The sequence below is a fragment of the Cupressus sempervirens genome, chromosome 5 (assembly GCF_028749045.1).
Source record: "Cupressus sempervirens isolate cs-2001-9-10 chromosome 5, ASM2874904v1, whole genome shotgun sequence".
NCBI classification, from domain to species: Eukaryota; Viridiplantae; Streptophyta; class Pinopsida; order Cupressales; family Cupressaceae; genus Cupressus; species Cupressus sempervirens.
Genome location: NC_143122.1, coordinates 22,530,883 through 22,819,240, shown reverse-complemented (window position 1 = coordinate 22,819,240; position 288,358 = coordinate 22,530,883). Strand labels below are relative to the sequence as shown.

Below are 288,358 nucleotides of genomic sequence, written 5' to 3'. Positions count from 1 at the left end.
GACTCCATCATAAAACAAACTTTCTACCTCTTCTTTCTAGTGCTGAAAATCACTAAATAGAGGCAACTTCTTTAAACACTTGACTTCCATGAAAAGAAAACATGAAAACCAAAATACCTCCAGTGCTGATACTGAACTTGGATCTGCTGATTTGGCACAGGTGCAAGACTGAAAATCCTTTACACCACTGATCAAACTTTGTAGAGTCGCCACCTCTTTGCAAGAGGAATGAAATAACCACTGCTATGATCTATTTTTATATTTCAATTATTTATAATAGTAGATTGCAACCAGCACTTAAAAACTTATCAAGAATTTGAAACTCCTTTTCAAGAAACTACCAAAAGCTTCAGATCTGCCCATACAACTGAAAGTCCTTCCAAATTTTGCAATGAAATCAACTAGGAACAAACTGGTACAGGGATTTGAGAGTCGTCACTCACCCTTGGTGAGAAATAAAACATAATTTGTCACTTGACAAATCTGAACCAGACCTTCAATGTAGGAGAAACTTGCAGATCACTGACATCTTGAAAAGAAAATATACTTTATAAATGAATTCTTGACTCTAAAACTTTTTCTACAGTATTTGCAAAAACTGAACTGATTGAAGACAGACCTATGACAGTCATAGAACACAATTTTCATCCAGTTTCAACATATTGCTGATAATGAATAAAGCTTAACTGGGGAACATGAAACTTCAGCAAGGAAAAGGAACACATCTTACTATTGATATGATATATCCAATCTGTTTCACATCAAAGGCTCCTGTTCTTTCAACAAAATGGATTGCCATCTTATTTCCCCAGCAGAGTCGCCATTTTGTTGGTGTTTGAAAATGTTACCTATTTCCAATTACCCTTATGAGAACAAGATGCATCTAGGGGCAGCTAACTCCCATTATCAACACATCCATTCAGACACCAGGCCAACTATAAGGCTATACTCCTTCTGCACTTCAGGCTCTGCAAAACCTAGGCGGGTGGACCTATAGATTCTTTATATGGTACCAGTTGTCAAAGCATACACTGAATCTAATGCAAAGCAGATAGAAACCCTTATTTCTCCTAATAACTTATGAAATAACGTATATCTGCAGTAGCTAGATGCAAAACAATGAAATTCATAAGCTGAGTGAGGGCATTCTGTTTAGAGCTCTTCAACATGAAAGGGAAATTCATTTGATTAAAGATGTTGATTCAACAAAACTTCAAAAATGCAACAGTATAACCAGTGATCCTATAACTGATCAGTGCCTACTCCATTGGGCAATTCCATGAATTCAAAACATACATCTGTGACATCAGGGCGTATCTCATATACCCAGACATCAGATCTATCCAACCACCTTGTGATTCAGACATCAGTGTTCATTTAGGTCTCATTCTCACAAAATATCCTTCTCAAACAACCAGTAACCTTGTTTAAACATATTGAGCATTTACTTGGCCCTTTGGTCCAACAGCAAAATACATCAAACATACAACCTGAAAGGGATGCAAATGGGTTTCAAATCTTTGTTCCAAAACCACATAAGACTTACAGATTGCTGAGACAGGAGACAAGAACCAAAACAAAACTAGTGAAATTCTTGCTCATATGTATTCCTTTCCTTGAAACTATACATTCAGATGCATAAAATTAAAACATGAAACAACCTAATATCTCAGAACTATCTATATTATCTCTACAATGCTGTTCACATGAGAGTTCTGCTGAAGAAAATGGTGTCACAGTCATGGAAACATGTCAAAATACTGGAACCAATGGTCTCACAGTGCAAAAACTGGAATCCCCAATGGTATCACAGCAATGAACTTTTTCTTCCCAAAAACTGGAACCCCCAAAAAGTGAAGAAAGAAAGAAAGATATAGCAAGAAATGAATTCCCGGATCTGATATGCAATTGCTAGGTGTCCACTTGAAATCCAATCCTCTATAACTGAAAAACCTCTTTCTTCCCTCTCTCTATCAACTGGCAGATCAAATCTTCATCATTATACCTCTCAAAGGCATCAAAATATCTGAAAAAGTAATGATGAAAAGATGCAATTGATTCTTGATGCATTCACGGTAAGAAGTGAAAAACTAGTTACAATGTGATTTCAAGAAGCCAAGGAAACAACCTCAAATTGATTTTCTTCACCTTAAGATTGCAACTAACCCCTAAAACCATCCTCTAACCAATCTTAATTATCACTGAAGAACTCAGCCTGTTCTGTCGCCAATGCCTTTGATTTCACAAATTGTCCTATAACTTGAACCAAGAAGCACCTGTGCAAAAACAAACTCCAGATTTGGAAAGCTCAGGTTCTCCCGGTTCCAACGGTATATTGGAGTGCCTAATTCGGTTAAAAATTTCCCCAGATATGGTCGTTTGAAAAGTAGGCCTCTGTTTATGTCTCTATGACAATATTTCACAAATATATGAACTTTCAAAAGTTAAAACTATATCAGAAGTTCAAACTTTATTTTTAAAAAAAAAAGTCCATGTCAGTTTCTTGGCAAAATAATTTTAAAATGAAAATTTTAAAATCATTTTATTTTTTCTAGCCTCTTTAATTTCGGGTCAACTCCAGGTTTGACCAATGCCACGTGTCACTTTCTGATTGGCTGTTGACTCTTGCCGGATTCCTGAGTTTTTCGGCGACCTCGCTATGTCGCTAGTCGGATTTTTCAAGATTTTCCGGCAAGTGACATAGCGACCTGCCAGATTTTTGACTTTTTCGGCCGCCTATAAGCTGCTGACGTCATCATTTGGGCATGCATTTTCTTTCAAAATTTACTTCACTCCTTCTAGCTGACTGGGACCCACGTGCACCTACTTTGCCTTTTCAAAATGCTTTGTCTTGTTGACACTATATGTTTGGGTGCAAAAGCATATAAAGACTAAAAATACTTCCCACTTGCTCAATGTGGGATAATGTTCTTCAATGGTTCTTGCTCTTTGTGTTTGCTGTGATTGCTAAATGCATGAGTTTTCTTATTCCAAACATGAAACTCCATCTTGCTGGTCGTTTTTGCTATGAATCTACAGACTTTTCATTGTAATGGTGATTTCTTATGCACATGGTCATTTAAAATGCTGCTACTCCCTTCAAAAATGTGGTTGCACCTTTAGAGAAGCCATGGGCTTGAAAAATGGGGGTTCTTTGCTTCCTTTTTTATGCACATATGGTCTTTTATTGATTGCTTGCTGCAAAAACGTGAATCACATGCTACCTTGAGCTTTGTTTCACCAACAAATTTGTTCATTTCTCTAAAAAACATGGATGCTTCTTCCTCTGTGGATGTTTGTTGCTGTCCTCTTTGTTTTCTCCAGACATGGAGCACATCTTCTATGTTGAAAACTACCTCTCAGCTGCAACTTTCAAATTGAGACTACAATGTGGGAGAGAGCAACCTTTATGCAATCTTTTCCTTAATTCAATGTGCAAACTCACAACAAAAAGCTTCATTGTGCTCGTGGATTTTAATTGATGTGGAAATTTTTTGATTAATACTATCTTTTGAAATTGCCGGCAAATCAGCATCATATTGTGATCCTCTAAACCTCTTTAATGGAACACTTTCCAAATTCTCTCTTTCTTGAATCTTCACATGCTCCTTGTATTTTGCTTTTAAGAAACCATTTCCACCATTTACTTTGTCATAAGATTGAATCATATGCATAATGATCATCAATTCATTATTTTAAACTCACTTTTAATCAATTATACAAATTGTGAATTAGTGTCTGGAGGCCTGCCGGTTGTAATTAAAACTTGATCCAATCAAGTTACCAAGCCACGAAAATCGGCATGAGTGTTCAATCCTGCATACTCTATCACACTGCAAATTTTCAACCCATGATGGATTCCCAGTCAAGAGATTTTAATTGCCGAACATCCATACTTCAATTACTCTGCAGGCAAACAATGTTTAAAAACATAAACTGGGCTCGGGTTCGGCATTATAAACTGGGTTATTGATCACTTGGGGTTTTGAAAACTAGGATATAAGTTCTTTGCCATGAAGAGAATATAATTCCATGTTTTGGGCTCATGAAGAATCACAGGGCACATTTGGCGAATTTCCGAAAATAGGCACTTGGAAATTTTAACTGGCAAATGTGTCCAAAAGTGATTTTTGGCAAATGTACGGACATAAGAAAGTATGCAAATGGATTCATCATGACTTAAGAACTGGCATACTTCAAGGATTTCTAGGACACAACACAATGTTACAATCCATTTAGGCTAGCCAATCACACGATCAAAGTTATAACATCCCGAACAGGGGTACGGATCAATCTGGATACCGTAGCCGTAACAAAACAATGCAAACTGGGTTTTTGATCATGTTAGCAAACTGATCAAATGGATTCGACATGATCTCAAAATTGGAACATATGAAGTGTCTTACCCCTAGAACACAATGCAAAAAGGATTTTTTCATTTGGGTCAACTGGGTCAAAGATATGATTGGTCGAACAGGGCTTCCCAGAATTGTGATCAACTAGTTAAATGCACAAAACAGTAAATGACCAACTTTGCGGGGTGCAAAACCTAGTCAAACGGATTCGAAAAGACTTGAAAATTGAAACATAGGTTCTTTGTTATACACACTAAACATCCCCAAAGTGACTAGTCATGACACAATCTTGGGTAAAAGATATTCAGATGCAAACTAGGCCTCTGATCGCTATTTGACACTTGGTAGAATTGCAAATTTTGACACTAGCTCAAAATGGGACTTCACAGAATGATTCGGGATGGCAAAATAACATTGTGGATCATATGCATATGTCAAATGAAAGGTGTTAAGCCACTCAAACACCATCTAGGCCTCAAGCTACCAACTGACCACATGCATAAAAGGCACTTTAGGACATGATTTTCCAAAATTTTCAAAATGTGACTAAAAATGAAGCATGCAATTTTTAGTCCCAACATATTGTAATGGTAAAAATCAAGTAGAAGATCTTCTCCTTCATGTTCAAAGTTTACGCTCATCTATATTTTAGTCTTGAGGGACCCTTAATTACTGAATCTTGGATAATCATTATTCAATTATAGGAACATGTATTCTTTTTCTCATATGTTTTAGCTTAACTTACCTAATGTTCTTAAGATTATTTTGTGTTAAATCTTATTGATACACAATCATTTGGATTGGAAAGCTTAGGACTCTAGCTACAATTCTAAAGAGGAATTATTGGAGCTTTCTTTACTACCTTGAAATCATTCCACCTTTAGCTCTTGACATCTTTAAACTGCAAGACAACACCACTTGTCAAACATTTGGGTTTCATATTTCATCTAAAATAAAAATGCTAAGAAGCAAAATCTAATGAAGACATCCTACTTAGATGATTTCTATCAGTATACTATCTATTCTTTAAATACAATTTGCATTCTGTGGTTTCTAGACAAAATGAGAATTTCAATTAGAACACTTAATCACAAAATTCATCTAGTCAGCAATTATTTCATGGCTGAAATTGTAATGATCTTAGGCTCACAAGTTTTTTAAATTTACCCATCTTTTGAGCTCACATGTTCTTGACTGAAGATTACATTAATATGTTTTGATCTTTTAGTCATCTTCTTTAGTTGATGCATTAATCACATTAGTCATTACTATCAGGATTAGTCATGGCATGTTGCTATTAGAACCTAAGTAACTTTCATCTTGTGACATCTCTTTGAGGCATTTTGCAAATAGCTAAGATACATTGTCTATAAATCCACATTTTGCAAACATCTAGGTCTTCTAGAAATCATAGGATCATTTTAGTTACATTTGAAAACATTAATCAACAATTTCCATATGTGCAGATATAAACATTAACTACAAACATGTCCAATTTATTTGTAGATATATTTTCCTGTGAAGAAAGACCACGCCTGATAATATGAACCCAGAAAAAAATAATGAGACAATGGCTGCATTGTGGGCTCAGTTTCAAAGAAAACCTAATAAATGTTATTGTCCTCGCAAAAAGTGTAAGGGCTTAAAGAATTGAATAATTCTAATCACAATAGCCCATATTCATTGGAGGCAACATGGTCATGTTGAAAGGGGCCACGATTTTCATCCATTGCTGAATGTGGATTTCCTACTGGAGGAACATGGAGGTGTGAATATCGAAGCTGAGGATAACACTCCCATGGAAGAAGATGATAATGTGCTAGAGGACATGATTGAAGAAGATTGTATTGGGGTAGGTGATGAAGAGGCTCACAATGATGGTACTATCGAATCTAATAATGATGATGAAGATGGTATTGATGTACCTTTAGTTGAGAAGGCACATGAGCCCTTATACGAAGGCTCCCAAACAACTCTACTCTCAGCTATAGTGTTGGTGAATTTAAAGGTTATGAATGGTATATCCAATGTAGCAATGTCATGTATTCTAAGGTATGTCATTTTTTTCATCTTCAATGTTAGCATACAATTACTATTCATTATATTAACAATGCATATTTGTTGTTGTAGGTTGATTAGTGAGCTTTTCTTACCACCATCAAACACTTTGCCTCATTCGTATCGAGAACTATCTAACATTATGGATCAGATTGGAATGAAGTATCAAACAATACATGCATGTCCCAATGATCACATTCTATATCATAAACAACATGAATTTGCAACAAAAATCCCTGATTGTCATATTAGTAGATATATGTCAGATCAAATAACAAAAAAAAGTGTCTCACAAGGTTCTTCGGTACATTAGTGAGCTTTTCTTACCACCATCAAACACTTTGCCTCATTCGTATCAAGAATTATCTAACATTATGGATCAGATTAGAATGAAGTATCAAACAATACATGCATGTCCCAATGATCACATTCTATATCATAAACAACATGAATTTGCAACAGAAATCCTTGATTGTCATATTAGTATATATCGGTCAGATCAAATAACAAAAAAAGTGTCTCACAAGGTTCTTCGGTACATTCTCATTATTCCACGTCTTCAATGGTTATTCAAGTGTGCTACCTTGGCACAATTTATGGATTACCATGCATGCAATATAAGTTAGGATGACACTATGTGAATTCCTAATAATGGTTCTGCATTTAAAGAGATAGAAGAAACATGCTCACACTTTAAAGAAGAACCTCGTAATCTGAAGCTTTCATTGGCAGCGGACAGTGTCAATCCATATGGAGATATGAGATCTATTTACTCACTGTGGCCTATTTTTGTTATTAACAATAACATTCCTCCTTGGATGTCCATAAAGAGGGAGCACATAATGTTGTCAATGATTGTGCCAGGTTTTTTTTTATTTTATAGTTATCTAAATTAATTTATAAATAGTGCATGAAAATGGTCATAATAATTATGTAATATTTATGTTTATTCAATCATTAGATAAATACCAATTTAAAGATATGAACATGTATATTGAGCCCCTAATTTATGAGTTTTTGAAGTTATAGAATGGTATCACTATGTATGACATTTCTAGACCAATAGGACATCGACAATTTCAATTCCATGCAATGCTTGTATGGACAATACATGATGCCCCTGGGCTAACTCATTTTTGCGATATGACATATTGTTAAGATCACATATTTTTGGTCTGTTATAGCACTTACACATTACTATCAAATTCTTATGTTGTGCATGATAATTGTACATGATCCAATTATACATGATCTTTGAGGTCTTCAGACAAAGGGAAAATTTGCATGTCTATTTTGTGGTTTGAAGATGAAATCTCATCATTCAAGAAGTTTAGGAAAGAAGATGTTTGATGAGTTTAAACACTTTCTCCACAATAATCATAGGTATTGAATTTCCAAAAAACATATTTTCAATGGGAAAGAAGAGACATCATCAAGGCCACAAAGAATGACACCTCATTTATGAAAGTTGGAATATGATCGACTAAATCATCGATGTAATGTCCAATTTGTTGTCTGAAATTTAAAATTTATATTTTTATATGGTTTTATATTTACTAATGTTATAATTGATGCTCGTGAAGTTCGTCAAGGCATCAATGACCAACTTCCTAGAGGAATGAAAAGTTTTCTTACTCAATTTAGTAGGTTACCATAATACAAGGATCTTCCAATCATGCATTTGTTTGATACTATGCATATTGGAAAGAATGTAACAGAGACACTATGAAAAAAATTGGATGGAAGGCATGATAAAAAAAAAAATTGCTAAAATTTTTATTGACATTCATGAATCCAATCATGCACTAAAAGCTTTCATTGAATCAAATAACAATGGAGACCACATAAATAAAAGTGCTCTTCCTTGGTTATTAATGGAGCAACAAAGTGATGCATTAAAAGAAGTCATAAAAAAAGAAAAATTTCCAACAGGATTTGTTGCAAATATAAGTACTCTTCTATCAAAGAAAGGTAATTTTGGGCTAGGGCTGAAAGCACATGATTGGCATACCTTTGTCAAGGTAAGTCATGTTCTCTATTTACAGTATATTTTTAAGATTGAATGTACTAGCAATTGCATTATTTAATAATATATTGAAATGATCATTTTTTAATGATTGCAGTTTGTCCTATCTCTATCCCTTCCACAATAGTTTGACAACAATATTAAACAAGTTATATATGATCTTGGAAAATACATGAGGTTAGAAGTGTTTTTTCTTAGATTTGTAGCTTTTAATCTGAAATCTATTGTATAATTTTATTTGAAATCTCATTTACGTGTTTTTGAGTGTTGAATCTCTTTTAGGTGGTTATCATCTAAAGAAATTGATAAAAAAGATGTAAAATATTGGAAGATAAAAATTTCATAACTTATGTGTGAAATGCACAAGTGTTTACCTCCAATGTTTTTCAATGCTCAAGAGCACTACTTCATACATCAAGTTGAGGAAATTGAATTGTGTGGACCTATACAAGCTAGATCAATGTGGATGGTTGAGAGGCACTTGAAATTTATGAAGGGTTTGGTTTGACAAAGAGCACATCCTATGAGTTTTATGATAGAGAGATATATGATATATTAGACCATGGTGTACATTAGTAAATATCTTCCAAAGTTTGCAGTAGATATCCATGTAGATTACATTTGGGATCCCAACTCTAATGACAAATTCAAAGGGAAGTACTTGACACGAAAAGGTAGATTGAGGAGGGTGAGAGGTAATTATGAGTTTTTTTTTTGTAATTTAATAATTCTTATCCATCATCAATATATATCAGTAGTTTTTAACCGGTGTAATTATCTTCTTTATAGTTGGTCATGAATGGGATGCACTAGACTTGTATATTGCAAACAATATTGATTGGATGATAGTATGGATTGAACAATCTCAAGAAAATGGTCACTCATTAACATGGGATAGTGTTGCATCATTGGTTAAAGAAGCTCATTGTAATGGAGATCTCAATGTTATGTCAATGGTACATGATCTAATATATGGCTTAAGAGATACAAAGGTACACATAAGATTACTAATCATGAGACATAGGTTTAATATCAACTCAGAGATCGATGGGATGATTCTTGACATGTTTGAATAATTACAGGTCAAACACCACAAAGCTATGTACTACCATGGCTATAAATTTTGCACAAAAAAAAGATAGATAAAACAAAGAAAATGTTTTATTTTGGGATAAGTGGTTTCTTCGTGGTCACCAATATTTCATCTAAAACTAGCATACATCCTCAACAATCTGATAATCGATACTATGGCATTTTGGATGATATACTTGAGTGCAACTTTAATTCATTAAAAATAGTTCTATTTTTTGTCAAATGGTTCAGGTTATGACTGAATCAAAATGATCCTAATAGGACTATTATTGAACACGATAGTGGATTTACTATGATTAATACAAGGTCATTTGAGTCAGTTGGAGATGAGCCCTATGTTCTTCCAAGCCAATGCGAGCAAGTGTTTTACTTTGGTGTTCCACACAAACCAGATTGGTCATTTGTTGTTAGACATGACCCAAGAGGAAGGTTGGTAAAGTATAATGTGATCAAAGAAGAAGATATTGAAGAAGCACAAGAGGAAGTAAATGATTATTAGGAACGATGGTTACTCAGTGATGAAAAAGAAGAAGATGGTGATGATTTTGGTCATGCTAATGATACTAGTGATGATGATGATGATGATGATGATGCTAATGAAGATTATGATCATGGTGATGAAGATGGTGATGATGGTCAAGATGATGATGTTGATGAAGATGATGATGATGGTGATGAAGATGGTGGTGATGACGATGACAATCAAAGTGACAAGTATGATGATGGCGATGATGATGATGATGAAGATCATGATGATCAATGAAATGTCCAGGTAGGATCAATGTCAATTTTTCTTTCCAAACCATATGTGCACATATAAACACTAAGTAGAACATTTTTTAGATATAAACATTAGTTACACTAAATTTTTTAGTTAAGACAAATCATTTACATATACAATCTACTTTATTATTATTATTTTTTTGGTAAGTCTATTACTTTAATTTTGTTGTTGATTTCTAAGACTTACTAATTTTTTTCACATGGCCATATGGATGCACCATCTCAGACACCCTCAATAGAGGTAAACATTAATTATTGTAAATTCTAATGTTAATATAGAAACAAATTTTGTATTATTATGTTCTTTTCTTTATGGCTTTGGAGTTATTTTGATGAAATTTTATTGATATTTGATATCACAAATGATAGGAAAAATCTAGAATGATCGCTAATCAAATGTGATCTAAAATACGAGCATCATATCTATGTGACATCACCCTTAGTACTAACCTTGTATTCATCACTCAAAAAATAGTGCAAAGATACACTAATGAACTTGTTAACATTCTCATCAAGGGTGACAAAAGTAAGGAGAAATAGGCACTAAGAATAGAATTGGACCATAGAATCCAATCTTTGAAGCTAAGCAGTAATTCGACTAAAGCAGTATTAGAAGTTCAATAGATATTAATATTTTATAGTATCTTATGGATCATGATCTCTGATTTTATGTGTTCTTGTATAGACATATGTGCCAGTTGTGACATTACATGGTGAACATGGTAAGGGTTGTTGTGCACAACCTTCGTGTAAGTAACACTTTGTTTTTTTTTATCAACATTATAACACTTACCTTTTTTCTTGTGGATGTTTCTAGCTAGTATCCCATTTGATATTTATCCATTGCAAACTTCTTTTTTAACAATATTATATTCTTCAGCTCATGGTGAAGTGTGGAATCTTCCTTTAGTTGGTGGTCCATTATTGCCTAGTGCATTGTCGGCAACAAGGACCATGCAAACATCCTCGTCTATGCCCACTAGAACTGGTAAAACCTTGCTTTTCTATATTTTGTAATGTATTTCTACAAGTTGATGAACAATGAAGTAGCATATCAGTGCTTAAATGATGTCTACAAAAGCCTATACACACAAACACATGCATACACACACCACGCATACATACATACATACATACATATATACCAACACACAGAGAGACATGGAGATAGGTAGGGAGGTAGACTTTCAATTTTGTCTTGTATACCTTTTCCTCATGACTTCTCATCTACACTTCTAACATTTTTGGGCTCATGACCCTTGACTATTTCTCCCTATAATATGTTGGTACAAGAGCACACTTATATTTACTCATCCCAAAAAAAATGGGCTAGAATGCATATTATTATTCAAGCAATGTAACTGTTTGTTCCTATCTCTAGCTGTTGGTTTCACATGCAACATTTAATCTCTACATGACTTCTCATTTTATAATTTTTCTGCTAACTTTGTGTTGAAATTACCAGTAAGAATAAATCCTTGTGGTGTGTCATCCACACCACATTTAGTGTAGTTACAGACATTTATGAAAATTTGTTTTTATCACCTTTTTCTAGCTGCTTGAAGAGTGTTGAATAAGTAAAATTAATACCTTGAGGTCTATAAAAGTACCAAACTATTGGTTATAATTTTCATTTGGTCTCCACTTATTTAAACCTAAAGTTGTTGCACAACATTTGTAACATCGATAATGGCATATACAATTGATAAAATAATGACAGTTGTTGATGGAATTTTGTATAAGTTAATGTAGGTCATATGCCTTGAATTCTTTGGCCTGTCAAATACTCTTGCTTCAAATATACTCCAAACTTATGAGTCATCTGGATGCTTTTGTGATGCACTTACTTGTTAGAATTTCCTTGAATGGCACAATCACTCATCTGCATTTTATTGAAAGCAAGAAGCTCAAGCACCTAATGCATTCTGCTTCATATAGCATCCTTATGAATAGGAGCTTTAAGCTTCAAAGTATGTTTGCCATTGTGTTGTAGATGATTATGTCGTTAAAGCTTACAAGTAAAATATCCTCTCAATTCTATAAGATTACAGTTGCCAATTTGAACTACTTTAATAATGTTCTAGATTTTGTAGCCCATTGGTTATGCTTCTCTTTCATGCTAGGCTATAAGTTATCTCCATTCATGATAATGAATATTCATTGTTGCAAATTTTAGTTCCTTTGTATTGTGAAGCTCTTAAAACTCTAGAGACATTTTTCTCATTTTAGCTATTATTACTGTGAGTTCAATTTGAGCTATAATGAGGTTACTAAAGCTCTTGAACTTTGAATGCCATTAATGGCGAGTAAGCTTCCTCATTAATCTCTTTCTGTAGTTTCTACATGCTATACAATGTGGCAGTCTTGACATTGATTTCTTTGGAAGCTATTGTATCTTTTAGTGATTCTAGTTTGGTATGCCTGTTTGTAAGTGCTGATCAAAGAGATATCATTTGAATTATATAGATTCCTCTTATTTTTCAAATGACATTTGGATTATATAGATGTCTAAATTTAGTACTACTAGTGATTTGCAGCTAATAGAATAGGAGTACACAGGCGTCAACATTGTCAATTTTGGAGGATTGAATTTATGGAGCTTTAATTGGCTCATCATCTGCTATAGATTCTAAGATTCTAGTAATGTAAGTTATTTATAGCTAGTGTGATAGTTCAAGTTGTAAAGCATAGTGATACAGGTTATTTGTACATTAAGGTTACATTTTACTACATTTTTCTTGAGGTTTATGGTATGCACAAACCCTTTGATTTGATTATTGTGGCAGCCATAGTTCTCTAAGATGCAAGTGTGGTATTGCATACTTGAACTAGTTGGTCTTACTTATCTATATTTGTGTACCTTGATCATCATTGAAAGCTAGGTTGATTTTTGTGAGTTGCAACTGAATTTTCCTATTTCTGATAGTAGACACAGTTTTTATGTTAAGTGCATTTGTGGAGTGAATTGTAGTGTTGGCTAATTGTCAGTATTCATTTTTTATGAATGGTTTGTGAATGTTAGAGGTGGGGTCACTTTTCCTAGGTGTTCAATCAAGTGCATTTATATGCACATGTGATTGGTTACATTGAAACTATTTCCTCAACTTAAACCCAGGGCATCATTTTTGTAGAAAAGAAAAATCTAATAAAATACATTATTATGATGATTTTTGATCTCCTTCAGCAGCCCTGTACATTTTGAAAATATAATTCTAAAAGTGACAAAACAACCTATTTCCTCAGTTTACCACCTTGCTCACTTCAATTTTTGAATTTTGAACATTGCATATTGTTTCTTCAGCACAAATGTGTGATTGTACATTTATACCCCTTTCAAGGCCTTTCCAGTTTCAAAAGTTATCTGGTCTCTTTGAACACATTTCTTGTAGATTTTTTGTTCCCTTCCTGTATTAAGAGACATCTAACATTAACCATAAATAGGGTTACTCCTAATGTATATTTTCCTCAAGTCATACTTTTTTGGACAAAGCTATTGTCTTCTATAAATATTGTGAACACACCGAAAGATTTTCCACATCATTCAATTTGTGAATTTCTATGTCAGATAAGCTGGATAATTGACAAGGGATATCCACAATCATTAGGTGTTAAATTTACATCTAGAAAGGTACTTGTTTACATAGATAATTTCTATATCCCATGCATGCCAATTTACTCAGTTATACCTTAATCTATGTTATTGCTATATTAAGTTGATTGTTGGGGTCAACTTAAGCCATAATTTCCCTAGACCATATATCTTGAGCAACAGTATTTAACTTATGCCCTATTATCCTCACAGACTACAACAAAAGAGATCAGGGTACCTTTTGTCTACACATTAGGACATGTGTGAGGCAACTTCAGCATTAGGAGCAAATTTATTGAAGGAGGATCTTGTAAGTGAACAGGTTTATTGGCAAGCTAGCAAAGAATACTTGGAATTGTCACTATGTAAGTTATCACAAAAAATCTTGTGAACCCACTTCCCTAAAGCAAACAAAACTAGGAAATTGTATGATTAGGGTAAGGCAACCCCTATGATATAATACAAAATATTGTATAAAAAATGGGTAACTAGTGTTGGAGTTGATGAAATCCAACTCCAAAGACACCCAAGATCACCTGCATGTGAAAACCTATCAAAGGGAAGCAAAGGAGAGAAGAGCGTGGAGAAAGGGAAAAACCCTAAACAGAAATAAGAGAGAAAGATATTGCAACACAAGAAAATATGTATTTACAATATATTAAAATGAGATGTGAAATACAATGAGGGAGCCCGAATATAAAGAGCTCCAGGAATCTCCTAGAACAAGCTAGAAGATACTAGGAGATAAGTGTGACAACTAAGCATACATCTACATGAGGTGGAAAGTTCTCGAAGAAGGTGAAAGGATAAATATGACTTAGGAGAGAACAAACTCCCGTATTGCCAACAACTTATAACAAACTCCTAGACTACAACTAACTAATGAATGCATTTACCTATGTAAGCTTAAGTAATTAGAATAAATAATTAATAAATTAATTATTTACTCTTACAACTAGTAGCCAAACATATGAAATTTCTTGGCTTGAAAAGTACCCTATAATCTTGATAGGGGTGACCATTAAATGTTGTATAGAATTCCCATTTAGATTAACAAAGTTAAATATCGGACATAAATTGAAGAAATTCCAAGTTCAGTCAATATTTTACACAATGATAACTATATCATGGTAGAGATAGAAAGCATGAGACAAAAAGAATCCAATTTAAAGTAGCTAGCTATCTAGCTGACCATTGGAGTAATTGTTTTCCACCTTATCTCACCAAATGGAAAAATGTAATGATAACTAACCTCCATTGAGAATTACTAAGATGCTACTAGAGCTATCGAACATTTTCTACTTCTCAAAGTACACAAAGACTGAATCTGGCAACCATCCAAATGTGTCTAGAAAAGAGTCACTTGCTTCTCTGCTACTATCAAGAATCAAGACCATTGATATCATACTAGCTACTTTAGTATGAATATGAGTATTTTTACATTGATTTCTAGGAAACATGCCCTTCTTTGAGCATTGTATTCTCTTGCCTACAAGAATTTTTGTAGAAAACATTATTAGCATAGGCCATTTCATTGACACTGTTCTCAAAAACCTTAGGGGTAAAATGATGATCATTAATGTAGATGATACTTTAGGTGTTAAGGAAGTGTAGCAGAGGTTAAAATCTTTATTCTTTTCCAATCTTACTAATCAAGGTTTTGAGGGTGGCATTCTTCTTGTGTAATTCAAGGGAGAAGAGTATTTATAGTTTACACCATTTCTTGATCTATAATTTAGTATTTAAAGAAGAGAATCCCTTAGGAATAAAAAATTACTAGAATTTTGATCACTTCATTGCACTTCCATCCCAAGGGATTATACAAAACAATTGCCTGAATACATAACAATGAAGAAATGTACAATTCAATTAGTTAATGTAATATGATTAGAATGAAAAGCCATTGCAGATGAATTAAAACTATGATAAATCAAAATATAAATAAAAACTACACCAGACTCCTCCTAGCATCCAATTTGGCTTCAGATTTGGGGCAGTAGCTAATATTCATAAGAGGGCACTGTAAAAGCAAGAAATAAAAGTTATAGATTCCTAGTTTTAGAAGCATCATGTTACTACCAGAGAAGCAAAAAAACTATTCAAATAAGAATGTTATTTGTGTATGCTTATGAGAATTCAAACTAAAAGTATGAACTTCTATGTTCACTTCTCACTTTGAAATAGAAACCACTTCGTGGAAACAAATCCTACACTATGTAGTCCAATATCAGATATCATTTTTTGGAAAATGTAGCTATTCAAGTTCTATTTTATCCCTTGAAATAGTTTCTGAATCTATTTCCTCAAATAAATTTTCCTTTTTTGGTTCTGTTTGAGCTCTTGATTTTCCATTCATAAGGTAGACTAATGCTGAACTGACTAGAATCTTAGTCTGCAAAGGAACATTAACCAAAAGTATACTTCAATGTCATGCTAAGAATGGATTGTTAATTGACAACTTGTCACTTGAACAGCCTACATGACTAGTGTAACCAGAAAAAATAAACTTTGATAAAATTACATAAGTAGTGATAAGGACTTGAGATATTGTCCAATTTAAACCTCTAGGGAACCACGTGAAAGACATGTAGCATAATCATTGGCCACATGTTGTTTTGAAGTACCAGCTACTACATCATGGTGTTGTGCAACTACCATTGCTTCTTCCAAAGAATAGGTGTTAGGTTGTCTCTTATTATTGACTGCACCTTTCATAGTCTCTGGTATTGTCTTCTTCTCCAGTAATATAATTTACATTGGTTTCTAGGCAGCAAATCAATTCATTTGGTGTTTTCTTTAATTGTCATGATGTTTTAGTTGATAGACTAATAGAGAGCAATACTACTAGAGTTGATCTATTTCTTGGAGCAGTTTGTGTGATTAGTACTGGTTCATATGAAGGGACATTGTTGCTGAATAAGAAAATGTTGTTTCTATTAAAAGAACGAAAGCTTCCAGGTGCTTTAAAATTGTTATTATTTAAAGTGTAAATTTAGTTTACTTTTACATTAATCATTTTGGACTAATAAATCCTTTATGTTTTTGTAGGTAATAATGCTTTCTTTGAACATCTTTTTCGTATGACATTGAGACTATTTGGACCCACCATATGTAAAAGGTACGCAGTTTCATATCATTGCTACATAATTTTTCTTTTCTTCCATTTATTGTAATATATTAAAGTTATTGATGCAACAATCTATTTGTTTTCAAAAAGGTGGAATTTACAAGCTGTGGAATTAAAAAATTAGCTGATTGCATCTTTTGAGGAGAAATTTGGAAAAAAAAAAATTGACACTGGCCTACTTCTCAAAAGAGCAGCAAAACATATAAAGACTATGAGGGATCAATATAGAAGGGCTCTTAAGGATAACCCAAATTATGACCGTCCTCCTATGATTCCACTGATGGAGTGGAATGAAATAATAGAAGATGCAAAGGAGAAAAGGTTATGTGAAGATAGAGATAATGAAGCAACAGAGGGCAAAAAGAGGTATGTCATGATAGCATTAAGTACATTGTATTTATGCACTAATTATTGATATTTTTAAATATATAATCTAAGATGTTTGAAATTGTTCATAGATTGTAGGACACATCCATGGCTACAAAAGTGAGATTAGAAAATTTTGGCCAACACAAACTTGGCTTTGGTGACTATATGAATCTCCAGTCTCGACTTGTAAGCAGGAGCAATCAAATTTCATATTTTTTTTTAATATAATGTTGCAAATAGTTTTGTTTAATTAAACCATACATGGAAAACTAACGATATTAAGTAAAAAATATAGGGCACAAAATTCAATGTGGAGGTCATAGATGAAGATAGAAAAATTGCCTTGAAGGAAGGCTATGGCTACACACCTACACGAAGAATCTAAAAGCCTTGCCCAAGAATCCAATGCACCAAATGATATCTCATAGGTAAATTGGTCAGATGAAAAGTAAATGAAATTGAATAGTTGAGAAGATTCTTTTTTGGTATTAGTTTTGAACGTAAATTGACTACATAACAATGTGCATAACATTTTACTGTAGCCTTCATATCCTACCATAGAACCTGCTCATGAGAAAGGCCATGATGTGCATTATAGTGGGGGAGGTATTAATTCACTATTGGAAATTAATTATGCAATTATGAATGCAATTTAACATCTTCAATTGCAATTTGGTGTGTATCATTTTTTTGAATATTTCAGAGCATGTTGAAGGAGTGGACCATGTTCCAAGTGTTCAACATGTTGACATGGTGGTAGATCAAAATGTTAATGTACATGATGTGGCATTGTTAGGTAAGAAAAATGCATGTTAATATGTACTCATACTTAGTTACAGACTTGTAATAGTTAAAAAAAGAAAAAGAGTATGCCAATTTATCCCATTCATTTGTTCTTGCACTAGAGGCCCCCTTAGTGCAGCAGCCTCCTGCTCCTCCAAAGAGAAGGAGCCATCATAATTTGACATTACATGTGCCAGAAGAGGAGGAGAATGATGCAGATATGGATGCTCCTATGAGTGTTTTTCTTAAGAGAGCTCAGAAAAACAAAAAAAAGAAATGATGTTTTAAAAATCTTCTTTAATAAACCTTGTTGGATAATGAAAGAACTTTGTTTTAATTAATTATGTATGAATGATGCGTATTAATACAAATTTTTATTTTATGTTAATGAATATTTTTATGCGTTAATGAAGTCTTGATCAGTATTGTGTATTAATGAATTTTATATCGTATTAATGAATGTTATGTAATTGTATTGGTTGAATGTTATAGTTCATAAATGGATGAATGAATGAATGAAGTATGTAATTAGATGATAATGGGTACTTTAGATTGATGTTAGGGGGAGGGGGGTGAGGCCAGATGAGCTTCCACCTTCACATGGTTTTCCTTGTTAAGTAGAGAATATTATAGTATTCTTGAAACAAAGTGAAGCTCAAACTAACATAAAATCAACACTTTGCATGTGGTAGGTCTAAAATGATCCATGACTACTACTACCCATAACATAGAATGAAAATTTGATATGGGATTTATGTGTGGCTACCTACAATGTTTGATATTTGATCATTTTGTTCCCTTTATATATTTACATTCTCAAGGTAGATTTGGCAAAGTCATTGTGGTCTAGCAAATTTAACTTTTGAGTCCTACTAAACTTGTTATTGTTGACTATGACTAATAGGTGATAGCTGCCCTAAGAGAATTTGGGCTTGAGTCGTCAAACTTGATTCTTGGAATCAACTTTACCAAGAGTAATGAGTGGACTAGTATCAAAATCCTCTCACATAGAAAGTTTCAGATTTGTTTAGTTTAACTAAACTAGGCATAGAAAGTTTCAGATTTGGTATCAAAATCCTCTCACATAGAAAGTTTTAGATTTATTTAGTTTAATAGAGCTTCTATTGAAACCTTACATGACCATGAGACTCTTCAACTGCTAATTGTTGGAATTTGAAAATAATCAATGGCTATCCATTCATCTTTTGTCAAGAACTATTGGTTTTGACTTTAACAAAAAAACACAACATGTGGTAAACACATTGTGTTTTCAACACCATTGACAACCATCCAGTGATCTTGTGTTTCCATCACAATTTCAGCATATTGCCATGAACAATATTGAAACACACTTTTCACATTGTCTCCATAGTGTCATGAACAGATTTGAAACACACAAACACTGCCCAAGAGTTGTCATCCTCATAAGGTGGTATAGCTAGTGAAGGCATTTTGAACATATCACAAACAACACTCTGAGATAGTATGTTTTGACATCAATGAAAAACATGCCTAATCTAACAACATCAACATTATGTCCAACATTGTTATTTGTTTTGATAAATTGAAAGCCATTGATGCTACCAAGCACAGCCATATTGTGCCAAGTGCCTTTTTATCAAGGACCCTTCATCTATCACATTTGTCACCTTTTTTTATTGTCCAATATATATTTATCTTCCTTAGAAATAAACATCTACTCAGTTGTTTCATCAATAGATGTGATGCATCAAAATGACTTTTGCTATTTGATTCATTCTATATATGTCTCACAAAACTCCAAAATGCATGCTTATTTCCTATTGAATTATTGAAGGTCATCCTCCGAGCTAATTCTGACATGTAAACTTTGAAAGGAGTACCATTTTAGATCTAATTGATTTATGTTTTGTGAATATCTCCACTTCTAGAGAATTAAATGCTAGATGACATAATTGATTTATTGGCCAAATTCCATCTTATTTGAAATCATCCTTGTCAAGAAAGATAATATCTAAGGAGAAGCTCATTTTCAACAATTTGATTTCATTTGTTTGTTTGCAGGAGTCTATTCTTTTATGGAAAAGGAAGTGTGAAGATGCCTTGCAATCTCTAATCCTCTTTGGAGCTCATCATCTTGTATGCCAACTTGCATCAATTGCTATGGTACAGGTTATAGAAAAGGGTGATAATATATCAGTATATTCACGAGCAAGTGGATTTCAAGGCTGGCTTTCAGATATAAGGAAAAATGATCCTCTATCCTTCATTGGTAAGTCTTCAAGAATTTCTTTTGTTATTAGGTTGAAAATCAGTATTTTTATTTGAATTGCATGAATTATAGAGTTTCATGATCTATGTGGATGATGGTTAATAGCTATACATCAAAAATCATTCACAATCTTGAACAAGCAGGGTGGGAATATGGATATATTTAAAATTAAAACCACCATGAAAATCTCTACTCAAAAGGAGAAATTATAGATTGATGCTTGATATAGAAATTAGATTTATCTTTTACAATAATCACCAATTCAATCTCCTATATGGAATTAAAAAAATTGTAGAATTGATAATGTTTCCCTATGTGGATGAAAATATTTGCATAAGTGACATGTGAAGACAACTGTTGAATAGGAAGAGGGACTACTTTTTTATTTCTTGATTGACATCACCATTTACTATTTTTTGTTCCATCTAGAACTTAGAGCAATACTTTCTTCTAAATGTGCTTTGTAATATTTTATCCTATTGTAGTAAGTAAACTTTGAGCTAAACAATGATACAACCAGAAATTGTCTCATAGGAGAGCAATTTCTACACATTCAATCTCTTCTTGTTCTTATCTAATTTATCTTTCATTTGCAACTTAGAAGAGAGATCTATTTCTAGCCATTCACATTTTGAGCATATTGCCATCCATGTGTCTCAAAATTCTATATGAAGATTGTGATCATGGCATGGCAAGGCCTTTACCTCTTTTTGATCGCTAGGGTTGTGTGAGGCTAACACAAGAGCATATGCTGAGAAAATGTTCTTGTTCAGCATGTTTTGATCACCAAGATCTAGAAAGAGTGAGATGAGAGCATACACACACACATAGATATACACACACACACACATATATACACACACACATATATATATACATATATATACATACATACATACATATATATGTATATATATATATATATATATGTATATACATGTATATATATATATATATATACATGTATATACATGTATATATATATATGTATATATATATATATATATATGTATATATATATATGTATATATATATGTGTGTATATATATATATATATATATACACACACACACATATATATATACATATATATATATATATATATATATATACACATATACATTTGTGTGTATATATATTAATGAAAGAAACAACAATTGTCAAAAGATGTAGTAATAGGTTTCATGAGAAATACAAATATGCTGAAGCTAAATAAATATACTCAAATATGTTGAATCATGCAGTAGCGAGCCAGATCTTTTACCTGAGATTCTCCTTCTATTAACACCTCAGCATTTTGTACCTGCTTCTTCCTCTTTAATATTGCATTCTCATTCTGTTCGTCCATCATTTGTTATGATCTTCAACATTTTTTTTTTTTGTTGCTATTATTCAACCCAAGTTATTTGTATATCGCTCATCCTTGGCATCAATTTCTTACTTTCTTCCTAGCTCCATTTTTCCCTAGTTCTAAGATCATACGTTGTATCTACACCATCTGGAAATTCTTCTCTCAACATCTACATTTATATTTCTTCCATAAGTGTCATCTTTACTTGTTTTTTCATAGCATACCATGTCTTTTTATGGCACCATCCTCATGTTATTGACATTGTTATTAATATGAACTACTATTCTTACTTGGCATCTGACTGGGCTCTATGCATGTATTCCTATCCTAGCTGACAGACTTAACCACAAAGATGTGCTTTCAAGTATTAATATTTGATGCTTTCATGTAACGGATGACGGTTAAAATTTGTTGAGCGACCCTTTAGCTCCTTGAAAATGATTATTGATATCTCTATTGGCTACTAAGTCCGTCATTGAATTAATTCATTTTTAATCATGTAAGTGTGGTAGTATTGTGTGTGTTCTGCAAGTATAGTTCAGCTTATTTTAATAGAGTTGTATTGTTCATACTAGACATAAGTGCTAAAGACTATTATTTATATAGTGTGTTTTAATTCTAAGATTTTCCCAAGGAATGCTATTGCATAAATTTTGAATCAATTCCTTTATATCTAATTCAAGAGACTAATAGATTTTCTGTTGCTACATCTTCAGCAGTCTTATCAATTGAATTAATCAAAGGAATTCAATCATAAGAAAGACTTGGTCTAATATCTTTAAGATATTGAGTAAAGGATCTATTTTAGTGGGTTGGGTTGCTTCTCTCAAAGAGGGATTTTTTTCCTAGGATAAAAGCCTAGTGTGATCTAATTGTTTTGTATTTATGAGTTGATTCATTGCTATTTTTCTTTCTGGTTCCTAATTTTAACAGGGTATTAGAGTGAAGAAATTTGATCCAAAACCAGAAGTATTATTAAATTTGTGCTCTCTGTTTCCCTTGGAGTTGGTCATTCTCAGTGTGTGAAAATGGTGAATGGTGTGAAAGTTGAAGATAGGTTTAGATGGATCTTCAAATTTTTCTTCATGGAAGCCTAGGGTTCTAATTACTCTTGAAGAGAATGATATTTTGGGTAGTTGTTGCATTTAGCTTTTCACATTATTCTTCACATCCTTTTTGTTGTCATTTTACTTACTCCTCTAGTCTCCTTTATGCTGAAATTTCTTCCTCAAAATCTCCAAGTAATTGATGAAAGCTACAATGGTTTTGATGTTTTGGAATTTTCCTTTATATTCTTCATAAATTTTGACAAGCTTCTCTATGGAAGTAGTCTCAGGTTTTGATGTTTCTTCTTTTTATAGAAATATGGGCCTTATGGGTTTCGGGATGATTCTAACTATTGGCGGGTTATCTACAAATGAACTTTCTTCTCTTTGTGATGTCCTAGTATGACCTTGATTCTCTAAGGAATGGTGGTAGGCATGTTATCCTAGATCTGCAACAATTGTTTGAATAAATTGTTCATTCTTTCTTGTGCCATTTGAATCCCTATGTAGGTATCTTGATATAGATTTGCTCTTTCCTTATCTACCGATTTTTTTCATTATGCTCTACAATTTGTAGGCTATTGCAGAGCTAGCTATGATACTGTTGTAATGACATCGCCAAATTTTGATATTAAATATTTAATATTTTAGATCACCGAGCTACTATGAGGATACAGTGAAAGTATACAATAAATAAATGTTATTTTTTAATACTTTTAGATCATGAAGATCCCACGAGGCTAACTTGAGACCATATGGTTGATTAATAATGATTTACATATAGATTATTTAAAGAAACAAGAATGCTGCAAAGTGCAACAGTCAATTGCATGACCTATACAAATATGTTGGAGCTGAATAGCCATATTCAAATACGTTGGAATATTATCAAATAGTCAGTATATTGATATGAACCAAATCTACTATAACAATATGTTGTTGCTTCAAACACAAAAACTACTAAGTAAAAATTGATCACAATTGCAACATCTAAATGAGATAGACCTCAGTTAATGAAGTGTATCACCTCAGTATTTGTTTGCAATATCTAATCTATTTTATTGTATGCTTTTGTATTAATCAAATTAAATTAGTATTCATTCAGTCAAATATAAATGACAATGTGCAATAAAATTTATTTTATGTTACAATTACTAAGTTATAAACTATTAAAATATAATTTCATGCTACGAAAATACATACAAGAGTATCAATCCTGAATGTAAATTGCATACACACCACTTTGTTGAAATTATAGTGCTTAGGAATCTCCAAACATTCCTCACTCCACTAGTTTTACCTATATCCCTCATGGCAATGCTGCTAAAGTTGAATGTTCCATTAATGGCCAGTGGTTTTACTTGCATTATGGGAATGACGTTGTAACTAAAAAGAAACTTTTTGAGGGAATAAGAGTGTCTATTTCATATGAATTTCTTGCTTTCAATTGGTTGTATAGAGATTTCCAGTTTACATGGAGGAGATTCTCAAGTAGTTCTAAACCATCAACTGTTGTACATCCACTTGTAATATCCAATCTTATCTAATCATAATATAATATCTAATCTTAAATAAATATTTTACAAATAAATAATTTGGAAATGGCAAAGAAGGGAAATGGACAATTTCAGCTAACATTGGACGCACTTGAACTGACAAGAAGCGTCAAGAATCTAGCAAAAAGCCTAAGGCCTCTAGTTGCATCTTTGATGTAAGCCACAGTAGGGCTTATAAATGCTATTCTTTTTTGGGTCTAGTGTCTTTATGTTTATGCTTTGGTGTAGGGTTTATGTGATATAATCAGTAGCGAAAATACCATCTCAGGGATAGACACTGCAAAGAAGTGCATTTTTTGTTTTTTGTTCAGTTTGAGGATGTTGATAGTAGTAGTATTGTGTTCTTATATGTGCTAATACAAATGGAAAGATCTGACACTCCTGTAAAGTGTAAACTACATATCTAATCTTTTAGATGTGCATTTTTATTTTTCAAGTTAGTTTGAGGACTCCGATGGTGCTTCTGTTCAATGAAGTATAGTTGGCCTTCTACAATATGTCCACATATATGACATTGTGAAGAACCCCCTTATAGCAATATCGTGAGAATGCTCAAGATAACAGAATACAAAGTGATAGCAGAACTCAGAATGAATCTACTGATCGCAGGCCACTGTGAAGAACCTCCTTATAGCAATATCGCGAGAATGCTCGAAATAACAGAATACAAAGTGATAGCAGAACTCAGAATGAATCTACTGATCGCAGGCCACTTCGAGGGGATAACCTCCTTTGAGCAAGCTCAATACAATAAATTCGTCCGTGCCCATCAAGGGCCTCAACCTATTCTTATATACTGAGTACGATCTAGAAAAGTAATACTACCTATGCATGTGGGATAATAAAATATACTCACGGGACGACTCACAAAGCATATGCGTCCAACAACACTACTCTAACAAAATAAACAGAAGGAACACACAGGTTCCTAACATCCCCTCTCCCTTAGAAAAAAGCTTTGTCCTCAAAGCTTAAGGTGTGGAAATTGTTGTTGAATCTGAAGAAGGGGTTCCCAGGTAGCATCCTCTGGTTGCATGCCATGCCACTGAATCAAGACCTCAGAGATGGAGCGAGAGCGAAGCTGGCGAGTGCGCTGGTTAATGATTGCCACCGGCTCCAGGATAATGGATCCTTCCGTATCCATTTCAGGGAGAGTAGTTTGTGCTCTGACAGTGGTACCCAGAACTTTCTTTAGACAAGAAACATGAAAGACTGGATGAATGCGGGAAGAAGGAGGAAGTTCCAGTTTATAAGCAACTGAACCAATCTTCTGCAGAACCTTATAAGGCCCATAAAATTTTGGGGCCAGCTTATGATGCCCTTTCAACTTTAGGGAGGATTGTTTGTATGGCTGTAGACGAAGAAAAACCATATCCCCAACTTGAAATGAGCGCTCAGAATGGTGTTGATCTGCTTGCTGTTTCATCCGATTACGGGCCATGTGAAGATTATCCTGTAAGGTACGAAGAATCTGATCCCTGCTGCGGAGAACTATGTCAACTGCCTGGACTGGTGAGTTGTTGGGAGTGTAGGGAAGGAGCACTGGAGGTGCCTGACCATAGACTGCTTCATATGGAGTCATTTTAGAGGCAGTGTGGTAAGAGGTATTGTACCACCATTCAGCTAAAGGGAGCCACTTGGCCCACTGATGTTGCTGTTCGGAAGTGAAGCAACGAAGATAAGTTTCCAAGCATTTATTGACAATTTCAGTTTGACCATCAGTTTGTGGGTGATAGCCCGAACTCATCTTCAGTTTGGTGCCAGTTTTCTAAAACAGTTCAGTCCAAAAATGACTAGTAAAAGTTGCATCACGATCAGAGACAATGGAAGAAGGGAGTCCATGAAGACGAAATATCTGGTCCATGAAGATTTGTGCAACAGAGGAGGCAGTATAGGGGTGGCTGAGGGCACAAAAATGACTATATTTCGAGAGACGATCAACCACAACCAAGATCACTGTCTTGCCACCGGATTTAGGAAGCCCTTCAATGAAATCCATAGAAATATCAGTCCAAATCCGTGTAGGGATGGGCAATGGTTCGAGCAAGCCAGGAAGGAGGGTCGTTTCACCCTTGTGGCGTTGGCAAGTATCACATTCAGCCACCATCTGTTGAATCGTCTGTTTCATCCCTTTCCAAAAGAAGTTTCTCCTTGCTCGCTCATAAGTTTTGAGGAAGCCTGAGTGCCCTGCTGAAGGAGATATTAGAAGTGAGAGGAACCTGAAGGCCACGACAGAAAAAAAAATTTGATGTAATTTCCACCCTGCGAGCCTAAGAGAGTGCTCTGATACCAGATGTGAAGAACCCCCTTATAGCAATATCGTGAGAATGCTCGAGATAACAGAATACAAAGTGATAGCAGAACTCAGAATGAATCTACTGATCGCAGGCCACTGTGAAGAACCTCCTTATAGCAATATCGCGAGAATGCTCGAAATAACAGAATACAAAGTGATAGCAGAACTCAGAATGAATCTACTGATCGCAGGCCACTTCGAGGGGGTAACCTCCTTTGAGCAAGCTCAATACAATAAATTCGTCCGTGCCCATCAAGGGCCTCAACCTATTCTTATATACTGAGTACGATCTAGAAAAGTAATACTACCTATGCATGTGGGATAATAAAATATACTCACGGAACGACTTACAAAGCATATGCGTCCAACAACACTACTCTAACAAAATAAACAGAAGGAACACACAGGTTCCTAACAGACATGTTCTTCTCAGCTCACATCTAAGGTGGACTTGTGGCTATATGAAAATTGAAAAAATGTAATTACCTATTATTAGTGTGCAAACAAGAGATTGGTGCAATTTTTTTATGAATGTAGTTTACCTATTTTCTATAGAAGATTCTTAAGCACTTTTTTCTTTAACATTTGCATCTTTCTATCCCACTTGACTTACAAACTAAAGGAATTTCCACTGCTACTTGTGCTTTCAGTTTGACTTGGTTCATGATTTCTATATTTCCATGACCCACCTTGACGAGTCTCTTGTGAATGTCTCCATGACACTTTGTGGGCAACTTGTTAACAACTTCCTTGGTGATTTTCTTGATACTTTCTACCATTTTCTTCCAATCCTTGATGAATCTTAGATCATGGGTTAATGACTCACTCACTTCCTAAGGAGAGGACCTAGAGGCCAAAGCAACTACCACAACTAAGCCAAAAATGACCATACCACTAATCAAGCGAGGGGGTCCCCATTTGCAATGGGGAAATATATGAAAAGGTCAAAACACTACTATTATACACACACCCATTTAGAGTGGCCTTTTTTTGTTTCTACTTTTTTCTGGGATCTTTCCTTACCTTTCTATTTATCATTGTATTGGCCTACTAATTAATCTTCTCAGGTTCATCCCATGCTTCAATTAACCCCACTTTTTTTCTATTCTCTTTGCCCCATGGCTATAGCTATTTTTCTTCATTCCCTTGCTATTGTACCTGCTATACATTCCACTACTTTTAATCTATTTCTAGTTATTTATGCTAGACATTGGTATAATTTCTTTCTTTAGTTGGCATCAGCAATATTTGAGTTTTCTCATTTAACATGATGCAAATCAATGGTTCTGACTTCTTTTTTATTAAAGCAATTTCCCGAACCAACTATCATCTATATTGTTCTTGTGCATCTCAAGCAAGAGGATTTTATCACATGCTTAGTGTGAGGAATTCTATGTAGTAAGAATAAGATAAAGCTCTCTATTTGGTAGTTAATGTTGAACATGGTGTTGGGGTGTAAGGAAGTAATAAGGTATGAACATTGGGAGAGATATGTTGGATAATGTAGATTACATCAAGTGTTAATTCTTTACATCTATATGCAATTTTCCTTTTTTCTTTAATGACATGTATGATTGTAGCTCTCACTATATAAGTCTAGAGCTTAATTTTTTTTAATAGTACATAAGAGACAACACGTATAATAGTTGCTTGGGAAATAAACTTGTCTTTGGAATGAGTTTTACTGTTGCTTATTTCACTCTAATGCACACCCAAATCATTTGCAATTTTGTAGTAACGAGAAATTTTATGTATTTTGGTGATGGTTAAGCCTGTCAATTGATGTGCAACATCAAGACTTGGGTTCTGGTATTTATTCTATAGTCGCAATGAAGAATTGTATATTACTTGTAGCTTATGGAGAAGATGAGATTCTTCCTCAAAGTGTTGAATTTCTAGCTGATATCTTCACTTCATGTCTCACAACACCTATTAAAATTGCATTGTGATGGTATTATCCTATTCTCATACCTCTAATCATATCATTCTTTTTACACATGATTGGGAAACTACAATTTGTGATGCACTAATAGCTAGCTCCTTTGCTGGGTACAACAACTGGACATATTAGGGAGTAAATAGCATAGTTCTTGGTATAGAATCAATTTAATATATAGTTTGGGTAATGACTATTTATCTATCTTGTATCTTAAATTATTCTCATTTCCCTCAAATATGTGTCACAATGGATATAGTGTTTACATGTATCAGAATATTGAAACGATTCTCTGAGGCAAGGAAAAGTTGTTTACTATGCACAAATAGCTCACTTCTAATGGAATAGAACTTAAAAACATTGGGATACTAAAATTAGCGATCCTTTTATTCTCGTCGTGTTGGAAAATTTTTGGTTTTTGCAATGTATGTTACTAGTTTTGGATTTCTATTTGCTGAACATGATTACATATTTATCTAACAAGACATAAAGGATTACCAAAATGCCCATATTTGAAGAGGTATATTTATATTATGTCACTTACCAACTGTTAAATTTACTATTATGCTCAATATGCCATTCTTTTTATACAACACTTTGAATAGTTTTCATTAGCATTTGAATGCTCTTTTCAGGCTAATTATTGCAAGCATGTGAATAATTATTTTAATTGATTTTAGGACCTTCCTAATTGTTGTAAGGTTTTGTGCAATTCAAATTACTTCTTGTGTTGCATGATTTTTGATAGAGCATATTTAATGTCATTAAATTACATCAAGTTGAAATCTCATTTGACAATAAAGAAATTGCATCCTTAGCAAGGCTAAGTTTTTATAAGGGCATCTTCCTATTTAAGCATGCTTACAGATATACTATTGTAGATCAATTGACATATCCTGGTTATCAGCTAATTATATATGAGGCTTTCGCATGGCTTATTCTCAATATATCTTTTCTTCACTTTTTAAGATTCTGAAGATTATCTTTGTACAACATTTTTTTCACAATTAGAAAATTGTTCTTGCATTTCTATGGGTTTCTATGTATGACATACATGTAAAGGTCTTATGTTGCAATATAGTATTTACTATGGTTGTGGAGGAAGACAAATACAATACATGTAAATAACATCATATGTACAAAGCAATAGAATGGTGTGGAAGAAGACACGTACAATACAAAAAAATCATATCATATATACGTATTTTAGAGGATTGATTTTTATGTTATTCTATTAGGATTCAACTATATATCTTTCAAGTCAAACTCATTGATCCATATTTTGTCAGTTGTGTTCTTATGGGCACGAATGGTCAACCTACCATCTATTGCATCTAGGTGATGCTCACAAGGGTGAAACATCATGATATATCACAAGGTCACTCATCCTTGTACAATGCTAATGATTCTTAGTTGGAGTAGTTCCAAGATAGCCACCTTTTGGGAAGTATTGATGCTTACCCGTTTAGTTTTGCAATTTTTTTGAGAAAACACAATTTTGGTGTTGCCCATACTAAAACACTAGAAAAACCAAAAATAAATACTAAAAGACTATGAAGCAATGAGCCAAAAGATATGTGTGAAGGAACAAGCTAAATAGATATGCCTATTCCATTAGCTTTTAAAAAAATAGTGTGCAACAGAAGTAGATTCAACTCCAAAGATGAGTCTATATTTTTCTAATTCAGGCATGTAGCTTTAGGAGAATAGCGACTAAGTGGTCAACAAAAAATCTCTCCCCTTTCTCAAGAAGGGTTTCTCCATCAAACATGAATGTGGCATTCATCTGGCTGGTTCATATTGCCCCAGGCCATGGCCAAGAAGATTTTTTGACTGGCATGAAATATAGCTTCTAGTACTATATCGTAGATTGAAATCTAGCCAAAATTTTGATGGATGCCTATAGCTTATCCCAAAGCTCTCATTCAGTAGTTATGAGATGATCAATCAAGAGGAATTAATTGAGAGCTTAGAGTGACACAATTTTAAGATGATCATATGAAATGAAATGGGTGTGTGAATAGAAAGAAACTAGAAAGACATTGTGTATAGATGAAGGCATGAAATGGATGGTTTTTGGAGCACTCAACATAGACACTCAACATTTAGTACATATCATCATTCGAGATCAAATGGGTGTATGGGATTATATGCATAGTGAATAATAAAGGAGGGAATTGAACCCTCCCTGAGGCTCACAGTTGTTGAGGTCCACTTCAGCAATGGCCCTTTCTATGAAATTGTTGTCTAAAACCTTTCTAATGAGATAATTGTAATCACCTAAAAATGGTCATCTAGACTATTATTTCCCTTCTTAGCATTTTGGCTAAATTAATTAAACCATTTACCTAGACCAAATTGCTAATAATCAATCAATTTGATTATAACCTATAGTTTGACTATTCTATCCTAAGTTCATTATTTGATTAAAAGAAAATGTCCCCTTTTAATTAAATAAAAGACCCCATTCTTCTAACCCACTTAAAGTACACACATAAAGTTTTTTTTCTTTTTTGTAATTAAAAGAAAAGGCTTTGTGACTTTTGTCTTATATGACAAGTCAACTTATATTCTATTGGTTGACTTGTGTGTGCACATGGATCACTCCTCTTTTCAAATTCCACCATTGATCATCCACCATCTTCATCTTGATCTCTACCATCAGTATGACTTTAAAAGGGAGAGAGCTCTCCCCCTCAAAGAATCCATCTTTTGAGTATTTTTATGCTACAGGTTTTCTAATAGGTTTCTTTTGAGCTTTGTAGAGAACTTCTATTTCTTGTCCACATTCTCTCATACCATAGCATTTTAGCTTAGATTCATGGTGCATCTTAGTTTAGCTTCTATTTTGCAATAATCTATCTCACATAGCTTAATATTTGGATCATAACACTCTCATACATGTTTTAGCATAGCTTCATTTTGCATTCTCATCTTAGCTTAGTTTCCATACTTGCATTGCATTCTTGAGGAACTCCTTGAGACATTTGCATTCTTGCATCTTGTCTTTGGAACCTCCCATGGCATGGTTTACTAGCAAGAAGAATATTCCTAAGGCTCAGCTAAGAGCCCTTGAACTTGAAATAAACTCTCTTGCACTCCATGGATAGGGAGCTCTAAGCTGGCATCCAAGCATTCCAAAATCATGGAATCTTTTGGATAGAAGGGTTTAGAGTGGGACACTTTCAAGTGTACAATAATGTGTTATGAGCTCTTCATTAGTGAGATGGAACATGAATCCAAGAGGCAGTTGTGCATCACCCATATCATGATTGTAACTAAAGTTAAGAGCCTCTATTACTGAATTTGATATGGGTGATGCACAACTGCCTCCTGCATTCACATTCCATCCCACTGATGAAGAGCTCATAACACATTATCTCATTAGAAAGGTTTTAGATGGAAATTTCATAAGAAGGGCCATTGCTGAAGTAGACCTCAATAACTATGAGCCTCAAAAAAAATTTGACCAATGATTGGCAGAGAAATAGTCAAAATTTTGACCAATGCCCAGTAGTTTTCTACCAAGCATTGGTCAACATTTTGACCAATGCCCAGGAGTTTTCTACCAAGCATTGGTCGACATTTTGACCAATGCCCAGGAGTTTTCTACCAAGAATTGTTTGAACTTTCAACAAATGCCCAGCAGTTTTCTACTGAGCATTTGTCGACATTTCAACCAGTGCACAATAGTTTTCTACCAAGAATTGGTTGAAATTTTGACTAATACCCAATAGTTTTCTACCAAGAATTGGTCTAAATTTCAACCAATGCCCAGCAGTTTTCTATAAAGCATTGGTCAAAATTTTGGCCAGTGCCCAGGAGTTTTCTGCCAAGCATTAGTCCCAATTTTGACCAATGCCTAGGAGTTTTCTACCAAGCATTAGTTGAAATTTTGACCAATGCCTAACAGTTTTCTACCAAGAATTGGGCAAAATTTTGACCAATGCCCAACAATTTTCTACCAAGCATTGGTCAACATTTCAACCAATGCTTGGTAGAAAATGTGCTAGCAATTTCAATAGTTTTTGACCAATGTATTGGTCAAAATTTTGACCAACAGTAGGTTGGTCAAAATTTTGACCAAAAAATTTTTGACCAATGTGTTGGTCGAATTTGGTCGAAGTTTGGTCTAAAACTAGGTCAAAATTTTGACCAATAAAGGTCAAAAAATGAGCCCAAATGTACTAGTGCAGGATCCCTATAAAACCTATTTATCTAATAAAAAACATTTACTTTCAAAGATTCTAAAATACTTCACAATAGGTGCATGTCTAGACCAAATTTCACAGGGGTTCTTACTAGTGACTTTTCTATTATGCACTCTATTCATAGTGTACAATGTTGCATTTTTTTCTTTTCTCCAAAAGATATGTGATACATTGTTTTCAAGTACCATTCTTCTTGCTACATTAGTTACTGATTCATTTCTTCTTTCTGCTATCCCATTCTGCTCAAGTATCTTAGGGGTTGAAAGCTATCTTCTTATACCATTGTCTACAAAAAATTTCTTAAACTCGTTTAAAATGTATTCTCCCCCTTTATCAGATCTCAAGAATTTAATCTTAAAACCAAATTCATTCTGAACTCTATACTTAATATCTTTAATTTCTAAAAAAGGTTCAATTTTTTCTCTAAGAAATGTAACCCACATTATTCTAGTGAAATTATAAAAAAGAATCATAAAATACATTTCACCATTGAATTCTCTAGTCTTTGTGGAACCACTTGAATATGTGTATAAGATTTCCAATGTCACTGAAGTGGTAAAGTTTTTCTTAGAAAATAACTTTTCTTCTATTTTTCCATCACACTTTCCTTACACATCATGTTAGTAGGCTTCACAATCTTAGAAAATCTCTAATTGAAAATGTAGTACTAACCTTCGCAATGTCATAAAAGTTGATATGAAAAAATCTCTTATGCCATAGCCAACTATTATCCACTTTAGTAATAAAGTATATTATTTCAATAGGATTCAAGTGAAATATATTACCTTGTGTTCTTGTACTAGTACCAATCAATGCGTCATTCTTATCCTTGATAATGCAAGTCTTCTCTATAAATTGCAACCGATATCCCTTGTCAACTAGATATCCAATTCTCAAAAGACGATATTTCAAACCATCTACAAAGTGAACATAATAAGTGTTAGTCTTTCCATTAAGTGTAATAGATCATTTTCCTTTTATGTAACATGTTGCGTTATTTTCAACTCTAACTATTCCACCATCACAACTATTGAATTCAACAAAATATTTCATATCTCCTATCATATGATGGGGACAACCACTATCTATGATCCAATCAAATTTCTTCTTTTTAGCTTGTGATACTAATTATTTTTCCTCTTTTATTACTTCTCTAACTTTTTTTTCAGGATCTTCATTAATAGCAACAAATTTGATTTCATCATCTTCATAATCACTTTTAGTTCACCATTTTGAAATCAAGTTCGCCATCCTCATTATCATACAATCAATCTTTAGGTACTCTTGATTTATGAGGATTTCTAGGATTAAACTTCTTTACTCTCTTAGGAATTTCAGAAGAATAATGACCAAGTTCATTACATGTACAACACTAAAATGTGTTACCTTTAGGTTCTCTCTTCATAAGTAGGGCAAGTCCTTCAATATTCTCTTCTTCTTCATCTCTTGTTTGGCTGCTACTAGCATATTCTTCACTTATACTAGCACTTCTTGTTAACATAGCTCTATCTCTTTGTCTATGGCAAGTAGTCTCCAAGACAATTATCCACTTTGCTTCACCCACATCTTAGATGTTTGTTATCTCACAAGAAGAGTTTCTCTTGTAAAGTTAGGTGTGAAAGGAATAACATGTTCAGTCTGTTGGTTTTTTCAACCATTAAGCAACACAATACTAAATATCAAGATAATAAAGATCCCAATAACCTAAGGATCAGCTACTTCCTATAACAAGCTATTTGCTCTTCAGATTTGGACCCAACTCAAAAAAATCAAAAGAGATTTTGTACTCTTTAGGCTCTGCAAAAATAAGGTTGGTGCACCTTGTTGGTGTTTTAAAATGATGGAGGTTTTAAAAATACCCCAATGAGAACAAGACACATCTAGGGGCAACTAACTCCCATTTTCAACATGTCATTTCAGACACTGGGCCAACTATAAGGCTTGACCCCTCTTCACTTTAGGCTCTGCAAGACCTAGGCGAGTAGACCTCAGATTCAATTGATATGGTACCAGTGCAAAACATATTCATGAATCTATTAAAGCAAATAAAAAGCCCTTATATCTCCTAACACTTATGCAATGACACATATCTATAGTAGCTAAATACAAATCCTATGATATTCACAAGTTGAGTGAGGGCATCACATTTAGGTTCTTCAACATGAAAGGGAAAGAATGTTTGATTAATGATGTTGAATTCAACAAAACCTCAAATATGCAGTAGTAAGAACTAATGATTCTATAGCTAACCAGTTCCTAATTCATTGGGAAAATCCATGAATCAAATGCATGCATATGGATATCTGATACTTATTTATATATTTAGATATACGATCTATCTATTCACCTTATAAATAGACATCCATGTTCAATCTAGATCTCATTCTTACATTATATCCCCATTAGTAAGCTTGCAACCCTATTAATTTCCTTGAAGCATTTACATAACCCCTTGAGTCATAAGCAACAATGAAATAACATACTACCTTAAGGGACTCCAACTACAACCTAAGCTCTTTGTTCAAAGGTTATAAAACATTGGAGATCACTAGTAAAGGAGACAAGATTCAAGATGAAACTCAACCTGTTGCTCTTTGTATTGATTTCCTTGAAATAATACATTCATATGCATCAAATGAAAACACTAGAAAACCTAATAGATCTGAACTATCTGTATTATCCTTCCTAATGTTGCTATTCATACAAGAAGAAATGTTGAAGAATGGTGTCATACTATTCGAAATACATCAAGTTTGGAACCAAAACATGGTATCATAGTAATGACCAATTTTTCTCCAAAAACTAGAACCAACAATGGTCTCATAGTAAAAAATTGGAACCCTTACAAAGAATGAGAGAAGGAAAAGATATAGGAGAGAAAGAATTCCTAGATCTATTCTGTGTCTGACATCTATCCACTTGAACTTCCCTCCTTTGCAATGAAAAGAATCTCTATTATCTCTCTCTACAACTGATAAATCAAATCCTTGATCATTTTTTGCTTTCTAACTAAAAATTGGAGCCAAATTATATTAGAATGGTATAATATCCTCAAAATTGATCCAAAAAGTCTTATACAAAGTGTTTTTACCAAACATGTAACTGTATTTCCAATTTTCACTCATTTTGCTGAGAAGGCCCAAATTTTACATTTTTGGCTATATCTCGAACAAATGAATTCCTATGCAAAAAAAAACTCCATAATCAAAAAGTTCTTCTCAGATTTTGGTGATATATAACATCACATATTTAGCCTATTGAAAACCCCCTGAAAGCTAGTTTGAAAATGTCCCCCTTTGCTAGAAAACTCGGGTCTGCAACTCTTTGAAATTTAAAATTTCAAAAATTTCAAAATTTGTAAAGTTCAAACTTTAGAAAAAGACCTTTTTAATTTAAAAATAATCTCAATGTCACCCATTTTGAGAAAATATTTTTAAAATGACAATTTTAAAATCATTTTATTTTCCCTTGCCTTCAATTCTAGGGTCAACCTTCGTTTGACCTTTGTGACACATGGCACTTTGTGATTGGTTCATTTCTACACACTACGACCTCATCGCTACATGGCACTCTATTGTTGGTCAAAATATGCATCTGCTAGATCACCATCTTCTCTAGACCCACTGCCACATGGCATCATCCTATTTACTCGCATTATCTAATTGTTGTGTATCATCGAAATGTGAGATTGTGCCATCTGTCAAATCATGACATATGTCACGATCTCCACCTGAACTTGCTCCTGATTGCCATGTCACCATGCATGCTACATGTCAATTTTTCACATTCCCACATTCTTTAAACATCGATCACTTTGCTTTTGTGGGCATGCGTCCATTGTCAGATCTTAACACGTGTCAAGATCTCGTGCACTGTCATTCTTGGAACCATGTCATTATACTGCCATGTCATTATACTTTTATTTTTGTTCAAAATAGTGCCTTGGTGACTAGCTAGCTATCAGGTCCAAGTTGGCGGTAGGGTCTTCACACATTGCATACACTCCAAAAGGCTCCATCTTTAATTCACTTTGAGTGGAATGGTGTATTGTATTTAAACAATATGAAGTCCTCTTTCCACACAAATGTGGGACATTTTTTTTAAACCATTTCTCCCTTTGGCCCATGCTACCTCTTGATTTGATAGGCGTGGGATTGTGTTCAGTGTGTCATGGCTACCCTTTATCATATGGTGTGAGTTTATTCTTACTTTGGTGTCTCTTATTGTACCTGTGGCTTTGTTCTTTCATGTTGCTGGTGGGCTTCTTCTTACATGTCATCTTCCTTATCTTGGACTAAGATGGCTTTGTTCTTTTGCAGGCTCCTTTTGACTTTGCTATTGATTGATCATGCGTGTCTCTTTTTCAATTTTGTGGCTTCTCTAATGTGCATGGGCTTGTTTTTAATGGTCTGCATGAGATGCAAGCTACAACTTCTAACTGTGTTTTTTTATGATTAGTGTATCCTCCATGTGTGGATGTCTCCATTTCGGCATCCTTGCTCTGTTTTAAAATGTTATGCCTCCTTTTACACATGGTGATTTGCCTATTATAAAATCCCTCCTACCGTGCCCTATGGATTCCTGTTGTGAGGCTTTGTGTGAGCTCCCTACCTTAATACATCAGCTTCCTTTTTCATGCGTGTTCCTTTCCTTTAAAATTGTGTGAGGCCCTTTTTATTTAGCATGGAGACTCCTTACTTTAAGGCTTGGCAGGGACTCTGAATACTCACTTGCCCTTTGTTAATTGCTTTTTCTTTTAAACTTAATTACCCTTTTATGAATGGCGTGGATGGTCTTTTAAGTACCAGGGAATTAACATTGAATAACACATCATTGAATTCATGTTATATCTACTCTACTCCAATTGTAATGACCCTTTTTTAGGTCATTTATTTTTTGCCAACTTTTCTCTGATTCTCTCTTTCGCTGCCTGTCAAGGATCCCTTCTACTTCAACACTGCCATGTAGGTGCTATGGTGTTTGTTGCTATTAGAATATAGTCCTACTATTGAACCATTATTTGATGCATGTAACTTTTGATTGACCTCACTGTTGATCCTTCCTCTATCATCGGCGATCAAATGTTGACCATAACCTTTTATGCCTGGACGTCGAATCCAAGGGATTATCTTGTGTTGTCACTGGCTAAATTGTTGTGCATATGTCATTAACTTAATCATTCTGACTGTATATCTTTCATCCAGTTGTTTTGTAGGATATGACAACTCTGTGCACATCTAATCTCCTTTAATATTATGAGAAACATGAAGAGATGCGTCTCTTCTGAAAAGGGTAGATTTAGTATTAAAAATATTATTAGAAAGTATACTAATATAGTTTGATAAATTATAATATTTCATTTATATTTGTATTCTCATTATTATCATGTTAAGTTAATTTAAATATTAATAAGAATATTTAGAATTATTATTTCATCATTATAATACTATTTTATTTATTTATTCTAAATAGTAACAAATCATATATTGATTTAGTGTACCATATATTACTCATTGTCATTAATCATTTATTTATATATTTTTATACTATCATAATAATAATTATATATCAATATCATATAATAATGCTTGATGCACTACTATTAATATTTACATATTCAATATTTATTTAATAATAGTGTACATAATTTATTAATAACATTATTGTTATTATTATGTGTACAATTGATATCCATGAATCCTGATTACCTTACTAATGTTATCAATCTTTATTTATTATATCTTAATACTATTATCATATTATAATCATAATGTAATATCATACTATATGATAATAACATTATTATTATTATTATTATTTTATTTATTAATAATGATTTGACCTTTAATATTACCTTATTACCTTAGTAACGTATTATTATATCAATAATATATTATTATTTATTCTTTAATAATATATTATAACATTAAGAAATTATTTATTTATTTATTCATAATAATTTACTTATATTACTCAAATTAGGGGACATGGCAGTCCGCCCTTCCTCAAATTGCTTGTCCTCAAGCAATGATTGTTTAAACCTTTATTGTGAATTCAATATACAAGTTATACACTGGAATGAAAGAATACATAAGGTATGCATGTAGTTAATTTCATAATGCATGAAGTAAATATCTGAGTGCTTGCAGACACAAAGCATACACAAAGAAGACACATTAATGCATGAAGACACGAAGTATACATGATGTAGACACATGATGCATGAAGGCACAAAGCATACACGGTGCAGACACATCATACACTCCTTGTTGATTTTCACAATGAAGTAGAGTAAAAGGAATGAAAAATATACTTCCCCAATACTCCTTTTGGTCATGGATCCTACAAACACAAATAATTATTAGTATATAATAGCTCTAAAGAAAGATGAGTCTTGTGATGATTCCTTCCCTTCTTAATATGATCATCTTGAGATGGTATATTTACGGTGCAAAGCGCGCGTGAAACAAGCTACAAGTGGTTCCCTGGAGGATATCTGTCATGTGCTCGAATTTACTCCACCCACTCCCTACCTTAGGATATCATAATGTGGTTGAGAAGATTAATCTAATGAACATAATTATTTGACATAGGAATATTTCTCTCTCCTTAGTACGATCATCTCGAGATGGTAGATTGACAGTGCAAAGGGTGCGTGAAACAAGCTACAATCGGTTCCCTCGAGGATATATGTCAGGTGCTCGAATTTACTCCGCCTCTCCCTCCACAAATGTTAATGAAGCCCTATGCAAACTATTTAATGGGGGGAGGGCCTGAGTTGTTTTATGTTATTATCTCTTTCTTTTTCTTTTTCTTTTTCTTTTTTCCATTTTTGGACCTCTGATTAATGCAGATTGACTGGCATCATGAAGGATAGAGTTGTGAGAAAAGGCCTATAAATTGACCAGAATGTTAGGAGGCACAAACCAATGCTCGTTAGGGAAACGTTGGAGGTGATAGCTCTAGTCTGAATAATTCTCTTCAACCATGGGATTCCAATTCTAATGACTTCCTATTATTATTCCCTCTCAGCGGATATTAATATTGGTTATAACTCAATTTCTTTTATGCTTTTTAGTCGTAATCAATCTATCACATTCTCTAATATGTGATTGACTATGTCATTTAGTTGATATTGTACATTATTGCAAATTTAGGTAGCTCTTTGACTTCATTTTGTAACCCTTATCTCTCTACCGGTCATTGAATGTCCTTCCTGTCTACGATGATCAAACTTACTTGTTCCCATCTTATATCTCAACGAAGCAACTAGACATATATAAATCTATTCTAATATATCATGTAATTTGACTCAATGCTCGATATTTATGGTGAAATATGATGTTAGGATCACATTGAAAATATCTAGAGTGCTCATACGCATTGATATATGCCATTTTTTTTATTGATATGCATAATTCATATATTGATATGGCCATGTCATGACTATTACCGGCTACTTGTGTTGACTGAACATATAAAATGTATTTTTTTAGTGTTTGGATTGGTCTCTAGTTGTATACCAACTCAAAACAGATTCCTAATCGTTTATGCCCTACAATGATCTCTAAACGAACTGCTAAAGATTATGATAAACATCTTCCTTTTACTCTCTTCATCATATTGCAGCATATTTGTGCCACTCGCATTTTTGTTTTCGAAATCCCACTATTTTTTTTTAGCAAAGTTCACTTTGTTTTTCAAGTATCCACAGTGGAATGGAAAGTTTGACATGGCTATGTAATTTATATTTTTTATATTGATTTTTTTCTAAGACCTTCGAATACAATTCCATTTCTCTCAAATGGTTTCCACAAAGATTATCATTGTTGCTTTAACAATTATTTTGTTTTTTTAATTATAATATTTTTACTTTGTTTGAGATCTTCCATATTGTTGGTGACTCTAAAACATTGCAGAGCATTTTATTTTCAATCCTTCAATAATTTTGAGAGAATTGGTGGGCTTGTGAAGAAATACAACTCTGTCAAGTTTTGGTGTGTGAAGCTTTTGTTAGTTAGCCCAGAAAGATGGCCACGGGAGGGTTTAATGCAGGTCCAGTCACTCCTAGTAGGTTGGAGTTTGAGGCAAGGATAACATCGTATGTCATCATAACATGTATCAATACTACCAGTGGAGGCCTCATGTTTGGCTACGGTATCGACATCTCCGGTGGGGTGACATCTATGAATCATTTCCTAGAGAAATTCTTTCCCACTGTGATTGTGCATCATTCATAGGGGGGGGTTACCAAATTTGGAAATGGAAAATGGTTTGGATTTATTCTTTAAAGATGCATATAACTATTTATGTAGCATCCATTCTTTTACACAACTGGCTCATGTGCTCTCATACCTTACTCTGTGGTTATAAAGGTTCCTATCACAATACGGTAGCTTATGTTTGACCTACATCTTTACATTACTGGTTTTCCTTCTTCTCTGGTACACCTGACTACAAGCTTTCTATTGATATTTGAGACTCAGAAAAAGAAAAACATTATAGATTTTTTCTTCTTGCATTATTATGTATAGGATGGCAGAATCATTGCTCTGATACCAATTGTAATAACCCTTTTTTAGGTCATTTATTTTTTGCCATCTTTTCTGTGATTCTCTCTTTCGCTACCTGTCAGGGATCCCTTCTACTTCAACACTGCCATGTAGGTGTTGTGGTGTTTGTTTCTGTTAGAATATAGTCCTACTATTGAACCATTATTTGATGCATGTAACTTTTGATTGACCTCACTGTTGATCCTTCCTCTATCATCAGCGATCAAATGTTGACCATAACCTTTTATGCCTGGACGTTGAATCCAAGGGATTATCTTGTGTCGTCACTGGCTAAATTGTTGTGCATATGTCATTAACTTAATCATTCTGACTATATATCTTTTATCCAGTTGTCTTGTAGGATATGACAACTCTGTGCACATCTAATCTCCTTTAATATTATGAGAAACATGAAGAGATACGTCTCTTCTGAAAAGGGTAGATTTAGTATTAAAAATATTATTAGAAAGTATACTAATATAGTTTGATAAATTATAATATTTCATTTATATTTGTATTCTTGTTATTATCATATTAAGTTAATTTAAATATTAATAAGAATATTTAGAATTATTATTTCATCATTATAATACTATTTTATTTATTTATTCTAAATAGTAACAAATCATATATTGATTTAGTGTACCATATATTACTCATTATCATTAATCGTTTATTTATATATTTTTATACTATCATACTAATAATTATATATCAATATCATATAATAATGCTTGATGCACTACTATTAATATTTATATATTCAATATTTATTTAATAATAGTGTACATAATTTATTAATAACATCATTGTTATTATTATGTGTACAATTGATATCCATGAATCATGATTACCTTACTAATGTTATCAATCTTTATTTATTATATCTTAATACTATTATCATATTATAATCATAATGTAATATCATACTATATGATAATAACATTATTATTATTATTATTATTTTATTTATTAATAATGATTTGACCTTTAATATTACCTTATTACCTTAGTAACGTATTATTATATCAATAATATATTATTATTTATTCTTTAATAATATATTATAACATTAAGAAATTATTTATTTATTTATTCATAATAATTTACTTATATTACTCAAATTAGGGGACATGACACCAATTTTCTTTACATCAATCCTAAAAAATATATGTTTATCACTACCACCTTCACCATATATATGGACAGTGAAATGGGATCGATCAACCATGTTGAACACCACAAACTCTCCATCCCTAAGAGAGTGATCAGAAAAAAAATTGTCCTGGCCTTTGATTAATCTCTGGATCTCATCTTATAGACCATATCCATCCACTTGGCCCTTCCAAGATAAGGTCCTCCCTGATTTGATCTTTCAACTGTTCTGCAAACTCAGGTGGAATTCTCAGAACTTTTCTATTGATCAATTTAATGAAAGTGCAAAATGAAGGAAAGTGTGAGTTTTTTAAACCCTTGGCTGACTTTAATATGCATCATGCAATGCACCTCTGGTAGGCTTTGAACATGCTTATGTTTTTTGGGTTTTTCTTCATACCACTGGGAATCCATCTGAGTCATTTCTTTTTCTTTCTTAACATTTTGAGACTTATTGATCAGTGACATACAATCTTTTCCATGGATGCAATTCCAAATATTTAGTTCCTTCACAAGAAAAACATTTATTTTAAAACTCAAGGTACTTTAGGATCCCAAGACATCCCATCAATTTAAAGCGCTCAGTCAGATTCAATTAGTTGGACCCCCAAAAGGGGTTTGACTAAAAAAAATTCATTTTCGAACGACTGAATTCTCAAACTGATCTACCAATCATCTCAAATTGATTAGAATCAAGTTCAATCACTGAACCATCAATTAAAATCATTTTACCATTAATCTGCCACTTGTCAATTTCATGTCAGGAGGTCCATTGACTAGCCTTAGAAACTGACCCAAACCTTTGACCAGGCTCTAAAATTTGATCCACTAATTTTTTGTACCACACACTTACACCCTGTCAAATCTCATCTCATGATGAATTCAAGGTCAAAAGATATTCACTGTCAAAGTTGACCTGTCAGAATCACCTATAGATAAACATGTCAGAAAACAACAAATTGTGTTCGAATTTGATGTGGATAACTGGAAAATCTAACACTTGAGGGAATGAAAACTGGGGCATTGGTTCATTGTCACGAGGAGAGTATGGATCTACAATGTGGGCTCATGATGAATAACAGGGCGTAAATGGCGAGTGGTCAAAGTAGGCTACTTGGATTTTGTAGATTGAAACAATGGTAGAAAAGTGATTTTTGCAAATGGAATGGACCTGGAAAAGTGTGCAAATGGATTTGTCAAGATGTGAAAATTGGCACGCTTATAGTATTTTTGGAGGACAACCCAATGGTGCAATCCAGTCAATCTCACCTATCACAGATGAGGAGTTATAACATCACAAAAAGGGGTACTAACAAATCTACAAATACTGACACCAGTAAAAAGCTAGAAATTGCATTTGGAATTGCGTTTGAAAACTAATCAAACAAATTTTTCATAACCCGAAACTTGAAACATAACATGTATCTGACCTCTAAAATGCAACTCAAAAGGAATTTTCACATTTGGGTCAGCTAGTCAAATGTTATAACTCATCAAATAGGGCTTCCCAAAATTATGAGCAATGTGCATCAGCATGAAAATAGTAAACTACCAACTTCGAGGGATTCAAAACTTAGTCAAACGGACTTGAAATGACTTGAAATTTGAAACACAGGTTCTTAGGTATGGACACTAGACATTACCAAAGAAAAAAAGCATAAAACATTTATGGGTGTGAGATATTCACTTGTAAACATAGGCTCCTATCATTGTTTGACATAGGTGAAAATGCAGATTTGACATACACTCAAAATGGGACTTCACGAAATGGCTTGGAATGGAATTTTAACTTCATGGAATGAGTGGACATTCTGAATGGAAGGTTTCATAAGCATTAAACAGCTCATAGGGCTCAAAGGTATAGCCAAGTACAATCTCATTTATGGGCATTTATAGGCCTTAAATTTCTTCGATGGTTCTCAAAATTGGGGCTACAATTTTGAGTCCCAACAGTGGCTCTATCTGGGGATGCATGTCCCTTGCGAGCATGGAAAGGATTCAAATCTCTGGAAGAAGCAGACCATTCCCAACACTTCAAAAACTTCCTCTTGAAAAACTTTATTAAAAGCAAAAACAACTACAACTACTATGTACACACGATGACCCTGGGCCACCAAACTTCAACAAAATCTTTTGCCTCTATCATATACCTAATTTTCATTCCTTTCATCATGAGGTAAACTAAAATTATCACTCATATCAGTTTCACCAATTAGATTAAATTGAAAATCCTCTTCATCAAATGAAAATTGCATGCTATCAGTCTCGAATATGAAAAATTCATATTAAACTTGGAGAAAGGGATCACACCTACCTTCAAATTGTATATCCTTGTGCATAGCTAGATTGTACTCAAATGAACACTCTGACTTGTACTCACACATGTCATCAATATCATAATCTGCAACTAATCCATAATCTTCAAATGGTTCTTCACAATCAACAAATAGTTTAGTCTTCACATTAAAGTATTCATCATAAAATTCATTACAAGGTGCATGCTGATTTTCAATAACACCTTGTCATCCATATTATGAGATGCAATCTCATCAACACTTTTACCATCACGATCAAAAGAAGAATCATTTGACCTCTTACAATAGTAGGATAATGTATCATTATTAAAATTATTCTCAACTAAATCTGAAACTTCCATGTGGTCTTCGAACAATGGGTTGATAACTCCATGTAACGATCCTTGTTGAACATCTTGACAAAACATAAGCTGATCGTCATCAGGATCTTTATCATATAAAGCATTGGTGTACACTTTAAAATGACTACCCATTGTATTATCGCAAACACTTGCAGCATATGAAAAAAAATTAGAATCATATGAAGCCTTTCTTTCTTCTTCATCTACCACACATATAGTATCAATGAATACATCACCTTCATTACCGTGTTTAGGATGACTTCTATGGATAGAGCATGAATCATCACTAAAACCATTACCATACACTGCAACCTCATTGTCTAACATGAAATTTTGTAATAATCTTTCACTCAAAACTTCATGTTCGAACACATTAGCATCAAATTGATCAACCATTCCTTTATCTTCAAACCTCAAGGAAAAATCCCTCAAAAGTTCTTCATATCCAAATTGATTTGTATGACATAAAAACTGAGATGCATTATCATTTTCAGATTTAGAACAAGAAATCATACCTTCATCTTCATGATAAACTACACTCTCATCATTGCTCTCTTCTTCCCAATTTGCATCTGATTAATGTGAAGATGGACATATACTAGCATTGTCCTCTTCTTGATTGGAGCAAAAAGCCTCGCCATTGTCTTCACATGATGCTTCTTCACAATAAATTGGATCAGCAAGTTCACCTTGATCACTTGACATATAATTCATAGCTCCTTCTTCTTTATACTAATTTGAACACCTTTCCTCTTCATGAATATTTATGCTTTCATCATGAAACAAATCATCAATAGAAGAAGGAATAGCTTAATTTATATATTGCATCTATAACTTGTCAAATGAATTAACTCTATCATCTGTTGTTGTAAAACTGGAAACATGTGGATTACATTCAGCAAGAATAGACTTATCTCTTCTTTGAAACCAATAAACCTCATCTGCACATTTCTTTAACTCTGAATTTTCAACCAAACCATCTACTACAATAGGGGTACCTACTTGCTGATCTAGATTTGAACATTCTACACGGCATTGATTCTTCCTTTGCACCTCATCTTTCTGAAAAAAAATCTGAGAGAAGTGAATCTTAGTTAAACAATATTTTATATTATTTTCAATCTCCATTGCCATCATGAATGCTTGATGCAAATTCTTAGTTTCTTTATCTCTCAACAGATAGCTCATCTTTTTATCAAATACACTTAGATAAATGACTAGACACACTTGATCATCCAACTTATAACTTTTAGGAATGTCATTCAAAACTATTGTAAATCTGATATTAAATTTAGGAACTAACTCACTATTCCCAATTTGGATATTCAAAAACTTATCAAAACAATCAGAGATGCTTATTCTTTCCCCAAACTACTTTACGAAGGCTGAAAGTAATTCATCGCAAGATGAAATTGAATGTGCTGGTAAAAAAGAAAACTAGTCCCTAGGATCACCTTCTAAGGTTTGAACAAACAACTTCATATGCACGTCTTCATGAGTAATCTCGAAATTACCAACAAGGTCACTAAATAACTAAACATGATGGTTAGCTGACTTTTCATGGCTCCCATTAAACTTAGGTAAATACTTCCTAAGGTTATAAGGCATAGTATTTGGGAAACCATGAATACCATTAAAACTTAATGGCATAAACCGCTTGGTAGAAACAGATCTAAAACTTTCACTAACCGGCTGCATAGTTGATGAAGGGAAACTTGACATTTCTCACAAACTTAAAACTCATTCATCATAAATACTCTTAGAATTTATTAATTGCAACAGATCTAGAAATATCTTCTACCATTTTCAACTTAAAACATACTTCAAAATATGACAAGCACTTTTGCTGAATATAGCACTCACAAAGTATGTTGAGATGTGCCAAAACAATCTCCTATTTAGTACTGGAATTACCACTTGAAGGAGAAACTTTCTAAAGCTTACTTTCATGGAAACAAAATCACATGAAAGTGTAAAATACCTTTAGTGTTTCTAAATGAAACCTTTGATTTGCTAATTGGCATAGGTGTTGATTTCAAATCTTTAGACCACTAATCAAATCCTTGTAGAGTTGCCATCTCCTTGGAGAGAGCTAAATGAAATCACTACTGTCATTCATTTTATCTTTGAAATTTCTTATGAAAGCAGATCACATAAAATACTTCAAAACTTATCAATCAGGAATTTATGCATCTCTCTTCTTGCTTAAGACTTAAGACAACTTTCAAATCTGCCTAATTCAGCTGAAAGCTCTTTGAAAATATTTATACATAACTAATCTACACTGGTCCTAAGATCCTTCAAAGAGTTGCCACTCACAACTGTCAGAAAGATTTAAGATATACAATTTATAACATGATAGATCTGAACTGGATTGTCAACTTGTAGAACTTTGCAAATCTTTAAACACTTAAAAGAGAGAAACTAGTTTAAAACAATTCTAACTCTGAATTTACAATAGTACTATGAAAACAACATCCGGTTGAATTGACTGACGATAAAACTTGGTAACAACATAGTTTACATTCAACCTTAAAAGATATTGTTGTCCTAAACAAAGCATCATTGGGGTGCATGATATTTGAGTAAGAAAATTGGAAAACACATCAATTAACTTACTACTGCAATCTTTTCACACACTTGTCCTGCTATATTGAATCTCCTTTTAAATTCTCAAGGTTTGTCTATCACTCAAATTCAATATATCCCCAGCACAGTCGCCATTTTGCTAGTGTTTTAAAATGATGGAGGTTTTAAAAATACCCTGATGAGAACAAGACACATCTAGGGTCAACTAACTCCAATTTTCAACATGCCATTTCAGACATTGGGCCAACTATAAGGCTTGACCCTTCTTCATGTCAGGCTCTATAGAACCTAGCGGGTAGACTTCAGATTCAAATGATATGGTACCAGTGCAAAACATATTCGTGAATCTATTAAAGTAGATAAAAAGTCCTTATATCTCCTAACAGTTATGCAATAACACAGATCTATAGTAGATGAATACAAATCCTATGATATTCACAAGCTGAGTCAGGACATCACATTTAGGTTCTTTAACATGAAAGGGAAAGAACATTTGATTAATGATGTTGAATTCAGCAAAACCTCAAATATGCAATAGTAAGAACTAATGATCCTGTAGCTGACCAATGCCTAATCCATTGGGAAAATCCATGAATCAAATGCATACATATGGATATTTGATACTTATTTATATATTCAAATGTATGATCTATCTATTCACCTTGTAAATAGACATCCATGTTCAATCTAGATCTTATTCTTACATGATATCCCCATTAATAAGCTTGCAACCCTATTAATTTCCTTGAAGCATTTATATAACCCCTTGAGTCATAAGCAACAATGAAATAACATACAGCCTTAAGGGACTACAACTACAACCTAAGCTCTTTGTTCAAAGGTTATAAAACATTGAAGATCACTAATAAAGGAGAAAAGATTCAAGATGAAAGTCAACCCGCTATTCTTTGTATTGATTTCTTTGAAATAATACATTCATATGCATCGAATGAAAACACAGAAAAAACTAATAGATCTGAACTATCTGTAATATCCTTCCTAATGCTATTGTTCATACAAGAAGAAATGCTGAAGAATGGTGTCATAGGACTAGGAATACATCAAGAATGGAACCTGAACCTGGTATCAGAGTAATGAGCAATTTTTCTCAAAAAACTGGAACCAACAATGGTCTCACAGTGAAAAATTGGAACCCTTGCAAAGAATGAGAGAAGGAAAGATATAAGAGAGAAAGAATTCTTGAATCTATTCTGTGTCTAACATCTGTCCACTTGAAATTCCCTCCTTTGCAATGAAAAGAATCTCTCTTATCTCTCTCTGTGACTAATAAATCAAATCCTTTATCATTTTTTGCTTTCTAATTGAAAATTGGAGCCAAAGTATATCAGAATGGTATAATATCCTCAAAATTGATCCAACTGGTCTTTTACCAAAATTTTTTACCAAACCTATAACTGCATTTCCAATTTTCAGCCATTTCGCTAAGAAGGCCGAAATTTTATGTTTTTGGCTATATCTTGAACAAATGAATTCCTATGTAAAAATGAACTACATAATAAAAAATTTCATCTTCTCAGGATTTTGGCAATATATAACATCGCATATTTAGCCTACCAAAAACCCCCTGAAAGCTAGTTTGAAAATGTCCCCCTTTGCTAGAAAACTCAGGTCTACAACTCTTTGAAATTTAAAATTTCAAAAAAATTTATAAGTCCTAAAGTTCAAACTTTAGAAAAAGACCTTTTAAATTTAAAAATAATCTCAATGTCACCCATTTTGAAAAACTATTTTAAAAATGACAATTTTAAGATCATTTTATTTTCCCTTGCCTTCAATTCTGGGGTCAACCTTCATTTGACCTCTGTGACACATGGCACTTCATGATTGGTTCATTTTTGCACACTGCCACCTCATCACCATGTGGTACTCCATTTTTGGTCAAAATCTACATCTGCCACATCACCATCTGCTCCAGACCCACTGCCATGTGGCAGCATCCTACTTACCTGCATTATTTAACTAGAGTACATCTTTGAAATGTGAGATTGTTCCATCTATCAGATCGTGACATGTCACAATCTCTGCCTGAACTTGCTCCTAATTTCCATGTCACCATGCCTAGGACCTGTGCCACATGTCAATTTTCTACATTCCCACATTCTTTAAACATCAATCACTTTTCTTTTGCAGGCATGCGCCCATCGTCGGATCTTGACATGTGTCGAGATCTCATGCATTGTCATTACTTGCACCATATCATCATACCACCATGTCATTGTACCTACATTTTTTGTTCAAAATAGTGCCTTGGTGACCTGCCGCCTATCACATCTAGGTCAGCGGTGGGGTCTTTACACATTGCATGTGCTCTAAAAGGCTCCATCTTCAATCCACTTTGACTGGAATGTTGTATTGTGTTTAAACAATATCAAGTCCTCTTTCCTCACAAATGTGGGACATTTGTTTTAAACTATTTCTCCCTTTGGCGCACACTAACTCTTGATTTTACAGGTGTGGGACTGTGTTCAACGTGTCATGGCCACTCTTTATCATATGGTGTCAGCTTATTCTTACTTTGGTGTCTCTTATTGTACCTGTGACTTTGTTCTTTCATGTCGTTGGTTGGCTTCTTCTTACATGTCATCTTCCTTATCTTGGACTGAGATGGCTTTGTTCTTTCACAAGTTCCTTTTGACTTTTCTATTGATTGATCATGCGGGTCTCTTTTTCAATTGCGTAGCTTTTTCTCTGACATGCATGGGCTTATTTTTAATGGCCTGTGTGAGATGCAAGCAATAGCTTCTAACCATGTTTTTTTATGCTTAGCATATCCTCCATGCATTGATGTCTCCATTTCGGCATCCTTGCTCTATTTCAAAATGTTGAGCCTCCTTTTACACATGGTGATTTGCCTATTATAAACTCCTTGCCACTGTGCTCTATGGATTCCTATCATGAGGCTTTGTGTGAGTTCCCTGCCTTAATACATCAGCTTCCTTTGTCATGTGTGTTCATTTCTTTTAACATTGCATGAGGCCCTTTTTATTTAGCATGGAAACTCCTTACTTTAAGGCTTGGCAAGGAATCTAAATACTCACTTTACCTTTGTTAATTGCTTTGTCTTTTGAACTTAACTACCCTTTTTATGAATGGCATGGATGGTCTTTTAAGTACTAAGGAATTAACATTGAATAATGCATCATTGAATTCATGTTATATCTACTCCACTCCAATTTTCTTTACATCAATCCTAAAAAATGTGTGGTTGTCACTACCACCTTCACCATATATATGGACAATGAAATGAGATCAATCAACCAGGTTGAACACCACAAACTTTCCATCCCTAAGAGAGTGATCAAAAACAAATTTTTCTAGCCTTCGATCAATCTCTGGATCTCGGCTTACAGACCATATCTATCCACTTGGCCCTTCCAAAATAAGGTCCTCCCTGATTTGATCTTTCAACTATGCTACAAACTTAGGTGGAATTCTCAGAACTTTTATGTTGATCGAGTTAATGAAAGTGCAAAAAGAAGGCATGTGTGAGTATTTCAAACTGTTGGCTGACTTTAATATGCATCCTGCAATGCACCTCTAGCAGGCTTTGAACATGCTTATGCTTTTTGGGTTTTTCTTCATACCATTGGGAATCCATCTGAGTCGTTTCTTTTTCTTTCTTAACATTTTGAGACTTATTGATCAATGACATACAATCTTTGCCATGGATCCAATTCCAAATATTTAGTTGCCTTCACAACAAAAACATTTATGAATCATTTTCACTTTAAAACTCAAGGTACTTTAGGATCTTGAGACATCCCATCAATTTAAAGCACTCAGTTAGATGCAATTAGTTGAACCCCCAAAAGGTGTTCGACTAAAAATAAATTCATTCCCAAATGATTGAATTCTCAAACTGATCTACCAATCATCTCGAACTAATTAGAATCAAGTTCGATCACTGAACCATCAATTAAAATCATTTTACCATTAATCTGAAACTTATCAATTTCATGTCAGGAAGTCCATTGACTAGCCTTAGAAACTGACCCAAACCTCTAACCAGGCACTAAAATCTAACCAGCTAATTTTTTGTACCACACACTTGCACCCTGTCGAATCTTGTCTCATGAAAAATTCAGGGTCAAAAGATATTCGTTGTCAAAGTTGACCTCTCAAAATCACCTATAGATAAACATGTCAAAAAACAACAAATTGCATTCGGATTTGGCTTGGAAAATTGGGCAAACTGGCACTTGAGGGCATGAAAACTAGGGTGTTGGTTCACTGTCGCAAGGAGAGTATGGATTTGCAATTTTGGCTCATGACGAATAATAGGGCATAAATGGCGAGCGGTCAAAGTAGGCTACTTGGATTTTGCAGATTGAAACAATGGTAGAAAAGTGATTTTTGCAAATGGAATGGACCTGGAAAAGTGTGCAAATGGATTTGTCAAGATGTGAAAATTGGCACACTTATAGTATTTTCGGAGGACAACCCAGTGGTACAATCCATTAGATCTCACCTATCATAGATTAGGAGTTATAACATCACAAAAAAGAGTACTAACAAATCTACAAATGTTGACACTAATAAAAAGCTAGAAATTGCATTTGGAATCGCATTTGAAAACTAATCAAACAGATTCGTCATAAGCTAAAACTTGAAACATAACATGTCTCTAACCTCTAAAATGCAACTCAAAAGGAATTTTCACATTTGGGTCAACTAGTCAAAAGTTATAACTCCTCAAACAGGGCTTCCCAGAATTATGAGCAATGTGCATCAGCATGAAAATAGTAAACTACCAACTTTGAGGGATTCAAAACCTAGTCAAATAGACTTGAAATGACTCAAAATCTGAAACATAGGTTCTTGGGTATGGACACTAGACACTCCCAAAGGGGAGAAACATAAAAAGTTTCTAGGTGTGAGATATTCACTTGCAACCATAGGCTCCTATCGCTGTTTGACAGGTGAAAATGCAGATTTGAAAAATGCTCAAAATGAGACTTCACAAAATGGCTCAGAATGGCATTTTAACTTCATAGAATGAGTGGACATGCTGAATGGAAGGTGTTAGAAGCATTAAACACCTCATAGGGCTCAAAGGTACAGTCAGGCACAATCTCATTTATGGGCATTTATAGGCCTTAAATTTGTTCAATGGTACTCAAAATCGAGGCTACAATTTTGAGTCCCAACACACCTAAGGGATAAAATATTTTCAAACTAATATTACATATATATTTTATTCATTCTATGACATTTCACAACAATACACATCCCTTATAGTAGATTTGGTCACAATTCTTCTTAGATTTACAAATAATTCTAAGCAATAGCAACTAACTAAAACAAAGGGATTAAATGTAAACAATTACTGACCAGCATTGACATTCTTCAAACAGTAAGGTAAAATTAATTTCAAATTTAAGTTTGATGCATGTTGATTAATCTTTCCATCTACATACGGAATCAATAGATCAGTGTCTTATCCATTGGGATTCAAAGTCCATTCAATTTCTAGATCTGATTGACTACATTATAATCAATACTATCAGCAATTCTCACTAAAAATCATTCTTACAGATATCCTTCCCATTACCATGGAAACCCTATCAATCTCACTAAAGCATTGACTTAATTCATTGAATTAAAAGCAATAGTAAATTGACATACAACTTGATGTAATTGCATTCAATTGAATAAGCTTTGCTCAAACAACTTCAAAATGACCAGGTAATAAGAATGGAGACAAATTCAGCCAAAATAGATATGGGGGTAGTTCATCTTAGTATTAATTTCCTTTGAAAATTGTATACAATTGAAATAAAACTCAAAATGACTCAAGATAAGACACCAAGATCATGTAAGATTCATGTATTCTCAGATATTTGCAGGGAAACACATCATAAAACTTATGTCAAAAAATTGGACTAAACCAAACATAGCAAGAACTAGAATTATGTTATAACTTGGGCCCTTTTCTCTATCCCTAGAATCTCACTTATATAGTGTGAGATGCACCAAGCTTCAGGCATAGAGAATTCATAGTTGTCCTTTAGATAAAAGATATTTACAATTGTTACTGTCATAAGAGACAAAATTTTGTGCAATAAAAAAAAAACTTTACATCATAATATTCTCTTTTGGTGGGCCTATTGTCTATTACATTTTCAAATGCTATGAATTCCATAATTGGTTGTTTTATTATTCTAACTCCTTAGAGTATGTAGCCATCAAGTTTTCCAATGATGTGTCTAGCTTTGATTCATGTAGGTTCACTTCAACTCAAGGCTCTGCACTTTCATCATCATGAATTGTTTAAACAAAAGTTATTTTTTAATTCTCAATTGCAACATCATTAGTTGAGACCACTATGCTTTCCTCTTGAGCCAGTTGTTCTTCTCTATCTTCCTCTGCATGCAGTGATGTATCATCTATTTGATTGTCATCAACATCCACATCCTCTCCCTCTGTTTCCATATGTTCTAGAGACACAAAGTTTTCCTTCCATTTGTTGAAAATAGTATCATCGAGACAATCAAAATTTAGGATTTCACATTTCTCTTTTATTGCAAAGCCTCCTATTTTGTCTATTTCAACAAATTCTATTTTAGTGGCATTGTAAAATAGTTGTACTTTGACTTATTTTTCACTAGTAATTGCCCACAGTGCATGTCCCTTTTCATTAATAACTTCATTCATTCTATGGCAAAGTAAATCATCCAATTCCTTCCCCTACTCTTTCTTTTCTTTTATCTTATCAAATCTTTTTGAGTGCATTGGGGAAAAGATCAAATTTCTCTCCTATTAATTTTTAAAAATAAATAATTATTCTCTTTTGAATAGAAACCCTTTTCTCATCAAATTCTGTCAAATTATTGGTTATATCAAAATTTTTCTTTATTTGTTCACAAGATAAATGGATAACTGAGATACACATAAGAGTAATATATTTACCTCTCTCACTCCATTTTTGCACAATTGGCTTTAGAAGGTCTTTAGTACTTCTTATTTCATTCCACATATCAACAATCCCCACCAACTGGTCATAAAATGTTGGCCAGTCAATCTTATCTACTAAGTATAAGATTGTTTTTCTAAGTTTTTCCTCATATTGATTATTTAGCTCAACCTGGGATTCCAATAACTTATTCTTCTCTTCTTCAAACTGATCTATAGTATAAAATTCTAGCCTTTGTGGGGTATCAAGCAGTTCTACAATCGGAGTAGACTTTAATGGGGGTGAGGGTATGTAACTCAAGGCCTACTTGATTCTCCCACCTTCCTCTTTCCTAGCTACTTATCCAATTGGGATATTTGATTCTCCAATAGTTGTATCATGTTTCCCCTTTCCTCATATACTTTTAATACTTCTTCAAATTTTTCATTGAGTTCTAGGAACTTACACTTTTTCTTTCCAAAAACCACTAAACTAAAATCCACCACTTCTTTAGTCATCTTGGTGACTTCCTCACTATCCACTTCATTAGCTTTGTATACTGTAAGAGTACCATACTAGTATGCTTTACATTGGAGATTTCTTGTATTCTAGTTTTATCTCTTTTTCAATGGACCAAATTAGCAATGCTTGGTGGTCAATGCTATACTTCACTCCTCTATGAGCCTACAAATTTTCTTCTTTAGTCTTTTACTACACATCTTTTTCCTTTCTAGAAAAATAAAAAATCATAGCATTAGCTATGTCCCATTTAGGTAAAATCAATACTCCTGACTCTTTTACTAGCTATCTTCCAACTTCAAGGGTTAATTGGGAAAAGTCCTCCAAAAATTTGGCTTTAACCTACTCCTCAACCTCAAATTCTAGCTTATCTGGTTGCTCTACTTTTATTATTTTGCATTTAGCCTCAAAATTGTCGATGTTTTTCCTCCATAAAAATTGTGCAAAAGCTCTAGACTTTACAAAATTTTCATCATCAATGAATTTTTATAAGTTCGTGAAATAATAGGGTCAATCTCCTTACCTCTATAGTCAGCAACAGTAAGGTCAAAAGATGACATAGGAAGCTCTTCAAGCACTCCACTTTCAATATCAATAGTTGTAACAACTATGTCTCCCTCCCCTCTAATTTTCCTTAGCTATTCTCTCAGAGATGCCTCATCATCTATTTTGAGTGGAGTCTAGGAAGCTTTTGAGCTACAAAACATCCAGCCCTCCTCTGCAGTGTATACTATCCTGGATTCACAACCATTCTGCTATTTATTCTCCTTTCCACCTCAATAGATCTATCTGGGTGTGCTCGTGCCAAGATATCCTTCCTCTCATTTAAATTTTATATTATTCCAGGATAATTGCTCATCACCATATCCATTTTCACTCCCCAATATTTCTTATCTACCATAGGGTTATACTTGGGCTCAAAAGCATTGATGAAATCCAAAACCTTGCTATAAACTACCCATTTTTCTTCTCTGATTTCTTGCTCTTGTAATGAAAATATATTTCAGATTATATCCTCTAGGAAATATACAGCTTGTATGTGAGCCTTAGCCTTAATTCTTTTGCTAAGGAAGTCATAAAATCCCTCTAGATCAATATAATAGGCATGGGACTGGGCCATTTGATATCTATCTAGAAATTTTCCCAAATTTCTCCACCCTTTCTTAAAAAATAAAAACTCATGCACAACTATAACAATTGGGAAGAATGTTCCTTTAGATTTCCCTAATAAATCCCTTTTGTCAATTGTACCATTCTGCAATAGCAATTCTACAATTCCTACCTATAAAGCCACCTAGTAGGGTAGTACATGGGGTTTTCCCAAAAAGCCATAGACTCTGAAAATAGTAGAAACAAGTTATGGGATTATGTCCCCCCAATTATGAATGACCAATAGTTCCTTGGCATGATCCTTAGGTCTTATCAATTCTAATAAGGGATGGGGTATTCTAGGGCTATCCTCTCTCAGTAGAAATCAAAGTCTTGATGCAAAATATCTATCAAATCTTTAAAAAGTTGGCATCTGTGATCTCCCATGTCATGTTAGTGCTCCACAACTAAACTAGGAGTTTCTCTCCATCTCTCTCTAGTTCCAATTTTATTTCATTTTTTTAAAAAAAGTAACTCCTTTGTATAAACGTATGTACATCAACAAAGAGTACTAGAAAAAAGGCCTATTAACCTTACCTTGAGCTATTCCAATCAAACCTTTGTGAATTTTCTCTGCTAAGTAGGTGGCAAAATCAAGAATTGAGCTCATCCCAAACTACAAAGTTTAAGCTATGATAAGAACAATAGACCCTTGAATATAATCTTACTCATCCATTCCAAATATTTTGTAGAGAGAGAAATATAAGGCCTATTCCCTAGGATTAAAATACTTCTTCATCAAAGGCTTTTGGGTATTTGTGTAACAAAAGGTTGTGACCCAATTTTGACAAAATGTTGTTGTAATGGTCCTCCCCTTAAGTATACCCTTTGTGCATCATAGCTAGCTTGGAATTCCTCCACATCAATGTCTTCATGGACAACATGGTTGGGGTTGAGCTTGAACACTTCTCTTATCAATGTGGGTGAAACCCTAAAAAAGTTATCCCCTACATGGTTTTTCACAATTTTGGTAATTGGATCACATTTTTTAGCCATGCCTATTAATAAGTCACTATCAAAAAACACTCTAGGAACAATCACTTTTCCTATATCAAACTCACACACATTACTCATTGGGGTATCCAGATTTTGTTATGTGAACCATTTTTAAAACAATTCTAAACCCCCTACTGAAACTTTTGCATCCCTTAAATAATTAGCCTTGTTGTAAAAACCCTCATTGACCAGCAACCTAGGGTATTTAGGGATGAAATCACTACCCTTTGTCAATTCATTTATAGATGGAGCCATTTTTTCAAGAAAATCATCATGAACGGATCTTTTTAAATAATCCACCTCACCGAAAAATTTCTTATGAGGTGTCATTTTTCTCAATTTAACTTGGTATAATTGCAATTTCTCGATTATCAAAAGTTTTGGATAGCTCACCTATCCTTTCCTACTTATTTTCTTAGTGAATTATCCTATAAATCACTCAAAACCTTGAAGACTCTAATGCCCTAGCTCTAAAAATTCTTGTGCTCTATTAATTTTTTGCAATTTTGTGGCGCAATAATGGTGAATTTTGAAATATATCATAGCACTAAGCTCACATGAAGTAGCATTGATCAGAATTAATGCTTTTTCAGTCACAAATTTGTGCCATACTATAAAATTTGAATTCTAATAGTTGATTCTCGAGCATCAGACAACCTTCTTTAAAATCAAAACAAGTTGCATTAAAGCCTTATGAAATTTGCCACATGTTGATTAGGCCCATCACCACATTACTTAAAACTAGAGCATTTTCATAATGTAGTGAAGCACTAATTGTCAATCTTCCAAAGATTTATGATCACGAAAAATCATTAAAACTTTACAAATAAAACCTTTAAAAATATGGTCCCATGGGTACACTCATCTCCAGCCTGGCAAGTAGATGTCATACTTTACCACTTCATCAGGCATTTCCACTCTAGCCTAACTTGACAGTTTTCTTTACAAAAGGTCCCACCTTGCCACATGGCGTGCGGGCACTTCCCTACATTTCTTAAAGTTCAGTCATCTTGGTAATGCAGGTAAGTGCTATTCATTCATCTATCATAGATCAATGGTGTGATAAAATGATGCCTTTTAATGTTGAGTCAACCACACCAACTAATAAATGTATTGCGTTTGTGCCAACATGTCTGACAACTCTGCCAATAGTACAGACGGTGTTATTTACTTTTTAAAGAAGTGGGTTCGTGACATCATCATATGCCACATGTCAAAGAGGCACTTGCTTTCTTTAGTAAAAATTCTTTTACTTTCATATTGTAGGCATGCACTACCCGTCAATGTTATCAATATTAATGGTGTACAAGTTGTGTCCTCTAAATAGTGTGAAATATCCTTCGTCACATTATTAGGGAGAGGTGTCACCAAGGCACTTCCCTGCTTCGGTTAAGATCCTTGCATCTTCATAAAATGGTAATACACCCACTTTTGATCGTTGATCTTCCAAAGATCAATGACTCAATGATAGGATAATAAAAGCAAACCCACTACATGGCCTAGCCAATGATATTGCTGAAAAATGGAATGTGCACTAACAATTATGCAAAAGTTCTAACAAGTATTGACAATCTTTGACAAACTTTGGTCTTTGTAGTGCAGTCATAACCCATGTCACCAAGTGCTACATGTCTCAAAGGAACTTGCCTACTTCACTTAAACTTCAAATAGATTTATCTCATGGGGATGCACCTACCATTGATCTTTTCAAGTCCAATGATTAATCGAATCAAAGCACCAAAGTAAGTTGTTACACAAGAAGGCTTAAAGAGAGGTAACCATGGTTAGGGCATGCTTAACAAAAGAGGTTTAATTTGAGGAAAGTAATAAAGTGATCATTGGGAAAATAAAAACTTAGCATAAGCATGTCCCACACAATTTTATTTGAAAATTATATTAATTACTTCTGAGGGATAGGGCAACAAAACAAGGGATTATGAAATTTTAGGAAATTAAATATAAGGTTTTTTCACTGTGAAGTACAACATATCACAAAGGGTTAAAAACTAGGCCAATATTGGCTCTATCTGGTGAAAATAAGTAATTATTCATATGAGGGCTTAGAATCCCTAGGAGAAGTAGACCACAAACTTGACCATCTTTCTTATTTGACAACTCTAAGAGAGCAATAGCACCAAGAAAGAAAATATACAAGGACTATACAAAAGACAAAGGATTTATAAAATTTACAGAAATTCTAAACTACTATTCATGGAAGAAACAAGTACTTTAGTAAAAATACCTCTTCAAGAACTATCCATGAACTAGCAATTCAAGAATGTTGTCTGATAAATCCTTCAAAATATAAGAGTCCTCTCCCCATGTAGCTTCAATTAGATAGGGATCTAACCATATAGGGTCAAATTTCCCATGTTTTTCCTTATCCTCAATCCTGGCATTCCACATTAGGACCAAATCTCCAACTTCAAATTTCTTGCTCAATATTTTTCTTTCATAGAGTGCTTTAACTTGTAATTGCAACTTCTGATTTCTGAGTGATGCTTCTTTCCTGGTCTCAATCAACCCTACCAACTCATCCAACATTTCTTGCATATCATCAATGATGTCTTTATCGTACATTTGAAAGTAGTTATACAAACCCACTAGATTGTTCTAAGGCATCCTTACTTTGATCCCATATACAATGTCAAAAGGTGCCACACCTATGGCTTTCTTCACAGTCACCCTATCAGCCCATATTGATAACTACAATTTGGAATCCCAAGCCTTCTTATTATCATCTAGGGTTCTTTTTATTACTTTCAACAAGCTTTTATTTGTGGATTCATCTTGTCCATTTCCTTGTGGATGATAAGGAGAAGATTTTGATCTTGTTATCCCATACTTATTACAAAACTTTATAAATTCCTTAGATCTAAAACACATTGCATTATCTGTCACAATTTTCTGTGGGCAACCAAATCGTGAAATGATGTTATTGAGAAGAAAATTATTGACAACCTTGCTAGTAGCATTCCTAGTTGGTATAGCCTCTATCCATTTTGTAAAATAGTCAATAGCTACTAGAATCCATGAGTAACTAGTGCTAGACTTAGGAGAGATTTCACCTATAAAATCCATCCCCCATTGTTGGAATGGTGCTTGAATGTCAACCAATCTTAATGGATTATTTCCTAAAAAAATTAGTTTACCCTATAAATCTTTGGCAAGCATCACACTTCCTAATCAATACATGAGCATCTTTGAAAAGGGAAGGCCACCAGAATCTAGCTCTCATTATTTTTATGCACTAGTTTTGGCCATATAATGTCCTCCACAAACTCTAGCATGCATTTCCTTTAGTATCTCCTTTGATTTATCTTGATCAACACATTTTAGTGGCACTCCTTCAAAGTTTCTCCACCACAAGTTGTACTCAACAATGATATATCTAATGGCTTGTAACTTTGTGCTCCTTTTTACATTTTCAATCAAATGGGAAGGAACTTCCATATGCTATAGATAATGTATAATATTAGCATACCATTTAAAATGTTTCATATTACATAGATCTGATCTTAGGTCATCCATTACCAAATTTATTTGATTAGCATCTAAGTTGGATTGAGCCATAAGCTTAGCTAACCCTTGACCTCTAACCAGTTTTGTGATCTAAATTTCAATGTTAAATTCTTGGATCTTGTTGATCCATCTACATCTTCTACCTAATACCTGTTGTTGAGAAAATATGTCCTTAAAAACCACACTAGGTACAAATGCAATAACAATGGCACCTACCAAATAGCACCTAAAGGCCTTAACAAATTTTACGAAGGCATACACCTGTTTCTCATTTATTTCATATTTCAATTCAGCACGTTGTAAGGATTTTCTAAAGAATGTAATAAGACTGTAGCTATAGTATGAAAGGATGTAAAAAAAAATATGCCCATGGGCTTTGTGTAAACTAGGGTCCTAAGGACTAGAGCATTCTTTATGGTTTTTTTATGTCCTAAAAAGCCTTTGAAGGTTCACCATCCCAATTAATAGTAGCTCCCTTCTTAAGCATTTTAGAAATAGGCCTACTAATTTTTGCAAAATTCGCTACAAACCTCCCTAGAAAATTAACTTGCCCAAAGAAGGATTGTATTTCCTTCACATTATTTGGTTTAGGCACCTTGTCAATGGCTACCACTCTCTCAGGATCTATCTTTACTCCCTCCTTTGATACTATATGTTCTAGTAGTCTACCTTTAGTCACCTCAAATGTACACTTCTTTGGGTTTAAGGATGCTCCATATTCCAAGGCTTTGATGAAAATCTTTTCCAAGTGTCTACAATGGTCTTCATATTTCTTGGAATAAGTTGTAAGGTCATCTTGGTATACTACCATAAACTTATTGATGTAGTCATAAGTTACGTCTATAGCCCTTTGAAAAGTTGCACTAGCATTAATCAACCCAAATGGCATTCTAACTTACACATATGTACCCCATATAGTTGTAAAAAAAAAATTTAATTGTTCATTCTCTTTCACAAGGACTTGATTGTACCCTAAGAATCTATCCATCATAGGCATCAACTCTGAACTAGTTACCTATTGCAACATAGCCTCCATGTTTGGCAACTCATAATTATCCTTTAGGGAAGTTATATTAAGGTTTTTCAAAGTCTACACATAGTCTTATGTCTCCATTCTTTTTTCTAACAAGAACCAAGTTTGAAACCCAAGTAGAATGCCTAATTAGTTTTATTATCCCTCCATCCCTTAGCTTCATCAAATCTTCTTGCATTTTGGGGGCTAAGGTGGGATTTATAGGTCTTTGCTTTTGTCTAAATGGTTTAACATTATCTTTGAGTGGACTAAGATGTTGGAATAGGTCTTCTCTATAGGCCTTAAGATCGTCATAAGACCATGCAAAGACATGTCTATATTTTCTCAACAAATCAATCAAAGGTTTTCTAATTTCAACTAGCAAGTTTTGACCACTATAAACTTTCTTTTGAGCCTCAATAGTACCTAGGTTTATCTCTTCAAGTTCTTAAGGCTTGTGATCTCTAATTCTAGGCTTCTTGGTTGTCAAACATGTTCTCTAGAACAACCAACCCTTTAGGTACTTTATTAGTCTTCAACTATATGATCTCTTGACCAAAAATTGTTTCTTTACCATTTGTGGTTTCAATTAGATCACCATAGTCTAACTCTTGACCATGATACTTGTCTTCACTTAGCATGAAATTCAAAATATCTTTATCATCCTCAAAGAATTTCCAATGTTCAATATTGTCAGGTATTGAAGGCCTATTCTGAACCTCAATCTGTGAAATTCCTGCAAATGAAATGTCCTTAGGCTTGATTGTAAATTTTCCAATAGGTCAGCCATTTTATGCTGACTTCTATCCCTCCAAGAGATACCAAATGCATCAAAAAATTAAATCTGATCCCAGAGAGCATTTCTATACTATTTCAACCTTTTTTTTTAAAGCATAAGTTTCCTTTATTTGTGCAATAACCAATTCAGAATCACTAATGACATGCAACTTTTTGATTCCATGATGACTTGCAACTTTCAATCCTAATAAAAGAGTCTCATACTCTACTATATTTTTGGTACAAGAACATTGTATGGTAAATGAATACCTAAAAGCATTCTTTTTAGGAGAAACAAAAACTACACCTACCCCTAAACCTTCTTTTGAGCTGGCCCTATCAAAGTGCATGGTCCACAAAATTGGTGAATCCATACAACATTCAACTTCATGCTCAATCATACTAGGAAATTTCTCAACCTCTTGAATAATCAACTCTTCCCTAAATGCATTCACACCAGTGTCTAGAAAACAAGTAGAATCCTTATCAATTTCTTCCCCAAAAATGTGATTGACCCTTGGCTCTCTTTCTACTTTGACAACCTTATCTCCTATGTGAAAATTTGCATAAGATAGATCACATTGTAGGCTACCTCCCATAGCAGCACTCCATTTTCTAGAGAGCAACATTCCATAATGTGAAGGAATATCCACTAGAAGAACTGACATAGTCAATTCTACCTCAAGGTATGCATCTAGCTTGAATGGTAACACATTGATAGTACCTATGATTGGCAATTCCCTAGCATCCTTACCTCTACATCTACCTTGCTTTGTATCTACTTTTAGACCTAAGGCTTCCATTACTTTGAAGGGCATGATGGTATTAGAGGCTCCTGAGTCTATCATGCAATTTTTTAATGTTTTTACTTTTATAATCAGTCTAAGAAAGAATGGGTCAATATCTTCTATATAACCTACTGATGAATCATCCAAAAACATTTGAGTAATTTGGGATATAATAACACTATCTTCTACCACCACTAGTGTTTGTTGAATGACACTTTTCTCAACAATATTTCTATTATTTTCTATCCCACCCAACCATGACAAGTCTTTACTTTTATGCTCATCAATTCTAAACAATACAGACAAAGGTACTTTGACAATTATCTATGAAAACATAAAAATCATATCAATAGGTTTAGACATAGTGGGCTTTACAAGAATACTTGGAATATAAGTCTTTTGAACAGCAGACACTATCACTTGCTTGGTAGTATCAGATCCTAACTTCTTCTCTTGCACAATTGCTTTTACTATGTCATTTGTTTGGAATTGAACTTTCTTCTTAGGTTCCCACTTCTTGGTCTTGTTGTCTTTAACCTTAGTTGTCTCTATATTAGTCTTCTTATTGTCATCCTTCATTTTATGTGTAATGTCCTTTATGAATATACCATAAGGCTTCCCTGTATCATTATTAACTATTTTGTTTCTTAAACTATAATTGCTATGAACTTGAGAAATCATCTCTGTAGTGATTCTATCGATCTCCTCTTTAGAAGGCATTCTTAAATTTACATGGCCAACTTTAGAAGATGTAACAAATATCTGATCTTCATCATAACCTTCATCATCTGAGAACACTTGCTGATGATGTAACTGGTAGGAAATTCTCTGATTTGCGATATCATTTCTAGGTTCTTCCAAATTAGAATCTACACAATCATTACACATGCTAACCATATAACAGCTTACATCATCATGGCCTTTTTCTTCTTCTTCCTTCTCATTTTTTGCATTTTGATCTAAAGAAAATGACTGAGTAACTGCAAAATAATTTGAAGAGTGAAGTGATTGAGATATGATGCACCATGGTACATCATCATTCATATTAATAGAACTTCTTTGTAGAGGATCTGGTGTACCCTTTTGTTTCACATTTTGTGTTTGGTTAGAAATTGGTTTACCATCTTTCCACTAAGTGTTATAGGGGTAATTCTGCATCTTGGGTTGTCTATTGAAATGGTTGTTATTCACTGGGGCCTTATCACCAACATTAGGTTTTTGTGTGTTAAAAGCTATTGGGTTCATCTTTTCCAATAAGGCCAACATTTGACCTATTCTAGGTTCTTCATGCTTATTTCCTATAGGAGTTTTATCAACTTCCCTTTTTATTGTTCTTTGGATTAAATAGCTTTGGGTCATCTCTCCTCCTAAGCTTACCAAATGTCTTTCTATTATTTTCAATGTTTATTGCAATCTTATAAGCATCCCTCAAAGTTTTTGGATCTTTATCCCTCAACTGATAAGCCATCTTGTTGTCAAAAGCATTAAAATATTTTGTAAGGTAGACATCCTCATTTAATCTCATAGCCTGGAATAATTTGAACTTTTCCTTTTGAAACCTTACATTGAAATCAAATGTAGATTCATTAGGGTTCTTCTTGATGTTATTGAAATCATTCAACATAAATCCAGCATTAGTATTGTCTCCATATTGTTCTTTAAACAATTTTTCTAAATCACTCCATGAACTAATGTTGTCATCAAATAGTCTTGTAAACCAATCACTTGCATCCTCAGTCAATGAATGCACAAACAATTTCATTAACATTCTCATGTTCAAGTTCAAATACATTTAACATGTCTATGAAAATTCTCAAGTGCTCTTCACTAGTAATAACATTATTTCTAGAGAACTTAATGACTTTGTCTCTTGGGTCAAATGATATAGGGTGTAGAGAACCAGGAATACCTAAGAATGACATTTGTCTATATTTTCCATGTAACTAGGTTTCTTTTGAAAGCCAACAATATTTTAGTTGCTTGCTATATTAGCCTGATTATAAACAATACTTTGAGATTGTTGAGCTTGAACACTAGGGCTTTGAGGGTTAATAGTAGATGATGAAGTAGAGGTAGACTAAGACAAAACCTAATCTAAAATTACTAGTCCAGAAGTAGGTACAAAAGTTGCAGCTTGGGTGGACAAATTAGGCCATGAAGCTAAGGCAAAATTGGACTTGATGAACTAATTTTTTCTTCTAGTTTCTGCTACTTGAGCTTCATTTTCAACCTTTTTAAGCTCCTTGGCAAGATCCTCCTTCTCCTTCCTAGCCTTTTCCAAATCTAAATCCAGCTTAGATATGGGAAGATTTGAGGGCTTGTTTGGTACAGCTTAAGATTCATTAATATGGATTCCTACTGCCTTACTTTTTCTTTTATCTGTCTACTTGAGAGTAGGTTCTACATGATTTATTTGGACATGATTGTAGGGTTGGATCTGAGATATGACAAGTTCCTGCCTTTGGCTTAGCATTTTTTCTTGTTCTTCAACCTTGAATCTCAAACCATCTATGTCTCCAAAGACATCGGTATGGAGGATAGAAGTCCTCTTTTCTAACTTCTTGTTTTTCTCCTTTAAGGCAACCATCCTTCTAAGCAGGTTATCTCTCTCAACAATGGCATTTAGGGTGGCTTGCTCTCTTTCTTTTTCTAAATGAGCACATTTACCTTCTTCTTATGCAACCTGCTTCTTTAAAACATTTATTTCTAAGTATACTTATTTTGGATCTGTAGAAGTTGCCTTTGAATCAACAAGATCATCTAGATCTATAACCTTCGTTTCCATATATGGAACTACTTTGGGATTAAAAGGATTCTCCATTACACTATTATATCCCAACCTATGATTCATTGCATCTACCACATCTAGTCTATGGAATTCATCTTCCATTGGAGGCATATTCTTATCTTGATAAGCCCTTTCATCTTGCAATGGAGTACTAAATACTCCTCCTAGGAACCTAGTGGTTTTTGATTCAGAGCTCAATGAAGAAAATTCTCTCCCTACCACTAGTGTATATTGAGAGTTTACTAAGGTACTATCCTTTGGTTTCCAAGTGGGATTTACATCTATTTTCTTTTTGTTCTAGTTCTTTGTACCTCCTTGGGGTAAGTCAGTATACAATGGTATATCAAGATTGGCTCTTGTGTAGGCTCTTGTATTTTTCCTTTTGTCAGCCATTTTTACTACTTATCAAATAAGCTCTAGCTTCAAAGCCTTAACTAAGTTGTCACCCTATTCTAGGGAAAATATAACAATAAAATAACTTTTGACTTTATAGGAAGGACACAAGATAATATGAAAATATCTGACACATAGAGGAACAATCAAAAAGAACATAAGACTGCAACTCTTGCTTGATAGATAAGACACTTCATAGGGGTTGTATACATTAGTGTACACCTGTGGTACTAGGGGTTTTCTTTTTTCTTTTTAAATTCTCAAGGTTTGTCACTAAACAAATCCACTATAACCACAAGTAGTACTGAAAAGATCTGACAAACACATATACGCCAAGACCAAAGAAACTATAATACTTCTTACACACAAGCATGTGTTAAGAAACTACCCAACAGAGTCACCATTTTGTTCGTGTTTTTCAACTATTAAGAAAAAAAAAAATTAATATCAAGATAATAAAGATCCCAATAACCTAAGGATCAAGTACTTCCTATAAAAAGTTACTTGCTCATCACATCTAGACCCAACTTCAACAAAATCAAAAGAGATTTTTTACTCTTTAGGCTCTGCAAAACCATGGTGGGTGAACATGAGGGATGAAAGATTTTCAAACTAATATTACATACATATTTTATTCATTCCATTACATTTCACAACAATACACATCCCTTGTAGCATATTTGGTCACAATTCTTCTTAGATTTACAAATAATTCTAGGCAATAGTTGCTAACTAAAATACAAGGATTAAATGCAAACAAGTACTGACCAGCATTGACATTCTTCAAACAGTAAGGTAAAATTAATTTCAAATTTAAGCTTGATGCATGTTGATTAATCTTTTCATCTAGAAACTGAATCAATAGATCAGTGTCTTATCCATTGGAATTTAGAGTCCATTCAATTTCTAGATCTGATTGATTGCATTGTAATCAATACTATTAGTAATTCTCATTAAAAATCATTCTTATAGATATCCTTCCTATTACCATGGAAAACCTATCAATCTCACTAAAGAATTTACTTAATTCGTTGAATTAAAAGCAATAGTGAATTGACATAAAACTTGATTTAATTGCATTCAATTAAACAAGATTTTCTCATACAACTTCAAAATGATTAGTTAATAAGAATGGAGACAAAATTCGGCCAGAACAGCTATGGGGATAGTTCATATTGGTATTAATTTCCTTTGAAAATTGTATACAATTGAAACGAAACTTGGAATGACTCAAGATAAGAAACTAAGATCCTGTAAGATTGATGTGTCTCAAATATTTGCAGGGAAACACATCATAAAATTTACATCAAGAAATTGGACCAAACCAAACTTAGTAAGAACTAAAATTATGTAATAACTCGGGTCCTTTTCTCTAGCCCTGGAATCTTACTTATATAGTGTGAGATGTGAAAGGCTTCAGGCATAGAGAACTTATAGTTGTCCTTTAGACAAAAGATATTTATAATTGTTACTATTATAAGAGACAAAATTTACAGTTGGGACCACTGTGCTTTCCTCTTGAGTTGGTCCTTCTTCTCTATCTTCCTTAGCATGCACTAATGTGTCATCTATTTCATCTTCATAAAGGTCCACACCCTCGCCCTTTGTTTCCATATGGTCTGGAGACACAAAGTCTTCCTTCCATTTGTTGAAAATAGTATCATCAGGCCAATCAAAATTTAGGATTTCACGCTTCTTTTTTATTACAAAGCCTACTCTTTTGTCTATTTCAACAAATTCTTTTTTGGTGGCATTGTAAAATATTTGTACTTTGACATATTCTTCATTAGTCATTGCCCACAACACATGTCCCTTTTCATTAATAACTTCATTCATTCTATGGAAAAGTAAATCATCCAATTCCTTCCCCCACTCTTCCTTTTCTTTTATCTTATCAATCTTTTTGAGTGCATTGGGAGAAAGATCAAATTTATCTCCTATATATTTAGAAAAAGAAAATAATTATTCTCTTTGAATATTTCTCATCAAATTCTGTCAAATTATTGGTTATATCAAAAATTTTCTCTATTTGTTCACAAGGCAAACGGATAACTAAGATACACCTAAGAGTAAATATCTTTATCTCTCTCACTCCATTTTTGCATAATTGGCTTTAGAGTGTCTTCAACACTTCTTATTTCATTCCACATATCAAGGATCCCCACCAATTGGCCATAGAATGTTGGTCGGTCAATCTTATCTACTAAGTATAAGATTTTTTTTTTTGATTTTTTCCTCATATTGATTATTCAGCTCAACCTACAATTCCCATAACTTATCCTTCTCTTCTTCAAACTCATCTGCAGTATAAAATTCAAGCCTTTGTGGGGTATCAGGAAGTTCTACAATTGGAGCAGACTTGAATGGCTCAAAAGGGGGGTGAGGGTATGTAACTCAAGGTCTACTTGATTCTCCCACCTTCCTCTTTCCTAGCTACTTATCCAACTAGGATATTTGATTCTCCAGCAGTTATTTCTTGTTTACTCTTTCCTCCTATGCTTTTAATACTTCTTCAAAAATTTAATTGAGTTCTAGGAACTTACGCTTTTCTTTTCCAACAACCACTTAACTGAAATCCACCACTTCTTTAGTCATCTTGGTGACTTCCTCACTATCCACTTCATCAGCTCTGTATATTGTAAGAGTACCAGTATCCTCTGCATTGGACATTTCTTGTATCCTAGTTTTATCTCTTTTTTCAATGGACCAAATTATCAATGCTTGGTGGTCATTGCTATACTTCACTCCTCTATGAGCCTGCAAAATTTCTTCTTCGGTCTTATATTGTACATCTTTTTCCTTTCTAATAGAATAAAAAATCCTAGCATTAGCTATGTCCCATTTAGGTAAAATCAATAATCTTGACTCTTTTACTAGCTGTCTTCTAGCTTCAAGGGTTAATTGGGAAAAGTCCTCTGAAAATTTGGCTTTAACCTCCTCCTCAACCTCAAAGGCCAACTCATTTGCTTGCTTTACTTTTATTGTTTTGCATTTAGCCTCAAAATTGTTGATGTTTCTCCTCCATAAAAATTGTGTAAAAGCTCTAGACTTCATAAAAAATTCATCATTGATGAATTTTTTAGAAGCTTGTGAAATTATAGGGCCAATCTCCCTACCTCTGTAATCAGGAATATTAAGGTTAAAAGATGGCATAGGAGGCTCTTCAGGCACTCCTCTTTCAATTTTAGAAATTGTAACAACTACGTCTCCCTCCACTCTAATTTGCCTCAGATGTTCTCTCAAAGATGCCCCATCATCTATTCTGAGTGGAGTCTGGTAAGGTGAGTATTCTTCTGCTTGAGAAGATGACCCTTGTTCCAACTTTTGTTTATCAAGAGCACTAATGTCAAATGGGCTCTCTGATCTTGGCCTTTTGTAAGGGGGAATGCATTATATATTTTGAGCTACAACATATCTAGCCCTCCTCTACAGTGTATACTATCCTAGATTCACAACCATTTTTTTATTTATTCTCCTTTCCACCTTAGCTAATCTATCTGGGTGTGCTCTTGCCAAGATATCCTTCTTCTCATTTAGATTTTGCATTATCCCAGGAAAATTGTTCATTAGCATATCCATTTTGGCTCCTCAATATTTCTTATCTGCCAGAGGGTTATACTTGGGCTCAAAAGCATTGATGAAATCCAAAACCTTGCTATAAACTACCCATTTTTCTTTTCTGATTTCTTGCTCTTGTAATGAAAATATATTTCTGATTATATCCTAAGGGAAATATACAGCTTGCATGTGAGCCTTAGCCTTATTTCCTTCCCTAATGAGGTCATAAAATCCCTCTAGATCAATATAAAAAACATGGGACTAGACCATTTGATATCTATCTAGAAATTTTCCCAAATTTCTCCACCCTTTGTCAACAAATACAAACTCATGCACAACTGTAACAACTAGGAAGAATGTTCCTTTGGATTTCCTTAATAAATCTCTTTCATCAATTGTACTAATTTTCCATAGCAATTTTGCAATTCCTACCTTTAAAGGCACCTGGTAGGGTAGAACATGGGGTTTTCCCAAAAAGCCATAGACTTTGAAAATAATGGAAATAGGATATGTGATGATATCCCCCCAATTATGATTAACCAACAACCCCTTAGAATGATCCTTAGGTCTTATCAATTTTAATAAGGGTTGGGGTATTCTAGGGTTTTCCCCTCTCAGTAGCAATTGAAGCCTTGATGCAAAATATTTTTCAAATCTAACAAAGTCGACATCTGTGACCTCCCATGTCATGTCAATGCTCCACAACTGAACTGGGAGTTTCTCTCCATCTCTCTCTAGTTCCAATTTCATTTCTTTTGAAAAAAAAAGCAACTCCTTTGTATAAACATATGTGTATATACTAATATGTTAGCAAGAAACACTAATCTATTAAGAGAACAAAGCATTAACTAACAACACTAATATTACCTTTAAGAGAGACAAAGAGGAAACAAACTCAAATGAGAATGTGAGCCATTAAGGGGCTCTCTCAATGAGATTATTCTCTTGATTTGGGGATGAGTCTAATTTGGATATGGATTTAAGATGTGTGCTCAAGGTTCTCAAACTATGCTTCAATGGAGATGGAAAATGGCAAATTGGTAGCTTTGTGAGCTCTCAATTTGGCATTATAAGGGTATGGTTAAAGGATTTGTTTCTCAAACTAACATTATAACTTTAGCTCAAGGATTGTGATTGAAATTGCTTGGGAGGGGATTCAATTTATAGGCTAAGGGCTTGAGGGTTTGAGGGCTAAGATGCAAGGATTGAGAAAAGCTCATGGAGGGCTTAGATTTCATGAGAGGAGAGCACATGGATTGTGCTTCCTTACAGCCAATCAGGGAGTGACACATGTCACAGGGTGAGAGGATGGAGGAAAGGGCAAGGATGAGTTAACAAAGGAGGCTCAAGGGAAAATATTTTCATAAAGACCCTTCATAATGGCTTGTAAGAGCAATGAATGGGTTTGTAAGAGTCTTTATGGCCTTGTAAGAGCATTGAAGGCCTAGTGGTTGGGATATTTTGGAAGGAGTTGAGATTGTTGACTTTGCTTGGTTTAGGAAAGTCTTAAGCTTGCTTAGGGAATGTGACATGGTTAGGGGGGGGATTAGAGGTGATTTAGTATTAGACTAAGCTTGTTAGAGATATGCAAGTGGATGGCATTCAATGAGGGTGGGTGAGTTAGTAGCTAAGCTTGGTTAGTATGGGTGGATGGGGTGGATTAGGCTAAAATGGAGGTCTAGGGATAGGCTTAGGGTTAGGTTAAATAAAGTTTATTTATCTCATAGGTTTGGTTTGAGGAGATATTTATTAAAACATTTTTAATAAATATGAGAATTAATATTTAACCTTAGTTAAATATTTTGAGTTGGGATTAGGGGTAGAAAATGATGGGATTAGCCTTTAATCAAAATTAAAGAAGGATTAGAAGATTTTGGAAGAGGTTAGTGGTCTTAAAGAAATTGACCAAGTTTTGGGCAAAAAATAAATTACTTATTTATTTTGGGATTTTTGGTCAATTTATTAATTAAATAATTAATAAATAAGGAAATAATGTTTAAATAAGATTTAAACATTTTTGGGAGGGATTTCTTAATTAAATATTTTTAATTAAGATAAAGGGATTTAATGACATAAAATTAAATTAATTAATTAAATAATTAATTAATTAATAAATGATGATGTCAGCAGGGACTTTTCAGAAAATGAAAAATACTTTATTTTTTAAAGAATTTTTAGGTGTCTACATTTTGCCCCTCTTTGATGTGATGCCACAAGTGGCATGGCATCAAAGATAAGAAAATAAGATGCCTAAGGCTAGAGCAGAAGAGGAGAGAATGGACTGCAAGATGCCCCCTCAAGAAGGCGGTGGGAAGAGAAAGTGAGGCTCGACTACTTCTTGAAAAAATCAAGAATCCAGGATGAGCAAGGAGACTCAGGTTGGCAAAGAGAAGGGGTTGAATTAGCTCAAACTCTCACTATGGGAGAATGATAAAGGGAGGTCAGAGGCACAAGAGGAAGCAAGCTTAAGACTTTAGGGAAGGTGGAGGATGAAGGAGCAGAATGCTATAAAAAGGAATCCAGGATAGGGAGCTGGATGATGGGATGATAAAGCTGATGCAATAGGATTTCAAAGAGTCATATTGGCGAAAGATGGGTTTCGAAGATCCCTAGGACTAGGATTGTGGAGCTTGAAAAATGAGGCTTGGTGGATTGATTTGATTGGTGGATCCCTAAGACTAGGATTGTGGATCCCTAAAGCTAAAAGTGAAGATTGATTCAAAGCGATATTGATGCATAAGCTAGGATAGGAGAGACAGATGCTAGATATGGATGGGGGATAATGGAGATGAATGGAATCCATTGAAGCTTCTTGAGTGGGGGGATACTTCAAAGAGAAGTACCACCATGTAGTTGAGCACTAGATTTGCTATAGGACTATTGGTTAATTGCCAAGGTTACCAAGAACATCAAGGCCATTTCACCAACTGTCAGAGGACTAACAGACTGACTCAAAACAAACACACAAGGATTTCTCCAACATCACACATGAATCTCAAAAGAATGAGAGTGGAACCTACACTGGGTAACCCACAAGCAGAAAATAAAAACAAACAAAAGACTTGATCAAGACCTTATGCTCAGATTGCCCCATTCGCAGTATACCATGATATGGAAGATCGTGGCAACCTTGAGGAGGGAAAAAAAGTTTGCATGGAAAAGATACTTCAAGACCCAAAACGGAAGATTCCAAATCAAAAGAAAGTGAAAATCCAAAAGAGAACAGTTTGCCAATGAGATGGGTGGGACAAGGTACCAACGGACCAAGATCAGACATGAGGAAAGCTATATCTTACAAGGATCTATCAGAGAGCACATAAGTTGATGGATCTAGATGAGTGATGCATCTGCCAAGCTAAACTAAGAAGGATAACACTTTGGTGATAGGAGATCTAGCTAAAGGATGCATTGGAATAGCTAACCAAAATTTGTGCGATGTGTGCAAGATGTTGATCAAGGAGGAACTAACACGAAAGCTGGATAGATACAATGGTACTAAGCTAAAGAGGATGTAAAAGTTGATAGACTCAAATATGTTACAAATGTACAAGGTTTTTCATGTTTTGGTTTTTGTGAGATGGAAATGTTTATGAAGGGTGGGATGTTTGTAATAGTTGATAGGTGGATAGGTAGATGGTTTGCAAAAAGCGTAAGTAAAAATGGCGTTCTTTGTGTGCATGTGATAGGATACAAGCTAGGATACAAGATTTACAAGGTATAATACAAGCTTTGGTACAATAGCTACAAGCTAAGGTACAAGATTTACAAGCTGTATAGGATTTACAAGCTGTACAAGAGGTATTTACAAGCTTCATTAGATTTTAGATATTTGGTTGGAACACCAAGGGAACAAGCAGGTGTTTTATGGGATGGTGAGTGAATGGATGAGGGATAGGATAGAGATAGATAATGGATTAGTCTTAGTACACAAGGCACCTAAATTACTAGGTTTTCACCAAGGTACCTATCCAAGGCACTTGAATTGCCAAGTTTTCACCATTGGACGTTGATTTCTCTTTACTATTTTTTTGTATTTTTCAAAAGCTGGGTATACCAAGGATCTTCAAGCATAGAACTTCTTGAGATGAATGATGTTAGTAGGATCATTCAAGAGTTCTCCTTCCAGTGTAGATAACTGATAGGCTCCAGAGCCAAAGGATGTAGTGGCAATATAAGGACCAAGCCAGGTAGGTTCAAACTTGCCTTTCTTTTCTCGATCTGCTTGGACTTTAATGTTTTCTTTGAGGACCATGTCACCCGGATGAAAGTGTCATGGAAGCAACTTCTTGTTGAAATTTCTTTTGAGACGAGTTTGATAGACTATGAGATGATCATAGGCTTTTTCTCGCTTCTCGTCTAAGAGATATAGCTGGGTGAGCTAAGCTACTTTGTATTCTTCATCCGATATTTGTCCTTGCAAAGATATGCGCAAGTGGGGAAGGTCAGCCTCTATGGGTAGTACTACTTCGGCACCATAGACTAAAGAGTATGGAGTTGTGCCTGTGGATGTACAGAAGGAAGTTTGATAGGCCCATAGGGCTGGATTTATTTGTAGGTGTCAATCGCGGCCTGAATCATTGACAACTTTCTTTAGGATTTTGAGGAGGGTTTTGTTAGTTGCCTCTGCCTAGCCGTTACCTTGTGGGAAATATGGGCTAGAAAAGCGGTGATGGATGCGAAGGGAAGTGCATAATTCTTCCATGTTGAGATTTTCAAAGTTACCTCCATGGTCGGTGAAGATGGTGGATGGGATGTCGAAGCGGCAAACAATGTGGTACAAGATGAACTTGGAGACCTAAACTCCTATAGCTGAGACTAGGGGGACTGCTTCCACCCATTTAGTGAAATAGTTTGTACCTATTATTATCCATTTATGTCAATCAAATGAGAGAGGTGTGATAGTTCCAACTAGATCAAGGCCCCAACAAGCAAAAGGCCAAGGTGGTGCAATAGGCTATAGATCCTGTGCTGGAAAGTGCACAAGATTTGCGTGTTGCTAACATGGGAGATACTTTCTAAAATAGTCATAGGAGTCTTCTTCAATGGTAGGCCAATAGTAGCCTACTCTAAGGATTTTTTGTGCTAGGACAATACCACTCGTGTGGGCACTGCAACGTCCAGAATGTACTTTTAATGCCATCGCAGCCTCATTTTCATCTAAACATCGAGAGAGAGTATCATGATAACCCCGACGATATAGGGTATTGGCTATGATAACATAGTGGGATGATTTTTAGATGAGGTTTTGGCATTGGGTACGTGTGAGGTGAGGGGAGATGATACCATCTTAAAGGTAAGCATGAATCTCATGGTACCAAGGGGATTGGGGACCAACCAAGATACAAACACGGTTTGAGTCATCATTCGCATAAGCAGGTGTGAGGAGCTTGCCTGACTAAAAACTCATACTGTGTAGCTACTTGGGGAATTTCCAAGAGCGAGCCGATAGTAGCCATAGCATCTGTTGCTTTGTTCTGTATTCGAGGCACTTGTGTAAACTAAAGCTTTGTAAAATGTTGGGTTAGCTTATCAACTAGCTCTTTGTAGGGTAATAGCTTTTCATCTTTGGTTTGATATTCATTTAGGGCTTGCTTGATGATGATCTGACAATCACCAAAGATTTGTAACTCAGTGATGTTCCATTTTGCAGCTATCTTTAACCCTACTATGAGAGCCTCATATTCAGCTATATTGTTGGTGCTACGAAATTGTAGCTTGAAGGCTTTTGGAATGTAATCTCCTTAAGGTGTGACCAACAATATCCCTGCCCCTAATCCATGAGATGTGTGTGAGCCATTAAAATAAATTTTTCATGGGAGTTGTTCTTCAATTAGACATATATGCTCATCTGGAAATTTTGTGATCAAAGGATAAGTATCTATTAGAGGTGCATCAACTAGGTGATCTGCTATAGCTTTCCCTTTGATTGCCTTTCTGTCCACATACTAGATGTCAAATTTGCTAAGGAGCATAACCCATTTGGCTAAATGGCTTGTAAGTGTTGTTCTGGAGAGCATATACTTGAGAGGGTCGATCTTGGAGACTAGTTGGATGGTATGACTTAGCATGTAGTGGCAAAGCTTTTGAGTTGAGAAAACAACTGCCAAAAAAGCTCTTTCCATAAGACTATAATTGAGTTCATAACCAACTAGGGTTCTACTGATGTAGTAGGTGGATCTTTCTCTACCATAGTCATCAAGCTATGCTAGAAGTGCCCCTAGAGTAGTAGGCATTGCTGATATGTACAAGATCAAGGGACGACTAGGAACTAGTGGAACCAAGATATGGGGATTGGTGAGATACTGCTTGAGATGATCGAAGCTGCGTTGACATAAAGGATCCCACTTGAAGTTTTCATCCTTCTTCAGTAAATGTGCAAATGGCGTACACTTATCTGCAAGCTGGGAGATGAAGTGCCAGACGAATTGAAGCTTTCCCTGAAGAGAGTGAAGTTGTCACAGTGTCTGGGAAGGAGGCATGTCTAAGATAGTCTTGACCTTCTTGGGGTCGATCTCTATACCTCGTTTAGAAACTATAAAGCCTAGAAACTTGCCAGATGTGACCCCAAAGACACACTTCTTGGGATTCAGCATGAGATGATATTTGGCTAACCTAACAAAGACTTTCTCCAAGTCAGCAAGATGATCCGTGAAGGTGTGAGATTTAACCAAGATATCATCCACATAATCTTCCAAAATGCTATGGATGAGATCATGAAAAATGGCTGTCATAGCTCTTTGATAGGTAGCCCCAGCATTCTTTAGGCCAAAAGGCATCACGTTGTAACAAAAGGTTCCCCAAGGTGTAGTGAATGTTCTCTTATGATGATCCTCTTCTGCAATCTTGATTTGATTGTACCCAAAAAATCCATCCATGAGGGACAAAATTTCATGTCTAGCTATAAGATCTACAATCATATCTATGTTGGGCAAGGGAAAATCATCTTTTGGAACAGCTTTATTAAGATCTCTGAAATCAGTGCAGATTCTGATGTCACCAGAAGGCTTAGTAATGGGGACCATGTTGGAGATCCACTCTGAGTAGTCGATAGGTTAGATAACCTTAGCAGCTAACATTCTTTCTAATTTAGCTTTGACCAATAATGCCACCTTAGGGTGCATTTTTCTAAGCTTTTGTCTGACGGGCTTGATCTTTGGATCAACTGCAAAATGATGCACTACAAGCTTTGGATCAAGTCCTGGCATGTCTTGATATGACCATGCAAATAGACCAATGTTCTCTCTTAAGACCTCAAAGAGGAAGTCATCTTGGTCTTGTGATAGGGATGCAGCAACGTGAACAAGTCTGGGGATCTCTAAAGAACCGATGTTGACTTCTCTAGTATCCTCAATTAGAATAGAAGACACCTCTGGTCGATTATCTTGAGGAGGCAATGCTAAATCCTCATGTTCTGCTTGTGGCTCTAGATTTTTTTGCTGAGGGGTTCTCTTCACTACCTTAGCTAGGCTCGAATTCGCCTTAGTTCCATTTTTTGGGTGTATTGGAAATAGGTTGGGGATTTTCTCCAAAATACCCCTTGGGATCTAGCTTATAGATATAGGCAGAATCTGGCTTTGTTTTCTTGTGAGGTGTTTTAGCTCCCATGAATCTTAGAAGCGCTTCCTCTAATGTGAATCATCAATGTGTATGACGCTTGGTTGGTCCCAATCTATGAGTTGTGGATAGGCGAGTGGTAGGTCAATGAAATGGATGGATAGTTCTTGGAGAATAGAGTCTCCAAGGAAGATTTGGTCTAGGATATCATTGTAGGCTCTCTTTTCAACTTCCTTAGGAACATCTTTGATTTCGACAAGGTCACGGTGAATGTTCAAAAAAGTGTGACCATCTGTATTGGTGCCCCCAGTTGTGGGTATGCCAAAGCCAAGACCTGACTTCGATTTCCACTTATGTGAATCTGATGGGGCATTGCATGCCTCTTTCTTCTGGTCCTAGACCACCACCTTGATAGTTCCATTTGTTAGTGATGAGCTTATGTTCTTGGGGATACTTCTGGCTAAAGTGATCAAGGTGTGCTTGATTTCTTGGAGGTGCATCCTTATGTAACCAATTGTTGATATCTGGAGTGAGCTCCTCATGAAGAGAGATTTTCGAGGATACAAAGGTTTTTGGGCCAAACTATTTGTATCGAGGAGGTGGAATCTCCTTAGCTTTGTGATATGTCAGTCATCCATGGGCGTGTGGATCAAGTGGGAGTGCCCCGACAGCAAATGCATCTAACAGACTATACTCTCCACAACCTTTTTTATTGATCTTCACGATAGATAGGGTGGAGGCAAGGATGGTTTCTGGGTCATTACAAGTGTGGGATGAGCTGGCGATGGCTATGCCAATATCAATTCCAAGGCAATAGTTTATATATGAAGCTTCAACCGCATTGCAGTAAGCAAAGGGTACTAGATCGGCATGGATGGTTACCTCAGTGCCCTGATTCAAAAATTTGATGCACTGATGGTAAGTGGATGGAATGGCCTTCATGGCATGAATCCATGGGCGACCAAAGAGGATGTTGAATGGTAGGTTTAGATCAATAACATGGCAAAGTGTTTCTTGGATGACTAGCCCAACCTTGATTGGCAACAAAATAGTTCCTTCTGTGGTTCTTTCCAAGTTGTCATAAGTTTTGATGGTGATAACCTCACTGATGATATCTGCCTCAGTATACCCAACTTTTTTAATGAATTTTAGGGTGCAAATATTCAAGGCTGATCCATTATCTATCATTACTCTTTTTATGAAAAAATTGGATACCATGATGGCTATGCGAAGTGGAAGGGTGTGATCTGGCTTGACCACGAGTATGTCGGTGGGTTTGAATGATAGGGCACATGAGGAGGATAGGTGTCCAATGAGATTACAAAAATCAGTAGCATTGATATCTAAAGGGACACGGGATTCCATGAGAGCACTGTCAAGGATGTTCTTGTACACAGGACTGGTGCAGAGAAGGGCTAAAATGGAGATTTGGGCTGGCATGTTCCCAAGGTGTTCCTAGATATTGTACTGGCTTTTTGATGGAGCTAATGGTGCTGGTGAAATGGGTGGGCCTACGATGTTAAATCACGCTCTTCGAGTGGTGACTGCACACTCATTGTTTGGGCCTTGGATATTGATAACATTAACAGAAGGCTCTTTTTCAAATATACAACCAATGAGGCTACCATAGTCTATATAAGATGAAGTGTGGTCATTGTTCTTCCCATGCTATTGGTTTGGCTGGCGGTTGTTGGTGTTGTTGTTTTTGGTTTGGATAGGTGCTTTTCTAGGATTTTGGTTGTTGTGAGGAGGAAAAGCATTTTGATAGATCTGTAAGCCTGCATTGGGAGAGGTTTGGGCACCAACGGTGATTTCTTTCCGATCAATGAGGTCCTACACATAATCTTTCAGTTTCATGCATTTGAGGCTAGTGTGACCTTTTACCTATGAAATTTGCAGTACTCATTATCTTTGTACCATGCAACTTTTGATTGGCCTGGGTCAATTCACTGGGTAGGAGGAAATTTGATGAGGTTTTCTTTAGTCAATTTCTCGAAAATGACATCCAATGGCTCACCAAGGGGTGTATAATTTCTAGGTGCAGGTTGGAATCTGGGCTTTTGCCCTGTAGCTACATTGATGGCATTAGTTTGATTGCTAGACCCTTGCAAGTTGGGTCTTGGATTGTGGTTTTCATAGCTTTGGTTATTCTGCTATTGGTAGTTGATAGCTTGTTGATTGTTTGGTTGATATGGTGGGTTGGACTGGTTTTGAGAAGGACCAACAATATTCACATGTTTGGCATCAGTGATGCCATCTGTTGCAACGTGCTTGTTTTTGTTCCAATACCTAGACTTGTCATTTGAATGTGTTTGATTTTGGTTGGCTTCCTTGTAAATCTTGACCACACCATCTTTAATGAGTCCTTGCTCAAGGATCATTCCTTTCTCTTTGATATCTTTGTAGGTCTGCAAACAATTCATGGCCATGTGGTGAAGTAAGCTAGGATGGGCATTATTAATAAACATTTTCACCAAATGGCACTCTGGCAAGGTGCAAGATATGTGGGTGGTAAGGGTTTTCCATCTTTGTAGATATTCGGGAAGGCTTTCTCCACCTTTTTTCTTAGTGTGGACAAGATCAACTACTGATAGCTCTGTTTCAACAAGATAGGCATATTGGGCTACAAATGTCTCAGACAATTCAGCAAAGTTTTTAATTGTGCCATATGGTATTCTATAAAACCATTCAAGAGCTGGTCCGGCCAAGCTTTTGGGAAAGAGATGCAAAAGGAAGATGTCATCATATGCCACTTCTTGGTAGTGCATGTAAAATTCTTTGATATGTATGAAAGGGTCTCCTTTTCCTCTGAATTTGTCAAACTTGGCTGTCTCAAAATGCTTGGGGAATAGAGTCATAGTAATGGTTCTGTCAAATGGGTAAGGACAAACATTCTCAAATTTGAAGGTTTTTAGATCATTTCCTTCTTGGATGTTCTTCAAAGCTATCTTCATGGCTTCCCATTCTAAATTAATGGGTGATGGCTAGGGTGCCCCCAATTAGGAGTGCCCTAAGGTAGGTATGTGCTAGAGGGGGCAATAGAATATGGATGGCTTTGAGGTATGGGCTAGTAGGGATTGTACATGGCTTGGGCAACTGAATGGTGGATGATGGGTTGCTGAGGTGGAGGTGGCACATATTGTTGCATGTGTTGTGAGGCTTGCTGTTGATATTGGATTTGAGGTTGGGATTGAGGAACATAAGCTGGCTATGGGATAAATGGATTTCTATGTGGAGGTAAGGTATAAGATGGGTGTGAAGCTTGGGGAAAGGATCGGGGAGCTTGTGGACCTTGACTTTGAATTTGAGGAGTTTGACCAATATATGTGGGTTGTGCCCCCATCTAGGAAGGTATCTGCATGGCAAAAGAGGCCAAGTAATTGGTGTTGGTGGTGGTGGATTTCCTCCTAGAAGTGGCATAGAAAAATAGTTGGTAATAGGAGGTAATGGATTAGTTGGTGGTGGAGGTGGTGGGAATTGAAAGCTTGGAAATGGAATTGATGGGGTTTGATAGCTTGGTGGCTGGATTTGAAAGCTTGGTAGAGTGGTGGTAGGAGCTTGGGTCACTTGAGAACTTGGTAGAACATTGGTAGTAGCTGGTGGGGTTTGATAGCTTTGTGGAGTGAGGGTAGTAGCTTGTGGATTTGTGGCTGATGGCACTGAGCTCCAAGGACCTAGTGGAAATGATGAAATTGTGTTCTAACCTAAGGTAAACAAGTTGGGGGTGATGAAAGGTTGATTACTTAGCCCCATGGGTGGCATCCCAATTGTATATTGCTGAGGTTGGCCAAAGATACTAGCACTGATTTGGGAGATGGGTGGATTTGGAAGGCTGGGTTGGAGAGCAGCAACAACAATAGTGAAGGGAGTGAATGATGAGGTATTTTGGGTGAAGTGGGTTTGGGATGGAGTGGTATGGACCAATGGTGGAGTGGTGGTGGCTTGATTGGCTTGTGGAAGGGAGATTTCAACTTGAGTGGAGGCTAGTATGTTTGGGTCAATTGGATCATATGGATTGGCTTGAGGATCTTCTTTTGGCACATATTGAGGATAAGTCGAATCATAAGAGCCTATGGGTGGTGGGAGTTGCTCAAACAAGGGGTGAGATGGATCTAATAAGGGGGGAGGTCTTCCAAAGTCGAAGGCTCCGATGTTGTTCCTTCGAAAGTTAGCCATGATTGTTTCTTTGTTCTTGTCTATAACGGCATTCACCAATACTGCATTTCCTGGTTAATTCATGAAAGCTTCAATGTCAATAGGTGATGGTATAGTGTTCTCTGGGCTGAAGGATGGTTGAGTGCTCAAGGGGAGCGATTCTGTTTGATCCAAATGATAGGGCTCCATTGTTTCCTTCTTCTTCTTGGCTAAGCGAGTGATGGGTGGCATGAAAATGTTCTTAGGGATGAGATGCAACAATGCTGATGGATGCAAAAGGGGAAGGCTTTTCTATGCAAATGATTTCCTAGGTTGAGGCAAAGCTATATGACAAAACTTAAGGAGGATTGGGTTGGAGATTCTAACTTCAAAGATATGTTGCCAAATCATGAAAGGTCTACTTCCCTATGTGCAAGCTTGGTGGTGATTGTGTCAACTTAAGGATAGACTGATTATCCTTTAGGAAGAACACAAGATTGACCACTTGTGGATCCCAACCTTTAGCTCAAGGTGATGAGGGATAACAAGTGACAAAGCTAGATTACCCTAGACAAAGCTTTGTCAAAGGGATAACCTTGGTGAGATTGGTGGATTGGCAAGATGGTAGGAGTGGCAAACTTTTGGCAAGGTGACAACAATTTTCAAGGCTTGGATGTGAAGTTGTTGGATTGCTGGCTAGATGGTTTGGTTCTAAATGATGGATGAGCTAAAATGCTTAAGGGGAGGACTAAATATGGCTAGCTTACCTACAAGGATGACTCTAAGGTGAAGCTTATGCAAGAAGATGTGGAGAAACAAGGGGGTCTAATCATAGAAATCATGCCTATTTGGTAAGGCATAAGCAGGGTTAACTCCTAGATGTTTGCTAAATTTGATAGTGAGATCTAACCAAGCTTCTTGAAGGGCTTTGTTGGCAACTTTGTCCTCTGCTTTGTGGAGTTTGGCAATTCAAGGGCTTGGTGTTATTTCCTTTTCCTTGGTTGAAAGTTCTTAGTGTGCCTGAGATGGCTTGAGTTTGGCTTTGTGAAACTTCTATTTGGGTTTGGGTTGTTCTAACATGAATTCCTAAATCTGTTTGGTTTTAAGAGATCTCGATTGTTTTGCTTCAACTTGTTCAACTTTTGAAACAGGCAGTGATTACGCTAAGTATGCCCTAAGCTAGGATTGACCAAGTTTGGCAAATATTCATTCAACAAGTAAAAAATCAAGCAATAGATAGGAACAACCAGATAGAAGTTTTTGATTCTTAGAATGTGATACTTGCGCCAAGGAGTGTGTATGTTCTACAAATGTTTCGATCGGTCACTTCAAACACATTAACACCCTAAATGGTTGTCTGCAAGGTTGACAGTTGGTTTAGCTAGGGAGTCTTCGATATACCCAAGCTACGTGAGGCCCAAATCCATAGATAAAACCAAAACAATGTCACACAACTGAGAGGAGTGGTAACCCACTTCTCCTCTTTCACTTCTCAAGGGTATAAATTTCCTTGAGGCTTAGCTCGAGTGACAAAATCTTGATTCCAAGAGAGGTGTCTTTGGATTCACCTCCCAATTTTTATACTCTGTCGAAACGCTGGAGTTGAGGTCGTCCAAGGGGTGATGAAATCCCCAAGCAGGCCTCCTAAAAAGAGAAACAAGGTTTTGGATCCTAATCTTATGAACCTAAGATGGCCTCGAAAGATGACAAGGGGAGAGAAGACTTGGATGACCTTGGGCTAAAAGACACGCTTATTCCTTTACCAACTGACTCTTATGTGTGCTGATCTAGACTTTGCAAGCACTCATGTTTAAGATGCAAATGTTCAATTCCAACGTTGAAATGTGCCAACAAAGCAAAATTGATCGAAGAATGCAAACAAGAAGAAGAGTTAGGGTCAACAAGAAAGTAACCCCGCGAGCCCAAAGTCCCTCCACTTCAAGTATTGATTAATTTCTTTTAAGGCATTCAAGAGTTGGTGTGATTTTGTTTTAAGCCCAAAACTTGGTTTCAAGCACGCGCCTAGAGGCCCTCCACATCAAGATTTGTTCAAGTATTATGCCCAAATAAAGTGTTAGCGAGACTAATGCTCATTCAAAAAAATTTCTAACTTAGAAAAACCACTAAAAACCCAAGTGAGTGGAGTTTGATTTGTGTGGAGCACTTAACACCTTATTAGGTAGACCCATCCCCATAGATGGCACTAAGATTGCAACCAATGGTTAAATTGATGGGTAATTAAAGAGGGTGCGTCCAACTACAAACTCACTCAAAGCGTCTTTGATAGTTTTTATAACTTAGGAAATTTTTTTAATGTGGATTATTTTTATGCCCCAAAAGATTAAGTGTGATGATATTGCAATGGTGAATTGATCCTTTGCATTCAAGATTGAGTTTGTTTTTTTTAAGCATGCATTCCAAGAAAAATTGTTTTTAATCCATGGCATTCAAGTTTGATTTAAGCAACATACATTCAAAGACAAGTGTTTAAACATTCAAGTTCTTTTAGCAACATGCATTCAAAGACAAGTGTTTAAACATTCAAATTCATTTTTCAAGAGCATTAAACTATGTAAGGAGAACCTGCAAGAAACATGGTTAGTAGTTTCATAGACGCTCCAACTTGCAAAGGTACAAAAGCCAATTTGATTAGTCACCCAAAAATCTCAAAATTTGAAGCTTAACTATGGGAAAAATAAAATCAACTTTTTTTGTTCTTTTTCCTAGGCGTAAAAATGCTTAAAAAAACTTCTACTCTATGGAACTACCAAAAGTTAAAATTCAATTTATACTCTTTTTTTTTTTAAATAAAAAGAGCAGGAACAGAGATGTTAAAACAGAAATGCAACAATAATAGGTGGAGACAATAGTTCATCAGGCGGAGATGCCAAACTGCAGAGACGCTGAACTACGGAGATGTTGATCTACGAAGATGACAGTTCAGCTTGGCGGTGCAGAAAATAGGAAACCAGACGGAGATGCTGAACTGTGAAGATGACAGTTTAGTTTGGTGGTGGTGGAGACAACAGAAAATTAGAGGCGGCTACAGAGACGACAATTTACCAGGTGCAAATGCCAATTTGTGGAGACGATGGTTGAGGTTGTAAAGACAATAATTTACTAGACGCAAAAGACAATTCACCAAGCGTAGATGCCAATCTGTGGAGACGACGGTTGAGGTTGCGAAGATGACAGTTTACCAGGCGTAGACGACAGTTCACCAAATGTAGATGCCAATCTGCAGAGACGACACTCCTTGAACAGAACTTAAATGCACTAGTTTTTTCAAAAAAAAAAAAAAAATTGATTATTTTCGAGTTTTTAGAGGGTATGTCTTCTTCCTAAGTGCATCTTTTAACCTACAAAAACAAGCAAAACACCCTACAACCCACTCAAACAAAAACAAATGTTAGATGGTTAGTTTATAAGAACAAAACATAGGGTGAAATAGATGAATGAATGACCCATAGTGGGGTCCCACCAGGCATGCAAAAATGTATATGAGAAATATGTTAGCAAGAAACACTAATCTATTAAGAGAACAAAGCATTAACTAACAACACTAATCTAACCTTTAAGAGAGACAAAGAGGAAACAAACTTAAATGAGAATGTGAGCCATTAAGGGGCTCTCTCAATGAGATTATTCTCTTGATTTGGGGATGAGTCTAATTTGGATATGGATTTAGGATGTGTGCTCAAGGTTCTCAAACTATGCCTCAGTGGAGATGGAAAATGGCAAATTGGTAGCTTTGTGAGCTTTCAATTTGGCATTATAAAGGTATGGTTAAAGGCTTTGTTTCTCAAACTAACATTATAACTTTAGTTCAAGGATTGTGATTGAAATGGCTTGGGAGGGGATTCAATTTATAGGCTAAGGGCTTGAGGGTTTGAGAGCTAAGATGCAAAGATGGGAAAAAGCTCATGGAGGGCTTAGATTGCATGAGAGGAGAGCACATGGATTGTGCTTCTTTACAGCCAATCAGGGAGTGACACATGTCACAGGGTGAGAGGATGGAGGAAAGGGCAAGGATGAGTCAATAAAGGAGGCTCAAGGGATAATATCTTCATAAACACCCTTCATAATGGCTTGTAAGAGCAATGAATGGGTTTGTAAGAGTCTTTATGACCTTGTAAGAGCATTGAAGGCTTAGTGGTTGGGATATTTTGGAGGGAGTTGAGATTGTTGACTTTGCTTGGTTTAGGAAAGTCTTAAGCTTGCTTAGGGAATGTGACAAGGTTATTGGGTGGGGGGGGCAGAATTGGAGGTGATTTAGGATTAGACTAAGCTTGTTAGAGATATGCAAGTGGATGGCATTCAATGAGGGTGGGTGAATTAGTAGCTAAGCTTGGTTAGTATGGGTGGATGGGGTGGATTAGGCTAAAATGGAAGTTTAGGGATAGGCTTAGGGTTAGGATATATAAAGTTTATTCATCTCATAGGTTTGGTTTGAGGAGATATTTATTAAAACATTTTTAATAAATATGAGAATTAATATTTAACCTTAGTTAAATATTTTGAGTTGGGATTAGGGGTAGAAAATGATGGGATTAGCTTTTAATCAAAATTAAAGAAGAATTAGAAGATTTTGGAAGAGGTTAGTGGTCTTAAGGAAATTGGCCAAGTTTTGGGCAAAAAATAAATAAATTATTTATTTTGAAATTTTTTGTCAATTTATTAATTAGATAATTAATAAATAAGGAAATAATGTTTAAATAAGATTTAAACATTTTTGGGAGGGATTTCTTAATTAAATATTTTTAATTAAGATAAAAAGATTTAATGACATAAAAATAAATAAATTAATTAATTAATAAATGATGATGTCATCAGCAGAAAATGAAAAATACTTTATTTTCTAAAGGATTTTTTGGTGTCTACAATATGTACATCAACAAAAAGTACTAGCAAAAAGGCCTATTAACCTTACATTGAGCTATTTCTATTAGAACATTATGAATTTCCTCAGCTAAATAGGAGGCAAAATCAAGAAGTAAGCTCATCCCAAACTATAGAGTCTAAGCTATGATAAGAACAATAAACCCTTGAATATAATCTTGCTCATCCATTCCAAATATTTTGCAGAGAGAAAAATATAAGGCCTATGCCCTAGGATTAAAATATTTCTTCACCAAGGGCTCTGGGGTATTTGATGTGACCAAAAGTAGTGACCCAATTTTTACAAAATGTTGTTGCAATGATCCTCCCCTTAAGTATACCCTCTGTGCATCATACCTAGCTTGGAATTTCTCCATATCAATTTTTTCATGGACGGCATGGTTGTGGTCGAGCTTGAACACTTCTCTGATCAATGTGGGTGAAACCCTAAAAAGGTTATCCCCTACATGGTTTTTCACAATTCTGGTAATTGGATCATATTTTTTAGCCATTTCTGTGAACATGTCACTATAAAAAAACACTTCATAAATGATCAGTTTGCCTATATCAAGCCCCCACACATTACTCGTTGGGGTATCTAGATTTCGTTCTGCAAACCATTTTTAAAACATTTCTAAACCCCCTATTGAAACTTCTACATCCCTTAAATAATTAGCCTTGTCATAAAAACCCTCACTGACCAACAACCTACGGATTTTAGGGATGAACTCTCTACCCTTTGTTAATTCATTTATAGATGGAGGCACTTGTTCAAGAAAATCATCATGAATAGATATTTTTAAATAATCCAGCTCACCAGAAAAATCTTTATGAGGCAGAATTTTTCTCAATTTAACCTAGTACAATTGCAATTTCTCAATTATCAGAAGTTTTAGACAACTTACCTATCCTTTTTGGCTTATTTCCTCAGTCAATTATCCTAAAAATTGCTGAAAACCTTGAAGAATATGATGCCCTAGCTTTGAAAATTCTTGCGCTCTGTTAATTTTTTACAATTTTGTGGCTCAATAATGGTGAATTTCAAAATATATCATAGCATTAAGCTCACATGAAGTAGCATTGATCATAATTAATCCTTTCTCAGTCACAAATTTTCACCATACTATAAAATTTGAATTCTAACCGTTGATTCTCAAGCATCGGACAATGTTCTTTAATATAAAAAAAGATACATTAAAGCCTTATGAAATTTTCCACACATCAAATAGGTGCATCATTGCATTACTTAAAACTTGAGCATTTTCATAATGTGGTGAAGCATTGATCGTCAATCTTCCAAAGATCAATGATCATGAAAAATCATTATCACTTTGCAAATAAAACCTTTAAAAATGTGGTCACATGGGTACACTCATCTCTAGCCTTGCAGGTACATGCCATACTTTACCACTTACTACGCTCCAATTTATCATGCTTTTCCACCCTAGCCTGACTCGATAGTTTTCTTTACAAAAGGTCCAACCTTGGCACATGGTCTGCGAGGGCTTCCTCACTTTGCTTAAAATTCATTCATCTTGGTAATGCAAGTAAGCACTATCTATTGATCTATCTCAAATCAACATTGTGATAAAATCATGCCTTTTAATGTCGAGTCAGCCACACCAACCAATAAATGTATTGTGTTTGTGCCAACATGTTTGACAACTCTGCCAACAGTACAAACTATGCTATTTACTTTTCAAAGAAGTGGGTTCGTGGTATCATCATATGCCACATGTCAAAGAGGCACTTTCCCACTTCAGTAAAACACCTTTTACTTTCACATTGTGGGCATGCACTACCTGTCAATCTTATCAAGATCAATGATTTACAAGTTGTGTCCTCTGAATTGTGTGAAATATCCTTTGTGACATTATCAGGGATAGGTGTCACCAAGGCGCTTCCCCATTTTGATTAAGATCCTTGCATCTTCATAAAATGGTAATATGCCCATCATTGATCTTCCAAAGATCAATAGCTCAATGACAGGATAACAAAAGCAACCCCACTGCATGGCCTTACCAATGATATTTCTAAAAATTGGAACATGCATTGACAATTCTACAAAAGTTCTAACAAGTACTGACAATCTCTGGAAAACTTTGGTCTTTGCGGCATAGTCATAACCCACGTCACCAAGTGCTACATGTCTCAAAGGCTCTTGCCCACTTTGCTTAAACTTCAAACAGATAAATATCTTGTGGGGATGCACCTACCATTGATCTTGTCAAGACCAATGGTTGATCAAATCAAAGCACCAAAGTAAATATGTTACACAAGAAGGCTTAAAGAAAGGTAACCGTGGTTGATGCATGCTTAACAAAAGAGGTTTAATTCAAGGAAAGTAATAAAGTGACCTTTGGGACAATAAAAACATAGGATAAGCATGTCCCATGCAAATTTTTTTGAAAATTATATTAATTACTTTTGATGGCTAGGGCAACAAAACAAGGGGTCATGAAATTTTAGGAAATTACATCTAGGGTTTTTTCATTGTGTAAGTACGTCATATCACAAAGGGTGAAAAAGTAGGCCAACACAGTCATCTGTGTTGTCTACTTGTAAGTAGGTGTCAAGGTTTTCAATATATTCCATACAACTTCATCTTCTAACTTTTCTCCTCCATAATTCTTTATTCTTGTAACAACCTCTGATCTTTAGAAAAGTATCCTATTATAGTTTCATCTTCCAACATCTTAGCATCTTGAAATAAACATATCCAACTCTGTAGTATAGCCTTCTTAGCATTTTTATCACCTTCAAATGTAACTTGTAAAGCATTCTAAATGTTATTATCAATTTTAAAATAGTTTACCTCTCCATATTCAGTTTCAAGAAGAGCTAATAACAATGCTTCTCTAGAAAGCATATTCTACATTAATAGGTTTTTCTTTGTTTCTTCTTGTCCTTCAAGCTCGTCTTCTTCAATCATATCCTTATTATCTTTTGTAACTAACCAAAATTATAGACCCATGCATAGCAGGTGTGTCTTCATTTTTAGTTTCTAGTTGGCATAGTTAATTCCATAAAACTTAGACTATGTTTCCTGAAATGTGCCATAGATCTCCTTAATTAGTTAAGCTTTTCCTTCAAGGACCTAATGCTTTGATATTGATTGTTAGAAAGTAAAGTACAACAAGATAGGGGGGGGTGTGGAATCAATTATGCAATTAAAACAACTGTCAATGTCCTAATTAATTTTAAAACATGTAGATAATAGATCATGCAACAACCATAAAAAAGATAACCATGCACAATACCACCATATTTGTTAACTAGGGAAACCCTTCATTAGAGGGAAAACCTTGGAGGGGATGGTACCCTCAAAATTATGTACTAATATAAAAATTTCTTATTAGAGGATAGACCTATTAGGAGTCAATGAATAAAAATCAACACATATGAGTCCCTATTAGGAGACTTTGAATCCTTGTTAGGAGATTTCCACCCTATTAGGAGTTGAAAGGAAGGCCACTGAAATCACTATCTAAATAGCTCCTGTATTATTCCTTTTGAATAATACAATTTGATACAACAATTTTCCAAAAAGCAACTTTTCTTGCCAAATATAGTTCCTTTTTAGCTCATCATATCTCAACTACACCAAAATCTATTCTGATCCAAAAGATATTTGCATTCAAAATCACATAACCAACAATGATCTCAAAATCACACACTACTATAATGAAATAATCTTTCCTTTATAGCAAGTTCTAAAATAATTTATTGAGTCAACCCTAAGGATTTCCCAATTTACAATTATAATATAGGACCATCTTAAGATATTACAATACACGTTACATTATAATTTTACACTTTAACTTAGATTACACACAACTGTTGGATCATAGTCTTCATAAATTTTCATGTGATGAAGATCTAATCATGCTAACTTAACCAAGTCATCACCGACATGTCTTCAATCTTCATCTCATCTAGCTCAACTAAATTCCATCTCTATTAGGAGATAAAATCCAAACAACAACACCCTCTTTCAAAAATGTTGTCTAAAAGATGCCTTAACTAAAATTTGCATAACTCTAGATCTAGTATTCATATTTTTGTATGCACTCTTAGGTGCAGCATCTAGACATACTCCAAAACATAAAAGTATAAGTGTGCATAAGCTAATCTTCAATCCTTGCACCACACAAAGTCAATCTCTCTTTGTTATTCTTCCAGTCTTCATAAAATAACCAATATGTTGACATCAATGACCAACTCTGTCATGAACGCAACACATAAGCTCTAAATCATGTTTCCAACAATGGTAATATGTTCCCCCATTGGAATACCATCAACATTCATACTTACAAGGACGTTGGTTACTTAGGATGTAAGGAAGTTTTACCCTTGTGCATGACAATTGTCCATTCCTCTTTTTTTGCATTCTCGACAAGCTTATCCTACATCAGTCTAGTAAGGGTCAACTTGCAAGTGCAGCCAACAACCAATCCTTAATTTGTTTCTCGCTAGATTGACATCAATAACAGGTATTTGGTAGGTTCGAATAAAGCACATTCTAAGTGAAAGATTGAGCCCCAACTTGAATGTCAACAATTTCTTTGAGGTCACAAGAAAGGTCGACTTTAGCGCAAACCCTCCTTTGAGGATGAGTATTGAAAAAATTATTTGGTTCTATACACACCACCTTGACAAGGGTTTGTGCAATAGCTTCGATAAATGACCAACACGACAAAGGGAGACTCAAGATCTTGACCCACATAGGGACTCAAATTTTTATCATCTGAGATAGTGAAGTTTGAGGACCACTACTAAAAAACAAGCAACAAAGACCTAACTGTCCAGGGCCCGTGATTAAAAACCGCATTAGCGTGGGAGGGGTTTACAAACCAAAATAAAGAAAAGCCCTTGGTGAGACTTTGAACACATTCAACCCAAACCCCATGAGGAGTCCAAGCCTTGGAAACCCAATCTTTAAGCATTCTTTTAGGAGGAGTTCTACCCACAAAATACCCTATCAAAGTATGCTTCTCCAACTAGTCACATACATTTATCAAAGTCCTGAATATTAAAAACAATATCAGGGGGCCTTACCTCATGAAATACTTTCAAAACAAATTTGTGTGTGTGTTTGTTCAAAGGAGGTTATTGTAGCAACTCCAACACCAACATCAACTGCTAGGCTAAAGTGGGTCAACGCCATATTAAAAATCTCTTATGCTTTTGCAATAAATGCAAAATGATAGGTGCAAAACATAGAAATGGTCTCATAAAAAAAGTTGTATCATATGCAAAATCCTAGCAGATTGATTTCCATATAACTATTGATGAACATAATAAGGTATTAAATACTAGTTAAGTTTATATTTTGAAATTTATTATGAATGAACATATACATGTACTCAATATTGATGAATATGTATTGACTTATTTGATGTATATATGCAGAAAAAATTGAGTTTTATAGAGTTGATGAATGCCCCTGACACTAATGATACTTAGGACAAGGAAGAGGTAACATTTTCATATTTTCTTTCAATTAAATGTCATCATCGTATCATAACATGTTATATTTTTTCATCTCAAAAATTGTGAAAGTTGCCTCATCAATGGTATTGCCTCCTAAGAATATAAGACAAACATCTCAGATAATGATATGCATTTGTTCTATATACATATTAAACAACTACATTTACAAATGAATACATGTATTTTGAATTTTATAATAATTGTCTATATTTTTAGATTATTTGCTTGTGTTGATTATATTTTACTTATCCAGTTTTATAGTACCTAATAACTGAACATGACCTTAGAAAACTAAGATTATTAGACCCTAACAGTTATGGGAAACTTTCCCTGGTCCTCCCCTTCCCATGTGCCTCCTCTCCTCTAATAACCTCATATTTAGTAGCAATCACTTGATGATGTTCCGTGCACCCCATAGTCCTTTTCACGTGGAGGCGGAGAGAGGACATTAGTAACACAGTGGGGCAACCCACGTCCTTAACACACTCCACTAAGAACGTGCACCTCCCCATTAAAGACCTCCCAAATTGTACTACTATACTTCCGCAATTCCTGGCCAAATTTGGCGGCAGTCTTAAAGTGTATTAAAGATCAAACAAACAAAGAGAGCAAAATTCTATGGATATGGGAAATAGCCAACTATCAAACATCTCTAAATCTCAGCTAAGATTTTAAGAGGCGAGTGGTAGTTGAGAATAAATACCTAGCCAAATTTAGCTACCTTCGTTAGAGTACAAAGTTCACGAGGGACCATGTGAATTTTCTCTGCAATTGAATAATGGCAGGACTTCACAAACATCTTCTTCAGTTGAGTATTTTCTTCGAAGCTTCCTACGAAGCAACTTTATCACGGATTTATGTTTATGGCAGGCCAGGCTTTAAAATAGTACTTTCCAGACCCATCTATTACCCTTATCAAAATTCTTATAAGTTTACCCTCAGTTTTTGTCATTAGGTATGGTAGGGATTACTCTTAGTTTAATACAAGGATCAGGTCAAGAGCCTTCAAGATATATGAATTGGCTAGACCCACTATATGTATCGTCTAATATGATAAACTAATTCTATCATAATCAAAATGAAATTTTTAACTATATAATAGACAACTATTTAGAACTCAAAAAGATATTTTTTTAAATATTAGATAACATTAAATTAGAAAACTAAGATCTTCAAATGTTGTAACTAGTTCCATCATTATCAAAATGAACTATCTTCAACTATTAAACAATTTTATAGAAGATCTTTAAAGATCTTTGATTTTATTTTGTAATAATTAAAATTAGATTAGAACATTGAAGCCTTGAAATATTTTCAACTATTCCCATCATAGTCAAAATAAACAACCATCAACAATATAATAAACAACTTTATAGAAAATCTATAAAGATCCTTGTACATATATATTTTTTAATGTTAAACTAAATTGAATTGGATAAGATAGGTCATAGGTCTTGAAATGTTATCAACTAGTCAGGTCTATTATAGTAAAAATGAACTGTCATCAACTATATAGTTAACCCATTAAGATCTTTGAATTTTGTCTATATTAAACAACACTGAATTACAAATCTGAGGTCCCCGACTGTTTTCATCTTCCCAAGTACTGCCATACACCCTTGACCAATAGGCATTTATGCTCTCACTTTATCAAAGGCAGTTTACCATGCAATCGTTGAGTGTGGGTCATACAATAGCATCTGATTCGATGGGCAGTGTCATATTGTCCAAGCATAACCATTGTCCTATTCATTTGTCCCTGGCTACGAAGGTACGCATAGGACATGCAAACAATTTGTGGGGTTAAAACAATGGGATTAGATTCCAATTCCATTTCTTCCTCCTTCACAGGCATCTCATTCATGAAAAGCCATCGCCATCACCTTTAATTTGAATTACCTATTTGTCCTCATACACATCGTACACCGATGGGACATACCATTCTTTCAACTCAATGTTTTTTATCTATATAACAAGCTATTCCTCACATAACTCCTTCATACCAATCTATACCCACTTCCTTTTCAAAACTCTGGTTTTGCATTTCATTTCTCAGTAGTTTTGGTTCTTTGAAATGGGGAGAAGCAACAAGGGAAATCAAATAGCTCAGCTTGTTTTGCTGGAAAAGATCCTGAGAAGGTGTCATAGAGTAGCCGCTGCTAAGAAGGACGCACTTTCTTTGAAAAATGGTGGGTATTTCAGTCTGAGAAGTGGGAATGGAGAGAATGGAAAGGGAATTCCGTCAGATGTTCCAAAGGGACACATTCCTGTCTATGTTGGGAATGATCGGAGCAGATTCATCATCCCCACAACTCATCTAAATCACCCACTTTTCCGTCAGTTGTTGGACAAAGCAGAGGAGGAATTGGGGTTTGATCATGACTTGGGTCTCTTTATTCCCTGCGAGGAAACCACTTTTCAATGCCTGCTTTCTCTGCTTGATGGCCGGAAATCCACCAGATTGATAGAGTTTAGAAAGTAGTCATTTCAGTTCCATTCTGTATCATGTGGGTTATGAGGAGAGGAAGTTTTGATTTTAGATTGGAAATGGCGAATAGTTCAGTTTGTCTGGTGTAGTGGTCGAATTTGAAGTCGTGGATTATCCTTAAAGTCTCAAATTCGATACCGCCCCTTATTTGAATGGTGCCCATGTGCTGACCTCATTTTTATTGCCAAATCCCAGCCCACATGGTCAGACCAGTTAGAATACTCTTTTTCCTTAGATTTTTAGGACAATACTTTCCTCCTTTTGGGTTCAATTTAAGGATGAGTTCACAGATGGGAGTAGCCTGGATTTTGTGCTGTTGTTTCATTTTCCAGCCAAATGGGCAACCATCCACCTTTGTACAGATTTGAATGAATGGTGAATATTCACCCCAAAAAAAAAATTCCATTAAATATGTTAAATCTTTTCATGATATATCTGAGTTTGATTTAGAAAGAGGGATTTCTATTCATTATACTACAGTCCGTGTTTCAGCAGATTCAATATCAGATTTTTATTGTGTATTAACTTATGTATTACCATTTCAGATCAGATGATATATCATCAAGATGTTAGAAATCAAACAACTTGATATCTATTTACATATGTCTACATAAATAGTGATACAAATGCACATATACATGTGTATATGTATATAAACACAGTACACAAAAGTTTTCACTGTGTTTATGTTAAGAAATAAACTTATTCTTCAAGAAAGTAGAGTGGTAAGAGACTTGTGATGATTGCTATACATTTATTTTGTGAATATTATAAATTATTATTGTAATTTCTTAAATGAATTGTTCTATTTATTCTTCATTTGATATTAAATTTGAGAAATTGTTGTGGAAATTTGAGATCATCTTGATGCATGGAACAAATTAGGTGACTTCGATGCATGCCTTCCTCCTCCAACTTTTGTTACTAATATGTTGATGGATAGTGGTTTTATTAATCCACCCACTTTTTTGTGTGAATATGTATTATTATTTCTTTGAAATGATGATTTAGATATGTTTTCATTAGAAAAGGACAACTTACAATCGTTGAGCTGTTTAGTAATTTTATAGTTGTGAATTGTTGTTGTAGAAGCATCTAGGTCGATAAGTATACACCTCTACTAGAAATATTTCATATTTTCTTTTCTCTAATATTGGTTCATTAATTTGACATCTCTCAAGTTTTGCACGAGTTTTAGATGTTGTAATTGCAATTGCACTTGCACTTGTTAGAAATGAATGCAAGTTTGGAGCATTTCGAGATGATAAACAAGGATGACAACTTCAGTAGCCCATAGACTACTAATCTCCACAACGATAATTTACAAAAATGGGAGCTTTGGAAATTGTATGTATACTTGGTAGATTGTGTATATCAAATGAAGAATGGACATTTTGTAAGTTTTTAGGGCTTCAAAAGTTCCAAACAAAAAATTAAGGAAAGTTCTAGCCATCATTCGACTTTCTTCGTCAAGGGTTGCAACAGTTCAATATTGATGGGGAAGTATTTTAATATTTTGTAAAAGTAATGACCAAAAATATGAGGCACTTGGTTAACATCATTGATCCATATATATTGTTGTTGCCTGGATATTGTGGTTTGCCTCAACAAAATCATGTTGAGTTTACATGTCCCTATTATTAGGGTGCACTGTGTAGAGTATTAATTCAAATATCCTAACAAAGACATGGAGAGAGTTCAAGTTTGTACCCACCTCAAGTGGAATTGTTTCAATTATTGGTGGTTTTTCTCCTCATTATTGTATTTTGCATTATTTTAACATTTTGACTTGTACTTGCACTTGATCTAATTTCCTTTTGTCTCTCTTTCCTTTATGAAATTAGGATAGGATCTAACATATTCTCCTTAATTTCCCTTTTCTTTCCTATGCACAAATTAAGATAGGATCTAATTTCTAGGCATCCTCTTTTCTCATTAACCATAATTTCTTTCCTACCTCTCTAACTAACTTTGAGCTTTTCATACTTTTGGGATCCCAAGGGACCTTGTGACATTGGTATCACTCTAGGTTAAGGTTGAAGTCAACATTTACCCAAAGTTGAGATTGAGGTTGGCCTCTACTCGAGGGACTAGATTTGCGAGAGCTCAGGTTAATTTCTGTTGAAAACAGATTGACATAAGTATGAGAATGTGTTTTAATCATTGTTTTGTCATTGATGTCAAGCCTACTGCTTGTTGGTAAGACAACTTCTTAGTTGATTTGAGTACTATCATTTGTTTGATTGATGAAGAGGATTTGATCAAATGTGATAACAAGAGCACCTAAATGAATGGTTGAGTTATGGTATGAAAAAGGAGTACAAAGATCAGTTAAGATAGTGATGTTATAGTGCATTGATTATCTACTTAAGGTTGTAAAGGATGTGTTAGGATTAAACCACAAACAAAAATAACAATTACAAGCAAATATAACCAATATCAACAAATAATAGAACGCACAGAAAAGAACACAAAACAACAAGATTTAACATAGTTTGCCCAATCCCTGGGCTATGTCCACCAAATAGCAAGTTTGATATTATTACAATCTAGTGATTACAACCTAATTACAATCTGTAATCCCTTACAGCTCAATACTGCCGCAAGAACTAATTTTTTTGCATAACAACAATGAAACAATCCCTAACCCTAAGCCCTTTTATACAAGTAATTTTACAACTTTAGGGTTATAATTAATAATTACATGTTGGCCCAAAATCCCAATAAAATAGGGCGCCAAAGAATTTATGAAGTATGTACAGTACTTTCCTAATCAGTCACCACAAACTAACAATCTCCCACTTGGAGACTAATCAAACTCTACACTAGACAACAATTTCCCACTTGGAGACTAAACCTATAGCAATATTGCGACCATATGGGGCTCCCACTGGATCAAAGCACCCTAGACTTTGTTGTTATTTTATTCCTATTTAGTGTAGAAGACCAACCAAAACTAAAGAGGAATTCAACTTCTCCCTTGTCACTACCTTTGTAAACATATATACTAGATTCTCATCTGTATGTATCTTGTCCAGCTTTAACTATCCATCATCCAAAACTAACTGAATGAAATGGTACCGCAACTATATGTGTTTGGTCTTTGAATGCAAGGCTAAATTCTTAGCAAGATGAATGGCACTCTGACTATCTATAAACAAATAATTATCCTTTTGAGGGTGTCCCAATTCTTCCAATAAGAATTGAAGCCATATCATCTCCTTCGTTGCCTCTATAGTGGATAAAGCATTAACCTTCTGTAACCTAGAAACCTACCTCATGGCTGCTCCACCAATAGTATAGACATAATCTATAGTACTCCACTTGATATCAATATCTCCTACCAAATCGGAGTCAACATAGCCCTATAAGCTAGTAGTAGAGCCTCCAAAGTGTAAACACTTATTGGATGTTCTTCTCAAATATCTGATAATCCATTTGACTACATTCCAATGCTCAATTCTTGGATGACTCATATTCTTGATAAAAACGCCCACTACATGTGCAACATATGGCCTTGTACATACCATAGCATACATCAACCTTCCTACAGTTGAAGCATAGGGTACCTTTGACATCTTATCCTCCTCTTCTTGCGTCTTGGGACACATCTCTGTAGTCAACTTCAAATGACTAGGTAAAGATGTGCTAACAGCTTTAACATTCTCCATAGAGAAACGTAACACCTTTTCAACATAATCAGCTTGAGATAGTGTCAATTTCCCATTCTTCCTATCTCTGCAAATCTTCATACCAAAGATTTGTTTTGCTACCCCCAAATCCTTCATAGCAAATGCATGTGCTAACTAGCATTTTAGCCCCTTAATGTGATCCATGTTAGACCCAGCTACAAGCATATCATCAACATATAAACATAAAATAATGTAGCTATCATCATCCAACCTCTTAAAGTAAACACAACGATTTGAATAACACCTACTATATCCATGCTCATGCATAAAACTATCAAGTTTCAAATACCATTGTCGAGGTGCTTGCTTCAAGCCATATAATTTTTTCTTCAATTTGCAAATTAAGTTCTCCTTACCTTTGATCTCAAATACCTCTAACTGAGCCATATATATCTCTTCATCCATGTCATCGTGAAGGAAGGTTGTTTTAACATCAAGCTACTCTAAATGCAAATGTTCAGTAGCCACAATACTTTAAACAATATGAATAGAAGTCATTTTAACAATAAGAAAAAATATCTCATCAAAATCAATGCCCTTTTTCTATGCAAATCTTTTTACAACTAACCTAGCTTTAAATCTTTTCTTACCTCCATCCTCTTCTTTTAGCCTGTAAACACACTTATTTTGTAAAGTCCTTTTACCTGCAGGCAACTTACATAAATTCTTTGTCTTATTTTTTAGCAAAGAGTCAATTTCTTCTTTCATTGTAGACTCCCACTGAATTTTAGTATCCACCTATACAGCTTCATCATAACATTCAAGTTCATTAGCATCTATTAGTAAAATAGAATACAAAAAGGAAGAAAATCTTTCTGGAGGTCTACTCATCCTTGTTGATCGTCTGACATTAACTGGTGTGTGTGGTATTTGTTGTTGTGGTTGTTTCTGTTGGTGCTGAATATTGAAGCCCCAATTTTGAGCACCGTTGAGAAAACTTAAGCCCTATAAATGCTTTTAAATGCATATGTATCCAACTGTATTTTTAAGCCCTATGAGGTGTTTAATATTTCTAACACCTTGTATTCAGTATGCCTATGTGTTTCATGAAGTTAAATTGCCATTCCAAGTCATTTCATGAAGTCTCATTTTGAACATTTGTCAAATTTGCATTTTTGCTAGTGTCAAACAACGACAGGAGCCTGTGTTTGTAATTGAACATCTCACACCCAGTGATGTTTCATGACTCGCCACTTTGGGAGTATCTACTGTCCATACCAGAGAACCTATATTTGAGATTTTAAGTCATTTCGAGTCTGTTTGGCTAGGTTTTGAAGCCCTCAGAGTTGGTCTTTTAATGTTGTCATGCTGATGTGAATTGCTCAAAATTTTGGAAGGCCCTATTTGACCTATTATAATTTTGACCCAGTTGACCAAAATGAGAAAATTCCTTTTGCATTGCTTTTTAGTGGTTAGAGACTTACTATGTTTCCATTTTGAGCTTATGAAGAATCTATTTGATTAGTTTTCAAATGCAATTTCTAACCTTTTACTGGTGTCAAAAGGAGCAGATTTGTTGGAACGCTTGTTCAGGATGTCATAACTTGAAATCTATGATAGATGAGATCAAATGGATTGTACCATTGTGTTGTACTCTAAAAATACTTCGAGTGTGCCAATTTTCAAATCTTGACGAATCCGTCTGCACACTTTCCCAAGTCAATTCCATTTGCAAAAAATGTCTTTCTGCCATTGTTTTCAGTCATCAAATTCTGAGTAGCCTAATTTGACCGCCTACCATTTTCACCCAGTTATTTGTCATGAGCCCAGATCACAAACTTATACTCTCCTTGTGATAGTGAACTAATTCCCTAGTTTTCATTTCCCCAAGTGTCAATTTGCCCAATTTTCAAAGCCAAATCCAAACATAATTTATTGCTTTCTAACATGTTTTTGTGTAGGCAATTCTAAAAGTCAACTTTGACAGTCAATATCTTTTGACCTTGAATTTTTCATGAGATGAGATTTGACATGGTACAAGTGTACGAAACAGAGAATCAATGTGTCAGATTTCAAAGCCCGGTCAATTATTTGGGTCAGTTTTTAAAGCCAATTAAAGGACTTCCTGGCACAAAGTTGACAAGTTGCAAGAGAGTGATAGAATGACTTGTAAATGACAGTTCAATGATCAAATTTGATTTTAATCAGTATTGATGATTAGTAGATCATTTTGAGGTGTCAGTTGCCTGAAAATGAATTTTTTTTTTAGCCGGACCCACTTTGGGGTTCGACTAACTTCAGTATGCTGATAGGGTATGTCAAGAATTTTGTTGTTTGCTTGCATGTTCTCAAGGCAGTCAAATCTGCATCAAAAATAGTTTCAGAGTTTATCACAAATACATGATGCATCACTGCAAAGGAACTGTAAACTATGTATGAAGTTGTTGGGGTAGAATGACAAAAGTGGAGCTTCAAATCATGATTGATGTGGTGGTTATCAGCTACAAAAATGTAATCAATCTTCTGGAGTGCTTGAATCTAATGGCCCACAATATGGTGGACATGGACAGAGAGGAATTGAGGGAGGCATTCTAGGTGTTTGATAAGGATCACAACAACTTCATCTCCACTCTCAACCTCCACCATGTGATGATCAGTTGAGGCAATGTAGTTTTGGATGAAGAAGTCAATGAGATTATTTGTGAGGCTGATATTGACAACAATGGCCAAATCAACTTAAAGATTTTGGCACTGTCATGTTGGATGGCCAAGTGGAAAAATAAAAGGTGTGCCTTCATATTATGGGTAATGCAAAGGCAGAGCTACCACCTGAAAAGACACTCAAATTGGCATCTATTATAGCATCTAAGCTAGCCATGAGTTGAGTAGAAAGGGTTCTATGTGTAGTGAGGTGGTGATTTTAGTGGAGGTCGAAAAAGCTTTCGGTAGGGCAAAGGAAGGAAATGTGAGGTAAATTTTACCCTCATGCAACAAAAAAATTGTCTTTCATCAGGAGAATCTTTGAGAAACGTTTGAAGAGAATTTTCAAAATTAAGGAGCCAATATTCTTGTAGGTTGTAGATATACTATCAGGTGAAGAGTTTATCCAATGGACCATAGATACAGGGTAAATAGCAGAGCCACACACAATAAAAAGGAGTGAATAAGTAACTAGTGAAGTGTGGAGTATTGCTATTAACTATGTAGATGAAGGCATTAGAAAATAAAGATGCAAATAAACTTGTGCAAAATAGGGGAGCCGCCTTGGAAGCCCACGTGAAGGGCATTTGGTTGAATAAAAGAAGGTTGCCATGCCATAAACAAGAAGACCATGTGCGATAGTGGAAGCTGCAAATTCAAAGGCATAAAAACTCTCATGCAATAAAAGCAAAGAAGTCGCAGTCCACAAGACAAGGAAAAAGCTATTTGAAGGTAGCAGACAAAGAATTGAACTCTCAACGCAAACAAAGAATGGAATCTACATATTGAGAGAGTTAGAAGCCCAATTGCATGTTTTGAATGTCTAAGTAGCTGATTTTGAAAGTCAGAGAGGAGACCATAAGCAATGAGAATTTGTAACCGGAAGAGGAAGATGATTATTTGAGGAAAGCTCTATGAAAGGTTTTGAAAGAGATGGTGAGTAGAGGTATCCACAATAAAAAGGAAGGGGAGATGTTTGGAGGCTGTTGACCTAGAGAAGAAGCAGTCAATGCCTATGGAAGCTACCCATACATCAAGGAGAAGAAGCTACAGTCTAGGTCATATTTAGTGGTGACCTTTGAAGAACAGTCAAAATGAAGAGAGTTCATGCAACTTTAAAGGTTTTGGGTGAAGTAGTTGAAGGGCTTACAAGTCTAATCCCAAACAAGTTGAGAAGAGTAATGGAAGCAGACACAATAGTGACTGAAGAGGTGCCTTACAACATTATACCATTGGATGCACTAGCTCCAACAAATGCTATTACCACTTTTCCAGAGGTCAGAGCTGCAGTTGTAGCATTAGGTAGTTTTTGAGATTTGGAAAAATTGCCCAATGATTACCCTATGCCAAAGATGCAAGGGTTGGATATTCTTGATCTTTTATGTTATGTATTTGGATTTCAGTATGTGAGCCTACATATTCTTTGGCACAAAACTTGGATCCTGTCAGTGAAGAGGTGTATCACATTTCAAGACTGGATTAATGTTAGTCATCAAGAAAAAGCATATAAAACCATGGAATAACATTATATCCCACATTGTTCATATGGTGGGTTTATTATGCCTTTAAATATAACAATACACATAAGGCTTAGTGTCTTAAAGACATGGCCTTTTGAGAGGTAAGGTGTGCATGTGGGCCCAACCCAATTGGACAGCTAGAGGTGTCTAGGAGTACTTTTGAACGAACATGCAAAATGAAAAGGTTAATGGAAAAGCTCACTGAAAAGATAGAAATCTTCACCAGAAAAGTGGAGATTTTCGGTGGTCACTGTGTTGCCACCGAAAAATGGCGCAATTTTTTGGCATGTGACATGGCGACCTGTCGAAAAATCCCAAAATCTGGCCTAGAAAACTTGAGACCCAATAGTAATATGGCAAAATGGCTCAGTAATGAAGTGGAATTTTAGACCAACCACAAGGTGCCATGTGGCACAGATTTTGAGGTAGGCTGTAATATGTTGAGAAGATCTCAAGGATGCACCAGATCATACCACGTGGCAGATCTGATGGTTGTTGTTATGTTGGTAAGGGGAAGTTGCACGCTAATTAACATAGTGACATAGTGACCATGACATGGCATGAAGAGGTGGCATGCTGATGTGGAGATGACAAGGATGAATCAAGTGATGCCATGTGGTGCTAGCTATGTAGGTCAGAATCAATGCAGATGTGACATGTGGCACAAGCAAAGCATAGCCCAATCCAGTAAACATGCGACATGTGGCACACTATCAGTGGGTGATGTGGCAAATTGTGGTCCAATTAGAAGGTGACATGTGCCACCTAGGTGGCTAGTGGGTCTGAATTGCAGGGTGATGTGGCAAGTTCTTGGCCAATCAGAGGCTACCACATGGTAGTCTAATGGCATCTAGTTAGCTAAGGGTAAAAAGGGAAAAAATAAATATTTTAAAATAAATGATTTCTCCAGATCTCCCGTGCACATTTTTAAAAGAGGAAAGTTTTAAATTCAAAATGTTTTTATCCTATAGTTAAAACTATAGGAAAGTCATTAATTTTTTTATTTTTTTGAAATTTTTGATGAGAAGGTCTGATTGAGAACCTGAATTTCAAATGGCCATAACTAGGGCTATTTTTATATAAGATAGGGACCTCAATATACTATTGGAATCAACAGAAGATGAACTTTCTGATTATGTGATTATTTTTTCCACAGGTGTTCCCTGGTACATGCTATAAGGGGTTTTTTCTTTAGGAGTGATTTGTGTCTTCTGAGGGGTGTTTTGATTATCCAGTTGTAGGATTCAGTGAAAAAACATTTAAAACATGTTTGGAAGGTCTTATATGTAGTATGTTTCGATTCTATGATGTTTTGGCTTCAATTTGATCAAAATTGACATATCCAGAATCAGTTATGAGAATTTTGTCTTTTGCTAAGGTTTTTGCTCCTAAAAAGGCAAAACAAAATGGGATATGATTAGCAGTTGAGGAGAGAAGGTAGAGAGATTATGTTTTGCTTCTTGAGGGAGAATTCTAAAGGGACACATGTCAATTGTAAATTCAATCTGGGAATTTCCCTCTTCATATATATTCTTTCGTTTCCTTTGTAAAAAGGTTGTTGGTTTTTATTTTTCAGTCTTAGGAGCTCTACTTAGGTTATGAAAGCCACACACCCAACATTTTCTCTTGTATGGACAACAATAGTGCAATTTATAGAATAAGTTCAAATCTATTAGGTGTTTTATTTTTTGATTTCATGCATATGAATGTATTATTTCAAGGAAATCAATACAAAGAACAACAAGTGTTTCAATTTTCATTTTAGATCTTATCTCCTTTCTTAGTGAATTTTTAATATTTTATGATCTTTAAACAAAGAGCCTAGGTTGTAGTTGCAGTCTCTTAAGGCTATATGTTGTTTCATTGTTGCTTATAACTCAAGGGGTTATGTAAATGCTTCAGAGAAATCAACGGGGTTGCAAGTTTGTTGAGGAGGATATCAGGTAAGAATGAGATTTAGATTGAACACAGATATCTATTTACAAGGTGAATGGATAGATTAGATATCTAAATATATGAATAAGTATCAAATATCCAAATGTATGTATTTGATTCACGGAATTGCCCAATAGATAAGGCACTGATCAGTTACAGGATCACTTGTTCATGCTGCTACATGTTAGGGGTTTTTCTGAATTCAACATTATTAATCAAACATTTTTCCCTTTCATGTTGAAGAGCTGAAAAGTCTAACCCTCACTTAGCTTATGAATTTCCTAGATTTTCAATTTGCTACTACAGATCTATGTCATTTCATGAATTATTAGGAGATATAAGGGCTTTTATCTACTTAATAGATTCAGGAATATGTTTTGCACTAGTATCATATTGAGTGAATCTAAGGTCCACTCGCCTAGGTTTTGTAGAGCCTGAAGTGAAGAAGGGTCTAGCCTTATAGTTGGTTTGGTGTCTAAAATAGTAAGTTGAAGATGGGAGTTAGTTGCCCATAGATGTACCATATTATCATCAGGGTAATTTAAAACTTATAACATTTTAAAACACCAAAAGTTTCACATCATGAGGAGTGGTTGGAATATCATCTTTTGGAGTATCATCTAGCATGACATAATCATCTTCTTTCTTCTCATGTTGCTACAACAAATCTTTGTACAACACTTTCTAATTGAATATGACATCCTTGCTTCTTACAATTTTATGATTTTAAAAATCCCAAAGCCTATAACCAAATTCATTAATGTCATATCAAACAAATACACATTTCTTTGACTTAGCTTCCAACTTGGTTCTATTTTCAGAATCTATTTGAGTAAATGCTTCACAATCAAAAGTTTTGAGAAAAGAATAACTCACCTTCTTACCAGTCCATGCTTCCTCTAGAATGCCACAACCAAAAGGAGTAGAGGCACCTCTATTAATCAAATATACAATAGTATTGACATCCTTCTCCCACATGTGTAAGGGCAACCCAACATGCAAACTCATGCTCACGCTCCATTATAGTCATGTTCATGCATTCAGCCACTTCATTTTCCTATGGAGTCCTTGGAATAGTTTTTTGTCTATGAATACCATTAGTGGAGTAATAATCTCCACATTCATGACTACAATACTCACCACCATTATCAGATCTGAGACATTTTAATTTCTTACTAGTCTCATTTTCAACCAAGCATTTCCATTTCTTAAAAGTTTGAAATACATCAGATTTTTCTCTAAGGAAATAAACCCATACTTTTCTAGTTGCATCATCAATGGATGTAACATAATAATGAGAGCCACCAAGGGAAGATACTTGAGTTGGTCCCCATACATCAGTATGCACAAGCTCTAATTTCTCTTTTTTATTTTTCTTCCAAGTCTTCATAAAACTCACTCTCTTTTGTTTCACATACACACAACTTTCAAAAAAATCCATATTAAGACATTTCAAACCTAGTAAAACTTTCTTTGAATGAAGTACTTTCACACCTTTCTCACTCATATGCCCAAGTCTGTTGTGCCACAATGATGTATCCGAATCTACAATAGCTATTTGTTCTCCCTACTCAACTACAGCAATTGTTTCTGAATATTTATTTTTCTCTAAAACAATTAAATTAGAAGGAACAATATGACCTATACAAAGATATAAGGTTCCTACTTTCACACCTTTTTCTACTACAAGGGAACCTTTTGAAACCTTTCAATTTTTATCATTAAAAGTAACTACACAACCCTCATCACTGAGTTGCCTTGCTAAAATTAAATTTCTACTCAGCCGTGGAACATGTCTTACCTCATGTAGTAACCAATTATTCTCATTCTGTAACTTAATCTTAACTTTTCCCTTTCCAACAATCTAATAGGGTTCACTATCCCCCAAATAAACAAGTCCAAAATCCCCTTGGACATAATCAATGAAATAACCTCTATGAGGTGTAGCATGAAATGAAGCACCAGAATCTAAAACCCATGAATCATCAACACTTTCTAAAGATAGAAACAAAGCAACCTCTTTGAATTTGTTACTTACCACATTTGTCTTCTTGTCTCGATCTGGTTTATTTACTTCATTTTTCTTTCAAGTCCAACAATCTTTGTTTTTATGCCCTAGTTTCCCATAGTACTAGCAATTGTTCAATCCTCTCGATTGAGACCTCCTCCCCTTTGACTTTCCTCTTAATTCCTCATAATTTTTAGAATTAATTCCTCTCTTAGTCATTCTACCTCAACTTTGTGCATTCAATGCACTTCCTGATATAGATCCACATGATCACATCATCATATTTTACGGTACTAGATCTAGGAATAGAATTACTCACAACCATTACCAATCCATTTCAACTTTTAGGAAAAGAACACAAAATCAAAAGAGCCCTAATTTCTTCATCAAAATTTATACCCATAGAAGATAACTAACTAGTAATAGTATTAAACTCATTTAAATGATCTACAAAAAATCCACCTTTTGTCATTTTTATATTAAATAAATGCTTCATGAGAAGTACCTTATTTGAAGTAGAGGGCTTTTCATACAGTTTTGCTAGGGTTTGCATCAACCCTTCTATTGTCTTCAATTTTGTAATATTAAATGCCACCGATGGTGCCAGGCATAATTGAATGCTTCTAGGTGTTTTTCTATCTAAAAGATCCCAGTTGTCATTGACATAAATCCCTAATCCTTGGTTTTTCCTTCCAATGAATTTCATAAATCCTTCTAATAAAGATAATCTTCTATTTACATCTTCCATAACAAAAAGTTCTACCCATTAAACCTATCAACCCTCAGCTTACCCTTGTTTGCCATCACTCCCACTCAACTATGAGAATTTTCTGTAGAGGATAACTAAAAAATAACCTCACTTTGATACCACTTGTTAGGATTAAACCACATATAAAAATAACAATTACATGCAAATATAACCAATATCAGAAAATAATAGATCACATAGAAAAGAATATAAGACACTAAGATTTAATGTGGTTCACCCAATCGCTGGGCTACATCCACCAAATAGCATGTCTAATATTATTACGATCCAATGATTACAACTTGATTACAATCTGTAATCCCTTACAACTCAATACTGCCGCAGTAACCAATTTTTTTCATCACAAAAATGAAGCAATCCCTAACCCTAAGCCCTTTTATACAAGTATTTTTATCACTTTCGGGTTATAATTAATAATTACATGTCAGTCCAAAATTTTGAGCCCAAATTTATCTTTTTTCAGGGTGATGCCCCAAGCCCCAAAGGATTTAGGAAGTATGTATAGTACTTTCTTGATCAGTCACCACAAACTAATAGGATGGATACACTAACTAAGTTTAGAAGAACAAGTAAGAGGAATAGAGTTTGCCTAGCTTGACTGAGTGGATAGTACGTGCCAAGAAAAGTTAGTGCAAGTCAAGCAAAAAATTAGTTGGAGCTAAGAAATGTGCAAGTTCAGTGCATGCTGAGTGATATAGTGTAAGCCCAATAAAGTATAGTTGATGTCAAACACTAGTAAACTTTGGTGTTTATCAAGTTATCTAGTGGATGATGAGTGGAAGAATAGTATGGAAGCTGAGTGACAACATATTGATGTCAAGTGCTAGTATTCATGTTAAATCTTAGATTTGATGAATCTGAGATGACTATTTTTTTTTTTGAATTTTGTGAAGCCTATGGAAGATAACTATAATGAGTTGGTGGCATAGAATTCATGGTAAACCATTTTGAGGTAAATTCAAAGAGGATTGAAGAATTTTTTAGAGGGACTCAAATGAAAAGATGGAGTAGATTCATTAAATCCTACCTAATCCTACCAAACCCTAAAATGGATGATAGAGGATGAACGTTAAAAGATCTTAATTTTCTATTTATAGAGATGGCTGGTCAGAAGCAAGGTTGGTCATGTTCAAGAACCTAAGTTAGACAAAACAGTCTAAGGTAATTCTTTATTTAGTGTTTGAATAGAAAAAACTGCTATTGGCAAGAAAAGAAAGAAGGCTTAAGGGTATGAATACTTGAAGGGTGAACAAGCTATCACGGCTGAAGTGTGTGAAAGCCAAGTAGAATAAAGGATTGAAACAAATATTTGCAATCTATCTGTGAATTTTAATTTGTTATCAGGTCAATCCTTACTATTACTTTCTAATAATTGTACCAGTCTAGGGTAAATCCTTTGGATTCAGGTTGACCTAACAGTCATTTATAAATCCTTTAACCTAGTGACATTCCAAGTGAATGATCTAAAGTCCTCTAACAAGGCCCAATCCTGATACGGTGACTAAAATCCTCTAACTAGGTCACATTCAACAATGTGTATTGTAATTTTTAATTGGGTTGGCCTTTTACAGGGCATCACTTCAAAAGGGTGAGAATGAGTAGCATGTTATTGGTGGTTTTTTCCAAATTGGGTTTATATGTAAAATCATTGTGTTAAATTTTTTATTGAATCTGTTATATTTCATTCTTACATTACTACGAAGTTGATTTGATAGTAACCTATTGACATTACCGTCAAGTTTGTTTATTATTGATACACACATTTAATTAGATAGTTAGCAACTACTGAGCTTATCTTGTAGTTTACAGTGTTAACCAAGTAATTCAAGCTCTGCTGAGTTCTACAATTGCTATCGAGTTCCAAGAACAATATTTAGTTCACATCGAGTAGTATCTACCAAGTTGGTGATTATTAGTGTAAATCAACTTTCATAGTGTTTCTAAAGTTTCTCACTGCAAACTAAGTTTTCTAGTGCTTACCGATTTTGTAGCTTTAGTGATGTGAATTTAGTGTTGACCGAGCTATACAATGTCAACTAAGTGATTCAGTTTATATTGAGCTCACAACGATAGTGTTGACTGAGTTATGCAATGTCAACCAAGCGATTCGATTTATATGCCAAGTTTTGCATTGTTTACTGAATCATTAGTGCAGGCTGAGTTCAGACTAGTTAGAAGTGATTAGTATGAGCTAAGCTTCTACGCCTATTGAGTGCATAACAATGTCAAGCATTGGTAATGGCTACCAAGTGTCAGAACCTCACCGAGTTTTCTTCAGAATCTGAGGACCTGTAGTTAGGCTGACTTTGTGTATTTTGGTGAAACTCATATTGTAGCCAACTTTGATAAATTGTAAATTGGATTGGTATATATGTAATGTATTGTATCACATCCAAATATATAGGAGAATAAAAAAAATGTAGTATGTATTAAGAAGCAGAAGTGCAAAGTAAAAAGGCTACACGTAGTATAAGGAGCAAAAAAGATTTATCTATCACAGCAAGGTGATCATTACAATCCAAAGGAATCTCATTCAGCAAATCTAAGTTGCAGATCAAAGATCAGCCACTAGTTCATCCTAATAGGTGGAATAGTTAAATCCCTTCACAAGGTAGACTAAACAGTATTTTGTAAATCTCTTTATCGATTGCATACATCATTTTATGTTTGTAAATCCTTTTGCAAGGTAGACTTAGCAGTCCTTATTGCTCCTAATAGGGTGGATCATTAGAAGCGATCATTATAAGACTTAACAAGCAAACTTTATACTATAGTACTAAAGCTTGTGGGTATCATCCCCGCCCCAATTTTACTTTCTATTTGGAAGATTTCTAGGTCACCATATTGTGTGTGAAAGTGTTATGAATGTTTTTATACTTTCAGTTTTTCATGCATGCAATTAGATCAAAATAAAGATGAAAGATTAATTGATGAATTAAGATTAAGTTCTATTGGTTACTGATTCACCCCTCCTCTCTCAGTAACTTAGCTTATCTCATATTTCCAACAATTGGTATCAAATCTTTGTGGTTTTCAAAGAAAAAGTTTAACAACTTGAGCAAAGATTAGAGGCAATGGAGGTATTCAAACTTCATAAGGCTATTGATAAAAAAAAGCTAGATTTGGAATTGGCTATTGGGCAACTCAAGAAGGCAAAAGAGAAACTTTCTCAATCCCTAAAAAGAAGAAAAGATCTTGCAGTACAGATGAATGAAAAAATCTACGCTGAAGAAAGAATTGAAGATATCTATTCAGAAAGTAATTCAAATGATGCTAATGAATTTATCAAGGAACTATTAGAGAAGAATAGTACACTTTGAGAAGAAGTAAGAAATCTGAAAAGAAAACAAGAAATTCAATCAATAAGATTGTGTGAAGTCATGGAAGAGATAATAAGACAAAAGAAGAGTTATAAGTGTTGGAAATGATTGAAAAGATCATGAATGAAGAATGATGGAATTGGTAAAGAATTTTTTCAATCATTGTTTTGTCATTGATGTCAAACTTGCTACTTGCAGGAATGACAATTGCTTAAGTGATCCAAACACTGTCAATTGGTTGATTGACAAGGAGGAGGAAATCAATAAGATGTAACTAGAGCACCTAGAGAAAGGATGAAGTTATGATGTTGTAATGAAGTATAAGGATCAGCTAAGCCATTGATGAAATAGTGTATTGGTGACATACTCTAAGAGGATGGACACATTGAGACACATTAAAGATGCAAGATTTAACTAAGTCATTTGTAAAGCCTAACTAAGTTCATTTGAGAGAGTCAAGCAAGCTAGTTCAACTTCAGTGTGTGCTGAGCAATCCTTTAGGTGTCGAGTAACATAGTAATTGTTCAAGTGCCAAGTAACATAGTAATTGTTCAAGTGCCGAGTAACTCAAGAAAAGACTTCAGGTGCCAAGCATCAAAAAAAGGTAATGGATGCCAAGAAAATTTCTTTAGGTGTCAACCATCAGTAAACCAATGATGTCGAGTTGTTGCATTATTTGTTAAGTCAAAAGATTTGCCAGATCAATAATGATAAGTTTGTTACATTGAATTTTTTGAATTAGTTGGATGATAAGGATGATGAGTAGGTGTCACATAATTTTATGTAAACCATGCAAACCAATTCAAGTCGAATGTTGATGGATTTATCATGAAGTTTTTGGAAGAAACAATTTGGAGGGAAAACTATATCATTTTCTCAAGATTAAATCAAATTGATGAGCGAGAATATTTGAGCAGGAAATGAAGAACATAACTTCTTTATAAGGAGTTACAGGTCAGAGATTAAGCATGCATGTGAGAGGGAGTTGGTCATAAGAGTGGTCATGTGAAGAAGCCAAGAGAAGGCTAGTGTGAAGTGTCAAGAAGAGGACACAGTGAGAAGCATAGAGCATCAAGACTCTGAGTTGATCAAGTGACCATAGAGTGCATTGGCATAATGAGGGGAAGAACTCAAGGAGACATATCTTGAAGGGTGAACAAGTTGTTAGCACTACAAGGGAGAAAAGCCAAGCAAAGAAAAGAACTGAAGAGTGATCTGAAATCTGCAAGGTTAAAGTCACAATCTTTATTAGGTCAAAACCTTTCTAATACTCTCTTACCATTGTATTAGAAATTGAAATCCTACATTGCTAGGTTAGCTTAATAGCTAGGTGGATAAGCCTCAGGAAAAGGATAGAAGATCCCTAGGAGAAGGATAAGAGATCCTCAGGAGAAGGATAAGATATCCTTAAGAGAAGGATAGGAGATCCTTAGAGAGGGATAAAAGATTCTTTTGAGAAGGTGACTGTAAATCCCATGGACTTGGGTGAGCCTAACAACTCTATGTAAATCCCTTAATAGGGTGGCATTTTAAGTTGAATGTTCTTAAGTCCTCTAATAGGGTACACTACTAACAGGGTATAGAAATCCTTTAATAGGGTCACATTTAATAGTGTGTAAAGCCTTTAATAGGGAAAACCATCAAAAGTGGTTGAAATCAATTGCGTAGTTATTTTGTGGGTGTCATCCCCACCCCAGTTTTACCTTCTTATTCCTAGAGGGTTTCTAGGTCACCAAAATCCTTTGTGTTATGGTGTGATGCATGATTACTTTTCATGATTTTTTAATTTTTAATTTCATGCATGATAAGAAAGTAAAAAGGATAGTACTTCTAATTCACTCTCATTTTATTAGAAAATTTGGATTGGACATTATTGGACCTTGAATAATTGATTCACCCCCCCGCCCCCCCACCCCCAACCCCCACCCTCTCAATTATTCTAAAGAATTCTAACAATAAGGAAAGAATAATGAAATTCAACATCTATCCCTTCAATAGGAAGACTTCATTGATCATCTTACTAATGCAAATAAAGAATTCATGAATATAAGATTAGAGAATGAAAGATTGTGGAATGATCTAAACACTAAAAGGAAAACCAATGAGAGGATGATGAAATCTCAAGCAGACATGGATCAATTGAATGAGAAAAATCAATATAGATAGAAAGGAAAAGTATGAATTGGATATACAAAAGAAAGTGAATCATCCAAGCAAGGAGCTCAAAAGAATCAAAGACCTACTTGCATTCATTCTGATAAGCTAGATCATACATCAAACAAATGTTGGAGTAATGGTAAAGCTAAATTCAATTAAAAATGTTACAATTGCAATATGCATGGTCATAGAGCAAATGAATGGAAAGAGAAACCTAAATTTAAAGGAAAATGTCACAAATGTAAGAAGCATGGGCATAAATTTTCTAAATGCAAAACCAAGATATTGAATCCAACAAAACAAATTGTAAAAGCTATATTTGGTTGGGACTACAAAACATGGTGCAGATGTCATTACTATGGAGAATTTGGAAACATTGGAATAAATTGTGTAAAACATCACATGAGAACAAGAGACGCCACTATAATCTGTATCATTTGTATAGAACTTGGACATCTTGCCAAGAACTATATGAACACTAGAAGAATTGAAGATGAAAAGAAGGCCAAGGATGACAACATTAGAAAGTAGGCGAGACAACAATGGATTCCAAAATATTATGAGAATGCAAGTCCAAGAAATGAAGCACATGTCACTCAAGAATTGGGTCTCAAGCATTTCTACTTGATCTCCCACAAGGATAACTGGATCTAAGATTCTGAAGATGACATTTTACATTAGTTCTAGTTAGCTAGAAGGAAAGATCCATATCAACATTCAAGATGCCAAGGGATCACCAAGTGTCTAAGGAAATTTTGGATCTTACTGAGCTAGGTCGAGTTTCAAGACACTACCAAGCAAGGTTGGGAGTAACTAAGTCATTGTGTAGACACTGAGTCATGAATGTCCCTACCAAGCAACTAATTCAAACTGAGTGGAAGATAGTCTGTCATCAACCAAGTGAACATACCAAGCATTTATGGTGATTTAAAGGTGAATTTTTTTTAAAAGGATAAAAGCGAATTCATTTGTTACCATGAACTTTCAAGAGCTATTTGTGAAGAGCAATTTTTGTGCATCCAAACAATCTGTGCGATTTGTTGTTGAAGTTTTCTATGTTTTTGCAAATCCTACTAAGCAATGGCATCCTCCAGCAACATAACCAAGGAAGGGTCTGAGATGTTAGTTTGAGGAGTTTAATGGAAAGCACTTGACTTCAAGTTGAGTCTGACAATTGCGAAAACTCTTGATCCAACCGGAGCTCAATCACAAATTCCATCGAAGGCACTTCTTGTAAATGAGATTTTATCACATTTTTGTTGTTCAATTCAAGACATAAGAACCCTAGAAATGGATAAAACTTTGGAAAAGTTGTGTGTGAATGGTACGTTGAAACCCAGGCATCAACACTTGGAAACCAAGGGTTTAACCCACATTCCACATATGCCCCAAGAATTTTAGATAAAATAGATAAGGTTTATCCTTAGCCATGTGCACAATAAGAAACTATGGTTAGAGCAACCAATCTTAATAATAATGAAAATAATTGATCAGATCATAGGACTCGCAAAGTTGGTCAAGGAAAAATCCACCAAAACCCTAAGTTAAGTAGAACTGGAAAAGAAAAATCTTACCAAATGCGACGAAAGAGGTATGAAGATTAGTTGTGTAGATGAAGTTTGAAATTCATATAATTGCACACAAAATATATAGCTCTAGTTGACTCAACAGTGTATCATGTGAGGCAGTGGATCTCGCTTTCAAAGTAATGAAGAACAACATGTCCTTTTACCTTGCCAAGTTTATATCGAACCAATTCAACAAAAACATGGAAAGCATTAGAACTTCAAAGAATAACCCTTGTAAGTTCAGTTCACTTTTAACCTATTTATTCCTCTTTGTACAAAATTTTTCCCTTCAAAAGGTACATTTGTATGGAGAAAAGATGTACCTATACTCTATCAAATTAATGAGTATATAGCAGAGATTGGTGAAAATTATGTCAGTGTCATGGCCAATTGTTTTGATTCATTCAAGGATAAGATGAATAATAGATTCAAAATACCAAAGAAACTCGTAGAATACTATAAGGATGATGTTTTTTTATGGTAGATTATGAAAAAGTGTACATAAAAGCAGTCAAACCAAGAGTGGTATGGGTCAAGCCTCTAGGCTATGATGTTAATATTGATGACACCGAGGATATCATTGAGACATTATTGAATGAACCTGTAGATCCCAAGCCTACATATTTTAGTACATATGATGAAGCTAAAGCCATGATTTAACTAGAGATAAAACTTCCTTAAGATGTTAGTAAAGGAAAGAAAAGGATAGCAAAATTGAGACAAACTAGTTTTACTCTCCTATTGACCGAAGGTAAAGGAGATGATATAGAAGAAGATGATGTAGAAAATGAGGCAGATGAATCAAAATCAAAAGAAGAAAAGCCAATCAGGAAGAAAGGTAATGTTATCATAACCAAAACTACCAAATCATCTATTGCAATATTCATAAGAAGAACATCTAGAAAGAAATTGAAATTAGGTGACAAAGTAGAGGATGTGATTTTTAAATGGCCTCCACCTACATTTCAAGAGAAACTAAAAGAGATTGATTTCGGAGCTGGCATGGAAAATTTCAAATCATTGAGGTATGAGATCAAAAATGCAAAGGAAAGGAAGAAAGTTGAAGACATGATGATGTCTAAGCTAGGAAAATGGAAATATTCTTCTAAGCAACTTAGACAATAGATTCCCAATGAACTAATGGAAAGAATTAAGCCAATATGGGAACATGCCAAGAAAACTGCAAAGGACATATATGAGCAGACTCTGAGGCAACTCATGCCAAGTCTTAATGACAAATAAGTGAAAGAGTCCATCAAGAAGAATGAGGAAAAGCTTACTTTAAAATTTAAAACTTGTTTAATACTAATCAATGACATTGAGCATGTGGTGAAGAATGTCACTAATACATGGAAGAACATCTACAATCTTCATCAAAAGAGTAATTTTGTTGTTCATGTCAGTGATAAAGATGATGATGACAAGGAAGAAGAAGAAAATGATGATGACGAAGAAACAAAAAATGATAATAAAGATGATGAGGAGCAAGAACAAGAAGCCACCAAGGAGAATCTACCTAAGATTTAGACCATTGAGGAAACTGACCCTAAGAAGATTGCAGCAATAGTTATAGCCTCACTTCCTCACTCTTCGAGAAAAGCTTTAAAGCCATCAAGATTAGAGAAAGATACTACCAATTTGATTGTGACAAACACTACAAATCCAAGCACTCAACCAATCTTTGCACTTGTTCATCCCAGTACTTCATTGACTGAAGAAATTAACACTTCATCTATTGAGCAATCAACACTTCCTCCTTCATCAATTTTGACTACTCAACAACAAGGTATTTTTACAATAAGTGCAATATCTAATTATGTTACCAATCCTTCCATTTCCATTATTATTACTATTCCTAATATGCAAATAGTTAGTACAAAGATAGTTGAGAGCAAGCCTCAACCAAGTACTAAGATTTCTAGCAAAGGAAAAGATAAGGAAGAGGACATTGATCTTGATGAAGATATAGTTATCCCAAATTGGGATATCTCTACTTTGAATCCTAATCAAATGCATACAATAGGTGAGATTTTGCAAAAGAAAGGTAAGAAATAGAGGCTTAGAGAAGAGAGAAACAGAGAGCATCAAGTGCTAGAAGATGCAACAAACATTCTTACAAATGCACTTAGCACTGAGGTTGGTACTTTTCAACCTATTTTGACTCAACTAGGAGAAGTGGTTCATAAATTTAATGAAGATCTGAATGGGTAAGAGAAATTGTTGCAAAGAGCAGACAAGAAATTTGAAAATAAAGTATTGGAGCTAGTTGCACTGAAGATTTCAATATACCAAGTAGACTTCTCTACTATTCTTAGCTCATTGGAAACCTCTACCAATAATGTCACTTATCTATTTGGTAAAATCTATGATACATCTATCTTCACATAGGAAATCAAAAATAAACACTCCAAGATAGATGAAGACCTGAAGGCAAGTGCACACCAGTTGTCACTCGACCCAAGCTATAGTTTTGCTCATTACAAAAAGATTAGATTTCTGACTGATATGCAAGCAGAATTACTAAGGGAAGAAGCCAGGATAAGGGTCCCACTTGTAGATATACAAGGCATGATAAGGCAAGTGCACACCAGTTGTCACTTAACCCAAGCTACAGTTCTTCTCATTACACAAAGATTAGATTTCTAACTGATATGCAAGCAGAATTACTAAGGGACGAAGCCAGGATAAGGGTCCCACTTGTAGATATACAAGGCATGATTCTTCTGAAGATGGATACATTGCAGAAACACATTGCACATGCCAAAACTCTCATCCATGATAACAACTTCTCCATTGTTGATCACATGATGGAATTATCAATAGAAATTCAGATTGTACTGCATGCAATCAAGGTGTTGCAAGAAAATTGGGACAAGACAATGTCACTGATTTTAAAGTTACATTCTGACTTCTTGTCACATTTTGGAATGACCATGTAGCATACCCCTTTGGCAATTATGTCAAAAAGGGAGAGAAGATAAGAAGATGTAACATTGAAGATGTAATATAAGAATATGTAAAAAGGGAGAGAATATGTGATGATGCAATAGAAGGGTCAAAGATGAGAAAATGTATATAACATGTAAAGTATGTTGAATATATATGTATGGGGGAGCAACATAATATTATGCATATACATGTACAGATTTTGAAAAATCTCAAAAACATAGTATGTTACTAAGTTGAAGACACAAGATGGAGATAGTTAGCAGGTCTCTCTCTCTCTCTCTCTCTCTCTCTCTCTCTCTCTCTCTCTCTCTCTCTCACACACACACACACACACACACACACACACACACATACACTTAATCAAATAATTAGTAGATACCAATCTTATCTTGGAGTTTATAGTGTTAAGTTCCAAGCAATTTAGGCTCTACTAAGTTCTACAATTGCTATTGAGTTCCAGGAACAATATCCAATTTGCACCGAGCAATATCTTCCAAGTTGGTGATTATCAGTGTAAAATGAGTTTCATAGTGTTTACCAAGTTTCTCAGTGCAAGCTAATTTTTCTAGTACTTGCCAAGTTCACAACTTCAATGATGTGAATTTAGTGTTAACTGAGCTATATAGTGTCAACCAAGTGATTCAATTTATACTGAGCTCACAGTGATAGTGCTGACCGAGTTATGCAGTGTCAGCAAAGTGATTCAGTTTATATGTCAAGTTTTGTAGTGTTCACCAAGTCACCAGTGCAGGTTGAGTTCAGACTACTTAGAAGTGATTAGTTGTAATCACCCAAAATTGGTCAATCCTTTAATTGCATAATTATATCTCATGGTGAAGGTTCAAATTGAATTAATTGAATCAAAGAATTAAAAAAATTCAAACAAATCAACTATTTGAACCCATTTGAAATATAGACATGAACATCAATTTCAAATTAATTTAAATAACCAATTATCCACAAATATTAATTTTATATTTGAAAGAGGACCCCATTTGACTTATGAATATTTTATTTAGAGTGGGATATACGGATATTCATTGTTTATTCCATAATGAATATTTTATTCAGAGTGGGATTTAAGGATATTCATTGTTTATTCCATAATGAATATTTTATTCAAAATAGAATTCAAGGATATTTATTGTTTATTCCATAATGAATATTTTACTCAATGTGGAATTTAAGGATATTCATTGTTTATTCATAATGGATTTAAATTATTTATTTATTCAAGGTGGATTCATAAATCAATATTCCATTTAGAGTGCTCATTATTTTAATCAAAATGGGTTCTCCATTTTGAATAAAATAATCCAAATGGGACCTTCATTTATGAATTTTGAAATCAAAGTGGATTCCCTTAAAATGATTTTTAATTCATTTTTACCTTCACCATGGTAAATTCTGAGTTCCATTTATTCAAAATAATTAATAGAATTATGGTGCATGGGAATTCTATCTTTAGCTCTTAGAATGCCTTGTATTTATAGATTTTTCAAGGGCTTGGGGTAGAATTGAGAATGCCCTAAAATGAATGATAGATTTTTAGGACTATCTCCTAAATTCTCATGCATCATAATTCTAATTACCTTAAAGTGTGAGTCTTGAGTTCCATTTTTAGCTTACACATTTTTCAACTTTTAACTTATATAAGTGTGAGTCTTGATTCTAGATGTTTATGCAGATTTTGGACTTTGAATACCCAAGCACACCAAACACATCAACAATCCTATGAAGATTTTCAACTAGGATATACAAAGATCAGTTGAGACTGTATACAAAGATTTTCAACTATGGTATACAAAGATCAACTAGGGGTGTTCTGGAAAATGGCTAGTGTACAAAATAAAAATTGCAAATTTTTTGGATCAAAATTTGATGATGCAGATTTTCAAAGTTAAATAGAACTCCATTTTTGAAATTTTTTTATTTATATCTTGTTTGTGCAGGGTTAAATTGTTGCAGGTTTGAAGACACTTCAAGAAGACATCCAACAATCATGAGCAATAGAATGAGCATTTGACAAGCCTCTTCCTCTTCTCCATCTTAATCTTCTTCTATTTCTCATATTCTTCTTCTTCCTTCTCATGTTCTAAAGTTAAAATTTTTTTTTACCAAAATTCTATTTTTGTTATCTTTTTATGATTTTTCATAAAAATCATAAAATGTAGACCAAAATGATGAATTTTGGTCTGAAATTTTTACTGAAGATTTTAGATAATAGGAAAAAATCATATGCAAAATTTCAGATTTTTCTAATAAACACTTTATTTTCTATAAATTTTTAATGGTTTTCATATGCAAATTATTTGAGCTCAAAAAATAATTTATTTTGGTCTGAATTTTTTTTTTGAAGGTTCTTTAAAATGGCTTCATATACAGTAAAACTTGCAAAATTTTTGGATCAAAATTCAATTTTTAATAATTCTTTAATGGTTATTTATTAAAAAATTAATTTACCCTCCAAATCATCGAATTAAAATCTAAATTTTTTATTGAGCATGTATGTGAATGTTAGGATACCCCAATAAAAATTTCATGTTTTTTAGATTTAAACTGTAATTTTAATAATTTTTTTATGGTTTTTCATAAAAAAATAATTTATGAGATAAATCTCAACATTTTGATCTGAAATTTTTATTGCCGATTTGGGACACTTTCAAGAGCTTACAGTAAAAATTTAAGATTTTTCCAATTAGAATTTCATTTTAAATCTTTTTTTATGTTTTTTATAAAAACATTAATTCATGATGAAAATCTTTGAGTTTTAATCAATTTTTTTTATTGCAGGTATGTGGAAAGTGACAATGGAGCACATGGGAGAATTTTAAATTAGAAAGGAATGAACTTGAATGATTAATCATTCATCTTTGAATGAATGTTGCAATTAAATTTAAAATGCAAAGACACTCTTGAATGCCTTCAAATTCTAAAACAATCATATCCAATCTTGAATGTCTTAATAAATTGACAAATCTTTCATTTGAATGGATGCACTAAAAACTCAATTTTGAATGCCATGGGTTAAAAGCTACATGTTTTTCATTGGAATGAATGCTAAAACACACTCTTGAAGAGAATACAATTTTCATTGAAATGCATGTTAGTAACACACTCTTGAGTGTTTAAGGATCAAAGAACCGCAATAAAATATTTGAATTTTGGTGCTTAAAATGAATACATTCAATGTTGAATGCATAAAAGAATTGGTTATTTTCCCTATCAATTTCTTATGTTGATGACACTCGATTTACTTTTGTTGACGAATTCTCAATTTATTATGTTGACAACGCTGTAAGTTGGAAAGAACTTTGCATGCTAATCACGAGTGTCTTCAAGAGTAGATTACAAAATTTCAAGATTCATTGGGAAAGAATGGGTGTCTTTTAACCCAAGGTCACTTACGTATTCACTCTTCTTGCGCCTTTGGGTGATCTTGAGTGCACAAGAAATAAGTGGACTTGTTTTATTTTTTTAGGAGGCCTACTTGGGGATTTCATCACCCCTTGGGATGACCTTAACTCCTGCATTCTAGCAGAGTATAAATATCAGGAGGTGAATCAAAAGACACCTCTCTTGGAAGTATAATCTTGTCACTCTTGGCTAAGCCACAAAGAACTTTATACCTTTGGGAAGTGAAGGTGGAGATTTGGGTTATCATCTCCTTTTGGTTGTGTGGCATTATTTTCTTTCATCTACAAATTTGGGCCTCATGTACCTTGTGTATATCAAGGACACCCCTTAGTTGATCTTTGTATATCCTAGAGGAAAGCCTTCATAGGATTGTTGATGTGTTTGGCATGCTTGAGGATTCAAAGTTCAAAATTTGCATAAACATCAGCCAAGTCAAAACTATTGAAATGTTGAATTAACCTTCTAATGAGAAATTGCTTTAAAATGTTAACTCTACCATCTTCTCGAATCTTCACTGATCTATGTTAAGAAAACTCTATACACAACTCTATTTGCAACAATTTGAAACTAAACCATCTCAGTAAAACACTTGTGACCCACATCTGAACTAGTCTCTTTGCTTCACTATTCTACTTGCTCTACTGTGTTGTTATACCTTGTTTTCAAAATAGTCAATTATCTCAATTGTTTTAGCCACCACTCTTTTGACTATTCGTACCTTGGAAAACATCACCCTTGCTATCACTTACACGTACTTTGAGACAACGTTTTAAGTGTGGCCTTAGTCTAAACATGTCAATTTTTTTTTCTACCTATGACTATTGCAACTAATGGTGGAAGAGAGTTACCTTGCTTCACATAAACCTCAAACATCACAATGGCTAACAATAAATGTTGTAAATCCAATATTCATAGTGAGGAAGAAGTGATACTTATCGCAAACATGAAGAAACAACTCCAAACAATAAGTGCTCAACTTCAAAGACTAAAGGAAGAAGTGGACACATAATCAAAAAAATTCTCCTGGTGAGATTATTCTCCTTCCTCCAATGATAGCAAACCATCCACTTCTTATGATGTTTGATCCAAGCTATCTAAAAACAATGCACAAAGACCCAAGAAATCTAGAAGTATATTCAAAGGAAAACCTTGGGGACCTAAACCAAAGCATGATTTCACCTCTTTGGAAAAATCCTATGAATCAACTTTAGATGAACTTCTTGAAAACAAACTCATTATTTTACCTAAAGTTAGTTTGGCTGGAGTCTTCTTTATGAGTAACTATTGTGCCTATCATAGACATAATCTACATGAAACTTCACATTGCATGGATTTGAAAAATAAAATCCAAGATTTATTTGATGAAGGCATAATTTCAAAACCTAAGAAATTATCTCTTAAAAATACCACTCCCAAGCTTGATCAACATCATGGAACCATGTCTAGTAATGGTTCAAATGTGACTTCCACTTGTTCAAATGTGCCATCACCTTCTAAAGCATCTAAAATTTTCAAAATTCCTCTGCCAAAAAAAGAACTCACTACTTTTGCTATTGACTATGTGTACCCTCAAAGGCTACCTCTAAAAGAAACCCAAGCTAATCTTGACCTAGCTACAAACCTCTCCCGTACTACTTAAACTAAAGATTCAAAGCCTTCATGCCTGACTACTCCTATTATTTCCACTCCAACTAGTCCTTCACTATCCCTTCAAGAGCCTACCATGCAAACTCCACATTCTACCTTGTGCTTAAAAGTGGATCCATGTCAAGAGGATTCTGAAAATCAAGATCAAGATCAAGAACCATCTCATCTCCCTCAAGATTTCATCTCTCCATCTCAAGAGCCACATAGTCCTCCATCTCCCATATCGTGCCTCTCTACTAGGAAATCTCATGATATTCCTTTCACTATCCCTAATGGTACTAGTCACGATCAAGAGAAGGATGCTTTTCCCTCACCCTCTTGTTCTACTTCTCTACATCCTCTTCAAATCTAAACTCAAGCTATAAGTGCTCCTATAAACATTGTTGCTCCTATAAAAGTTACTCATGAGTCTATTAATGGCCTAGGTCATGTTGCTCACTCTAAGGATGTTGATATCCCTATCCACTATCCCTTTGTATCTTCTAAATCTATTATTGGTCCTTATCCATCTAAGCTAAAGCCTTCAAACCTTCCATCTATTTTGGGACCTTATGTTTTCCTATCTCCTAATTCTACTCTTAGTTCATTACCTATTCCTCCTACCTTACCTCAAGATCAACAAAGATACAAATTCTTAAGTCCTTCACATAAAGCTCTCTATCTAATTCAGCCATATCAACCTTCTTTATCCAAAGTCCCAAGCCTTTTGCAAGCAATTTTAATGATCAACTTAAGAAAAAACACAAGAATCCATTTTAAAATAATCACTGTGTCTCCTCTAATCAACATGTTAATGCTAAGAAAGAAAATCCACAAAAGAGACCACAATGGTCCATTGTTGCAAAATCAAAGCAAACATGGGTTCCTAAATCCATTATGAAAGAAATACGATCTAAAGCATTCAAAAGTGAAGAAAAATCTAAAGTTGTATGGATTCCCAAGTCTCTTTTGAAGGACTTGAATATTGAAAACAAGTCAAAGTTGACATTCAAGCATCTAAAGGCTTCCACTCTATCTTCTTCCAAACATATTCCTAAAAAGGTTTCAAAGCCTTCCACTCCATATTCTTTCAAACATCTTCCTAAAAAGGTTTCAAAACCTTCCACTCCACCTTCCTCCAAAAAATTTATTCTACCATATCCTACATCAAAACCTCAAGCTATCTCATCCATATCTACTCCAACATTCCACTACCCTTCAAGGTGTGTGTCTGTGTTGATATTTCCCACTTTGACACCTACCCTTATACAATATTTTGAAGCCTACACTTCCCTATTATCCATCCTCCATCTATCCATCCAAAACTTACAACCTTATCGTCCATCTACCTCTCTTTTTCCTACAGTGTCCCTTCCATTACCCTATCAGCATCTTTGAGCATACATTTCTATGGTCTTGGCCTATAATGACTTATCCTTCTAAAAGGAGCACTATTAAAATTGAAGAAGGCTTGGACTCTTTCTAAAAAAAAAAATCAAAAAAATTCAAAAAAAAGTGCCTTGGTGAAAACCACTTCTTGTGACACCTTGGCAAAAATTTTTTTTTTTTCTTCTTGTGGCACTTTGGACAAGTACCATGATGAAAACTTGGTAAACATGCATCATGCATAATTCTTCCATCACCCATCTATCTGCTCTTTCACCTTTGATCTTGAAAAAGTTTTGCCTATGAGCATTGGCTATCTTATCTATCACTTTCCCTATGATTATCTTTCATATCCAACATCACATAGCCTCCATACTAGACTTTCCTATTCTACTCACTTGATCCTTTGGTCTTGATCAAAAGAAATAGGAAAAGAAAATTGCTTCTTAGAAACCTCTTGACATGTTCATTCTCTTAGATAACTTACATTCAATGAAATCATGTCAATATCCTACATGCTACCTTCCATTACACCATATTGCTATATCCTTTTACTTAGCTTGGGTACTCTTGAGGAGTCAGTTCTTGAGGATCACTTTCACTTGCTTCATATTCCTTGCCTATCCATCTCTACTTATCCACCAACTTGCTACTACATCTTGTCTGTTAGAGTAAATAATTAATATTTAATTATTTATTCTATTGCTTAAGTTTACTTAGGTCATGCATTTATTTAATATTTCGTATTTAATGCATGTTGTGACAACACGGGAGTTTGTTCCCTTCTAGTTGTCACACTTATCTTCTAGCTTGTTCTACAAGCTTCCATGAGCTCTTTATATTCGGGCTCTCTCTCATTGTAACATATCGAAAGCCATTTTCTTATTGTAAATACATTTCTTATTGTGTTTGCATTTTTGGCTCTCATGTCCGTTTAGGGTTTTTGCCCGTGCTCCTGCTCCTCCCCTTCTATGGCTTCTCTTTGACAGGTTCACATGCAGGTGATCTTGGCGTCTTCGGAGTTGGCTTTCCTCAACTCCAACATTGTCCTACACCTTGCTAGGCATTATGGACAAACCAATGTAATCATGCTTGAGAGCTAGATATCTCTAAAGAAAAAAAATGCTAAAAATTGCAAAAAGATCCAAAAACGTTCAACTTTCCTATAAACTTTCCTATACAACTATCTTTTTTCTTTCCTGCTTTGAGTGATTTTCTCTCCACAAGTTTTATGCTTTAGCTTTGCTATCTTCACTTGTGCATAAGCTCTTAGTTAACTTTAAAACATTGCTCATACCTACATGGATTGAAATCAGTCATAAGTCTAGGGAGAAACCTACCTAATCTAGGGGGAAATGTCCTATACTTTCTGAATGTCTCTCTTGTGTCAATCACCAATTGTTCTAACTGAGTCTACCTATTGTTTCTCTACTACAATGAGATTCCTTTAGTGTTCTCAAAAACTCTCTCTCACTTTAGTCACTAGTTGTTCTAATTGTGTTTGTCTACTATTGCTCTACTATAGAGATTCCTCACACTCACACTACAACTTTCAAACATGACATCAATCCACTTATATGAAACTAGAAAACTAAAAATCAAAAGTGTTTGAGCTATGTTGAGCTTTACTTTTGAAAACTACCAGAAACATCCATATATCAAGAATATCAAAAAAAAAATTCAAACTTTTCAAAAATCCCAAAAACATTCACAAAATTCCAAAAAATTCTAAACATTCATTTTACTATCATCAAATTCAAAATACTAAGAATATTAAATCTAATGATCCAATGCTTTCATATCCATCTGGTGTCTATCTATAATTGCTGCTCCTTTGGGACAGGTTTGCATACCTTGACCAGGTTCATATGAAAATATTAGTGAGGTCTCAAGTTGATATTCTTAACTAATTACATTTTAAAGTCAAAAACACTTTCACAATATGATAGACATATAAGACAATGTTTGGAAAATTTAAAAAAATGCATTTTTATTAATAACAAGCATCAATCACAAGCACACAAAGCCAAAACATAAAATAAATGTTCATTGAGCCCCTCCTCGTAGAGGCTAGATATTTTTATTCCCAACAGGTAGCATTCCCACTCCTATTTCTGTAGTTCTAGATGATGAAGCTCTTGGTGTCAGTCTTGCACCTTCCCAAATTGTATCCATAGGAATCAGAATATGACCACATCTCAACATAGTGTTCATTTGTGCCATAAATCTTCTATTTGAGAAGGATGTTCTTCTCCTATGCTCTGGAGGGACTATCTAATGATACAATCCCATGTAGTCTGCCGCCTCTCATGTAAGCTTCTCTAATCGCTCTCAGACTTCATTCACATCTGACCATAGTCTTGCTACCCCAAGTAGCATTGTTTCCTACTAAGTGATGTCTCATTCTGTCTTATACATATTGAAAGTCATTTTCCAAGACTCTCGCTCATGCTTCACTTCATGCATCTAATTCATGAAGTGGGTGATCCTTGCATTGGCAACATTTAATTGATCTTGTGATCAATATGCTATGACATTAGTCTTTGCCATAGTTTCTCTAAATTCTTCCACTTGAGCCATAACAATGACATCTTATTGTGAATTTGTTCCACTGATACCTGCTCTACTGCTAGAGATGGCTTTGCAGTCTTTTCTCGTGCCCATTTTGCTGCCAATATTGCTTCTGCTTGTTTTGCTTCCTTGCGTGCTCCATCTTCTCAGGCTCTCTCAATCAAACATTGAAAGAACTCTGCATCTTTCTCTACATTATTGGCTACATTATTGGCCCACTCTGTCTTTGACACCAATGCTTTCTTTAGCTCTACTTCCATCACCATGAATGCATCATGAACTAGTTGCAAGACAATACCAGGCTGTGCTTCTCTGAAAGGACGAAATGAAGACATAATAGAACTACTTGCCTTCTTTGTAGATAATTTGATCATTCCCTTGGGATGTTCTTTTCAAGCCAAAATAGTGATGCTACTGGCTTCACCATAGTTCCTTGCTCAATGACTGGGGTAGCCTTTTCTATAGGCATTTGATCTTTTTTTTAGCTATTAGTAAAGTAGACATGCATGTTGCTATCTTCTAGTTGTGTCCCATCACTTGGAGATTCAGTCTCCTCCACTTTCTCATTTTTCCCTACGATCTATGTCACACTTTTAGCTAACATCTACAGTAGGGTACGATCCTCTTCATTTTCTTTTGTTGGATCCTGGGGCAGTTCACCTTGACTTGCCTCTACCGCTTCCCTTTCACAGTGACACACATTTCGATGAGATGATGCTTCACTTGCTTCTGATTAGCTACACTTTGCTCTTGTATGTCTTCTCCACTATGTTCAATCTACCACACTATCACTATCATCATCCACCCATCCTCCAAGATTTGCTTCTCCCATTTGATACTCTTGTTGCAATTTTTCTTGTGATCCTGCCATGGCTATTTTTGCACACAAATAGATATAGCTATCTTCTTATGAATTTTTGGAGTCTTTTGATGCTTTCAAAAAACTATGAATCAACTCATTAACACTAGCTCACCTATTTATGGAAACAAAATCTCAATACCTTTTGCTACACCCTACCAACTTCTTAGGAGTAGGAGAGTTGTCCACCATCTTTTTCAAAACAACACACAATAATGCCACTTTGATTGATTTTTGCACATCTCACGATACATAACAATCACACAACAACCAACCTCATCTTTCTAGCACATTATACATAATGCCTTTTGATATTTTCATTGCACTCTTGTTTCTTCCAAAAGACTCGTCCCATGTGTGCTCATGCTTGTTCTTCAAACAAGTCAAAACTGACACACTTCGACAAACACATCACATGCAACACAAATTGTAAGATTCTTTACAACAATGATTTATCCAATCTTTAATTGGTCTAATTCTATGAGCATCCAAAAATATTATCACAATAGACAACCTTCAACTGTTTGCTACAACGGGTCTGTTATTTACACTTGCTGACAAACACACAAGGTTCTATCACTAGCTTTATTTTCTACATGGTGACAAATTTCATACTATTGTTTATAATTTTTCTTCAAACAAACATGCACATGAATATTATGCGATGTTTACTTTTTTTAGTCATGATTTTTCTAGCAACTCGATGATGTTTGAGACTAGAGAAGCCAAGATGAAAAATATGAACTTTTTCGTTGTTTTCTAACTATGGTGTTTTACTGTGACAATTTTGCAATTATCATACATTTTGTAATTATTGTAAATAATTTTTTCCTGTACATATTGATTGGGAATGATAAAGTAGTCATATTGCCATGGTTGAACTAGTGGTGATTGTACTATATCATATTGCTCTATGATGAACTTACGAGTTTAGTATCCAAGGTCTGAGGATTGCATTCACTTTAGGTTTACATTTTCTCTTAGATTTTCACTTCACATAGATCCCATGGCTCTTTGACTTGTCTTTTCCAAAATAGGGGGTAGAATATTCATCATGACTTACATTTCATCACCTCTTCTGAATTTGATAATCTTGAGTCTATTTTCAGGATCAAAATCACAATTTATTTCTCTACATCAATATTGTTGATATATCATCTTTTGATTTTGTTCTAGAGGGGGCAGGTTGATTGCATCATTACATTTCTATTAACCAAATCTTGCCTCTTCAATCAAATCTTGAATCATCAATCAAATCTTACATCAACTACTATTGATCAATCAAGTCATTGATTTTCTATCAATAAAACTTTTGACAACTCAAATCATAGTTTGATGGACAAGTATCAAGGCATTCTAAACCTGACTCTTGAGGATTAAGCCTTGTTCTAAGGATAATCCTACAACTCATGATAAGTCTTGTCATTTATTTATAGACTAGTATCAGGGTATTCTAATCCTGACCCTAGAGGATTAAGATTTGTTTTAGCAATAGTCCTAAAACTCTTTTCAATCACCTTTTAATGGATAGGTATCAAGGCATTCTAAACTTGACTCCTAAGGATTGAGTCTCATTCTAGGGACAATCCTATGAATCATGATTGGTATTGTCATAGATAGGTATCAGGGCATTCTAACCTTGACTCCTGAGGATTGAGCCTCATTTTGGGGACAATTCTATAGATCATGAAAATCTCTTGGATAGGTATTGGGGCATTCTAACCCTAACTCCTAAGGATTGAGCCTCATATTTGGGGACAATTCTGCAAATCTACATCTAAACATTAACTAGTATTGGGGCATTCTAGCCACGACTCTGGAGGACTAAGCTTTTTTCTAAAGATAGTCTTAAAAATCTTATCAATCAATTTTCTTATCAAAATTGGAACCGATCTCAATTCTCATTCTACACTTCAATTTAGACTATTCTTTGAATCAATGTGTTACTTGCACATCAATTCAAAGAGGGGCAAATGTAATCATCCAAAATTGGTCAATCCTTTAATTGCATAATTATATCTCATGGTGAAGGTTCAAATTTAATTAACTGAATCAAATAATTAAAAGAATTCAAACAAATCAACTATTTGAACCCATTTGAAATATACACATGAATATCAATTTCAAATTAATTTAAATAACCAATTATCCACAAATATTATTTTTATTTTGAAAGAGGACCCCATTTGAATTATGAATATTTTATTCAAAGTGGGATATAAGGATATTCATTGTTCATTCCATAATGAATATTTTATTCAAAGTGGAATTCAAGGATATTCATTGTTTATTCCATAATGAATATTTTACTCAAAGTGGAATTTAAGGATATTCATTTTTTATTCATAATGGATTTAAATTATTTATTTATTCAAGGTGGATTCATAAATCATTATTCTATCCCAAAGTGGATTCATAAATCATTATTCCATTCAAAGTGCTCAATATCTTAATCAAAATGGGTTCTCCATTTTGAATAAAATAATCCAAATGGAACCTTCATTTATGAATTTTTAAATCAAAGTGGATTCCCTTAAAATGATTTTTAATTCATTTTTACCTTCACCATGGTAAATTCTCAATTCTACCCCAAGCCTTTGAAAAATCTATAAATACAACGCATTCTAAGAGCTAAAGATAGAATTCTCATGCATCATAATTCTACCAATTTTGAGCCTTCTAGCATTTCTAGCACTCTTGATATTTAGCTTTCTTAATCTATCAATCTAGTTTATATGAATTCTAGCTTTATTTTGCATACATCTAGCTTAATTTTAGTTCAATATTGCATATATACTAAAGAAATCCTTCATTCTAGCAGTGTTCATGGTCACTAAACTCATTTTGAGAGCATAAAACCCCACCTAGATAGAAGGCAATAGGTTGCCTTGTTAATCATTTGAGATGAATAATTAATGTTCATTATTGGATGCATTAACAAATAAGGACTACGTTGAAGTGTGTCTTCAGTTCCATTTTTAGCTTACACAAGTATGAGATGAGGTTCTACGTCTATCGAGTGCATGATGATGTCGAGCATTGACAATGGTTTCTAAGTGTCAGAACCTCACCAAATTTGTCTTTAGAACTTGAGTACCTATAGTTGGGCCAACTTTTTGTATTTTGGTGAAACTTATATTGTAGCCAACTTTGATAAATTGTAAATTGGATTGGTATATATGTAATGTATCGTATCATATCCAAATATATAGAAGAATAAGAATGCAATATGTATTAAGAAGTAGACGTGCAAAGTAAAAATGCTACAAGTAGTATAAGGAGCAACAAAAATTTATCTATCATAGCAAGGTGACCATTACACTCCAAAGGAATCTCATTCAACAAATCTAAGTTGCAGATCAGAGATCAGCCACTAGTTCATCCTAACAAGTGGAATAGTTAAATCCTTTCATAAGGTAGACTTAATAGTCTATTGTTTACCGAGTGCATACTTCATTGTATGTTTGTAAATCCTTTTGTAAGGTGGCCATATCAGTTCTTATTGCTCCTAATAGGGTAGATCATCAGAAGTGATCTATGTAAGCCTTAATAGGCCACCTTTATACTATAGTACTAAAGCTTGTGGGTATCATCCCCACCCTAGTTTTACTTTCTATCTGGCAGGTTTATGGATCACCATATTGTGTATCAAAGTGTTATGAATATTTTAATACTTTCAGTTTTTCATGCATGCAATTAGATTAGAATACATATGAAGGATTAATTGGTGAATTGAGATTAAGTTTCATTGGTTATTGATTCACCCCTCTCCTCTTAGTAACTTAGCCTATCTCATATTTCCAACATAACCTATAAAGTTTAAGTGATTGTATGATCTAATGGATGCATGCATGAATATGTTTTATGGATATGGGTTCATTAAGCTTTGAAAAGTTTTATTTGTAGATCTGGACCTTGATAACTGATTCACTCCCTCTAAGTTATTCTTAAGAATTCCAACAAATTTCAACTTCATTTTTTTTCCTACCCATCTCAGTCAGCTGCTATAGGTTTATGCCCCTCACTCACTATAAAAGAAAGCTTATTTTCTTCATTTTGAATAGACATCGACAAGTAACAATCAAGAGGATAAAGGCATGATTTTGTGAACATCTAAATTTGACATAGAAAAAATTAGAGGATGGAAGACAAATACTTTTTGGTCATCCATTGAAATAATAAGAATTTATTTTAACTATTCAAGCAATCAAGACAATAGTCAATCAAGTGTTCAAGTCAATATGGAGTTGAAAACAAATTGTGAAGATGGTTAGGTGTACTTCATCCCTTGTGGGCTTGGTGTGGTTTAAATGTTATTTTTGTGGGAAAGTTAGGTGAGGTACTAGGCGAGTGAATAAGTACTTTAAACCTTTTCAACAATTTAACCTTTAATCCTAAGCTAATGCTCTTGGTAATATAACATAATTGATCACCTATTGCTGAAATGTTGATCTTCTAAAGTAATAAACATGTAACATAAAACATTCACGCACATAACTCATAAGAAAATATTTTGATCTCATAGAAAACCCTTGCTTAGAGGAAAAAATTGTGGTGGGGATCATACCCACAACTTGTCACTACAATAATAATATTGTTCGATTAAGAGCTTATAATGTTTATCACCTTCTAAGTGACTCACACTTTTAGGAGTGACTAATACCCTATTAGAAGTATTTGCAGTCCTATTCAAAAATATTGTGTTAAGAAATGTTATCCCACTTATACAATGGTCACCTTGTTTGAGGATTTATAAATAGTCTCTTACAAAATTATTATAGTCATGTTAAGAACTATTTGGTTAAGGAATTTTACAATCTTGTTAGTAAAATGTTAAGAATAAATCAACAAGACTTTGACTTGTGGTTACGTACTCCAAAAGCTCATCAAATCCTTTAAACTCTTATTTTTTTCCATTAATAATATTCTCTATGGCTGCTCCTCAATTATGTAACTTTTAGCTTTCCCCACCTTCTCGTTCTCAACAACCTTAACTCTATTTTTTGATTTTCTTTTTTAATCCTTCTTGTATGCTCACAAATCTTCATGACCTAATTAGGGTTCCTTGTAGCTTCTTCTTGAATTTTCCATAATATATTCATAATTAAGATCAACACTATCAAATGTTCCCCTACCATTCCTACTAAAAATAACTTTCTTTCCATTCACTAAAATTTGCTCGAATTCATTTCATAGATTTTTACAAAGAGCTCCATAAGCATTTGTTTAGATTATTTGACTCATGGAATACACATTATCTATTCTTTAGATTCAATGAATCTTCCTCCTTGATGGTTACCAAAATTGTTCCTTATATTACTTGTTCATCCTATTTATTGTCTGTTGATAATGCTCCTTGTTCCTTTGCATTGATAGTGCTTCATAACTGTTTTAATGATAGAATTCTCCTCATTGTCTTTACTTTCTTTTCATCCTTACCAATAGTGGCTAGGTAACCTATTTTCTCATGTTCACCAATAAGACTTATCTATTTACCTGTTATCTTGGCCTCTTTACCTATTGACTTAATTTCTCAATATCGATCATTTCCTTCATCATGATTTTCTAGCAATGACTACTGTGTTCCAAAATCTTCATCAATTTAACTTCTAAGTGATTTTTTCAATAAGCAATCTCCACCTTTGGCATTGATGGAAAAAATTCAAAATTTTCAATGTTCAACCCAATTACTTGGCTTAAGCTAATTAACATCCCATATGCTCCACCTATTCATTTTATTCTCTCTGACTCTCTCCCTCTTTGTTGTATTTGTCCATAATATTGTTAAACTTCTTAATAAACTTCAAAATTTTGAAATATTTCATTTTTCTCCCCCTTTTTTGGTAGAAATGCCAAATAATATTGCAAAATTATGTATATTAGGGTACTCACTTATTTATATCTTATCAAAATTAGTTATGTACTTGACCTTGATATGCATAAAAAATTAACTCCATGACTCCTTGAGTTGATTTAGTGTAGTGATGTGGGATTTGACATGTGTTGCATGTTCTTCCATATGTTCTACAATATTATGTTCTTGTGTCAATTAGATTTTCAACTCACCTCAATTATTTTTACATAATATCCTTAATTGATGTTATCACCTCTTACATTTCCAATAAGTTCCTTCTAATCTAATCTTCTTCATGTCTTATCTTTTTTACTTGGTAAGATAATGCTTTGACTTGTGTTGTGTGCTCCATTGTCATCATTTTCATAATGTCCATCTAATTTACAAGTATTGTAATTTTGGCATTTTCCTCTTCCCTTTTGGAATTGACTTCTGTAGTGAAATTTGAAATAATGAATATTTTATTGTGTATCTTGCTTTCTTCCATTAGGTTTTTCTTTAAATTTCCTTGATGGATTCAGATAATACTATTGTAAGGTATATAATATCTTGTACTAGCTTGTCCTCTTTGTCGCTCTATATTTTGTTCTTGAACTTCCTTCCTAACTCTATTTTCATACATGTTCAAATTTCTTGATTACATCTAAAAATATTTTTAACTGATCTATCACTTGCTCATTTTGATCAATAGTGACTCCAGGTAGTAATTATGAAAATATATAGATTTTTTCTTAGAATTTTCCTCTTTTGTTTCATTCTCCTTAGTTAATCCTTTTCTTCTTTCTCTTTAAAATTTTATGCATATATGTATTTTGTTAGATAATCGAGGGGGGAGGGGTAAATGAGTTATCCACAAGACCTTAATACACTTTTTAACAATTTAACAACTCAAACATTCAATACAAAAGCTTGATAATAGGTCTAAACTTCACAATTATATTAGCTTCAATCTTTACCATAAATTGTTACCTTCTACTGGGTATTAGAGTAATTAACTATTATTGTAAATTTTGTTCACTTCATTAACCTTATATGCCAAGTTACAACAATTGATAGTAAACATGCAACATAATCATCCACACATTTTGACACAAATAGTTTAACGTGGTGTTGGCTCCTGATTTAATAACGATTTATACTACTAGGATGTTGTAAAAAAAATGCATCTAAAGGTAGCTAACTCCTATGATGAATGCACTTTGATTAGAACTTGGGTCAAATATAAGGCTATACTCCTTCACTTTGGGCTTTGCAAAACCTATGTGGATAGATCTTAGATTCACCCATATAACTAGTGCAAAAATATAAACCTAAATCTAAACAAAGCATATTAACCCTTGAATCTTCTACGCTCATGCAATAACAAAAGTGTGAAATAGCTAGTAACATAACCCATGCATTCACAATACAAGTGGGGGTTATCCTTTCAATTCTTCAAAATAAAAGGGAAAAAGAATTTAATATTTAAATATTTTCAGCATAACCATGATATAAAGCAACAAAGACATGCAATTTCCTAACCGAGATTAGTGCCCTATCTATTGTGTATTACTCAAATAAAAAAATACATCATGAATTTGAAGATCTATCCATCTACTTTGTAAAAGTAACATCAACTTTCATAATAAACCTTCTACTCACCAAAATCATTTCATGAGTTGTACAACCCTGTTAAGATACATTAAGCATTTAATTGGTTCTTTGAATTAACAAAAAGACACACAATGACACACAACCTTAAACAAGTTGCAATTGAGATCTAGGATCTTTGTCCATAAATCACAACAAGTTGAGCAACTCAAAGATAGGAGACACAATTCACCATGAAACTATAATTTGATAACTGCTTTGTATCTATTTCCTTGAAGCAAATACATCAAGATGTATACAATGAAACAAAATAACACTCAACAAACTAGACCTAAAACTAATCTTTCACTATTTTCTCTAGAAATTACAATACACTGTTCATACAAAAAGAAATACTTGAAAATGGTGGAATTATAACTTAGAGATCTTGCTCAAAATTCTAGAACCAACCCTACAAAATGGGAAAAGAAGAGAACATGTAGAAGAAAGAAGATGGGTCAGATTTGATTTGATCATGCTACTTGTATCTTCATTCTTCATCTTCCTTGAAAGAAAAGCCTCTCTCCTCTCTCCTTAACTAAAATCCAAATTTGATCTTCATCATTGCTGCAATAAACTTGGAAAATATCCCTTCAAAATGATGGAAACCCCTCTTGGAAAAAATATTAGATATGCTACTAAAACCACTACTAAAAGTTTCACCAAATGTTGAAGAAGCAAAAGAATATTGCTAGAACAAACTTCACCAAGTTTGGGCCCTACCTAGATGATGGATTCATAAGAACAAATCCCTAACTATCATGATGGAGCAACGAACAACCATGAAGGAAAGATAGATGAAAAAGGCCTACTTGGACAAAACCTTGAATAACTCTTTACCATTAACACCTGCACCAATTTGGACCTCAAAAATAGATAGTTCACTTTGAGAGATTTCCAATGATATATGATACTCATAGTTTTGGTGAAAATTTAGATCAAAAACCCTCCATTGAAAACCAAGCAAGGCATAAGTCTGAGTGTGTAGACATGTTCACCAAATATTTGATTTTAATATAAAGTCAAAAATTTATAATAAAATGATCTTTAATGTTTTAAAAGCAAGTGGGGCCTTGTTGAAAATTCTTCAAATTCCTCAAAATTATATGAGTGCTCAACTCATGAGCTTAATTATTTAAATATTTGGTCCTTTTCCTCAAATTTTGACATTTGCTCAAACCTAGCTGACTACATAGGTGCCACACGTCACCATCTAATTGGCTCGACATATTCTCATCAACACCTTATCATTTCCCTATCAGCACCTCTAAGTTGACCTGTGATGTCAACACCACATGGTGCTCTCTGATTGGTTCTTAGATCTGACTCAACTCACCACCTCATTTGGCTACACCCATGCATCCTTGCCACATGTCACGATCTTGCTTCATCATGATGATGTCACCATCCTTTCTAGGATTGCAAGATTTTTCTATGTGTCCTTATTGATGTCACTGTCTCTACACTTGGGTGCCACATGTCATTTTGTGATTTCTCGATACTACCATCTTGTTTCCAACTCATTGCCACATCCTCGAACCAACTACTTGGTACTTTGAGCCTACAATGCCATGTGGTGATACAATGGTTTTTTTCCATATTCTAACACCACCATTGTGAAGAAGCATCATTGGGCCATGTGGCATCCTCGTCCAATCACCACCACCTAGTCCTACTACCACGTGGCAACATTGCACTTCATTGCATCTCTATCACCTTCCTTTGGTGAATAAGAGATATTGCACCACCTACCATGCTGCTCCATCTGTTTGCATCAAAATTCATGCCACATGGTAATCTTCTATTGCCTATCTGAATTCATGTCATCTCTGCCACACCTATTCTTGTTGAAATGCAAGTCTTTGTGCTTTCTCAGTGCTATAACTCTTTAGTCACACTATGCCCATATTAAACAAGAGCTTCCTGATCAAGGCATTTCCTAATTGATTCACAGGTTAGCATGATTCAAACATCATGTCCCTCTCCAACGTCCATATAAGATGTTAATAAAACATCTCCTCGCAACACATATATTAGCTTTTGCAAGAATAGAATGAGTGGTAAACTAGTTTATTTGTTTTGTATGACTACATGCATTGGTTTGGAAGAAGAATCAATAATGTAGGCTACTAAATTTGGTTATCTCCATACTACAGGTGATGCTCCACTTCTCTTCAGACTTGACTTGTTGGTTGCAACATCTTTTCACATATATTCACATCAAGCTAAGGGGATCCTTTTTACCAGTATTTAACTTGGGTTTGTGCTTCTCCATGATCATCGACAAATTGGAAATGTAGTCTCCATCCAATTCCATATAGAAGGTCAAGGTAGATCTCCTTAGATCGTATAGTATATTGAGTTTGGCAACTAGCAATTCAACATGCTTCTCACACTAATTATTTAAAATATATAGCCTTTACCAATTCCATACAATATGACTTGGTGCCCCTCAAATCTAGAAAAAAAGAAGAAGATATTCATAATAGCAGTCATCTTCCAAAATAGGCCTTCATAATCCAATAATGAACTCCTTTGTCATATTAGATTGTGCAATAAGCTACATGAGAATTTGGTAAATTGAGTAGGTGCTTTAGTAGATATGGTGCATAACAAGTGAAAATGCATTTTCTATCACATGCCATACAAATCTAGTCTTCTTCAACTAGCATTCTCCTTTGTTTGATAGTAGTGACTCCAAAAGGATGTTTAATAGACCAGAACATCCCTCATGCTTACTACATTTGAAATGTTAACCTCCTCAGCACCTATTCCATGTCAAAATGTGTCTTTTCATTAGTAAAAACTAGCACTAGACTATTGGCATGAACTAACTCTGATCACCCATTAGTTCACATGTAGTCCTTTTCATGATGACACAATTATCAATGCAAGAAACACCCAATATGGGCTGGGACATCATCCATGCATAACTAAGCATGAGATCCTTTTTGAAAGAAAATATATATAACCCTACCTCTGAAGAGGAGCATAAGGAAAATATTCAAGATCGAAAAAGCCATTATCATTGATCAAACATAACTCCTCCTACCAAACATCACCCCTACATAAAAATCCTTTGCCATAAATAAATGCAATGCCTTTGAGTACAGATTGGAGTTGAATTCATTGTTGGAAGCATTTTTCTTTTGTCAATACCATGAATAGGGTGATTACACAATTACTACTTTGGCTTGAGCTTCGATCTAATGTATGAAGAAATCATAAAATTTTATCACATGCAATAGGTTTTAGACAATACCTTCAATAGATATGAGCTCTAAAAAGCCCTTTGGTGCATTATAAGTCCTTCCTTTATATTTCATGGTGTATAACCCCATATGCTCATTCAATCAAGAATGATAATGTATTCATATTAATATATTTCAATGACTAGAATCATTATAATATTCTTCTTTAAACATCTTCAATCCTCATACACTCTATTAGGCTTATGAAGTCAGTTGGGCACCAAAGTGGATTAGGATAAAACAAATTTCTGAACTCAAAGAGATGACCCTTCAAACCAATCCATTGAGCTCCTTATATGAACTGAATTGGTTTGATCACTAGATGATTTATTAAAACTCATTTTTTACCCCTTTTTTGCAAACTGTCAATTTTGTGTTAAGTCGCCTCTGGGTTGACTTTAAAAATTGACAAAAAAACCTGGTCTAACCCTATCATTGGACACACATATTTTGTGGTATAAAATCATTAATTCTAAAAATTTGTTCTTCATGACGAAAAATATGTCAAAAAATATTGACTATCCAAGTTGCCCTTTTAATTTTATCCCGCAAGTGACATGTTAGAAAATAATAAATTGTATTTGGATTAGGATTTGAAAACATGCTAAACTGACACTTGGCAAAATGAAAACTGGTGCATTGGTAGAATTTCGTATGGAGATTATGAATGTGTAATTTAAGATTATGACAATAATCTAGGTGTGATTGGCAAGTGGGAAAATTTGGCTACTTGGAAATACAGAGCTAGATGTAAGGCCCCTTCCCCTGTACCCTATTTTTTAATCCTAATAACATGAATATGATTAGATGTAGGAAGAATTAGAAGATGAAATGTCATGTTTTTGCCTCTTATGTATAGAATGTGAATTTTATACTATAATCATACACGTTATGATAGAATGATGGTAAGCAGGTTCCAGGATTTGAGTATGTCATGACTGGAATTTCTCTTACCAATATGAACCTAAGATCTTATTAGGACTAATATACATTTTAGTCTTTGTTGTGTTAAGTATCATATTCAGAATTACATTAGATTGATAGGCTAAGACCTATGGAAATAAAGGCTCAAGATGTCATAACCTAGAGACTATGTTGATGGTTTCATGATATAGTATGTGCTATTATGAAAATTAAACTTTGGAAAGATAAATCAACATGCACTCTTGTGAACATTTCTAATAATCACAGATGAAAATTGTTATCAAGATTAGATAAGGGTCTACATGGTAGAACTCAGTATGATGTAATGCAATAATCCAATATTTGTGCAAGTAGTATTAGGTGGGTATGTTGATATTCATAAGGATAGATTTTATGGCCCAATAAAATGTAATAGATTTATTCTATGATAGATTTTGAAACTATGAGTTTACCTGACAAAATTGATACACCTTATAAAGTACTATCTCATAATGATAATGGGATATTGTTAGCAATCAAACTATATTTAAGTGAATCAATGTATATTATTTGTGATGTTTACATTTTGATGATTTTGGCCTAAAATATGTGTTTGGAACTAATTTTCATGCCGAATGACTTAATAGTATAGATTCAACATTTCATCATTATGATAGGAAATGGATTATGATGTTAAGGTGAATTATTTAATATGAAATTGTCATGCACTTATATACATGCAATTTATATGATTTTTTTTCATTGGGTTATTGATGTTCGAGTTAGTGTACATGCAATTGAACCATGGAATTTTTTTGGGGAAACAAGGTCCAAACTTATGTGAACACAATTTAGCCAAGGCGAATCTTGGAAGTTTCAAAAGCCTCATTGTGATATGTTTTATTTCGTAAATGTAAGCTTGCATGTGTGTGGTGAATTTAAATTCATGAGTAAGTAGAGACATGTCATTGTGATGTGTAATGCATTTTAATGTGTCACTTGACACTTGTAGTTGTTTATGTGTTGATGCCATGTCACCTAGGGTTCTAGTCATGGTTATACTTAACCTTAAACTAATTATCTTTCATATGATTAAGTAAATCCACTTGGAGAAAGGATAGGATGGGTCATCATCAAGGGAAATTCGAATTCAAACTTGACAATAATTTTAGAGGGTCAATGTGTGGTCCCAAAGTGTCTTTTTTGTGAAAATAAGCTATCCATATGTTAGCATAACATGTTAGGGGCCTAAATTTGACCATTTTAGTGCTTAGCTAACCTAGGGGACCCTTTAACCAATGCATTCTTTTATTAATTCGAAATTTGAGTTGTCACATGACTTTAAATTTTTCTTCACACTTAGTCAAGGTCCTAGGTTTAGAAGGGACAATAGTGTAAGAGAAATTGGGTTTCATGTTTTGCCAAAAATGGAGATAGTGGGAAGGTTGGGGGTCTTTTTAAGAGAGTTTGGACAAACTAGTGGTGTTCACACACACTCTCTCAGTTTAGAGACAGTAAGGATTTTGGATGGAAGTAAGGGAGCTCTTCATCGACTACCATTTTCTTTAGCTTGGACCAAGGTTGGTACTCAAACCATGACCATTTTTGTTTTTAGCATTGCATAATGAATCTGTAAGCATGAAGTGTTGTTATGGGATCATGTAATGTTATTGTAAATCTTTTTATTGTGTTGTGATCATGTGATTGTGCATTGTGCTTCATGTAATTCTTGATCTCTTTGTTTTTTATTTGAATGTCAAATTATTAATGGGTGTGAAGGCTTCACTCACCCTTGGGAGGGAAGATAAGTCTTGGGTGAAGGGGTTAGTTGGGCTCAACATTGTAGTTGAGAAGATTTACCTCATGATGAGGAGTTGTTCTTTCTTTCATGGAGTATGGGCTCCATTGAAGCCATATGCCTTGTTTGATAGCCTCGAAGAGGCATTTGTATTATGGGAGGTATAAGAGTATTGAGGTGATGAGGAGGATGTATTTTAATAGCCTTGAAGAGGCATTGTGTATTTGCAAAATGTATATGTGTATATGGATATGGTATTCTCCTCTTTGGAGAGCCCACCTTCACCCACTACATGATTCCAATACTGAATCATTGTGTTTAAACCTTGGAGGGATTGGCTATGTATCGTGACGTTCTATTGTATGCAATGTTAGCTGTATGGGTGTAATCCATTTGAGTCTTGTTTCCCTTGCTTGGTGGGTGGCTTCATAGAAGCCTAGGATGGGAGGTGAGCCTCCATGGTTCTTGGTTTTCATATTGTTTTGTAAGTTTGTAAGAATGAGATCTATGAAGAAATTAGAGTCTTCGCCTTGGCCTTATTGAAGAAGCAAGAAATATGTTATTGTGTAATGTTTTTGTTTTTTGAAGGAATGAATCTCCCCCATGTCATTTTGTAATGTGGTGTGATGGAAAAATCTCCTTCTTATTTGTATTGTTGAACTATTATTTCACATTAGCAATTTAGGGATTGAGAAGGTGTAAATTGAATCATTGATTAGAGACAATAAATCATATGTAATGATATGAAGAGATGAATGTCTTGATGATATAGTTGGATTATAGAAGAATTATTTTCAAATAGTTAGTTATTGCTCTTGATCCTCATAGGAATGATTAGACATTGTTTTCAGTCATGTTTATTCTTGGTTCATGGATAGAAAATACATTCATTATGGTTGCTCATGTAAGGAAACTCTATAATTTAAATAGTTTGATAAGAAACTTCATTTAAAGTTTCATTACAAATTACTAGTTGTACTAGTAGATATTGGAATTAATCTTGTCTAAACATAAGATATAAAGTTTACATATTGTAATAACAAGAGATTAGTATGAATAGGCCTTTAAGTTCAAGTTTATTTTCCTATCATTTAAAGTGGGTTCGATAAAACTAGTGATCTCATATATCCATTAGAATATAATAATTTAACACCCTTGTCATGATATTTATGGAGAGTGTGACTAGCATAAGATATTGTTCAAACAAACTTGACTTGTAAGTGTGTATGTGTTCTTGGAAGGAAAATATCCCCTCTACTTAATACAATCATGAAAATATTCATCAAATAATAATGATAACATCTTAGGTATGTTTAGCATGTCTCGGGTTTAAAAGCAACCATATCGTTTTTAAAGGAGGAGAGTTACGTGACTCCATCCAACTTCCTAAAACTTAGCACCTATTTAGGACGCTAGGTATGATGCCTTCCCATTGGTATTAAACCATGCCCATCATATCAATATTTGAGTCCCCTAGTGTAACGTTCATTCGTAAAAATCAAAAAAGAGAGGTAGGGATCGGCCATCCCTTCTCCTCGTACAAAAGCACGTAGGGATCAGCTGTGGTGCGCTGCCCTAGACATTGACTATATGCGCATAGATCTACATGGTGCACTGTGCGTATTGAGAAGGAGAGCGCCACGTACATGGGAAGAAACAGGTCGCCTAGCCCCCACACAATTTAGGGAAAAGGAAATACGACATTTCAAAGGAACCACCTCCCCACATGCACCGTCTCCGAAAGTGCCTCCAAAGGCCACCCAAAAGTAGAGTGAACTTTTGTTTTCAACCCCCACACATGCCTTAGAAAAGCGCATGGAGTTGGGAATGGGGAAAAAGGGGTGTAGGCTTAGTTAGCATAAAGTAGGGAGATAATGTGAGGAAGTGGGTAGAAGGAAAATTGGTGTAGGGTAGTTAAGTTTATAGAAGTAGGCTTTTAAATTTAAAATTGAATATGTTCATTGAGTAAGGTTGAAAATTATATTCGAGGATTGGGGTAGGTTTACGAGTTAGTGTAATAAAGTGATTTTATGGTTAAGATTAGTATATGTTGTGTTGTATATATAACACAACACAACATATACTAATCTTAACCATAAAATCACTTTATTATATATATAATATTTATTTCTTATACAATTACTTCATTTTTTAACTTTTAGTTAATGCTTTTAAGGTATATAGAACGTGTTGAAATTTATTATAGGTGTTAAGTGAGAAATATTTATCATAGGTTTTTAATCATATAATTGATTCACCTTAATTAGCTTTGTTTGGGGGCATATTGAAGATTATTAGTAAGTTGATAGGATTAAGATAGTTAGGTTTTGGAAAATTTAAATGTCAAATAGCCTTAGTCAATAAGATATAATCAATTTGTAAATGTAGGAAGTATTCTTCAGTGGAGATTATTAGTTAAGATAGTATGGATAGGCCACTCTAATTACATTCTCTATATGTTTTAGATCAAGAAACATAGTTAAATGGAAATCATAATTAATTTTAGTATGGATAATACATATATACAATGATGGATAAGTAATGTAATGTTATTGAATACATTTGTACATCTAGCCTAGAAGTAAGAAAGAACCTTTCATATGTACCTTAACTTAACCTAATTAATACAACCTTGATTGATATGGTAGTATTGAACATTAAACCCTAAATACTTGGGACCAAATGGTGCAACCTCAAGACTTGAGAATTCTAAACTTGTCATTCGTTATCTTAGGAGTTAGATGATTTGGACATAACTATTATTATCAAAATAATAATAATACAAATAGAAATAAATAAATAAATAAAATTAAAGATTAAATTTTTTTTTAAAAAAAATTGTAGTTGTGTTTTGTCCTGAATTTAGGGCATGACACAGGACAACTTGTCAAAACAATATTTTTTTGCATATTGAATGGCCTTAGGAAAGCATACAAATGGATACATGAAAACTTACAAACTAGCATGATTGGAGTATGTTTCAGTACAAAACACAATGGTGAAATCCATTTGGTTATATCCATCTCAGATTAAAATTTATAACATCTCAAATAGGGCTCTCGACAAATTTGCAAATCTGAACATCAGTAAAACCTTAGAAATTACATTTGAAAACTAGTCAAACAGATTCTTCACAAGATCAAATATGGAACATATGAAGTCTCCGACCCCTAGAATGCAATAAAAAAAAAAAATTTTCAGTAGGGTCAATTGGGTCAAAGTTATAACTAGTCATACAAGGCTTCCCAAAATTCTGGATAAAGTGCAAAATCATGACAAAGATAAATACCAAACTTTGAGTAATGTAAAACCCTATCAAAACATGTCAAAATGACTTGAAATATGAAATATAGGCTCTCTAATATGCATTATAAACATTCCTAAAGTGGCGAGTCATGACACTTAACTAGATATAAGATATTTAAATGCAAACTAGCGCTCTGAACTTTGTTTGATACTTAATAAAAAATGCATATTTCTCAAATGCTCCAAATAGCACTTCACAAAATGACTCAAAATTGCAACTTATCATCATGAAACATGTGCATATATTGAATGAAAGGTGGGGAACATCCAAAACACATCATAGGCCTCAAAATGATAGATAAACACATATGCATTAAAAACTCTTATATGGGTTTTACTTTGGTGAAAATTTCAAAAATGGTACTCAAAATGTACTTGCAATTTTGAGTCCCAACATGTGGAAACCCTATTAAGGGAAAAACCACTGAGGAACTAGTAACCCAAAATTTTCACTCTTTTGAAGTGAGTTCGATTAGGATCCAACCTGGTTAAATGTTAAATGCACATTGTTAATGTGACCCTATTAAGGAATTCCTATCAAAGATGATATAGATCTTGTCGCTCCTCAATTAAGCCACCTGATTTAAAGAAATTACAAAAATTAAAAGGAAAATCATCTTAAAAAGGATTTATATTGTTAAGTGTACTTGGTTAAAAAATCTCTACTACAATTTCTAGAGAGTAACAATGAAATGAAAATGAAAATTACAACAACTAGTTTAAACATAATGATCATACATAGGGTGTTATATGGAAATCCCCTCCTCTGGGTTGGTTGAGAGCTAATTTCAATAGTTATGCCAAAGGGAATCTTGGATGAGTTGGGTGTGGTGGAGTCCTGAGAGACCATAATAGTAGAGTAGTTGAGGCCATGGCTATCCGGCCCTATTAGTCACTCGACTAGTCATAAAGTTGAGGGTATTGCTACTCTTTATACTATTAGGATGGCAGTGGAAACTAGTTATAGGAACTTATGGTTGGAAGGGGATTCTTTAAACATAGTTAATATGCTAAATAATAAGAAGACAATTATGTTGAATATTGATGGCGGTATTATGGAAATTAAAAATTTTATAAAAAAGGTTTGATAAAGTCATCATAACTCATAATTACCGAAAAGGCAATAAGGTGGTTGACTGGATAGCTAATAAAGTTGTCTACAAGGATGAAAAGATGACATGGAGTGATAACTTCAATAAGGAAAGCAAGATGATAGTGATCATTAATTATGACATGACTAATTCAATTGAAGGAAATATTATGTGAGATTTTGTGGATTATTATGATAAGTGGTGGTTTTATTATGGAATATAATCATATTTCAAGGATGTAATTTTGTGTCATCGTCAAAAGGAGTTTTTGGATGAAAAGCTTAATTAAGGTTAAACATACCTTGTCTCCTATGAAAGTTAGCACTTTTCAAAGAATTTATAGAGCTGGTTGCACTATGGGTAGGGAGCCGAGGAAATAGGAGTTGTCTAGCTACAAAGAATAGAAAGTGGAAAGGGTGGTGTGGGAGATTCTCAAGAAGGGTAAAGTGACAATGTACATTGAGAAGCTGCATGGTTACAAACCACACATTAGTAATTACTTCTTCAAGAACTGGTCCAAGGAAAGGGTTACGCTTCATGGGCTAACAGTGAATTTGACTGAGGAGTTTATACCAGAGGTGACTAGTCTTCCTATGGGGGGCTTAAAATTTAGAAAGGAAACCATTATATCAAATGCCACTTTTAAGAAATTTCCTAAAAAGGAAGAGGAGGATAGAAGGCTGCTGAAGAATGAGGACTTCTATGACCTAGACCAAATTAAGATAATTTGGCAAGACATTTTATCTTGTGTCCATGAGTATTTTATTTTGGATGGTGGATTAAAAAGGGTTCATAAATTCCATTTTATGTTTTTGAACCATTTTCTGTATAAGGGTAGGTTGCCCTTCCCTTTCTACTTGAAATTTTCTCTGCTAAATAGTCTCCAGCCCCATAGAGAGAAGGAAACCAGGCTCATGCTCCATGAAGGACTTATTTTGTTAATTGAAAATTATTGTAGAAATAATGCAGTGTAGTTCTCACCTATTGTGGAGAAGAAGAGAAAATTGGTTGGTAATCAATCTCATCAAAAGATGAGTTCTAAGAAAATTAAAAATAATATTGTGAAAACTGAGGAGGGCTGTAGTGATACTAAGGGTAAAAAGAAAGAGATTAAGGTAGAGAAAAATAACAAAAAAGCTAATGCGAAAGTCATGGAGTTTGAGAAAAGTGCAGATGAAGAGGATGAAAATGAAATAGAAACAGGGGATCTTAGTTCTAACCTAGATGGGTATTCTGGTAATTAGGGTTTCTCTCTATTTAAAAATGATGGGGAAAGTACCAAAGAGGGGAATTTGGAGTCAAAATTGATGTTAGAACCTTTGGAGAAAAAGGAGAATATTTTGAACCAAAGTGAAAGGCCTACACCCACTAAAAAAGAAATTACTGATGTCAAGATCCTGGTGGACTATGATAAGGAGAAGAATGAAGAGGCAAATTCCCTTGTCATTAAAGACTAGAGTTTGAATAAGGAGAACTAGTAGAAGATGATGGATCAAAAGGGTTTAAATAAAGAAAAATAGTTATTGTAAGAATTTGCCTCAAGGAAAAATGACACCAAGATCAAGAAGCTCAAGACCTTAACACAATATGGACCACTAATGTATGATCATAATAACAATATGGAAGTGAATAACTAATGTATACACACTAGAAGTGCCTATATATAAAGACATCTAGAATGACTAGGAGTTAGCAAAGTGACAAGCCTCACAACTAAGCACATGTCCACCAAGAGTGGATTATCCTCCATTGAGCACATGAGTTTGTGCGATGATGAGAGGATAAGCTTACATAGGTGTATCTCATAAAGAGATGTTGTAGACACCATGTGCTCAATTGGAGTGTGAACAACTGTATTGTCTACATGATAGCATAGATGAATATGCAAACTCCTATGTTGTCAATAAGACAACTCATATGACTATGCATACTCCTAGGTGTTTATATGACAACTAATATAATAATACATTGCCCCTAAGTAAACTTAAGTAAAGTGTAATAATAATTAATTATTTACATAACACCCTCCTTAAGTGCAAGTTAGGGGAATGCACTTAAGCTCACAAAAGCTATGGTGAAAATGCATGATGGGTCCTGGCTATGAGGCCATGTTAGGTATCCATGTACAAATGAAATTCTCTACATACAAGGCTATGCAATGTAATGCAATCTCTCTAAAAATAGAGAAAGAGGGAAAACCTCATGGGAAAAACCCTCCCCCAAAAAGAGAGATAAGTATAATAAAGAAGAGAAGAGTCATGTGACCCCCCTAGTGAAATATCCCACACCCCCAAGAGATCTCACAAATGAAGATACTTGACCTCAGTGAAGGGCTTTTTGAAGATATCTACAATCTGCTTTGTTGTAGGACTATAAGACAATGCAATGACCTATTCATGAATCAACTCTCTAATGTAGTGTATATGAACCTCAATGTGTTTTGTGTGTTGATGCTACATGAGATGTTTTGAGATTTCAATGGCACTCTAATTATCAAAATGAATGACTATGGGTCTAGGTATGTGAAAACCTAACTCCTCTAGAATATGTTGTAACCAAATAGATTTTGTAGCTATAGTGATAGCTCCTTGATACTCAGACTCAGTAGATGAAAGAGCAATAGTGTTCTACTTATTACTTTGCCAAAAAATGGGGCTCGAACCAAGATGAAACATGTATCTTAAAGTTCACTTGCGAGAATCAAGATTCCCTACATAGTTTGAGTCTGTATAGCCTACTAGTTGTAGTCTAGTACTAGCTGCATAGCATATCCCATATGTATGTGTACCCTGGATATAGTGTACGATGCATTTTGTTGCATTCCAATGAAGCTAATGTGGCTCTTGCATGAAGTAAGAAACCATTCCAACTGCAAAGGATATGTCAGGGCATGTATGTGTCAAGTAGATGAGACTTTCAACCAACTATCTATATAAAGTAGCATTAACAAGTGGAGTGGAACACTTTGCTTCTAACTTAACACCTAAAAGAAATGGAGTAGATGTAGCCTTGTAGTCCCTCATGAAAAATCAAGCAAGTAGATCAAGAGCATACTTGGGTTGTGATAATGTGATACCTGATGAAGACTAATGTATCTTGATACCAAGGAAGTAAGGAAGTAGACCCAAGTTAGTCATCAAAAATCTATCCTGCAAAGAAGTCTTAACACTATCAATGATGGATGTTGTACTCTCTATAATGATTAAGTCATTAACATAAAGCACAAGTAGCAAGTGAGAATCATCGCACTAAAGAATGTAGACACTTGGATTTGAATGACATCTGGTGAACCTTGTTGACAGAAGGAAAGAATCCATCTTGGCATACCAATCTCTTGGAGCTTGGTTTAGTCCATAGATAGACTTTTTCAACTTGCAGACCAAGGTTGAACCTTGAATGAACCCCTGTGGCTGCTCCGTATAAATCTCCTCATGAAGATCGCCGTTCAAGAATGCACTCTTCACATCCATCTGATGAAAAACCCATCTTTGAGCTATAGTTATAGCTAGTGTCAAATGAATGGAGTTCATTTTTACAACTGGGGCAAAGGTCTTAGTGTAGTCAATACTAGGTACTTGAGAGAAACCTTTTGCAACAAGTCTTGCCTTATATTTATCCACACTTCCATCTACTGCAAACTTGGTCCAATAGATCCATTTACACTGAACCAATTTTCTTCCCTTAGGAAGAGAGACTAAGTCCCATGTGTCATTTCTCATAAGAGAATTATATTCTTTCTCCATTGCTTGATCCCATTCTAGAATTCCTAAGGCTTCTTTGAATGATTGACAATTCAAAGCAACTGCAATATAAGCATGAGGGAGTGAGTTTTGTTGTGAACTTGTCCTCCTAGTATCTGAAGGATTCCCTGCTAAGGGTCCTACCACATCCAATGTTTGTTGAGCCCATTTAGGTCTAGTGGAAGAAGATGTCGAAGTAGAAGGGATTTCCTCAATCTCATCTATTTGATGCCTCTATTTGGGTCATGGAAAAACATCTTCCAAGTCACTATCATCACTGTCACTCTCTTCAATAAAGGAGGAAGAAGGAGGAGTTGAAGAAGTAAAGCTAGGAAAACTTTCTTCAAAGTGTATAAACCTCTCATAGAAAATTTCATGTGTCTCTAGATCCATCAACTTGTAGGCTTTATGAAAGTTTGCATAACCAACAAAGATGCAAGGTTTTCTTTGAGGTTCTAATGCCTTGTGTTGCATAACTAACAAAGATGCAAGGTTTTCTTTGAGGTTCTAATGCCTTGTGTTTTTGTGGAGGTATTCGTGCCCATGCTAGATGACCAAAAAATATAAAGAGATTTATAGAAGGTTTCCTTCCAGTCCAAGCTTCAAAAGGAGTTATACCATCCAAATCTTTATGAGGACTCCTATTTTGGATGTAGTTAGCACAATTCATTTCTTCACCCCAAAAAAATTGTTCAAGAGACTTATGCAATAGCATGCAAGCGGTCATCTCCTTGAGGATTCTATTCTTTCTTTTGGAAACACCATTCTACTGTGGCATGTATGGTAAAGAGTGCTGAAGTTTAATTCGCTCTTGAGTACAAAAGTCTAGAAGTCTCGAGTTCACATACTCCCTTCCATTATCTGTTCAAAGAACCTTGATGGCTTTCTCTGATTGCTTTTCTACTTGAGCCTTGAAGCTGAGAAATGATTCAAACACTTCACTCTTATGATCCATGAAGAATACCCAAGTATAGCAAGAGTAGTCATCAATGAAGGTGAGTGCATAGTGAGACTTTCCAAATGATGGCACTAGAAATGGGCCTACCACATCACTATGAACTAGTTCAAGAATAGTTTGTGCTCTCCAAGACTTCCCCTTATCAAACATTTTTTTTAGATGCTTCCCAAGAGTGCAACTTGAATAAAAACCATCTAAAAACTAGACTTGAGGTAGACCATGAACCATGTTCTTGCTGCTAAGCTATTGAAGATACTTGTAGTTGAGATGTCCAAATCTCTCATGCCGCAATTTTCTTTCTATATTTGAATGCATTAACAAGGCTTGTGCATTAGATTTAGGCACAAAGGAAGAGAGAGTGTAAAGCCTTGAATCGTGATTAGCTTCACTTATTGCAACCATTGAATCATCTTTGATGCTTTTCACAACAACTTAATCTAGAAGAAATCAACCTTATTTCCACCTACATAGTGAGTGATTTGGTAGACTGAAAGAAGGTTGGAGGTAAGATTACGAACATAGAGAACATCCTTGAATGCTCCACTTTCCATCTTAACTTCACCTTTTCCTTCAACTTCCACTTTAGTATCATCCTCTACAAAGATGTATGGTACCTTTGAAGGTGTCAATGAAGAAAAATCTCTCTTTGAAGTCCCCATGTGATGTGTGGCCCCTGAGTCAATAATCCATTCTCCTTGACTGATAGTGTTTGTGAATAAAGCTTGCCCTTTGCTCTTAGAATTTGAAGATGAAGACCCCTTTTCCTTATAAGCATTAGGCAATGGAACATTGTGCTTCTTTGTGATGTTTTTCAATTCATCAATTTGATTGTGATAACACTAATGCTCATCATGACCAATTCTTTTATAATAGGCACACTTCTTATTTTCCTGATTATTGTCCCCCTTTTTGTTGGTATTAGGAGAAGACTTTCCTTGTTATTGATTTGATTTAGGTGTTGACTTTTCTATGTCCCCTTGTTTGTTATCTTTCCACTTCTTCTTTTTGCCTTTGCCTTTATTTGAACTTTCTCCAGTTGAATTTTTAGAACTCTCATTGTTAGCAACCAATACCTTAGACTTTGAAGACTTGAGAATCCCCATTGTTATCAACTTAGCTTGTTCATCCTCTAACAACTGAGCATAGTCATCAAAAGTGATTTTCTGATAAGAAGCCCTTAAGGTAGCCTTTGTGGTGTTGAAAGAAGAGAAAAACTGTGGAGTATTCAGATGGCAACTTATTATGAATGAGATAAATCAACCTGTCATCCTTAACGAGACTACCACAATCATTAGGTTTTGTCCTTAACTCATTTACCTTGATGATAAAATCCTAGATAAAATCAAAGCTCTTAGGATCTAGGGAGATAAGCTCATGTTCAATCTTGTAGACATCCTCCTCAATCACTTTCCCATATAGGTTTTTAAGGGCATCCCAAGTTTCCTTGGATGTATTATATTTTATGATCTGATAGAGGATCTTGTCATTAACCCCTAACCTAATAAGTCCTAGGGCTTTCCTATCTATTGTTTCCCAAGAACAAATTTCACTTTGAGGTACTTGATAACTTGTTGGTTTAGGAAAAGATCCATCTGCATATTGCGAAACTTCTTCATTCATTAATTCACACCATTTTTTAATTGATCATGTGTCATAGTTATGTGGTGTTAATTTTGGAACCGTAATTTTCCCATAATGCAAGGAAAGAAAGATGACATCAAAAAAAGAGGAAGGAAACACCATTAGACACCCCCCACCCCCCAACCCAAATGAATGCTTTAGAAAATTTATACTTAGTGTGATTACAATAGCCACTTGCCAATTTAGGGCCTAAGTGCACTTCTAATTTTACTATTTACAACCTCATCTTGGATTTCAAATCTAGTACTCAACAATATAGCTTAGATATACAACAATTTTTAAGTTTGATCAAAGTAATACAATGCAAAAAAGAATCTATTACTGAAAGTGGTATTTCTAACCACACAAGCCTATAAATTGATTGCAAATCTGGAAAGTAGACAAAAAATTATGCACTTTCAAAAAAATGGAACTTGATTATGTATCTATATGAGCCTGTATAGAGCATTTGAAGTTACAAAATGTAGGATTTGATAGTTATAGTCACCAAAAACTAAATTTTTTGAAAAATCCATGCACCAAAATAGAAATAATAGCACCACTAAAAAGTTTAGGAAATTCTAGCCCAAATAAAAAAAATTGCTCTTGATTTGGAATCCAGATGACTGAGAAATGGCCTCTCAAAGTTGGGTTATCAAATCAAAACTACACATGGTGAGGGGTCTTCCCTGATGATGTTAGGAGATTGCAAGGTTAAATTTGACATCCAAATGGTCATCAAAATAGTGCAATTGGGCTTATTGGTGACAATCAAACAATCGTCAAATTTAGGATCATAAAAATGATGACATCAATAAAAAAGGGCTGGCTAAATGATGTGGTAGTCTGTACGGCTGATGTGTTAGATCCATATAGTGATGTGGTAGGATCTTTGATGTGGCAACTATGTAGTGTTTGATTATGTAGGCAGCTAGTGTGGTGTTGCATGGGACCTGAAGTGGTAGACAACGTTGAGGGCCCTATGTGGTAGTCGACGATCTAATGAGTCAGTGTTGATGTGGCACCGCATAAGAGATGATGTGGAAGCCTACTTGTTCAACCTATCACTTGAAGGGACTTGCTGGTAGGAATAATGGTCACTGTAGGTGGTTGCTGATGAGAACTGCAGAATAGAACTTGAGTGACATTATGGAGAGGTGTCGGTGGTGCAATGGTGTGGGATTTTAATCCCACATGCACCGAGGTGTAAAAAATAATGTTGTATAAAATCATGGTGCCATAGAGTTTGAAGTAGCTTGGAGGTCACTAGTATGTTGAAGCCCTACTATGATTTGTGATATGCTGATAGTGGTGGTTAAGCTAGTTATGTTCAATGTGCCACCGGTATGTTGGTTTTGCCAATTTGGATGGAATATGTTAACAGTGTTATGGAATATTCTATGTGGGCTACCAAGGTTTGATCACCCAGTTTGCCAATAAAAAATGCTCTCTTATAGGCCTGATGATCAAAAAATTTCAAAAAAAATGCAGTTATGAAAAATGTAGAGATGCAAATAAAAAAAATGCAAATCTAAATATCAATTTCATAGATCTAAAAGATCATACCAATTTTGCAAATTGGGCCTTTAGGTTCTAGTTTGCAAAAAAAATTTCCCTCAATTTTGACTATGGCCTAGAGTAGGAAAATTTATAGTCAAAATTCACTGAATTGATGCTCCAGATGCAATGGTGAGGTTCACTTTGGCTCTTGACACTCCCAATAGCTGCAAATAATTCAAATTTGAATCGTGGTCCTCTGAGAAGTGAAGCAAAAATGGTCTCCAATAGCTATGAAATGAAGCTCCCTCAGCTTTGATACCATGTAAGAATTTGGCTTAGGGAAAAATGACACCAATATCAAGAAGCTCAAGAACTTAGCACAATATGGACCAATAATGTATGATCATAATAACAATATGAAAATGAATAACTGATATATACACACGAGAAGTGCATGTATATAAAGGCATCTAGAATGACTAGGAGTTAGCAAGGTGATAAGCCTCACAACTAAGCACATGTCCACCAAGAGTGGATTATCTTCCACTGAGCACAGGAGCTTGTGCAATGATGAGAGGATAAGCTTACATAGGTGTATCTCATAAAGAGATGTTATAGACACCATGTGCTCAATTGGAGTGTGAACACCTATATTGTCCACATGATAACTTAGATGAATATGCAAACTCCTATGTTGTCAACAAGACAACTCATATGACTATGCATACTCCTAGGTGTCTATATGAAAACTAATATAATAATGCATTAACCTAAGCAAACTTAAGTAATGTGTAATAATAATTAATTATTTACACTAATAGTTACATCTTAATGAAACCTAGGAAGTGACAACTAATTTAGAGAAAAGGTTTGATGATGAGACCAAAGATGAAAATAATATGGTGAAGCTATCTTTTCTTGACTTGATTAGGATCTAGGACTATTACAGAGGAATGCTTAACATTATTACATAAAGTTAATTCAAAGCACTAATTAGCAAATTAACACAACTTGAATGCTTAAATGAACAAAGCATAATAAGGTAATGCCTGAAAGAAAGAGAGTAGAGAGATAGAAGACAAAACAAAATTGATAACAGAGTTCGTTCACAAGTCAGACTATGTCTCTGGGTCCTACTCCAATAGAGAGACTGATTTGATTAGCTCCAAAATCAATTACAAGTGTTCAGGATCTTCCCTTCAAGAACAATTGCAGGATTATTCTCTAATGTGCAGGAATAACATCAAGTCTCCAAGATCATAATCCCCTTCTCATCACCTAGATGAATTTCCAAAGCCTACTACCCCCATTTTATACATCAAATTTAGCCAAAAATGGGCTAAAACAATTAACCAACATAATTCCTCATTTTGATTACATGTATTCAAATTTACCCTTTACCATTTTCTTGTTATGATCTCACAGCAAAATTAAGGGTTTGTTTTTAACAAGTACCCTTATTTAAATAAGATTAGGCAGATTTGTTATGGATACATAACAAATATTTCTCTAATATTAAATATATTGTAAATAGCCCATTGGTTGGCCTTACTTTTAGGAGGGCAATGGTTGGGATTTCAACTCCTATCATCTAATTTCTTTAATTCGAATTAAATAACCATTTTAATTTGAGTTTGAATTTTTCCTCTCTCTTTAAGATTTGATGATGTCATGTTGATGTCATCAGAATCCACACTTTTACCTGAACTTCAAACTGTCATAACTTTTACATTTCATTACCATTTTTGACGAAATGAACACCATTGAAAATATTTTGATGAGCTCTTTCATTTGAAATCCATTATTGACCACTTTTGAGATGATTATTTTTTCACCTTTTTATGGCCTCTATTCCTAGTTTGACCAAACTTTGACTGGTCATCTGGACTCTAATTTTGTCCATTCAAGTTGCATTGGAGTCATAATTTTGAACACTTTGTAATGATGTTCATTCTTGGAGCATTGGGGACATTTCAATTTCCATTGATTTTTATCACTTGGATCTAGCCTCCCAATTGAAGAGCTTTTGGACCTTTGAAAGTTTGATTACTCAGAAAGTAGGTAAGGGTATAGTTTCCTCACTTTATCAATCTCCATCCATCTTGCCCTGCATGGATGCATCCCCTTTAATCCCACTTGGACATCTTCATGAAGTTCTAACATTCCTGTCAAGGATAATATCTTTTGGCAATTTTGACATGTACTCTAGTGAAAGATCATCAATGGATGGGACCTAAATGTCTGTGTCTTCATCCAAGATCATTGGAGGCTCATACAATTTAAAATTTTCAACATCGACAACTAAGTAAATTTGTATGTATGGAGGAAGATTAAGGCAGCAGGCATTGGTACAGATCTTTTCCAAGATCTCAAAAGGACCATACCGGACAGGCTTGAGCTTCCTTCCTTCACCTTGCATTCTTCCTTATTGATATGTAACCAAACTTTGTCACCAACTTGGAAATGGTGATCCATGTGATGCTTATCATGGTGAGCCTTATATTTTGCCTAGCTCTACTCCAACTATGCTTCTACTTCCTAATGGATTGCTTGGACTTTTTGGATGAACTTTAAAGCCTTTTTCTACATCATGGCATCCATCTACAACATCGTCCTTCCCAAAAGAAAAATCCATTGATGTCTTAGGCAAGTATCCAAAGCAAGTTTCAATAGGAGACCTCTTTTTAGAAGAGTGTGCTACATGGTTATAAGCATGTTGCACATAATGAAGAGTTTCATCCCACAACTTAGGATGCTTACTGTAGTAACCTCTAAGCAGATGAACAACTATCATGTTGACTACCTCTATCTGTCCATCAATCTACAGATGGAAGGTTGTACTCTTCTTTAGCTTGGTGTCCATGAGTCCCCACAAAAATGACCAAAATTCCCCTAAGAATTGAGAATCTCGATCCAATAAAATAGAAGTAGGTAACCCAAAAATGAACCTATACAAATTGAAAGTACAAATGAGCTGTTAGTTCAGCAGTGAATTGCTTTTCACAAGGCATTAAAATACACATTTTGCTGAACTGATCAACTACTACATATAAATAATCATGACCCTTCCTAGGCATAGGCAAGCCCCCACAAAGTCCATAGATACACTTTTCCAAGGATGGGATGGTATAGGTAATGGTGTGTACAAACCCAATTTCCTATTACTTGATTTTCTAGTTGCACACATTACACATCCTTTAATATGTTTAGTGATAGTTTCTTGCATACGAGGCTAGTAACACTATTTTTGCAATTGACCCAATGTCTTACTTACCCCAAAATGTCATGCAATCAAAGAGGTATGTGCTTCTTGGATTACATGTGCCTGTTCATCTTTAGGAATGCATAGTTTTCTCAAGTGGTACAAAAAATTATCCTACACTTAGTAATCTTTCTCTTCTACATTTTTACCTTGGATTAAAGCTGCATAGATATCCTTAAAGTTTTCATCATTACCATATTGTTCCTGAAAACTTTCATGAACCATAGAACTATTTTGAAGGATTATCAAAGCATTCATAATAGGAGGCCTAGAGAGCATATTTGCTACTTTGTTATGGACACCCTTTTTATAACTATTGTAGAAAACTCATCCACCTAAAGTGCCTACTTTGTTGCAACTTAGATTGTGAGTGCAAATGTTGAAGTGGCTGGTGATCAGTGTGGATTACAGTTTCTTTTCCCATTAAAATAGTGCTTCTATTTTTTAGCACTCTGAGCCAAAGCATAAAGTTCCTTATCATAAGTGGGATAGTTACTTACTACTCCTAAAAAAGTTTTAGAGTGGTAGCAGACTGGTTTACCTCCTTGCATTAATACAACTCCCATGGAAAACCCACTCGCATTTGTCTCAATTTTGAATGGTTGGTGTAAATCAGGTAGAGCCAGGACTAGTACAATGCTCAAATTTTCCTTCAAAGTGTTGAAAGCCTTCTGTTGTGGACCTCCCCACTGAAAAGTTGCCTTTGTACTAGTTAATGCATGCAATGGTGATGTAATGTAAATAAGTTTGCAATGAACTTCCTCCATTATTGAACTGCACTAAGAAGCTCTTGACTTATGTAACTATACTTGGCTTAGGCCACTTTACAATACATTTGACCTTCATAGGGTCTACTTTCAATTAACCATCCCCTATGACATAGTATAAGTACACTAATGACGTCTTAGCAAATTCACATTTAGACATCTTTACATAAAGATTTTCTTTTCTTAATACATCCAAGACTCTTTTTACATGAGTTACATGATCATCGCAAGACTTACTAAATACAAGGATATCATCTAAATAAATTATGAAAAAATCATTATTAAAGGGATGAAAGACATCATTCGTGACTCTCATTAATTTAGTTGGTGCATTCTAAAGCCCAAAAGCCATGACCAACTACTCAAATAGCCCCTGTTTTCTCTTGAAAGTAGTTTTCTAGATATCATTATCTACAATTCAAATTTGATGATATCCACTATGCAAGTATAACATAGGGAAATAAATTGCATGTTTCAACTGATCAAGTAAATCATCTATTCTAAGACGAGGATACCTATTCTTTATCGTTGTCTTGTTCAGAGCCCTGTAGTCGATGCACAGTCTCCAAGTCCCATCTTTCTTCGGAACCAACACAATAGGAGAACCACAAGGAGAAGTACTTGGATGAATAACTCCTTTCTCAACTAGCTCTTGAACCTACTTTTTAATTTCTTCATTTTTCAGAATTGATAAATGATACATGCTAATATTAGGAAGTGGCACATCCTACTATAACTAAATTTCATGTTTAATCTCTCTCTTAAGAGGTAACCCTTTTTGGTTCTTGAGACAAGTCATCATAAGCGGAAATAATCTTTGACCATTTCAGTTTTATGATTGGGATCACACCCCTTGAATGCCTTAGATGTTTCATCTTCTTTGGATTTTACAAGCATTAATACAAATTTCTTATTGGAATTGACTAACATTTTCATCTGACCAGCATTAACTAGTGCAAGATTACTCTTTATCTTATGTGCTTGTATAATGTATTCAACCTTATCTTTGAAAATATGATATTTATTCCCCCCCCTATAAAAGATAGCTTGTCAATCATATAGGTATGGACTCCGAAGAACAAGACCTCAAATATCTAAAGTGACTACATCAACTTCTACCTCATCTACAAAGTTTGTAGTGATAGCAAATCTCAATTTACATTTCTTAGTTACTTGTAACTTTGCATCATTGCAAACCCATCCAAGAAAATATGATTTTGGATGAGGTGTTGTAGTGAAGTTAAGCTTTTTAACAACTTCTTCAAATATCAAATTAACTTGAGAACCCATATCAAACAAAGTATCAACCTTAGTATGTTTGATAACAACTTGAATATGAAATAATTCATTCCTTTGCTTATCATTCTTTGGAGAAGATTCTTTACTTGTGCTTGCACTTATATTTGAAGAACTTGTAGCTAGAGAAAGAGATGTACCTTTTCCTTTACCTTGGATTCTGGCAGCAACAATCCTTGTCTCATTTCTAGAGTTAGATCCAAGATCTTGTTGAATTATAGTAGTAGTCTTTTGTTTGCCTTTATTTCCACCATATCTCTTTGGCCTCTTTCCTGGGTATAACTTCTAGCACTTAGAATCATCATGCCCTTTTTTCTAATAATGTGAGCATGTGGGTTTTTCACCCTCTTTCTTTATTGTAGCTTTCCTTTTCCCCTTCGCTTTGTCTTTAGATTTACCTTCAAACTTAGATGGCTTCTTTTCAATGCTAACAATGAAAGTACCAGGTTACCCCTTGACTCTAATTGTGTTTCTTGCACACTTACTTCATCCAAGTTACATGGATTCAAAACCAAAATAGAATGTCTAATGTAAGAATGAAGACCACCTATGTACTTGAGTAAAGTATCCTAGGTGTACAATGGAAAATTTAATGAAATAACCTTTTTACAAAATTTATGGGTGTACTCCTGGACAGTTTGACCTTTCCTTTTCCTAAAATGTTGCCAGTCCATCATTAATTGTTGCATATGGCCTAGGGGGTAGAATTTCTTCTTTAAAGCACTAACAAATTTTGACCAAGACAATTTGAACTTACCATGATGTGAAGTTTCATCTTGAGTCCTACTCTCCCACTAGGTTAGAGCTATACCACCTAACCAAAGAGTGGCTAATTGAATTCTATCAACATCATCTACAAGGTTTTGAACTCTACAGTAGACTTCTACTTGCTGAATCCAGTCATCTAGTTTCTCAGTATTTAACTCCCCATAATACTTTGGCAAGTAAAACTTTACATCCAACTTGATTTGAGGCTTATGTCCCCCCTTAAAAATGTTATAAAACTAAAAATGGGTAGAAGAAGGAGAAGAGGGGGAAGAAGGAGAAGAGGGAGAAGGAGGAGAAGAGGAAGGTGTTTTTGGAGGATCACGATCATCTTCTTTCCTTTTCCCTTTTCCCTTTGTCCTTTCAAGCTACATCTTCACATTTTTTCTTCTCTTTCCTATACCAAAACTTCTATCATTGTCTGCAAATTCTAAAGAGTCTTCTGGATACTCTTATCTTGAAAAACTTGTTTGTCATCTGGGATAGTGGATTAGCTCTTCATTTTTTGATCTTAGGATTATATTCTTCAAGGTCACCTTCACCTTGATTCAACCTGGATCTTGTTAACATTCAAATCTATAATACTATTCCAACAAAAGATCTGATACCAAACTTGATCTGATTAGGATCTAGGACTATTATAGAGGAATGCTTATCATTATTACATAAAGTTAATTCAAAGTAGTAATTAGCAAATTAACACAACTTAGATGCTTAAATGAACAAAGCATAATAAGGTAATGACTAAAAGAAAGAGAGCAGAGAGATAGAAGACAAAACAAAATTGATAATAGAGTTTGTCCATGGGTCAGACTATATCTCTGGGTCCAGCTCTAATAGATTGACTGATCTGATTAGCTCCAAAATTAATTACAAGTGTTCAAGATCTTCCCTTCAAGCACAATTGTAGCATTATTCTCCGATGTGCAGGAATAATCATCAAGTCTCCAAGATCATAATTTCCTTCTCATCACCTGGATGAATTTCCAAAGCCAACTACCCCCAATTTTATACAACAAATTTAGCCAAAAATGGCCTAAAACAATTAACCAACATAATCCCCCATTTTGATTACATATATTCGAATTTACCCTTTTACCATTTTCTTGTTATGATCTCACACCAAAATTAAGGGTTTTTTTAAACAAATACCCTTATTTAAATAAGGTTAGGCAGATTTGTTATGGATACATAACAACTCTTCCACTAATATTAAATATATTATAAATAGCCCATTGGTCGGCCTTACTTTTAGGAGGGCAATGGTTGGGAGTTCAACTGCCATCATCTAATACCTTTAATTCAAATTAAATAACCATTTTAATTTTAATTTGAATTTTTTCCCTCTCTTTAAGATTTTATGATGTCATGCTAACATCATTAGAATCTACACTTTTACTAGAACTTCAAACTATCATAACTTTTACATATGATTACCTTTTTTGATGAAGTGAACGCCATTGGAAAGCTTTTGACAAGAATTTTTTATTTGAAATCCATTGTTGACCACTTTGTGATGATTATTTTTTCACTTTTTTACGGCCTCTATTCCTAGTTCGACCAAACTTTTGCTAGTCATCTGGACTCTGATCTAGCCCACTCAAGTTGTGTTGGAGTCATAATTCTAAACACTTTGTAATGCTGTTCATTCTTGGAGCATTGGGGACATTTTAATTTCCACTAATTTTTATCCCCCAGATCATTTCTCCATAAGGCTAAGTTGAAAGTTGACGCCTCTCTCTAGGTTGAATCTTGGCTCTATAATGAAATTATTATTCTTAAGAAAAAATGGGAGATATCACTAGTAAATTTGGACCTATTTTTTGATGTGTGGGTGGTCATCATTTTGACACTTAGATGTCAAAAGTCAATGTTGCTAGAATTGTGTCAAAAGTTCAACGCACTTCATGACTATCAGTTTATTGATAGGCCAATATCTCAAAAATCATCCCCATCTATGTCACATGGTGGCATCAAAAAACTAATTTGAAATGTCAAACTATCGATGCCAACTAGAGATGATTTGACGGGTTTGTTATACCATCAATGAAAGACCCCATCAAACTATCGACGCTAGCCCAAGATGATTCGGTGAGTTTGTCATACTATCAACATCAGTCCATGTTAAAATATCAAGGACATCTAGAGATGATTTGATTAGTGTGTCATATTATCGATGATAGGCTATATCGAAATATCAACAATAGCCAGAGTTTTAAAATAATAATAATGAAATAGTTTCACTATACATGAGGCTAATAATAGGCTAATAACATCATTACTAGACAGTTTTTATTTTTGACTCTTTTTTTTTTGGTTTTTGATAGATTTTTGTTGTGCTAAAATTGTACTAGTGCTATTATTGTACTATTAATAGGTCAATAATCTATTCCATGAACCAACACCGTCTTACTCTTTTTAATGATAACAAAACATGAATCAACTCCTATCATATATTAGTAAGTTTATTGAATTTTAAACTCTATTATTTCTTAAGTTAAAAGAGATTGGAAGTTTGATTATCTCAAAACATTAATGATATGACTATACTTTGGAATGTTAAAAAATTTGAAGAAAAACTAACTAGTGTGATCAAGTATTCCTCTCATTGTGCTCATATGACTTTCACATCCTTTATATAATTAGTCCATCAAACATGGGATAACCAATGAAACCAAAATAGAAAACAGTGATGGATGAATTTTTTATAGGCCAAATCTTATGTTGTAAAGCATTGTATCAACATAAAGAACAACCCAGATTTATAATTTTAAAATATGGTATATGAGGTATTTGAAAATTCAGTGGTAAGTAATTTTTTTTGATACCACACAATCTTCTTTACTATTTTGAGGCTAGAGAATAAAATACTAATCTACACATCAAAATGAGTAGTGATGACTTTGATTTGGATAAAATGCTTATAGTAATGTAACATACAAATTCCATAGTACAATTAAATGAGGTTCTACAATCAAAATATGAATGCTTGAGATAGAGCTTCCTATTAGCTATGGATAAAATTCTACCATGAACCAAGTATGAATCTGGCCACATCGGTAAAACCACCAAATAAATATTTAGAGAGGTTTGTTATAGGACTATTGATAGATCCATTCAAAAGGAATCTATGGTCACAAATCTTTAAAACATAGTGAACAAAATATTAACATAGCCTTACTAGATATGGAATTTCCTCTTGTTGGATGAACGTTGAACTTTTTCTATCACAATTTGCAATAGCAAGGGTGATTGTCACAAAAGTAACAAACCCAACTATCATAAATTGGGGTGAGTCACTGGCAAAGAGTTCATTTTCACCATCCCAATTGCGACAAAAAGTTTTCAAAGGTGGGCTAACCACATGAAGGTGGAAGCTCATTTGGCCCCACCCCCCACCTCCCCAACATCTAAATTCCCCATTAACATCTAAAATATTTAAGAAAGGATCAATGTTTAAAGTAAAAAAAAAGTTTCTAGACCTACAAAAGTGACATAATTTTCCCATCTTTAGGTGCATGCCATTTTTCCGTCAAAACCAAAATAAGATTATGTCACTCTGAATTGAGAATGCATGTATAGCTGCATTCAAATGCATGGACAACAGATGAAGCTGATAAAACACAACACGAATACATTTATTTAATAGGTGTCTTAAGTTTTTAAAATTATAGACCATCATGAACAATGTTCGTGATCATCTATAACTTAAAATACCTAGTTAAAGACCTCTAATAAAAATGAAAACCTATTGTCTTTTTCAACTATGCCTGATGTTGTATGCATATGAATTAACATTGCATATTGAACTATGGCATCCTTCTGCATTGCCTAAAACCAAGAGATTCACACAATTAGTTGTCATACAATCATAGGTTAATATTGAGCTTCACTTAGTTTCAAGAATAGTTTAATATTCTCTACTAATCAGGGCCAACCACGTGAAGGTGGAAGCTCATTTCCCCACCCCCCTCCCCAAATCTAAATTCTCCATTAACATCTAAAATATTTAAGAAAGGATCAATCTCTAAAGTATCTGGAATGTCCTTATCACCTCCTGCTACTCTTAGGAGAAGTCCATCTTCATTTCTCATGAGCAATTCATCACATGGGAACATCCAAGAATGTCCTCATCACCTCCTGCACAAAATGAATCCAATATTAGAAAATGCCCCCTAAGAGAGAGAGAAAGAGGAATCTACTTACCAATAGGAATTGCCATCTCATCTGTGGCCATGCTACCTCTTGAGTGAGTTTTATTTATTTTTATTGTGCTAAGATCTCTCTATTTATATACATATATACATACACATACAAAGATCACAAAGGCATGACAACAAGGTTCAGAGATCACAAGGGCATGGCAATGAAATGCAGTGATCACAAGGGCACATACATACATACATACATACATTCATATATATATATATATATATATATATATATATATCTGTGTGTGTGTGTGTGCGCGCGCGCGTGCGTGCACATATAAATATAAATGCATATATACACACATACATACATACATACATACATGTATATATGTATGTATGTATGTATGTATACAAAGAAATCTTTTTTAAGGTGCTAAGTGACTTACCTCAAGATCCTCCACAAAAATAATTTAGACTAGGAAAAATGGGCAGAGTTTGTAATAAATTTTACAAAAAACATATCATACTAGATATTTTTAGAAAGAAACAAGCCATAACCTAGTTAAATGGTTCCAGCTGCTAGTTAGGTAGGTTGATATATAAACATATTTGATTAGGTTATGGCTTCTGCAAGGGAATGAACCTTGTGTTTATGGAATTTACATAGAAGAAAACTTTGCTTCTTTAACTCCTTACACTCAACTCATCATTGAACTTATTCTTCTAGCAGTGAGAATAGTTGCTACAAATTCCTAGGTGCCAAGGGACCTTGAACCTATGCTTTATTTTTTGGAGACATGAGAGAAGTTACTACTACTTCAATACTTCATAACATTTTGGATCATATAGTGATGCCCAAATTAATAGTAGTAGTAGATACTTGGAATCTTCATAGGGAGAGCATGACAATACATGCATGGTTACATCCTTGGCTTCCATTGTTAGAATAGCATATGGAGCCTTTATATCCAACCATTTGTTATAAATTGGGGAATGCACTTCATGCCTTGCATTCAAGTGATGCATCTGCATATGCAATTTTATCACCTTGAAAAACTATATTTGATCCTACTAGTTGAGAATAGTTAATAGTTTGTTTTATTGTACCTAATCTAACGATAGTTCTATAGGAATTTATAATCAACCCAACTAATCAGAAACTAGACCAATTTAATTAGGTTGTGGCTTGGGCATGTGCTATTCCCATTTATCATATGGTTGCAATGTTGGAGGGAACATTTTTTGTTTGTTTAGGATATGGAGGAAGAGCAGTGGTGTTGGAAAACATGAAAATTTAATAATGTGAAGTCACCTTGAGGAACTTGTGTATGCTCTTGGAAAACATGTCATTGAAAATGGTCATCATGACCTTTTTTGCTTCTACATGTTTTTGTCTAGAGCCTTCACACACCTAGTACTTACAAATGTCTACTTAAGAATGAATGTGAACCTGCAATGCACTGCTATGTGGTGAAATATGTAGAAAATCATATAATTGTTCATCACACAAGGTATTTCACTTGGTGTCCTCATTCATTAAGTTAAGCACCCAAGTTTCCATTTCAAACCATGATTTATCTATTTTGGGCTTAAGAACTAGTACAATAGCCTAGAACATTCATCCTTTAACCTTCATTAACAATAGCACATAAAAACATAACATTCAATAACATGTGAAATAAGCTATTAAACATGCCTCAACCAATTATGATTTAATTTTGGATCACCTACCTAATTAGTTTAGAATTTTTTTCTCACCAAAAATCATAAAATGTAAGAACAATTGTGCCAAAAAGAGCATAAAAAGATGATTATCATGCACCAATCATATTTTTTAGATCTTTTGGCACAATTGTTCTTACAATTTCTTGGCTCAATCTCCAATTGATCAGTATGTTTTTTGAAAAATTATTCTTGGACTATGGGTTAGGAAAAAGAGAAATATCAAACTTGAAAAAGATGTACATAAATGCAATTAACTTGTAAACTTTAATTTTATAAACTTACAAAGAGAACCATAGAATTATAAAAAACTATTGTGGTTTGTACTATTTGAAAATTATAGTTACAAGTGATAAAGTTATATATCTTTGTTTCAGAGAGTGTAAATAATGGAAATGAAGTATTGCAGAAGGTGCAAGCTCAACTGCTCCACTTGCCCCACCCCACCCTCGCATGTGGATGACACTGTTAATTAGAGAATAGTTACATCCATACATCCATACATACATACATACATGGTTAAGTGCTGTATAACTATGTCCAAGGCATCTACACAATAGAGGCATACTCTGCATACCAAGCTACCTACATACTCATATCCAAGGGATCAAGACCCTTGAACTACTCACTCTAACAAATATGTAGCTTTAGTTTCTAATTTTTTTGATTTAGATGTATCCTATAACCACTGGTGAGCTTTACTCACCTAATACAACTCTTTACCATCATACACCCAGTCGGGTGAATTAGGTAGTTTTCTATAATTACAATACTGAAATACCCTAGTGTAACCTTTGGGTTGTAGTTTATAGATAATGTAAGGTTAACCTATATATGTCCTAACTCACTCCTTATATAGTTATGTTTAAAATCTTGTAACAACAATCAATGGGTCTAACTAGACCAGTCACGTTAATGCTAGTTGGGAATAGCTGATTGTTCATTTTATTGTACCTAATCTGATGATAGTTCTATAGGAATTTGTAATCAATCCAACTAATTAGCAACTAGACCAGTTGAACTAGGTTATAGCTTGTCACTTAGCATGGTTGAGTGAGTTTTATTGTTTTATTATTTGAATTCTAGAACATGTATGTAGCTGGAACAATTTTTCTATTGTGCTAATATGTAATAAACACCTTAAAAAAGATCTCTCTCTGTATATATAAAGACTACAAGTTTTGCAATTATTCATGTATTGCATCTGCATTTTCATTTCCATTTCTTAAGTTATAAGAGTGTTTCAAGGTTGGGAACCACTTCAATATCATTTGCATGGTTTAGAGGCAATGTCATTGTGGTAGTGAGAATAACTTAAGTAAAGAGTTGAGTGCAAGGAGTTACTACCCTAAACCTTGTTGGAAATGAGAATGGAGTAACTGAGAGGGGGAGGGGGTGAATCAGTTACCACAAAAATATTTCACAGTCTCTTAGATGTCTAAAAGCTTGTTCTTAGTTACAAATTACTGAAACTTGATAATGCAGCAAATAATAATAATAATTAAGAACTAATAACCAAAAACAATTCAACAATCATGAACACTAGAGACACCAGATTTAACGTGGAAACCCAATATGGGAAAAACCACCAATGTAACTAGTTACTGTTTTTCACTCTTCTGAAGTGAGCCCTGTTAGGAACCAACCCTGTTAAAGGTTACAAAACACACTGTTAGGTGTGACCCTATTAGAGGATTTAATCACCCTGTTAGGAGTGGCCTTGCTAGAGGTCTTTAGAACAATTCAACTAAATTGTCACCTTGTTAGAGGATTTATAGAATGGCTGTTAAACCAACTCTGTTAAGAGATTTTGAGTTCACGGTTACAATGGTTAGAAAGGAACAATGAAGTGATCTAATACAATATGCAACTTATCTTTGCTGATTACAGATCTCTGTTATTCTTGACTGAATCCTTATTGATCAAATACAACTTTTCAGCTCCTTCAACGCATCTGATCCTTCATCAGACTTTTCTCAATATTCGACTTTTCATTTCACACTAAAATGCACCTTCACAACTTTTTCACTCTCTTCATCTTGATTTACAACTTGAGTGACCATATATACCTTTCAGATTATCTTAGTTGGCTCAAATCACTGACCAATAAACAAACAAATACGATAGTCGGCTAGAAATAATTAAAATTACAAACTAACAAATCTCTTTACTGGCCAACCCTGCTTGGTTAATACTGTTCAGAAAATAATTCCTGTGTTAACCAACTAAGCTCGGTTAATACAGCGAACTCCGTGATAACCCTTCAATCGCCGGGAGAACTCGGTAAGTACTGAGTTTCCATAGATGACCCAGTGAGCTTAGTGGAAACTATCTTTGCCAAATTCCTTTGTTGACCGAGTGATCTCGGTTAACACTGTCTGCCTCATTTTCTTCGATAACCGAGTGAGCTGAGTTAACACTTGTCTGCCTTATTTTCTTTGATGATCGAGTAAGCTCGGTTAATACTGACTGCTTCATTTTCTTCGATAACCGAGTGAGCTCGGTTAACACTTGTCTGCCTTATTTTCTTTGATGACCGAGTAAGCTCGGTTAATACTGACTGCTTCATTTTCTTCGATGACCGAGTGAGCTCGGTTGACACTATCAACCTCATTTTCTTAGATGACCGAGTGAGCTCGGTTGACACTGTAGCTGAGCTCAGTTAGCTGAGACTAATAACTGATATGACATTTGTGTGACATTAAGGACAACATTATCCAACAATCTCCCTCTTTGGCATTGATGGCAACACAACATGTCATAACAGAATGAAATTTTGAAATAAGTCCAACAAGATAACAGACTTCTCCCTCTTTTAATAGTCTCCCTCTTTTAAGGAACTTCATAGCAAATTTTTCAAATTTCACAAATTTCAGAAGGATATGACAGTAGATCTCTCCCTCTTTGACAACACATGCCAAAGATAGCAGAAGTAAAGTGAATTGCAATGTACCTTTAGTATTAATTCATATGCATTAATTTCTTATTAAACTGCATCAACAGATAGATCTTCAATCTTATATGCATTGATGCATCACTAAAACTTATTTTAGTGAACTTCAGATAGGGGAATGACCCCTAACTTACCTCTAAGATACAAAAATGTATCCTTAGATAAGGGCTTTGTGAATATATCGGCAATCTGTTCCTTTGTGTGAACATATTCCAATCTGATCTCCTTGTCTTGCACCAATTCTCTGACAAAATGATATTTGATTGCAATATGCTTGGTCTTGGAATGCATCACTGGATTCTTGGATATGTTGATTGCACTAGTATTGTCACAGAACATAACAACTGGTTCTTTGATTTCCATCTTCATTCCTTGTAATAACTACTTAAACCAAACAATGTTGGAACAGTTTACTGCTGCAGCAACATACTCTGCCTCTATTGTAGATTGGGATGTACAATTTTTCTTTTTGCTTGTCCAAGAAACCAATCTTTTTCCAAGAAAGAATGCTACTCCACTTGTGCTTTTTCTGTCATCAAGATTCCTTGCCCAATCAGCATTAGTAAAAACTTTCAAATCCAAATTACCTCCAAATTTGTACCATAGTCCATAATCTTCAGTTCCTTTCAAATATCTCATTATTCTCTTGATTTCCATTAGGTGAGTTTCTCTTGGTTTTGCCAAAAATCTTGCAACAATACCAACTGCAAGAGCAATATCTGGCCTGGTATGAACTACATACTGCAACTTTTCAATCATAGATCTATACAATGTTTGATCTACTTCTTTGGATTCATCATCTTTGGTAAGTTTCAATCCAGTACACATAGGAGTTCCAACAGGTTTAAAGTCCTCCATACCAAACTTTTTCAATATCTCCTTGATGTATTTTGATTGAGTAATGAAGATGACATTCTTATTTTGTTGAATTTGAAGACCAACAAAGAATTTTATTTCACCAAACATAGACATTTCAAATTCCTTGTTCATTTGTTCTAAAAATTCTTTGCAAAGATCATCATTCCCTGTGAAAACAGTATCATCTACAAATATTTCTACCAAGACAATCTTATTATCTAGTCCTTCCTTTATATACAAGCTACTATTATCATTAGTTCTTTGAAAACCAATCTGAATAAGATAGTTATGCAATCTTTCATACCATGCTCTATGGGCTTGTTTCAGACCATACATTGCCTTGTGTAATTTGCAGACCATGTTCCTTTTATCTGGATCAACAAAACCTTCAGGTTGTTCAATGTAAACCTCTTCATCCAATATTCTATTGAGGAATGCTGACTTGACATCCATCTGATAAACTTTGAATCCTTTGTGAGCAACATATGCAAGTAAGGTTCTGACTCCTTCCAATCTTGCAATAGGAGCAAAAGTTTCCCCATAATCTATGCCTTCTTCTTGAGAGTATCCTTTGCATACCAATCTAGCTTTGTTTCTGGATACCTTACCATCTTCAGTCAACTTGTTTTTGAATACCCACTTGGTTCCAAATATATTCTTATCTTTAGGTCTGGGTACAAGAGTTCATGTCTTGTTCTTCTCTATCTGTTATATTTCCTCATTCATTTCCTCAATCCAACTATCATTTGCCAATGCATCTTTAATACTTCTAGGTTCAAAATCAGCAAGTAAACAAGTATTTTTCAACTTACTTCTTGTCAGGGTTCCTTCAAATTTGTCTCCAATGATCTGATCTGGAGTATGATATCTTTTGACATATTTGGCTAATACAGGTTCTTTGCCTCTTGAATGAGTTTCATTGATATCTACTTGTGCTTCAATTTCATGTTCAGGCTGTTCTGGCTTGGTTGCTTCAGACTCGGTAGATACTTGCTTGGTAGTGTCTGAATATTGCTGTGGCTTGGTTTGAACTATTTGTAACTTGGTTACTGATGACTCAGGAGTTCAGGATTCTTGAGTGAATGGTATACTTGGTATAGTATCTGGTTCAATGTAAACAAATCTCTTGTAATCTTCAGGTATCTTTTTGCTTTTTTCTTCTGATTTGTCTGCAAACTCATCAACTTTCACATGTGCACTTTCTATGACTTTGTGAGTGGATAGATTTAAACATCTATATGCTTTGCTTTTGTAAGAATATCCCAAAAATATTCCTTCATCACCTTTTACATCAAATTTTCCTTTTCTAGATTCTTTCAAAATATAACATTTGCTTCCAAATACTTTCAGATAACTTACATTGGGTTTGTAGCCATACCATAATTCATAGGGAGTCTTGAATGAGTCCTTCTTCAACTGTACTCGATTTAAGGTATGAACTGCAGTGCTGATGGCTTCCTTCCAGTATTTGATAGCAATGTTTTTTTCTATCATTAGGGTTCTTGCACAATCCATAATGGATCTGTTTCTTCTTTCAGCTATTCCATTTTGTTCTAGAGTTCCTGGTGCTGAAACCTATCTTTTAATACCTCTTTCAATGCAGAAGGTATTGAATTCATGTGAAATGAATTCACCACCTCTGTCTGACCTTAAACATTTCAGCCTTTTCCCTATTTCTTTTTCTACTCTTGCCAAATACCATTTGAATTTCTCAAATGCTTCTGATTTATTCCTTAGATACATGAAAGTCATCATTCTTGAATAGTCATCAACAAAAAGAATGAAAAACTTTTCTCCAGTATAGCTTTTTATTCCAATGGATCCACATAAATTAGTATGCACAATTTCTAATATATCTTCAGACTGATAGTTTTTACCTTTAAAACTAGTCTTTCCCATTTTACCAATCTGACAATTTTTGCATAGACCAACCTCAGGTTTCTTAATGTTAGGAATGCCTCTTACTTTCTTGAATTTTCTTATTTTTACCAAATTATCAAAATTGACATGGCACAGCCTTTTATGCCATAACCAACTCTCTTCAATTTGAGCAATAAAACATAAGCATTTACCAAGTTCTAGATAGAACAAGTTACCTTTAGTTTGGGTACCAGATCCTATCAGTTTTCCTTGCTCATTCAATAGTCTTGCCTTTCCATGCATGAATTCCACCTTGAATCCAGTATTTAGTAACTGTGCAACACTTAGCAAATTATGTTTGAGACCTTCAACCCAATAGGCATTATTACATATAAGTTCTTTGGATAGACAGATTCTTCCTCTTCCTTTTATGAAACGAGGTTCATTATTACCAAACCTTACACTGCCACCATTATAGTCTTCAAACTGATCAAACTTAGTTTTATCACCAGTCATATGATGTGAGCAACCACTATCTATAATCCATGTATCATTCTTACTTACATGAGAGATAAGAGCCATTTTATCTTCGTCATCACTGTCAGAGTCATCTTTAACAGCAATATAAACAATTTCATCCTTACTATTATCAAAATCCTTAGAATTTTCAGCCATGAAACATGATTTCTTACCTTTGTTCTTAAAGTCTTTCTTGCCATTCCATTTGTGATCTTTCTTTTCATCATTGTTTTGCTTGTTTGGGAACCTTGCTGCAATATGACCAATTTCATCACAAGAAAAATAGATTAGAGGAACTTTACCTTTGTATTTTTCTCTGCCTCTAGAATATTTCCTTGCTAGTAGAGCTTCAATCACTTCGAGATCACTGTCTGAACTTTGGCTTGATTCATTTTCACTTTCTGACTTTGATTCTAACTTCTTTTTGTTTTTCTCTTTGAGTGAGAGCTTGGCTTGAAATGCTGATTCAATGTTTTTGGAGGCTAGAACATAGTTGTCAAAGTTATCTAGTTCAAATGCAGTTAGTCTTCCGACTATGGCCTCAAGATTTATCTTATGATTTTCTTCACACCTTCTTTCCTGAATTGCAGAGACTCTGATTGCATAAACGGGAAGCAAGGTTCTGAGAACTTTGCTTACAACTATTTCTCCTTTGATGTCACCTCCAGCTGCCCTAATTGCACTTACACATGCTTTAACTCTTTCAACATACTTTGCAATGTTTTCATCCTCTCTCATCCTCATTTGATCAAATTGTCCTCTTAAACTTTCTGCTGTTTCTCTTCTCACATTATCATCTCCTCCATAGATCTCTTTTAGCTTGTTCCACATGTCAAAGGCAATTTTGCAGTCCTTAATGTCATCAAATTCTTCATAGCTGAGAGCAGATGCTATGTCTATCATCATATTGTTGTGAGTCTTCTTTTTAGCAATATCATTAACTGACAATGTGCCAGAAGGTTCTTCATATTCTTCTTCAAGGTATTTTAGTCTAGTATCACCAACAGTAGCCAGATGAAGTTTCATCAATCCTTGCCATGCTGAGAAGTTATCTCTATTAAGTTTTGGAATTTCTCTTTTGTAAGACATCTTTGATCTTTGGCTTAGAACCTTGAAATATTTTCCTGCAAGCACCAAAACCTCTGATACCAATTGTTGGAAATGAGAATGGAGTAACTGAGAGGGGGAGGGGGTGAATCAGTTACCACAAAAACATTTCACAGTCCCTTAGATGTCTAAAAGCTTGTTCTTAGTTACAAATTACTGAAATTTGATAATGCAACAAAAAATAATTATTATTAAGAACTGATAACCAAAAACAATTCAGCAATCATGAACACTAGAGACACCAGATTTAACGTGGAAACCCAATATGGGAAAAACCACCAATGTAACTAGTTACTATTTTTCACTCTTCTAAAGTGAGCCCTGTTAGGAGCCAACCCTGTTAAAGGTTACAAAACACACTGTTAGGTGTGACCCTATTAGAGGATTTAATCACCCTGTTAGGAGTGGCCTTGCTAGAGGTCTTTAGAACAATTCAACTGAATTGTCTCCTTGTTAGAGGATTTATAGAATGGTTGTTAAACCAACTCTGTTAAGAGATTTTGAGTTCACTGTTACAATGGTTAGAAAGGAACAATGAAGTGATCTAATACAATATGCAACTTATCTTTGCTGATTACAGATCTCTGTTATTCTTGACTGAATCCTTATTGATCAAATACAACTTTTTAGCTCCTTCAACGCATCTGATCCTTCATCAGACTTTTCTCAATATTCGCCTTTTCATTTCACACTAAAATGCACCTTCATAACTTTTTCACTCTCTTCATCTTGATTTACAACTTGAGTGACCATATATACCTTTTAGATTATCTTAGTCGGCTCAAATCACTGACCAATAAACAAACAAATACGATAGTCGGCTAGAAATAATTAAAATTACAAACTAACAAATCCCTTTACTGGCTGACCGTGCTTGGTTAATACTGTTCAGAAAATAATTCCTGTGTTAACTGACTGAGGTCGATTAATACAGCGAACTCTGTGATAACCCTTCAATCACCGAGAGAACTCGGTAAGTACTGAGTTTCCATAGATGACCTAGTGAGCTCGGTGGAAACTGTCTTTGCCAAATTCCTTTGTTGACCGAGTGATCTCAGTTAACACTGTCTGCCTCATTTTCTTCGATAACCGAGTGAGCTCGGTTAACACTTGTCTGCCTTATTTTCTTTGATGACCGAGTAAGCTCGGTTAATATTGACTGCTTCATTTTCTTTGATAACCGAGTGAGCTCGGTTAACACTTGTCTGCCTTATTTTCTTTGATGACCGAGTAAGCTCGGTTAATACTGACTGCTTCATTTTCTTTGATGACTGAGTGAGCTCGGTTGACACTATCTGCCTCATTTTCTTAGATGACCGAGTGAGCTCGGTTGACACTGTAGCTGAGCTCGATTAGCTGAGACTAATAACTGATATGACATTTGTGTGACATTAAGGACAACATTATCCAACAAACCTATGCTATGTTTTTTGGAGACATGAGAGAAGTTACTACTGGCTTTAGTACTTCATAACACTCTAAATCATATAGTAATCAGACTAGAGAAAATCATTGATAAACCAAATATATAATGAAGAGGAAACTTGATTGTTAAAATTCTGAAATGAAAGCTATCAAGGATCAAACACCTATGCTAGAGTTACAACACAATATCAAGTTGATTTTAGATATAAATAAAAAAATGAAAAAATGACATAAATCATTCCAAATTTTATGTTCACAACTCAAATTCTCTCCCATGGCCTAAGCTAAAACCCTTATTACTGCATCCAAAATTAAAGAATAAAATATGATTATGTCCCAAACATAGAATTGAAATGTAATTTTTTTGGATTCCACTTAGTACATATTTAGAATGAACATAGATATTGGCAACAATGAAGAAACATATAATCCTCTTATAGACAATCATAATTATGTTAGAGATGAACTCAAGAAATTGAGAAATATAGGAGGTGCTCAGCTATATATTCTAGCCATTATGGGTGATTTGGTGAGAGGTTTCTGCAAGGGAATGAGCCTCATGAGTTAACATATAATGTCTTAAAATAGTTAAGTGCTACCTAACTATGTCTAAGGCATCTGCACACTGGAGGCATACAATACTGCATGTAATACCTTGGTGCAACCTATGTGTTATGGTTTATAGTTAATGTAAGGTTAACCTATATAAGTCCTAACTCACTCCTTATATAGTTTTGTTTAAAAGGTTCTGACAATACCCGTGGCAAGGCCACCTTTTGAGTGATTTTTTTTTTTTTTTGTTGTGCCAAGATCTCTCTATTTATATGCATACATACATACATAAATATACACATATACACCTATACATATGTATACATATATACATACAAACATAAATATACATTGATCACAAGGGTACAACAATGAAATCCTAGATCTCCACTAATCTCCACAATCCACAAGATCTCTCTCTCTCTATATACATACATACATATATACATGCATGCATACATCAATACACACATACATGCATACATACATACATACATAGATACATACATACATACATACATACATGCATATATACATTTGCATATGCAATTTTATCACCTTAGAAGGCATTTGATTAGAAATATGGAAAAGTTGGAAAAATTGACAAAAAGTTGTCATGCAACAAATATTGCTGCTAAGCAACTTTTTTTTTCAAATTTGGAAGGTCAACAATTAGAGTTTTGTTTTGATTGACCAAGTAGGAATATGTAAGGTCAAGAGATATAGGTTATAAATGAATTTTTTTCAACTTAGGAAAGGGTTGAAGTTGATCTATATGGATTTGAATCAATAATAAAGCAATTTTGGTGGGACAATATGTGCAAACAACAAGTACAATTTTAAGATCTCCTTGCACTTTTATAGTAGTTACATGCTTATATTATGAAAAGTTGTGTTTTTTCTTCCTAGAAAAGGTGTTAATTAGTTTGAGGCATGTAGGTTAATCTTGAAGTACTTTTGATTTATTTTGTGTCTGCTAGTTACCCTAATCTGTGCTTAGGGTTTTAATTGAAATGAAGTCTCCTTCCTAATCCCCATGGGAAAAAACCCTACTTTTTGTTGTGTAGAAGGGGTATAGGATGGAGATGAATTTTTTACTTTTTATTTTTAGAATACCCACCTGGATGGAGTACCTAGTTCAAGGGCAAGTAAGTAGAGATAGTGCAAGAGATGAAGCCACCTAAGATGTTTTAAGATGCCAGCTTGCAAAGACTTATAGTTCCCTATAGTAAAAATTCTTATGAAAGGATGAATTGCAAAACCCATTAGTTACAATGATAGATTCCTTATATAACAATCATAAATAAAGCATGTAAAATTGGAACCCCTACAATGCGGTACATGCAAGATATGGCTCCAAAAAATAAACATTTCTATTATGCACAAAAAAATTGCACCACAAAATTGAGGTGGCTAGATATCTATACTATGGTGACCAATATGGGCAGATAACATTAATCATGTGTGTAGGGAAACAATCAATATAATATGTTAATTAAAATGCCAATTGTAGGGATCTAACGCTATGAATGTAAAGTTTACAACCTATAAAAATCTATTTAGGTTTATGCATTTTTTATGAGTTAATTCTTCAAATCCTCACAAATAGGTCCAAATGTATTGTCTAGCTTAATGCATCTTTCCTTGATCTATTTTAAGTGTTGTCTTTCTTGGACAATAAATAGTTTGGCCTTCTTAGCTTTTTGTGATCACCCATACACATATCTTGTGTCCTTTTAACATCTTTGAGAATGTGATGAACAAAATCCTAAACTTTATGCCTCGAGTCCACAATATATATCTCATGTGTACCATGATCAACTTGAGTATGAAGATAGCAAGATGCAACCATGTTATTTAGTTCATGTGAAATGGATGCTACTAATGAGCCTAGTTTATGGTTATTTTGGTTATGATTTTCTATTTTAAAACTTGGTATTTGATGGGGCTCTTATAAACATTATTTAGACTTTCCATGTTTTTATGCTATGCTTATGTGTGTGTTTGATACTTTTAAGATTGAAAGAATATGTTGACTATACATAGATTATACAAATATGTATTATGAAATATGTTATTCTTTCCATTTTCATTAAATGGGGTAGTGTTACTACAACCATGTGATGAGGACAATGCTAAAGTAGGAAAACTTATTATGAATCTTTATCTTTGGTATGTGTTAAAGTTTTGTGTGCGCTAATATCTTGTAGAAAAGGACAAGTCAGTGGGCAAAAGAAGACTCAGCATTGTAGTCAAGACAACAAGATTCTTTCAAGACTCATAATGGCCACATCATTTCTAGTCAAGTGGTAGTTGCTATTGCCGACTAAGTTAATTTATTTAGCAATTTTTTTTGAGGAAATCCAACAATCATGCATTCCATTATTTTAGTATATTTGAATGTAGTTTACTTCTATATTAAATGTTTTTGTTTCTCCTGTAACTAAAATTTGTCATATCCTTGAACGAAAGGATCCTAGTTCTTTGTAGTTCAATTTTCTTATTGTATAAATAAGATGGAGTTTGTGATTTTAAGAGTTGTTAGATGTTCAAAGAATCCATTTTGTAATCCAACAAGTAGTGAATAAAACTTAGTTATTTTTCATCTTGTACTTATGATTTCATGAATGAATAAATGATACTTTTAGATATTAGTCTCTAGGTTTTTCAATTCACTCACTCTTCCGTGGGTGCCCATACAAAAGGTGAGCTTAGTTTGTGACTAAGTAGGAATTAAATTAAGCTTTCTTGAAGTAGTTATACTCTATTGCTCCTACAACCACTTGGTAACAAAACCATTGGTTGTTTCCTATAGCATAGGTGCATAGATAATTTTACCATTTGTAGCATTCACCTCCATTTTTAGTGTAGATTTCCTTTAGCATTGTCTTTTCTTTAGTTGTAATGCATTTAAAGGAGAATTAGAACATATACTTTGCAACCACCATTTCAAGTGTATGCTCCCAGATTGATAAATCAAATGTATTCAATGTAATATTTTAAGTAAAACTCATGATGCTATTTGACCATAGAATCATTGTGAAAGGATGTCCAATCCTTTATTACTAAGGTATTAAACTGACCAGACATTTTTTAGTTTTGTTGCTAGGGATGGTGTCAATATAGTTCAACCATGAAGTCATTATGTTAGTTTAAATTTTGTATTATTTTGAATGCATAAAACAAGAGACCACCTTGGGAGATTCCTTCCTTGCATCATTGAGGATGAACCATTTGAGGTTTTTAACCCAGAACCTGAGGAACCCCAAGTTGAGAAAATATAAGAAGAAGAACCATTTGAGAACATATTTGCTGATGCACATGAATGATTTCCTTCACCTCCATCCCATAAATAATCATTCCATCTAAACGATCTTTTTGCTAACCTAGAGTGTCAACACAACCTGCTTGCCCTTGTCATATATCAACCACCACTAGGTCATCCTCCAAGAATGGCTCAACCTACATTTCCTTTTTCTATCCCTCCTTAGAAAGGTAATTAGAATTTGAAGAACATACCTTTTACTGCACTTCCCAAGTTCTATAGCCTAATTACTAAAGATCTTGAGACATTTCTCTTTGAGTTTGACATCATTTGTAGAAGTTATGACTATACAACTAATGCCTAAAAGATAAAATTGTTTCTCTCCACCCTAAAGGAAGATGATATATGATGGTTCATGGAGTTGGGTGCTAATATTGTAGCAGATTGGCTTGTAACGAGAAATATGTTTCTTACAAAGTATAAAGAATACTATAGGGGTTGAGACTTGAAAGGGGGTGACATTTTCAAAATGTCCCAAAAGGAAGATGAAACCCTAGAAGATTATGTCTCAAGATTCGTGTTCAACCTACATCCTAACACAAAACACCAACTAAATGGGAAATCAAAGAAAAATCTTTTCATGAGAGGTGTAAATGATGCAAGTATTCAGGCTCTAGATCTTATGGCATGAGGAGACATCACTTAGAAAAACTAAATTGATATACAAAGTATATGCCTAAATTATTCCAAGACCATTGTGAAGAAAGGTAAGGGATTTAGAGACCCACTACATAAGTCCAATATTGGTTCAGGAGTATGAAAGATGGAGATATCTAATTTGCCATCATATTTCAAACATGACATCATCAATGATGTCACCACTCAGTGGGATACCATGTAAGCAAGAAGGAAGAAAGACAAAGTTGATGCCATGTTAGCTTAATACTGTCCAGATTGTAGGGAGAAGAAATTAAAAAATAGATGCAAGTCTGTTGCAAGCTTGGAGTCACAACCAATGCCTACTTAAAGCCATTGATGAAAATGGAGAAGTGCTCTACATTTCTTAATGAAGGCCATGGGCTCAGAGACAAGGTATGCCACAAGATCCTCTCCAAAATTATAATAGTAGCAATCAATGGAAAAATTATTAGAATACTAGTTTTAGTGGGAATAAGAATCGGCAACAAACCTAGAAAGGTTGAAAACAACCCCAGCAGGGTTCGTAGCAACCTTAGTAGGGATGGCAGCAAACCCAAAATTGGAATAACCAACCTAGTCAGAAAGCCTTAATACCACCACCTCAATAGAAGGCTCTAATGTCTACTCCTCTAGCCACTAATACTCCTCCTAAGAAGACTCATCTACCAGATTAGCCTTGTAATGCCCCGCCAAGGGACCCAAAAGAATTAACCTAAAGTTTGCCATATATATATATTTTTTAAACATGAAAGTAAAACCATTTATAACATCTGCGGAAGCAATAGTAACATCCAACTGAAAGTAAACATAACATAACAGATTACATTCTTTAAAGATCCCTTAATGTTGAATTACATCTAAATCAACCATTCATCTAACATCACATTCTTATGAAATAACAATGATACATCCAACATTCTTAAACCATAGACAAGTGTCCTTTTTGTAACTACATTTTAGTTTAGCTCAATCATCCACTATACATGATACAAGGTATGAAAGGCTTAAAAGAATAAACATCTATTTAAATAAAGTACATCAACATCCAATATTAATCCATGATGCAATTAAAGTAAATAAAACCACATATCATACATGATACATCATCACAAAAGATATAAACATCCATCATAAAAGATAACCATATATCACAAACATAAATAACTAAGTGCACGGTTCCTCCCAACCATTAATAACATCATTAGACTATCATGGATCTTAGCCATCCCTTCGTGTGTAACATCCCAAAGCACCGAAGAGATCATCGGTATTAACATAATAGGAATGTCACTCCTAAATCATACTACATCATATCTAGAAAGAAATCTAACATGCAAAGTAAAACATAAGATATCATCATCTAACATATGCAAATAATAAATATAAGAAACATACCAGTAAATACATCCATCATAAGGTATATCATCTATCATAATGATCCAAGAACAGAATGAAGATAAATACCAATCTAGAATGTTTCAGCCACGGTGCCTCGGATGGATCTCAAATGATAAGAGTGGAAAAACACTACCACTCGACCGCGTGGAACCTAAATGGTCCACTCCCACCGTGTAGAGGAGATAATCTCAATTCCAAAATAGGCTATCAAAGTCACTTAGCATAATACTCTTTAAGTCCAAGAATCCTAAAAGTATACTAACTCAAAGATTCCAATCACAAAATTGATATCTAATCCCAGAGGCACAACAATAAGTACACCACCAGAGGTACACAAAATCTATAGAGGAGACTCAAGCTACATACTAGGGAGTGTCATCACATGGCTGCTTGAGTTACCCTGGACTGGTCTCTCATTAGACCCCGAACCCTTAAGTGTTGAGTTACCCTAGACTGGTTACTCTGAACCCCGGACCCTTAATGTGGCACATGTGGAAACCAAGAAGCCCTCTCAAGAAGACGAGGCACTTCTCCCATCCTTAGTCTATACAAGCACTCAAGGCATGGGTGGTTTAAATATCTCTAACTTATCTTTTTAGTGTGTTTTCCCCCCATAAATTTTAATTACTAGATTATCACTTATTACATAACTTGCATTAGGTTACCCTGGTACTGACCACTTTGGGCCCCAGACCCCTATGCAAGCCACTCCCATAGTTATGTACCTAGACAACCTCTCCTAAGCACATAAATCCATAGTTGTGTCCCATACCACAACACTTATAAACATCAGACTCAGTTCCTTAACAGGCAACCTGATAATAAGATGGTTCTCCCATCCAAGAACACATAAAGCTCCACAAAATAAACCTCATAAATATAATCTCCAATATGAATCACAATATCCATTGGTTCTTAAAAAGCAACCAAAAAGGTATCTCAAAATAATACTGATCAAAGACTCCAAAATGGTTGAGTCAAACATGTCACAACATGACATCATCAAAAAATAAATCAACATTTCAATCCCATCATGGCGACTAGAAAGTAATCTAAGGATAACTGATCGATGACTCAAAAATGGTTAAGTCAAGTGTCTTAGATACAAATAACTCAGCTTCACTCAAGAAGACTGATAAACAATAACAATCAATTATACAATCATCTCATAGAGCATACCATCACATAACTATGGTTGGGTTTATAAAGATCAAAATTAAGACATCATCATGACATCACAATCATAACCCCCGAGCCTCTGGTAGATGTCCTATAATTGGTCAACACTAGTCAACCCAAAACTCAAAACAAGAAGCATATAGAATACACAATGCAAACACATGTTTTGGTTTATTAAAATCACATAGCTGAATAATGTGTAGAGCTTCAGTTTTTGTTTCAAATATAAATGTGTAAGGTTCTTCATTTGACCTACACGTCAACCCGTTTGTTTCCTCGATAACATTATCCTTCCATTATTTAAAATTACATTCTAAAAATAACTTAAGGGTAAATATTTACTCATTAAATTGATCATCATTGACCCTTAATTAAATTGTTTTCTTTTTTTAACTATGATCCATATTCTAATTGATTAACTCTTCTCTAATGTTACTACAACTTTTCGAGATAATCAAAGGATCATTATTCGTTTATAAGAGAACCAATTATCAATCTTCAAATAAGAAGATTGTAACGTTATTAAAAAAATCAATTAACATAGGTACACAGTCCATGACCTTCCAACATTCTATTAGTTCTCAATTAAATATTACTAAAGTTTGAGCCTTTTAATTTATTTGTTATCATCATTGACAACCATATAATATCTAAAGTCATTATTCAAGTCATGAGAGTACGACTTGTCAACTTTGATAAACATACTTCACAACTTTGCTAGAGGAATCGATATTAGCATATCAATTAAAACTTTATTACATAAATTAATTATTAATTAAATCTAATTAACTATAATTAATTTAATTAATAATTACATATCCATGGAAACGTTCCAATTAATATTAGTTGACTAATAATTAACTATAATTTTGTAAGTTAAAAGTCAACTATAATCTAGTACACAAATATTCATATTCATAGTTCAATAATAATAACATGTTAATATTTAATAGCAAGCTATATTGGGAATCTTATTAATAAATCTATAATGACCACATTTGTCATTCTTTCAACAATGTTCCCATTTTTATTTTAATAATAACAAGTTATAATAAATCTCCAATACCAAGTATTATTATCTCAAATAAATTTCTCCTATGTACGTTGATTCAGTTAATTGATACTCCTCCAAATTATTAACCAATTCAATTTGTTTAATATCTTTTACAGTACTTCAATCATTAACTAATCTCCTCTAGATTAACTCTGATCGTATTAATTGATAACTATTTATACTATTATTTATTAATAGTTTGTTAGACCCAACAAACATTAATAAATAATAAACTCATCAAAACTATTATTAATTGATCTAGAGAACTTTACATAAGCTTCATTAGCTAACTCTTAATACCATTAAGGTATATCAATAATTTAGTTAATAATATATAACGTATTAATAATACCATAGTGATTCAAATTATAACAATGTTATAACAGTGACTCCATGTCAATTAAATCTTAATCCATTATCATTAAAGTCTCCTCATTTAAAAACGTAATATAAAATTACCATCTCTAAATTATTTAATATATATTAAATAGTATACATTATAAAAAGTCCACTATATAAACTATATTAAAAAAAATTTTAAATTTTTTTTCTCTCATTTAAAAATCAATTTACTTAGATTGACTAATAATTAATTACACTTCTTCTACTATTAACTAATCTTAATTAAATTTGATTTAATTAGATTAGATAATAAACCATATAAAACTAATGCATATTAATAAGATTTTACTAAGGGAAGATTGCAATAATATCTTTAATTCATTTCATGCTTTGATATATTATTTTTGTGAAGTTTAAGCATAAAGAACTCTTGATTATGGGAAATAGAGAAATATCTGTCCTTGAATAAAACAGTCCCAATACGAGAGCCATATCTCCCTAATGAACTAATTGATCGGGCTGAAATTGAATTATGTTGGAGAGGGCCAAGTTGCGCCAATTCTGACTGGAGCGATTGAATAAATTCTATCACAATAAAAAGTTATGAATGACTGAGTTTGGGTCTATCCAAGGGGCAGCGATAGGGCAGTTTGTGATGAATTAAAAATTTCTCCTACAAGGTAATTGTTCTCTAAATTTACCCATTCATTCATCTAATAGGTTTGTCCGTACGCATCTGAAAATATAATTGATAGAAAGATTACATCTAACCATTCAAATTTTTAACTTAGAATTTCTATTTTAATTTCAAATCTTGTCTATCTAATTTCACAATATAAATTCGAACCCAAACCCGATTCAGATCTAATTTCTTTCTTAAATTGAAGCTAGAGTTTTCTAATGAGTTCTCTATTGATTTTTTCACACAAGGAGAGAATCAACATGCAAATCTGAATTAAACATTCATCACAAGAATTATCCAAGCAGTCATCTAGGAGACACGATGAAGACAGGAAGAGAAAGAGTGCAAATAGAATATGTGAAAATCACAGGTGCACCTGAACACTTATGCTAATTTTTCCATGCCTCAGAAGTCCATAGAAAATCCCTTCTCCATCATTCGCAATTCCTCCAAGACCCAAGCCAACCAAATCCTCCAAGAGACTAGAAGTGCTAGAAGGAGCATATAAGCATGTAGAAACATATGAGCTTCTCAAATGCATGTAAGCTTGAAGCTTCCATTTTAGCTTGTCCAAACACACTAGGAGAGCCTCTATTTAAAGGCCTCTAAGATGCATCTAGAGTGTCTCTAGAAACAACTAGAAGATAAGCATGACAACCAAGCATGAGTCTTCTCCAACTTTCTAGATAAGTCTTAAGGTTGTAGATACCATGTGCTTAAATAAAATGCTAACTCCTAAGTGTAGACAACTTATGCATTCTTAGAGTGCAAACCCCTATGTTGTCTACATGACAACTCTCGAGAATTTGCCAACTCTTATGTGAGCAAATATTAAAATAATGCTCAATCATTAATATAATAATTAATTTACTCTTTCCAAATTAATTAATTAATTTATTAAATCTCATGCACTAACTTTAATAATTCCACTTTTCAATCTTAATATATTTATATTTTAATCACATGAGATTTAGAATCTTTTAATAATTTTAATATATTTTTCACTTTTAAATTTCATTTTCAAAACTTAATTTGCTAAAATATTTATTAGCTTTAATAATAATATTAGTCATTTATTTAAAAATGAACTCCAAATATATTATTATTAAAATAAATATTGTCACATTCCAAATTTAATATTATAACTTTTATTTTCAAATTTAATTATTTTATTTAATTAATTTCTTAATTAATTAAATAAAATAAATATTAAATACCATATTAATTTTCCATTTAATTAAACCATTAATTAAATTTTTTAATTAGGCTTAATTAATAGAAAATACACTAAAGACTGACAAGAATAAAATACGAAAATCCATCATAGCCAAAATACATACAAAATCAAACCAAGGGTTAATATCACAAATTACATCATCCAACGTATTTGGAGGGTACTCAACTTTTATACTTGTCCTAGTTTCCAATTAGAACAAATGGCTTAAAGGGTTGGGATTTGAACTTGAGAATTATCTCCCCTCTCTTATCATTGAGATAATGTGATAAGGTACGCTCATCCTGGCAACTCAAGGAAGTCAATACCCGATACCTACAACTTGCATAAAAATTATGCATGTACAAGAACAATATATACTAAACTAAACAGGCAATGGCAAGAAGTGGTGCATTGTGTAGATTCTAACTAGCAGGTGACTATGACTCCCTTCCTTACACACATCAAACACGTCATACAAAAGTAAACACGCAAAACAAACACGCACACCATACACATGCAAGTATGGGGTAAGTATCCATAAGAAAACACATATGATAATAAATAATCTTACTAATCATCATTAATAACTGCAAACACTGAAAATAATCATCATGCATACATGAAATGTAAAATCTAAGTGATCTCATCACATAATAAACTTAATCCATAGCACAATATCTAATAGTCTCAAAACAATGTTGCTAACCATCAGCATGAAACTAGCTCCAAAAGAGTTCAAGAATGATAACAAAATGCGAGCCAGGGGCAGGCACTACATCCACCCCCCCTAGGATTAGGCTTACTCCCAGAAGCCTACAAGAATGATAATACTGAAGAACTCACTGTGTGGGTCCCATTGATCCATTTTCGTCCTTACAGGGGAATATGATTCCACTGAGAATATTACAACACACTTAGAGCAATATGATTATGGTTTAATGGTAAACCGAAAACTACATTGATCCAACATTCGCTCTTTTAACAACTACTAAAATAGATCCCCTAATACATTCTAAACAAGAGCAAATTAATGCTCACAAAGATAATCAAAGACATACTACCTCAAAGCATAGATAAAAGATACATGTTTTGCAACTAGAATGAGTTTCAATTTTTTTTAGTTTTTCCCTCATTTAGGTTTAAGTTGAATTTTCAATTTTGAAAGCTAAGTGTTGAAGCATGAAAAATATGCAAGTAACAATTTTAAGTTCTATTTCAATTCACCTAGTTTCAAGTTTTCAGTTTGAAAGAGATACACATGATAGCTCAAAGTTTTCATTTTGTTCAACCAGTTATTAACTTGTGGCATTCCAATATACCCAGAGCTACCAATGTTGAAACTCGAGCTCTGATACCAAATGTAATGCCCCAACAAGGGACCCAAAAGAATTAACCTAAAGTTTGTCAATTTTATTTTTTTTAAACATGAAAGTAAAACCATTCATAACATCTATGGAAGCAATAGTAACATCCAACTAAAAGTAAACATAACATAACAGATTATATTCTTTAAAGATCCCTTAACATTGAATTACATCTAAATCAACCATTCATCTAACATCACATTCTTATGAAATAACAATGATACATCCAACATTCTTAAACCATATACAAGTGTCCTTTTTGTAACTACATTTTAGTTTAACTCAATCATCCACTATACATGATACAAGGTATGAAAGGCTTAAAAGAATAAACATCTATGTAAATAAAGTACATCAACATCCAATATCAATCCATGATGCAATTAAAGTAAATGAAACCACATGTCATACATGATACATCATCACAAAAGATATAAACATCCATCATAAAAGATAACCATATATCACAAACATAAATAACTAAGTGCAGATAGTTGAAGACACGAAGCAAACACAATGCAGATAGATGAAGACATGAAGGAAACACGATGCAAACACACAAGACACACATTATGCATTTCTTTAATTATGAACCTACAACCAAAAAATCATTAGTACACACATGTAAATATATATATAAACTTCAATGAAATTCAAATGACAATAAGTTAATCCAAGCTAGTTCCATACTAAGCCCAAGAGTAGAAATTTGACCCCCTTGGCCCTAGTGGTGGGTGTTAGGCATCCACATGAGGTGCTCTACTTAGTGGATTTCTTGTTTTGCTAGAAAGGTTCTTGTGAAAAGGAGCCATTACTATCTTTCCCTTAACTAGCACTACAATAGGATCTCCTAACCACTCTCCCTTGATTGCAGACTCCATAGGAAAGTTAGTAGGGTGCCCTTACTATCTTCCCCTTAACTAGTACTAGAATAGGGTGTTCTCCCCTTATTACAGACTCCATAGGAAAGTGGTAGGGTTCCCTTACTATCTTCCCCTTAACTAGTACTGCAATAGGGTGTCATAGCATCTCTTTCCTGATTGTAGACTCCATAGGAAGGATAGATGCCCTTATAGTCTTTCCCTTAACTAGTACTACAATAAGGTGTCTTAACAGACCTCCTTTAATTGCAGACTCCATAGGAAAGTTAAATGTGGCCTTTCCTTTAACTAATACTACAATAAGGTGTCTTGGCAGACCTCCCTTAATTGCAGACTCCATAGGAAAGTTAAATATGGCCTTTCCCTTAACTAGTACTACAATAAGGTGTCTTAGCAGACCTCTCTTAATTGCAGACTCCATAGGAAAGTTAAATATGGCCTTTCCCTTAACTAGTACCACAACAAGGTGTCTTAACAGACCTCCCTTAATTGTAGATTCCATAGGAAAGTTAAATATGGCCTTTCCCTTAACTAGTACTACAATAAGGTGTCTTAACAGACCTCCCTTAATTGTGGACTCCATAGGAAAGTTATATATAGTAGGGTTTCTATATAGTCTTTCCCTTAACTAGTACTACAATAAGGAATCTTATAGATCTTCCTTGATTGTAGACTCCATAGGAAAGCTACTTGAAATCCCTCAATCATTTCTTTGTAACTAGAATCATTGATAGACTATTCAATATTCTTCACAATACAATGTGTTAGTAATAAGAAAGACACCATCAATTATTTCATAACAATATATACACAAAATATATACCTTACCTCATTACCTTTATGTGTTGAAGTGGTGATTAACTTAATATATATCTTGCTAGAAGATCCTCCTCATGATCATTCCTTGTGGCTCAGCTAATAATCAAAGTTTATATTTTCACTTTCCTTATCCATATTTCTTCTTCTAGTATCTTTGTAGTCTCAACACCATTTGAAGCTATTCTTTAATATTGATTGTCATTCTTTATTATACTCGCTAGAACTATTCATCCTTAGATTGCTCTTGATAATTTTCCATCACATTTATTACATTTTAACATCCCAATCAATTGATGATGGATGGACGATATTTAGATCTCCGTATACAATAGTTAGTAGCCACTCCCAACACCTTAACATCATAGGTTTTTCCCAATCGATATGCAACATTGACTACTATAAGAATTGTGCAAACTCTATTAGTAGCTCTTGACACTATATCAACCATATTGCCTATGTTTCTTTCACCTTTTAATTTTAGATCAGATTTGTGTAGGAAACTTGATTTATGTTCCCTTGATAATAGGTCTGTACTGTGAGTGTAGACTATTTCTTTTATTAACACTTCATATAATCTTTTCCTTGTGACCACCTTCAACTGATATGGTATGAAATTTTAATGTAACTTTTTGGGAACTATTTATCCTCATGTGCAGTAGATGGTTGTAAAATTACTACTATGTTTAATTTTGGAGGATTTCTCCTTAAAGCATGTGTATTATCTATTGAAAATGCCCGATATCTACACTATCAAACTCAGACTCTTATTCTGATATGTTTTGTCAAGTTAATGGGTATGTTACCAAATAAAATTCATATATATGTACCTCAATAGCTAGTAAGCATGATCCACTTGTCACCCGTACAACATTTCAAAGGATTGCTAGATGTGTATTTGGAAGTGTACAATGCTAATACGATTAAGACATACAGTACCAGTCTATAGTTCTTGCTTGGGATGATTAAGACATACAATACTAGTCTTTTTACAACCAATGCAACTTGTATCAAATTGGCAAAATCATCATGGCTGTGACACTTGATACAGTTGTCCATTTTAATATTTCACTTTCTTGTTGTTGAGTGATCATTATATGATGAGACATTTATCTTTCATAGTCTTCCACTCAAAATATGTGTGCATCAACCTACTATACCAGGTCTAAAAAATGGACCCTTTACTTCCTCCATCATATCCAATGTCTACCTTTACACGCTAACTTAGGCCAATGCAGTAATCATGATCCACTTTCTATAAACTCCAGTGAACAAACTTCATCTGAGAAGTCTTCTCTATATCTAAACTCAGCTAGCTATCTTGTTTGGATAGTATATAATATTTTCTCTTTCATATTATGAGAGATTTCATATAATAGTTAGAAGTAACATCATCTACCTGAATAAACTCTTTACTAAGAACTTAATTTCCCATTGAATATTAAATAGTACCTATGCATACCTTGGACTTACTGGTACTATTGTTTGTCCATTCTCTTCCTTCAAATCTAAAGAAGGAAACACCATTCATGGCATAATATTGTTTCTTTGAATGCCTCATTCAGTATCACTAAAGCCACTAGATAGATCAGCATCAATTGATGACTTTTATATGCACCTCTACTGTGATATAGAAACTCCAATTTTGCTGCATATACTTTGACTCATTCACAAACTTTCTTCTCATTGTAATTGCTCTTTATCATCTTAATCACTATTAGATATATTTTCTTTTACTTCGATTGAGGCCCCTGTATGGTTGTTTTTGATCTTCCTTATGTAGTATACGCTAAAATGGGTTGATAATAGGCTATCCTCTTATTGTCAAGTGGATTCCACAAAAAGAAATTAAGTTATATGATATCAATTCTCTTAGCTGTTGGCGTTGTACTTCTGGAGGCAACTCAATAAATTCTTCAGTGAGTTGTGCTCTCCATTCTCTTGCATTTTCAACCCTCTCAACCATTTTCTCATCTGCACTTCTAGATACAAACTATTTCTTCAAGTTGCACAGTTTTCTATGTATTTGATATGCTTCAATGTAGCAGCAACGCTTGCATTTACTAGACTGGCTTTTGTTGCCATTGCTTCTTTTTGTAAATATTCGTTAATCTGTTTGTCTTTCTGCAACTTTGTTCTATTGATAAGTAGGAGATGATTTCCACAGCTAGTCAAATTGTGATGTGAATATCAGGATTTAACTGTGTGATTTTGAGTCAAACTCGATGACCCATGTTTCATGAGTAGTGATTCAACATGAATCCATCTCTCATGAGAATAAATGGAACACTTAGCACTCATTGGATCTAGGTGATGCTCACAGGGGTGAAGCACCGGGACTTCCCGGGAGGTCACCCATCCCAGTACTACTCCAGCCTGAGCGCGCTTAACTACGGAGCTTGCAAATGGGGTTGCAAGCTTTGGGTTTAACTGTGGAGGAAACTCCGTAGTTAAGCGCGCTCAGGCTGGAGTAGTACTGGGATGGGTGACCTCCCGGGAAGTCCCGGTGCTTCACCCCTGTGAGCATCACCTAGATCCAATGAGTGCTAAGTGTTCCATTTATTCTCATGAGAGATGGATTCATGTTGAATCACTACTCATGAAACATGGGTCATCGAGTTTGACTCAAAATCACACAGTTAAATCCTGATATTCACATCACAACTTTGTTCTAATTAAACCTCTAGTTATGGCTATACCCAACATGATGGCAGGCTCTGATACCATTTGTAATGTCCCATTTTTGGACATTTATTGATTTTACTTTCTTATTTGTATATGTTTGATAGTATTCTGTATGATATCCCTTCTAGTATTCGATATTCTATATTTATACACATATTTCAAATAGTCATGTCCTTTCATTAATATTAATTATATTAATAGCTTAGTTAGGTTACATTTTAATTATATTAAATCATATATTCATACTAACAAGTTTTAGTTATTTCATAAAATATATTATATTATATTAATAAGCATAATATAAAATATATTATTTATATTAATAAACTTTATTATGTTACTTAATAATTATACCATATATTATTATTTTAATAATATATCAACTATTATATTATATTAATATAATTATATTAATTAATAAGGTTAGTTATAATAATGTCATAAAGAACATTATTTTAATACGTCAAATATATATTATTATATTGTAATACATTTACTAATATAGTATTTTTATATTAAGATATATCTTATTATTTATTATATTAGATTATTATTATAATATGTTATATATATGATATTATAATATAATATCATTATTATTATACCTATTTGAATTATATGCTAAAATGGGGACATCACATCAAACAACTAATAGTTGTAGTGACTCACAAAATGATGAGATGATTGTAGAATATTTTACAATGGAAGAAGATGAACCATAATTATCTCTTGCAACAAAGAAGAATTTGTTTGAAGAAAAACCTAGTATTAACTCAGGGTTTGTTAACTAAATGGTAGGACAAATTTTGAGTAAAGGGTTGGATGCATTGGCCACTGTTGCATAGAAATCCAGTAACATTGAGAGATCCATGGTGTTATGGACAGATCCCACGAAAGGAGTGTGTTCCAAAATTGGAATGTCCACTATTTTTCATTCAACAGATAAAGGAAGTATTAGCTTTATGTCAAATAAGTTTGGTTATGTGTCTCTATTGTCTATCATTTTTCACTTGTCTAATCAATTAGCTTCATAAAGAGAACAATGGAAACAACGAAAGAAAGAATTGAGTAGGGTTATGGATGAGCATTATCAGGAAACCATTGAATAGGAAGAAAGAAAAGAGTAACTACATGAGAAACTCAATAAAGTAACATCTCTTATTCCTAAGTTAATGAGTTGTAGGTCCCCATCTCCTATATATGCCTTATTTCTTAAGGAACAACTATTGAATTACTAAATGACTTGTATCATACAGGATAGGTCCTCATCATTGCAAGAACCTATTAGAGAAAAAGGTTAATTTAATTTAATTTATTAAATTTCCTTTTCCCCCTTCTTAAGATTTCACTTTATGCACTTATGCATTCATATTTAATAATTAATCAGTAATTATTAAATGGCTTTTCCCTTTTAGGTTACCATTTTTTGGGGTTTTGATCTCCTTCTATAAGGATTGATCTTTTGTAATTTTCTCTTATCTTTTTCATTTTTGAAAATAAAATTTGCATATTTTCAAAGAAAACCCTTGCCTCTTCTTGTCTTTTTCTTCTCTTTGACAAGTTTTTACATGTAGGTATTCTTTGGGCTTTGTGTATTTTTCAAATCCTTCATGGTATCAAAGCTAGATCTACTGTAGCTTATTTAGTATTTGGAGAAAAAAGAGAATGAGGGTTTGACAAAACAAATCTAACATTTTTCAAGAATTTTCTTTGATTTCTGGAGGTGCAATGATGACAATTCAAAAAAAAAATTATAGAAAAAATAATTATAGAGGTGATTTTCAAACAGTGATATCTCACTCATATAGACTCCTTTTTCTGAGTAATTTTTTTTGTTTTGGGGTAGAATTTCGTGATCTACATTTTTGCAAGTTGTTTGTAATCTATGTTGATTTTTTTTCTAAAAATTGCAAATCCCAATTTTTGTAACTTCAAAGGCTTCATTTGGCCTCATATGGACACATATTCAAGTCCTCTTTTTCTAAAGTGCATAATTTTTTATCTATTTTTTAGATCTGGTACCAGTTTATAGTAATATTCAGTGGACATAGTACTTTCATCATTTGGTCATTTTTTGACCTGCAAAAAAAATCTAGCACCTTCTAAAACAATGGACGAGACCTCTTTTTGTCTAGAACTTCTAACCCCTCATAACTATCACACATGGAAGACCTTGATGACATGATGTCTATATTCAAAAGGGTTCTGGTCTTGTTTAGATGTTGTACAACTAGTTTTATAGAGGCCTTTTGAGGTCATGCAAAATAGGAACAAGATAGATGAGGCAATGGAGTCGGTTGCTTTACAAGTATCTGATAGTTTATAGTTTCATCTTTATGGATAAAATACCCCTCTAGATATGTGGACCAAGATTGATGGCTTGTTTGGTATAGTGAATGAGTTCAGGGCACTTTAGATTGAGGTAGAGCTTATCTCTCTTGTACCAAATTTTTTTCCTTCCATTGAGGATTTTTTGATGAAGTTCAAACAACAAAGATCTTTATTGTAGGGATGTCAGAAAGCCAAGAATGATACTGAGTGCATTTACCTGATTCTTTTTAAGCTTCATGGAAACTATCAGATTTTTGCTTCTACCTTCTATTCCACTGAAGATGCTTTGGGTAATAGATTTACCATGCCATCCTTTGAGGTTTTTTGTCATTTTTTGACTCGAGAGCAAGAAAATCTCGCTTAGTTGGATTCACTCATAGGCTCACAAACTTATGCATTAGTAGCTTGGCAATATTCAAGGATGAAGGAGAAGACACATAAATATCATTGTATAGAGTCTTAGATTGATTCTAGCACTCACAATTCATCAAGACCACCTCCTCTTAAAGGGGTTAAACTAAATCCAGAAAGACCAAAGTTTTCTTGTTGTAATAAGCCTAATCATGATGAGTCACATTTCTATGAGAAGAAGTTAGTTAAATGGCCATGCCAAACAAGTTTTAGATTTGACAAATCTTCTCTAGAAGAGCAACATTGATATTCCTTCTACTTCTCATAGATCTTCTTCATCATCATTTTAGTTAGATGCTAGAGATATAGGAAAGGTTCATGCACTATGTGCAGCTATTATACCTCATACTAGATTTAGGTGCTTCACATCTTCTCAAGATTTGTTCTCTTCTTTTGAGGCTTCTCCTACTCTACACATCTTGATGGGGAATAACATTGTTATGACTATATGTGGGAAAGGTTCTATTGACATTGATGATGGTACATTTCATGATGTACTTTTTGTCCCATCTTTTTCCTCTAACCTTCTCTCTATTTATCAAATTACACATAGTGGGTTAGGGAAGATAGTTGAGTTTGCACAAGATTCAATGCACATAAGAGATAGTGAGATAGGAAATATTTTTTCTATAGGGACTATTGATCATGCTTCCTACCTATATTCCTTCTCACATTTTGGTCCACCATATCCACTATCAGATACTTGTTCTCCTTTTTCACAAGAGTCTATTGAGGTGAAGTCAGGTTGCTTAAACTTATATATTGTTGCTGAGACCAGTGTTGTGACTTATACAACTCCACCTCCTATTTAGATTCCATCTCTTGCACAGGATTAATCTTCAACATTGCCTCCTATTGTAGCTCTAGACATTGAGCTACCTAGTATAGTTTTCGAGGATTTATTATCTAAGGACACACATCTCCTCTTAGATGACAAATTCAACACACCTATTATCTCACCTCCATTGGAGATTCCATTTCAAGATTCTCTTGCCTTCTCCTTTGAGCATTAGCTAGGACTTATAGCTACACCTTACATACATGAGTTTTATCATCCTTATCTACTACCTTTTTTTCCTTCATATTGGAGCCACATTGGTATGTTCATTGACACAGTAGTTCTGCCATTCTAGGAGGGGCTATGGAGTCTCAAGCTTCTATCATGGAGATTTTCATTGTACTTATGGTCTTGAGAGATTCTCTTGAGATGTTTTATTTGTGCATGATTTTCTATCTCTTTTTGGAGTAGGGTTTTTCCCACTAGGTTTTCTCTATTTCTTCATTTCATAGAGATTTGACTATGATTGGGTACCTCATTGGATCTTGTTGCTAGGACCCAAGTTTACTTTCTGCATTGCATTGTAGTTTCCCTTCTCTTTCTACATTATTTGTAGCTGCATTATTGCTCATCGTAAGGGAGGGGGGTGTTAGAGAAAAAGGTTAATTAAAGTTCATTTATTAAATTACCTTTTCTCCCTTCTTAATATTTCACTTTATGCACTTATGCATTCATATTTAATAATTAATTATTAATAATTAAATGACCTTTTATGTTATCCTTTTTTTGGGTTTTGACCTCCTTCTATAAGGATTTATCTTTCGCAATTATCTCTTATCTTTTTCATTTTTGAGAATACAATTTACATATTTTCAGAGAAAACCCTTGCCACTTATCTTTTTCTTCTCTGTGACAGGTTTTTGCATGCAGGTATTCTTTGATCTTTGTGGATTTGTATTGCATATTTCTCAAGTCCTTCAGAACCTCTTTAGTTTACCCAAGCTTTTCATAACTCTCTTACAACATTAAGAATTTGTCGTGTGCATTATTTCTCCATAATTTAGCAGTTCCAAATAATAGAGCCTAGAATCCTTTATTGACTATTGGGGATATCCAACTAAGAGCTCTTATGCTTTGGATTTAGAATGAAGTTAGTTGAGAGTCCCAAGCCAAAAGATATACAGGGATTTAAAGAATGAAATTCCCCTCTATTTGAGGCTAAAACTTAAGAACCCAAGAAATCTTATTATTGTCGGTTAAGGACAACACCTTTAGACAAAGAAAAATAACACATTTACACACTTTGTAATGTAGAATTTGATGAGTATGAACAATTAGCTAATGTTGGGTTGCTTACAACTATGAACTTCATCTAGTAGCATTGGTTTAGTTTAACTAAGGAACTAAGAGATAAGGAGTCACATTCACCTCTTAATCTCAATATGAAAAATAGATGTGCTCCATGGTATATCTCGTTGGGTAGAGTAAGAAAGAGTTTTTGAATTCTGCTTACATTTTAGCTGCCTTTGCTTATGTCACCTTTGTTAGAAAATTTAAAGAAATTAGAAAATTATGATATGGAAGGAAAGATGAATAGGTGGGAAAGGTACAACGAAAGTAAAGGATTTTATTGGAGTCTTGCTAATGGAGGTGTTGGACAATCAATAGCTTCTAACTATAGGATGACAGCCATAATCAAAAACTTTATGTTTGTTCTGGGACCAACAAAAGGTGAAGCTGGGGGGCAATGATGAGCCCAGTTTATGGTTATTTTGTTTTTGACTTTTTGGTTTAAATCTTGGTATTTCATGAGGTTATTATAAACAATATTCAGACTTTCCATGTTTTTATACTATGCTTATGCGTGTATTTGAGACTTTTAAGATTGAAAGAATATGTTGAATATATATAGATTATATGATTATGTATGATGAAAATTGGTATTATTTCCATTCTGTATTAATGGGGTAGTGTTCCTACAATCATATGATGAGGACAATGCTAAAGTAGCAAAACTTTATGAATCTTTATCTTTGGTATGTGTTGTGGTTTTGTGTTCGCTAATCTCTTGTAGAAAATGAAAAGTCAGTGGGAAAATGAAGACTCAGCATTAAAGTCAAGACAAAAAGCTACTTTCAATATTCATAATGGCCCCATCATTTCTAGTCAAGTGGCAGTTGTTGTTACAAAATAAGTCAATTTATTCAGTGGTTGTTTCTGAGAAAATCTAGCAATCATGCATTCCTATATTTTTTGTATATTTGAATGCGGTTTACTACTGTATTATATGTTGTTATTTTTCTTGTAACTAAAATTTGTTGTATCATTGAATGGAAGGATCCTAGTTCTTTATAGTTCAATTTTCTTGTTTTATAAATAAGCTAGAGTTCATGATTTCAAGAGTTTTTAGATGTTCAAGGGATCCATTTTGTAATCCAATAAGTAGTGAATGCAACTCAGTTATTTTCATTTTGTACTTATGATTTCATGAATGGATAAATGATACTTTTAGATCTTAGTCTCTGAGTTTTTTAATTCAGTCACTCTTCTATGGTGGCCCACATGGAAGGTGAACTCAATTTGTCACTAGGTAGTAATTATATTAAGCTTGCTTGAAGTAGTTATACTCTGTTGCTCCTGCAACCACTTGGTAATAGAACCATTAGTTTTTTTCTACAACATAAGTGTATAGATAGGTTTACCATTTAGAGCATTATCTTAAGATTTAAGTTAAGTTGTCATCTCCATTTCTAGTCTAGATATCCTTTAGTATTATCTTTGCTTTAATTGTAATGACTTTAAAGGAGAATTAGAGCATATAATTTGCAGCAACCATTTCAAGTTTACACTCCCAAATTGATAAATCAAATGAATTTAGTGCACTATTTTAAGTAAAACACATGATTATATTTAACCATAGAATCATTGTGAAAGGATGTCCAATTCTTTATTACTAAAGTATTAAACTAATCAGCCAACTACTTCATGATCAAAACTATTTTTACAAAAATTAGAATAAATTTCATACCTTGGTTACATGTTTTCAACATCTGTAATGGGCTAGGGCATGATTATAATTTGATCCATTTTGTTGATCAACATGAAGTATCAATGGTGTATTATGTGCCTCCCCTTGATCCAAGGTTCTTTTTTCTTCTTGAGGGATACCACATGATGATTGATTTTTTTATTGATTTTGATGAGTTTTAGTTCACAATTTGCAAAAAAATGACCCTTTTCCTTTCCTTGTTCTTTCACAATTAATTCTTCACTTCTCCCAATGATTCATTACTATGTGTAGATTTTTGTTTACTTTTTACATTTGATTTGATACCCAAAATTTGTGTGAATGAAAGAATGTCTTGTATCTTGTCAGGAAGGGAGTGACACTTATCATAAGTAGCCACCATTTCTTTATTTGTTGGTAAGGCTACAAGGATTTGCTATTTTTGTAGATGGAAATGAAGATTAGTGGACTAATTTTCCTTTAAAGAGAATCTTCAACATGCAGCAATTTACAAATGATATTGGGTTGTGGCTATTCAAAACAATTTTTATGCTTTTTTATTGTTAGAATATCCTACTATGGTAATCCATCTCATTTTTTAAACAAGAAACTAATTCACTTAAGATAAATTCACCCAATAGGATCTCTTTGAAATGACATAACTATTTCTTTAGATGAATGATTTGTCTCCAAAGTCATCTTGTAATGACTAGATGCAGTCTTCTTGTTTAAGAAAACATGTTCATAAAATGAAACCTTCTCACTAATGCAATTTAATGTCAAATATCCTAAACTGAGGAAGAGCTCTCTAAGTGATTGAGACTAGTAATTTTTCTTTCACCTTCTTTCTAAGTGTGACAAACTCTAATTGAAGCTCTGATACAATATATAAAAATTACTAATGTTTCTTGCCAACTTTTATATTAAGTGTATGATGCTTGGACTAAAAATGGAGGATCTTGGTTTGTAATATAGAGCATCATGTGCCAACTAGAATTTACTAGGAAATTTTCCATTTTCTACTTTGTTTTGGAATAACCCTACCTTCTCAAGGATTCATGCTTGATCATCTCACACTCTGTGAACTATTTGAACCAATCTCTAGGGTCCCCAAGCTTCCACTCTTAACTCTAATCACACATTCAAAGCATCTCAATTCCTAATGTCATAATTATAGGCTCAATCTATAGATCCATAAATCTGATCACAATCACTCTTGTTTCTCCCAAATGACCATCAATGGTTAGGCCTCAAGAATTAGGCATACTCTCAAATCCTCTTACCAATACTTTATGCATCCACTCAATAAAAAATCACTCATAGACATTGTTGGTGTTTCAAAACTACTAAGCAACCAAGTACCTGATACTAGGATTCTAAGGATAAGTTTTTATCTAAGGGTTAGCTAGCTCATATATTTAACTAAGAAATCTTTAGATCTGGATCCAACTTTAACAGAATCATAGGGATTCTCCAATCTTTAGGTTCTACAACACTAGGGCAATTGCACCTTAGTGATATATGGATATATGACTGGTTTATGGTTCTTGACTTCAACATATGCTTATTAACATTGTCTTTCTATTTCACTTTTATCCCTTATAGTAGAAAATGGTCATAATTCTTTTAAATTTTACAAATAATCCTTGATAATAGTAGCTAACAATGACTAGAAAAGGGATGATTGCAAATAACTGCTGACTAAAAATTTAACTCTACATTTATGAAAGTAAAAATTGATTTGATTTTAAAATTTTGCTTCATAAAACCCCATGATTTCCTCAACATGTGACTTAATAAATGACAAGTGCCCTATTCATTAGCATTCAGAGTCTACCCAACAAATTTTGACCTAATTAATTTCCTTACAATTAGTTATATCATCAATTAACCCTAAATCCCATTCTTCTAAATATCCATCTTATATAACTAGAAATCCCATCAATTTATTGAAGCATTTACTTAATTTCTTGAAGTAAAAGACAAAAAAAATTGATATAGAACCTATCTTAGTTGCATTAAATTGCATAAACGTTGCTCATACAATATCAACATAACCAACACATAACAATGGAGATAGAATTTAGAGAAAAAGATATGGTAGAATTATCTTTTGCATTTATTCTCCTTGAAAATCATAAAATGTGCGATATCCCAATTTTAGTATATAAATTAATTATACATAAAGGGTATAATATTAATAATCGATAATTTATATAGAATAAATTATAATTATTCTAAGTTACAAATATAAAATGTTATATATTATACAATTATATAATTATTAATTATATATATGAATATGCGAATATTATTATCTATATATATATAATTAATATATACATATATATCAACTATTTTATGTACTATAGTATATAAAAATTATATCTATATTAAATAATCATAAATAATTAAAATGATGCATATGTAATATACAATCATATGTAATTAATGTAATATTTAATATATAATGATATTTTATAATAATCATATATAATTAATATTAATCTATATTATTAATATATAATTAATATTTATTAATATAATACACCTTGTGATATATAAATAACCCTATTAATAAATAATTAATATAATTATTTATATAATATAACTATTATGAAAGGTTGCGACCCTTTGAAAACACACACACACACACACACACACACATATTGAATATCAAAAAGTGGAAAAGACATCAGATGATAATGTAACCAAAATATATACAGATTAGGAAAATCTACAGGATGTCCTAAACATGACATTACAAAATGCTAATGCAAACTTAGAAATATTTCAAAACATAATAGTTTATCACTCAATGGTCATTTGCATTCTCATATATGCAAATGAATACATCATAGAATTTGACACCAAAACTAACTAGATCGAATTTAAGACTAGCATAATACTAAAATTTATATAAATTGCGTACCCCTAACTCCACATCTTGGAAATCATTTTATAGAAAGGAATGCAACAAGCTTCAGATGGGAGGATGCCTATCAAAAAACTATTGTAAAATAAATACAAAAATATTTTAAATCAGTTACATCATAAACATTCTTTGTATTTGGCCAAAATTTTGGATGCACTTGTAGAAACTAGTAGGTGGCATTTCTCAGCAAATATCTCTTTAGCAAATTTAGTTTGTCTTCAACTCTTTTCACCATCCATGCCTTTTCTCTATTCTTTATACCTTTAACTCCAATCCTAACTACATTCTTTAGCTTCACTAATTACTATCACCGAATGGCAAGGCTTTTTTTTTGCAATCAGTTCCCATATGGTAATATCTATGTCCACATCCGATGAAGTGGCATTCCTAACTACCTCAAACTCATCTAAGCATTTGGTCCACTTGGCATATGTTATGACTTTAACCTCATCAGTTACTTTGAAAATTTATTCCTCTATCTTATAAAGCATATCAACCATATCATAAATTGCAGTAGGACTTGCTTCATTATTGCAAAAGGGAAAAAACCTATGATGAGCAAGAATGTTTTCAAAAGAGGATGACCACTCTAACCAGTCTTTCATTTTGCATTCACTATCCAAGATTTTAGGTGCAACATTAGGTGTATAATTGTCTTCATCTTGTTTTGGATTAGCTACATCTTGCCACCAAAGAAACCATTCAAGTCTTTCACCTTATGGATTACTTTTCTAGTATTCACAATGTTTATCTTTGGTAAGTCTTTTCTCTGAGGTAGCAAGGGAACTACACTATCAAAAAAAATTGTGTAAGGGCCCCATGTATTGAAAAGTGGAGATAATAGAGAAAAAGCCTCTGAACACTTATACTCTACTCCTTCTAAGGAAAGGTAGCTTGTATGCACATTCCGAGACATTGTCTTCAGTGCATTGATCTTATGAATTAGCAAGTTCTTTATGGTTTTCATCTTTGCATCCTTTCTTGCTTCTAAATTTCCTTCATCAATCTCCATTGCATGGCCTAATGTTTCCCCTATTTCAAATGCTTGGCCTTCAGTCTACACTCCTCTGTCATGGATCTCAATAGTGTTTCTAATAGTTTTCTTCAAGGCCACTACATCCATTTCTAGCTTGATGGTTTTCTGCTTCAAAACATACATTTTCTTCATCTCCTCCTCATAGCTTCTTCTTGTCTTGAGGTATCTCTCATTTGTTTCTTTTAGCTAAGCTTGAAGAGTATCTATCTTGGTTTTTCTCATTAGTGCTATTAAAATGTGCATCCCATACAACTGATCACTAGAGGTGGACTACACATTCTAGAAAATAATATTCCCCATAAGGGATTCCTTGATTTCCACAAAGGTAGGTTTATCATGCTCTAAATATGATCTCCAAATCACCATTGTTTGAGCATCTATGTTGAAACCTAACCCGCTTTTTTTTAGTTCTCCATACTAATTTTCATCTTAAAATAAAATTGTTCTTTCCTATCTCCTCATTTGATCCAGCAGAAAGGATGAGTTGAGATCCCATCCTATAAAGAAAATCATGTCACTTCTTGTTATCAAGTCTCTAGCCTCTTCAATAGTGAGGGTTTCATTTTAGGATCATATTCTTGTAGTTTTTTCACAAGTCTAGAAACTAATTCATTTGAATCACCTAGCTTCATTTTTAAAGCAAGTTCATTCTTCTTTATCTTGAATAAAAATCTCTTAAACTCAGATTTTATAAAACTATCATCACTCATGAACTCATGAGCTTCAATAATCATGTCATTTATCATCTAAGCCTCTAGCTGTAATTTATTTCCTCTTTACTCATCTTCTAATGCTTGAGATATCAAATACCTTCTTCTGATATCATCAAAATACTTACTACCTTTTGGCATAATTTGGAGGGCTTTTTGCTGGGATTTCTCTATAAATTCAGCCATCTTTTTCCTTTTATTTCTTTTTTCTACCCACTCATAACTTTGAGAGTATCTTCTTCAATAGTGATCTTCCTCTAGTTGGTCCTCATCATTAGATACCTCAACAATGATCTCATCATCTGAATACTCAAGGTCAATATTTTTCTTGATTGCCTTTGGAACTTGGGATGCTAACTCATCAAAAATTTCAACACATTTCTCCAATTCGGATCAGTAGTCCTCATAAAGATAAAATTCCTTGAATGATGTAACTAATTTTTTCATTTCATATTCAAAACTAACAATATCTCTATACTTGACCATTCTTTCTCTCCAAATATCCTAATTTAACCTATCAGCAATAAAATCTTCTTCCCACATAGGTTTTGTGGGAGGCAAATTGTATCCTCTCATATTCTTTAGGACATGCCTGACTACATTGAATGGGTCATAAGTTTTGGCTAGCCTAGTTGGCAATTTATAATTTTTTAAGAATGCATTGGTTTCCTTAATGGAATTTTTTCTAATTTCAAAGTCTCCTACCTTAGTGCATCTACATAGAAAGGTTCCCTTCTTGACACCCTTTCCCAAATATTCTCTATTTAAAGAAATTAGTTTCCAAAAAAAATCTACAAACCTTAACCTCTCAAGGACATACTTGGGCAATATATGGGTGGTTGAGGACATCCAAAGATTCTTATAACTATATACTCCTCAAACAAGAAAACACTTCCCTAATCATGTGTTAATTGCTTTCCAACATCAAAGCACATTTTAGGTTTAACAACCTTTCTAGCACTCCTAGGGATTCTTTCAATTAATAATCCTAACATTTTCAAAACTAGGATAAACAAAATCATTATAAAAAGAAATGACATTAGAATATAGGCATAACATTTTCCATATCCTTATCCATCTTTGTACTGACAACCTTTCTCCCCATTCTTGTGTAGATTCAAAGAAACTCTGATCAAATATATCAACATTCTTGAATAGGATCTTGAGCATGATTAGGGAATAGTGATGGAATTTAAAATCCTTCAATTCTCCTTGCTAGGTAGAAATGATCTCCTTATGGATACTCTTAATGATATATTCCACAAAATCATACCTAACATTATGATTTGGGTCTTGGATATTCAAAGCCATGACATAATGTGCTCCTGAAGAATTCATGGTTCTTTGTAAACCTAGGGCTTTGATGATTCCAAACATAGTATTTTTAAAGTATTTTTGGAAGAATTCCAAGGTCATGATATTTTTAGTATGTTTCTTCTTTGGAATGTCTCCCATGTTCTTCTTTACTGAACGAATGTGTTTGGTCATATTCTTACCAATGTAGAAACTCTTATGATTCTTGAAATTTTCATTCAATTTCTCTATCTCAATTGGTAGTGACATAGGTCCACCCAAGTCAAATGTCTCTATGAATGTTTCTTTATCCAAGGATAGGAAAATGCTTCTATCTCTCTCGTGGAATGACTTATTAATAGGATTGTAGCATTTGATTAATGATTTCACAAAGTCTATGTCTACAAACACTTCTGGCATAATCAACTTACCCAAATTCCTTACCCAAGGGTTACACATTGGAACCTCTACTACTCTATTCTTTTAGAAATACTAGAACAATTCGTTGGAAGCAAGATCACTTGTATTTTGGGCATCGGTGAAACCAGGAAGAATATGTGTCCACTCTTCTTACAAAGTGCTAGGAACCTTATTCGGTGCAGCTAGGTCTTCAATCACTACCTGTGCAATTAGATCTCCTTCTTTGCGGGCCATTTTTGTAAGTAATTCTACCAGATATATATACTAGATGCTGAAAGGCTACTAGAAATCACTCTGTAACTCAAAATTCACTCTAGAAACTTGAGAAATTATAAAAATGGTAATTGAAATTTACCTATCTTTCATACTTTATTTTTTCTGCAATGGGAGCATGCTATTAATGGCATTTAAGATCAACACACTTGAAAAACCTATCAATTCTCAAAAAAATAGCAAAATCTATGTTTTCTCATATCTTCGTACATTAAACTCATGTTCTTTTTATCCACCTCACACATGGTCATTAAAACTACTTTCATGCCTTAAAATTAACAGTTGCGATGATGTGAAAACCAACTCATCGCTCCTTCACCATGGTTTTTATGTTCTTCTTGATTCTATCTATGATCATGTGACTATGATTATCTTTCTAATGTTTTTCAATCTCACATCTCATCTTTCTAACTATTGAGTTTGGCTTGCAATGCTGTGAATACCTTCATTCGCTCCTTTGCAACCTTGTTTCACTTTATCCTTCAAACTATTATGATCTAGTGATGAATTCCTTGTTTACCATTTTGCACCTTGGCTGCTATTTATACCCTAGCATCATTTATCCTTGCGATGATGCGCTATTTTATATTCTTACCTTATTCCTCCTTCATGACTATCAGAGAAGATGTTCATTCTGACGATGCGATGTTGTGCTAAGAATTTTCCTTTAACACTTTCCTTATCTTGCAACATTGCAACTTAATGCCCTAACCTTCTATGCAATCATGTGAGTGTGTGACAAACATTCTTAATTGTAACAATTTCTTTGTTCTCAACTTCACATCATTATTTGTTTACCTTTACACTTGATTTGCAAAGATCCACTCTATTGTTTTGTTTGACCATTATCTTTTTCTCATAGATTCTCCACTTAGATCTTAACTATTATGTGAACCCTTGCAAACTTTTTCTAGTCTTTAACATTAGCAATTCTGAACTTATCATCACATGTTCATAACATCAATTTGGCAACTATAGTTAAACCTTGCAAAAGTGCGATCCCTAGCATGCGCCAATTCACAACCTCTACTTTGAGTTATTCATTAACTCCAACGATGGTACGATAGTATAAAATGCATATGAGGCAATTTCTACTACATTTAAATATTTATAAGAAAACTTTTTATATGATGTCTTGGCTGATAGGCATTCCTCTGACTGTCTTTGTACAATATCAATTTTTTAGTGTAAGGTGTGACCTTAACAATGGAAATATCTTCAATATTATTTCCTTTTGTATCTATAATAGTGCAATATCATCATGTAATTTGATGAATCTTCTTTCTAGATTTGTAATTTTCACATTAGGATTATTCTATTGGAAGTCTATAGGGAAAATGGGATATTGAGAGGGGGGCTTGAGTCAAGATCTATAAAACTTTAACTTTCTAAGTAATTATCAAACTGATATCTTTCACCACTAACCCTTATCTCATCCATATAAAAAATGACATAAACATATATTGAAATGACATAACAAATATAATCTATTGATCACAACCATAAAGATGAAAGTAAATGATCAACACATAACACAAAGATTTGGTTACCCAAAAAACCGCCAAGGTGAAGGTAAAAATGAGGTGGGGATGAGACCCACAAATCTTCACTACTATAGTAAAAAAAATTCCTGTTAGGGCCACAATTTTGATCACTTCTAATGATCTACCCTATGAGGGCTCTACCTTGCTAAGAGGTTACAAGACTTATTCAGTCTACCTTGATAAAAGGATTTAAAATTATAATAAAGTAAGCACTCTATTAGGATATTTAGATAGGCCTATTAGGACAACTCTATTAAGAGATTTACCCTAATTCACTTTGCTAAAATATATTAGTATATGATCCTTTAGTTATCACTATAATTATTGATTACAGGTCTCCTCTTTCTACTTTCTGATCCTTCTATGATCTGATATAACTTTGTTCTGCATGGCATTTCTCTTCTTGGTCACTCTTCCTTGTATCACCTTCAAACTTTTCTTCAAGCTTCCAAACTTCACTTCTTGTGTATATACTCTATCTATATTAGAATTAGTCTTTGAATCCTCCTTATATAACCAACTGGGGAAGGTCCTAGATCAAGATCAACGATCTAGATTTTTCCCTTTTGTAGCTTAAACCTTCCAAGTTTTTGATTGGTTAAACTCCTTGTATATGGATTAATGATCCATCTCAAAATGTGTAATCAACTTCATGTTACTCCTCGATCATTAACAAAATGCAATTAGTTGGCCAAAAATTTTTTTTCTTAGTGTTTGTGCAATTCAAAAATATATGTTATAATGTGCTTAATCGGTACAAGAATACTATAATGCTTTGACTGGTCTTTATGTTGACCCTTCACTTCTAAATATTTGGTGTTCACTATATAACTTAACATGATCTAACTCTATGTTGCTCAGCATAAACCAACTTATGTTTTACTCAGCATGGATAGGGCACTTTAAGACCATAGAATTACTCAATGATAACAATTTCTTAACCTTAATTAAAATATGAATAATTTGAAATACATTCCTTGTTCGTAGTAGAAAGGCTTGATTGTAGGGATGAATGAACAAATTTTCCAAATAATTAACTAAGTTTTTGACACTAATAGATAGAAAATTATATGGATTAATAATCTCCCTCTTTAATATTAATGGAAAAAACACTTTGTCGTGATCCAACATTACATCCCAAACTTGGAAATAGCACTCCACCTTAAACTATGACTTGGTCTTCATAAAGACTTCAATATGTACAACATATATACATGACTTGTACAAAGTTTGTCTACAAAAATGTGCAAAGAATAATTCTTGTACCATTTAGTATTCATATCACCATCATGACATATTTCCCTCATACATATATATTCCTCACTTGTTTTTGTCAATTATGGCTGCTAGGGTGCAGAAGTCAAACCATACTTATCCAAAAATGGTTTTTGTAGCTAGAGTATCATGGCTAGTGCATGATCCCAACCATTCATGGCTGATTCTAGTAATTGAATCTTGATCTCTAGCATGTCTGCTATATTAGTTAAACTTTCATCCATTGAGAGATTTGGATGTCTTTGTGCTATCTCCTTGATTGTGATAAGATCTCTCTAAATAACCTCTAAATGAGGTAACAAAATTGTCTAAATATAGACAAGATTATTCCTTATTCTTCTATCATTAGCCACTAGCTCAGCTACTCTCCCTTGGGAAATAATTAATTTATTGAAATAATTTGAACTAGAACTTGGGTCCATGTTCAAAGAGTGTGTTGATGCTCTCAAATCTACTAATTGTCTATCAATAAAATCTTGATTCTCCTTTATAAATATTTCAAAATCACACAAATTTTTGTACAAAGAAATAACATTCTTTACAACATTATCTACAGTATTAATTAGATTTGACAAATAGACTTTCCTTATGGAAATTTGAGTAGAGACCTTTTCAATGACTTTCTTCTTAAATTTTTAGGAACTCCACTCCATCAAATTTTCATTTGCATCTATATCAACATCATTATCTTCTCCACAATATGAATTTATTGAGCTATAAAAGGAGCATTCACATCAAGGTTTTCCACATCAAAAGCTTCCAAGAAAATATCCTTAATCTCCTATAACACTTTCTTTTGTTGTAGGTCTCTCCTCATTTCTTCTTGCTTGATATTTTTGGATAAAAAATGTTGCAAAATTTGCATATATTCAAATGTTAGATTGTCATTGTCAAATTTAGGTATGAAAATGAATTTTTCTAAGATTAGTGCCTTTCCAAGTGACTTTGCTTTATTCTTGATAAATTTATTCTTTGGTGTGCTACTTCTCAGTAGTGCTAGCTAAAGTGAGTGCGATGAAACATCAAAACTTGGTATTTGTGGCTCTTTTGCTCTGCTAGCATCCATGCTTGTTGATAATGACTCATTCTAAGTCACAATCACCTGTTGTTTATGTGTACCACTTTCCTTAGCATCAGATTATGTAGATATTTCTATACTCTGTCCTATCTTGTGTTTGTCCTAATTCTGACCCTATAACTCAATCATTGTAACTCTTCTTTTCTCTATCTCCTTATTTCCCTCTATAAGAGGTCCTATGATTGGTGCTTTTACCTTACCTACATTCTTCACATTATTCTAACCTTCTATGGTCTAATCACCCTTAGTAGGCTCTTCACCTTTCTTCTCTTCAGTTATCAGTCCACTTTATCCCTTTGTATCTATGATCAAAGTCTTTGTTGTATTCATTCCAATTTTTCATTGAAGTCAAAAATAACAATAGGTGTGTTAGTAATTATTATATTTACCTATTTCTAAATTCATTTCTCTTTAATCTTAGGATATTCTTTAATTTTCACTAATACTAGATCAGATATATCAATCAAAGTGTCTTGGATAGATTTTAGATCTTGGTCTCTTTTTTTTCACTCAATAGATACTATCTTTTCTAGATCGGTTGACATTGGAGTCATTTCAAGAGCTTCATCCTCTATGATTATTTTCTATGTTTGTTTGACTTTGTCTTGAACAATCTTATCTATAGTTTCTACAAACTATTCGGCATCACTATACAAATCCTCTATATTATCTAACTCAATTTTCTCATCTTCTTTTTCTTCTTCCTTAGTTGGTGCCAACCATCCAAATTCTTTCATCCACACCAAATTACTTTCTTGAACTACTTCCTTAATCTTATTTCTCAAGATTTTGTATGCTATTTTCGTAGACACAAGTTTCTTTGCATAATCGCTTAGGCATATAGACATATGAAACTACCCAAAATTTGGCATTATTTGGGCAAGAGTTGTTTCTCTTATTTGTCTCTCAGTAGATAATGCTCATTTCTATTTGGGATCCATTTTATTATATAAAACCTCTAATGGAGAACCTTTGATGAGAAGATGAGAATAGTTCATTCTAAACTATAGGGTTGAGGCTTCTAACAAGGCCTAATACTCTAACAAGGACTTGAGACACTATATATATTTCATAGATTTCTAATAGGGTGAATGTCCTTAACAAGATCCTTTTGTTTAGTGAATAATCTTGTGGGTATCATCCCCACTGGAGTTTTCCCTTGGTCAAGGTTTCCCTATTTTAACAAATAATGGTGTTATGAGTTCTCTATGTGCATGGTTATATTTATTGTCCAACATTGTTGATTTAATTTCATATACAAGTTATAAAGTAATTTATAATATTTAGTTGTTGAAAAAAGTTTGTAAAATATTGATTCACCCCCACCCCTCATAGTGTTATCTATTTCTAATAAGAAGTTAACATGGAATTACTGTTGGATAGTAGAAAGACTAGTAAAAATGATGAAACAATGACAAAACTACTACAGAAGAATAATACCCTAGTTAAAGAAGCAAAAGATCTCAAGATAAAACATGAAATCCAATTAGTTTCACTATGAAAAGAAACCAAAAAAAATAATAAAGAAATTGAAGATAAGATCATGGCTGATGAAGACAAAAGGTAGATGACTAGTAGACTTGAAGAAACATCATTAGAGGTATAAAAGATTACAAATAATCATCTTGAAATGATAAATCAATTAGTAATTATAAATCATAAATCAATAATAAAATATTTGGAGATAAAAAATCTAAGACTATAGAGTAAGAAATTGAAAGGTGAGTGAATGCATGAAAAGGAACTCAAGGAGAGGTTGAACAAACCCAACGAAGAAATCAAGAACTTTGAAGAAATGATGAAGTTACCTAGAACAAAAGACACCTTAGGACTTGGATATTGGTGTGATGTGGACCCTAATTAGACTTTAGGTTTACTCCCCAAATTATTTATATGGTGTGGGGCAAAGCCCCAGGTGTGCTCCCTATCACAGTAGAGGGTGTGCTTGAGGCTTCCATGGAGGTTTTGGGGAGAAGCACCCCTCCAAGCCAAAAATGACGTTATATTGTACAAGTTTCAGTTGCTATTTTTTCTGTTAGATGACTTATTTTAGCCCTAATTTTGTAAGAAAAAAAAGCTTTTATAAAATGGCTTAGGTTTAAGGGTTTCATAATGTATGGTGATATTGTAGCTTCTTGTGGTAGTATTGAGCTATAGGGGATTGTGGGTTGTAATCACTGGATAATAATAATATTGGTCTTGTTGTTGGTGGACATAGCCTAGGAATTGGGCAAACCACATTAAATATTTTTTTCTTGTGTTATCTTATATGCGATCTATTACTTTCTAATATTGGTTCTATTTACATGCAACTATTATTTCTATCTAAGGTTAATCCTAATAGATACACCAAGAAATATTCATCTGCTAAGGAAGGAGAATTATCCAAGAATGGAGAGCAATAGAATGAAAAATCAAAAGACAAACCTACATGTCATTACTATGGTAAAATGTCTAACATACTATGATCAAATCACAAACACAATAAATGTACATCAACATGCTTTACTCTACCATGAAAGCCAAATAAACAAAAAGGAAGCAACACAAAGTTAGAAACCCCCTCTTTCATTTGTAGCTCCCATGTCCTTCTTTCTTCTCCATATGATGTAGCTCCAAATTTCCTATAACACACACAATTAGGAAGAAAAATCCTATGGTAATGATAACACTATGAGAATCCTAGAAGATGTGATTTTAGCATGAGAGATGGAGGAAAAGACTAAAAACTAGGGACCCAAGGATTTAATAATTTAGGGGCTGAAAATGAGAGGAAGAATGCTCATTTTATAATCAACACAAAAGTTGAGAGCATTGGATTTGTCACCACGGATATGCAACTTGGCAAGAGATTCCTTTGAGAATCGATGACAGATATGGCACACAATGCCAAATACAGGATTGTACGATGCTTTGGAAGTCAAACATGGCTAAAGATGGAAGAGGATCTATGACATGTCATATGACACCTTAAACCCACTTAAAGCCAAGAATCTATAACAATGGGAGCCAAATATGGGCATGCATAATGAATAAGAATATATGGATTATGACATGTGTTAGCCAAGTGTAAATGGAGAATCCATGATGTGTCATGATGATGTCAATATTATGTGGAATATTTGAATTAGAAATACATTATTCCACACAAATAGAATTTAGTGAAAGTGGAATTAATGGTGGAAAATATGACTTAGGAAATTGAGAATCTCCATGGTTTGTGAATAATGAATTAATAAATTAACAAAATTAACTAATTGAGGATGTTAGTTAAGAAGAATAATTAGTGAAATGAAATAGGATTAAATTATGGGTTGTTTAATCTTATAGAGAAAATTAGTAGATGATTGGCCAGTTTGATTTGATAAGTGCAATAGTATCCTTTGATGAAATGTGATGATAATGGAGATTGACTAGGATAATGATGAGTAGACCAAAGCCATGGTCAAATTGATCAATTGAGTGAAATTGATAATATGCCAAGGACAGATGACATGAATTAAAGATACGTAACATTTGACTGACATTTTAAATGCTATAGGATCAAGATTGATTGATAAGGTTGACTATAATAACATTGACAGACATTAAATGGTTGAAAATGCTATGATCCAACACTAAGAGACTTGAAAATGTCAAAGATTAGATGACATGAATGATAGTTTGACCTAACACTAAGAGCCATGACAATACTAAGGTCAGATTGATAAGATTTGATAGATTGATAGGTTTCCAAGGCACTGAAAGCCACAAAAATGCCTAGGATTGGACAAATGGTGATAGATTTGGGATGTTTGATACATTTTTGGTTGATTAAGATTGATTTTGGGTGATTTTGACTTGATTTGGGGTGATTCTGGGTTGATTTGATATGATTTTGAATTGATTTGGAATGGTTTCAAAATGATATGAAATTGATGTAAAGGAGGATATGAATGATGACAAACACTATTGAGATATGATCAAGTTGGCCAAAAAATTAGAGTTAGTGGAATGAGAAAATGGGATAAATTAGTATGAAGAAGTGATGACACCATAGATGCAAACCATTTTTTAGCATCTACATTTTGCCCCTCTTTGATACAATGTGATTTAGAGCATTGTGTCAAAGAATGTTGATGAGAAATCCACAACAACATGCCCCAATAGGGATGATATATATGGGTGCCCCCTAAATAAATTAATTGAGATAAGAAAATGATAAGTCAATTTCTTGACAATGAGAAGACAAAACCATAGCAACTGACGGATCACAAATCAGAGCTAAAATGTGAAACTTATGAGGTCTAGAGTGCAGAACAGGGGTCAATCAAGGGCCGAAGAGTATTTTCAAGGGTTGATACTCAAGAAAGTGACCAAATAATGAAAATTATAGCTCAATTTTTCTAAAATAAAGATACAAATCCAATACAAATGACGGATTGAAAATTGGAGTTAAAACACAAAAGTTATGGCCTCAAAAGTGCAACATAGGGGCTTTGCGAGTAGTTCTAGGCATCTTACTACCCCAAGTGCACCCAAAATGCACCCAAGTGTGCCCAATGTGCACTTATTAAGCCCAAGTGCACTATGAAAATACCAAGTGCACCCATGATGCACTTGGGAAGTCCAAGTGCACTCTAAAATTGCAGACTGCGCCCTAGAAGGCTCTGGGTGCCAAAATTAGTGCAACTTGACTCAAAATGACTTGAAACTTTGCATGCATGTCCAAAATGATAGAAAGAGGTCAGAACATGAGTAAAATGAGTCAAACATGGTAAAATTTGGTCAAAATGGTCAAACTGAGGCTGGACTAGTTGGAAAGCCCTAGAAGTTTGACAGACAGTATAGGATGATGCAAGAATGTAGGAATGCAAGATGAAGATGATTCAGTGTATCAAAACACATGATCATGGTGGTGGATGAAGATATGAATGATAAAAGACTGAGAAGATGAGATGAGGAATAATTAGAATGAGGTGAAGATTTTTGCTTTCAAGAAGTGCACTATATGTCAAATAGAGATGTATTTTAATATGGCAAATGGAATGCAATGTATCATGGCATAAACGGCTAGAGCACAAGTGAAAACATTTTGCATAAAAAAGCATGATGCACACAAAAAATTCCCTTGTCCTTCTTGAGGCATATATACATGCCCTAGACTTTCAAAGGTACATTGTAATAGATAGAAAATAAAAGATGACCATGAACCATCCCAGCCACTAGCATAGACCAATATATATTATCCAATGGCATAGGAACATGATGAAAGGAAAAAATAAATGAAAGACTAAATCACTCACTAAATAGCGTGAGCCAACATCTATTCTTGTCTGTGATTACTTGATTTTAGTGTTTTAAGTCTTCAAATTGTGTTTGATAAGTTGATCATGTAATAGTTCCATTTGTGGATTTAGTTGAAAGGTTCATAGTGACATGTTAGATTGATTGTTGGTTAACATTGCTCAGATAAGGTGATTTTCATTGAAGTGTAGTGCTTTGAGTTTCAATCTACAAAAGTGCAAGTGTTTGTGTAAAAGGGGTTGATTATGTACAAGGTTTATTACAAATTTTTGATGGGTTTTGTGATTTTTAGGATTTTTGAGGATATTTGATGTTTTTGTGTTACTAGTTTCTTCAGGTCATTTTACGATTTGGAGTTATTTGTATTATAATTCTTTAGAATAACTGAGAGGGGGGATGAATCAGTTATTCAAGGTCCAATGTCACTCCTTTGCCTCCAAATCCTTAATAGCACATAACTAAAATTATCATGCATGCAATTTTAACAACTATGGAAAGTAAACATGCATCACACCATAACACTGAGAATTTGATAACCTAGAAACCCTCTACGAATAAGAAGGTAAAAATAGAGTGGGGATGATACCCACAAAATAACTGCGCAATTGATTTCAACCACTTCTAATGATCTGCCCTGTTAAAGGCTACAACACATTGTTAAATGTGACCTCGTTAGAGGATTTCACCATATTGTTAGGAATGGTCCTGGTTAAAGGACTTTGGAACATTCACTTGGAATGTCAACCTGTTAAAGGATTTATAACATGGCTATTAAACCAACCTAAGTCCATAGGATTTATCTTAACTGTTACAATTGCTAGAGAGTAACAACAATGGCTTTTGATCTGATACAACTTACAACATATCTTGCAGGTTACAGATCATACTTTTGGTTCAGTCCTTTTCTTGGCTTTAATCACTTCAGCTCTGATAGCTTGTCATCTCAAGCTTCATCTCCTTGAGTCTTCTTGCTCATCATACCAATGCAATCATATCTGTGGTCATCTAGCGAAATAGAGTATTTGTGCTCTCTTTCTCCTTAACACCTTCTTCAACACTTCATGCTTTCATGCTTGACCACCGCACTTTGCTTCGTGACCTTATGACTCCTTAAATAGAAATCTAAAATACCTTTACTGCTCGATTCACCCTCTCCAACTTTAGGGTTTCAATGGATTAGGTAAGATACAATGTATCTATCCCATATTTTGCTCTTATCTAGAAACTTTGACTAGAATTCAATTGGTTTTGTCAAAAATGGTTTACATAGTGTTCTATGCCACGAGCTCATCATTCTTATCTTCTATTTGATTCATAGAATTCTAGATAACTACCATGTCAGCTTAGATCTTGTGAATTTTTGATTTTCAAAATAATGCAGCAACTCGACATTATTGATTTACTGATGCTTGGCACCTGAAGAAATTATGTGAAACTCGGCTCTTGAAATTTACTCGGCATTTCAATATCGCTCGACACTTATATCTTGCTCAACACTTGTATCTTGCTTGACACTTGTATCTTGTTCGGCACCTAACCTTCACTCTGCACCTAAAGACTACTCTACACATACTAAGTTGTACTTTGCTCAGCTTCAACTCAGAGTCTGTTCAGCACTAACTAAATTTCTCAGCTCTTGAAATTTGACATGTCTTGGTGTATCCATCCTCTGTGTCTTAGAGTATGTCATCAATACACTATTTCATCAATGGCTTAGCTATTCCTTATACTTCATTACAACATCATAACTTCAACCTTTCTCTAGGTACTCTAGTTACATCTTGTTGATTGCCACCTCCTTGTCAATCAACCAACTTATAGTATTTGGACCACTAAAGAAATTGTCATTCCTGCAAGTAGCAAGTTTGACATCAATGACAAAACAATGATTGAAAACATTCTTTACCAGTTCCATTACTCTTCATTAACTTTCAATCATTTCCAACAATTTTTTCATGACATTTTATGATTTTTAGTGATTTTTTAAGGACATTTTATGATTTTTAGGATATTTTTAGGACATTTTATATTTTTTTAGTGCTTTTTTAAGGACATTCTATGATTTTTAGTGAATTTGTTTAGGACATTTTATGATTTTTACAATTTCTTCAAGATCATATTTGAATTTTTAGGATTTTTTAGGATTGAATTTGAATTTTTAGGATTTTTTTGAGGACCATATTTGAATTTTAAGGATTTTTTTAGGATCGTAAAAGCATATAAGGTGTTCGCTCCAATCCATTATGTGATAAGTGTCTAATGGATAAAAATTTCTTAGGGATATGCCCCTAGTTCAAGTTCAAACTCATGCACCATGTAGGTAATATGCAACAAGTCAAGACGCAAACTATGTACAAAGGCCATAGACAAAGCATGTACTGACTGGTGATGCTTTAGGTAAGATAATGATGGACATTAACTAGTTCATAGGCCATGATTAAGGACCAAGGATGTGTTTGCAATATGAAGGATATGATTAGGGAATGACAAAACGGGGCAAAACTAGATGGAATCCCAATAGATGGATGAGAAACAACTAATTACACATGGTTCTTGTTTGCCAGGTTTTCACCATCATACTTTCCCAAAGTGCCTATTTGCTAGGTTTTTAGTTTTGGATGGGATTTTCCTCTTGACTCAAATTTTTATGCCAAGACACCTATTTGCTAGGTTTTCATCAAGGTATCCATTTTTCATGACTTTTTTTCAGTTTTTTCTTTATTTTTGCATGACTTTTTGCTATTTAAAAAAAAAAAATTAGGACTTTTAGATGGAATCATGAATGTTGTTGAAAAATGCTGAGAAGATGTATGTTTTTGGTGTTGCTATCTGATAATCTTTGGACCCACAATTGACCATAACTAAGCAGTAGTTATTCCAAGTCTGTAGCTAAGATCAAACCATTGGAAAGACCTTGAGATATACCATTGCGTACTAATTGTAAGATAGTGTCTACCTCTTGTGAATCAAGGAATCTAAGGATAATCAAGTCAAAGGATATGTTATGTGGGATATCATTGATGATAACATATGTAAAGGTTTTTTGGATAAAGATTTGATCTTGGATGCTAGGAAAATTAGCTAGCTAGATTTTGGGATAAACAATTGAATATAAGGGAGGATTGGGAGGATTGAGACCAATGACCTTCCACATGAAGGCTGATCAAGAGAGCTTAAAAAGAATTTGTGGTATGTTGAACATTGGAACATTGATATTCATGGCATCATATTTTCCATCTTGTACCCTTATGAGCTACTTATTTTTTGATTTTTCATGGTCTAATGGCACCTTTTAGTTTTCACCAAGAGACCTGCTTTTGTCATTTTTTTCTCTTTTTTCTTTGCAACTAGAAGGTGGAGTTGGCTCCCCAAAATATGCCAATGTGTTCACTTTAGGAGAAATTGCTTTTTATGATCACCAAATTTAATTCCTTCATAGATTTCAAAGTCTATTGTGAGAGCATCATCATTTTCAAATAGATCAAAAATTGGTGGTCCATGTTGGTCCCAATCCAACAGTTTAGGATAACTTGAGGGGATGTCATCATTAGTGTTGAATGGGCTTTGGTTGAAGGTAGATATATGGATTTTTTATTCAGTGGTATAAATGGGGTCATGCATAGAAGCTAAAGGACTATTTGTTTTAGGTTGGATATCCTTAGATGCCTTTTCATCGTTCAAAACATCGATAGTCTCACATGTAGGTATTGTAGTACTTAGAGGACCTATTTGTAATGGTTTGAATCCAAGCACCAAACTATGAGGTCATCCTTTTGTAGTGATAGGTTCCACTATTCCTTATTTCTGACATCCAAGATCACTATAGCCATCATAGCCTTGTTTCTGCATGATAATAAACCCAGGTCCATACTTGTTAGGAGATACCAAAGTGGGTTTTTGTTCTTCTTTTTCTTTCTCAATGCGTATGGAAGTATTCTCATTACTAGAAGTGCTATTTTGTGTACTGAACTTAGAATGTTGTTCTTGAAAAAGTTATGATATACCATGAGATTGGGAGGAAATTGGCGACTCCCTAATATGGTATACTTGAGACATAAAGTGTTCTCTACACTCATTGTCTTCAATCTTCATCTTTTCCTTGGCCTTATTGAGGAGTATATCAGCATCCACATAGTTGGATGAATTTGTGGGTTGTGATTCATTGTTGGCTAGGACTTGGTATGTAGTAGCATCTCTTAGATTAGCACAAAACTAGAAGGTATATGGATTGTTAGGGATGGTAACCTCTACATTATTGTAGGAAAACTTTAGACATTGATGATATATAGAGGGCACTACTTTCATACCATAGATCCAAGGGTGCCCTAGTATCATGTTGTAGTTCATTTCGATATTTAGGACCTAGAACAAAGTATTCTCAATAGTTGGACCAACTCTAATAGGTAAGATGATGACCCCTATGGAGAATCATTCATCATCATCATAGGATTTTATTATGATTCTCTGAGAGGGATCCACATCATCCTCAAAATAACCCAAACCCTTGACAACTTTAAGTGTATAGATATTTAGCCCAGCTCCTCCATCTATCAATACATGTCTGACCTTAACATTGTGGAAAAAGACTTCAAGGTGAAGAGGATCATTGTGGTTGGGTCTATCATTAGGAATATCCCTAGGGGAAAAGGTGATATGTTATGATGTAAATAGGTTCCCAACCATGGCTTGAAATGGGCAACATTGATGTTATCTAGGACTACTAACTCTTTAAGGGCTTGATCCAAGACCTTTTGATGTTGGGGAGACACATGCAATAGGTCCAAAATGGATATTTGTGTAGGGGTCTTGCCAAGCTATTCAACAAGGCTATAATTAGATAAAGTCAGAGAAGGAGGTCTACTAGGGGGTGCAGGTCTAGTAGAGGTAGTAGGTCGAGATGGAGCTCTAGGTAGGGTGATCTTGGTACAGTGTGTACTGATAGTGCAACGATGGTGTTCAACCTTTATAGTCAATGTGGATATGTTAAAATCAGACTCATTGAAATAGTTGATGATATATTTATATACAGTGCATGTGTAATTCACATTAGCTTGTGAGTTTGAGTTTGAACTGGAGGGTTTCTCTTTGTCATGATTACTCAAAGGATCCTTGAAGATAGTGTGATAAGAGTTGGATGCTAGTACTGATGGATTGACTATGATTACACCTTCATCAATAAGGTTTTGTATTGCATGCTTTAGTTAGAAACATGATGAGGTCTTATGTCCTTTGGTATGGTGGTAATCACAAATTTTTGTCATCCAACTAAGAGGATTTAGTTAGTGGCTTGTCTTTGATTGGTGATAACTACAAGAAGTTATTACTAAGTAATTGTTGAAGTGCAATCTTAAGAGGTATCCCCAAGGGTGTGAATTTTCTATCTTTGGTTCTAGGAAGTCTTCAAGGTCCATCCTGCATGGAATTTTCATTTTTATATTATGGAGGTGATGTTTGACTGGGAGTTTGTGAATTCATATGTTTTTCACCTTTCAAATTCAGTTGAGATTGTCTTGTGCTGATTGTACATGCATTCACAATGCCATTATTGGTCACATTCTTATTTTCGGAGAAAAAATTCACCTTGTCACTAGACAATTTGGTGTTTGTGTTTTCCTTGTTTGTCTTGAGGATTCCCTTACGAATAAGAGTAGCTTCAATACTAGCCCCTTTTTTCATCAATTTATAAATGGTACTTGGACTTTTGATTTTTAGTTCATACATTAAGTCAGGGACTAAGTTTTCAATGCATAGGTTAACTTGTTATTCTTCAAGGATGTCTAGTGAGCATTGACTGACTAAGCTTCTCCAACATAGTAAGAATGTGATAAATGGTTCTCCCATCTTTTGTTTAGTCGAGCACAAATTAGAAAGTGTCACCTCATTTTTAATGTTAAAGGTGGAGATGAACTTGTTTGCTAGCTCTGACCAAGATTTAATGGTACCAAGAAGTTTGGAATACCATTCAAGTGTAGGCCCACCTAGAGAATGTGGAAACAATATCATGAGGTAGGTGGGCTCCTCACTGAGTTCAGTACAAGAGGCAAAAAATTCTTGGATGTGATAAATAGGGTTGCCTTTTTGTCGATATTTTTTGAATCTTGGAGCCTTAAAGTGTTTTGGGAATGGAGACATATATAGACTTTTATCAAATGGATTAGCACATAAGTCTCTCTCTATATATTTAGCTTGTTTCTTTTGGACTCTAAATGCCTCAACTTGTTGGAAAGTTGTTTGAATTGTTTTAGTAATTCTTCATTAGGGTTTTGCATAATAGTCTTCCCTTCAATTCTTTTGTGTCTATGACTAGACTATTTCCTATGGTGAGAACTATGTCTACTTAGTTCTAACATTTCTATGTATGATGAGTCTAGTGATGTATCACTAGGTGGTGGAGGTATGTTAGTACCTTGAAGACAAAAGGGTTCCTATTGTGATAGATTTTGGGGTACTTGTTATGGTATTTGATGTGGTACTTATTGTAGTGTGAACTACAATTGATGCACCATGTTTTGTTGTTATACCATTTGTTGTGGTTGTTGTTGGGATACATCTATTGGTTGCATGTGAGACCATGTATGTGACTATTGTTGTAGAGGTATCTATTGAGATTGTTGTGGCATGTGATGTTGTAACAAAGGTTGTTGATACACTATTTGCTACTCAAGACATCTTTGGTACTTCAACTATTATTTAAGTTTCTCTTGTTGTTTAGGAAACATAGCTTGTTATTGTTGGAATTGTTACTGGTACATTGCATATAAGTCAAGTGGGTTTACATTGGATTGAGTGTTAGGGACATTGGATGCTTGTACCACTCAACATTGTTGTTGTTGTGGTTGATGTTTCCATGAATGTGTGTTGGACATATTAAGTTGTTGTACTAATATAGGTTGATGTTGTTGGGGTATTTGGTTATATCCTTGAGAATTGAATATCATGTTGGTATTGTTGTTTTGGTACATTTGTGCATTAGAGGTTTCTCCTTGGGACATCATATTAATTTGACAATGAGGCTCATTCTTTTTGGGAATAGGTGTACTGTTAATAAGACTTTTCCTTTGTGTGTCAATATGGATTGTTACAATTGATGTTTCACATGGTGTACTTGTGGGAGGCTCTGTAACATTTGATGTCATAACACTTGATAGAGTTAGGAGCAACGATGCACTTTGTTGATTTTCCTCCAAAGGAGGTATGTTTGGCATCCCTAGAGTACAAGTCTCTTTAGGAATTTCTTGTTGTTGCATCATGTGATTGAGATTAAGTCTTCACATCCTTTTGGGATATTTACGAAGAGTCTTTTTTCCCTTTATTAGTTGTGGTTCATCAAACAAGGGATTAATGTTGATGTGTTCAGATGTACTTTGGAGGATTTCATTGGTTGATTCTTGATGGGACCTTATAGGTGTCATTATTGTGTTTGAAAACTCCAAAGGTTGTTTTACCTTATCTAAGTCCAAATTGATCATGGATTGTATATTTTCAATTGTTCTATTGGTTTGATGTTTGGACTTAGGTCCCTTGAAGTGTGGATTAAACTTGACAATTTCTTGGGCTACTAAAAGTTTGAAGTTCTTGTGGAAATTTTTGTCTTGACATGCCCTAGCCATTTCTTCATCAGTGATGCCATAATCAATGTTAGAGTTATTAGTTAGTTGTACAACACCTTGTTGTGTGTTTGATGTATTAGAGTTAAAGGTACTTGTGTTGGGTTCGCTAAATTCAAAGGAGTGTGTTTTTTTATCCTCGGGTGTGGTTGGTACACTTCCACATCCAAGTAGTATTGGCACAAAGATAGGTTCAAAGTTAGGACTCCATTGAACCATCCCATGCATAGGGGAAGTGTTTGAAGGAAGCCTCATAGTAGGTGCATTTCTTAGGGTTTGTTGTGTCATCTCTTGATTATGGTGATCTTGTGGATACATGTTTAAGGGGTCTGCAAGTAATGGTTGTGATGCCTTGATTTGGTCTTCTTCAAATTTTTTTTGGGTTTTCTTTCTCTTCTTTTTTCTTGGACAATGTTTTGGTTGTCTTGGCACCTCAAAAAACAAGGGTTGGTAAAATTCTTTGGGTCTCTGAGTTGATTGTGTCCTAGTGAGTACTGTCATGATACTTAAGGATGCAGATGGAGTGGAAGAAAACCTAAATGGACTCCCTACCTCCCAAGTGCACACCTAAACTACCAACTATGCTCAAATAGTAACAAGTGTGCCCTTGGTGCACTTGGGGCCCTAAAGGTAAGCAGTTGGTAAGAAGAAGGTACACAATTGGTAAACCAATGTGCTAGGGTGACTAAAATGCAAAATATGAATGATTTGAGTGATTTTGAGTGTTTTCTAGGGTTTTGGGATGAAATGAAGGATATGGAAGTGTAGATTACAATTTTGGAACCTAAGATGAAATACCTAATTACCAAGTGTGCTCTGAAACTACTAATTGCACACTGAAACTACCAATTGCACACCTACAGTGTGCAGTTGGTAAAATAGGGGTATAGTTGGTAAAAATGTGGGTATGCAAGATATGAGCTTTTTTTGGGTTTTTAGATGTTTAGGGATGTGATGAAACCTATGGAGGTGGAAAATGAACTAGGGTTTTGGCATGCAAGATGCAAATGTCCTAGGAAAAGCATGCAAATGCAAATGTGAATGGTATTTTGGAATTTTGACTAAAGGGTATGAAAAATGAAGATGCGGGTATGCAAAATGAAGGTTAGGGTTGGGTTTTGGACTTGGCAATGATGTTGGAAATTGATGCATACAAGGTGGGATATGCAAGGGATGGTGTGCTAAGGTTTATAATGGCATTTGGGATATGCAAAATGAGTATAAGTGATCAAGGAAACAAGTTATTTGATAGACAAGTTGATAGGGTTTGATAGTGGAAATGATGCTTGGGTTTTGAACAATGCAAGATGAAGGGGGTATACTACTAGGGTAAGTCAAAATGACATTTAGGGAGCCTATAAATATGATGATGCTAATGATAAGGGCATATGCAAGGTTTTGAACTTAGGTGAAATCTTTGCAAAGGTCCTAAGATGAAAAATGAGATTTTGGGTGTAGGATGTTGTTTTGGGTCAGATGTAGAATGAGGACCTACAGAGGCTTCTAAATGCAATTTTAGGGTCCCAAAACATTGTTTGGAGGCCCAAAATGGTGATTTAGCTTCCAAGTGTGCTCTAAAAACACCAAGTGCACTTCAATAGTACCAACTATGCCTATGATGCAGTTGGGGCTAGTTTGGGTGCAATTGGAAGTTTCATGGTGCAGTTGGGAGGCTGGGTTGAATGGTTGCTAATTTTGAGTTGGGTGATTGCCAAGTTGTTCTACTAGAGAGCCAAGATGCTAGGTTTGATTTTATGATGTGATAGGAGATATAGAATGAAGGTTACAACCTAAGGAATAGTGTCCTAAGTGATGACAATGAAGGTTAGGAGGTGTAAAATGCAGATCAGGGCATGCTAATGCAAGGGGACCTACCTAGGTACCTAAGGACACCTCTGAAGTCTTTGAATGTTGTCTAGAAGCCTAAATTGGGTCCTAAGACCACCAAGTGTGCTAAAATAGTACCAATTATGCAATTGGCATAGTTGGTAGTTTCAAGGTGTAGTTGGTAAACTTAGCTAAAACTAAGGCAATATTTAGTGCTAGGGTTTCCAGATTGATGTCACAATGAGCTAAATAGTAGAGGACATTGTTAAGACTAGGATAAAGGTGTAAAATGAAGGATAAAACACACATAATGATGGTTAAAGTGCACAATATGCAGATTGGGTATGCAAAGGGAAGATGCAAAGTGCAAATTTTGAGGTTGAAATGCAAAGAATGCATACTAAACCCTAACAAATGCAATATGAAAGATAAGGGATACATAATGAGGACTAGAAGATGCAAGATGAAGCCTAGATAATACAAGAATGAGGCTCAAACTTGGGTGAATGCAAGTGGATTCTATGCAAGGATGAAATCTATGTTATGCCAAGCATGTCTAGGATCACAAGTTGCCATGTTTTCCAAGTCTTGAATGTATTGGACCAAAGTTTGCAAAGTTTTGACAAAGGTTGTAATTTTCTTACAATGTGTAATGTCTTGACAAGGTTAAAATGATATCCAAGGTGTAAATTGTAAAGTTGGCTTTTATCTTGATTAATGTATTACACACACACAAGACACAATAAGATAAGAATAATTGTTGTTAAAAGTGAAAAAACACACCACAACCTAGGCTTTAAGACTATATCCACTGAATACCTACTTGAACTGAAGTTCAGCCACACTTATCTAGAGTAGACAACTTAGGATCTTGGCACCACAAGTTCCCCCTTACAGTGCACTCACTTCTTGAGGCTACCAAGACCTGCTTCCTAAGGGGCATGATGTCCTAAGGGATTGTTGTCTCTACTAAGGACCATGAGAATGTAGGATGTCTTCACAGGCATGGGTGACCCCTTAAGCTAGTGGATAAAAAGGATTTTGGCCACTAAAATAAGGTTTTTAGTAAGGGTATTCCATTTGGCAAGTGAATGATAAACTTCCTCAAAAGGTCTCCTAGCCCTGAGAACTGAGGTTTGAAACACCACAAGGGTACTGGAGGAGAGCTATCACATAGAAATATCACTGACACAACTTTCACTATAATCAAGTTTATATAGCAACTAGAACATTGACTTGTCTTTTGGCTTGTTACTGCTTTGAAGTTGTCCCCTGGCATACCCAATATCAGGAATCTTGATCCAAGGTAGGCTTCCTATAGAAGTCACATAGATTTCTCTTACACCCAAGATCCATGAATGGCAAGGGGAGAGGATAAATCCATGTAACCACTAGGGTTTTAAACATTGTAGACACGCCAAGAAGAAAAGAAAATTTTTATTTTATGCACCAAATGAAGTCTTATTTAATCTAGGAATTCCATAGAGGGTCTTCGACAACATCCTGCAAATAGAAATTAGTAATTTTTCAATGATTAGTCTTCATATAATGATCACTGCATGTTGAAAATAGACCATCAATAACACACGAACATCTACTCTAGGTCCTAGAAATAAATAGAAACCCTAGATGTAGATTTTGAGTTATGTATGTGCTTTTTTTGAATCAAGCGAGCTCTGATAGAGTAGACTACAACCTAGAAGGCTAGAATGGCTTAGGATGCCCCCAAGTATGCTCAAATAGTGCTAACTATTCCCATGGTGTACTTGGGGCCCAGAAGTGTACAATTGGTAGTTTCTAGGAATAGTTGGGAGACCAGTTGCAAAGTGTGGAGAAATGGGCCCTAAACAATACCTAGGAAGTGAAATTCTAAAATCTATCCTCCCAAGTGTGCTCAAATAGTGTAGACTACATCCATGGTGTACTCAGGGCCTAGAAGGGTATAGTTGATCATTTCTAACTGTAGTTGGTAAGCTAGGAACAACAGATGGTGGTTATGGTGGCTTCTAGGATCCTAAAACTACCTCCTAGCGGTCCCAAGTGTGCCCTGAAAGAGCAGAGTGCACCCTAGGAAAACAAGATAATAGAATGCATAAATGAGATGATAAAATCATATTATTGGTCCCCCTAATTAGACTAGTTGTGACAAAGGAGAGAGAATAAGCATTATGCCCCTCTAAGTGAGCTCCTTCCTTGCACCTACAAGCACAAATACAAGAAAACCAAGTTTGTTAAGCATGTTCACATTAGGTTCACCAATTGTAGGACTAGAAAATGGGAAAATGTCTAACATACTATGATTAAAAAAAAAACTCAATAAATGTACATCAACACCCTCTAGTCTACAATGAAAGCCAAATAAACAAAAAGGAGGCAACACAAAGTTAGAAATCCCCTCTTTCATTTGTAGCTCCCATGTCCTTCTTTCTTCTCCATATGATGTAGCTCCAAATTTCCTATAACACACACAATTAGAAAGCAAATGCCTATGGTAATGATAACACTATAAGAATACTAGAAGATGTGATTTTAGCATGAGAGATGGAGGAAAAGACTAAAAACTAGGGACCCAAGGATTTAAGAATTTAGGGGCCAAAAATGAGAGGAAGAATGCTCATTTTATAATCAACACAAAAGATGAGAGCATTGGATTTGTCACCATGGATATGCAACTTGGAAAGAGATTGATTGATAAGGTTGATCATAATAACATTGACAGACAGTATCAATATTATTAAATGGTTGAAAATGCTATGATCTAACATTGAGAGACTTGACAATGTTAAAGATTAGATGATGTGAATGATAGTTTGACCTAGTACTGAGAGTCATTATAGTACTAAGGTCAGCTTGACAAGATTTGATAGATTGATAGGTTTCCAAGGCACTAAAAAGCCACAAAAATGCCTAGGATTTGACAAATGATGATAGATTTGGGATATTTGACATGTTTCAAGTTGATTAAGATTGATTTTGGGTGATTTTGACTTGATTTGGGGTGATTTTGGATTGATTTGATATGATTCTAAGTTGATTTGGAATGGTTTCAAAATGATATGAAATTGAATTAAAGGAGGATATGAATGAGGAGAGACACTATTGAGATATGATCAAGTTGGCCAAAAGATCCAAGTTAGTGGAATGAGAAAATGGGATGAATTAGTATGAAGAACTAATGACACCATAGACACAAACCATTTTTGAGTTTCTACAATAACCAACATTTGCAAAAGCAATTATGGTAAAAAAATTCCTATACCTAAAACAAGTGGTAATTGTTTTAATTGCAAGAAAGTAGGACATCAAGAATATGAATGTAGAAAAAAGAAAAATGACTCATCCATAATGGCATCTAAATTCCAAGGTCATTGCTAAAATTGTCAAAAGTATGGACGTAAGGCTCATCAGTGTAGACTTAAGAAAAAGTCAAATTGATTATCAAAAAAATAAACTAATATAGTAAGGAAAGGAAATTCCTACAATTGGGATTATAATACATGGTACAATTGTTACTATTGTTGAGAGTATGGACACATTCCAAAGAATTGCATCAAAACACATTTAAGATGAAATTACAAGAAATGTTTAAATGGAGAGATAGTGTGTTTTAGTTGTCTCAAAGTTGGACACATCATAAGGAACTACAAAACCATAATAATAGCACCAACACTAAGTAATGGAAGTGAAAAACCTAAAGGACATAAAACTTGGGTAGAGATAGTAAGAATTCGAAGCAGTAGAGTAGACGAAACTGTGATCACCCAATCTAATGGATCAGGTGATCACACCAGATCTCACTAAAGAAAAGGTATGTAGGAACTATATATTCAATATTATATTTTAAATTAGTTCTTAGCATAAAAGAGATGAAAATTCATATTTGTAAAAATAAAGATGCATTAAGAATTGTTAGAAATTGAAAATCATAAAGTACCGAGCATCAGTGGTACAATCTATACTAGGTAATTGAAGAAGAATACATCTTGACTGAGTGAATTGGTTAGGGTTGAGTAAGTAACCTTAGCCGAGATGAAATGTAGACCAATCTAGGTGTCATACACCAAATAAGTAGAAAAGCATTAATTGCAAACCTAAAATGAAATATTGAAGGTATTTATTAAATTTGGTGATTCATTTATGCTCACCAAGTGATCAAAGAGATCATCAAAATATTTCATAGTAATCAAAGTGATTTCAAAAACAAGAGAAAAGAATCTCAATAGGTTATCAGTGAGTTTTTGAAGTGATGTAAGTACCACTCTTAATGCTCAGTAAAATATTGAATGAAGATATTTGTGGAAGTTTTTTTATTAAAAACCTAGTATGAAATGGCATTTGGAAGTGAAATGATGAAGGATAGTAGTGTGCAAATCATAAGGAATGATCAAAGGCCTCCAAAAAATTTCAAAAAATTAGTTAAAATTGAAACCATGTTGATGATTTTGGAGCTTTGTCATCAATTCCACCTAGAATTAGATCATGCTATCAATGTAAGATTGGAAAAATTGGAGATTTTGAAATAAGGGTAGCATATGACAAGTTATGCATTGATGGAATTCTAAAAATTGAATTCAAGATCATTGCTAACAAAAGGCCTACCCATGCCCTAGGAATTTTGAGAGTTTTCAAGGTTGAATGGATCAAGATTGTGCTTAGTTGAATTCATGATATGAAAATTTGGTAGAAGGTAGGCCAATCAAGATCAACAAGGCAATCATTTGAAGGGTAACTGGGTACTCTACCCTGGATTGACCAAAGAGCATAAGGATCATAACAAAGAATGAGATTGAAAACTTGACCAAGGTGAAGTGGAATTGTGATGATATGTCAATTGAATGGCATCAGGGGTCCATTAATTAAATTTTTTGTTCATGTGATTGCACACAAATTCTATCAATTGAGAAAATTAAACATTGTACCCTATGTTGGAGTTGATTTAAGCTACAAAATTGTGAAGAAATATTATTCATACGATCTTGTTGAGCTATAGCTTCACCAACTTACAAAGAACCTAGAAGTGGTGAGAAAAGAAAATAACATCTCTTATAAGTTTGGATCCCTAATAGTTTGCATATTTTTCTATGTATAAAGTTATTTTCCTACCATTGGAACAATTGGATAGGATAGGAGTAGGACTGCTATGGAACAAATAAGTGACCTAATAAGTAGGTTGGGAGATAATTTTGAGGCAGTAATGGACAACTACTTTGATGAATTCAAAGCTAAGATGAAAAGGAGAATGAGAATTCCAAAATCTATTCTAGATAGATATTACGATGAAATATGTTTTATTGTGGACATAGATTTTGTGTATGCACAGGCAGTATTACCAAGGGTAGCATGGTTAAGGCCAATTCCTTATGAAGTAAATGTAGATGATGTAATTGTTAGAAATGATTTAGAATAATTGAGAGGGGCAGGGGGGGCGAATTAGTTATTCAAGGTCCAAATGTCCAATTAAAACTTTTTCATCAAGTAAAGTGAGCCTATAGAAATGTTCACTGACCTAAGCTTAAACTTTCCTATTTAGCAAGTTACTGTAAATCAACATGCAAGCATAACACATGAAAGATCAACACATAACATAGTGATTTATGTGGAAACCCAATTTGGGAAAAACCACCAGTAACATGCTATTCAATTCTCACTCTTTTGAAGTGATGCCTTGTGAAAGGCCTGCCCTGTCAAAGGCTACAATACACTATTAAATGTGACCTTGTTAGAGGATTTAACCACCCTATTAGAAGTGGCCCTGGTTAGAGGACTTTAGAACATTCACCTAGGATGCAACCCTGTTAAAGGATTTACAAATGGTTGTTAAACCAACCTAAGTCCATAGGATTTTACCCTTTCTTGCACAATTTTTAGAGAGTAACAACAAGAACTTTTGACCTGATATAACTCACAACTTAACTTGTAAATTTCATATCACAGTTCAACTCTTCACAATTTTCCTAGCTTTCAGTCTTTGCAGTTCTGATAGCTTTTTCTCCTTTCAAGCTTCATCTCCTTGAGTCTTCATGCTTGATGTACCAATGCAATCTTCTTTCTAACTACTTATCAAAGTAGAGTCTATGTGCTCTATTATTTCTTCACCTTCTTCTTGACATCCTTCAACAATTGCACATTGTGGCACCCTATCTACTACTACTTCTTAGCCTATGACTCCTTAAATAGAATTTTGGAATTGCTTTTCCCACTTGATTCTTCCATCGTTTAATTCTAGTTCAAATGGATTAGGTAGGATTCAATTAATCTAACCCATATCTTGTTCCTTCTAGAAACATCATGACAAATCCTCTTGAATTTGCTAAAAAATGGTTTACCTATAGTTTTTTGTCCTCCAGCTCATCATCCTTATCCTCCATCTAGTTCACAAAATTCAAGGTAAGAAACTTTTTGGCTCAGATCTAACAAATCTTTGACTTTTTCAATAATGCAATAGCTTGGCACTATTGAAATTTTGGTGTTTAGTACATACTGTGTTACTCAGCATTAACTATTTTTTATAGATGCTCAACACCTACTATGGATTCACTCAGCATTCACTAAGTTTTTTTGGTACTCTACACCTATTACTTTGCTCGGCACCTGAAAATGCTCGGCCCCTTCTGTATCACTCAACATACACTAGATTTTTCTTTTTCTTGGCACTAACTGAAAATCTGCTTGGGTCAAACTAGCTTTCTTGGCACTCACTAATGAACTTAGTTAAGCTTTGAAGACATCATTGTTGTAACTTATTCTTCCAGTGTTTCTTAGTGTGGTCAACCTCTATATCTTCACGTATGTTATCAATTCATCATTTTACCATTGTCTTAGTTGATCCTTGCACTTCATTACAAGACCATAACTCAACCTTTCCCATAGGTGCCTTTCTTACATCTTGTTGATTAAATCCTCTTCATCAATTATTAAATCTTATAAGCAATTGTCATTCCAAAAAATAGAAGGTTTGACATTAATGACAAAATAATGATTGAAACCATTCTTTATCAACCTTCTTCCTTCTTTGCAACAATCTCCCTCTTTGATAGTATTCATTTTCAATCAAATTTCCAACAATCTCCCTCTTTGGCATTGATGGCAAGCCAAACTAATCAACCAAGTTATCAAAATGCTAACTAGGTTAAAACAATAAATCAAATGCCAAAAAGAAAAATTTATTCAAAAGTATTCATTTTATTAGTAACATAAGTTAACTTATGACTCCCTCTAAATTCTTTTGTTGATAAACTATTTTCTCCCTCCGAGTTGTTGTTTCCTTTTCTTTTCTTGCTGCAAATATTACAATCTTCTTCTATATGAATTGATCGGTTCTTCTCTACTATTTCTCCCTTTGTATGCATTGATCATGGTATGGTATCAGCTACTTCTCCCTCCATCCAATTGAATTTTGTTGATCAATTTCTTGTTACTTTTCCCTCTTTGACAATAATGCCAAAGACTTTCAGCATCTTAACATTCAAGTGTAGCATTTGTAGGTACTCCAATTTCTTCCTCTATCACCTTGCTTGTGACTGATTTGGAACTTCAACACTTTGATTACTTCAGGCATGATACTAAAGTAAACATCCTCTACATCAATTTGTAATATCCCAACAGTCAACTTATTTGATGTAGGGTAGTCTTGTTTTTTCCTCAAATAGCCTTAGATAGGGGTATCACCCCTAATTTACTTTTGAGATACTCACAAGAATCTTTAGGTAGTGCTTTTGTAAAGATGTTAGTAATCTATTCCTTTGAGCTAACATATTCAATCCTTACTTGCTTTTCTTCCACCAATTCTCTTACATAGTGATACTTGATTGCAATATGCTTTTTTTTGGTATGCAACACAAGATTCTTTAATATGTTAATGGCACTTGTATTATCACAATAGTGTATCATAGGTTCAATTACCTCTTCTTTCATACCTTGCAATAGATATTTGATCAATACAATATTAGTGCAATTAATAGCAGTAGCAACATACTCAGCTTCTACTGTGGAGTGTGAGGTACAACTTTACTTTTTCTGGTCCAAGTAACTAATATTTTACCTAAGAAAAGTGATCCTCCACTGGTGCTTTTTCTATCATCAATATTACCTCCTCAATCTAGATCAGTGTAGGCTTTCAACTCAAACTTTTCACTGCTCTTGTAGTATAAGGCAAAGTCATCAATTCCTTTTAGATACCTTAGTATTCTTTTTACTTCTATTAGATGACTTTCTCTTGGATTTGCAAAAAATCTTGCCACTATTCCAACAACTAATGCAATGTCTAGTCTACTATGTACAACATACTACAACTTTCCAATCATTGATCTATACATTGTTCGATTTACTTCAGCTAACTCATCATTCTTGGATAACTTATGTCTTGTTACAATTGGTGTACTAACTAGTTTTGAATCTTCTAATCCAAATGTATTGAGTATCTCCTTGATATATTTTGATTGGGTCACAAATATCCCATGTTTTAGTTGATGTACTTGCAATCCAACAAAGAGTTTGATTTCTCTAAACATTGACATCTCCAACTCATGTTTCATTTGATCAGAAAAATCTTTGCATAGAGCATCTTTTCCTCCAAATATTATATCATCAACAAAGATTTCAGATGTCAAAATGTCTTTACCCTTTTTTGCCTTGATGTTTAGGTTGTTATTGTCATCTTTTCTCTCAAATCCTATCTTCACAAGGTATTTATGAAGTCTCTTATACCATGCTCTAGGTGCTTGCTTGAAACCATAGAGTGCTTTATGCAATTTCTAAACCATATCCTTGTTGTTGTTATTAACAAATCCCTCTATTTTTTTTAATGTAGACTTCCTCTTCTAGTATTCCATTAAGAAAAGTAGACTTTACATCCATTTGGTAGACTTTGAAACCTTTATAAGCAGAATATGCAAGTCATGTTCTACTCCTTCCATTTTTACAACAAGGGAAAATGTGGCCCCATAGTCCAATCCTTCTTCTTGTGCATAGCCTTTGCAAACTAGTCTGGCCTTGTTTCTTGTTATCTCACCATTCTCATCAAGATTGTTCCTAAAGACCCATTTAGTACCAATTACATTTTTATCAGCTAGTCTTGGAACTAGGGTCTGGGTTTTGTTCTTCTTAATCTGATCTATCTCCTCTTCCATAGCTTTATGCCAATTATCATCTTGTAGTGCATCTTTCACTATTTTGGGTTCAATCTTGCTCGGTAGACATGATTCATTCCTTAGTATGTTCCTTGTCATTGGTCTTGCTTCCTTGTCTCCAATGATCTATTCTATAGGGTGATGTCTTCTCACATACTTGGATAGTCTAGGTTCAACCCTTCTTTGAATATTTGATCCTTCAGCTTTAGAGTCATTATACACATCACTTTCAAGTATTTCATCATCTCTTCCATGTGTACTAATTTTAGAATCAAAATGTACATTTTCTTCATTCTGCAACTTAGCTTCTAAATCTAGCTTGACATTCACTAGCCATGACTTAGCTGATACTGAAATTTGTTGTTGATTCCCATCTTGATTGGTAGCATCATCTTCAGTTGGTATTCCTTCATAGAAGTATACAAAAGATCTATTATCTTTTGGTTTCTTGGATTCATCAATTTGGACTTCTGCATGCTCATCAAAATTTACATTTCCACTCTCCACAATCTTATTGGTGTTAGTATTCAATATATGTTTTACTTCTAGTGGAGTATCCAAGGAATATGCCTTCATCACTCTTTGCATCAAACTTGTCATTTCTAGTATCTTTAAGAATATAGTATTTGCAACCAAACACTTTGAAATTTTTTACATTGGGTGAGTGACCATACCATAATTCAAAAGGTGTTGCATATGTACCTTTCTTGACTTGTACTTGATTCAGGGTGTAGACATTAGTACTTATAGCTTCTCTCCAGTACTTTAGAGTAACATTTTTCTCCATCATTAATGTTCTAGCATAGTTTATCACTTATTTATTTCTTCTTTCTTCAATCCCATTCTGTGGTGGAGTTCTAGGTGCTGATGTTCTCCTTTTAATTCCTTTGTCATTGCAAAATATCTCAAATTATTTTGATGTGAACTCTCCTCCTCTATCTGATCTCAGGCATTTCAAACTCTTTCTTGTTTCCTTCTCAACCCTGGCCAAATACCACTTAAAATTTTGGAATGCATCAGATTTTTGCTTTAAGAACATGGCAATTATCATCCTAGAATAGTCATCCACAAATAACATTACATATATGTCTCCTTGGTAGCTTTGTATTTCTATTGGGCCACATAAGTCAGTATGCACTAACTCTAATACTTCTTTGGAAGTGTAAACTTTTCTTTTGAAACTTGACTTGGTCATCTTTCCTAGTTGACATTGTTTGCAAATTGTATTTTTAAGCTTTTTTAGCTTAGGAAAACCTCTAACTTTCTTCTTTTTGCTGATGCTAATCAGATTATCATAGTTAACGTGACATGGCCTTTTATGCCATAACAAAACATCATGAAGTTTTACAATAAGATAGGTTTCATCTTCCATATCTAGTTAAAACAAATTACTCCTAGTTTGTTCACCTTTTCCTATCAAATTTCCAACAATATCATAGATTTTGGCAATTTTGTTTCCAAATTCTACTTTACAACTTTCATTGCCTAACTGTGATACACTCAACAAATTGTAGTTCAATCTATTGGCTCCTGATTTAACAAAGTTTGAATAACCAAGTATGCAAGGCAAGAATGCATCTATGGGTAGCTATCTCCAATAATGGACACAATTCACCAAGAACTTGGGCCAACTATAAGGCTACACTCCTTCTTCACTTCAAGCTTTGTAAAACCTAGGTGGGTGAACCTCTTAAGATTTGATAATGTGACCAGTGCAATGAGCATAATTAGGATCTAGAATAATAGATGAAACCCCTAAGTCTTCTATACTTAACCAAGAAATCACAAGCATGAAATAGCTAATAGCATGAATCATGAAACTATTAAGCTAAGTGAGGGTTAAACTTTGAATAAATTTCAATATAAAAGGGAAAAGATGATTTAATATGTTGAATATTAGCAAGACCTAAGTATGAATAAAAAAAACCTAATGATCCTATCATTGATCAGTGCCTTATCAATTGGGTAATTACATGAATTACAACCATACATCTCCTAGAAATATTTGATCTATCTCTCACCTTGTGAATAGACATATGCATCAAAATGAATCTCATACTCAAACTATCCCATCATGAAATCTGCAAAACCTGTGATAAACACCAAGTAATTACATGGCTCTTTGTTCCATCAGCAAGATACTTCAATCACATACATTCTTAAACAAAATGCAACCTAGTTTATGATTTTTGTTCACAAACTAGAAAAGATTACAAATCCATGAATAGGAGACAAGATGCAAAATTAATGTAAATCCTTTGCTTTGCTTTATTCATTCTCTTTGAAAACAAATACATGAAAGATGTATAGAATTGATTCAGAAATCACCTCACAAAAAAGAACTATCTGCACAAAACTTAATGCTGCTCATTACAAGGGAAATTGCTAAAAGGAATTGCATCACAATAGTGAGAAGTTTATCTTAGAAAACTGGAACCCATACAAAGAGAAATAAAGAGAATGATATAAGAGGAAGTGAATTTCTAGATCTGATCTGAACATGACATGTGTCCATTGAAATTCTCTCTCCTAGTAGTGAAAAGAATCTCTCTGGTCTCTCTTTGCAACTGGTGAATCAAATCCTTCCTCATCACTAAAATTTGGAGCTAAATTATACCAAATAGGTATAATATTCTCAAAATTAATCCAACAAACCTTTTACCATGTGTTTTTACCATTCCTATAACTACATCTTCAATTTTTTTCCATTTCACCAAGAAGGCCCAAAATTTACATTTCTTCTTATAACTCAAACTAGTAGCAATTGTGCAAAAATAAACTACATAATCGAAATGTTTGTATTCTCCTAGTTATAGTGATATATAATAAGCCTATATTCACCTCTCAGATACCCCCTAAAAGTCAGTTTGAAAAAGGCACCCCCTGCCATGTACTCTTGAATTTTCAAAAAATAAAAATTTCCAAAGTTCATACTTTAAAAATAACCCCTGTTTGATTTAAAATACTTTGACATGCACCTCTTTGGAAAGAATATTTTAAAATTTCATTGAAAAAACTTTTTTTTTTGCCCTCAGCTCCCATTTCAAGTCAACCCTATTTGAGAGAGGTGCCATGTGTCGACGTTTGATTGGCTCATTGCTGCATAGTCATCAAACCTCTCCAACTAGGCACCATCACCATGCCATGTCATTAGTCCACCACATCATGCCACATTAGCACCACCTCATCATGCCACATTAGTGCCACCTCATTGCTAGCTCATTGCCATGTGTCAGCATCTCATTGGATCACCATTTCACTATGTTAATGGTCATGCATCTTCACCTTAGTGACATGGTGACCACCATCAGATGCACCATGTGTCACCATCCTATGTGCCATGAGATCTAGCTACCACATCATCATTGAGGCAATGTACACACTACTTGGCTACCATGTGTTGGATTCTGATTCGAGCTAACACCACCACGTCACAATCAAATCATCAAATAAGACCCACATTCTCTACCAATTTTCAAGGTTTTTCAAGCTAGATTTGTGATTTTTTGCCAAGTTTCCATGTCTCTTGCTGAAAAGTCTCACCATTTTCTAGTGGTGACATGGCGACCACTAGAAATCTCCACTTTTTTGGCGACTTTTCTGGCAATGCAACTTTTTCAATGAACTTCTTCATTTTGCATGCTCATCCAAAATTACCTTAGATGACCTACTAGCTGGGGCTTACTCATGTGGGCCCCACTTGAAAGCCTTGGCTTTGAAAAAGCCCAATATCCTTAGACATTATGCATATTTTTTGGGATAGTATTTAAACTTTAAATTTCCTACCACATGCCCAATGTGGGATTATTCATCTTTTTTTCATATGCCCCTGTTGTTTCTCTGACAGGTTTCCTCTTTATCTATTAAACATATTCAAAGATATGTTTTAAATAATAACAAATAAAACCAACACCTGGAGAATGCCTCCTCAAGAAGCTTTTAAATCATTCAAGCGAACACTTTTCAAGAATTTATGGTTTTATTGAAGTAGTAATGGAAAGGATGCACAAAACTTTTCCATGTCCAATATCACATCACCACTGCCTGTAATTACTTCCATAAATTTTTTCCTATCTAGAGCAACTTTCATGGCCACAGTGAAACTAGTGCTTGCTATCCATCCATACCATTTCTTCAATGTCCTGTTACAAGAATTTGTACATGCTTTAGTCATTGACCAATTTGGATGCTCAAGTAAGTTGTGAAACAATTCTACCATTAAGTCCATAGCCCTTGTCAACCAAAGAAGACCATTTGTGTAACTAGAAGAAGCCTTTGTCGTATTTTCTTCAACCTGTTTATGCATAATATTTTACAATAAATGGTATGGCAAAGGATCTAAATTGTACTTTGCATCCAACCTTGATATATTCCCACCAACATGAGATTTTACAAGTGTCATGGCTACACCAAAATTTTCAATTACAAGCAACACAAGTTAGCAGACATCCAAAAATGGCTTGGTAAGAATATCGTCATCAACAGACTTAACATGAGCCATTTACTCCAATGATGGAGTAAAAAGAGTCATCCCCTATTCCTCTTCTTTGTGCTAATGTTCCTCTTCTTTCCTATTACCCTGTCTTTTTGCATGGCTTGGGGCTTCTTTTTACACTGTCGCAACCTCTCCTTGTGAAAATGTGAGGCCTTTGCTATGGTGACTTCCCTCTTAGAAAAGACCACTGATCCTGATAGCTTTGAATTTCAATCAATTTCCTAATGGCAAGCATGTTGAATCGACATAGGTCTCCTTTAATCATGAATTTTTTGATCTCGCCTCGAATTTTAGTGAGCTCCTCCTCATCAACTTCTCTAGTAGCAACCCATTTGTATTGATTAGAGCACCAAATATATTCTCAAAGATGTTGAGGTAGTTTTTGATGTTCCATGCAATCCTTTGCATCATTTCTATGAACTCTCCACTCTTCAACACTAACTTTTAGAGACATCAGCAATGTCTACAAATTTGCAAGAACATATGCAAATAATATTAGACTCAATGTGCCATCAATGATTACAAATATGTTCTCCCCACTGAAAGGGCTTGTTGCAAGATTTTGCCCCAAGGAACTGAGATTCATAAATCCCCACCAAACAACATAGGTGTACTTGGTAAGAAAACTTGATGATGTAATCCCAGTATTCCAACCGTAGGAATAAATTCCATAAGCAAAAATATTGGAGGTATTTGTTGCATTGCAATAGCTAAATACTTGCATGTTGTTCATCCATTATTCACAAGCAAAGCTCAACTCATTTGTTAAACTTTAATAGTCTAGAAAGTCAAGTGTGCAATTTGATGTGCTGTCATCTGCACATGCTTACTCCCAACATGTGTTTCCACATTCAATAGCCAAAAGATATCAAGTAGAATCCATTATATGAGATGCCACGTAGTAAAGAATTAAGTTGCATAGAGATCTAATCCATGGGCTCTCAATAATAACTCCACTGGCTTTAACAATTTTGGACATCAAAGGAAAGCTTAAATACATCCTTGGGAAAATTTGGAAAAGGGGCAATCAAAAGTAGGTCATTTTGGGTATGATCAGCATTTTATCTTCTTATTATCATAGAATAATAATAAATCCAATTCTAAATTATTTGAATGCAAGGAAATAGAGTTGATTTCTTATTTGCTTGTTCCACATGAGAAAATACGCAATCCATCATCATTATAAACTATTACAGAGCACAACGTCTCAGGCATACCATACTCAAACGTAGACACCCTAATATTCCTTTAGCCATGCCATTTGTGTGGCTATTTAGCTTCCATATTGTGTAATGGATAGGAATTCTAATACTTTTCATTTCATGGCCTTGTGCAAATAAATTTGATGTCATTCCTCTCTCCTATCAGCTTCCATAGCTATGATTCATTGATCCACATTTACTTATATTCTTCTTTTGTATCCCAATGTGTGAGCAATCCCTTACTTTTAGTGGACTTACAATGCTACATGTATAATGCAAAATGTACGATGAATCAAAACATTATAACATTACCCCTTTAAAATCTCCTCTAATTCCAAGTTCATATCATTGCAATAAGATGAAATTAGTTGAGCCCCAAAGCGGGTCCGACTGAAAAATAAATTTGTTTCCAAACAACTAAGTTCTCAAATTGCCTTATTGAACATCCAACATTGATTGGATTCAAATTCAATCAATGCTCTACCATTAAAAACTCATTTTATCATTAATTTGCAACTTGTCGACTTTGTGCTAGGAGGCCCTTTGACTGGTCTTAAAAATTGATCGGGCTCTAAAAAATGGCACATTGATTCTTTGTTTCGCATACTCCTACCTTGTCAAATCTCGTCTCATGAAAAATTCTTAGTCAAAAGATATTGATTGTGAAATTTGACCTCTTAGAATTGCCTACAAGAAAACATGTCATAAAACAATAATTTGCATTTGGATTTGGCTTTGATAACAAGGCAAACTGACACTCGGTAGGTTGAAAACTGGGGGGTTGGTTCACTGTCACAAGGAGAGTATGAATCTGGGATTTGGGCTTATGACAAATAATAGGATGCATTTGGTGAATGGTCAAAGTGAGATATTCAAAATTTCCAAATTGGAAACACTGACAAAAAAGCATTTTTTGCAAATGGAATTGACCTAGGAAAGTATGCAAATGGATTTGTCAAGACTTTCAAATTGGCACACTTGAAGTATTTTTAGATTACAACACAATGATACAATCCATTAAATATCACTTATCATAAATTTTGAGATATAACATGACAAACAGGGGTACTAATCAATCTACTCCTTTTAAAACCAGTAAAAAGTTAGAAATTGCATTTGGAATCACATTTGAAAATTGATCAAACGGATTTGTCAAAAACTCAAGATTGAAACATAGCAAGTTTCTAACCTCTTAAATTTAATGCAAAAGGAATTATAGCATTTTAGTCAACTCAGTCAAAGTTATAATCAGTCAAACAGGGCCTTCCAGAATTATGAACAATTCACATTAGCATGACAACAGTAAGTGACCAACTTGGAGGGATTCAAAACCTAGTCAAATTGACTCAAAATGATTCAAAATTTGAAACATAGGCTCTCTATTATGGACACTAAACATTCCCAAAGTGGCAAGTCATGAAACATTATTGGGTGCGAGATATTTAGTTGTAAACAGAGTCTCCACAAAATGACTCTGAATGACAATTTATCTTTATGGAATGTGTGGATATGCTGAATGGAAGGTGTTGGAAAAATTAAACACCTCATGGGCATCAAATGGATAGCCAGGTATACATGCATCAAAAAGTGTTTATAGGGTCAATTTTCTCAATGGTACTCAAAATCAGGGCTTCAATTTTGAGTCCCAACACAATCCTTCAACGTAGTATGCATTATCACATGAATTTTTTTCTGTAAGTTTAATAGAACCTTTTCCTTTGATTTGACATGGAGTATCATTTCCAAATCTAACGCTATTTCCATCATACTGGGTAAAGATAATAAACTTACTTTTGTCTCTTATCATGTGATGTGAGCATCCACTATCTATTATCCATTTGTCATTCTTGTTCACATAGATTACTAGTGTTGTTGCCTCATCTTTATTTGACTCATCCTTTATGGCTATATTAACTACTTCATCATCATTCTCATCAAAATCTTCTTCAACAATGTAGCATCTTTTTCCTTTGTCCTTGTAATCTTTGCTATCATCTTCCCTTTTGTTCTTGTACTTGTTTCCCTCTTCATAGTTCTTATTCTATGTACACCTTGCAGCAATATGCCCGACTTCATTGCAATTAAAAATAATAATAGGTAACTTACCTTTGAATTTTCCTTTGCCTCTATGAAATTTTCTGGCCACTAATGCTTCCAATTGTTCCACATCTTTCTCATCTATGTTGCCATCACTACATGCATGCTTTCCTTTTCTACTCTTCTTTGATTTCACCTCCTCAATATCATTTATTGATATCTTAGCCTTGAAAGCAGATTCAAGATTCTCAGGTCTATAGTTATCAAAATTGGACAATTCAAAAGTAGTGAGTCTCCCTACTATTCCTTCAAAAGTTAGCTGATTTCTTGGGACACACCTAAGCTCTTGGATGGATGAGACTCTAATAGCATAGATGGGGAGTAGGGTTCTTAAGTATTTTTTTTAATAGTATCATCTTCCAAATGACCACCCAAACTTCTTATTACACTTACTACTTCTTTCATTCTAGAGGCATATTGAGCAACCTTCTTACCTTCCTCCATCTTCATGTCATCAAACTTTCCTCTGAGGCTTTCTCTTTTTTCTCTTTGAAAATTCTGATCTCCTCAATAGATATTTGATAGGGCTTTCCACATCTTGAATGCAAAATCACATCCTTTGATTTCATCAAACTCAACATAGTTGAGTGTAGAGGCAATCACCAACATTGCTTGATTATGCTCCTTCCTTTTGTTCAAATCATATGTAGTAAGGGCTCTAACTAGATCTACATGTTCCACTTCAATTGAGGTTTTTTCATAATCACCTATTGATCCAAGGTGTAGTTTCAATAGGCTTTTCCATGTAGCAAAGTTATCTCTATTGAGCTTGGGAACTTCTCTCTTGGGCATCTTGATCTTCTTGCTTCTAGTACATTGAAACTAAATCAATAGATGGCTCTGATACCAATCGTTAGAAATAATTTAGAATAACTAAGAGGGGGGGTGAATCAGTTATTCAAGGTTGAAATTTCCAATTAAAACTTTTTCATCAAGTAAAGTGAGCCTATAAAACTATTTATTCATCCAAGCTTAAACTTTCTTACTTAGCAAGTTACTGTAAATCAAAATGCAAGAATAACACATGAAAGATCAACACATAACATAGTGATTTACATGGAAACTTGATTTGAGAAAAACCGCCAGTAACTTGCTAGTCAATTCTTGCTCTTCTAAAGTGATGCCCTGAGAAAGGCTTGACCTCTTAAAGGCTACAACACATTATTAAATGTGACCTTGTTAGAGGATTTAACCACCCTGTTAGAAGTGGGCCTGGTTAGAGGACTTTAGAACATTCACTTGGAATGTCTCCCTATTAAAGGATTTACAAATGGATGTTAAACCAACCTAAGTCCATAGGATTTTACCCTATCTTGCACAATTGTTAGAGAGTAACAACAAGAGCTTTTGACCTAATATAACTCATAACTTAACTTGAAAATTTTAGATCACAGTTTTGCTCTTCACAATTTGCTTGGCTTTCAGTCTCTATAGCTTTGACAGCTTGTTCTCCTTTCAAGCTTTGTCTTCTTGAGTCTTCATGTTTGATGTATCAATGCAATCTTCTTTCTAACCACTTATTGATGTAGAATCTCTATGCTCTATTCTTTCTTCACCTTCTTCTTGACATCCTTCAACAATTATGCATTGTGACACCCCAACTACTACTACTTCTTGGCCTATGACTCCTTAAATAGAAGTCTAGAATTCCTTTTCTTGCTCAATCCTTCCCTCCTTTAATTCCAATTTGAATGGATTAGGTAGGATTCAATGAATCTAACCCAAATCTTGTTCCTTCTAGAAACATCATGAAGAATCCTCTTGAATTCGTGCAAAAATAGTTTACCTAAAATTTTCTACCTCTAGCTCATCATCCTTATCCTCCATCTAGTTCACAAAATTCAAGTTAAAAAACTTGTTGGCTCAGATGTGATGAATCTTTGACTTTCCAATAATGCACTAGCTTGACAGTATTGAAATTTTTTTGTTGGACACATACATTTTTATTTGGCACTAACTATGTTTTATTGATGCTCGGCACCTACTGTGGATTCACTTGGCATTCACTAAGTTTTTCTGATGCTCAACACCTGTTACTTTGCTCGGCACTTGAACATGCTCAGCTCCTTCTGTATCACTCAACATAGACTAGATTATGATTTTTCTTGGCACTAACTAAAAATATCCTCGGCTCAAACTAGCTTGCTTGGCACTCACTAATGAACTTAGTTAATCTTTGCAGACATCCCTTCTGCAACTTATTCTTCTAGTGTTTCTTATTGTGGTCAGCCTCTGTATCCTCAAGTATGTTATCAATTCATCATTTTACCATTGTCTTAACTGATCCTTGCACTTCATTAGAAGACCATAACTCAACCTTTCTCTTAGGTGCTTTTGTTATATATTGTTGATTAAATCCTCTTCATCAATTGACTCAGTGATAGTACTTGGATCTTATAAGCAATTGTTATTCTAGCAAATAACAAGTTTGACATCAATGATAAAAAAATTGATTAGAAACATTCTTTATCAACCATTTTCCTTCTTTGCAACAACCTCCCTCTTTGATAGTATTCATTTTCAATCAGATTTCCAATAGTAATGACAACAATTACTGCATTCTTAGTAGAAGCTATAGATGTAAGTGTTGAGTAGTTTGGCACATATGAGACTATTATTGTCGAGCTAACTACACAAACCAATGGGTGAAAGCACAAACCTGTATCACCCTTTTGTAAAGAAAAAGGCTAACAAAACTATAATTGTTCACCTTTGATGACATAAAACTGATGGTATTATTTAGAATTTGAAAATTATGTAAACTCATGAAATATATAGAAATGTATGAAGTTTAGGATTATAATTTTTAATAATTATTTGGAATAAGAATGGATGCATTTTCCTAATTTTTAAAGACAATTTTTTGGTTGTTGAAAAATGCTAAAAATTAGGGGTCTAGTTCCCACCATAAAACTATTTGAAAATAAACTTATTTCATTTTGATCTTAGATTATGTTATAGATAACATATATAGCTAGAACAATCAAAATTAATTTTTTTCTTTAAACTTATATTTTCTCTTTTGTAACGATTCCAATTTTAACTCACCTAAAATCAATAGTTTTCATCTCCCACCACGTTTTTCAAAATAAATCTATTCTAACCAAAAGAAAAATTATACATTTTGGAAGAGGACTCTCTCCTCTAGAATGTGATATGATTTTTAATTTTTTCTAATATGATTTAAGATTTTTTTCTTTCCCAAAATTGACATCTTCTTGAGTGTTAAAATATGTACTTGAAGAAATTTCTAATTGCAATATACTATATCTAATTAAAACACTATAAAATTTATAAGAGAGTATTCTTGACTTTGAGCTCTATAAAATGGTGTTTATATGTTATTAAAGAAATATCATAAAAAATAGTAAGAGTTATGGAAATGTCATTTTTCTAAAATAATTTAATTTCTTTAGTAATTGGATACAAAGTAGTATCAAATGTGCATTTAATAGACATTTCTAATTGGAAACGTGTGAGACCATGTATAACTTAGCTAGAATGAATTTATATAGATCATATTTTTGAACAAAAATTGATTTTTAGATAGAACTAATCAAATTCAATCATTTTGATAAGTCAACCTAAAAGGTGACACATTTTTGTACTTTTACCCCAATGCACCTAAGGTAGGGAAGCAAAGGAAAAGAAAGGTTTATGAGGCTAGTATTAAAAAACAAGGAGAAGGGTCAGGACAACCTATAGAGGTCAAGGAAGGAAAAGGAAAAGAGAGTGTAATTGTGAAGCCAAAGGTCACCAAACGTAAAAAGGTTGTTATAATTGAACCTCAGGTAAAAGAAGACCTCAAGAAAGACATGTAAGAAATGGTGACACCATAGAAGGCAAAGGGCAAGGTGATCATCACCAGAAAAATATCAACATATCCTCCTATTGAGCTAGTAACGAGAAGTCCATCAAAGAAGAGAAAGTAAGAAGAAGGTCAAGAAAAGTTGAGGAGAAAGATGATTGTTATATAAGAGGAGGAGGATGATGAAGAAAAGATTGAGTATAATGATACTAGAAAAATTCAAGTAGTAAAGAGACTCTCTTCAATGATTGTGGATCAAGAATGTGCAAAACTAATAGAATCATCAAGAATTCTAGGATTCAAAGACATTTAGTATGATTCTTTAAATAATGATGATCAAATTAAGCTTGAAGGCGTAGTGATTGATATGATAATCAACTTCAAGGGCACAATCCTAGAATTAGGATTTGGATTTCTAATGGGCTTGTACAAAAGAGTGAATGCCAAGTGGAAATGGTCATTGTCCACTGAGAAGAAAATGAAAGAGACAAAATTTGCACAAGCTATGTAAAATTTAGGGAAGACTCATATGTCTATAGCCCTTAAATATTTTGTTAAGAAGTTTATGCCAACAGATAGATCATATAAATTTTTAAAGAATAAAGCTCATGAAGTTGAGCAAGATAGAAATAGAGTATGGAAAGAAGCATTTGGATTTCATACTCCATCTGTAGAGGTGAGGGAAGGCCGAGATGCCAGAGAATTTGAAGATGAATACAAACATGAAATGGACATGCTGATAGAGGGGACTTAACAACTTGTCAATAGATGTGAATAGAAAGAGATGGTCACAATTGAAGATGACAATGACAACCCTCCACCTAATCCTAATATATTGACAGAAGAAGAAATTCAAGGTTTAATGAAAGACTCAAGAAAACTCTATACTAATCCAATTTTTTTAATAAATAGTTGAATATCCAAAGCTTGAAGTCAAGAAGATTGATGATGTAAATTTTACATCAGTTATAAAGGCTACAAGTACCGAGCAACTTGGTAAGGAATTAATTTTATATACACTACTAACTTATATCCCAATTTTGCAAAAGGGACCCAATTTTATCAAAGATTCATGCACTAAATTGGTAGAGGATGAAGTCACATAGAAAGATAAATAGGCTACTCAAGCTCTAATTCAAGTTTCAAGTACAAAGGTTGTATAATCAACAACATGACACCTATGTAATAGGTGATCTCTATATTAGTGTAGTAGGTAAAGTTGAGATCAAGTAAGAAGGGGAAATAATTACAATTATCACTACCTAGTGGTACACCCTTGAGATCTTAGGATGTGACTCATGCAAAAGAGGAAGATGATGAGTTAGTGAACCTTGATAAGATAATTACATTACCTAAATATGATTTGAATAATCTTACACTAGAGAAAATGCAAAAATTGCAAATCTTGTTGAGTTGTAAGGAAAAAAAAGAGAATTTGAATAGAGAACAGAAATGAAATGTACTTCATACTATCAAGGATATTTTTATAAATGTATTTGGAATCGTAGATGTGAACAATAAACATACAATTTTGGATAAGCTAGTCTATGTAGTTGATAAAATTTAGATAGATGACACAGAGACAAATGAGAAGTTACTACAATAGTTTGAGAGAAGATAGGATAATAAGGTACTATAGAAGGCCTCATAGGAACTTGTACAAAGACAAGTTGAGCTTTCTACATGTATCAAAAAATTGGAAACAATTTTGAAGACCATCAATTCTTTATACTTGAAATTGTGTGATATAGATTTCTTTATAGAAAATACTACATGCTTATTAGAGCTATTGCACACAAATATTAGAGCTAATGTTATCATGTTGGGAAAGAATGCAAGTTCATGTCCATCCTCTTACAGTGAACTAAAATTTAGTCAAAAGAGGTTAGCCGAGATCATGCCTAAATATATAGAGATAAGGCACAAGTTGACATTAATTCAACTTCAATTATTGCAACATATAGAGATAATTCAAAAGGTAATCTTTGTTGCTAGATATATTTTGAAGAAAGAGAAAAAAATTTCACACATTTTAGGATTCATTGATCTAGCTTCTAAGCTAGAAATTCAATTTCAAATTTTGGAATAGGTATAGGAGAGATGGAATAAAGGCTATGCCAATATTGTGGCAAGTCATCAACAATTCTTTGATAAGTTTCAATTAGCCCCAAAAGCTCCAAGTTCTATTAGTGAAAAAAACAAGGAGGGATGACGATGATGGGGGAATGAAACACTATATTAATGAGAAAAATATGAAAGTGGAAGATATGAAAGGATAAGACAAGGAGAGTTAATATGCAAATCAAAGATCAGATATCAGATTTTATAGGATCACATTATGATCTCAATAGTAGTACTCATTTTTGGTAAATATATGATTCATGACAAAGTTCTTTTAGCACTAATTTCAAAGGGGGAGATTGTTGATCTCTAATCCTATGTTTTCTATTAGTATCCAAACACTTAGTCATTTATTAGGAAAGATTACAAGGTCATTACTATGACTGAGTTATATAGTAAAGGTTGAGCATTAAAATCTTATAGTGAGCAGGATAGTGATTGCTGATTATTTAGTAACAACCGAGCAGATGAATGAGGCAACCAATATAGTGAAGACCAAGAATATTGATAGGTTATCAAGTGTTGAGAAAAGAGATTTATAGAAGCTAAGTAACAACATAAAGGTTTATACATGACCAAGTGTTAGAGAATTCAAGTGCTGAGTAGTTCAGTTTTGGTATATAAGTTTGTACTTACACAAACTCATATATAAACCATTTTGGCTGAGTTTTATATGACATTTAATATTTGAAGAAGCAAAATAAGATTTTAATCAGGTGTGATTGCATAAGGTAATGATCCAAAGGCATGTGATTCAACCAATTCGATAATGGGATGTAAACAGAAAAAGATGATGAAGTCTAAGTTGTCATTCAAGATCTAGAACTTTCACAAAATGTCTATTTAAGGTGGATTCTAACCCTAGAATCAAAAAGAGGTTGAAAATTATGTGTAAGAGTATCCTTATGCATATGTGAAGGAGTGAAGGATAAATCTGAAAGAAGAGGAAACAAAGAGAAATCATAGCAGCGAAGGACTGGATAGAGTTATTAGATTAGGAGATCAGATCATAGATATAGGAAAGAGGAGACCCAAGATTAGCTTGCAAAAAAATTGAGGTTCAGGTACTAAATAAATTATTGTTAATTGAGATAGGGTAAATCTCATCTTAACAGATCTATGTAAACCCCATAACCGAGTACTTACTTCATTGTGAGTGTAAAATCCTTTCACAATGCGAGACCTAATAGTCTCCTAAGCCTTTAATAGGGTAGACCCCTCATATGGTAGATCATATCTTATCATCAAAAAGGTTAATTTTATTGTTGCAATAGTGAAGATTTGTGGGTTTCATCCCCACCCCAATTTTACCTTCAACTTGAAGTGTTTCTGGGTTACCAAATTATTGTGCTATGTGTTGAACTATTTATTATGTATTTCATTTATGTTTCAGCATTACAGTTTTAATTGGTAGAACTAATTTATGTGATGAGTTGGGTATGAATTTTAAAAATTGGTTTAGAAGTCAAAAGTATAAGATCCTGATTCACCCCCCTCCCCTAGTACCTTGCTTCCTATACTCATTCCAACATAAGTTTGCTAAACCTTTTGTCTTGAAAGATTAAAACAATAAGAGAAAACATAGCAGAAGCAATAACTCATATACATACATAAGAAATACAATAACAACTACATGTCTCAAGGGCTCCATGACGTTGAATCACATACATAAGTTTAATTAAGATTAAATCATATTTACATAACAAAGTCTACATCATCAGATAACCATAAGTATGATATCAAATGTAATATTATACAAGTGCATAAGATTCCACATGACATTTACCAAAATGCATAATCATCCTCTGCACAAGTCATAGGGTATAAAATGCTAAAATAATATAGTCATAATAATTTTCTAAATTTTTCTACAATTTCCTCAGTCACATTTTATTAATTAATAAGTTTTCCTTTTCAAAATCTACAACTTTATTCTTTATCCAAAGATTAATACAACAAATTAATAACCATTATGCAAGCACGTAGGAAGACACAAGGTAGATAGATCTTTCAATAAAATTTTACAATAGGTTTTCAAACCCTACCTCAAAACAACAACTAAAATTTGAGACAACATGTGAATGCATGCAAATCCAAACCCTTCAAAACTTTCAACAAATCTTTTGCTCGAATTTCAAGTTTTGCTCCCCAAAACTTGTCTCTAGACAAATAACCTCTAATCTCCTAATAATGACTTTAACTCTACCTATGGTTTCTAATTTTCAAACATGTAAAGGCCTCTCCTTAAAGTAAACTTTTATTATTTTAATTGTAAACTTTTATTATTTTAATTTATTTAATTTCCTTGTGCATGGTTTTTGTGTTTTAATTAAAATAAAGTTTATTTAAATTATTCTCACTTTCTTTTATTAAATAATAAGATGTATTTAGAAAGTATATTTATTAATTTAGCTAATAATAATATTTAGAGATCATTATTAAAATGGAACTTCTAAATTAATTATTAATAAACTAAATAAATATAACTACATAAAATTTTGACTTTCAATTAAATATTTAAATTTATTTCTTGTATTTAATTAATTTCTTAATTAATTAAATATTAAAAAAAAAATTCTTAGTAAAATTTGTGATAAATTAAATCATTTAATAATATCTTTATTGGATTTAATAAAAACTGAAAATCATAGTAGACCCACAAAGTGAAAAGGAAAACTCATCTAAAATACAAAGTATGAATCAAACTCAAAGGTTAAAAATTTCAAATTCACATCACTTTGATGAGTTGAAAAGGGTAAATAAATTAGATACTTGTCATATATTTTGCGATAATTGGCTAAGGTTTAGGATTTGGACTTGAGAACTATATCCCTCTTTTACCATTGAGATACTACAATAGGGCATGTTAGAAATAATAGTCCACCAATATAACTAATACAAGGATGGGGGATGGGGTGGGGGGTAATCAGTTATATGAAAATTCAAAACATTTATCCTCTTAAAAAATCTTGACCATTCAACCAAAGTAAACAACAACCATAAAGAGATGCACATAAACAATTACACCAAATATGTTGACTAGGGAAACCCTTCATCAAAGGGAAAACCCCAGTGGGAATGATGCCCATAAAATGATGTACTAATATGAATATTCCTTGTTAGAGGATAGACCTTGTTAGGAGTATTTTTACAATATTTAGAACAAAGAGTCCCTATTAGGAGATTCCAAGCCTGTTAGGAGTTGTGGAAGGTAGTTGAACCCACTATCCAAATAGCTTCAGGATCAGATCAATGAACCCACTATCCAATTGACCTCAGTACTATTATTTTTTTCAGAATAATAGATGTGTAACAAGCTTTCACTTCTTCCTTTCTCAAGTACATCAGAATCCTTCACCTTCAAATCATACAATTAGAACTAGAACTCTGAACTCAGTAACAATAACCCTTAAGGTCTCATACACACATAGGTAAGTTATTATGCTTTTGTATCACTTTGCTACTCAGTAATTCACAAGTCTTCTCTACTTTCTATATGTAAAACACATAAAACATATTTCCTTTATACTATGCACAGTAATAAATCCTTGAGTTGGCTTTCCACACATTAATTAAATGAAATACACATTTAATTAATGCTATCAGCTCACAGTTATACACAAACTTTCACATGTGTGGAATTCATACATGTGCACTCTTTGACATCATCAACGCTCATTATACTATCTCCAGTTCACTGTGCAACCCTTCACTACAATTGTAATGAACTATAGATATCAGACAATAGGAATTGCTTTCCTAATACTCTATTTCCATATGGTTCTCTATAGATCAACCATATCTTCTACATTGTCACATTAGGTTATGCACACTTTCCCTTGTTACGAATACACAATGTAGTATGCACTGGTAACTACACATCATTAGATAAGTAATATAATATTCTCAATACAAAAATCATAGTCTACTACTCTGTGAATCTTTTACAAACTTATTACTATGGTGTCATCAATGACAAACACAGTTATAAATACATCATATCAATTTTTTGCAATGCTCCCCCATAGCATCAACATTCATGCTAATATGGAATGCTCATCCTGGCACTTTAGGGAAGTCAATTATCAATACCTATAATTTACATAGAAGTTAAATAGGTAAATATGCATATGAATCTAAACTAAACAAGCAATGGTGTGGAGTAGTACACCATGTAGATCTTGACTAGCAAGTGATTATGACTCCCTCCCTCAACCACATTAAAAACATCAAATATAAAGTAAAACATACATGCACATGATACACATGTAAGTATGGGGTGAGAAACCATGAAAATTGTAAATATGTCATCCATCTAACTATCATTATGGAACAATTGAAATCACTATAAGAAACATACAAAGCATCATCATCGAAAGAATAACCATGATCACATGAAATAACTGAGTATCAAGTAGGTCATCAAATATACAAACTAAGTATGAAATATTATCTATTGGTGTAAATAAGTATTCATTGTTTACAATTTACTTAAGTTTACTTAGGTTAATGCATTATTTTATTATTTATTGGCTTTACACTTAGGAGTTTGTGTACCTTTATGAGTTGTCATGTTGACAACATAGAAGTATGCAACTCTAATTTAGTACATGGTATCTACAACACTAGAGTTTGCATAATTAACTAAGTTTTTATGTAGACAACATAGTTATTTGCACTCCTAATTAAGCACATGGTGTCTACAACATTATTTTTTGTGCTACACTTTTGTAGGCTTATCCTCTCATCATCACACTTACTCGTGTGCTTAATGGAGGATAACCCACACCTAGTTGACATGTGCCTGGTTGTAAAACTTATCATGTTGCTAACTTTTAGGCATTCTAGAAGCATTCCAAAGGCCTTTATATATAGGCACTCCTAGTGCACTTATACATTTAATTGAATATAATATTGCTATTCTAATCATACTCTGGTCTATTTTGTGCTTGTGTTTTAGTTCCTTGGTCTTGGGTGAATTTTTCCCTATGGAAAATTCTTACATGGTATCAGAGCTAAGGGAAATTCTAATTACATAGCCATTGGAGACCTTGTTGCTTCATCTCTCAAAGGGACTCGATTCAAGTCCAGAGCATCGATAGAAATTGGGAGCATCTAGAGCTAAAGCGGACCTCGACATTGCGTTCAAAGCGACGATTCAGTGAAAATCAACTAAAAATTTAGCTATTTTAGGCCATAGTTAATTTTGAGGCAAATTTTTTTTGCAAAAAAAAACTTGAAGGCTTGATTTGCAAATCTAGTATGGTCCTTATTCAATCTATTTAATTGATTTTTAGATCTGCGATTTTTCTCTATATTTTTAGATTTTTTTTTAGAATTTTTTTAAGCCTAGTTGGGCGTACAGAGAAATTTTATTTTTGTACAAGCACTGGGTAGTGACAACTTGGCCCTACATGGGATATTATTCCTTTTATATGCGATTCATTACAGTCCATTTCACTTTATAGCCAGCGGTCATACCCAGTATAAATTTGGGTGGCTTCAACCACATTGCCAGTGAGCATCACAAATCTGGCTAGAACACACCATGGCATTGTTCATTCCAGCAAGGACACTGGTGGCCTTCATTATTTACATTACCAATGTGCTGTGTTTTAAATCTTGCCACACCTTTCCACACGATATGTGTGGGATATATCCCCCACCATGTTTTTAAAAAAACCATCGCCAGCCATAGGAAAACCACCTTTCGATGCTACAAAGTCCACACCCTACTCATGGACACGTGCCCTCCTTCAAGGGATCCACACAGTGCAAATTTTTGATGCCACACAGCCCATCTCAACTATCAGTGTAGTTTTTGGCAATTTTGGAGAATCTAGCTACTCACTATCTTCTCCAATGAACCACATAGATAACCCACCTAGCATCCCTATGACCCCACTAGACAATTACCATACAGCCCTATCATAACCGCACACATGACCAATAGCTCAGCTATAGACATGATCCATTTGTACACATCAACTAAAGACCCCTCCATGTCATAGGTGGTAGACATATCAAATTTTTGTATGCCATGTCAACATTTTCCATATGCCACATCATCATATTCCATATAGATTTTGTACAATTCTATACTACCAGATAACCCAAGGAGGCTAATTTTTTGCTGACATCAGCACTTCGCTACCTTAAATTTGACAGATGTTTGACTATCATCAGGAGGCAAATTTGAACTACTACAACAACTATTTGACCGTCAAATTTAACATCGTCTTTTCCTCTCTAGACCCCTTTTCAGAGGTAGTTTTGATTTGACAACCCAACTTTGAGAGGCCATAACTTGGTCATTTGGACTCCAAATCAAGTTCAATTTTTTTTTTTTTTTTTGTGTAGATTTTCCTAAACTTTGTAGTTTTGTAGTTCTTTTCTAGTTTTAGTCCATGGATTTATCAAAAATAGCATTTTTTTTGGACTGCACCTATCCAATCCTATATTTTGCAACTTCAAATGCTCCATAAGAGCTCATCTGGACTTCTTTTCAAGTTTGATTTTTTTGAAAGTGTATATTTTTTATCTGCTTTCCAGATTATCCATCAAATTATAGGCTTGTGTTGACAAAAACACCACTTTTAAAAATAGGTCTTGTTTTGCATTGTATTGCTTCACAATTGTTTTATTTTTTGAGCTACATTGTAAAGTTCTAGATTTGTACTCTAAATAGAGGTTGTAAATAGCAAAATCAGAAGCCCACTTTGTCCATTTTGACAAGTGGCCTATTGTAAATGCACTACATATAAAGTTCAAAAATCATTCATTTGGGGGGGGGGGGGGGGGATTTTTTGATTGAGTTAAAAGGGGGGGGGGGGTGTACTATGTTTTGTTTCTCCTTGATATTGTGCTCTTGCATTATGGGTTTTTTTTCAAAGTTAACTCTACATCATTATTATTCTTGGAAAGAAAACATTAAGGAACTATTGGTAGAAAAAGGTTTACTACATTATGTAACTGGTGTAGCAAAGAAACCTCATGTTGATGCTGATGAAGCTCATAAAGAAGACTGGGAATTCAAACAAGAGATGGCCCTAGGAACCTTGTTGAAAAATATTTTTGATCCTATCAAATATCACATTAGGAAGCTTACTGATCCAACAGAGGTTTGGGCTAAACTTGAACCATTGTTTGGGATAGTAGATGAAGGCATGGCATACACCATTGAGGATAAAATTCTCAAGTTGGATCCTATGAATTTTGACACCATCAAAGACTATCTTACCCAAGTAGACATGTATAGGGCATAACTTAAGGATTTTGGTGAACCCATCAAGGATGGAAAGTGATCAAAAATATCATGACTCATCTTCCACCTAAATATGCTCCTTTTGTTTCCAGTTATAATACTCACAAATTAATGATGAGTAGTGCCTACACTAAGCCTTCATTTGAGAAATTTTTAGAAATGTTGATCCTAGAACATGACAATTTAGTGAGTATGAGAATTCTCAAGTCTTCTAAGACCAAAGCCTTGGTAGCTAATGAAAGTAATTCAAGTGGTAAAAACTCCAACAACAAGCAAAAGCAGTGGAAGGCTAAGTCAGAAGATGACACAGTATAATCCTCCTCTAAACAACAATCTTTCTCGCATCAATATTCTTCCATTCAATAATCTTCTTCACAACAAGGTAAGTCTTCTTTCAAAAATAATCAGAAGGGGAACAACTCCAACAAAAGGGAGAAGAAAAATTGTTCCTATTGTAAGAAGAATGGTCATGATGGACATGAGTGCAAGGATAAGTAGATTTATGAATTAGTTAACCTAATAAGGAAACACAAAATTGATGTACCAAATGCTTATAAGGATAAGAGATCTTCAACCACTTCAAAAGGTAAAGGACAAGCTTTGGTCACAAGTACAAACAATGCTAAGGAATGGGCTCTTGATTCAAGAGCAACACATCATATGGGTGCTTCAAGGGAGCTATTTTCCTCTTTTAAACCATCAAATGTACCTTACATCTATGTGGGTAATTAAACTCAAGTGGAAGTTGAAGGGAAAGGAAATGTTGAGTTGGAAAATGGCATCTTCAAGGATGTTCTTCATGTTCCTAAACTTAGCACCAACCTTCTCTCCATCTATCAGATAATTCACTATGGATGTGGCGGCAAAGTGGAGTTCCTTCTAGATATAATTGTGGTGAAAAATCTCAAAGATGATTCTATGGTGGTAGTTGGAAATGCTAATCATGAGAAAAGACTTTATTCCTTCTCACATTTGTACCTAAGTCCACTTCCCTTGCCTTGTTGACTCATTCAAATACACAAAGTAAACTATGGCATGAGAGATTTGGACATCTCAATTATTGCTACCTTTAATAACTCAGTAGTAAGGATATGGCCATTGGTCTACCTCAAGTCAAGTATCCAGAGGATGTAAGTTTAGGTTGTGAAGTAGGCAAGCATTTTGAAGATAAATATGACAAGGGGAAGTCTTGGAAGGCTACTATTGTTCTTGAATTGGTTCATAGTGATGTAGTTGGCCCATTTCCAGTACCATCATTTGGTAAGTCCCACTATGTTCTAATGTTTATTGATGACTTTATATAGTACACTTGGTTCTTTCTTCTTGCTCATAAGAGTGAAGTTTTTGATAATTTTATCACCTTCAAAGTTCAAGTTTAGAAAAAATAAGGGAAAGCCATCAAGATTCTATGAATAGATAATTGCAAGGAATATGTCAACTCTAGGCTTATAGACTTTTGCATTCATGAGGGTATTGATCTTCAACATTTAGTTGCATACACACTATAGCAGAATGATTTTTTTGAAAGGAAGAATAGAACTCTCAAGCAAATGACCACTTGCATGCTTCAACAAAATTCTCTAGATCAAATGTTTTGGGCAAAAGCCATGTGTTGTGTCAACTACATCCAAAATAGAAGTCCCCATAAGGCCTTAGATGGAATAACACCTTTTGAGGCATGGTCTGGTAGAAAATCAAGTGTAAATCACTTTAAAATTTTTGGTGTCCAACATGGGCAAGGATATCTCCACAAAAGAAAAAGGCATTAGAACCTCAAAACAAACCATGCATATTTGTTGGATATCCTAACCATCCTAAGACATATAAACTCATGGATCCAAAGACTCATGAAATCTTTTATGAAATGAGTGTTCACTTTGAAGAAAATTGTCCAATTTTGGTTTCTTCAACTCCTCCTTCTTCCTCCTTCATGGATAGTGATCATAGTGACGATAGTGACTCAGAAGATGAAATTACTTCAACTTTGACTTGCAAGACACCACCTTCACAGGGTCCACAAACAGTTGAGGACATTCCTTCTTCTTCCACTAAACCTCATTGGGCATAGCAAACCCTTGATTTAGTAGGTTCATTGGTAGGAAATCCTTCCAAAACTTGAAGGACTAGGTCATAGCACAAATAATTTCCACATGCATATATAGCCATTTCTTCATATCCACAGTCATTTAAGGAAGCATTAGGGATTATAGAATTGGACAAGGCTATAGAAGAAGAATATAACTCTATGATGAAAAGAAACACTTGGGACTTAGTTCCCCTTCCTAAGGGAAGAAAGGTGGTTCGATGTAAGTGGATCTATTGAACCAAATTTGCAACAAATGGAAGTGTGGATAAGCATAAGGCCAAACTAGTTGCCAAAGGTTTCTAATAGGTTCCAGGTATTGACTATATAGAGACTTTTACACAAGTCACCAAGATGAACTCCATTCATTTGGCACTAGCTATTGCTACAACTCATGGTTGGGTTGTACATTAAATGAATGTTAAGAGTGCCTTTTTTAATGGTGATCTTCATGAGGAAATTTATATGGAGTAGCCATAGGGGTTCATATAGGATTCTACTATGGTTTGTAGATTGAAGAAGTATATCTATGGTCTTAAGAAGGCTCCTTGGGTTTGGTATGCCAAGATGGATTCCTTTTTACTCTCAACAAGATTCACCAGGTCTCATTCTGATTCAAATGTTTACATTCTTTATAAGGATGCCTCACACTTGATACTTGTGCTTTATGTAGATGGTTTGATCATTATAGGAAGCACTTCATCCATCATTGCCAATGTGAAGACCTCTTTGTAAGATAGATTTGCTATGACAAACTTGGGTTTACTAAATTATTTCCTTTGTATTGAGATCACACAGTCTTTAGCAGGGATCACACTTTCTCAACCCAAGTATGCTCTTCACTTTATTTCTCAGTTTCACATGAGTGACTACAAGCCTACTCTTACTCCCTTTCTTTTAGGTGTCAAGTTAGAGGCCAAGTGTACCACTTCACTTGTTGATGCTACATTATACAAATAGTTAGTTGGGAGCCTTATTTACTTGACACATACACACCTTGATATAGCTTTTGTAGTTGGCATAGTTGCTCACTTCATGCAAGAGCCCCATGAGATTCATTAGAAGGATATCAAGCACATCTTGCACTACATAAAGGGTACACATACAGATGGGATACACTATGCAGCAGGTATAGGACTTCAGCTGGTTGGATATAAAAACTCAAACTATTCTGGGGACCTCAATTCTCGCAAGTCTACTTCAAGTTACATATTTCACCTTGGTTCGAACCCTATTGGTTGGAAAAGTAAGAAGCAAAATATTGTTTCTCTTTCTTCCATTGAGGTTGAGTATCGAGGAGTTGTAAATGCAGCTATAGAGGCTCTTTGGTTATAGCACATCCTAAAGGAGTTTGGATTTGATCTACCTAAACCTACAATCATAGATTATGACAATTAGAGTCCTATTGAGATCTCTAAGCATCCAGTTCAGAATCAATAGACCAAGCACATCAAGGTTCATATGTACTATATCAAAGAATTGATACATGAGCAGATCATTGCATCATGGTATTATCCTATAGAAAAGTAGGTTGTCGATACCTTCACCAAACCCTTCACTAAGATTAAGTATATTTATTTGCAAGATCTCTTAGGGGTGCGAGATGTTACAAAAAGGGGAGTCCCTTGACTTCTCTCTTCTTTCTTCTGGGAGGGATCTTTTCCTCATCTGAGGTCTTCTTCTCTCTCATCTTCTTTATTGTACTTATCTCTCTTTTTGGAGGAGGGTTTTTCCCATGAGATTTTCCCTCTTTCTTTTCTTTATGAGAGATTACATTACATCTTTGTATGTAGAGCATTTATTTTCTACATGGGTACCTAACATGGCCTCATAGCCAGGACTGATCATGCATTTGTGAGCTTAAATGCATTCCCCCAAGTTGCACTTAAGGCAAGGTGTTGGTGTAAATAAGTATTCACTATTTACACTTTACTTAAGTTTACTCAGGTTAATACATTATTTTATTATTTATTAGGTTGACACTTAGGAGTTTGTGTACCTTCATGAGTTTTCATGTTGACAACACAAAAGTACGCAACTCTAATTTAGTACATGGTGTCTACAACACTAGAGTTTGCATAATTAACTAAGTTTTCATGTAGACAACATAGTTATTTACACTACTAATTAAGCACATGGTGTCTACAATATTAATTTTGTGCTACACCTTTGTAGGCTTATCCTCTCATCATCACACTTACTTGTGTGCTTAGTGGAGGATAACCCACACCTTGTGGACATGTGCCTAGTTGTAAGACTTATCATGTTGCTAACCTCTAGGCATTCTAGAAGCATTCAGGAGGCCTTTATATATAGGAACTCCTAGTGTACTTTTACATTGAATCGAATACTATATTGTTATTCTGATTATACTTTGGTCTATTTTGTGCTTGTGTTTGAGTTCCTTGGTCTTGGGTGAATTTTTCCCTAAGGAAAATTCTTACAATGTCAATCAAATTAGCTAACCAAGTACCACTAAATCATAACACATGACCATAAAAGCTAGCCTAAAAGAATTCAGCAATATAACAAAAAAAAAAATAGGGGTAGGCTCTACAAACCAAAAATTTATATCATCATATGCATTAAAGAAGGTAGAAATATTGCAATTAACAAGTCACATTTTCAATTAGAAAATTCATAGAAATGGGGCTACCAATTCTAAATCATCTAGCAGGTGAAGAACCAAATCCTATAGCACAACCAAATCTTATGAATGCAAAAGAAGACCAAATTGATATAACAAACAAACTATATTCATGGCTTGGGAGTTGTGGCACAAAAGCTATGCAGGGTACCAGACTGATTACATAGAGATTGAGAAGGAGGATAAAGTCAAATTGTGCAGATGGTCTATAGTGACTCTAGTGTTTGCATTTTGTAGCCTATCTATTTTTTATTCGGGAGATACATGATACTCTTATTTATGTACTCTAAGATGACCTAAGGGTTGAATGTTACACTTTGATTCAATATCATAGATGATATATTGCTATGTTGTTTAGTTTATCATATTTGCATGTTAATACAATTTTGATATGATAGTAGATCTATGATGATATCTGACTATCTAGTATTTAGACATATTTTTTGATTATGATATGTGATGGATTTTATACTATGGTTATTTACTTCATTCTTGTCTCTTTATGTTTTATGTGAACGTGAGTGAAGTAAATGGATTAATTGGGTATTTAATGCATTATTGATTTGGTTATGTTATTATTATACAATTTCACTTGATCATGTGTTTTAGTGTGTAGGAATTATATCCTTAGCAATGGCAAATGGAGTTAGTGATTCAACTATTCATATTTTACCAATGTCGTCCTTGTATGGTTGACATATACCTTTTAGTGATTATTAAATTTGAACTCATCTGCATTTTGTAATTAGATGAGTGAGTGTGTCTAGGCATTTAAAGGTTTGCACTATCCTGAAAGTTATTAAATTCTTTCTATGATTTTGGGTTTTTAGCCTTTAAATCTTATTGAATTTAATTGCTGGCATCTTCACCTTAAGTGAATTCTCGTTAAGAGGAATAACCAATTTTTGTTTGGGTCGATTTGGAGTCTACCTAGTCTAACTAGCTATTTGCCTAATTGATTATTCACTCAAAAAGTGAATAAGTATTAGAAAAAGGGATTTGTATTTTCACTTTTAAATTTTGCAATTTGGAAATTGGAGAGCTTTTCTGAAATCTTCTTCTAAAGAATTGGAGTTTTGTTTGTTCTAAGATTTCTAAGCATGGGATTTTCACGAGATCAATGTCATTGCATCTGGCTTAGGTAGACCTTGCTTTGCTATGATTTCTAGCAGATTCAATGTGCAATTTATTTTATTATGCTAATTTTGGTTTCTACCCCTTTTATTGTCAGGTAGGGCTTTCCATTTTTCTTGTTCCTACTTCATTTCAGCTTCTATTGCTGGTAGCAATTTGTTAGGAGGTTGAGAACTAGTGTTCCCCTCCATTTCTATTTATTGGTTCTACCCGGTTGGTCGAGTATGAACATTTTCTCTAATTTTGGGATGAGGATTTGGGGTTTTGCATTGTGATGCTGGCCATTTTTACATATGGTGTCTGAAATGAAATATTATTGAATTTTTGGGGTTTTTGTACCCAAGGGCCAAATAGGTTTTAATTTTGAAGTTTTTCAATTTTGGGGGATTTTACCTCGTTTTGCATGCCACCTTGTTTTCTCAAGTTTTTTTGGAATGAGTTTGGTATGTTAGAGTAAATAATTATTTATTATTTATTTATACTTTTACTTAAGTTTACTTAGGTTAATGCATTTATTTAATAGTTATAGTGGATGAGTTGTTGACAACATAGGAGTTTGTTCCCTCCACCTTTTTGTGGATGTATGCTTTGTTGTCAACCTTATCTTCTAGCACTTTCTAGCTTGTTCTAAAAGCTTCCCTAAGGCCTTTATATTTGGTCTCTCTCATTGTAAATTCACATCATTCACATGGCAATTTCATTTTCCTATAGTGAAATATTTTCTCTTTCTTTTTTTGCTTCAAGCTCTTGCTCCTTTGGTTTCTCTTCAGCAAGTTATTTGCATGCAAGTGATCTTGGGACATTGTGAAATTGGATTTCATCAACTTCTACATGGTATCAAAGCCTCCCTATTGCTTCTTGGTTGATGGATTTTTGAAGCCACGATTCAGAGACACAAAACCCAGTTTGTTTGTGCATTTTTCCTCAATCTAGGGGTAGACCAAATTTTTGGAGCACTTTGAGCCCAAATAGATGTTGCCATTGAGTTTAGAAGGATGATTACAGTCAAGATTCATTTAAAAATTTTCATTTTTGGCTTCCAGGTCTCTGGAAAAAAAAATTAAGCCCTCTATAGGTAGTCGTACGGATTGTATGGACTCAGCACACTAAAAAATAAAAATAAATAAAAGGTTTTTCTACAACAACAGTGCTCCCATGCCACCGCAATGCCACTTGTGTGCCACCTATGCTCATTCAAAGCCACATCTCCACCTCTGCTAGCAGTGAGGTAGCTACACCACTGGGTTCTCCTCCTAGATGCCACTGACACTGGTGCTCCACAACCTGTCACCACTCTAGCAGTGATGTCATCAATTCCCAAGCTTATGTTAGCACTTCGTGGGAAAGTGACATCATTTGACATCTTTTTCAGGTGACACATCTGTTGGTCTGAATTTTTGTATGATAAAAGTCCAGGAGTAGAAAAGTTAGATTGTACCCATTAGTGGATAATAGGGTTTCTAGATAAGTCATCCGTTTGCTACCCTTTGAAAGTTTTTGTCAAAACCCTACGTTTCACTCCATTCTTAAGTGGTTAGGTGTGAAATATTTGAATTTTCAAATAAGGAAAATGTTATGTTGTCTTTTTATCCTTCGCGCCCTCAAGCTACTTTTCCTCTCAAATTCCCCAGCCATTCGATTTAAGTAGATCAGCCATTGTCATTTCCTCGCTATGACAACATGGGCACTCATTATGTATAGTTAGGTAGTGAGTGCCAAAAAGTTATAAAACGGGACCGTGAAGTGGAGACACGACAATCAGAGATTTGTTTTCTGGCTGATTATTTAGTCACGGACACCTAGCAAGTATTGTCAAAACGAAAAAAGGGACCCAATTAGAAACAATTAGAAGTTGGCACTAGAATGATGGTTTTTTCAATGTCTCGCTACCTCACTATCAAAAAAATTTTACATCTCGCCATTAGCAAAGTAGCAAGGTAATGCAAAATCAAAAGCACGGTGGCCTCAAAATTTCTTGGTAACCATGGTCTAACCAGGTGGTGTGATAAGCAATAACTATTATTGTCAGAAGTAGTTGGCAAGAGCGATATTGATTTGATGGGTCCTTGTATTTCACGGCACTAAGATTTATTAAAGTTTTCGGAGCTCGCTACCTCACTATCAAGAAAACTTAACATCTCACTATTAGTGAAGTAGCAAGGCACCATGAAAATCAATAGCTGATGGGACTCGAGGCAATGTGGAAGGCTGGCTAGGCTCAAAGTAAAGTTTTGTTGATTGCCATCAATGTAGATTCTCCTACGTCAATAGTGCCTTGGACCCATAAAGCATTTAAGAGATCCCAATCATCAAATCAAGTTTCAATCAATGACCCTCGCAATCATGCTATAAAAAATTGCACGATGTTTAATCTATGCGACATAGCGAGTATGGGACCCATCACTCCTTCAGAATGCATTGTATAGTTTCTTTACCTTTGATTTATTTTTAGATCGACAACCATCACTATCTCAGTGTCAAGAGTTGCTCGCAGGATATGCACAGCGAAATAGCAACATGGTGACACATGTCCTTAGTCACCAATGGATCCAAGCAAGAATTCCATCAAGGAAGGCATCATATACATGGTCAATTTTTATTGGATTGACTGGTCAACTTGTCAAGTGGATCGCCAATTTGTCTTCTCTGTACCCCATGATCATATGACTTTAAAGATCGACAGTGCAAGTTTTAAATACTAAAGGTGGTGGCACTCTGCATATTAATGAGATATGAAAAGTTTTGCATGTGAAAGAAAAAACAGAGTGTAAATTATAAGATTTTCTCAGTTGCACCTTGTGCGAATAAAGATTTTGAAGTCTTTTCTAAATAGGATCATTTACTAAGAGGATTGTGTAGATTTTGGCACGAGTGCCAAACAGCATAAAAGAACTACAAATAAGAGATTTCCAAGTGCGTATTTTACTATAGTCCTTGAAGTATTGCAGTCTTACATGGTGTAGCAGAAATGGCTCTAAAGAATTCACTAACTCTTAGATTGTGGATAGTAGAGTGATTACTTGACAAGAGTAATTGGATCCATAGTGTTTCTTCCTCTTGAATTGGTTCAAGTTTTTTTGAAAGGTGGTTTACAGAGAGGAAGTTGTTTGTCTCGTATGTCAGTATGTGGAATTTTGAACGAGGAAGACTAGTAATCCTAGGTGTTTCTATGGGTTGTGATCAAGCTACTAAGGTAATTAGGGGAGCAAAGAATGAACTCGATAAAATAAAGACCTCGTCAACACTAACACCTTTCTCTAAAGAAAGTTTCAAGATCGCACACTTCAATGCCATGGAAGCAGAAGTATGTAGGACCCTGTGCAGAGTTTTTAGAGAAGGTGAAGAAGATTTTATACCCATGGGCTTCATGCGAATAGTCCCTTTGACTTTTTGTTAGTGCACATCTTTTTTTGTCAGTAGGTGACAAATTTTGGTTGAAAGCTGGTTTTGGATGTAGACATGGTTGGCTAAGAAGAAATTGCTCATTTTGTTATATTTCATAGCCACATTGTTTCCATGCTTGAGTGTTATTTCTTAAGGGTTAATCCCATTATCTTAAGGAGTTGTATTAATCAGCGAAGAGTGGGAAGTAAGGGTGTTTCTCCCAATACTATGATGATGGTAAAACCCATGGGTTCAAGTCAGTTTGCAATCATCAGATTAGATTTTGTCATGGGCAAGCTTAGCAATTACATATACGACAGAATCACAGTTGGAGCTAAATCAGCAAAAGGATGTGATAAACAGAAGCCCGCAAGAGAATATATGGTTCGCATATTTTCCTACTAATCTTTTTTTTTCGAGCAGATATATGTGTCTTCCTCTTGTAAAGGACACCTGTCATTTTCTTTTAGCTTGAAGCTTGTTGTATCTCGCACTATATAAGTGAGATTCCAGGGCTAGAGAAAGGGTCCGAATTCTATTTTTCTAAGTGATACTTAGTCTAATTTTGGTCCATCATTTTAAGCAAGTTTGTGATGTATTTTCTGTTTCAGATCTTGAGAATACATGAATATAGAGTGATCTATATTTCTTCTAAAGGTCATTCTGAGTCTATTGTAAATTGCATACAATTTTCAAAGAAAAATGAATACAAATTACGAATTGTCCCCATATCAGTTCTTTCTAAACTTTTTCTCCTTTTGATTACTTGGTTATCTTGATGTTGTATAAGTAAAGGCTTGTGCAATTGAATACAATCCAGTTAGGTTGTATATCTATTTATCACTGTTGTTAATTCAATAGATTAAGTAAAAGCTTTGATGAATGTGATAAGGTTGCTATAGTAGTGGAAAGGATTTTGAATGATGAATTTTGATAAGAATTGCCGATAAAATTTGTTGTAAGGCAAAAAATTAGATCTAAGAATTTGTTGTAGACTCTGAATCCCAATGGATTAGGCACTGATCAGATTTGATCCAGCCGAAAGAGAAATATGTCACAAATGGTTGTCAAAAATGCATAATTATAATCAATTTTACTTTTATTTCTTGAAGATTTTAAAAGTTTGCCTGTACTTTTCTGCATGGAATGTTTTAGCTTCAGTTAGCCACTATTGCTGAGAACATCTACAGACCTATAAAAGATTTTTGGCTATATTTCTTATATGGGATAAGTTTATCAAATTATCAAGACTTGTACATGTATTTGAGGATTTGAGATGAGAATCAGAATAAAACTAAAATAATCCTCATACAGTGTCTCCCAGTCTTGAATCATCCTTGGGTATACCCACCCTGGTTTTGTAGAGCCAGAAGAGTAGAAAACCACCCTTGGTTTTGTTCAAGTTGGGCCCAAATGGTTTGCACATACAATTGTTAGTAAGAATTGGCTATTCTTTAGGTTGTGTGAGTAATCTCATCTTGGTATTGAGCATTTTTTTGCTTAGTAGTTTTAAAACACCAACAACATCAACCTTTTTCGATTGTTAATGTCATCATCGCTAGAAGCTATGCTGACATCATTATTTCTCCAGGTGATGTCATTTTCTAGCTACTAATGTTAGCAAGCTGGTCACTAGATTTCATTTTCGGAGATGTCCAGTTGACAGTCATATAGGTGTCAAATTTTTTCCAATGACTGTATTTTTCCAGCAAGGTTTTTCTTCAAGCAGTAGTTGGTTTTTTTGCCATAACTTGAGCATACAGAGGTATTTTTCCAATTTGAATGAAGCACTAGAAAGCTAACTCAGAGATAGAGAAAATGGTATAGTTTCATCGCATTCTAAGTTTGTTTGAGCTCTTATTTTTGGTGTCAAAGTAGAGGCTTTCCTTTTCTCCTTCTCTGCATCCAGAATCCGGGTTCTTTTTCAATCTTTCTTGCTTTCCATAGTTATTTTTTTATGTTACTTAAGGTATATCTTTATACATTGTTAGGGGGGCGTATTTTCTTTTTTGTAATTTAATTTAGAATAAGACCCTTCTACTTCCATTTTCTTCTCTTAATGTTAGATCCATCTGTGACCTGGCTCACACCACACAATTATCACACTTGGAAGGCACAAATGCCTAGGCTTCTCATGTCAAGAGGCTTATGGTTATGTCTATATGAGAATCGACTTAATCTTATGTGTCATTTTGAGGTTCTTCGGCATAGAAATAAAATGGATAAGGACATGGGATTGATTGCACTAAACATTTTAGATAGTCTACTATTTCACTTGGATGGTTTGACCACTCCACAAGCTTATTGGCTCAAATTTCAGACCTTGTTTGGCATAGTGAATGAGTTCTGGGCACTTCAACTAGATGCAAAGTTGACTCCTTTGTCACCAACCAACTTTCCCACCATTGAAGACTTCTTGATGAGCTTCAAATCTCTACGTGCAGTTTTACAGGGTTGTGGGAAAATCAAAATAGATGATGAGTGTATTTTTTTGATACTCTCAAAGTTGCAAGGACAGTATCAGATCTTCTCTTCCACTTTCTACTCCACTATGGATTCCTTGGGTGAAATACATAGGATGCCTTCATTTGAGACATTTTGTGATCAGTTGACACAAGAATAGGAAAATATCCAACAAGTGGATGCCTTTGGCTCTTCTAGCCAAGCATTGGTTGTGTTGGTGTTTGAAACTACTAAGCATCAAAAATGCTCAATACTAGAATGATAGTACACAAATAATTTAAAGATTAACCAATTCCTATAATCAATTACATAAGTAGATCATCTAGACCCAACTTCAACAAAACCAAGGATGGTTTCCTACTCTTTAGGCTCTACTAAACCAAGGTGGGTATACCTAGGGATGATTCAAATGCAAACTGATGTATTACAACTATCTTAGTTTCATTCTAATTCTCATCTTCTATCCTCATACGCATGCATAGTTTACCAATTTCTTTAAATCTCTCAAATCTATATGCATCCCCTATAAGCAAATCAGGTCATAAATCTCCTATAGTTTACAAGTATTCTTGGAATTAGCAGCTATCTAAGACCCAGAAAACTATATGTAAATGAGTGGTGACAAGAATTACAACCTTGAACAAAATAGAATAAGAATGATTTTGAATTTATAATAGTTTTAACATATAGAAGTAGAATTTTCTCTCAATCATTCTTGATTTATAAGACCAGTACCTTATCCATTAGGCATAAAGAGTCACTTATCGGTACGAGACCTTGTTCAATCAGCTTGTAATTGAATCTATCAACTATACTCACCTATTTCCATTCTTACATGATATCCTCTTCATAAACTTATGAATTCTACTCATTTACTAAAGCATTTACATAACTCATTGAATTAAAAGCAACAATATAACCAATACACACCCCATCTAGAATGCATTCAATCAAATGAACATTATCCAAATGATCTCAAAACTAATAAACTCACAAAAAGGAGATAGAAAAATGGTGACACAGATTTGGTGTAAATATCCATTTGTATTATCCTTCTTGCTGATTAATACAATAACCAACAAGAACTCAATAAGGAATCCAGAGAATCATACTGATTCTGCATTTCTATTCATTATCAGAAAATAGATTACTAAAAATAAACTCAAAGCAAATATATATGACTCGACCAAATGTACTTTCTTGGAATAACTGAAAATATACAAAATTTTGGAACCCCAAAAATGCCTTGAAAACTCATTTATATAACACGAGTTGCAACAAACAAAGGGCAATTGTGATTGATAGGTGTCCTTTTACAACAATCAGTATAACAACTTTTTCCAAAATATCTAGACACCTTTTTTCAAAAAGAAACAAAGAAAGATAGTTACAAATGACAGGTGGAGCATAAAATCTTTAACTTTATCCTTTTCTCTAATTCCTTCTTCTTGGTAGGGCCGTGATTTCTGCAATTGCTTCCCAAATAATAACTTCTCTTTTGGTGGGCCAATCACAAGTCTTGATTATTGCTAACTCACTAATAGATTTCTGCCATCTAGCATCAGTACTCACATTTCCTTCTTTAGTAAACCTATTCATTTTAGTTTCAATCTTGAATAGGTGTCAATGAGTTCATTGAAAATACACTCATCAATATCATCTTGGAAAATGGATGCCACCTGTGAAAAGTCTACAATATGGTCAAAAGAACTAGACCATTCATTGAAATCCTTTACTTTGCTATCAGAATCAAGAATAGAATCAATCAAAGAATAAAAACCACTTGTTAATACTTTCATTTTATTTTGTATGGCTGCTATCTTCCCTATGAAAATTTGCAATAGATCTTTTACCTTGTCCATACCCCCTTTACAACAATAACTTTATCTGGGAGATCTAGCTTTTTGGTTAACAAGGGTATCAATCTGTCAAAGAACTACATGTATGGTCCCCATTGCTGAAATATTGGCTTAAGCCATCCAATTGCATCCTTGCATACTAGCTCTGTAGATTGTAGGTTTATGAATGCATTATAAGAATCTTGAGATATTCTTTTCAAAGTACTTATTCTATGCTTTAACACATTCATTGTGATAATTTTCTCAATTACATTGTCAGATTTAGGAGCCCCTATTTCCATATTTACTAAAGGTACTAGAGCTATTACCCCCAAAGGTATTTCTTCTATTTGGGCTTCTACCTCTGTAGGGTACCTTTCTTCTTCTATCTACCTAGGTGCATGTACTGCCTCAACTACTACCTTGAGTTTCTCTTTGAGGGATATTATTTTTGCTTCCAGATTTTGAATTTTCCCCTCCAACTCTTCTATTCTTTGTTTTTGTACATGACTGCTTTTGAGCTCTTCATCATACAATTTTCTAATGTCAAGACACTCATTATACACTGCAACTAGCTTATCCTCAATTTCATCCACTTTTACCTTATTCATGAGAAAAAAGTTTTTAACCAAGCAAGAGATCTCTTTCCTAGTAGTGCTCTGCAATGTCTACACAATCACATTGCCCTGTGCAGTTTCTTGTATATCCATCATTCTAGGTTTTTTGGTATCAGGGGCTGTAGACAATTAAAAACTTTTAGAAAATAAAGTATTTTTATTTTCTGAAAAATTCCTGATGACATCATCATTTATTAATTAATTATTTATTTAATTAATTAATTTATTTTTATGCCATTAAATCCCTTTATCTTAATTAAAAATATTTAATTAAGGAATCCCTCCCAAAAATGTTTAGATCTTATTTAAACATTATTTCCTTATTTATTAATTATTTAATTAATAAATTGACCAAAAAACCCAAAATAAATAAAAAATTTATTTTTTGACCAAAACTTAGCCAATTTCCTTAAGACCACTAACCTCTTCCAAAATCTTCTAATCCTTCTTTAATTTTGATTAAAGGCTAATCCCATCATTTCCTACCCCTAATCCCAACTCAAAATATTTAATTAAGATTAAATATTAATCCTCATGTTTATTAAAAAAGTTTTAATAAATATCTCCTCAACCCAAACCCTTGAAATAAATAAAACTTTATTTATTTCCTAAAAATCTAATTTATCCTCATCCTAAGAAGTTCTAGACTCTTCTAGAAAGTCTTCATCCTCATCCTAGGAAATTCTAGACTATTCTAGAAAGTCTTTATCCTCATCCAAAGTCTAGACTCTTCTAGAAGATGTCTTTAAACCTAATCCTAATCCCCTCCTAACCTTGTCACATTCCCTAAAAATGGGTTAAGACTTACTAACCCAAGCCAAAGTTAACAAATATCTCCTCCTTCACCCACCCTCATTAAATGCTATCCACTTGCCTATCCCTAAGCTAATCCTAAACCATCCTAATCCATCCTCTAATCATTTGCAGAATCCTAAGCAAGCTTAAAACCCTCCTAATCAAGCCCAAGTCAAAATTCCTCTCATCTCCCTCAAAATATCCCAACCATAAAACTTTATGAAGCCCACTAGGCCATAAATGACTCTTCCAAGCCCTTTTATTGCTCTTACAAGCCATTATGAGGGTCTTTATGAAGATTTTATCCCTTGAGTCTCCTTTGTTGACTCATCCTTCCCCTTTCCTCCATTCTCTCACCTTGTGACATGTGTCACTCCCTGATTGGCTGTAAGGAAGCACAATCCATGTGCTCTCCTCTCATGCAATCTGAGCCCTCCATGAGCTTTTTCCCATCCTTGCATCTTAGCCCTCAATCCCTCAAGCCTCTTGCCTATAAATTGGATCCTCTCCCAAGCCATTTTAACACAATCCATGAAGTAAAGTCATAATTCCATTTTAAGAAGCCATTTTACATCAAAACCATACACTCACACCCAAATTCCAACTCCATTTGAAGCCATTTTTGAAGCATAAGCCTTAGCATACATCCTATCTATTTAGACAAAGCCACTCAACAAGAGAGCTTCTTATTGAGAGAGTCCATTAATGGCTCATATTCTCAATTGAGAGCTCATCTTAGTCTATCTTGAAGTTTATGAATTTTTTTTAGTTTGTAGGAGCTTTATTTAAATTTGGTTTCTATTAGCATACTAACATTGCTCATATACAGGGGCCACACTCCATACCGCTAGGGTTTTGTGTCTATGTTAAACCTTGACCCTCTCTTCAATCCTTCACTGCTAGTGGCTTCATAACTTATAGCCTTGTCTTTTCTTCTCATTTGATCTAGAATAAAAGCCTTCTAAATATCCCAATGTGGTATTAGAGTCATACCACTCCTATGTACCAACTCCTTGGCTTTTGTAAAGGTCATTGTTTCACTCTCAGGATCATAGGCTAATAGTTTTTTAACTTATTCCTTGTTCTTCTCTGGATCCTCTCTGGGCATGTGACTCAATGTGAGCTCATTTTGTTATATTTTTTAAAGGAAACTTTTAAACTCTAATGATTTAATGAAATCATCATCTTCCATGAACTTTTCAGATTGAATAAGCATATCATCCAATCTTGATGTTGCAATCTGGAGACCAATAGATGCCTTTCCTACTTTTATAGCAATTTGATGTAAATAATTTTTCCTAATATTAGCAAAATATTCACTATTTTCTACCATAACATGTAAGGCTCTGCTTACTACCTTCTCTGGGATGTGCATTGTTTTTTGCCTTCTAATTCCTTTAGGCACCCAAGCTGAAGTTGATGGTTGCTCCTCCTCCAACTCAATCTCCAACTACACATCTGGCTCAAGGGATTCTCTATTTACCATGGTTTCCTCTCCCTCTGGTTCATGTGGTATTTGTGACATAATATAATCAAAATTATCCACCATTTTTCTCAGGTTACTAGGATATGGAACCTCTGTATAAAAACCCTTAAAGTTAGGGTTGGTCCTTTTGAAGGCCTCCTCTACTTTCCTTATCTCTTCATATTTCCTTAGTAGCTAATCAACCTCCCCTATTTCTACTATGTTGGCAATTAAGTCCTCTATGAGGATTGGCTTGCTTGGAGGTAGGATGTATCCCCTAATGGCCTTGACCTCATTAGTAATGTAATTGTTAGGGTCATACATCCTATAGGGCCTAGTAAAAAATTGTACTGGCCTAGATAGTCACTCAATTCCTCATATGCATTCTTTCCTATTTCAAAATCTCCCATTTTAAAGGTTCTAGAGACAAAAGTAGGCTTGTGTAGAAAAGTAGCAATCATTTCTTTATTCATCAATAAAACTTTCCAAAAGAATTCAATAATGGCCAATCTAGGGGTAAATATTTGGGTAGAAGGTGAGGAGGCTATGGGCCTGAATAGACTCTCATCGATGTACACTCTTTGAATAGAAAGATGCTTCCCCATTTATGATCAAATTTTTTTTTCTCATCTAAAAATGAGGGCCTCAGAAAAGTCTTCAAAACATTTGGTGCCCTAAAGAAAGTATGATCTAATTGCCTCATGATAATAGAACTGAATAAATTGAAGAAGACAAGTGCATTTGAATAATGAAAGTTTTTATCCCAAATTCAAGTCCATAATTGGATAGGTAACTCACCAAATTCATCAGAGGTTTGATCAATGAAGTTTGGGCTGATGTAACCAATGTTGTGATACAGAATAAGATGCATCAACAGTGAGTAATGGTGGAATGTGAAATTCTTCATTTCTCCCTTCTTTGCATTGACAAGTTGATTGTGCATGTTGTCCATGATAAAGGCTACATAGTCATACTCCTTATGGTGGAAGGGGTATTGTATATCACATGCCATCAAGAACAGGGATCCATAAACACAATCCTCTGCACCATCACTCCCTAGAACTTTGTGAAACGCATATATTGTGTTCTTGAAATAATTTTTGAATCTGCTTAAGGGTAAAAAATCCCCTACTTTCTTTGGAATCATCCTTTCCTTTTTCACATTATAAGGGATATGGTGCAACATGACACTATTTACAAAGTAGGTGTTATTACCCCCAAATTTCCTCTACAGGTCTTCAAGATCAATAGTAACACCCATCTGCCCTTCCAATCCAAAAGCTTCTATAAAAGAAGTTCTATCCAGTGTGCAATAAAAACTCCCATTGTGTCTTTGAAAAGTCCTGGTAACTAGATTATAAGAATTTATCAATGCTTTCAACAGGTCTACATCAACAAATACTTCTGGAAATATCAACTTGGCCATGTTTCTATTCCATGGGTTACAGGTTGGTACCTTTTCTATTCTGTTCTAGTAGAAATATAAAAACAAATTAAAACCATCAATTCTAGGGCATTGTGCATCCCTAACCATGTAATAAGGGTCTCTTAAAATGTCTTCATTAGCTAAAATACCATTTGATGACCTTGGAAGAAGTTTCAACCAATCTTCAGCATGCTTTTTGGGCTTCCTAACCCTTGATTTCTTCTCAGTCTTAGCAATACTCTTCTTTCTTTTTCCTTCTACTATGACTTCTACCACATCATCTCCTTCATCTTCAACCTCAACCTCTTGTTCAAGAACCTGTTTGACTTCTTTGTCAACCATCTTTTCTACAAATTATACTTTGAATCCTTGTACAGTAACACAAAAATCACAAAGCTATGGATGCTTGAATAAAAGTTTCAGAGCAAAGACACAATTTCTTCAGAGTGGCAATATTATGGACATTCAATCAAATATTTAGGTTTTAATGATTCAATCCACCAACTTTTTAATTAATTCTAGATGTACGAGTGTTTAATATCACCTTTGTAGGCTAATAGAAAGTGATATCAACCATGAAATTCAATCCTGATGTCATTTTCAATGTTTTATTTTACTTAGCTATGGTGATTTTGTGATTTTTTGAACTAGCATGACACTTCAGCAGCTTTCTTTTCAAATTTTGGTCTTTCATTCTTAGACAGAGTCAAGATCTCCAATCTTCATAACCCTAGAAACACCCTTGGCTAGCCTTTGTGCTCGTTCAATGAGGCTTTAGAACATCCCAAGCATAGAAGCATTAGGGTTTTTGTTAAACACTGCATTAAAGTTTCCTTTATGCCTTTATGTGCCCCTTTAAACTGTAGAATGTCAAACCTTAACAATTGATATCTTCATTCTTATGCATCAAACATTCCTTTTATGAGCATAAAAACCCTTGCTGCTATCTTCTCTTTACCCTTTACGCTCATATGCATACACATCAGCAAAAAAATTTTAAAATTCCTTTACATTTCTCCGTTCACTTCGTTACCTAGGAAATCATAATTCTTTAAACATTCATCCTCCAGTCATATAATCTAGGCTTTACCTGTGGCACCGTAATGCCCCTTGCCTTTGCTTTATTCATTCTTTACGTTTGCACAAGTTACCTCATCCTCGTAATACCAGAAAGCCTTTTCAGATGGCATCCTGCTCTTACATTTTTCCTATCTCATATAAGTGTAAAACCTTGTATTCATTCCTTCACTTTACTTTTTACGTTTACACGCTTAAGACTAACTCATAATCACGAAGAAAGGATGAAAGAACTCTTCGTTCATACGCAAGTATCTTGCAAGCGTAAAAGTGTAAAGATTAAACTTCCCTCTTTACTTATCAATGACCTAGATTTAATCTTAGAAAAATAGAAAATAATATTGTCGTTGATTTTAAACACATGCAAAATTGAGAACTTAATTTGTCTGCCATGCGGGTCTAGCCTATCTAATGTTTGTGACATTTCACCACTTGATTTGCTTACACAGGGCCCTTCTAACAACTCAACAAGTCCCACTTTGAAATGATCACTATTATAATCTAACTTTACAATTGTTCGCAAGCCTAAAGATCATATGCACATTAAAAAAAATTGCATCTCATTTTTGCTCCTATGCATTCCTTTTACCCGTAGAACCGTAAAACACTTTATGCATTCTTACAAACCATTCCTTTATGCCATGCTGGGGCATTATGCTCTTACACTATCCATTAGATTGTAGATGCATAGACCTCAACTCAACACCTTTCTACCCTTTCGCTCAATTGCTTACCTATATTCTCGTAAAGTGGCACAACACACATCCTTCAAGACTTTTTATGATCACACGCTCAACACTATATTGTATGACTAGGAATACTTCTTCAAGCCTCTTCCACTCACCCATTCAACTGCTTATTGGAAAGCTGTAAAACTTCTTTCAAAGCATAAAAATCCTTTACATTTCTTCACTCAAAAACCAAGCATGTGATTGAGGAGACTCTAAATGAATTATTCTGCTATTACGAAAGACAAAAGCATATGCCCGTAAAACAAAACTTCTTTACGCTCTTACACTGCACTATAAAATGTGACCACGAAAACAAGAGGAAGAACGTATTTTTCTCTTACATGAAACCCTACACTAGAAGACCATAAAGGGCCAAATTTTGAGTACTTTACAAATCCTTTTCTTAAAATTGAAAGGAGACCTAGGGTTTTTCACACTTAGGGTATTATAATGGCTATGTTGAGAGACAAACCTTGAGAATTTAATAAAATTCGACAGCACATGAATCAAGACATGACTAGGGTAACCTAAAAATTTGAAAAATTATGAGGAATGAAACCCTAATCTGCAAAATACAATGACCCAATTGATTTTTCACCAAAATTTTAGGATATTTTTCTATACTGTGAAAAATTAGACCAATAGTGGCTCTGTCTGGGGATGATAGACTACTTGAATCTATGCAAGAATTCAGAATCTATGGAAGAGCAGACCACATACTTGACTCCTAAAATGACAACTTCTTTAGAGAGCACAAAGCAACACACAGAAACAAGAAACCAGATTGTACAGATAAAATTACAAGGATCCACAAAATATACACAATGTACAAGAACATAAGGAAACCCTAAACTACTATTCATGGAAAAGTTGATAACCTAAGAAAAGTATCTCTTCAAGAATTGTCCATGAACTGGAAATTCTAGAAAATCTCTAGTTAGATCTCCCAAGAAACCTAAATCTTCTCCATTTGTATCACAAATTTTATATGGGCCAAACCAGATTGGGTCAAATTTACCATGCTTTCTTTTATCTTCCACTATAGCATTCCACATCAGTACCATGTCACCTATTTCAAATTTCCTGTCAATGGCTTTTTTGTCATATAAATGTTTCATTTGTGATTGTAACTTGGCATTTTGAACAACAAACTCTCTCCTTGCTTCCTCTAGTTACAATATATCATCCATTCTGAGTTGCATTTCCTCAATGATATCATCTTCATACAACTGAATAAATTTATACATCTCTTTTAAGTTATTCTGTGGAAGTCTAGCTTGTATAGCATAAACTAGGTCAAATGGAGCACGTCCAATGGCCTTTTTCATAGTAACCCTATTAGTCCGTAGAGCTAATGGCAATTTTGAATCCCAAGCTTTCTTATTTTCTCCTAAAATCCTCTTGATGATTTTTAATATACTCTTATTACTTGATTCTGCCAGACCATATCCTTGGGGATGATATGGTGATGATGTGTACACTGTAATGCCATACTTGTTACAAAAAAAATTATATTCCTCTGATCTGAAACACATAGCATTATCAGTTACAATGCTTTGTGGTCGTCCAAATCTGGTCACAATATTATTTAGAATGAAATTAATCACCACCTTTCTTGTTGCATTCTTAGTGGGGACTGCCTCAACCCACTTGGTGAAATAATCACTGGCTACTAAGATCCATGAATGACCACCATTGTATTTATTTGCGATCTCACTTATAAAATAAATTCCCCATTGATGAAATGGTGCCTGCACTTCAACTGGTCTCAATGGAAAATTCCCAAAGAATTTTAACTTTCCACTAAACCTTTGACAACCATCACAAATGTTTACAAACTCATGAGTTTCTTTGAAAAGTGTTGGCCACCAAAAACCAGCCCTAAGAATTTTATGAGTAGTGTTTTTAGCCATATAATGACCTCCACACACACCTTCATGCATATCCTTCAAAATTATTTTAGACTCAATCTCATCTACACACTTTAAAAGTACCCCTTCCATATTTCTCCACCACAATTGACCCTGCACTATAAAATACCTTATGGCCTGTAACTTGAGGGATCTTTGCTGGTTATCTATTACCTCTGATGGAGATTTCATGTTTTGTAGATAATAAATTACATCTTTGTACCAATCTAAGGTATCCATATCACAAAGATTATCCTTGCAACTATCATCAAGTTGGTTAATTTGGTTTGCCTCTGGATTAGCTTCTGTCATTAATTTGGTAAAACCTTGACCCCTAACCAGTTTGGTAATCTAAATATCATTATTAAATTCTTGTATCCTATTAATCCACCTACACCTCTTGCCAGATACCTCTTTTTGTGAAAAAATGTCCTTCATAGTAGTAGTAGGAACAAAGGCAACGACAGTAGCTCCCATTAAGTAACATCTAAAAGCCTTAACTCCTTTCACCAGTGCATATGCCTATTTTTCATTGATGTCATACTTGAGTTCTGCTACTTGCAAAGACTTGCTGAAGAATGCAATGGGTCGGTCATAACCTTCTTCATTTTTCTATAACAACACTGCAGCAACAGTGTGAAATGAGGTAAAAGAAAATGTATGCATTGGTTTATCATAATCTAGAGCTCTGAGAATAGGGGCATCTTTAATAGATTACTTAATTTTTTGAAATGAAATACTAGGTTCACCATCTCATTTTATCTCAGATCCTTTCTTTAGCATTCTTGATATAGGCCTACTAATCTCTGCAAAAAAATTCACAGATCTCCTAAGAAAATTTATCTATACAAAGAATGAATGAATGCCTTTAACACTCTTGGGTTTTTGAATCTTATCTATTGCTTCTACCCTTTCAAGGTCAATCCTCACTTCATGCTTTCCAACTAAATGTCCTAACAACTTCCCTTCAGCAACACCAAAGTTACATTTCCTTGGATTTAAAGATATTCCATATTTAAGGGCTCTGATAAATACTTTTTCTAGGTACATGCAATGATCATTTTCATCCTTAGAGTAAGTAGTAAGGTCATCCTAATACACAACTAAAAATTTGTCAATAATATTAGCAAAAGCCACATCCATAGCCCTTTGAAAAGTAGCTCCAGCATTAGTAAGCCCAAAAGGCATCCTGACATAAACATAAGTACCCCATGGAGTAGTGAAAGCAATCTTAAACTATTCTGATTCCTTAACAACCACTTGATTGTAACTTGAAAATCCATCCATCATTGACATAAGCTTTGAATCAGTGACCCTTTGCAACATGGCTTCCATACTTGGCAATCCATAATTATCTTTTAAGGAAGATATATTGAGATTTTTGAAGTGAACACATAAACTTATGTCTCCATTTTTCTTCCTGATAGGAACTAAATTGGATAGCCAAGAAGAATGTCTAATAAGCTTTATGATTCTTGCATCTCTCAATTTGATTAATTCCTCCTGCATTTTGGCAGCCAAAGTCGGATTTATTGGTCTTTGTTTCTGCCTAAAAGGTTTGGCATCTGGTTTCAAAGGGATCTCATGCTGAAAAAGATCTTCCCTATAGGCCTTTAGGTCATCATATGACCATGTAAACACATGTCTATACTTCCTTAGCAGCTGTATCAAATCTTTCATGATTTTAGGAGGCAATTTCTTACCAATATACATGTTTTTAGGTGTTTCGTGAGTTCCCAAGTTAACCTCCTCCACACTTTTGGCATTGTAGTCATTAGTATTCATTTTTGGCCTATCTTGATTGTCAAAAATAGTTTCTAAAAAAACTAGACCCTTTGGGATTTTATTTGTCTTCAATTGCACAACTTCCTACCCAAAAATAGTATATTTTCCATCTATATTCTCTACATAAGCTACACAATCAATTTCTTGTCTTGACAACATATGCTCACAATTCAAAAATATCAAAATATTCTTATCATCTTCAAACACTTGCTAATTCTAAACATTATTAGGGATCGAAGGACTAGCTTGAATCTCAATCTTAGACACACTAGCAAATTTGATATCATCAAGTTTTATTGCTATGTTTGCCAGTAAGTCTGCCATCTTATTATTTTTCCTATCTTTCCAAATTATCTCAAATGCATCAAAACATTCAATCATGTCCCATACTACATTTCTATACTGTTTTAATCTTTTTTTCTTTGACACATATGCATTTCTTACTTTGGATACCACCAATTCAGAATCTCCTACAACATGTAAACACTTTATCCCATGCTTATGAGCTAGCCTAAGACCTAGCAATAAAGCCTCATACTCTTCTATATTGTTAGTACAAGGGAAACTTAAAGTAAAGGAGAATTTGTATGTTACCCCTGCTGGAGATATCAACAAAATGCCTGCACCAAATCCATCTTTGCAGCATGCTCCATCAAAAAAACATAGTCCATAGATCACCCTTGACTATTTTTGTGTCAGCTTTCATTTCCATCTAAGACTTATGCTTGGATTCCTTCAAATTCAAAACCTCAACTCTGAATGCATTAATATCTGTATCCACAAAATTTGTCATATTGTCTTCTATATCTTCCTCTATTATGTATATACTTTTAAGCTCCCTATTGACTTTTATCAAATTCCCCTTAATATTAAAACTAGCAAATGACAAATCACACTGTAGACTCCCACCCATGGTAGCACTCCACTTTCTTGATAACAACATTCCATACTGAGGTGGAATGTCAACAACCAATACACTCATAGTAAGTTCTTTTTTGGGATAGGTTGTTAATCTATATGACAAAGAGTTTATAGTGCCTATGACTGTCACTTCTCTTTTATCTATAGCACAACATCTTCCTTGAGTTGTATCATCCTCTAAGCCTAATTCTTTCATTATTTCAAAAGGCATAATAGTATTGGAAGCACTAGAATCAATCATGCAATTTTTTAATGTTTTACAATTTACTAAAATGCTCAAGAAAAATGTTTGAACATTTCTCAAACACTGATTTACAAAATTATCCAAAAAACACAACTACTTCAGCTTCATTGAGGAATCTTAGACACAACTACTTCAGCTTCATTGTCCTTTACTTTTTCTTTACTACTCTCCTTGGGACTGTGGTTTTCATTGCACTCATGTCTCACATTTGTATTAGTATTTCCCAACCATGGTAAAGCTTTATTTCTATGTTTAGGGATCCTTAAAAATTCAGACAAAGGGACTTTGATAGTGATTTATGATAAAATTGTAGTCATATCTATAGAAGAATCAAATGGGCTATCAATAGTAGTACTCATCTTATTATGATGCTTATCAAAAATATTTACCTCACCTTGGTGATCCTTGTCACTTGTAATAATTGCTTTTGACAACTTCTCATCTAACTTCTTTGAAATATTATTTGGGGATTGACAAACTTTAGGATTATCTTCCTTCTTCGGTTCCCACTTTTTATTTTTAATCTTAACCTTATCAGTAGGAATCTCTTTAGGTTTCATAGCTTCTCCTTTTTTAGGATTAACTCCCTTTATAAACACACTAACCACCTTATCACTACCTTTCCTTTTAGTCATGTTTCTAGCCTATACTTGAGCTACCATGTTTGTAATAATTTGGTCAATCTCTTCCCTAGAGGGCTTCCTTAAAATGATTTCTTCTTTGGTACTTACCATGTTACACACAGTGTCTTCAACATCACTCTCATCAGAGAATACTTGCTATTGCACTTTATTCTGAAACTATATTTGCTCATTTACATCTCTGTCATGACCTTCACAATTAGAACAATCATAATGTGATTCAAACGTGTTACACCCTACATCCTCTTTGTTTTCTTCATGTTCTTGACATTTTTCTACTACATTCTGATTTCCAGGGAAAGACAAGGCTATAGCACAAGATTCAAGAGCATGGGCCAATTGACACACAAAACACCATATAGGTTCAACAGTAAATTCAGGTTCATCTACCACATTCATAGAGTTTTTAGATAAGGGATCAGGGGTGACCTTTTTGTTAGTATTCTTGGGAGGTACATTGGTCTGACCATCTTTCCAAGTGGTAGTATAAGGGAAATTTTTCAACCTATTCTGTCTATTGAAATTTGAATCATAAGTGGTCCTATTTTTAGTGGGATTCCTGTCATTCTTCACCTGAGGGATATTTAGACTCTTTATAGCATTTAGAACTTGAGCTATCTCACTAGGCTCTTGCTTCTTCCCACCTACACCTTTGTTATCCTCCTTTCTATTTCCTTTATTTCCAAACAACCTAGGATCATCTCTTTAATTTTCTACCCTTCTTGAGATCCTCAAATTGTTTTTCCACATTTATAGAAATTCTGAAAACATCCCTTAAAGTCTTGGGTACTTTATCTCTAAGATGATATGCAATTTTTCCATCAATAGCATTCAAATAAGTGATCAAATAGATATTTTCATCAACTGAGATGGGTTGCATGAGTTTATACATTCTCTTTTGGAACCTATTATTAAATTCAATAACAAATTCATTAGGTAATCTCTTAACATTACTGAATTCATGTAGGATATAACTCTGATTCTGCTTATCACCATATTACTCTTTGAAATAATATTCAATATCCTTCCAATCAACAATAGATAATTGAAGAAGTCTTTTGAATCATTCTCTAGCATCTTCAATCAATAATTGAATGAACAATTTCATAATAACATCTTCAGCCTCAACCTCATAATCACTCATCATATCAAGAAAACTCCTCAAATGGTCTTCACATGTGATAGCATTGTTCCCAAAAAATTTAGGCAATGGTTTCCTTATTTCTTATGGGATGGGGTTAGGGTAACCAGGTATTCCATCAAAACATATTTTCCTATAGCCTTCTAACTAGATAGGTCTTCTTTGTAAATCAATTTTAGGTTGATGATCAACATCTTGTCTAGTGTTACCCATAGTATTACTAGTGCTAGCATCACCAACAGACTTGTTAAGATCTATTTTATGTGAAAATGAGGATGAGAAAGGAACATGTACCTTAGTATTATTTTGATTTGCGTCATTAGATCCACCATCATCTTTAGGCATTACTGTAGATTGCCTTCTAGCATTCTCCAAGAATTTTCAGATCTTATTGTTTATCTTAGCTATGGCCGATTCATTTTCTACAATCTCTAGTCTCTTTACCAGAGAATCCTTTTCCTTCCTTTTCTTCTCCAACTCAATGTCCGAAACTGACATCAAATCATGGATCTGAAAAATTTTTGCTGGTTCATTAATCTTAACACCAATCTCCTTTTGTTTCCCCTTATCTTTAACCTCAACAGTATGCCTTATATCCTTTGATTTGTTGTTGTTAGCTTCTAGAGCACTATAGTTTTTAATCTATTGTATTATAGGTCCTTCTAAGTTTAGGTTTTGAGTTTCCAACAGCTTTTGTTCTTGTATTTTAAGCTGTTCGACTTGACCTATAATCTCTAGTTGTCATGCCTTAGCTGCTATTTCATTTTGCTTCTTTAGGGTAGCAATTCTCCTAAGTAATCTCTACTTCTCTTCAAAGGCTTTTGTAATCTTTATTTCCCTTTCCTTTTGTAAATTTTTATTTATGGCTTCTTACTCAGCAAGTTGCATTCTCAGGACTTCAATCTCATCAGGATCTGGGATAGTAAAATCAAAACTAGCACTTTTTTCATCATTGAAACTCTCAAGATCTAGATGTTTTGGTGCTACTTCTCCTTGATAATAGTTAGACAAGACAAGGTTTGTGCTTCTTTGAAAAAGATTATTGCTATTCTTTTTGTCTAAACTCGGTGTATTATGCAGCTCTATAGTTTCTTGGCATATCACTTTGGGTGTACTAAAAAATTCATCACCAGATAGTCCAAGATGGGATCTAGAACTTTGGCACGATGATACCCTTTCCATAGTATAAAAATGAATGTTCTCTCCCCTTATTTCTTGCTCTCGAGGATGGTCTTCTCTATGCATCTAAGATCTTTTCATAACCCAATTCTATCTTCCCCTAGGAGGGAGATCAGTTTTTAATTTGATTCCCAAGTTTATCCTCACATTTGCCCATGTGTTTCTTTTGTTTTCCATGATTTTGAGATAAAAAAATCTTCTAAATAATGACACAGGTTAAAACCTTATGAGTTTCCACCCACCCTATGAGAATGGGAAAAAGTTTTGAATGGATCAGAATTCTTTCACTAAATTACATAGACAAAATTCAAATAACCCTCGAGACTACATAAAATATCTCAATAAAACATCTACCTTAGACTCTACCCAAGGGAAACATAGATCTTGAATGATACACTGGTTTATAAAACATAAAGTGTTATTCCCCAGTAGAGTCACCATTTTTTGGGTGTTTGAAACTACTAAGCAATAAAAATGCTCAATACCAGAATGATAGTACTCAAATAATCTAAAGATTAGCCAATTCCTATAATCAATTACACAAGTAGATCATCTAGACCCAACTTCAACAAAACCAACAATGGTTTCCTACTCTCCAAGATCTACTAAACCAAGGTGGGTATACCTAGGGATGATTTAAATGCAAGCTAATGTATTACAACTATATTAGTTTTCATTCTGATTCTCATTTTCTATCCTCATACACATGCATAGTTTACCAATTTCTTTAAATCTCTCAAATCTATATGCATGCCCCATAAGCAGATCTGGTCATAAATTTCCTATAGTTTACAAGTATTCCTAGAATTAGCAACTATCTACGACTCAGAAAACTATATGTAAACGAGTGGTGACCAGCATTACAACCTTGAAAAAAATAGAATAAGAATGATTTTGAATTTATAATAGTTTTAACATATAGAAGCATAATTTACTCTCAATCATCCTTGATTTATAAGAGAATTACCTTATCCATTGGGCATAAAGAGTCACTTATTAGCAGGAGACCTTGTTCAATTAGCTTGTAATTGAATCTATCAACTATAATCACCTATTTCCATTCTTACATGATATCCTCTTCATAAACTCATGAATTCTACTAATTTATTGAAGCATTTACATAACTCATTGAATTAAAAGAAACAATATAACCAATACACACCCCATCTAGAATGCATTCAATCAAATGAATATTATCCAAATGATCTCAAAATTGATAAACTCACGAAAAGGAGATAGAAAAATGCTGACACAGATTTGGTGTAAATATCCCTTTGTATTATCCTTCTTGTTGACTAATACAATAACCAATAGGAACTCAGTAAGGAATCGAGAGAATCATACTAACTTTGTATTTCTATTCGTTATCAAAAAATACATTATTGGAAATAAACTCAAAGAAACTACATATGACTAGAGCGAATGTACTTTCTTGGAGTAACTAAAAACATACAAAAATTTTGGTCCCCCACAATGCCTTGAAAATTCATTTATATAACATGAGCTACAACAAGCAAAGGGCAATTGTGATTGATAGGTGTCCTTTTACAAAAATGAGTATAACAACTTTTTCCAAAATATCTAGACACCTTTTTACAAAAAGAAACAAAGAAAGACAGTTACAAATGACAGGTGGAGCATAAAATCTTCAACTTTATCCTTTTCTCTAACTACTTCCTATTGGTAGGGTCTTGATTTTTGTGATTGCTTCCCAAACAATAACTTCTCTTTTGGTGGGCACAAGTCTTGATTGTTGCTAACTCAATAGTAGATTTCTGTCATCTGGCATCAATAATCACCTTTCCTTTTGTAGTAAACCTATTCATTTTAGTTTCAATATTGAATAGGGTGTCAATGAGTTCATTGAAAATAAACTCATTAATATCATCTTGGAAAATGGATGCCACTTGTGGCAAGTCTATAATATGGCCAAAATAACTAGACCATTCGTTGAAATCCTTTACTTTTCTATCAAAATCAATCAAAGAATAAAAACCACTTGTTAATACTTTCATTTTATTTTGTATGGCTGCTAGCTTCCCTGTAAAAATTTGCAATAAGTCTTTTACCTTGTCCATACCCTCCTTTACAACAATAACTTTATCTGGGAGATCTGGCTTTTTGGTTAACAAGGGTATCAATCTATCAAAAAACTACATGTATGGTCCCCGTTGCTAAAATATTGGCTCAAGCCATCCAATTGCATCCTTGCATACTAGCTCTGCAGATTGTAGGTTTATGAATGTATTATAAGAATCTTGTGATATTCTTTTCAAAGTACTTATTCTATGCTTTAACACATTCATTGTGATACTTTTCTCAATTACATTGTTAGAATTAGGAGCCCCTATTTCCACATTTACTATAGGTATTGGCACTGTTACCCCCATAGGTATTTCTCCTTTTTGGGCCTTTGCCTATGTAGTTTTCCTTTCTTCTTCTATCTACCCAGATGAATCTATTGCCTCAGCTGCTGCCTTGACTTGCTCTTCGAGGGATATTATTTTAGCTTCCAAATTTTGAATTTTCCCCTCCAACTCTTCTATTCTTTGTTTTTGTACATGACTTATTTTGAGCTCTTCTTCATACAATTTTCTAGTGTCAAGACACTCATTATACACTGCAACTAGCTTATCCTCAATTTCATCCACCTATACCTCATTCATGGGAGCAAAATGTTTAACCAAGCTAGAGATCTCTATTCTAGTAGTGCTCTCCAATGTCCACACAATCATATTGCCATGTACAGTTTCCTATATATCCATCATTATGGGCATTTTGGTGTCAGGGGCCACACTCCATACTGCTAGGGTTTTTGTGTCTATGTTAAACCCTAACCCTCTCTTAAATTCTTCACTACTAATGGCTTCATAAATTATAGCCTTGTGTTTTCTTCTCATTTGATCCCGAACAAAAGCCTTCTTAATATCCCAATGTGGTATTAGAATCATACCACTCCTATGTACCAACTCCTTGGCTTCTGCAGAGGTCATTGTTTCACTCTTAGGATCATAGGCTAACAGTTTTTCAACTAATTCCTTGTTCTTCTCTAGATCCTCTCTGGGCATGAGACTTAATGTGATCTCATTTTGTTTTATTTTGTAAAGAAAACTTTTAAACTCTAATGATTGAATGAAATCATCATCTTCCATGTACTTTTTAGATTGAAAAAGGCTATCATCCAATCTTGATGCTACAATTTGGAGATTAGTATAGGCCTTCCCTACTTCTATAGCCCTTTGATGTAAATAATTTTTCCTAATATCAGAAAAATATTTACTATTTCCTTGCATAACCTATAAGGCTCTGCTTACTTCCTTCTCTAGGATGTGCATTGTTTTCTTCCTTTTATTTCCTTTGGGCACCCAAGCTGAAATTGATGGTTGCTCCTCTTCAAACTCAATCTCCAACTGCACATCTGGCCCAGGGGATTCTCTATTTACCATGGCTTCCTCTCCCTCTGGCTCATGTGGCATTTGTGACATAATATAATCAAAATTATCAACCATTTTTCTCAAGTTACCAATATATGGAACCTCTGTTTAAAAAACCTTAAAGTCAGGGTTGGTCCTTTTCAAGGCCTCCTCTACTTTCCTTATCTCTTCATATTTCCTTAGTAGCTCATCAGCATCCCCTATTGCTACTATGTTGGAAATTAAGTCCTCTACAAGGATTGGCTAGCTAGGAGGTAGGATGTATCCCCTAATGGCCTTGACATCATTGGTAATGTAATTGTTAGGGTCATACTTCCTAAAGGGCCTAGTAGTAAATTTGTACTAGCATAGATACTTACTCAACTCCTCACATGAATTCTTTCCTATTTCAAAATCTCCCACTTTAAAGGTTCTATAGACATGAGTAGGCTTGTACAAAGAAGGAGGGATCATTTCTTTATTCATCAGTAAAATCTACCAAAAGAATTCAATAATGGCCAATCTAGGGGGTAAATATTTGGGTAGAATTAGAGGAGGTTGTGGACATGCATAGACTCTCATCAGTGTGCACTCTTTGAATAGAAAGATCCTTCCCTAGTTATGATCTATTTTTTTTTTCTCATCTAAAAATGAGGGCCTAAGAAAAGTCTTCAAAAAATTTGGTGCCCTAAATAAAGTATGATCTAATTGCCTCATGATAACAGAACTGAATAAATTGAAGAACACAAGTGCATTTGAATAATGATAGTTTTTATCCCAAATTCGAGTCCATAATTGCACAGATAACTATCCAAATTCATCAGAGGTTTGATCAATGAAGTCTATGCTGATGTAACCAATGTTGTGATACAAAATAAGATGCATCAGCAGTGAGTAATGGTGGAACATGAAATTCTTCATTTCTCCCTTCTTTGCACTAACAAGCTGATTTTGCATGCTATCCATGATAAAGGCTACATAGTCATACTCCTTATGGTGGAAGGGGTCATGTATATCACATTCCATCAATAAAAAGGAGCCATAAACACAATCCTCTTCACCATCACTCACCAGAACTTTGTGTAACCCATATACTATGTTCTTGAAATAATTTTTGAATTTTCTTAAGTTCAAAAAATCCCCTACTTTCTTTGGAATTATCCCTACCTTTTTCACATTATAAGGGATGTGGGGAAACATTACATTTTTTACAAAGTAGGTCTTATTACTCCCAAATTTCCTTTGCATGTCTTCAAGATCAATAGGCACATCCATCTGCCCTTCTAATCCAAAAGCTTCTATAAAAGAAGTTCTATCTAGTGTGCACAAAAAACTCCCATTGTGTCTTTGAAAAGTCTTGGTAACCAGATTCTAAGAATTTATCAATGCTTTCAATAGGTCTACATCAACAAATAATTCTAGAAATATCAACTTGGCCATGTTTCTATTCAATGGGTTACAGACTAGCACCTTATCTATTCTATTTTGGTAGAAATATAAAAAAAAGTTGAAACCATCAATTCTAGGGCACTGTGCACCCCTAACCATGAAATAAGCATCTCTAAAGATGTGGTCATTAGCTGAGATAGCATTCGATGACCCTGGAAGAATTTTTGAACCAATCTTCAGCATGCTTGTTGGGCTTCTTAACGCTTGATTTCTTCACAGTCTTAGCAATACTCTTTTTTATTTTCCCTTATGCTGTGACTTCTACCACATCATCTCATTCATCTTCAAACTCAACCTCTTCTTCAAGAACGTCTTTGACTTCTTTGTCAGCTATCTTTTTTGCAAATTATACTTTGAATCCTTGTACAACAACACAGAAATCACAAAGCTATGGATGCTTGAATAAAGGTTTCAGAGAAAGGACACAATTTCTTCAGAGTGGCAATATTATGGACATTCAATCAAATATTTAGGTTTTAGTGATTCAATCCACCAACTTTTTAATTAATTCTACATGCACGAGTATTTAATACCACCTTCATAGGCTGACAGCAAAGGATATCAACCATGAAATTTGATCCTAATGTCTGTTTCAATGTTTTATTTTACTTGGCTATGGTGATTTTGTCCTTTTCTGAACTAGCATAACACTTCAGTAGCTTTCTTTTAAAATTTTGGTCTTCCATTCTTACGCTGAGTCAAGATCTCCAATCTTTGTAACCCCAAAGACACCCTTGGCTAACCTTTATGGTCCTTCAGTGAGGCTTTAGAACATACCAAGGATAGAAGTGTTAGGGTTTTTTTCTAAACATTTCATTGAAATTTCCTTTATGCCTTTATGTGCCCCTTTACACCGTAGAATCTCAAACCTTCACAACTGATATCTTCACTCTTATGCATCAAACATTCCTCGTATGAGCATAAAAACTGTTGCTGCTATCTTCTCTTTACCCTTTACACTCATACGCATAAGCATTAGCGCAAAGCTTGAAAAATTCCTTTACATTACCCTGTTCACTTCATTACCTGAGACATCATAATTCTTTAAACATTAATTCTCCGGTCATATGATCTAGGCTTTACCTATGGCACTATAATGCCCCTTGCCTTTGCTTTATTCCTCCTTTACGTTTGCATGAGTTACCTCATCCTCATAATACCAGAAAGCCTTTGCAGATGGCATCTTGCTCTTACATTTTTCCTATCTCATATAAGCATAAAGCCTTGTATTCATTCCTTCACTTTACCTTTTACCCTTACACGCTTAAGCCTAACTCATAATCATGAAGAAAGGATGAAATAACTCTTTGTTCATATGCTTATCTTGCAAGTGTAAAAGTGTAAAGATAAAACTTCCCTCTTTACTTATCAACAACCTAGATTTAATCTTAGAAAAATAGAAAATAACATCGTTGTTGATTTTCAACACATGCAAAATTGAGAACTTAAGTTGTCTGCCATGCGGGTTTGGCCCATCTAATGTTTGTGACATGTCACAACTTGATTTTCTTACACAGGACCCTTCTAACAACTCAACAGGTCCCACTTTGAAATGATCACTATTATAATTTGGCTTTACATTTGTTTGTGAGCCTAAAGATCATATGCACATAAACACAACTACATCTCATTTTTGCTCCTATGCATTCCTTTTACCGGTAGAATCGTAAAACACTTTATGCATTCTTACAAACAATTCCTTTATGCCATGTCGGGGCATTACGCTCCTATGCCATCCATTAGAATGTGTAGACCTCAACTCAACACCTTTTTGCCCCTTCTCTCAATTGCTTAATCGTATTCCCATAAAGTGGCACAACACATCCTTCAAGACTTTTTACGATCACACACTCAACACTATATCATATGACCGAGAATACTTCTTCAAACCTCTTCTACTCACTTGTTCAACTACTTATCGGAAAGTCATAAAATTTCTTTCAAAGCATAAAAAGCCTTTATGTTTCTTCACTCAAAGACCAAGCATATGATTAGGGAGACTCTAAATGAACTATTCCACTATTACGAAAGACAAAAGCATATGCCCATAAAATAAAACTTATTTATGCTCTTATGTTGCACTATAAAATGCGACCATGGAAACAAGAGGAAGAAGGTATTTTTCTCTTACATAAAACCCTACACTGGAAGACCATAAACGGCCAAATTTTGAGCACTTTACAAATCCTTTTCTAAAAATTGAAAGGAGATCTATGGCTTTTCACACTTAGGGTATTATAATGGCTATGTTGAGAGACAAAACTTGAGAATTTAATAAAATTTGACAACACACAAATCAAGGCACAACAAGGGTAACCTAAAAATTTAAAAAATTATGCGGAATGAAACCCTAATCTGCAAAATACAATGACCCAATCAATTTTTCACCAAAATTTCAAATCTTTTTCTATACTATGAAAAATTAGACCAACAGGTTTCTCAAAATTCTAAGGAGAAATCCAAGAAGAAAGGCAAATCAAAGAAAGATACATCAAAATATGATCCTAAGCCTCTAGCTAACCCTCCAACTAACCCTCCAAAGGGTAAAGATTCTTTGACATTTGTCGAGTCTAGCTCCAAGACAAAGAAGAAATCAAGTGAGACCTAAAGTTTTTGTGGCAAGGATGGACATCCTGTTTCTAGGTGTTGGAAGGATTTGGAGCCTTTAGAGGAAGCCATGAAGGAGCATCATATTTTAGTTCCCTAGTCTTCATTTCCCCCTGTAGGGAAAGGCCATGCTCTTTCTGCTCAAGCTACAACTTCAAGGCCTACATGGATTCTTGATTATGGCACCTCTCACCATATGAAAAACACTCCTAAGTTTCTTACTTCACTTGCTCCATGTGCTAGCATATAGATTGCTATTGAGAATTCATCACAACTTTCAGTTATCGGTTTTGGTTCTATTGCACTAGCAGAGGGCTCTCTTCAGGTTGTTCTTTGTGTCCCTAACATTTCAATGAACCTATTGTGTATCTATCAGATTTTCCACTCTGGCTTTGGTAAGACAATTGAGTTCTCACCACATGATGTGGTTATTCAGGATTTACATGATTTTGAGATGACTATGGCTACTAGGAGTGTTGACTCTACATCCTGCCTCTATAGATTTGATGGATTTGAGTCTTCTAATGACATAGGTTCATGTTTAGTTGCACATTTAGATTAAGTAAGTAGACTTTGGCAAGAATGTTTTAGGCATGTCAATTACAGATATCTTCAACAGATGAGCACATAGGCACTTGTTCTTGGGCTTCCCCAGATTTCCTGTACAGATGGTGTTTGTCAGGGTTGTGCACTTGAAAAGAAACATAGGGATTCTTTTCCACATGGACGAGCCACTTGTGCTTTGGCATCTTTGGAGTTGATTCATAGTGACCTCATCTCATTTCCTACTCCTTTTTTGGGTGCCAAATATGTGCTTACATTCATTGATGACTTCTCTAGACACATGGGTGTACTTTCTCAAGTACAAGTCTGATGTCTTTGATTCATTTTGAGTCCTTAAGACATTTTTAGAGAATCAGTCTAGTCTTTCTATTCACTGGATCCACACGAACAATGGGGGGCAGTACATGAACCAAGCTATCCAAGTTTTTTGTTCTAAACATGGTCTTCAACATCAATTTTTAGTGCCCTATACTCCTCAGCAGGATGGTGTAGCTGAGAGAAAGAATAGAACACTTTGAGAGATGGCTAATCATATGATTCAGTCTAGGTCCATGGATTCATGTTTTTGGGTAGAGGCAGTCAATTGTGCCAACTATATTTAGAATTAGATGCCTCACAAGGCAATTCGACATATGACTCCTGAAGAGGCTTGGTCTCATGTCAAGCCTAATGTATCATCATTCTGAGTTTTTGGGAGTGTAGCATGGGCACTTGTACTTGATGCTCAGATAAAAACAATGGAACAGAAGATCTGACCACTCATTTTTGTTGGCTACTATGAGGATGTTAAGCCTTACAAGTTGTTTGATCCTAATTCCAGAGAGGTCCTATTTTGACGGGATGTCTAGTTTGATGAGAACCCTCCTATAGTTCATACCTTGCCTCTAGTGCCTACTTCACCTCCCACTACTCCCTCCTCTTTTCCAGTTTGTTCCATGAATGATGAGGATGATGATCATGGAGGTCCCCATTTACCTCTGCCATAGGATCCTCCCTAGATGCCTAAATGGGCTCGAGGTACAATTGAGGCTGCAAGATCTCTAGTTGGCGACCCTTCTACTTCCCGTCACACCCATTCTCATACTATGGGTTCCAATCTTCTCGTTCATGCTATTTGTGATAATCTTCATACATTTGAAGAAGCAACAAGACATTCTAAATGGGACAATGCAATGGAGGAGGAATATTCTTCTTTGATGAAGAATCATACATGGGATCTTTGTCATCTTCTTAAGGGGAGAAAGCTAGTGTGATGCAAATGGATCTAGCATACTAAGTATGCTACAG

General features: G+C 34.3%; 1 protein-coding gene and 1 pseudogene across 1 annotated transcript; one reads left to right on the top strand and one right to left on the bottom strand.

The window, feature by feature from the left end:
* Window positions 1–94,260: 94,260 nt before the first annotated feature.
* On the top strand, window positions 94,261–95,153 carry LOC149554402 (auxin-responsive protein SAUR50-like). Its single transcript, XM_089828470.1, has one exon. It carries the CDS (start codon window positions 94,330–94,332, stop codon window positions 94,735–94,737), a length of 408 nt encoding a protein of 135 aa, XP_089684596.1. The 5' UTR covers window positions 94,261–94,329; the 3' UTR covers window positions 94,738–95,153.
* A 139,345-nt stretch (window positions 95,154–234,498) lies between these two features.
* Window positions 234,499–235,101, bottom strand: LOC149554401 (glycolipid transfer protein 1 pseudogene; annotated as a pseudogene).
* Window positions 235,102–288,358: the final 53,257 nt, after the last annotated feature.

Excerpts from the sequence above, each read along its gene's own strand:
- LOC149554402 (XM_089828470.1), top strand. The coding sequence starts at position 94,330 with ATGGGGAGAAGCAACAAGGGAAATCAAATAGCTCAGCTTGTTTTGCTG.